This window comes from Podarcis filfolensis (assembly GCF_964270895.1).
Source record: "Podarcis filfolensis genome assembly, chromosome: 5".
NCBI lineage: Eukaryota > Metazoa > Chordata > Lepidosauria > Squamata > Lacertidae > Podarcis > Podarcis filfolensis.
This window is the reverse complement of record NC_139608.1, coordinates 57,002,209-57,216,921: the sequence shown is the minus strand read 5'-3', so window position 1 is coordinate 57,216,921 and position 214,713 is coordinate 57,002,209. Positions and strand designations below refer to the sequence as shown.

Genomic DNA, 214,713 nt, shown 5'->3' with positions numbered 1-214,713 from the left:
TCAAGCCAAAGATCATCAAAAAATCCAATTACTAATTTGAAAAACACATATATTTATAGGTTCATTTTGTTTAATTTGCATCTGATTAGCTTAATAATTGTTTAAAAATTGTATTAAGGTTAATAGTTTTAGTTCAGCTAGCAACACACCTGGGCTGGGAATGTGCTCTAGCAGCTTTGTCAGTTGCTACCCCACTGACAATAAAAATTTAGCTGTAATCTTCAGCGTAAAGCACAGACAACATTCATTACTCAAACAGCAAAGCAGTTTTTAATATTAAAAGATATTAAACCTACTTACCAATGTGATCAATATTGTGTCTTCCACCGCTACTAGTCAAATACTTACAGACTACTTTCCTCTTGCTGTGTTTGTTTGTGTGTGTGTGTGAGAGAGAAACTTCTATTTACATTTCCAATCGAGCGCAGTCACTGACTCTGCTAGATTGAAAATGTAAATAGAAGTTTGCATCCTGTTAACATAAGAAGCACACACTCACTTTCTTGACACTACCCGTTTAGTAAAATGTTTGAAAGGCTTAAACCTTGTCTTGAACCCACACTGCTAAGCATTTTCAACAAAGAGATGGAAATAAAAACACGTCATATATTATGCAGAGGGCATAATGCATAAGCCTGGAGCTTATTTACACAGTCTGTTATCTTATAGTAAAACAAAGATGCCTAACTCATTTCATTCTCTACTTGTTTACCTAATCAAGAGGTAAATTCCTAAGCTGGACACTCAGAGCCTGTTTTCAGCATGCCTCTGCTTTCACCTTGGGATAACTGACAGTGCAAAACAAGATCGCAGCCATAGGTTCACCGTGGGCAGCAGCAGACGACCACAGGGCACTCTTAAAGGGCACAGGCACAGAGACAGACATAGTGGGAGGCCACAATGCATGCGTTTATTCATTTGGTATAAGATATGTGCCCCTCCAAACATTGGCACGCTTGTTTCCCTTGGGACATCTAACAATAACATCAGTATAAAACAACACCCATTTAAATTATGCATGGAAGCATCAAATCAACACCAAGCCAGCACCAAACATAAAAATCTATGCCGGCTCCTAGTCTACTAGACCTTTCCGCTGGCATCATCTAACAGACTCAACAGAACAAGTAAAACTGAACAGGATTGGTAGGTTTCTTTGGGGTGGGAGTTCTGCAGAGAGGCTGCTGCTGGGGAGGAGGGCTGGTTCCTTTTGGATTCCTAAGACATAAGCAGAATAACACCAGAGCAAGGCTATTGGGTGCTGACTGCAGAAATCCAAATATGAATGTGAAGTTCCACAGCACAAAATCCAACTTCAAGAAGAAAAGTGTGGACAGGCAGTGGGTTGTGATACCATTGGCCAATTTGGGGTGTATTACTTCCTGCATCGGAGGCAGTGCATCTGGGAACAGCAGTTGCGGCTGGCACAAGTGCTCTTGCACTCATGTCCTGCTTGTGGGCTTTCCATGGGTATCCGGTACTGTACTAGTTGGCCTCTTCAAGTTTTTAAGGTACTCACAGGTGTGGTGGCCATGCAGCTTCAAGTGCATTTGGAAGAAGCTAGGTCAACCAGAGGGTGGGAACCTGTGACCCTCCAGATGTTGTTGGACTCCAGTAGTTCAGCAAAATCAGGGCCTAGGACCTGGGAGTCCAAAGTTCAATCACTACTCAGCAATGAAGCTCACTGGATTACCATCTCTCAGCCAAATTACCTCACAGGCTTGTTGTAAGAATAAAACAGGGAGGGGAAGAACAATGTATCACACCTTAAACCATGGGTAGGCAGACTAAGGCCCGGGGGCCGAATCCGGCCCAATCGCCTTCTAAAGCCGGCCAGCGGACAGTCCGAGAATCAGCGTGTTTTTACATGAGTAGAATGTGTGCTTTTATTTAAAATGCATCTCTGGGTTATTTGTGGGGCATAGGAATTTGTTCATTTTTTTTTCAAAATATAGTCCAGCCCACCACAAGGTCTGAGGGACAGTAGACCGGGCCCCCTGCTGAAAAAGTTTGCTGACCCCTGCCTTAAACTCACTGAAGAAAGGGTGGGGTTTAAAAGTAATCCCAAAAGCAATGTTTAAAGCCCTTAGCATCTTAGATAGGGCCCAATTAGTAATATTTTTTATTTATACCCTGCCCATCTGGCTGGGTTGCTGCACTCTGAGCAGCTTCCAACACAATAATAATAATATCAAACATTAATAGTAACAATCTGCTCCAATATAAAGTCACAATATAAAAAAGATTACTTGAAGGTGTGGCTCCTCCTGTATCATACTGCCTGCAACTTGAGATTTGCTAGAGAAACCCTATTGTTAGTTCCATCACTCAGTGAAATGTGGGACTTTGTGACTTTCTTGCAAATAGCAGCCGAGTTATTGAATACATGCCCCCTTGAAGTCCAGCTGATGCCAACACAACAACATAGTTCTTTTAGATGCCAGATAAAAACCCCTCTCTTTGAATGCCTGTACAGTAATACGTAGACAATTGAGTGATGTTTATTTAATTGCGTTGTACTGTTATATTTTTATTTATTTCATTGTTGTAGCCTGCTCTGGGGTCTTTTGATGAAGCACTGTATAGAAATAAACAAGAAAAAATAAATTCTCCTTTGGCACTGACATTTCTTTGCGCAAATCTATCTATACAGAAAGGGATAAAAGATATGAAATCTATTAACACAATAACATATGCTACCAGAATTTTCAGATTCCATTGAAGTGCAGCAATAAGTTCCACCTTTCTAATTTCATACGACAAAATCCTACCGCATACTCAGACCAGATCCACTGACATCAGATTTAGGTTAGTCTATCCACGTGTAGTATGAAAGCAAGTTAATTAGCTATCCTTTTCACATCCAGAAGCTGTAACTGTTCGCTTGTAAACAGATTTTTTTTATTTCTGGTAGACCTGGCCCTGTTATACATGGAAATAAAAGGTTGGGATACCCTGCAACTTCACAATTCTACACAAAGCAGTAAGATGATTTATACTGGAAACTGGACAGGCAATGGCATGGGGCGGTGGGTGGGGCTTTTCAATTTCTCTGAACTTGAAATCCTGGGTCAAAAGTTCGGTGGGTTAATGAGTCTGCCTTTCATCGTTTGATGATCTGTCCTTTGAACTGACATGGTTGTGTAACTCAGGAGTCCTTGGTCCAAAGGACATGAAGATTTCAGGGTTTTTAATACTCCCTCAAGGCATTAACCCTGCCAAGTTTTGAAAAGATTAGAAATAGAATGCCAATCTTATCAGGCAAAGGCAGCAGCAGGCGCTAGGGCACTTTTCAGTCAGCAGGCACAGCTATCCGGATGCAAGCTTTTAAAGAAAAAACTACGGCAGAGTTTTGCTTGATTGTGCATCTTTACCAAACTGTAGCCAGAATCTTGTGCTTACCCTTTCCAACCAAGTCCCTAGGAATTTCCCATTGCTCATTGCTTTCTTTAGTAGCATTAAGGCACTGTTGCATGCCACCCCAGTCTCTGAGCAGTGCAAGATTCTAGGGCTTCCAGGTGCTTCCCCAGGGTTTGGTTTCCTTGGAATGAGGCACAACGAAGACTTTAGGATATATGGCTTATGTACACATATATACATCATGAGCCTGAGACTGATTCACAGCATTAACACCCCAAGGGGTCATGCTTCTTCCATAGCCACAGCCTTGAATTAAACAGAAACCAAGCATCAAATTCGCACTGGCTTCCCAGCCTGCATCTTTTTTCTAGCTTCCAGATCGTATCATTCAACTCTCAGCTCTGCCTTTTTTCTTTCTAACTACCAGCCAGCTGAGGCAGAAGGCCCACACATTTGCAGTCTGGTAGAAATCCACTTCGTTTCCTTTATGGTCCATTACAAACCAGCAAATTCACATTTTGCTATTAGTTGATTCTGAGCTCTTGCATAACAACCCTGCTTCCCATGCCATAAACAGGCCCCATATTAATGCCAGAGTGATCAAATTTCAGTTGAGATGCTGCACTGAAGAATTAGCAAGGTGGGAATGGGATACTAAAGATGAACAGGTGAAATCAGTGATGATAAAATGGGAGAAAGATGTGGGACACAATATACAAATGACGGATTGGGAGAGGCTATGGAAAACTGATCTGAAATTCACGGCATGTCCTTCACTGAAAGAAAACTATATGAAAATGATGTATCGGTGGTACTTAACCCCAGTAAAGCTAGCAAATATGTATAAAACAAGTACCAATATATGCTGGAAATGTAAAGAAAAAGAGGGTACCTTTTATCATGTGTTGGAACTGTAATGTAATTTGGGAAATGATAGATCAGAAGAAACTGTTCATGTATGCTACAAGATCAAGTTGATGTAGTATACCAAAATGGCAAAATTAACTGGGAAGCTCAGGAACCAAGAAGAAAAGAAATTTTAAAAAGAATGGGAAATGTTTATAATGTGTATACAAAACTATTGCAAACAGGTTAAAACATTAGCAGGTTTTTAAATACACTTTTAATGTAATAGAATCTACAGATAATTTAGGAAGATAAATTTTTTGGAGAAGTATTGATATCCAGATGAAAACAGAATTAAGAGGATACATGGATGGGATGGGATGGGAAGTCAGGAGATTCAGAGTAATCTCAATATGTGAATGTGTATGACATTTTGATGTAACTTTGTTCTTTCCTTTTTTCCTCCCTTATTTTTGAAAATAAAATAAAATTATTTTTAAAAAGAATTAACAAGGTGGGCAGCATCATGTATGAGTGTCAGGTGAATACACCTTAGGCCTGTGACTTGGCATCTTCAAAGGTCCATCACCAAGCATACCTACACCGACCAAGAAAGTCCACCCTCAAATTCTGTGCCATCCAGTGAGAGTTGAAGTTCTGTTCTTGGAGCAGTAGTATTTAAAACTGAAATAAAACAAGAGGGAACTAGAAGGGCTGAAGATAGCATGAAGGGCAGTATTCATGTAGGGATGTTGAGGACAGGATATGTCACTCAACCAGGAGACTCTCTCTCTCACTGGAGCCTTCAAAATAAGTCATTTTTCATCAAACATGAAGAATTTTAGGCATTAGCAGTAAATAGTGCTATTCCTTAAAACTGAATCTATTTCAAACGGCTAGCATACACATATGCTTCTGTAAACTTTATTATCCTCCAATTTTGCTGGCTTGGCAATTCACAGGCAGCTTAGAATTCATGTTGGGTGGGGAGGAGAGAAAAGCAGCTACTATGAGATCTATACAAAACTGAAATCATATACAGTACTGACAACTGAACTGAGGTGGGAGCTTAGGAAAGGTGTGCTTAGAATGCTGCAATAAGAAAAAGGACAAGACCTCTACAGTACTATACTGTTTGGTTCAATTTAATGCCAGCTGCACTGTTCAAGTTATTCTGTTAACAGCTCAAACAGAACTTTCCTAGCCCTGCCAATTAGGATATTGTAACTATAGGTACCAGGCACTTAACCTTAAATATTTAAGTTTTGAATTGATACCATCAACCATGGGAAGGACTGGAACTGAAGAGAAAGTGACAGCAATGATTCAAAGGTATGTGGCCTGGGAAAGAGAAGGGTCTGTTTCCCATCCTGGCAACCCCCCAATGACTATGTTATGTAGAAAGAAAGGGGCCAAGTATAATCAGTTCTGTTTAACACTACTATATATGGATTGTTGTTCTCCTAGAGTTGTTAAAGTGCCATAGCTGGTAGTTGGGTAGAGGGATTGTACATTTACTAAGCTATGGATAACAAGATAACAATGCAGCTATCCTTGCCTTATCCTTTCTAAAGCATTAACTGAATGTTGACAGCGTACAGAGAACAGTCTAACATGCTTTTTTAGCAGTCATATTCGCCAGGGATTGGAACAATATAAAAGGATATTATTTTAAGCCAAGGTATGGTTTAATGTAAAAATCAGATAACAATTAACACCTGAATTAAAACTATCTTAACACAATACAGTGTTAAACAAAAAGCCCTGTAAAATATATGAAAAATGTATATACAGATGGGAAAGCGTCAATGTTGAAGGATGAACTGAAGTTACAGAAACAAAGTAAGGTTCTAAATGCAAAGCATACTTTACAACCAATATATGTCCATTTATTCTGAAGGGAAAAAATTACACAAACCCAGTACCAAAAATTACAAAACATTTTTTTTTGTTTTCCTCCCTCTTGTCTTGCCTTCAGTTTCTCCAGCAGGCTTAACTGTAGATTTGGAATGTTCTTCTTTCACTGTTTTCTTTTTTTCTTTTTTTAATGGTGTCTTTTCAATGCTTTCTAGTTGTTAAAAAAAAAAAAAGATGATTTGAGGCCAAACTTTTTGATACTCTCTCTTTAGTAGCAAGATTAGATAAAAATATAACATTCTAATTATCAAGATATCTTTCTTCTGTTCAGAGCAGTTCATTCCAGGCAGTTATTCACTCTTTCCAAACTGACTTGACACCATAACTAAGGGAAACCCTGTGGTAGATGTTTGGAGTCCTATCTCTCACATAATGCCACAGTTAAGGAAATTGGCTGCAAGGTGCAGGATCCCTCAAGCCCACCTCAGGATCACTGCTTCCAAAAAGTTCACATGGAGGAAATTTAATATTGTCCCACTGAAAGCTATTTCAGACCATATCAGATAACTTTGAAAAATAGTAAATTCTAAGCATTACTTATTTTAAAAATCTGTAAGCATGTTAGCCCCACAGTTCATCTCTAAACCAAATCAATGTGTTCTACTAGATACCTTTGAATCAAAGGAGACTTTTCTAAGTACAGCAAGATGATTCCTCAGATATATTGACATTCAAGCTGCCAAAGAAGGCATTTTATTTCAACTCATAAAAATTAAATGTTTTATATTGTGCAGTAACAAGCAGACTTTGCTTCAACCTATCAGTTATGGACATTTCAGTTTTGTTTGTAGCTGCTGATCACAAGACAGCAGTATTATCCCCCATCGTTCTGCCCGGATGCTGAGGTCCAGCGCCGAGGGCCTTCTGGCGGTTCCCTCATTGCGAGAAGCAAAGCTACAGGGAACCAGGCAGAGGGCCTTCTCGGTAGTGGCGCCTGCCCTGTGGAACGCCCTCCCATCGGATGTCAAAGCGATAAATAACTACCTGACATTCAGAAGACATCTTAAGGCAGCCCTGTTCAGGGAAGTTTTTAATCTGTGATATTTTAGTGTATTTTTGGTTTTCTATGGAAACCGCCCAGAGTGGCTGGGGAAACCCAGCCAGATGGGCGGGGTACAAATAATAAATTATTATTATTATTATTATTATTATTATTATTATTATTATTATTATTATTATCTAATTAGAAAGATTTTAAAGGTATTCCCTTTAATGGGAAATGGGAAAGTATATGCTGCTGTTATTGTTGGCGTCCATCTGTCTCAAGAGACAATGAAGGGCACCTTCCAAGGATGAAGTCAAATCGTTGCATTAGCAGCACTGAAGTAACCTCCTCAGGAAACAAGCTTGGACAAGTGTGGTCCTGCTTCACTGATGTGGTTCAAAGGAAAGCAGAGCAATACATTTGGCATCATTGCTTAGGAAATATATCAGGTGTGGAGAACATTTAGCCTTCCAGATGCTGCTGAACTGAATTCTGCATCATCCCAGACCATTGGCTTGCTGGGGCTGATGGGAGTTTAGAAAATTTCCCACGCACCTGAAATACATGATAAATGGGAAATTTGCTTTTAACCTGCTTTTTGAATTGCTGATTCAAAACAATCCACCTTGGTAATGTGGTTAGAAAGGTAAGCAAAACAGGCAGCTACTGCAGGCAGAAAATTATTCAGTCTCCTCAGTGGACAAATGGTTTATAGAACTATGAAGAATGACATCCTATGTCATTTTAAAATGTGGTGGTTTTTTTGTGGGGGTGAGTTAGTTTTTATTTTGGTAATATATTTTGTGGTTTAATATGCTTATTTTGTTCTGTGAACTGCCCTGAGACCTCTGGGTATAGGGCAGTACATACATTTTAATAATAATAGTAATACTAATGATGGTGGATTCAAAGATGCCCGATGGCTTGTGCACGAAAATTTCTGAAACCGCTCCTGACTGTGGGTTCTTCATCCCACTTCCAGGAGTAGCTTCTCATAAGAGGAATTCTGAAGTACTAAGACCTGCATGCAAGTTTTGTGTGTAGTCCTTTGGATCTCACCTAACATGGTTAATGTTTGTTAAATATTAATGACTTCATATAAGTTACTCTGTAAACATATCTGCATTAGAGGTCTCCTGTTTGTTTGATTTCCGTGGGCTACAGTTCTTTCCCCCACCCATACAAAATAAACGAAAACATTCAGGACATTAGGGAACTCTTACTAATAATAGTAGTTATTTATTATTGATAGTAGGATCACAGACAATAAAAACTAGGTTTCATAAACAGGAAAAACCAATAAACTTAAAAGTCTATTCTTAAATAACAGCTAAGCAAGTTATGGGGAGGGGGAGAACACTAGTTTTTCCAGATATCCCACTTATGAATCCAGAAGTTCAATTCTCCATAAGAAATATGTGAATCCTGTGGCCATCTCAATATATACTATAAACTGGAAGCTTTCTGAAGATCAGTCACACTCCTACTATATACTTCAATAATGGGATGGTTTTTCGAGTTTTATCTCTAGGTGATTTGCAGCAAACTAACAACCAAGTTTTAATCCCATTTGTTTAGTGATAGCAACACCCTTCCTAGCCCTTTCCACCTAAATTAGGCTGCTGAGATGAAGGTATATAACTAGGAGTGGATTTTGGGGTATGAAAGGCCTGTCTGCTCACTTCAATTCTGGTACAGAAAACTAACCCCAAAGCTCTGGATGTGTTCAGAGGCATACTTTCCTTTAATTCATCTGTATTTCATTTGCATCTGGTTCTCATTGTTAGACCTCGGAGTTTTAGTAAAGTCTGCCCACCCTGATTTACATTACCAATGGCATCTTCAGCAAAGAAATTTTGAAATGAAATTGATGGTATCTAAATTTCAGGTGTGCTACTGTAACTTCTCACCAAAGCTTTAAGGTTTTCCATTAATTTTGAATCAAAAGCTTAGAATCTTAAACATTAAGAACTCTGAAATAAGGAGGGGAAAACCATGCACATACCTGCTTTAGATTTTGATTTCTTCTTCAGAATCATCTGTTGATCTTTAGGAGCATTATCACCCCCTGCATTCAAACTACGCCTGGTTCTGAGAGAAACAGAAATAGGTGCTTCAAGTGCATCAACTCTTCTACCTCTTCTGCTTATTTTCTCATTGGCTATAGCTAGCTTTCCAAAATCTACATTTTGTTTTTCCTGAAAATCTTCCTTTTCTGGAAGGTTGTGCTTTCTTCTGACAGACATGGAAGGTGTCACTATTTTATTTTTGTTTCTTCTGCCACATTTTTCAAGTTTCCCTTTTCCAATTGCATCATTTTCAAGAAGGGCGTTTTGATTTTTACTGGCAGTTTCACCTTTGTCTGGAGGTGGTGATGTTAGAGTGATGCTTACTTTGAGAGAAGGGTGTACCGGTGATGGAGTAGTTCTTTTTACTCTCTTCCCCTTTGATTGGTTTTGGAAAACTGAACTACTTTCCAAAGGCATCTTGTTATCTTTTACAAAAGAGACCTTTCTGTTGTCACTTCCTGGCTGGCCATTGCCTTCTGTTGAGATTTCAGAAGAAACGAATTGCTTTCTTCTACCTCTTTTGGAAACATTATCTATTGTCAAACCTTTTAAAACTTCTGGCATGTCTTCTTGATTCCCAGTATCAAGCAATATGGGTTTTTTACTTGCAGAAACGGAGCTTGCTGCAATTACCTCTTCTGCTTTTCTTCTTCTGCCTCTACGTGGCAGATTCTCACTTGCAACAGTTGCAATTTCCAAAGCCTCACTTGGCTGTTCCACAGCACCTTTGCTTTTGGTTGAGGATGGCAATAGTAAAATGTTATTTTTGAGGGGAGAAAGAGCTGTTACAGGGGCAGTCTTTCTTCCTCTACCCCTTTTTAGCTGATTCTCTTTTACAGTGACAAGCATATTTTGGTCTTCTGTATCACCTGCCTGTTTACTGTCACATTCAGGGAGTATTTCAGGAGAAATGGTTTGTTTGTTTCTACCTCTCCTGAGTGGGTTTCCTTTTGCTAGGTTCTGTCCTTTTGGTGGACTGTGCTCTAATAGAGGTTGCACACTTTCCAAGGGCATCTTAGGCATTTCATCAAGATTCTTTTCATTTTGAATATCTTGCAAAGAACATTTTCCTTGGGTAGAACTAAGGCTTCCCACTGTTGGGCTCTCCTTTTTAAGAGCAACATTTTCCAAAGGAGGTGGTATTTGGCATTCAGGAACAGCTCGTCTCCCCCTGCCCCTTTTTGGCTGACTCTCTTTTACAGTGACAAGCATATTTTGGTCTTCTGTATCAGCTGTCTGTTCACTGTCACATTCTGTGGGTATTTTAGGCGAAATTGTTTGTTTGCTTCTACCTCTCCTGGGTGGGTTTCCTTTTGCTATCTTCTGTCTTTTTGGTGGGCTGTGTTCTAAAAGAGGTTGCTCACTTTCCAAGGGCATCTTACGCATTTCATCAAGATTCTCTTCAGTATGAATTTCTTGCAAAGAACGTTTTCCTTGGGCAGAACTAAAGCTGTCCACTGTTGCACCCTCATATGCAGGAGTAATGTTTCCTAGAGGCGATGTCATATGAGATACAGGAACAACTCTTCTTCTGCCCCTTTTCAGCTGATTATCTTTTATGGTGACAACCATGGCTTGGTCTTTTCTATCAGCCGTCTGTTTACTTTCACATTCCATGGATGTTTCCTGAGAAATGGCTTGCTTGCTTTTCCCTCTCTTGGGCAGCATCCTGTTTGCTACTTTTTGCTTCCTTGCTGGACAATACTTTGCAGGAGTTTTCAAACCTTCCAAAGGCACCTCCTCAGTTTCATTAGGTTTCTCTTCATTTTGAATTTCATCTAAAGAACACTTTCCTGGGGCAGAACTAATGCTGTTCACTGTTGGGCCCTCAGATGTAAGTGGAATGTCTTCCAGAGGCAATGTCACTGAACATACAGGAGCAGCTCTTCTCCCCCTGCCCCTTCTTGGCTGATTCTCTTTTACAATGACAGGCATATTTTGGTCTTCTGTATCAGCTGCCTGTTTACTGTCACATTCAGTGAGTGTTTCAGGAGAAATGGTTTGTTTGCTTCTACCTCTCCTGGGTGGGTTTCCTTTTGCTATCTTCTGTCTTTTTGGTGGGCTGTGTTCTAAAAGAGGTTGCTCACTTTCCAAGGGCATCTTAGGCATTTCATCAAGATTCTTTTCATTTTGAATATCGTGCAAAGAACATTTTTCTTGGGTAGAACCAAAGCTGTCCACTGTTGGACTCTCTTTTGTAAGAGCAACATTTTCCAAAAGAGGTGGAATCTGGCATTCAGGAACAGCTCGTGTCCCCCTGCCCCTTTTTGGTCGATTCTCTTTTACAGTGACAGGCATATTTTGGTCTTCTGTATCAGCTGCCTGTTTACTGTCACATTCTATAGTTGTTTCCTGAGAAATGGCTTGCTTGCTTCTTCCTCTCCTGGGTGCTACTGTCTGCCTTCTTGGTGGACTATGCTTCTCAGGAGTTTGCACACTTTCCAATGGCACCTTCTGCGCTTCACCCGGATTCTCTTCATTTTGAATTTCTTGCTGTGATGCAATGGAAGCACTCTTTTGTTCTTCATAAGCACCATCCTTATCTCCAAGCATACGTTTTTCCTCAAGTGGTACAGAATTATCACATAGAAGATGAACTTTCCTCCCTTTCCTTCTAACATTATTTTCTTTAACTTCTGTTGCAGTCTTTTCCAAAACGTGTGTTTTAGGTGTTGTGTGTCTTAGACTTTCCTTTTTAGCCTCATTAACATCTGTGTTTGTTGTAAACAATTCTGCTTGTATTGAAGCAGCCTTTCTTCTTCTATTTCTTTTCAGTATGACATTTCCAGCGTTTTCCACTCCTGATGTTTCAAAATCTTGGTTTTTTACTTTGTCTTGTATCTCTGCATTTTCTTCTAAATCTAAACTTGCTTCAGTTTGTCGAGCTGCCATTTCCCCCTCACTTTCAACTGCTGATGTGTTGCTTTCAGATTCTTGCTTTAGATTTATTTCAGTGATGTTCTGGTCAAAGTTTTCATTAGCTTGCACACAATTGACTGGTTCTGCTCTCTGGGTGCTGCTTGTATGCCTCTGTGTATTTTTTGCATCATGTTCTTTTACAGATCTGGATTTATCAGCTCTTCTAGTTCTTCTAGCTGAAGCCAATGGTCCAACGATTTCTATATCTACTGCCCCAGAATTTGCAACTGGTTCTTTCACAAAATCAATTTTGTGTCCGTTTTCAGAGTCCATTTCCTTTAGCTGATGGCTTTCTGAAACACACATTATTTCAACAGGTTCTATCACAGCTTCTGATTTTAATTCACTAAATGTGTTACATGCAACGTGTCCCAAGTTATTTTCTAATTCTGAAATATTTTTACTGTTGTCCTTTGGTTTTGGCAAAGGAGATATTCTTTTAGGTGATGATTCCAGTTTTGCTTCTTTATTTTCATAGTCATTTCTCATGGACTCTTAAAAAAGAAAAGCACATTCAATGTTATTTCTCAGGATATGGTGATTGTGAAGAGTAGTAAACACACTTACTAGCCAAAAAGTCCCAGAGGAAGTACTACATTGCTTCATAAATTTGCTTTTATATTTTGCCATGTGATATTTATATCTGGTGCTATTAATCATTCTTAACTTTAACAATATGCCACTATTTACAGTGCTTTCCCAAACCTTCATATTCCAGAATCTCCAAAATAAAATTATTCAAGTTTTGTTGTAATTATAAAGAACGCTTCAAGATGAATAAAATGCAACCAAGTTAAGCACTTCTTAGCCGCATATAGCCTTAGAAATACTAAGTTACATTTAGAACGGGCTCACGATTTGACCTAAACATTACTTAGTGATGGGTTCTTGTAGTCGTATGCTGGAATTCAAATCCAATGTGTGCCGTTAGATAAGCCCTGGCTTGTTTGTTCAAAAGAACCTTTTGCACAGAGCTCCCACACTTACAACCTCATGTGCATTATCTATACACTCAAGAATCAATGTGTAAAAATCATGCAAGCCAGCTGCATCCATTACCCTTTCAGATATACTAAAAAAGGTGAAGGTGAAGGACCCCCGACAGTTAAGTCTAGTCGCAAACGACTCTGGGGTTGCGGCGCTCATCTTGCTTTACTGGCAGAGGGAGCTGACGTTTGTCCGCAGACAGTTTTTCCGGGTCATGTAGCCAGCATGACTAAGCCGCTTCTGGCGAAACCAGAGCAGTGCACAGAAACACCGTTTACCTTCCCGCCAGAGCAGTACCTGTTTATCTACTTGCACTTTGACGTGCTTTCGAACTGCTAGGTTGGCAGGAGCTGGGATGGAGCAACAGGAGCTCACCCCCGTCACAGGGATTCAAACCGCCGACCTTTTGATTGGCAAACCCAATGTGGTTTAGACCACAGCACCACCTGTGTCCCATTCAGATATACTGCATGCATCAAATAGGAACACCAGTAAAATAAGGATCCCATTTTCAATCATCAGTCATTTTCCTATTGCCATTGTGTGCTTTAGGACATAAGGTGCACATAAAGCGGTACAATTACAACAGATTTCAATGCCCACACATTAAAAAAATTAATCTCTATAACTGCTATACAAACAGAAAATCAAGTGTGCATGCACACGAAAGCTCATACCAAGAACTAACTTAGTTGGTCTTTAAGGTGCTACTGGAAGAAATTTTTTTTTTTGTTTTGACTATGGCAGACCAACACGGCTACCTATCTGTAACTGGAACATGCACAACTGTTAGCCGTTTGTGTATTTGAAAGAGCACCCCAAAAGCCTTGCAACTTTACTGTAATTACTTAATTCAGTCATTTTCAACCAGTGTGCTGTGGCACCCTGGGGGAGTCTTGAATGATGGTCAGGGGTGCTGTGGGCAACACTGGCCTCTGCCCCTCTTTCCTTGCCTCCCTCCTCTGATGCCCTTGCATTTCTGCCTCTCAAAGGTTGAACAGGGAGGATGTTTGAAAAAGGGTGAGGGACTGCCAGTTCTGCAGGCAAGGGGTGCCATAACTGGGCTCTTGAGCCCCACACAGGTGCTGCCGAACGTAATTGGTCAAGGGAGCCATGGACCCAAAAAGGTTGAAACCTTCTGACTTAATTTCATTCTAGTTGTTCTGAAATAAAACCATATTTTAAAGCAGATAAATGTAAAGCTGCTACTTCCTTTTTTGAAAATAAAAGGTTTTGTTGAAATAGTATTTACACACACCAAGCTCACCTCTGGAACTCATACAAGATCCATTATCTTCTTTCATTAGATTCACAAACTCGGGCAATTCAGCCTAGAAAACATACATAATTATTACAATAGCTGACATGAAAAGATGCTGGGCCTATAACCAGTGTTATACAATATTTATAAAAGTCCAAGCTGAACTGACGTGTGTGTGTGGAACTGTGTGTTAAGTTCATTGAAGATGCAGGTACTCTTCATAATATGGCTGATTTAGTGCTTTGTAAAATATGTATGGCAGTCCTGACGATTTCACAAGAGGCTTCATAATACTTACTGAACATACTAAATATCGAAATACAAAAAGATATAATGAAAGAGATGAAAAATAAAGAGCAATGCTGCTATAATAAAATCATGAGTGCATCCACTTTGCATCACAAGTGTACCAATGTCATTAAACACAATGTACAATGTACAAGTGATCCAAAGTCATTCTCTGCTCAAAATGCTTGATTCCACATTCCAACCCAATCTGCATTTAGAGAAATGGCAGAACTGCATGTCATATAAACATGGCACAGAATCTTGCTGTGTAAGAAAAAATTGGGTCATGTTAATGATTTCTTTTATTGAAATAATTAGTGCAATTTAAGTATATAAGACTTTTCGCAGATATTTAATATAGAAGACCTACCTTCTGTCCATCTGCAGCTTCCAACATTTCCTTAACACCTGTATAATCAACTTCAGGACTTGGAAAGCTTTGTTTAGGTTCGGTCATAAACTTCTGCAGTCCCAAGTAGTCATCAACTGGCAAAAACTTCTGCTTTGGTGTCTTCAGTAATCGACTAATGCCAACCATATCATCCATGGGTTCAAATCTTTGTTTAGGTGTTCTCAATAGCCTATGAATCCCTCCCATATCTTCCACTGCTTCCACTTTTTCCTTAGGTGCCTTGATAACATGATTAATAATGAATTTGGAGCAGACAGTGTCATCTGCAACAGACTGCAGGCTTTCTTTGGGCGTCCTCAAGAGTCTCTTGACTCCTGAAAGTGCATCAACTGGCTCTGGTTTTTGCTTCGGCGTTCTCAAGACCCTCTTAACTCCTGAAAGCGCATCAACTGGCTCTGGTTTTTGTTTGGGTGTTCTCAAGACCCTCTTAACTCCTGAAAGCGCATCAACTGGCTCTGGTTTTTGTTTGGGTGTTCTCAAGACCCTCTTCACGCCTGAAAGAGCATCAACTGGCTCTGGTTTTTGCTTCGGTGTCCTCAAGAGCCTCTTGACCCCTGAAAATGCTTCAACAGGCTCTAATTTTTGCTCTGGACCTTTTCTTTTATCTTCCATCACTCCCTGTATAGTAGCTTCATTTGCTGCTGTGACCAGTGACATATTTTTCCCTACATCTTTTTCTAATGAAGAATTCGTTATTTTTGGAGTTGTAGTTAGGTCATCTTGCTCAAGACCAGAGATCTGTGACACTTCCTTCAAGAAGGGGGATATGACATCTTGGTTGTAAAGTTTTTGTTGGCTTGCTGCGCTGAAAGGTGATACAGACATCTCTCCTATTAAAAGATATAAAAATGAACTGTAAAAGGAGTTTTTGATTACATAAGAAATTACTGTTATTCCTAGTGGAAACAAGGGACACGTGTCAACTCTGTGCCACCTGATAAGGCAGAATTCTTGAATAAATGACGTTCTGCAGGAAAGGGGATGGTGCATGTGTAATATCCCAAAGACGGACAGTTAGCAGGACAAGGAATAAGAGGTACACTTTGTCATGTGACCAAGGTATTTGAGAGCAGAGGCAGTAAAGGAAGCAGTAAAGAAGTCTAGAAATGTTGTGAAATGCTGAAAAGCCACACAATCATTTAGCATGATTGTGAATCACTGACTCATCATGAGGATGACTTATTCTCTGTACAGTGGTACCTCGGGTTAAGTACTTAATTCGTTCCGGTGGTCCGTTCTCAACCTAAAACTGTTCTTAACCTGAAGCACCACTTTAGCTAATGGGGCCTCCTGCTGCTGCGCCGCCGGAGCACAATTTCCTGTTTTCATCCTGAAGCAAAGTTCTTAACCCGAGGTACTATTTCTGGGTTAGCGGAGTCTGTAACCTGAAGTGTATGTAACCTGAAGCGTATGTAACCCGAGGTACCACTGTATAAGTAGGCAGACAGACTCAGTCTGTGTCTGTCTGTGTGTGTCTCTCTCTCTCTGTGTGGTGGAGCCTGTGCTCTGTGAAGCCTGTGCTCAATGGAAACTGTGTATGCTCTGAAGCTAATCTTCTGTTCACTATGCTTTTATTTGCAAACAAGTTTATTTTAACTCAGTAAAGCTTTTATTCTTTTACTGAAGAAGACTGTATTATTAATTTACGCTGCGCGACACACTTATGCCTACTACGAACAGTCCTGAACTGGCCAACACCTCCTGCTGCAAGAAGAAATCTGCCGTGCCACAACTATTGAACTGTTACTACTATCAGTGTGAGCACATGTCCTATAAGTAACAACTCCTGGATGTACTCTTTTGCTCCATTTTTCATTTGTCTAAGGGAAACTTTGAAATTGCATGCACTTTGCCTCTGATGGGGGACAAAAAATAGCACAAATATTTCTAATATCTGGGAAAGCCAGAACAAGACCCTCCTATGAGCCCCTATATATCCTTGTATTACACTGATGACATAGAAAAAAACCTCTGCTGTGGTGCTCAGAATGTGTACATTCCTGCCACAACAGCATGCTTGGTCATCCCCAAGTTTTCCAGTTTTCTGCCACCAGCTGAGAAATACTTCCTTTTCAGAAACTTCTCTCCAGATACATGGGAATTTTTAGTTTTAATCTTGGCTCTTTCTAGTGTTAGTTTATATTTTAGTAGTTGCATTTTTATGACTTTTTCCGTATTCACACATTGCATTAATTTCATTTATTGTAACTGTAGTTCTCTATTTTTTCTTCTGCTTCAAAAAAGCAGAATTTTGATCTTAAAGCAAGAATAAACTAATGCTTCTTTAAAGTGAAATTTCTTTCCAACGAGCTTCTTGAGCTTGCCAGCAGTTCAGATCCCCACGGCGGGGTGAACTCCCATTGCTCTGTCCCAGCTCTTGCACTCAAAAGCATATGAGTGCAAGTAAACAGGTACAGCTTCTGTCACAGTGTTCCGTTGCACCAGAAGCGGTTTGGTCATGCTGGCCACATGACCCAGAAAGCTGTCTGTGGACAAACACCGGCTCCCTTGGCCTGAAGCGAGATGAGCACTACACTCCATAGTTGTCTTTGACTGGACTTAACCCCAGGGGTCCTTTACCTTTCTCATAGAATATTTTTCTAAGATGAATTCTAACTCCGAGAGAATTACAGCATAAAAACCTAACTGAGAATTTGCCAAACTTCATGTGCAGATACGTTTGCTTGGACCCCTACACAGTCAGGGAATCTTGGGACTTTTTCCTCTTCCAAATGCAAAAGATCACTAAGTTACCAAACTGGAGAAAAGCTTTAAAACTACTGGTGATCTCCAACTAAGTAATTCACAGGGTGTTGTTGTTGTTGTTGTTGTTTAGTCGTGTCCGACTCTTCGTGACCCCATGGACCAGAGCACGCCAGGCACTTCTGTCTTCCACTGCCTCCCGCAGTTTGTTCAGACTCATGTTTGTAGCTTCGAAGACACTATCCAACCATCATTCACAGGGTAGATCCACTGAAATCTGCTTATACACAAGTCCACTGATTTCACTGGGTCTGCTCTGTGTATTACTTAAATGGATATCACCCACTATTTCCTACAACTTACATAATTTCCACATGAGGTGATTTCAGGGGGGGAATCAAGTCGCCATGTAATAGTTAGCACTAGGGATATATACAAAACATGCATACCAGACTCCTCTGGAGTGTGCATTTCTGAGACGACTTCTGGTGTTGGTATAGTAGTCTTTTGAGCAGAAGAGGGTAAACCTGTCAGTGGAGTGTTGAATATCTCAGCCAACCCTGCAAACAGTATTTAAAGTTCAGTAAAGAAATAATCATTTAGTTTGTTTGCAATTGGGAGCAAGGGAAAACATAACTATTAAGAATTCATTCTCTTTGCATGACTGCTCCCCAGAAGAACAGTCTTATATACAGTGCAATCCCAGACTACATCATCACACAAGATTTTCAAACATTAATGTTCATGGCAGTTTACAGCCACATGGTAGTTTATCACCCATTAGTCTGAACAAACTGTGATAGCTGTTGATGATGTATCAATTCCTCTTCCCGCTAATGATTTATTACATGCTACCTTTACAGATGGGGACGTGGGCGGCGCTGTGGGTTAAACCACAGAGCCTAGGACTTGCCGATCAGAAGGTTGGTGGTTCAAATCCCCGTGACGGGGTGAGCTCCCATTGCTCGGTCCCTGCTCCTGCCAACCTAGCAGTTCAAAAGCACATCAAAGTGCAAGTAGATAAATAGGTATTGCTGTGGCGGGAAGGTAAACGGCGTTTCCGTGCGCTGCTCTGGTTCGCCAAAAGCGGCTTAGTCATGCTGGCCACATGACCCGGAAGCTGTACGCCGGCTCCCTCGGCCAATAAAGCGAGATGAGCGCCACAACCCCAGAGTCGGTCACGACTGGACCTAATGGTCAGGGGCCCCTTTACCTTTACTTAATGCAAGAGAAGGTACCCATGCTGAAAGATGGCAGCAGGAACACAAGAAGCCCTACCAATGTGGCTGGAGCACATGCCTTGGAAGCAGAGCATTAACCCTTTCAATAAGGGCTCATTTTCTCCAGGGAAGCAGAAATGAACAGATACTAATGGTCAGGGGTTGCTTTACCTTTACCGATTAGTAGGCAAAGAAAGAAAGATGCCATGAAGACATTTTCAACTTTAAATTATACTAGTATTCTATAAATCTATATTGTATGGTTCAATAAACCCACATACATTCTTGCAATAGGGAAGCAAGCACCTATGCTTCCATGTAAAATCCTGATTTCCTTCCCAGTCTCCAAGAAGTAATATTCTTTCACTCTGGCAAGCTGTGCTTCCGTAAAAAAACGCAGCAACTGTCAACAAAAATCAGGCAGGAACAGAGGAACTACACCTCTTTTCTTCTCTATATTGCAGTATAGAAAATTTAAAAATATAATGAAGAGGGAAGGTCCGGACCTGATCCCTGCATCAAGTCTTGATTGGGCCCAGTGCTAGCCAATGAAAGCTGCAAGACTGGCTTGGGACCCATCAGTTCTGGGCTATCTCAGCCCCACCTCTTGGAACACCCTATTTGTGGCTTTCTGCTGGGAGGGGGTTCTCTGGCTGGCTCAGCATGAAGAGTAGGGCAGCGGGACACCTGTGCTCAATTCAACCCCCCAGTATTATATATTTTGAAACACTTGGGGACAGGGCATTATTAGGGCTCTGCATATATGCTGCTACACTACAAGCACTGAGTTCAGTTAAGAACAGTTTCCTTTCTAAATTTTTAGCTACTGAAGATGACGAGATACTTTAAAGTCTTAGCCTGATAAGCTCTCACTAGCTAGTTCAAATGATTTCTAACAACTAGAAATGGACCTTCAGTACCCAGCATACCCATTTCCCCGTTGCTGAGAATAGTAAAACAGAATTAAGCAAATCTAATCTAAATTAATTAATGATTATTTTTTTTTTATAAAAAAAAATAATCATTGTGGGGTGGGAGAGGGCGGAATTAAAAGACTAGTTCATAATGAAGACTAATATGAGTTTGGGAAATTACTAAATTCACATGCTTCCAGATTAAACAGGTAAATCGGGATTTTAGCAAAAGAGCAACTTTCATTCGGGGGCATTTAAAGCCAGTATTAGTATGATGAAATGACTGTGTATTTTTGGACCATTATATGATGGTATCACTACTGTATTACACTTGGTTTAGATATTGACCTACCTTTAAAATAATATCACAGTGCCATCTGTTGGCAAAGCTGAGAGTTGGTAAATTGGCATGGATAAAAATCTTACTATAGTCAAGAATGGGTAAGTTGCCAATGTTAAAAACCACTTAGTGCCTTATATTCATCACTTTCCTGTATGCATGTTCGCAATACAATTTTCTGGCAATTAGGGATTGCCAGCAGCTTTTATTTCTTAAAGTTTTACTGTACACCTAATGCTGTACTACAGACAAACACACACTATAGGTTTTACATACAATTTAAAAAATGCTAGCTATTAAATCTGCCCGGATTTGCATATAAAAATAGTTAAATGCAAGCTGAAAGCTTATTTTGATCATGGGATGACTGTTTCTGACTAACAGATGTGCTGTGTGAGGAAAAGCAACTAACTCCTAATCTGTTGTCACTTCCTCATGCCTGGGAGCAGAATGAACCAGAGCTAGAACTCGGATAATCTGGATGTGCCTAAGGATACTCAATTGGGAGCTTTGATTTTAGCAAAGGCCCAAAAGGGCTTTGCAAGATTATTCTCTCAGACTGCTCCCCCTGCTCCTTGCAGGTTGTGCATTCCTACAGCTCTGAGCGTCTTGCTGGGTTCAATATCACCTAGGGTTAGTCCAGTCCTAACCTTTCACTTCTAGAGGACTGGGAGCATATCAGAGTAGCATGCTGCAGTGAAACAAGAAGGCTATTGCCATCATGCCCTGCTTGTGGGCTTCCCATAGTGATCCGGTTGGCTACTCCGGGAAACAGTATGCTGGCCCAGAAAGCCTTTGGGTTAGCTCCAGCAGGTCTTCTTAAAAAGTTAACAAAACAGCACCAATCTATTTTATCCTTCCATTCACAGTTCTGTGGATCAAAGCCATAAGAAAGTCTTATAGCAAGTGTCATCTTAGGATGTGAACTTTCTCATGTGATAGGATAAATATATCTTAAGATGGCACTAGCAGCCAATGGTTTTTTAAGAAATATACCGTATTTTTCGCCCTATAGGATGCACTTTTTCCCCTTCAAAAATGAAGGGGAAATGTGTGTGCGTCCTATGGGGTGAATGCAGGCTTTCGCTGAAGCCTGGAGAGCGAGAGGCATCGGTGCGCACCGACCCCTCTCGCTCTCCAGACTTCAGGAAGCTATCCGCAAGCCTTGCGAGCCCGGCAGGAGTTCCCGCGGGCACGCAAGGCTTGCGGGCAACAGCCTGTTCTGGGGGCTGGGGGAGCTCGGGCTTCCCCCGCCCCCAGCCCCGCAAACAAGCTCCGGGAGCGATGGCAAGGTTGTGTCCTATGGGCCGGTGCGTCCTATAGGGCGAAAAATATGGTACTTGGAACTTTGTGACATACATGCACTTTCTCCATTACTACAGCTTTATCCTTGCAAAAACATAGATATGCTGAGATATATTGATTAGTTGAAGGGCACCAAGTAAGATTCATGGGTGAGCAGAGATTTAAACATAGGTCTTTCTGGCCCGTCACTGACTTAAACGGAATGCTACTTTGTACAAACTAGGTTTGATTTTGTTAGAACAGCATGTGTTTGTTTCAGACAGTAAAACCAACCAAGTTCTTTATATTACCAATCCAACCATTTTCCATGGGATGCAAGTGAACTCCTTATAGGCTTGCAAAATATTTCGTACTGTACAAGAAAAAAAATCATTTCACCAAAACACTAACAATTTACCTGTAAAACTTTCATTTAAGTCATCATGTTTCTTCAAAGGATAGTTGATCATCACTTTAGGGACTTGTACAGCAGCATTCACAATACTGGTATGAGCTTTTCCAATCACAATTGGAGCAGGGGAATTTGCATGGCCTGTAGTAAAGTGACCCTTGACTTTTCTTATTGGCGTTTTTAGCATGGAAACATTGTTCTGAAAACAAAATATACAATTAAACCTTTGAGTCTGATCACTGAGGCTCAGAGTGAATATAAGTCCTGGTGCTCGCAGCTCAATTACCATTTACTTCAAAGTTGGATACAGTTCTGAATGTCAAGTCCAGCATGCACAATAAATCCAAGCAAAAAAAACATAGAGCTCACATCTGGCCAGTCACATCTTGCCTCCCCAACAACATACTAAAAATTCTCAGTGCATTGTTGCACTGTTGCTTAGGGTGGCTTTTGCCAATTCTAAGTCATTTCCATCCTTTTACTTAAGTAGTACTGAGAAAAGATTGCAAAAATAGCATAGGAAATCCAATTTCGCATATCTTATTTGATAAAGTCCATTTATGTATGTATGTATTTAATATAGAGGTATTTAAGAATAAGAGTATAATAGTACAGAATGGCATTCAAACTGCTTAACATCCTGTAAGGCTACAAGAGTATTACACCCATATTACAGATTAGATGCTTGACAGAGTATGGCTGATCCAATGATTTCGTGGCTGAACTAAAGTTTGAACTGAACCTTCCTGGTTCATTACATGCTGTTAACTAACTACATTACATTAAGCAGCATGAACTCTAAAGGACTTAATTGTAATTGTAGTAGTTTGAATATAGAAAACTCACTTTATTCCTAAAGTAATCAAATAGTAATTCATAGTTTGAAATATTATAATACAAGAGGAAAGCTGTGTGAAAGGCACTTGAAAACTTTTCACTTGTGGCTACATTTCCTCTCCACATATGTATCTTCTGGCTCTTTCTCTCATTGCAAAAAGCTAATATTACATTGGAAATGCTTTAGAAGTGTCTACCCATCTACTTTCAGGATACTGGGTACTTGGTAATTGTTTGACAACAAACAGTAAGATGTAGTCCTGTTTCTCATGCGGAGATCTGCTTTGCATGTGCACAGACAATGTTGGCTAGAAGCCATTGTTCTTACAGATCATTCAGCCTGCTTTACTTAACCTACAAGCTTTTAAGTAGCAAATACGGCTCTTAAAACATTATTTCTTTTTGCTTGTGGGCCAGTGTGTGGGCAAGCCACTTTGGTTTGTGGACAAAACATGGTCTTGCTCCATCTACCAGACATTGCCTGCCTTTCTACAATTAGCAGCAACATCAACTTAGCAACTTATCCATAATTTTCCCAAGCCCAGTTTTAACCTACTTTACAAACTGCTGTGCTTTATATTACTCATATATACTCCAATGTGGTAATTCAGGCTGGTTTCATTATCCAAAAGGCATGCACACCAAGAGAACACATCTCTAAACGCAGAGTAGGGGGAAAGAATCTGATCTGCACATTTGCTCTGGAATTCCATGCAATTATTGGGGGGGGGGGCAAGGTGGAGGACATTTGAAGCTGCCTTATACAAAGCAGAACTATTGGTGCATCCATCCCAGTGATGTCTATTCTGACTTGATGGAATGGATCTCAAGTTGTCTAGAAGTGCCAGGGACTGAAACTGGTACTTCATGCATACAGACCATCTATCAAAAAGCTAAAGACCCTTCCCATCCCTGGTTTCAAAGAATTCCAGACTCTGGCATTTAATGACTGGAAAATGGAATGCTTCAATATATTTACTAAATGCAGGGTATTAGTTTTTATCACTGCTAGAGAATTACCTTTGATGGTTTTGTTGAGTTCTTCTTGGCTGACCTCTTCTTGGCTGATCTTTTAAGACCACATTTTGCAGCACTGCTTACTTGAGATTTTGGAACACCCTGTTTCACTATATCTGCCCAAGACTTTGCAACTGGAATGATAATTGTTCAAGATTGCTAGTTATTTCTATGCTTAAAACACATTTTTAATAAAACCAACATTTTCTAGATTTGTAGATTCATTTGTTCTAGTGCATTTTTAAGCCAGGGTTGTCAGCCTGATGCCCATGAAGGCTTTCATTGGTACCTCTGGACATGTGCCAATTCCAAGCTTTATTTTTTTTAATTAAAAAACCCACAACTGTCTAGCCCTCCCACAAATAGGGGACAAAATGTGCATGTATCTTCTAAGCCAGTGTTTCTCAAACTTGGTCCCATCATCCCTGACCATTGGTCTTGCTAGCTAGGGATTATGGGAGTTGTAGGCCAACAACAGCTGGGGGCCCAAGTTTGAGCAGTTTTTGTGAAATAAAATTGAGTGTGGTGTGACCACCTTGTATATTTTTCCTGGTACTGAGTAATGTCCCATTACAGCATTGGTGTGATCTCCACAATCAGGATTAGTAGGACCTAAATGACTTCCCATGGTTAGCATAAGATTTGAGGGTGGCTCTCTCTCCAATTCTGTGTTAAACCATGCTCCTCATTGTAGCCATTTTGTGTTACGCCACACATCTCTCATAGTAGCTATTTTGTGATGGGCACCCTCACTCTATCAAAATTCAAACTGTGCCCACTGATCCAAAAAGGCTGGTAAACCCTGCAGTCTTTTATAATACTATATACTGTATCTGATTGTTTTGTGGAACATCAAAAGACACTAACAAAGCAATAATGACAAACCTATCAAGTTGGCTTTGGAAGCACCACTTTGCCTTTTAGAGTGAATTACACCCATTACTCCACTTCTCCTACACAAAGAACTTCTTGGAGTAGCATTTTTGCTCCTCTTTGTTGAACGAGCAGCTTTGCATTCTTGAACAGTAGGTTCAGATGTCTTTACTTCAGTGAACTCTTCATCTCCGTTCATCTGACTGGAAAGAGCATCCTGTTCTTCTGAAGGTGGGCTGGTAACATGAGAAACTGAAAAGCGACCTCTTCTTTGGGGTGCCTCAAAAGAAAAAGTGGCTGGGGGCGAAGCAACCGGAGACCTGCGTGCTGGAGGCGAGGCAACCGGAGACCTGCGTGCTGGAAGCGAGGCAACCGGAGACCTGCGTGCTGCGGGCGAGGCAACCGGAGACTTGCGTGCTGCGGGCGAGGCAACCGGAGACTTGCGTGCTGCGGGCGAGGCAACCGGAGACTTGCGTGCTGCGGGCGAAGCAACCGGAGACCTGCGTGCTGGAGGCGAGGCAACTGGAGACCTGTGTGCTGGAGGCGAGGCAACTGGAGACCTGCGTGCTGCAGGCGAGGCAACCGGAGACCTGCGTGCTGCGGGCGAGGCAACCAGAGACTTGCATGCTGCAGGCGAGGCAACCAGAGACCTGCGTGCTACGGGCGAGGCAACTGGAGACCTGCGTGCTGAGGGTGAGGCAGCATTCTTAGATGAACTATTCTCATGCTGAACCCCTTCAGGGAAACTCTGTAGAGAAAGAAGAGGGATTTTTTAAAAAGTTAATACAAAGAACTTCTAATGAGATATCAAATGTGGCATAGCACATAAGCAGAACTTAAACTGAGACCTGAATTTGGGAATCTAGTGTACCACTTAGGTTTACAACCGTATCATACTGCAGTGGTTGAATGGATAAAATGTTCTCTATGTTGTCCTGAGATCCTTAAAAGAAGTACAGGATAGCAATTTGAAGTATAAATATCCACTTACAGATTTCAGTAGTTGCCCAGGAACTAAGTAGTTCTAACTGGTACTTCATTCAAGTGCATCTCCTTACTATAACATTTGTACAAGCTGGTTTGTTAAGACAAATTATTTTGGACATCTACATTGGCAACCGCGCCCCTATTATCTACAGAAAAGCATGTGAAGTTAGAGCTACATACTTTGACACACAAACTGTTAAGTGCTCCTTTTCAATTAACCATTCTTTCTTGGGTAAATAGGGATGAGAAACCTTTTGGTGTCCTGCAGGTAGCAGTGGCTTACCAACCCAACCCCCCCTTTGGCACCCATGAAATACCTCAGTAACTAGCTCATCAAAAATCCACAATAAGAAATAGCTTGCTCTTCTTGCTCAGTTTGTTTGCACTTAGCCAGCTACACCTATGAACATGTCCACATGTCACTGGATGCCAGGATTAAAGTATAAAGAGCTTCTTCCTGGGAGAGAATGCAGTAGTGGTTGGTGCATGTGCTCATTTCTTCACTAATGGGATGGCATGTCTGCATCATTCTATAATTATGTCTCTTTTTCCATACTTTTAGACTTAGCAGCCATTTTATAATAAAAAGCCAACCCGCGGCAGCCATTTTGTGATTAGCAAGAACAGCACTTTCTCCAAATTTAAGATGTGCTCACTGGTTCAAAGTTTGGCGACTTCTGGCCTAACTCTTATCAGCTCCAGTGAGTAGAGCCAATGGTTAATGATGATGAGAGCTATAATCCACCAAAATCTGGAAGGCCAGACACATGAAGAGGCCTAGGAAGAAACCACACAGACACACATCATGTCCTAGCCCAGAGAAAAGGAACCTTTTTGGATCCACAGGCCAGTCTAGTAGGCCAAATTTTACAAGTGTGCGGGGCCATCCTCCTGCTGAAATCACAAATGATGTCAAGGGATTTGGTGCTCTGAAACCCCAAATTTAAGACTTCAAAGCACTAGCAGGCAGCAAGGCACTGTTAAAAGCAACGTGTTTTTCCACATCATTTCAATAGTTGTTTCTTTGTAAATCCAGTTGCTGAAATGAAAGGAGGGACGCGACACCTGAACCAAGTAGGAACATCTTCGCTTTGCATCAGCCACTGGGTTCCTGCTTTGTGCACTGCTTCAAAGGCTCCCAACAACCAGATGATTGTTGGGTGCTTCGGAAGCGACTCAAGCTGGTTTGGCCAACTGCCTCCCTCACTTGTGGGCCAATGGGGAAGCCTGCAAGCCAAAATTGGCCTGCAAGCCAGAGGTTCCTCAAACCTGCCCTAGCCCTTCTCCTTAAATGAGAGCTTTCCTCCTTCTTTTTTAAAGGGCACTGGCAAGCCAAAATTAAGAACTTTTATTCAGTGAGAATGGACTGCATTCATTCAAGTAGAGATCTTTTCTGCTCATTTCTTTTAAATAAGATAAAACACTTCTCTTTGAGAGGCCTTCCTCAAACGAAGCACAGGACAGCACACAACATGATAAAACGAAATACAATCACTACAACTACTAAATAGAAAAACCACAATACAGAACAGTAACATCAAACTACTTGCTCCAACCCACGATGGAGTCATGTTGTCCCTTGCTGCAATTTTATTTATTTTTACTCATAATCCAACTTTTAATAAAAATGCCAGTTCTCAAGAGAGTTATTGTACAGCAGGTGAAAACAAGGGAGTGGGGCTAGACCCCACTCATCCCATGGTGGAAACAAGTCTTCCCTTGCTAGCATTTGTCAGGGAGCAAGACCCCTGAAGCAAATGGTCAAGCAACTGGAACTTGCTCAACCCACACTGGAAATAATATTTCCCTGCATTCAAGATCATAAAGCTGTCTCAAGGACACTTCATTTACCCTACTTGTAAGCCCCATTGGAAGGAATGGATAATATCCAATTATATTGTGGCATTAGAACAAATTTACTCTCAAGGGGGCCTTCTTCCCTGCACCCCAGCTCTCATGTGTCCACCAATCCTGCTTCAAAGTGTTTGGACCCTCTGGAGATTTGGTACGGGGGGGCATACAGAGCAACAGGGGAAGGAGTTTTCTTACACAATGTTGGATTTCACCCAATGGGACTTATATCTAAGTATGCATGTACAGGATTGTTAGAAAAAAACACACACACACACACACACACACACACACGAAGAATGAGAAGCAGAAGACTTGATCTGGGTGCTTTTGAGGCATTTCAGTACAGAAAATTATTTACCTTGATTCGAGATTGTCTAAATTTCAAAACCGCTCGAGGCGAGTTTCCAAATGGCAAGCTCAGTCGTGCTGGAGTTGCACCTCTTTTAAGTGGTGAGTTTGGAGGTAAGCGTTTATCAAACAGTTCAGGACTCAAGTGCCCACCAAAGGACACCCTCTTTCTCTTTCCAAGAGGCTGAATTAATATGTCAGGTTCTTCGTCCTTCCGCTTTTTAGGTGATTTCTTAACTTCTACAAAAGAGCAAAACATACCAAATTCAATATACCAACTTACAAAGCTAATCAGAAGGTTGATTCATTTTAGGTAATTTATCTAAAAGAAAGACAGAAGAAAGTTATTCTGAATTCCAACATAAATATTAAGCTCCAATCACAAAGGGAGTAAAAGGTAAAAGTAAAGGACCCCTGGACAGTTAAGTCCAGTTGACTTCAACTATGGGGTACGACGCTCATCTCCGCTTTCATGCCGAGGGGGCCAGCATTTGTCTGCAGACAACTTTTCCAGGTCATGTGGCCAGCATGGCTAAACCACTTCTGGTGCAATGGTACACCACGACGGAAGCCAGAGAGCATGGAAATGCCATTTACCGTCCCACTGCAGTGGTACCTATTTAACTACTCGCGCTTGTATGCTTTTGAACTGCTAGGTTGGCAGGAGCTGAGATAGAGCAATGGGAGCTCACCCCGTAGCACTGATTCAAACTGCTGACCTCATGATCGGCAAGAGGTTTGGGGGTTTCAGAATGTAAAGGTAGGCTGTTGTTGATTTTTGTTTACTATGTTAAATAAGCAGGATTACTTGATAGCAGGGACAGACTAATTAATGAAATCTATTGGATTTGTCCAAAAACATGTAAAAAGATAAGTTTTCAAATTGCCTTGATATTGAGGTATTTTGTACGTTTACCTGCAATGACGATGCTTTAGGTTATAGGAAATACTTTTAAAGTGTGAAATACTTTAAGCTGACATGGAACTTGCTAATAAACAATAATAATAAACAAATATTATTATTGGAACCAAATGGAGAATGAGGTATCCTATTCAAACTTGTAGTTGGCTAAAATAAGGAACACCACAGAAACTGATATAATGACCAAGAAGATACAGTTAAGTGATGAAAAAGATTTTTTTCTTCTGTGAATTGGTTACTACATACTGAGTGTCAGTATAATTTGAATATTATTTATTGTTAATTCATTGTTTTCTGAAGTGATAACTAAAATTTCATCTTTTATGTATTTGCACCAATTCAAGAGCACTGGAGATTTTTTTCTGTGCATACAAAAACCTGTCACAAAAGATTGCAGGTCTTTTGGACCCCCCTGATTAACTTTTAGTCTAGGGCATGGATAGGCAAACTAAGGCCCAGGGGACAGATCCGGCCCAATTGCCTTCTTTTGGAAAGTCATACCAACAGAAACCTATTTTTTCTTTTAAACCATAGTCACTTTGAAGCAAATCATCCCCCCCCCCCCAGTATGCCCTTAAAGAGGTCTCTTGGACCTAAATACAAGACTGATAGTGTCAGAAAATGAGTGTATGATAACACTTCAGTATCAAAATAGTAAGGATACTTTCTGTTAAAGTAAGATTTTAAAAACAGAACTAGTAAGAGATAAAAATTGAGTTTTTGTAGTTTTTTCTTCTTCATTACTATTAAGGAATTTTCCTTTGTAATGTTGGTTGTCTATATTTATATGTACCTGTTTATATGTACCTGTTTAAAGCAAAATAATATATATATATATATAGAGAGAGAGAGAGAGAGAGAGAAATCTGTTGGGGGTTATTTTTAGTGCACTATACTTCTCTTAATCGTAGTAACCAAATTCCTTTGGTATTCATACAAGTTTTATAAATAGAATAACCAACAGACTTCGAATAAAATTACATAAAGAGAGCAAAAATTACAAGTTCAAGAAAAAGTCACGACAAGTTTCTGAAACAATCTCAAAATGATAGTCTTAGGCTTGTACTGCAAGTACTTACCTGACTTTCTTTTTATAGTAAATGCGCTTGTCGCATTCAGTTCTGAAGCAGTCTCACCCTCTGCTGGCACTGGTACATTACTTTCATGACCTGGTATATAGTGTTTATTATCAAAACTCTGGTTGTGGGCCTTCATCGTTGGTTCTTTTATTTTATCATCCTCCTCCTGGAGCCAGTTTCCCTCTTTTTCAGGTGGCTGGTTAGGTGTGCACATGCAACCTGTTCCAGAAGTATCTACAGGAACTTCTAATGACTCCTCTGAATTGATATGCATCTGCTCTGTAGAAAAATGCCCATTTAAAAAGTCTTCATTTTGCTTAATGCTCCTCCGGGGGCTTTTACTGTTACGACAGCGAAATGAATAGGCAATCATTCCAGAGTTTCTATCTTTTTGTGTGTTGTTCATAGAAATCTCATTTGTTGCTTTCAGAGTTTGCATTGGTTCTATGGCCAGCACTTCATTCTTGCCTTTTATTTTAAAAAACTTTTCTGTCGAGGCAACAAAATCAGGCTCCGTTGCACTAACATTCATTGAGCACTCTTCAATTTCAGAAGAGGTTTCTGTGGAATTCTTCAGTTCAATCAATGAATCTACCTGTTGCATTCTAGATTTTGAAGAACGTCTAGATTTTCTAGAACGTGGACTAGAATAAGTTTGAAAACTCTCTTTATTAGACTTTGGTATGGACAAAATGCTTTCAACCGATCTGCAAGTATCTGTTAAGTTAGCTTTGATTTCCACATCAGCTGTCTTTGTTGGCTCTTCTTCTGACTTTTCAGGGTGCCCTGCTCTATCTGCAGGTTCCAATGATACTATGGAACATGATTCATGGAAATACTTTGCACTTTGTCTACTTGCTGTTAGATTTGTATCATTACTTGCATTTTTAATCCCTTCAGTTCCATCTAGTTCATTCTCTTCTGCTTTCTGGAAATTTAACTGATTGGTGCCTTCACTTTCTTGCTTCCGTTCTGCAGCATAACCTTGAAGACCCAAAGATGATCTTTTGGATCTGTTCCTTTCAACAGATCTTAGATTTGATATCACACTGTTTATTTCTTGACTTTTAATATAACAAGAATGTTCAAATTCATTCCAAATTACACCTTCAGTCTTCTTAGTTTGACCAGTTTCAGATATCCTGTGTGGTATCTGAGATGCAGCTTCTTCCAAGGTATCATTACCATCTTTTCTGGCTAAGTGTTCTTCTTTTGACTGCAGAAATGTTTCATTGCTAACATCTTTCTCTGCTATTTTTGTATCAGGTTTGTGCTTCACTAATTCATAAAGTTCGCTAAAAGGAGACATTTCGTTTTTCCTTTCTGAACTGAAGGTTTTGTATGTAGATTGGGGTGTGCCATACTGTCCAGTAATAAATTCTTGAATTTTTGTCTTGTCACTTTCATTAGTATTCCGATTTTCCCAGTCAAGTTTCTTTTCTAAGAAGAGATTTTTAAAAGAATACATTTTTAAACAATGTGTTCTTTAAAAGTATTTCTATTTTTGGTATAATGCTTAAGTTAGATGAAACAGTGTTACCAAATTCTACAGTCAGTTAAGGTTCTGATCATAGGGCAAATATATTTTTGAGGAATTAAGTAAAATCAACAACACCTGCTTCTACATAGAAAATAAGATTTAACATAAAAGTCCTGAACATACAGCTCAGACATTCACAAATGCACTCATATGAAGCTACTTTGCAACCGATACTGAGAATAGCATGCCCATAGTGAATGGACTCTTAAAACTTATCCGTGTATGCAATAGACTCACACTCACTCTCTCTCTCTCTCTCTCTCTCTCTCTCTGTGTGTGTGTGTGTGTGTGTGTAAAAAAGTACATTGACAAACATCAACATAATCTGTAATATAAATTTAAGATTTATCTACTTGTGAACTCTAATCATAATCCAGAGCAAACAAAAAAAGTGGCTGTCTGAATACCAGTTCCCGCTTCTTCTCTTTTGCCATGCCTGGAGCAGCTGGCAATACAACCTGCAGTGGAACTGGCAGGAAATAGAACTGGAAGGGGTTTTTTCAGCCTACAAGGTGTATTCTCTAAAATATTTTGCTTCCTGCTACTGGAGAGATGGGTGGAGACAACCCATATCAAGGATTACATTCATCCCTACAGGAGAAACTAATTCACCAAATCTTGCTTCATCTGTTCCCTCCTACAGCAGAATCCCAGTAAATGCTTTGATTTCAACTACTATGTATCTGTTTATGTAGCTTTACATTTTCTTGCCATTCAAGGCCTAACGGTGGTAAATAAGCTAAAATGACTACCAACCAGAAATCTGAGGACTTTTAGATTCTGAATTCTGACAGTGCAACAACTCCTCCTGTTCTTCCTGCAGAATATGAAGAACCTGTAAATTTGTACACAATGTATCAGATCAATGAATGTTTTATTTGTTTTAGAAGTTCACAAAATTGTGCCTATGGAAAGTATTAATTGGTTTATTTTTGAAGTAAATATTTATATGGTATCGAATAATTTAACTGAGTAGATTTCACTAGAACCCTCCCCCCTAGCCTAGTTCCATTTATTCTTAAGAAAAAGCTTCAGCTGTTTATTTATCTTCACCCCCTAAACTAGGAGTAACAGCTATCTTGAAAATAATCTATCATCTCTGAATACAGTTGTTCTTGCATAATCATTAAAAAAATATGATATGAAAATGTGCTGTTAAAAGAATGCTTCCAAAACATCTATTAAAAGCATACATTCTCAGTAATATATTACTTTGGAGAGAAGAGTGCTGGCATTAAAACGTTTCTGTGAATACAGTTGCCATCCACACATAAAAAAGGGAGACCCTACATCTGCAGGTAAAAAACCCACTTAAGGAGATCGGGAATATGGAAACCTATAGCTACATATTTCATTCAGTCCAGCAAAATGCAAAGGTGCATTTCATTGTATTCATGAAGTTACCTGTAATGTTTCATTCTCTTGAGACCTGGAACTCCTCTTCCGTGGAAGTAATGAAGGTGGATATTCAAACCTGTTTAAAGGTATTAGGTAGGCTTAATATTGATTTGTTTATCCCACTGATGAGCTAAATACCCCGGCTGCAAACCAGTTGTTGAAAACTCTTTGGGCTGGATAATGCAAAGAAAGCACCAGCCTTAACAGTCATAGAGCCAAACAAGAAGTGTAAGTAGCAACAAATTGAGAAACAGTCAGGGAGGTGAATAAAGGAGATGAGTTCTGGGATCAGGCTTGGCTATGAGACAGTCAGTTTTGGCTGCCTGAGACCTGACCTTTACAGAGAGCAGGACAAGGGGACTGTGACGTTGCTCTTGCTTCTTGACTCTTGTGCAGCTTTCAATACCATTTCCCGTAGTATCCTCCTGAACTGACTCAGTGGAATGGACACTGGTATCACTGTGTTACTGGGCTTCCATTCCTGCAGTCCTGAGAACAGCACCGGAAGAGTGCTTTATGAATCTCTGACAGTTATGTTATGGAGTACCTCTGGGTACAATTGTATCCCCCAGTGCTATTTAAAATCTATACAAAGCCACCAGAAGCCACATGGAGCCTGGACCTGTGCCCGGACACAGTGGTGGGACAGATGAGGGAAAATAAGCTGAGGTTGAATGCTGCCAAGGTGGAGGCACTATAGGTGTCTGGATCCCATGTGCAATAAACTGATCAATTACGTGCCATGGATGGGGTTACACTTCACCTGAATTAGCTGGTATGCAATTTGGGGGTGCTTTCGGATCCAGCTTTGTCAATGGAAGCCCAGGTAACCTCAGTAGTTCATGCATTAATGATTTCAAAGCTGGATTACTGCAATGCACTGTAAGTAAGTTTCACTTTTACTGACCCAGAAACCGCAGTTAATGCAGAATGCTGCAATACAGTTGCTGAAATGATTGGGATCCTATCAACATATAACACCTCTGCTCAGATATCTACACTGGCTGCCAGTTTGTTACCAGGCTAAGTTCATGGTGTCACTATTAGTATACGAACCCATAACAGTTTTGGACCACTTTACCTGTGGCATCACTTTACCCCATATACTCCCCATCAACCACTTCTATCGGCAGAACTGACACAGCACAACATACGTAATACTCATTCCGCAGTTACAAAACCACAATTTCTTGGTGTTGCAGCACCTATACTTTGTAACTCTCTACCTACTAATATCAGATAGGAGTCTTGACTGTAGTATTTTCAATGCCTGCTTAAAACATGTTTAGGCTAGCCTACGCAGACAAGTTGAATGATGCAATGCATTTTAATCTCCCTTTGTTTACTGACGATTTTAATTATCTTTTTAATGCTTTTAAATACCTGTTTTTAACTGTCTTGTACTGATAATTTTAACATATTCTTTTTTATAACCGCTTAGAGGCTTTACTACAATCAAGCAGTATATAAAAGTTGTGAAATACAGGTGGTGACCATTTTGCATGCGTCCAATTGATGTGTGGCCTTCCATGCATGCCATTTTCTGACCCAGAAGGGGATGGAATGGGCTTACACACAATATGACTCAAAATGCAACCTCTGCACAAAGGAGTTGCCTGAACATAAAATAAACTCATTAAAAATTCCAATGACTTGACCCAACCTAGGCAACGTGACAAGAGTAATTTTATTTAAGTAGATCCATAGCTGTGTATAGCATTGTTACCTACCTGAAAGAACGATCAATAATAGTGAATACATCTCCATGCTTTAAGTACGTAGGCTGCTGAAAAGTATTTCCATTGAGTTCTGTTGGGTTTGCAGGACTTAAGTTAAACAAAGTTGCCTAAAAATAGATTAAAAAATATTCAGCTCAGTCAATTAAGAAAGGTCCAAGAGACACTCAACAAATCAATACAAAAAAATTAGAAAGCATACCTCCTTATTTTCATTGACTTCGATTTTACAATGTTCTTTGGAAACCTGAGGCAGCTGAATTCTGATGTCACACTCTCTTTTCCTTTAAATATAATCATGCAGTTTTCAGATTAACATTTGTATATTACGCAGAGATAAAGGGTTTTTTTATATTAAAAATGCCATAATGCTACTATTCAAATATTAGAAAAATTATAAAGACAAACTATGTAGTATTATGAAAACTGAACTTGTTTTAACTGAAAAAACCACTAATGTTTACTGTTGGCATGCCATAAACCAGAGATGGCTAATCAATTCAGGGTCTAGAGCCACACTGGTCCAGGGTAAACCATAATATCTACATGCCAAAGCAAGCATGCCCAAAGTGTAAATGTGTCCATGGCTAGAATTGCAGTTCGCAAGCTGCCTTCAAAAAGCTTTTATATTCTATCAACACTATTTAAAATCCTTTTTTGATAAGCTGTTATTATTTATTAAATTCTGTAAAATATAAATATATACATAAGAAAGAATGCATTTTATGGATCAGAACAGGGGACCTGTAGAACTGGTCGATGAAGAAATAGTATTTTTTTAAATGGACAAATTGGAAGGTTACAAGGGCAGGGCACAAAAAACTTTCTGGGGAACTATATATGGCTCACAGGCTATGGGTTGGCTACCTCTCTCTGCCATAAACTTTCCCCTGCCTTCATTAAATATGCACTTGGCCACTGATTCCTATTCACATAGATACTTGGAGAAAAGATACTCTAAATCAGAGCAACACCTGCACCCAATAAAACCCTCCAAAGATATGAAATGATAAACATAATGTTGCCGATATCGCTTGCTTATGTAAAACATAAAGGCTGAATAACTATTGGAGTTAATAAAGTTCAACCGTTCAGAGCAGGTTGTACACTTCAAAAATTTCTCTAGAGTTGAAAAAGAGCTCTCTCTATTGACTTTTATGTACAGTGAACTTGAAGCTGACAAGCGAAACATTAATTCGAGAACATCATAGATGCTTATATCTCCAAAAGCAAGTGAATGTTGCTCCTCTCATTTGACCCACTGAAAGCACGCTATTAACAACTTTTGTCCACAAAAATATTATAGCTTCACTTGAGTTTCAAAACTGTGAAGAAAAATTAAATTTAAACCCAAAAGTAAAGACAATTTCCTATCTACTAGCTCTCAAAAAGGTCCAATTTACATCAGTGTGCAAACCTAAAATGTGCACATTGATGCAGGGCTTAGGCATGTTGACAATTTAATTGACATCTTAAGCAAGCAGGCACGCACACATCCCCAGAAAGGGCACAAAAAGGGGCAAATACAGCCCTAAAAGAGCGAAAACAGCAAAAATAGTGTCTAGCCTTTGCAAGTGCAGTACCAGGAGCCTTTTATGCCTATGGAGAGTTGAGAGTTTAAGAAGGTGCCTTGGAACGTAACCTTCGTGTAAATGGGAGTTTCCTGTAGCGAAGATTTTACTGTTTCACTTTGTGAAAAGAACAGTTCAGACAATTAAACATTCAAAAGCTGTATTTCAAAATACCTTCCAATAAATAAGTCTTACCTTCCAAACAAACAAGAGTTTCTAGTCAGCGGAAAATGAGTTCCATCACTCCCATTCTTTTTAATGACAACAATTTTCCCAAAAAGTGGCATTTTCTCATCTGTAATTCCTACCTGTAAGGATTGAATATTGAGAACTCAATAAAACTTTACCTAATTACAATTTATGATGAGCACCTTTCTAGTCAGACAATAAACCAAGAGAATTACAATTTTCTTACACTTTTCTTAAACCCAGATTATCATGAAACTGTATGTAAAAGCCCTTTATCAGGTCTATAGCTACAACATACAATGCAAATTACATTATATAATACAGGAGACACATACAAGTGTACTATTTGTACATGTATACTGTTTTGCTGCTCATTAACACTAGCTCCTAAAAAAAATTTAACTAATTTCTCAGTAACATGATCGAAGTCATAGGTGTACAAGTAATTTGAACAAGACATCTTTAAAATTAATGAATGTATTATGGCATTAGCTTTCATGGAATACAGTGCACTTCATCAGATGCACAGAGTGAGATCCTCAACTGTCAAAATATTGCACACATGGGTGCTGTTGGGGTGGATGGGTATAATGTAACCAGAAAGGCCAGAGAGAATGCAGGGAAAATAGAGACAGTGAAAATTACATAAATAACAATGATAGTTCACAGAATCAGTTGTGAATAATAGACATCCTGACATTTGTATACCAATTAACTTGTATGTTTTGTTAACATTTCATTTAGTACTACAATATGTTTACATAGAGCTGCCCTTGAAGCCAGTTCAGAAGTTCCAATTGGTGCAAAAATGCTCCCACCTCGCTATTCAGTAGCAAAACTACGGTAGATACAATATTGTGACAGCGCTCTTGAAACAGTTTTGCTGGTTACTTGTTTGCCAGCATGGCCTGGATACTTAAAAGAGCACCTTTCCCCATTATATTCCAGCCTGTGCTTTGAGATCTGACAGAAAGGTCCTTCTTATAGTTCTATTTAAAACCAAGACTCAAACAACAAGACCTTAAGAAGAGCCTGCTGGATCAGGCCTTCAGGCCTATTGACAACCTAATCTAGCATCCTGTTCTCACAGTGGCTACCCAGATGCCTGTGGGAAACCCACAAACGGGACCTGAGAACAACAGAACCATCCCATTCTGTGGTTTCCAGCATCCTGCTTCTGGAAGGGACTCATGTTATGGTTCCCCGATTACAGAATTGCCTTCCACCAGAAATACGTTGGTCCTCTTTGCTGGTGTCTTTATGTCATTTACTCTGCTTGGCCTTTGGAGGTCAACTGCTCCTACTGTTGCTGAGTTATAAGATGTGTCATTGCTAGTTTAATGATGGATGTTCTACTGTTTTTATTATGAATTGTATACAGTGCTAAAAATTAACCAGGCACTAGGCATCTCCACCATCTGGAGGTGCATGTCTGGGGATCATTGGATCTAGACTGTTTTCATACAGTAACACTCCATCCTGTAGAATTCCATTGGTTATATTTTATCTAAACAATCGGGAATGAATTTCTGGAAACAAAATGCTTGTCAGACTGCAGCCTGAGCAGGAGCAGTTACCATTAAGAAAAAGAGGTTGGAATAAGCCAATATACATGTGGACTTTTCTTCTTCAAGTTCTCAAAGCTCAAGGTTGTCATCTGAACTATCCAGATGTTTAACTGATAATCACAGCCCATTGTTTGAAAAATAAGACTTTGAGCTGTCTTGCCAAAAAAAATATATCTGAGTTTCTAACACTGATTGTATACCATCTTAGGAACTTCATTTAAATAAATAAATAAAAAAATCTTTGCCTTACTTTAGCCCACAAGTGAAAAAAAGAAACTCTTGATATATAGTTTCACATTGCAAGTCTGAATAAAGTGTCCTTATTACAGGATAGCCAGTTTATTATCATTTACAATGTCCTGGGAGACTGGAATTGCCCCCCAACAGTTTTTAATATTGTAATTTTTGATGAGACTAAATTTATTCTTTTGCATAGCAACTGGCCTATTTGTAGTATGTATGCAATAATCCACTAACAATGCTCTTAATCATTCTACATATAAAGTTGTTCTAGTCCTCTTAATCAATTCCAATAATTTGTCAGAGAAAGTCTGTCATGTACATGAGCAGTTTATCTTGAATCCATAGGACACTGAAACCACATGTCTCCTCCTCATGTGAATCACTAACTGATTTCCAGGTACTGTACTATACAGATATATAAATGCATCTATTTTACTGTCTACCCCATACAGTACTGTCAAAGCAATAACGTTTACATTCTGCATACACAATAGAGGAGCTGTACAAATCAGCAACTACACTTTCACACAAACAGTTGTACTTACAATGAGACAGCCTGTTATTGTGTTCATGGTTATATGTGAACAAGCCTACAGGCATTATGTATACATATTTGAATATTGCAGTTGCTGCTGCTTTTTGTGAAACAGCTTCATCTGCATACACAACTGGAAGAATAGTCTGGCTTTGCAACTATTTTGTTCCATGTTTCCACCTCATGTGATTGGTTTACTAACAAGTACATTTCCTTCAGAAACATTTTCGTTTTTAAAAAAACCCCAGAAACTTTAGGATGGTAACTGTAGATACATTAATGTGTGGTATGGATACCAACATAGTTACAATATTTTTATACAGTACCACAGCAAAGAGGCAGGTGGCACCTTTTTTAAAGTAGAAATACCATGTTCTGTAGAAAGCTCATTTAATTTAAAATGGTCTCAACAGAATTACATGAAGCAAAAAAGTTTCAGCAGAATAAGCAACAAAGACATTGAAAAGTCAGGTATGCTGGGATTGCCAACTCAGTTATGCAATTGTTCCCAAAAGATTCAATCAAACAAGGTAAATCAGATGTAGCCAACGAAGTGCCCCCTCCCCAAACTGTTCTACTGTACTACAACTCCCATCATGTCAGACTATGCTGGCTGAGGCTGATGGGAGTTGTAGTCCGACTACGAATATTTATTCTGTACAAAGCCACCCTGCAGCATTTTGCTGGAACCCGATTTTCCATAAGAGAGATACTCTGTGGATGCAGCGCGCTCCGGAAAGGCGAGAAAGGCGCGCATTTCAAACACACCTCGCGACCAGTCTTGTGGAGATGCCCCCGTTCCTCACAAAACAGTGGTCTAATACGAGGGGAAACCACCTATTCGCAGCTCTCGCCACCAAGTTAGCCAGGCCTGTGCTGTGAACAGTGCCGGATTTACGTATAAGCTAAACAAGCTATGGTTTAGGGTCCCACTCTCTTGGGGGCCCCCCAAAAAAATTAAAGGAAAAAAACCTGGATGTACATTTCCAAAATATAAGATGATAAAACAAATAAAATACAACCTATATACAGCAACAGTGGCAAACGGCTTTAGATACCTATTAGGTCCATAAATTACCATGTAGCATATATTCCAACACAAAAAAACAGCGGCAATTTGTTGTTGACAAAGGACAGCTGGACATATAAAGGGCCCCATTATTGTCAGTAGCTTAAGGCCTCATCAAACCTAAATCCGGCCCTGGCTGTGAAGGCTCAGTCTAAGGGGAAACTAATACCTGCCAAATTTCACTGATTCCCCTCAATGACACCCTCATTTCCCCCCAACGTTTCTGTCTCTCCTACGCACAACACAGAGAGGGACGGTTTTTTTTAAAAAAAAGAGGCCGTTGGACCAACTCACTCGCTTTGCTGGCGCAACCGCTCGGCCCCAAGAGAACGGCCCCCAAGCAAGCCTTAGCACCGCCGGTCGTCGGATGGTCTTTCCCCCATTGCCAACTTCTCTTTCTCCCCCCGCGCCCGCAATAAGCGTCTGGGTCGCGTGCGCCCCCCCCCCCAGGTCCCCACACGGGCTGAACGTCTCTTACCTGCGCGCGCGTCCTCCGCCACGAGGATACGCAGGACCCTCTCACGCTCCCCTTCTCTCCCCCCTAACAGACCTAACCGAGTGACAAACTCGCACGCGCGCGAGCGCCTAACTCCTCACTTAATTCAAATCCCCGCTCTGACGTCGTCACTTCCGTAGTGCCGGCGTAAATTTCTCCTCACTCCAGGTCTGTATCTCTCCGCCACGCAAAACTTTGCCGCCTTTTCTTTTAACTTAGTTGTCCCCTGCCCCTACCCCACCACCACTCCCACACTGAACTGAGCTTTTTGGGAGGCGGGGGGGGGAGCGGGCTGTGTGGGGACTACTTCTGAATGGTTTCCGCGGAAGCATAAATATGGCGCAACGTTTTATCAGATTTACTTTTTAAAACGACGCGCGGTGGATTCTGATTGGAGAACGCGGGATGACGCGGGCAGGAAAAACGATCCAATGGGGAACCCAGAAGGCCGTTCAATTTTTAACAGACGTTTAGGAGAAGCGCCGTGCGCGTTTAGCTCCTTCGCTTCTCGCGCCAAGCGGCGGAGGCGGGAAAAGGGCTCCCGCCTAGGGGACAGCCGTAGTGCCGCTTACCTGCGAGTAAGCGCCTCTGAACTCGAAGTCTTCTCAGTAGGCGTGGTTATGAGGGTGCCGTCCGTCCTCTGTTCTGAGGTGCTGCTTAAAAATAGCACAACAGGATGTATATAATAACTTTTGAGTGCTTATGAAGCAGCTGAAGAACTTCCAAGTACAATGATTGAATTTTAAGAAAAAGAAAGAAACGAACAGCCGGCTTTGCATTTGCATAGGTTATTGTATTTTAGTGTTTTGTTGGAAGCCGCCCAGAGTGGCTGGGGAAACCCAGCCAGATGGGCGGGGTATAAGTAATAAATTATTATTATTATTCTCCCCCCTACCCTATTTTCTTTTTCTGAAAATGGAAAAACTTGCCAGGTGCAGACACGCCCCCTAAATTAATGGAGGATGGGGGGGCACCCTCGTGACTACACAGGACAGGGGTGTGGAAACTTGGAGAAGACCCCTCGGTCCCTAGGAGTTGGATCCTATGATACAGGATCTGTCAATTGCAGTTCCACACAAGGAACTCTCAAGTTCTCCAGTTTAGCATCTCTTTTGTAGGCAGCCCGTCCCAAGCCCATGCAACTGCTAAAGCTTGCTTTTCACCATCCCAACTCCCATCTCTGAAAAACCCTTTCTCCTAGGCAGTCCCACTGTACACCTGCTCTCATCTTCACCCCCATGTCCGTGCCTCCCCCCAATTTTTTCTGCAAGATCGCTGCAGTGGTGAACTCCATGGTGAAAGCCTTCTGCAGCTTTTCAATCATACGTAAATGACATGTCAGAAACAATTAGCTACTTTTACTTACAAAGAGATACGTCTAAAACATACCTGGTTTATTTCAAAAACATATTTGAAATTTTAGCTCAGAAAGGGGAGAACGTGTAAATACATTCTACATTTATAAAGAAATGCTTTCTACATTTTTGCAACCGGGGATGCATGGGAGTCTTCTGAATTTCTAAAGGTAGGAGTTACTCTCGAGCATTATCTTTGGCATTTAACATAATCCTTCCTGCTACCGTCAAATACCGGTGCTTAAGATAATTACAGTATTTTCCTGTGCCTTTGTGTGCTGGTTTGACTTTTTCTTTTCTGTTTTATTTTCTTTTTCTTTTGCAAAGTAGCCTCTTGTTTCCCTGGACAATATATGAATGGGAAGTGAATGGGAAGTTGACTCCTTTGTTACTTAGTTTCAATATTTATCTAGATTGGGAATCTCCTTCTGATGCAGTAAGTGAAAGTGGTGCTGAAAGAAAAAGTATTTTATAAATAGCATACTCGTAAGCTTTCCACCAAAATAGAAGAGATGTCCATCTCAAAAGAGTCTTAATGCAAAGATTTTTGTATCTTAGTTTGTGGTCCAAGGAGTAGGGCCTCTTGAACCTTTAGGCTGGCTGTTCTAATTTCATCACATTTCTATTTTTAATATGAGCAGAATCTTGTGAGTTAGCTTGTTGAGTTTGAGAAGGTTAAACTCAGTTGATGGATGTTGTGTATATTTTGGGTGCTTGCTAATAAAATATCTGTTCTAAGTTGCTACATCAAATCTGGAACTTCATGCAGAACCAGGAGTGAAATACATTGCAAAAAAGTACTATGGAATATTTGAGGACTCCACATCCTTTCTCTCTCTCAAATGAGGCAGTTGAGGAATGCAAAAGGGATAAGTTTCAGGATAACAAGAAGGGAGAAAACACTGAAAGGGGTGGGGGGGAGTGGCTGCTTTAAACCTTCCACCCCTAATTTACTAAAATTTCTGCTGGTGTTTAAAGTTACCATTTTCTTCCCAGTTTCCTCCATCTCTGCTTTACTCAAACTTCCACCACTTTAAACCACTGCTTTCTGCCTCTCAGTGTGCCTCCCTTCCTCACTCCCATGCTGCTGTTGTGCAGCCTGCCTTCACATTTGCTCCTCTATCCTGCCCTGACTTCATTCAAATCCAGGTCTGTGATGTGGCACTGCAAACCTCCAGTGGGGGCTGTTTGATAACATTCTTACATTTATATTATATACAGAGAAACCAATCCTCCCTCCCAATTAGGCTTCCTGGAGCAGGGTTTCTCCCCAACCCCTCAATCTGAATAAAACCTGCAGTCATTTTGATTTCATATCTGTATCGTCTTACATTAGTCTTGCCTGAGCTGCTTCCACTTCCACTTTCCATTATGTCATCAGATTAAAAAAAGTGGAAAAGTGAATATCAAAAGCAGATGAGGAAAACTGCTTTAAAATTTAAAAGGTGACTGAGATAGTTATAGATTCTAAACTCTATACACACGAATGAAACAAAATGAGTATGTGCAGTGTATGTGTAGACCTAAATGTCTTTGAGTGTTGAGGAGAGAAAACAGGATACTCCACCCATGGCCAATAATGTATAATATTGTACACTTTTTACACAGAAAACTGTATGCATGGTCTGCACAAGTGCTGTTTTCCCTCCCATGTGCCGTATGCCATTTTTTTCTGCCTTTTTAATTAAGGGTACCTGGGAGTAAACCCCCCACTAAACTCAATAGGACTTATAAGGAACTTCCTTGCCTCGCCTCACCCTCACTCCAGACATTTTGAGTACTTCAGTCATGTGAAATCTAGTAATTTCTAATGTGGTATTGCGATAAGGCTATTTTTTTCAGGGGAGGGCGTTGATACAGCTGCTTGGCAAGGGCACAAGGGACCCTATGCACACCTCTGGGTGTTTGTATATTGGTGATTTAGTAAGGAGGTGATATATGTGTAAATTATATATATTTTTGTGTAAAAGTAGTTGATACTGAAAATTAATGGCATATACATTGCAATTTATATGCTGCATATTAACTTACTTCCAGTAGTTTGCCTTGGTAGAATATATGGTCTAGTATCAAGTTAATAAAGTTTTTGTGAGCAGAATATATACACAAAGGAAGCAAAGCCTCGGCAAGGTCATACATTCTTTTCTGCTGCAGGGCATAACATTTTAATATTTAGATCTTTCAAAAAGCAAAATCTCTTGACATTTGTGCTTTGCTTTTGTAATTTTTATAGTTTGCCTCATTTGCTGTTTTCATGTGGCTATGATGTTTAGTCACTTCAAATGTGTTGTAGTTCAGTGTAAACAGCTTTGTTAATGTTAGCTTCGCTTTGGAATTAAATTACTCTGAAGTGGCAAAGCTACTGGCACGATCCATCTTAGGCCATCCTGACCCCATTTACTTGGGAGTAAGCTAAGCCCCACTGAATCCAGTTCCCATTGGACTAACCTCTGACTAAACATGGTTAGATTGCAGTGTAAATTTGCCATTAGATTGCGATATGTAAAGTTTGAGTAGTCAACTTAGTAAAACCTGGTTATTTTCAAAATAGTGTAACATTTCAGTCCCAGTTATACAGATACACCATTCTGAAGTTACTACTGTGTCATGTGCAAGGGTATAATTGAGTAAATAGCTGACAATGTACATCATTTTATCTTGATAGACTTGCTCTTTAACATGCTTTTGGAAGTTGCACCTTTGAGCCAGTTATAAGGGACATCACAGTAGGATATTTTATTTTATTTATTGCATTTCTATTCCATCTTTTTCTCCAAGGAGCTCAAGGTGACATGCATGGTTCTCCTCCTCCTCATTTAATACCCACAACAACCCTATGTAGTAGGTTTTACTGAGAGGCAGTGACTGGCCCAAGGTCACTTTGTGAGCTTCATGGCTGAGTGGGGATACGAGCCCTGGTCTCCCAGATCCTAGTCCAACCACTCCAGCATGTAGGAAGAAATCATTCTGACCATACAATTGTAATTATCTGAATTATATTTTCAGTATCTCGAGATACTAGCTGCATAGGAGTGCACTCAAAAGAAAGGATTTTCTGCAGAAATAATGCAGCAGAGTAACTTCACTATAGTTTTACTGTAATAAAAAAAGAAAGATACCAAGCCTTTAGCACACATTCAGGATTTTTTACCAGCATGTTAAGACTTACAGATAAGTGAACCAAGTTTATAAGGAGAGACACCACTAATGCCAGTGTGGTTAATGAGGAGAGTCAAGGAAAGCGATTGGAGAAGGCTTCATTCAGAAAAATACTTCCTTTTTATTTTTATTTGCTACTTTTTTGTTCTCATTTGGCAAAGGGAGCACAGCCCTTGCAGGGGGGGGATGCAAACAATAAGGGATTTAAAAAAGAATTTGAGGAGCAAATTCCAAAAACATTAAAACCAACAATAAAAAGAGGTAAAATAAAATGGAGACCAGCTACGGAGGCAGTCCTTTTATGGATCAGTAACTGGTTAAAGAACAGGGAGAAGTGACCAAGAAAAGCTTCTCAGAAGAGTCCCCTGAGTGTTTGAAGTTTCGCTGCTTTTCATGAAGTAATGAAGGTCACCTTCCCTTCACGGGAATAAATGGACAGTTCTCCCAATGGAGTGATGTAGAAAGCCAAGTCCCCCAAGATTCTTGGTAAGACTCCACTTTTGAACTTGTTCATAAATAACCTGGGGTTAGGGGTGAGCAGTGAGGTCACCAGATTTGCTGTGGCCACCAAATTGTTCAGGTTTGTAAGAAGAAAAATGGATTTGCGAATTAGCTGCAAGAGGATCTATCCAGACTGGGTTAGTGGGAATTAAAATGGCCAGTGCAATAAATGCAAACAATTCTAAAGTGATGTACATTGCTGGGGGAGTCCTAACTTTTCATATATGCATTTATGGGGTCTGAAATGGCAGTGACTTATGAGGAACGAGATCTTAGCTTAATGAAAATGTTGAGCCAGTGTGTGACAGGGTTTGAAAATAAAACTGTCAATATCATAATGCTGTTACACAAATCTATGGTAGGAGTCATTCTGCAAAGAAACAAAAGATTGTTGTAACTTTAAGAACTGTTTCTGTGAGTTTGTGGTGTGGTTTTCTAGACTGATTAGGTACAGCTGGTGATGAGTACAAAAGGAGAAGTTGCAGTTTGCATTTGCCTGCAAAAGAGAACACCCACATGCTTTGTGTTTGTAAGGTTGTAAATAAAACTCTTGCTTGAGTATTTTTACACCTGTCTTGTGGTTCTGTCGTCTGCTGCCAGGAAGATACAGCTCCAATAATCTATGGTGACTGCACTGGAATACTGTGTTGAGCTGGAAAAGGATATTGTTGAGCTGGAAAAGGGAGGAGGAGGTAACCAAAATGATCAGAGAGCTGGAACAAGATTACAACATTTGGAACTTTTTAGTTTAGAAAAAGGTATTGTGGAGCATGATAGAGTTGTATAAAATTATGCATGATGTGCAGAAACTGGTAAGAGCAGGGGTTTTCAACCTGGTCCCCACCGCCCACTAGTGGGCATTTCTGGATTCTAGGTGGGTGGTAGGGGTTCTATGGAACAAGCTGAATTCTCCTTCCATCGAGCACTGGTGGGTGGTAAGGAAATTTTACCATCAAGAAAGATGCATTAGTGGGCAGTAGGTATAAAAAGGTTGACTACCCCTGGGTTAGAGAGAAGTATCTATCCTTCTCACATGTACTAGAACCTGGGCCATCCACCAAACTAGAATGCTGAAAGATTTAGGACGGACAGAAGGAACTATGTCACACAGCACATGATTAGACTATGGAATTCATGATTGCAAGATGTAGTGTTGGCCATCAACTTGGATAGTTTGAAAAGGACACTGGACAAATGTATGGAGTAAGAGCTATCATGACTGTATTACTTCCACTGTCAAAAGCAGTATGCTTCTGCATATTAGTTGCTGTTGTGCTCCTGTCCTTCTCAAAGACTTCCCACATGAAACCATAGCTGGTTGCCCACTATGAGTACAGGATGCTGGACTAGAATGGAGTTGGTCTAATCTTATTTTATTAAGAACTCTGTGTGTTTTCACTTTTGAGAAAGATGGGTCTGCACATTTTCTAGCTAAGGACAGTTACTGGCATAAGCTATAGCCATTTATTTTTTCATTCTAGATATCTAGATAGTGTAATCTGAATGCCAGTATTTGAGGAAGGTATGGTTTATCAGTAACTATTTATTTCTATTTGTAAGACACAAATCAAAAGCTCAGAGACATGATTCTTGCATGCATTTATGAATATGCTTTATAAGAAGCTCATATTCAGATTTAAAGTCCTTTCAAATAATTAATCTATCTATCTTTTAGATGATAAAAGTGCAAAGTGTAGCAAATTACCTGGGGAAACAGAACTCCAAAACATCAAGATATTTTATTTGATATAAAAAATGGTAACAAATTGTCGATATTTTTTTCTTTCAACTGCCCTTCTCCCACAAGAGTTCTGTGTTTTATTAGATCAAATATAATATAGAATATTACTTTTACTAATGTATTCTTTTTAAATACACTATTATCAAAGCCACAGAGGATGTTCAGAAAACAGACTACAAATCTCATAATGAGGTCTGCCACTGCAGTTTCAAATAAAACTATATAGCCTGGGTAGTAAGAAATCTTGGGAATGATCCCGAGAAAGTCACTTATAATCCAGCTACAGTGGTCTTTGTTTACACGTGAGTTCTGGCAAAGTGAATAGATGTATGCTAGACTGGATAATTAAAAAATATGTCAACTTACAGGTTTTCAATATTCAGAATCAGACTTCTAAAAACAAGATCTCAACAGGGCCAAAATAGATTGGAAACATTTTAAATTCTTCCAAGTTCTAAGCACTGACATCCCATGTAGTCAATTTTATAAGCTTTTTTCCATAGTCTGTGGCATTAGGTTACCAAGAATTAAACAAGGAACTGTCAGAAATGAAGAACTTGCTCATGGAAATTCACAAGTAGTTTTCTCATGGTGATGGCAGATCTGGATTTCAGTTATGTGAGACACAGTTATCTACTGCTTGGTGACTGAGAGGATTTTTATTAAAAAAAAAAAATCTTCCAAAATAGTTGATTCTTCAAGAACTACAAGCAATGGGCTCTGATTGATAGCTGCTATATGTTAACCTCACAACAGGGATGTAATTGAAAATTGTAACTTTGTGACGTGTGTGTGTGTGTGTTTTCATAGAATTCAGACACTCTTTTACAATGGCAATGAGTAGCTATCTACCTCCCATCAGAAAACCCCACCAGCAAACAGGGTTCTACCAACTTAAAGCATGATGAAGGTAATCTGCACTGTAAGAATTTCTGGAACTTATTGGGTGGAGATCTTACAGCAGGATCCTATTAGTGAAAGTAACATTGGACAACTGTGGATGGCCTCAAGGCAGGACATTTAGGAACATTTGGTAAATAAAAATACCATAGAATGGTTTTGATATGAATAAAGAAATTGTTAGCCCAAATAAATGGTTCTGTCCAGTTTTAATGCTCCAATGAAATCTAATCTAATTAGATTATATTTAATCAGGATACAATATTCTCCACATAGCTGAGATATCAGTGGTGTGTGCCTTTGCATTATAGAAAATAGTACCCTACTAAATCCAGAATGGTGACTGAAGCAAACTAGGACATGGTCTACACGTAAAGCAACATGAGGGTAGATAGAATGTTGAGGAAGGAGACAGGATGCAACCATGTTAAACTATCCATGGACACCCCAGATTTGAATGCTCCAGCATATTAAAACACCCTGCAAGTAAAAGCAGCATTACCAGGAAGAATGGTTCTAGTACAGCTTGTTCCCAGTTGTTTTCTACTCATGAAGGAGTTTTGAACATAGGGGAGCATTATAAATGTGACCACCTATTTGCAGTCTGAAGTGGAACACTGCATGTAACACAGGCAGCACAGAGAGTAGTAAGGGAGAGGACATACTGTCCAGACACTGCTGGATTCCTTTGTACTTCCTTCTAAGGAAAGATGTTTTAAAACGAACGTATCATTCTCTTTCAGAAATCTAATATATGCAACAGAACCATCTCTCTTGGCACACACAAAAGTGCATCATGTCCTTTTTATGCCATTCCCCATCACCACCATGTTTCTGCTCCTGCAGTCCAGTCTAACCCTCTCAACTCCGTTTTGATGCATGTGTAGACAAGGTATAAAATGCCTGCCATGGCTATATTTGTTTCAAGTAGACCAAAATGTACTGCCCAGGAAGATTACATTTACTTTTGTATAATCCATTGGAACAACTGAGAATAATGATTACTTTTATTCAGATTACTTAGAATAAATAAGCGTGTTCTGGTTGAGAAGATAAATTGCTGTTGCAAATTAATGTTATATGTATAATGCTTCATTTTTAACTCTCTCTTTTTTTTTTGTCAGAACAGTGCTCTGAGTCAAATAGCTAGAGTTTTTAAAGTTCTGGGAAGTAATTTAAGTAAGGGATTTTATGTCCTTTGCACTATTGCTGTATTTAGTTTAAATGAGCAAATAGTAGAGGAATGAAATTAAGAGATTTAAAGAAAGAAATGCAGCCTGAAAATAAAAATGAAACCTTGTTCTTGCATCAGAATTATTAGATCTTGCGATTTGCATATACAAATAATTCAGCAACATTCACTGGCATTATAAATACAGCAAGATCAAATTATAAATGTAATAAAAGAAAATATCACTGTATAATACATACATATATTATAAAGATCTTGACATAAATTAAATATAGTTTTGCATATACAGAATAAGGTTCAGTAGCAACATACTAAAAATGATACTGCGTAATGAAAACATTTTCAAATGCTGGAAACAAAGATGTTCAAATTCCTTTAAAAACCAATTCATAAAAGTCATTTTCAAAACACTAATCAATACAGCAGGCATTCTTCTGTTGGGCCTGATTAACCCAAGCCATTAAGTATCTACTTAGTACAAGATTTCAAAACTTGCTTGCATCAAGAAATGCTTTCCACACTGAGTTGTCTGCCAAGAACTATGTTGTGTGTTGCAGGGAATTCTGGAGTGCATTGTGTCACATTCTTAAATTTGCGTAGTGAGACTAGCTGGCCCCTATATAGAGCACGTATGTCCCACAGCACCAGGGCTGTTTCCAGGATTCTTTGGACCCCATGCAAGAGATAGCAGGAGGCCTGAACACACAGAGGAAAGATGCAGAAGCGTGCACACACAGAGATACACATCCACATCAAATACAAGAGAGTGCACACTTCATGCATACAAAAGAGTACATGAGAGTTCAAATTGTGTAGGGTCACAGGGATGCAATGCTGCCCCTGCCCCCAGTAACCCTCTGCATGCTTCCTACTCCTAACCTTTTGAGCTCTGAGCACAAAGGTCTGCAGGGAATTTCTGAATGCAGCTAGAATATTGCTGCAGATATTTCTGCTCAAACCTCAGGAGAGGAGAGAGTGGAGATAGCACACATGAGGATACTGGAGGCGGGGCTGGTGCACACACTCCTGGACTGTTTCAAGCTCAGGTGTTCTTTTGAATGCATGAGCAGGGCTTCCTCCAATATCTTCTTTTGCTCCTAAGCTCCATGCAGAGGGCTAGCTGGCTGACTAAATGGGGCGTGCAGATGGGCTGGCTCTAACAGCAGATGAGTCGGGAGCACAGAACCTGCTCTGCCTGATACAGCATCCACTACTGGTAACATGGGAGACCAGGCAAACTGTGAGCTTAGGCTCTCCCAACTTCTGCAACAGTGCCAAGGAGGAGTTAATCCTGAACGTTGTGGCTGATTGTGGGCTCTGCAAATCCTGTGACAATCAGGGGAGCAAGGAATCCAAGTACGGTATAGAATGGAAACACCTTGGCTGTCATACAGGCAACAGAAGGTCAAGACCAGAGCCTTCCTTTCCCCACACAGCTACATTTTCCCACACACATTAACTGTTTGCATGCATGTGTGCGCACTGCTCTTGTTTGTTTTTAAAGCAATTTTATGTATATAAACTATTAGAGGGGGTCCTGCCAGATTTTGCTAATCCCTGGTGCCAGGCCTGCAAAGGACATGTCTCCTCCGCTGCTGTACTTTGCAGGAAAATATCAGTAACAAATGATAAGATGCCTTTTGGTTAGCTAAGTTACAGTTCTTTGTTGTTAGTCCTTGCAAGGTATTAAAAAAGATGCAATAAAGGGAGTGCTGGCCTGCTCCCTCCATGCATTGGAGGGCAAAGATCTGTAGCCAGGACGCTGCTGCATTAGTGTTAGCTCTCCACATGATTCAGGACGCTGATTGTGCAAGGCTCTAAATCACACTGGCTCTACATGCATATAGCAGACATCCAGCCTCGTGGAGGGTGAAGTTGGGGAGCTGACATGCCCCTGCCCTCTCCTTACGCAAGTAAAATCGCATGAGGGTTTTAACACACAAATAGGGCTATTGTTGACTCCCTGATAAATTGATAAGGAACCCCGGGTTTCTAGAAACATACTTCGAAATAAACTGCTTTAACAATATTACTATTTGTGCACTGTTTCTGAGTTAAGCATGTACTTAAGAGCTTTGGCAATCAATGTCCACTGTCACACAAGACAATAAGTTGAGTCACATAGTGACTAGATATGCAGATCAGAACATATAAATTTCTAATCACTGTTTGGCATTTATTAATGCAATCTCATGCAATGTAAAAAAATTTAAGTGTGGAAACCCATAAATATGTTTGTTATACCATTGTACGAAGTATCACAGTCTTATTTGACTAAACACCTTGAAGTGAAAAACAAGCTTTCTAAAGTTGCAATTCACTAACCTCATAAAACAGATTAATTGTGATTAAAAGTGATTTGGCTGGGTTTAGCACAGTATTTCCTCAACTGTGGCAAGTCTTGTCATCACCAAATGGGAGAACCTAGTAGAACTAGATTGTCTGAAGGGAATCCAACGAAGCTACAGAGAATGTTTTGTGCTTCAGATTACTTCAGAGAATTTAATCCCACGGAATTATCTGAAACTGTTGAGTATAGAAATTATTCCACATTGGGGGAGGAAAGCTGCTCATTTGGCTCCATTTTAAGTGCACTCATATTAGTATTACCAAAATGAGCCTCACCCCAAGTATTCTGGCTTCACTTGGGTAAATCTAAGAAAAGCTAAAACATCCCTACTTCATTAATGGATTCCGCTATGTGCATTTCTGGCCCACATCTTACGTTTTTAAATATTGCTTTACAGAACAAGCAACAAATTAAGAGAGTTCTGGATGCTATTAGAAATATTATCTAATAATTACTTCCTTCCAGCAAGGCAGGATTTTTCTCTACATCTGGAAATGACGTTGTTTGGATAATTTAAAAAGGAACAACTGCAATGCTTTCCCTTAAGCAGATTTCACAGTTACAGCTATGGTTGCTGGTCAGAGGTCAAGGAAGGGGCACTGGACCAGATACTAAGAGAAGCAAGGAATTCCAGTGTCATGGATGAGGGAACAGCAGCTACCTATGCTATTCTAGGTTTACTGAAAGCTAGGAAGTGGGAAATTAGAAGACGGAGACTAAATTGGTAACTGTAAAGACTATTTTTGTGTTATCAAGCTAAATAAGATACTTTGGCTAAGTGCAGAGAGGCCATTCATCAAGGAGCCAAGAAAACTGAGGGGACATACTCACCAGGACACCAAAAATGCCTAAAGGTGTTACTAATATCCAGTAGTCAAAAACTCAATACCAGGACTAGCACATGTCTCTATTGTAACAAAAATAGAGATATTAGGAAGAATATGATTATGGTTTTGTCATACCTAAATAAAAACCCCAGTATTTTGAAAACAGCAGTTTCCACACAATTTGTACTGCATTAGAAAGCGTCTGACACTCTTAAGGCTGTTGGAAGCAGCTTCTAAAGTGGTGGGTAGAAACAGTGGTTTTTAAAAAACCTATCTTCATCTATTAATGTGCTCACAGATTTGGGTCCATAGTGTATTGGACTGTTCATTCCTCACATTTTGGAGTTTGGATTTCCAAACTTATTATGATAGAAAGCTTATTTTACATTCAACTCTTAAACCAAATAATGGTGTTTGCTTTGGGGCTTAGAGAGCTTAACATCAATCACCTCTTACAATAAATTCTATTCATTAAGTGCATAACAACTGTACATATACATATAGATTTACAGAAGTGCATTACTGGGAAGACACAAGCAATAAAATGGCAGTGCTTTAAAAACAGTGTGCTTATAGACTAACCTGAACTGTTTTCAATTAAAAGTCGGTAAGTAAAAGACTCATGTGGACACCTTGCAATCCTCTGAATTGCTAAAAGTATCCACCTTTCTTCCAGTCATGTATTAAAATGAACATCGATTAAAATAATGCAGGAGCTGAAATGTAATGACCAGGTTAAAGTCTACATAGATGTCAATAAGGCTTTCCTTGTTGTATTAAAAAAACACACCAATGAACAAGCCCAAACTATTGCATATTAGACATTTATATACAAATTATTCTTTTGTACTTGTGCTCTTTAATTTATGCCTTCTAAAAAGATGGGAGCAATAGATATAAAATGTATTGTGTGTTTTGTCATTTTTCTCCAAAGCTAGTTTTGTCCAGACGATGACATTGCCACATGGGGCTTTATATATTGTCACAGCCATTCAAGTAAAAACCCTAGGAAGCAACCCATCATACAAGTCAGTTCAAAACAAATGGGTTTTGTGCCCTAACAGTAAATGGTTTGTTGTGCACCAACAGCCCAAACCCAAATTTTGTGGGCACTCCTACATGTCCATACTTCATTGGCTACACTACTGGGATAGTTCTGTATACTTACAATAAGGGAGAAAATTGTGAAATCATAGGTCATATAGGAGGTCTGAAAGCATACTGGCATTGAGGAGTACCACACCATTTGTAGGGACACAATTCAGGACACTGTTCATTCCCATTAAGTACCACCGACACTAAAGGAGCACAAGTGTATTTATCTGTGTCCTTAATTGAACACTAACACCAGTATTCTAAGGACTTGGAAGTAAATGTCTTGACTTCAGTAGATGCTATTCCCTGATTCAACTAAAGATTTGTCATGACTATACTCCATTGACACCAGTGAAGCAAGTTTGCCACTATGTAATTACTGAAGTTGTGTTGCTTTCAGTAGTGCTTAGCCATAACTATCTTAAGCTAGATTGTTTTAAATTGAAAGTATATGTTTTCCTTTATATATTTGCTTTCTATCTGGCAATATACCTTTTTGTGATAGCAAGAACAGAACCTCTTTCTTTTCAAAATACAAAATAGTTTCAAAATATTGATTAATTAACTTACATTAAATATGTTACTTTATGTTAATATTTCTTTTCAAAAATTATATCAGGTTAAATAACTTAAGGTGATCTTTTAAGATTATTTAACTGAATTCAACGAACTCAGTATTTGCATTATGGTGCTAAGTTACAGCTTGCAATTATAACAGAACTGTCTAGAGAATCTTGTCTTCAAAAATAATTATATGTTTTATGTTTTTTGCTAAGGTTCAAAATCTTAGACAGTTGCTTGTGGAGGATTCATGTACCATTATATATAATCCACTGAATGAGTTGTGCTTAACAGGAAGAATGCTTAAAAAATACCCAAAAAAAGCAAACAGATATAACCTGGCTATTGAACGTTAAGATTAATAGTTGTAGAATATTAACCAACTTTCTAGAGCACCTCAAATAGTGTCTTCCACAGTCAGCAGTTCACATTAGCATCAATAGGTTTAAAAGTGGAGCAAGGTGCTGATGAACATAAAAGCATCAAAACACCGCCACAACCAAAAAAAGAATACTCTGTAAATACTGAGATGAATGCAGCAAGCAAATGGATATGCTCTTGGGTGGCCACACTCATTTCAGTGGGGTGTACACAGTGTTTCCTAGTAGCATGTGGCCATTGTGTGGAACTTGCTCTAAGAGAAATAATTGTTATGTGCATGGATTTGGATCCAGCCTATTTACTCTTATTCCTCTGCTTTATAAACATGGGTTATTTTATAAGTCATCTAAAAGTTAAAAAGTAAAAAGCAGAATTTCATAGATGTTCAGGGAAAAATATGGGTATGATCCAGCCAAAACCAAGCATTTTTGAAGTCCCATTAATGAATTTTAAAAGTATTTATTTCCTGTTCTTCAATGGACTCCCATCCAAGGGGCTAATCAGATCCATGCACACTTAGCTTCAGCAGTGCTGCAGCATCAAGTGCACCCAGACCATTAACTGGACTCCAAATCCCATTAACTTCAATGGGAAAAATTTAAGCATAAGCTTAATACACCCACTGAAATCAGTGGGTATTGAATATGCCTAACATAGGCTGGATTGTGCCCTATATTCATAATAGTTTATACTGTGATCTATTGTACTTGGCCATCTGTTATGCAAAACTTTAAAGATCACCTTGATCCAGTTTGGGGAACTAGATACACAGACACAGCCTTTGCACATATATCCCCAGCTGAATGGGGTGTCCCACATACAAAAGTGTGCTAGATGTGCAGCTCCCCTATTTTATGTGCTGAAGCTGCACATGTTGAGCATTTCAAAACAATAGCAATCCTGCTGTTTGGGAGGGAAAGTGGGACTCTGGAATCAAACAGGTTCTTCGGGGTTTTTTTGAAATGGTTCTGCGCATGCTCCTTTGGATCAGAGAGTGAAAGTCTTGAATAATTTATACATCTAAGGAGGCATTCCAAGCAAGCCAAACATGGTAGTATGTACATTTAGAGTTTTTAAAAAGTCAATGGAAATAAATTAACATGATTTACAAATCTCTGTACAGATGATTAAATTAATAATAATAAGGCAGGAGTTTTCACTTGAAATTGGCATAATCAGAAAATATGTCAATGAAATCTTGTACCACTTTGTAGCAGAATTCATACTGTTCCTGAAAAAAGAAGAAGAATACATTTACTCTGATGAAAATTTCTCTGAATAATAACAATTCCAGTGAAGCATGTTTAACTCTAAACTGGAGCATAATCCTATCTCACAGACAACATTTTTAATTTCTTATCCTGTTAAAACACTTTATTTTTTGCAGGTTGTAGCATAATTAATTTTAAAATCTAACTAAAACAACAACAGTTGGTTCACCGAGAAAGCAGATTTTGAATGAGAGGTGGACTGTGAGCCCAATGGGACCATTTAAAATAACCATAAATCCTATCAAGAATCACTGTCAAATCAAGAAGTTTCCCATTTACTTTTTCATTTTAATTAGTTATAGCCTGCCTCTCAGGGTAGGGGAGCCATCAAAAGACTGCTAAAAATGGCTATATTCTGATACCAGGACACATATGTAAGCCTGACTATTGCTATTGTTTTTAAAAACAACTGTGAAAGGCAAGCAGAGCACAAATAACCAGCTCTAATGAATCTGCCCCTTATATACAGGGAGGCCACCCTTGCCGTAATTCCTTGATTGCAAAAGTATGCAATAATGTTTGGATCTTGCCACTGCTATTAGCAGTTCAGAGGACCAGCTGTACACCCCTCTCCTTTGCCCCCAAAAATCCAAGATACCCTATAGCACTGTGCAGAGGCTATTCAGCAGTTTCAAAAGTTGTTGTGGTGTGGCTTTGCAACACGACTAAGCATTGGCACTACATGTATTTGTGAACACCCAAGTCCTGTGTTGTGGCACTTTGCTCAAATACCAACATCCTATTATCCTTTTGACAAATATTTTTGTGGTTAAAACAACATACCAGTGTTTGCACCATATGTGGTCTTTGCAGTCGTAAACTCTTCACAGCTTGAAATACATCTAAGAGCCCCTCAGCTTTGACTCGCTCCAGAATATTGCTGAGTGCAATGAATGTACCTGTTCTTCCAGCTCCAGCACTATAATACATATACATTTTTTTTCTTTAACAGGTTATATTACCAAATCCATATTCAATACAGTGAAAATACACCCTGAATTGATTCCCTGCTACTGAGAAGAATCCCTGCATTCCCTCATTGTTCTTTCCGAGGACTGGCAGAAGCAGAATAAATTATGCCAATTTGCTTAATATAAACATTTTCATGCAGATAATGGAATTTAGTTCTACTAGCCAAGGAAAACTTTCTTGAAATATAAACTCACGTCTAAATTTTTCAACCAGCCAAGCTTAATCTTGCAATCACTTTATGTGCATAAATGTTTACATCATTCTATTTCTAAACTAACAATATATAAACATAGTTCCTAGCACTTCTGGAAACTCTTCAAAATATCCTTGTTTCACCAGCCAGAGCCTGACCATCACTATGTGACTGACTGCTGTGCATTACACATTGAAGCTAATGTAATGGATGAATTATAGTTCTAGCTAATAAGAAATTGGGCTTCAAAATCATGAACACAACAAAAGTTTTTTTTTTTAAGTTCTTTTTATTAAGTTTCAGTTACAACATAAAAAAGAGAAAAACAAAAAACACAAAAGACAAGACAACAATTTCAAAACGAAACAAGGAGAACAAGAAGACAAGAAAAAAAAAAGTATCCGCATCTAACACCAAAAAGCAACAATCTCTGTTACAGTTCTATCTCTTATTCATTAAGATTTTATATAATTAGATATTTATATCTTTCTTCTACTCCCCTATTGACCTCCTTCCCTCCTGATTTCGGGCTTCTTGATGAAATTTTCCATTTTCTGCAGCTAGTATTTGTTAACAATTTGCACATCATAAGTTTTATAACAGACCTGCTATAGTTTTTAGGTTTCTATGGTTTCCTTCAATGTATGCCATAAATTTATTCCAATCACTAATAAACTTTGTATTTTTTTGGTTTCTAATTTTTTGCGTCATTTTTGCTAATTCAACATATTCGAATAATCTTGTTTGCCATTCTCTAACCGTTGGTATATTTGTACTTTTCCAATTCTGTGCAATTAATATTCTGGCCGCTGTTGTCGAATACTGGAATAAAATCCTATCTTCCCTTTTAATTTCATCCCCAATTATACCTAATAAAAAGGCCTCCGGTCTCTTAGGAAAAGTATATTTAAATATTTTTTTTAACTCATTATAAATCAAGTCCCAGAATTTCTTCATTTCCTCGCAAGTCCACCACATATGGTAGAAATTGCCTTCTTTGATTTTACACTTCCAGCAGGCCTTATTTCCTGTTTTATACATTTTTCCTAATTTTGCTGGTGTGATATACCACCTATATATCATCTTCTCCAGATTTTCTCTAAGGGTAACACTTGCCGTAAATTTTATTCCATTATTCCACAATCTCGACCATTTTTCATAATCTATATTGTATCCCAAATCCATTGACCATTTTGTCATAACCTCCTTTATTTCTTCGTCTTTGGTGTCCCATTCCAATAGTATATCGTACATTCTAGATAATAATTTGGTTTTACCTTCAATTATTTCTATCTGAAATTTGGATTTTTTTTCACTTATCCCTACTTTTTTATCTTCTATCCACATTGCGTTTATTTGATGATATTGTAGCCAGCCTGTTAATTTTTCTTTCAGATCCTCATATGTTCTTAATTTCCAGCCGCTTTCTGATCTTATTAGTAGGTCTTCGTACGTTAATCTTTTTCCTTCCATATTTGTTTTCTTAATTATTAAAATATCCAATGGCGACAACCACCAAGGTGTTTTCCATTCTAGGAGTTTTTTATTTTTCTCCCAAACTTCATATAGTGGTCCTCTAATGATGTGGCTTGAAAACCCCTTATGTACCTTTTCTTTATTTGACCATAAGTAGGCATGCCAGCCGAACCTATTGTTGAATCCTTCTAGGTCTAATAGGTCAGTATTTTCCAAAGTTATCCACTCTTTGATCCAACAAAGGCAGGCGGCCTCGAAATATAATTTCAAATTTGGGACTGAGAATCCCCCCCTTTCTTTTCGATCTGTAAGCAATTTAAATCTAATTCTCGGTCTTTTCCCTTGCCATATAAACTTCGAAAGGGTTTTCTGCCAATCCTTGAACATTTTGGAGCCTTTAATCACTGGTATACTTTGGAACAAGAACAACATTTTTGGAAGTACGTTCATTTTTATTGCCGCCATCCTTCCCATCCACGAAAGCTTAACTCTATTCCATATATCTAGATCTTTTTTAATTTCCTTCCATGTTGTCAAGTAGTTATCTTGAATTAAATTTATATTTTTTGTGGTTAGCCAGATTCCCAGATATTTTATTTTCTTAACCACCTTGATTCCATTTTGTTTCTCTAATTTTTCTCTTTCGTCCTTTCCCAGATTCTTAGTCATCATTTTTGTCTTTAGTTTATTCAGTTTGAAACCGGATAGTTTACCGTATTCTTCTAATATTTCCAGCGCCTTGCTAACACTTTTTTGCGGCTCTTCTACGGATAGCATCAAATCGTCTGCGTAAGCTTTTAATTTATATTCTTTCGTTCCTACTTTAATCCCTCGAATCTCTGGTATTGCTCTTATTTTACTCGCGATGACCTCTAATACTATAATAAACAAAAGCGGGGAAAGAGGGCAACCCTGTCTTGTTCCTTTTTCTATTCTAAATGGATTTGTTAAGTTGTTATTTATAATCAATTTGGCAAACTGACTCGAATATACTGCCTTTATTCCTTTCATGAATTCGCCCTCTATCCCTGCTTTTTCCATACTTTTTATTAGGAACGACCATGAGACATTATCGAATGCCTTCTCCGCATCGATAAAAATCAGCGCCGCAGGTACCTCGTTCTTACACTCCAAATATTCAATAATGTTTATAGTATGCCTTACATTATCTTTAAGAAACCTGTTTGGGAGGAATCCTGCTTGATCTTTGTGAATTAGATTTACTAAACACTTTTTAAGTCTGTTTGCCATTACCTCTGCAAAAATTTTGTAGTCATTATTTAATAATGATATAGGCCTATAATTTTTGATGTTTAATTTATCCGTGTCCGGTTTGGGGATCATCGTGATATGGGCCTCTTTCCATGACTCTGGTATCTTTCCTCCCCCTAATATTTTATTCATAGTCTCACATAGCACTGGCGTTAGTTGATCTTCTAGTACTTTATAGTATTTTGCAGACAGTCCATCCGGTCCCGGGGCCTTCCCTAATTTCATTTTTCTTATCGCATTCTGGATCTCTTCTATTTTTATAGGTTTGTTTAATTGTAGTCTTTCTTCCTCTGTAATAGTTTTTCCACTGCAGTCTTTTAGATATTTTTCTATTTGTTTTGAATCTTCATCTTCTTTTTTGTACAATTTCTCATAGAATTTGAGGAAATTTTCCTTTATTTCCTTTGGATCTTCTATCAATTGCTCCCCTATTTTTATCTTATTTATCACATTTTGTTTTTGCCTTCTTCGCAATTGCCAAGCTAGTAATTTACCTGTTTTATTAGCTGATTCGAAATATTTTTGCTTCATTAACTTAATTTTCCATTCGATTTCTTGGTTTGTCAGCATTGAGTATTGTGTTTGTAATATTTTTATTATTTGTATGTTTTGTTCATCTTTTGGGTTTATTGTTAGTTTTTTCTCACATTCTCTTAGTTGATTGAGAATTTCTTCTTTCTTTTGTTCCCTTATTTTCCTCTTGTAACTATTTTGCTGGATAAAGAAACCTCTTAAGACTGCCTTGCTAGCATCCCAGACTACCTCTATACTTGATTCTGTATTAAGGTTCAAATCAAAATATTCTTTTAAAGTAGCTTTAGCCTTTTCAATAATTTCCTCACTCTCCAATAAATATTCATTCATTCTCCATCTGAACCCCCCCTGTGATACACCTTTTATTTCCAACATTATCGAATTATGATCAGAGAGGGTTCTCGGTTGGATTTCACATTTTGAGGTTCTTAAGGTAAGTTCTCTTGAGATCCAGATTTGATCAATTCTACCCCAGCTTTTGTGCACTTCTGAAAAGAAGGTATATTGCTTCTCTATTGGGTGTTTGTGTCTCCAAATGTCTATTAAGTCTAAATTTTCTTCTAAGTTATTAAATGATCTTGGCAGCTTCCCTTGATTACGCTTTTTCTTTTCTGTTTGTCTGTCAATTTCTGGTACCGGTACTCCGTTGAAGTCTCCCAATAATATTGTCTTGTTATCCTCTAACTCTAATAATACTTGCTCCAATTTCTTAAAGAATTCCAATTTATCCGAATTCGGTGCATATATGTTTATCACATTAAGTTTTTCACCCTGGAAATTAATTTGCACCCCTAATATCCTTCCTTCATCGTCTTTGTATATCAGTTTAGGTTCCCATTTTTCGTTAACATATGTTACTACTCCTCTTTTTTTTTCTGCAATGGAGTTTATGAATTCAACTCCCAATTTTTTATTTATCAAGATATGTTTATGTTTTTTGGTCACATGTGTCTCCTGCATACAGATTAAATCAAGGTTCTTTCTTTTCAAAACATTCACTATTTTATTCCTCTTGGTTTTCTCATTCACACCGTTCACATTCCATGACAGAATTTTCAGATTCATTGTTATTTTTACTTGCCGATATCCAAATACTTAATTTATATCCGAGTGGTTTTGTTTTCTATTCCCTCTTCCTCTTTTTCCACTTCCTCTTCCCCTACTCCTTCTTCCCCCTCCTCCTCCTCTCCTCCTCCTTCCCCTCCCCTTTCCTCCTGTTCTCCCCCCTTCTCTCTTCTTCTACTTCTCTCTTGTAAATCACCATTTCTCCCTCCAAATCTCTCCTCCACTTTCCCAAGGTCTTTTTCATATCTGCGTAGAAATTTACCCACTTCCTGGCTTTCGGTAATCTTAAATCTTTTATCTTTATAGAAAAAGGAAATCCCTTCAGGGAATTCCCATCTGTGTTGTATCCCGTTCTTTTTTAGAACGCTTGTTAGCTGTTTGTACCCCTCTCTTTTGCGTAGGAGTCTGGTTGGTATTTCTTTAAAGATAATAATTGGTCTGCCTTCAATTATTAGTTTCTTTTGGTAGCTTTCTCTTAGGATTAAATTTCTCATCTCTATCGAATTAAATATAACTAAACAGTCTCCCAGTGCTTTTTTAGATTTTATTTGTTTAGACCTTATTTTTATTCTGAAAGCATTTTCTATCGTATATGCAATCTCTTCTTCCTTCAATTCTAACCACTTCGCTAATTCTTTAGTCAGTTTCTCTTTAATATTCTCATTAGATTCTTCTCCTACTCCTCTAAACTTTAAATTTAGCTGTTTTTGTTTCATTTCCATCATCGCTAAATTGTCCAAAACTTGGTCTTGATTCCTGTTCAGTTCTCGAAGTTCCTCTTTTATCCTATCTGTCTCCTTCCTTTGTTCCTTTATCTCTTTCTGTGCTTTTTTATTCGATTCTTCTAAAATCTTTGATCGAACCATTAAGTCTTTTACTTTACTTGACAGTTCCCCTACTGCATCTTCTATCTTCTTATCAATCAACTCATGTATCTCTCCTAGCTTTTTCTCCATGTGAGTTTCATTCTGTTTAAATTCCTCCTTTATTTTTAACCAAAGAATGTCTAAGTCTTTAATTTCTTCTTGTCGAGATGTTTTCCTGTCTGATGGGGTCCCTCCTATCTTTTTTCCATTTTTCCCGGACATTTTCTCCGTTTCCACTCTTTTTCCTTCCCCTCCCCTCTTCAAAGTATATATGTAAATATATATATACTATAAATTTCTTGTAATGTTTATTCTCTCCCCTAGAGGGCGCACAGTCTTAACAAGTTTTAGTTAGTGTCAAGAAAAAGTAATTACAACAACGTTCCCTTAAGCAATCTAATTCCAGTTTTTACCAATTGCAATCAGGCAGAGAAAAATGGGGTAGTTCTTTAAACTTAGCCAATCAAGTTTTCCTCTGACCCTTTAATTTTCTCCTAATGCATCAAAATATTATTTATAATTTATATTTCTGGATTTTCCAAATCAAGATCTGTAATTCTAAGTATTCTCAAATCCTGTGCCTATTCAATTCATTTACCGTCCATATATTTCGTACCCTCTAAATGTGGATAAGTTCAAACTAAACTCCTAATCAAACAATTTTGTCTGAGACTTATCAACTATGTAAGGATAAAGGCCCTCTAATAAGGCCCTTAAAGAAATATTAACCTTAAAGGGGACCTTTATGATAGGTGTACAAAGACAGAAGAAACGAAAGTTTAGCCTGTAACCAACTTTTGTTTTAAATGGGAGCAGTTTGTTCTTTCCTTTGTTCGGTCTTCAGCCACTTGGTTGGCTTAATCCAAATCAAAGGAGGGTAAGCAGTATTTGGGAAGCTGTCTCTGTAGAATCCCTTCTATATCAAAAGAAAAAAGGATAAAATAAAAAAAAAAGAAAAAGGAAAAAAAGAAAAAAGGCGGTCGAGGGTTCCAGCACTCCAATGCAATCCTAAATCCTGCCGTGAAGGAAAGTGGGTTCTAAGTTCAAGGCTTTACATCCACTTGCTGGGTTATTCCAACATAGAACTGTGATTGGGAACAGATCCAGGAGACCAACAGTCCATTAAGTAGAAAGGGGGTGTGTGCCTTTTAGCTCACCCCTCTTTATCTCAGTTCACAAGTAATTCAAATCCGGGGGGGGAAGAGAAATTCCAAGTCTTTAAATATTCGAAATGTTCCAAAAATTAATCAGGAAAAAACAAACCAGAAAAAAATAAAGAAGGTAAGTGACCTACTGGGGATATATATATAAGACCCTATAAGCTCAGTTCGTATGAAATCCCCAACCATTCAACAAGAGGTGGTAAAGGGGAAATCCAAAAATCCAAGTTCTTTTAAGAGGGGGGAAGGTAAAGTCCAAAGTTAAAGGTTTGAGGAGGAAAAAACAAAAAAAGGGAACATTTACTTGCCCGGAGTATAATATAAGAAATCCAAAGTTTGGGGCAGACAAAGTAATAAGTGGAGCGCCTTAGTCTCTTTAAAGCCTTTGAGTTTATTCCGTCTTTTCCTCCTCTCCCTTCTCCTTTAAAGTTCCGCCTTAAAGTTTAAGTCTTCAACATGTTCTTTTTCTTTATCACCACTCTGTTTAGTTCTTCCCTTTATTCTTTCGTACTTTCCCCAAAAGAAATACAAAGTCTCTAAGTATCTTTTCTTTCTGCTACTTTCATTTTATTTTGTTTCCTTTGCCTCGCTTAGTTGCTGCTGAGGACTTTCACTTTTCTGGTTCTACAGCGGGTGCCTGGTCATTTCCTTTTTTCACTCTTATGACTTTATATCCTGCGCCATTTTGACTCCGAAAAAGCAGGTCGGGCTCCTCATTTAAATTCTTTTACATTCAGAGCTCACTTAGTGCATAGTCCATCTTTTTAGCCCAAGATTGTTCCCAAAACACTAAGGGTTCCGCTCTTAAAGTTACGGAGGTTTGTCGCCTTTCCAGTGAGAGCTAGAGGCATTGCCACACGGGGTCCGCAGAGCTTACCATTCGCGTTTCTCAGTCCCGTCGTTCCCGAGTCTCTCAGAAAAAAACCCGAAAAAACTACGGAGCTACTCCAACGCTGCTGGTTAGCTTTTCCCTCAGGAGTACCCCTCCTGAGATTTTTGGGGGTCGCAGTGCCTTTGCGTTGCCCCCAAGCCCCCGTATGGCTCGGAAAAGCCCTTCAGCGGCTTTTCCGCGCTCCCTGCTGCTTGCGATCCAAACCGGAAGTCTGAACACAACAAAAGTTTATCCAACAAAAGCATCGGGATCTGCCCAGATCCAAGATTGGGTCAGCCTTCATGGAACACTTTAACAGGTTAACACTTGTTGCTTACGTTGGAGAGAACAGATCTCTGTAGCTGACATCTTAGGACAATAGGTGACTGGTAGGTGAATGTAGTTTGCCCAAAATGGCCTTGCAGCCCAAATTCAGAAGCCAGGCAGACCTAATTAGGCCTGTGGCCAAGAGGTTCCCCATTGCTGATCTAAAACTCCAGGAAAGTGATATTAAAGCCTTGCTGACAAATGCCCCATTTCTGATAACTGATAACTCTTAAACTCCCAATCAGAGTACAGAAAATAGTTTCAAGGCTACTAGATTGGTATCAGGGACTGGGCATTACAATCAGGTCATGCAGGCACTTCATTCACTGGCACCTGGTCAATTTCTGGGGTCTGTGTATTTTAAACATATATGTTTTTTAATAGAAAATTATTGTCTTTTTTTTTAAAAAAAGTAAATATATTTTTACATTTTTGTAAATATTTGTCATGGAAATATTGATGGGCTGAATAGAAATATTGTAAACTTACAAACAAGCAAAGGAGCATGGAGCAAAATAAAATACAAAACTATTCACCTGCAGTGCACTGTAATGGGGTGGTTTCCTGTCTGCTGTTGCTGCTTTTGGACAGCTGCAATGAGGTCAATCATTCCCTTCCCTTCAGCAGGAATTCCAATTTCAGGCCATCCATGAAAATGAAACTGTCGGACAAGTCTGCCTAGCTTCTCCTGGTCATTCAAAGGCAAGAAAACCACAAATTCAATGCAGCTTCAAGAGTGGAACAGAACACTGGAAGCCAGCCACAGACCTTATTATCTATAGGAACCTTTTCATATATGGTCAATGTAAATTAATCATGTGTTTTATATAAGGTAAGAGGATTTTAACGAGTAATCTAAATTGAGCTAAATTTACATTTCAGTTGGCTTTAAGCAACCCTGAAGTTCAGAAAACCACAGCGGACACAGACGTATTTAAAATGTTATCATTAATACCTGATTGTGCATAATCAGGAAGTCCCTGACGCTTATGGCATCAGCCAGTGAGTCACTCTTTATCTCGATGGTAATCTCTCCATAAGTAACAGATCCCTCTGATGGCCAGTACTGAAAACATTTTTCCTGTAACATTGAGGGAAGAAAAAGGAATGAATGCTGCCTCCAGAACTTGTTGGTTGAAATATATTCATGCAGATACAGCACTGGTTCCTCAAAAACATTAATAAGAACTAGTTCCTGTCTCCTTCTCCTCCCTCCAATCGCACATTACATATTACACAGAATAACTATTTAATGCCCCTGTATCTGAGTACTGAACAGAAGAAGAAAAATACAGGAAGTTCTACATTCTCCATGTTTTAGTTGATGCCTGTTTTCTATGGGCAATTGATGTTACACAAACATATGCTTAACATGCAATACTTCTGTACTTTGGGAGACAAATGAAAAGTTTTTAAAATGAGAAAAAGTTAGAAAGACACATTAAAAACTTTCACGAATCATATGACAACACAACTTGCTTTTGTAATGACTTAATGATTTCAGCAACGCTTGAAATGGGTATCACTGTAAAACCCATTATATCTCACCTTAAGTTAAGAAATGTAGTTTGATGCTACACCAAACATGCAGACTTCTTGCCACCATGCAATTGCTGACACGTAGTGTGGTCCAGAGGAAGTTAAGTAAGCACTATTAAGCTAGCACTCAGTTGAGCACACTTAATTCCCATTGATTTCCCAATTGACTTGATTATGTGTAACTTTCCCTAGATTGTGACAATTTTTGTCTGAATTTTCAGTACTGAGGATCATCAAGCCAGGTTAGATACAATTCGCGTGAAGCTGTATGCATCAGGAACCATGCTACTACATGTCTCATTCCTAGCCTGAAAATCTTTTGTCAAGAGCAAAGCATTTTTTAAAAAAGTGGGGTGAGGAAGAAGAACAGCAAAACTCTACAGTGACATCACATAGTCCCCAGGCTGCACAGCACTTTGCAGCTAAACACAGCTGGGCTTTGCTAAGATTTGGTGGTATGAAGCATACTTGTGGCTATTTATAGGCTAATTATCTTTTTCTTTTTTTTTAGTGGGTTGGAATGTCCTTAAGAAAAATTTCATTTCCTCATCACACTTTAGGCTATTCATAACAAAATATGTTTTTTTAAAAATTGGGCAAAGTGGTCATACCTGTTCCCTTTCGAGAACTTCGGTGAGCATTACAATTGTGTGGCACTTCCATTCCCACACCATTCGCCAGAAGTCTTCCACAGTGTGAGGAAGAGGTCCTTGTGTTGCAATGAAGTAATCCTTTTGGCGATAGCCCTTCACAGTAAAAAAACATACATGCAACGATTACCTGATACCTCAGTGATTTCAATTTTTAACTCCAGGCAATCTAAAAGTGATTCTAGACTAACTAGAAATATCAGAACAAACAATTCTTTTCAGAAAGCTCTAGAATGAGCCACAAATCCAGAAAACTGTAGTTAGTCCCTTACATACAATGGAAGGATAGGGAAACCAGTTCAGGAATAGAAAAATACTTAAGATTTGTATTGTATTGTATTGTATTGAATTGTATACTACTAGCACGGCATTTATATCCTGCCTTTCCTCCAAGGAGCTCAAAGTGGTACACATGGTTCTCCCCCTCTCCATTTTATCCTTAAAACAACCCTGTGATGTAGAATAAGATAGGCAGAGGGGCAGTGGTTGCCCAAGTTGCCCAGAGAGCCTAAGGTTGCCCAGTGAGTTTCATGGCTGAGTGAGGATTTAGACCCTTATCACCCAGGCATTTTAAACAAAAGCACACATTCTACTCATGTAAAAACATGCTGATTCCCGGACCGTCTGCGGGCTGGATTCAGAAGGCGATTGGGCCTTAGGTTGCCTACCCCTGCTCTAACCCCTACACCACACCAGCTGCCATTCATGATCCAAATTCAGGCAATAATCTCAGGTGGCTGCCTCATGTGGGCGTGATGAACTGATACTCCACCTGGCCCCCTGGCTGCCAAGTCAGGTTGTGTTTACTGCTGCCTCCCACGTGAGACTTCTGTGAGGCCTCTGAGAAAGGGCAAATGGGGTCCTTCAGAGTGAGAGTGGGAGCCAGGTGCCTCTCACCACCCACCTCCTGCGAGACAGACTTTCATGCAAGTCCTGTAGGCGCGCGCGTGCTCACACACACACGCACCACAAGAGAGAAATGATATATATGATTTATAAAGCCAATGGACAATCCAGCAAGTGTCTGAAAATGTAATTAGGTGGCACTGGAAAGACTGTGGGAATTTGACCGGGTTCTTTAACTGACTTATTAAGCTTCCCTCAAGGACTGTATTAAAGTATTAGAAAATAAAATAAAAATCTAAGGGTCAAGAGAAAAAAAGATGGCAGTGTATATTTAGAGATGAACCCTATGACTGAGACCATGAAGGAGTAAATACTGTTCAGGCAGCTGAACTGTATTTGGAAGAAGTGGAGAAGAGGAAAATTCTTATTTGATAGCTAGAAAATGCTTCACTGCAGGTGGGGACTTCAATTTCTGTTTTCTTTTAAGGAACAAGGAGAGCAGGGAGGTTTGTCTCTCTCTGTTGACATTTTAAGTGCAAAGCCATACTTTTTATGATGTTGATAATTCGATTCTTTTTGAAAATTCTCAAGTTACTCTTCAATATAGCTCATGTGGTAATGATAAAAGCACACGTGCAACCATGTTGCCTGCTCGTCGAAAACAAAGTTGATTGCTGAAAAGACTTGTAAAAATCAGTACTACACATATTCCACATACACAGAAACACTTACGTCTATGAAGGAAGCATTGATATAATCCGTATACTCCTGACCTCTTTTCATTGAAAGAATCACTCTGTTAAAGTCATCTAAAATACAAAAACACCACATATTAGGTTTCTTAGAATACTTAGCATTTTATAGTCAATAATACAATAAAGCTATGAAGCTGCAGGCTTTCGTAGAATCAAGTTTACGATATATCTTTGTACTTCAGCCTAGCAGTGCCACCTGCTGTTGAATGTGTAACATAACCGTACACTACTAGGTAATTTGGATTAATAAAAGTATTTTGGTTTCTACAAAGAGGAAAATTAATATCTTACATGGGATGATTTGGATAACTCTGGCTTTCTTCATATTTGCAGGCAGATTACCAGTTCTCATGTTTTCTTTCATTATTCGAACATTTGTTAATTTCTACAGCAAAAAGAGAGATTGGGCTAGGACTTTGTAGATTACTGTATAAAAACACAGAATACCAAAAATGGCTAACAGATACACATCAAAATTTCATGATATTCTGTTCCTTTGAGAGATTTCTAGTTGATTCACCTGATCCCAAACCACATAAACCTTCACCTGTGTTCTTTTATGTTACACCTATATAGAAAGCAATTTTTTAAAACCTGGAAACTAAGACACACTGCTTTTGTTTTCTGCAGGCAAGGTAGGTAGCTAGAAAGTGTGTTTTATAGGGACTGGATATGTACAGTTCAATTTCTAGTAGCTTGTATGTATTACTTGTATCTAGGTTAGATTACTGCAATGTGTTATATGTGGGGCTGCCTCTGAAGACAGTTCAGAAACTTCAGCTGCTGTAAAATTCAGTTGCCAAGTTTTCACTGGGGCAAGACAAGCTGAGCATATAGTGCTAATCCTTGCCCAACAGCACTTGCTGCCAATTGGTTTCTGGGCCCATTTTAAAGTGTTGGTGCTGACCTATGAAGCCTTAAGCGGCTCAGGACCTCAATACCTTAAGGACCGCTTCTCCCTATATGGACCTACCCAGACCCTGCGTTTGGAGGGCCTTTTATTTGTCCCTCCCCTTCCCAAAAGGTTCAGAGGCTGACAACATGAGAACAGGCCTTTTTTGTGCTGGCTCCCCATTTGTGAAATGCTCTCCCCAGAGAGGCTTGCTTGGTGCCATCGTTACATGTCTTTAGGTACCAGGCAAAAACATTCCTCTTTACCCAAGCCTTTGGCCATTAAATATTCTATGGCTTTTTCAATGTGGAGAGACTGTTATTATGATTTTTCTGTGGTTTTTTATTGTTTTTTTTACTATGCTATGTAAGTTATGTTTTTAATATTGTACACTGCCCTGGGATCTTTGGATAAAGCATGGTATATTATATTAAAGTAAAGTAAAGTAAGTTAAAAAATAAAGGTAGTGTGTGCATATTAAACAGTAAGTATTATACACAGAATCATAGAATTGTAAGGTTGGAATAGATCCTGTGGGTCATCTAGTCCAACCCCCTGCATTACAGGAAAGCTGAACATTGATGTTATAATTTACCACAAATGTATGTATGAATGTAACATTAAAAAAACTTCCAAAAGTAGAAGGGACAATTACTTTTGTTCATATTTGCAAATTCAGCAGATCTCAAAATGCACAAGAATGGTTTGAGTTACAGTTAAGTCAAGAAAGTATAACTGGTGTTAGCCTTAAAAAATAACTTCACTATATTCATATCTCCACACATATTATATATGCTATGCATAATATGACTATTATCACCAAATTCTAATTCAGGTGAAGTTTCTTTATCTAAAAAATACCCAACCCCCAACCCAATACTCTAAGAGGATTAACCTTTTAAAAATCAGAGTAAGAAACTATTTCTTTCAAGTGTGAGCCTGAAATCTTTGTAAAATTTTATTTAATACTTACTTTAAACTCTTCTTCTAGCCCTAGTTTGACAAGATTTGGTGCTGCGTTGTGCGATGGCTGCAGGTGTTTTTCTAAGGAGGACACATCTAGTTCTGTGTCACCATAGAGGTAGTATTCAAGTAAGGCTTGATAAATGAAGGAATACTGCATCTGTAAAGAACGTAAGCCATTTTATAAGCCAGGACACTTTAAATATTACTAATTGCATATATGATATGAATAACCTCAAGCTATCTCATACACTCTTATACAGTAGTCAGAAATTAACTGTTGCCTTTACGAGTGGTAGGTAAAAAACTTACACATACGTTATGACTGAATAAGCCAATAAAATACAGTTTACTGTTAAGGAACAAGTCTAGGCTTATCCCTCTCTCATCCACCGGAGCGAGCACAAGGAGATTGGAAGTTTTCACTTCCATTTTCAATTAACCCAAGTTCAGCATTACATCAAAATCCTAAAGTGTGGCTAATATATGGTTTACTGAAACAATCCAGATTCAAAAACCAAGGCTTGGAGACTAATCACAGTTCATTTGAGTTTCAATTAATCATCCTAAGGCAGTTCAACAAAAGTTGAAGTGAAACCTTACTGTCCCCTTTTTCTGGCCACACAAAAGGCTAGAAAGAGTATATGAGCTTGACCTAAGTTTATTCCCATAATGATAAAACGTATTTTATCCTTATGTAATAATTCATCCTTATGGCATTTAGGAATTTTGGTGACAAACCGCAAACTGTAAAGCAAAGGAAAAATCTTGGTTGCAGCTAGTGATTTGTCTGGAGAGAGGTAAAACAACATTAAACTACAGAGAAGCTTCATCCTTCAGAATAAATTAACAGCTCACACCCCATAAAAGCATTCTAGAATCACAAAGAGCCATTTAGAACACAAAGGATGAATCACACCTTTTAAAAAAATAAGAAAACAGAGACTAAATATAGAGAAAAATAAGACTGTGCTAAGGTGCAAGAATTGGAGCTTTTCAGGGCAAGAGAATTAATACGGATGTTTTGTATCTCCGGAACTTAGAAAGTTCTCTTATACTATGTCAGACTAGCTCAGTATTGTTTACATCAGGGGTAGTCAACATGGTGCCCTCCAGATGTCCCTGAACTACAGTACCCATCAGCCTTAGCCAGCACGGCAAATGACCAGGGCTGGAGTCCCAACAACATCCAGAGGGCATTGGCTATCCCTGGTCTACACTGACTAGTAACACCCCACTACCCGTGTATCATATAGGCCATGGTGGGGAACCTCCTGCTGTGGGCTGAATTTAAGTCCACAAGGCTGTTCCTCAAACCGTGCTCAACCTGCCTCATACTCAATGTCAAACATGGTCAGGTGAGGGCAGGTAAATACGTGGCTGCATGACTGACTGCCGCGTGGTGAACTCAGTCACGCAGCCTGTCCCTGCAGAAAGCAGGGCTGGACTTACCGCCCAGCAGATGGGCTGCCTGATCAACTCTAATGGATTAGCCATGCACCAAGCTCTTTGTGGGAAACTTCATTGTGCGGCTGATCCCTGGATGGCGAGTTCACCCCTGCTGGATTGGCTGTGTGACTGAGTTCGCTGTGGATAATTTCCACTATCTGCCTTAATTTCCACTATCCCTGGCCCCACAATTTGCTGCTCTAATTGGCTGCTGCTCTGGCACACTTTTTAAAAAATAGGTCTTGTCTGCTTTGGAATAATGATGTCATCACATAGATGATATAGATGTTGGTCTATGACCTTAATAAAGATTTGGATTGGATTGGATGTCATCATGTAGCCAACCGTGATTAGCCAAGTGACAATGTCACTGGACAAGCAAAGCTGATTTAGTATTAAAGGAACAGTAGATTAAGAGTGGAAAGAAGTACTGCTTTTTTGGTAAGGGAGCACAGGTGCATTCCCAGGGTGCAAACACTTTCCTGCTCCCACCCACAAGTGACAAAAGGTGGAATGTTTTACATGGGTGAGGGCAGAAAATGTTGGCCAACACCTCCCTCCAATTGGCTGAGTCATTCTGTCATCTTTTAAGCTGAAAAGATTGATAAAGATGACATAAGGTGTATTTTATTTACTTACATCGGTCTGAACCATTTGTTGGCGTTGATTGCGGATTCTTGCCACAAACTCAAAAACGTCAACTTTTTGCTCGACATGCATCATGTCAATCATAGCATCGATTACTATGAATGTGCCTGTACGACCCACACCAGCACTTAAGAAGAAAGGAAACGCAACAGGAATTAGGAGGGAAACGATGAAACATATTGCAGTAACTTTTTTGGACTTGGCAATCCTTCTTCTGAAGTCGTACTCCCAATATTTCTGATTTTCTTTGTCCTCCTTACTCATATTGCAAGCACTATGACAGGTCAGAGCAGACTCTCTCCACTACGTTTAGTGGCAGTATCAACACCTCCTGCATTCAGTTTATTGTGAGACAGGACCCCCTATTTAGGCAATGCTTCCTTCTTAACAACACAGGAGTAGGGATCGCCAAGCAATCCCACCCTCCGTGTTTATGTAAAAAACATGTGTGGGTCCTTTGCAAACATGGCTGCATGCTCAAAGGCTTTCTCGCAACCTGGAATCCTGCCCAGTTGTGAGACAGTCTTTTTACAAAGGTCCCAAGGCTACAGGGTTTCATTCTTTGTCCAGGGCTACTTCGCATTGGGTTGGGGACTCACAGCAAGAAGTCTGAATGAACATGAATAAATCTAAGTTGGGATAGAATCCCAAAGTAACTCAGATTCAAGTATCCATTGGACCATACCCATAAGTAATCTTGAATCTACTTCCTGCTGCTTATGGCCAAACTACATAATGTGGGGTTCACTATGCCTTAAATTGCAAGTGTGCTGCGATCACACATATTGTAGTACAATTTACAGTGACAAAACGGCTGCGTAGGCAGGGGCTACTGAAACCTCCCTGCTGCTTTCCGCTCTTCCACCTAGAGCCATGCTCCAGCTGCTGTTCTTCTAGCAGCTGGACTCACTTCGGTATCCGTGTGGAAAATTATCCCATGGGATGGGCTAAGGAGGGGAAATCAGGAGGTAAGCCAAGGGTTCCCTCCTTCACCCACTCTTTTCACTTTAAGACACACTTTGCACATTCCCAAGTTAACTACTTTAGGATCTTGAACTTGAGACTCACCTTTTATTTTTAACTAGCACCTTATGCTGGCCTTATGAAGAGATAAATACAGTCTTACCTTGGATCCCGAATGCCTTGCGAGTCGAATGTTTTGGCTCCCAAACGCTGCAAAACCGGAAGTGAGTGTTCCAGTTTGTAAACGTGCTTTGGAACCCGGACATCCGACGCGGCTTCCGATTGGCTGCAGGTGCTTCCTGCAGCCAATTGGAAGCTGTGCCTTGGTTTCCGAATGTTTTGGAAGTCAAACGGACTTCTAGAATGATTCCGTTCGACTTCTGAGGTAACACTGTATACTGAATCGAATTCTAAAATACCATTTTGTCAGCAATATGAACATTAGATATAAAAATGTACAGTATTGATCTACTGTGAAATGCTAAAATACTGTCCTAGTGTTTAATAGCACAACCACTAGAGGGGGCATGGTTGCTTCTGATTACTGATAACTTAAATGATTTTCAGCCTTCCTTTCAGAGGAAAAGGGCCTGGCATCCTGTGCTAGGCATAAATGTTCCTCTGGTATCCTATTATTTTATTTCGGTCTGTTGTTCTTGTGATGTCATATTCCAGCTTTCTAAATCATAACTTATTTCCTTAGACCCTTTCCCATTTATAATATATACACACAAAAAAGTTTATCGGCGATACCACTTCTTCCAAGCATTCTGGTACAAGTTGTACAAAGAGCATTTTTACATTTTGATTGGGCGCTGATTACTTTCAAGTGTGGTTTAAGAATGCATGAATCATCCATGCTTCCTCCTCCATCAGACTCAGACTGCCTTCCCCTACCTCCTTCATGGTACTGGTAGCTACATATAAGGCTACACAGACTGCTAAGAATACAACTACATTACTACGAAGAGCTTGTTCCTTTTCCTGTTCCATCTCTATCCTTTTTCACTTCTATGCCATATCTAAGCTTGCAGCAGAGACTGTATTGTTTTCTTAACCTAGAAAACTGCTAGTGCTTTATGAATATATTTATGCTGATAGTAAAGTTTTGTACGATGGGCTATTTTTAAAATTGTAAAAAAGATTCATGAAGGGAGATTTGCACAGGCTTATCTTGGCATCACAACAAATGGTCCGTCTCTCAAAATGGAAAAGGGGACAAATTAATCCCTGCTGATGAATAACTAAGGAGAAACCTTTGCTTTTTTTCACAGGTGATACAATACTCATCATCAAGAAGAAGCCAGTTTCCTGACACTAGTTCTGATGTTGGCTTGTTCTGCTGTTTCTCATAGAGCCTAGTAGGGAAAGCCCACATTAAGGAGACACTTGTTGCTTAAGCATGCAAAAATGGATTTTGCCCACTTCCTGTTAGGCCACCCCAAGGTAATTTTTCATGGGTATGTGTGTGTATCTGCATATTTATACATACACATACCTGCAGTGAACCACAATTGGTCCAGCATGTGCAGGATTCAATGATTTTACTTTCTTTAGGAATTTGAGCATTCCAATAGGTGTGAAAGGCACTCCAAAATCAGGCCAGCTGGTGAAATGAAGCTGTGTCACAAGCCTGGGAGCTTTGCAGCCATCAGAAACCTGCTAGAGAGCCAGAAACAAAATATGAGCATGACCATTTATTTCTTTGGCTAAAATCAGCAAACAATCCAGTTAGTGTGACCGATCCCTCCCTCTTCAGACATCAGCGGTAGCAGCCTAGTCTAAGAATTAATTTAAAATGTTCAGTATATAAAGAGAATTACAGAGTTACTCAGTTGCCAGCAAAAAACATAGAAACTGCAAATTAAAGCATGTGCCTTAATGGCCTCACTTTGTAAGTCATAAGCACATTCCATGACCTTGCATGTTGTGCTCACTTAGAACATAGTATTCATGCACCCACATTTCCCCTTCTTTCAGCAAGAGTTCTTGTGGGGACACCTTAACCTGTAAGCACCCCTGGCCTGAGACGGGCAAGTGAATGGGGAACGATTTACCCCAATTGGAACTAGAGACACTTCCCTCCCAAAAGAAGCTTCAGAGAACAGAGAAGCCTTCTTGTTTAATGGCAACATGAAAACAAAAACTACATGCAGAATGCCAAACGAAATCTCACTTCGGGCACAGTTTAATAAAATATAATTATTATGTAGAGCTAAGTTTTCCTGTCACAAAACCAGACAATTCAAAGTACTTATTTTAGAGGTTAAAAATAGATCAGGAACGTTTTCCAATTATGAGAAATATTAAATGGGGTCTATAACTTACTGACTGAATACAAAACTTCCGAATAGTATAATCCACAAGAACTATACAGTCCTCCACAGAAACTCGGATGTTTCCATAAGTCCAGCATCCCTGATCAGGCCAGTACTGGAAACACTTGTCCTGTGCAAATGTAAAGAACACACACAGTCACTTCAAGCTGCAATATATGCCCCTCAAATAATTGAGCTACTATAAAGCTGTACAATTATTTTGAGTCTATTTAAAGTATGCTTTTTAAAATTCTAAAACTGAAACTGACACCACTTAACTTTATTAACAGTGAGTTATGAAATACCACAGGACCAAAAATCCATTAAGGTATGGCTTCATCCCTCTCTGATTTCTAAAAGCTCGTTTCTCCAGGTTGCAGGATACAATAATTTCAATCCAGAGCCATTTGTAGCCAATGGTTACATGACATTCTTTTAAAAATCTATACTGCATACAATGAGAGAATTGTTGAGAACTCTCAACCTTTCTCTATGAATGCCAGGAGAGGTCATCCTTGAGCAATAAAAGTTGCATGCTTCTCAGTGACCGAGATATATTTATTTTGTTAGCATCTGTATTGGAATTGCCTTTAGATGTTTTTCTTGTCTTACTGCTTGTGTTTGCCACCTTGGGCTCTTTGGGAGGAAGAGTGGGATATAAATTTAAATATTATTACTATTATTATTTTCTGCTTTCCAAACACACCTTATTCACTTTTAATTAGCTACCTAAAAAGCGTAACAGGAAATGAATATGCACACGAATACGCTCCAGCCATCACCTTCTACCCTGTTGCAGACGTGCTGGGAAATTTCATATTGTATTTTATGAAATCAGTTTTATTCTAGAAACTAGTAATTGGGCTGGAAGGTAAGCTGGAGCCTGAAAGTCCATCTAGCATTCCAGGAAAGCTAACGATATTTGGCAGTGGATTAGGGAAGACAAAAATGCAGTCAAACAATTCTCAGCCATTCCCGCCCCCCACAACACATGGCTACTAGTCATAATAACTATGCTGTGCCCCCAACATTGGAGGCAGTAATGTTTCTGAATATCAGTTGCTGTAAAGTCCTGCTTGAAGGTTTCCCACAGGCATCTGACTGGCCACTGTGGGAACAGGATGCTGGACTAGATGGGCCATTGGCCTGATCCAGCAGGCTCTTCTTAACTTCTTACATGAATTACTATCTTAAAAGACGTTTTCATAACCCTATGCAAGTGTATATTCTCAGGTGGAAAACAGATGCAGAATAAATAATACATATTTTCCTACCAATGAAAACTATGTACAGTGGATGCTCGGGTTGCGAATGTGATCTGTGCGGGGTGCACGTTCGCAACCCACAGCGTTTGCAACCTGCAGTGATGCATCTGCGCATGCGAGTTGCAATTCGGAGCTTCTGCGTATGCGCAAAGCATGAATTAGCACTTCTGCACATGCGCGACCACCGAAACCCAGAAGTAACCTGTTCTGGTACTTCCGGGTTTCGGCGGTCTGCAACCCGAAAAAATGCAACCTGAAGCGTCTGTAAGCCGAGGTATGACTGTATCTCTAAAGGTAATTCACAATTGCCATAAACCAGGGCTAAAGCCCGAACATTCACATTTGACTGAAAACATGATTCAGAAATGACACACAGACACCATTAAGTTTCTCAGTTAGTCACCAATTATTTGCTCAGAAGTAAAGAAAGTTTAGTTAAGCCAGCATGCTGCTGCGACTGTGTCAGAAACCCCAGACTTATTAAAGAACTCGAAACAGGAAGTGGTAACATTAGTAAGAGTCTTGTGAGTTATGGGAAAACTCCAAACAGTATGAGGGGAAATATTTAAAAAATGTGTCCTACCTCTTTTCTCTCTTTCACGTTTGTTAACATGACAATAGTTGCAGACTTTTGTTCCCATATCATCCTCCAGAAATCATTTACAGTGTCTTGTTTAGGGCCTACACATACAACACAGCTATTTAATCAAAAACTATGATGAACACAAACAATACTACTGTTAAAAAGGAAAAGGGGAAAAAATATTTCATTTATTTAAAAATATCTCTTTCGATAATAACGTTCAAAGCAGTTCACAAGATTTAAAACCAACCAAATAATTCCACAATAAATACTAAAGCAGTAGCAATGCTGCCCAGAAGCAAAACTGTCAAACAAAAGCCCAGGGAAATAAAATGGTCTTCATCTAGCACCTAAATAATGCTAGCATATGTGTCATGCAAACAAATGTAGACAGGCTATCCAAAGAGGCAGAAAAGGTCCTGTCTAACCTCAGAAGATAGGGCACTCAGCGCAGGGCCTCCAAATAGGATGTAATGGGTAACTTCATAGAGGACAAGGCTGCACTTTCATTAGATGGAAATGGTCTGATAACAAACCCATGTGCTTCCCATATTTACTGTATGTTTAAAGCAGAGCTATGCATCTTGATGCAGCTTATTAAAAAATAGCATTTCTCACAAAATAGAGATATCTGATTCTAGTTCATAAGAGGAATGATGTCACTGTGACCATGCTATCTTTCCTTGTGCAAAATCTCCCTTTCCTTTCATTTTGGCTTGGGGTGTTTCTAGATGGCAACTTCTCACACAACTGGAGCACCAGCAGGATATGGGGCCAGACGGGACAAGGCAGGGACTTTGTAGAAGACATATTTCCTCATGTGGAGGGTTGGCAAGGTGGTGGTTGATTTCTCACTACTGTTGCCTGGCTGCTCACACCTTTTCCTGATGTGATATATAGGGCTCGGCCTTAGGCCTGGCTGCCTGTTGACGTAATTTGGAGAAATGGATGAAATTGCACTAAGTCCACGTCTTGAGCAGCCATCCTTCACGTCTGGGTTCTGTTCAGAGTTAGCACGCCAGCTGCAATGGGTGGCTTAGAAACAGTCCAAGGCTAAATGCCTGGAGCAGGACTACTCATCTACCCTCCCTTTTCTCTAAGGAATGTGTGAACATGCAGAGGTGGGTATAAAGCCAAAGCTGTATTCAAAAAGCTCTTTAAAATCTGACTGCCTAAGCATAAGGGTAAATTCTGAAGAACACATTTGCTGAAATTGCTTTGTACATGCATTTAAAAAGAGAAATGGATGAAATAATGGAGATACCTTGAGCTGCTATAAATTTATTCTTTTCCTTGTAGCCCTGGAGGGAAAAAATGTACAGAGTTGTCTTTTAAACTTATGCTCTTACAATATGAAGTTCAAAACTGTTAATGTGCTGCTTGCTTTAAAAAATTAAAAAGAAATTTAAAAAGAAATGTATTCACTTACATCTATATATGAAGCATTGATGTAGTCTGAACACTGAAGTCCACCTATCTGCGTTAAAACTACCCTGGAATGGTCGTCTGTAAAGAACATACACAATTAGAAGCTCCCTTGGCAAATATAGATACAGTGCTGACAACCTTCTGAAACACATTGTTTTCTTCTCAGCAACAAAACAAACTCTAAAAACATCATTCTGCCTGATGAATACCTTAAGCCAATAGCAACACCATTTGATTTATTAAATTTGTATACCACCCTTCATCCGAATATCCCAGGACAGTTCACAACACAAAAATGCAAAATGAGAATACATAATAAATACATGATAAAACAAAAACCATTAGAGAGACCATGAAACAAAATCAAATTTACTGATGAATTCTACTTCAGCAGTTTCACTCCGCGGTCCACTTTTAAAGTTCCTTTCTCAAAGAATATTAACATTAAGTTTTCATCTAAGACTAAAATATCATCTCACTGTTTCTGAATGCAGCCATTTCTATTGTCAAATATTTGTCCATTTATAATTTTCATGTAGAGACTGACCTGTTTGTCTTACGCAGACAGAAGAAGGGCAGGTTAGAAGTGATACTTGTCAGGGATCAGCATATGCACAGCCTTAATATGGCTGATGCTATTACTGTTGCCTCCAGCAGCAACCAGCTAAAACCATGCCAATGTATCATCAGTGATGTACGGCCATCCTAAACAATTATATTTCTCTCTCACAGGCCTGGGGTGACAGGCCTTCCCTTGTTTACATTCAGCCCCTCATGTAAAAAGGTGACCCAGCCTAACAGAGAGACAGAAGCCCTGGGACAAGGCACTGCTACAAACCCTGATACCAGCTCTGTCCCCAAATGCACTCAGGCAAAACTGTTACAGGACCTAATGGCATCAGATAAACACCAAGAGGAATTCATTCATGTGCAGTCACCCTATTCTCTTGACTGTAATTTATTTTAAATTGATTTTAATATTGTACTTTTAAATTGCTGCAGGTCATGAGGCCTTATGATGAAGGGCAAGAAAGAAATCAAAGCAACGATTGTCATCCTGGTATCACCTACCAACAAGGACAAAGCTGAAGGAGAACTCAGGAAGTTTGAGTCTATTTACTTAGACCGTAATCAAACCATAATGGTTACCTCCCCAGTTATATCTGTTTAGCAAAGGTTAGAAAAACCATGTTACCAGTGTTGTGAATTGTCAGTGTGATTATCTTAAATATGCAGAGCACACCCATGATGCGGGGTGAAGAGCCCACCTCAGGTGGCAGAAGTACCTGCTTCTGCTGCCAATAGGGAGGTGTTCGGGCATGTGACGTTGCCAAGCGAGTGGCAACGCTTTGAGGAGTGCCCTGGCTTCCACCAAGTTTGGTGAGAGGTGGGAGTGGTGATGGAGGAAGTGGAGGGGGGAGGAGGAGGCAATTCCTGTTTTGCCTCAGGTAGTAAAATGGGACAGGTCACCCCTATAAATACGTTTAAGCTTAACACACAATAGTCACTGTACATCTTGGTCATTTGGACGAAATGTTTACTATTTTTCTCTTTATCTATGCACATTTGTATCTGCCAACTGGGAATAGTACAGTACCAATGCATGCATCTGCTGAAGGAGACTCTAGTCGATAAAAGCTTGGGCTAAAGCTTGTAGCCTTTAGATGCCACAATACTGTTGTTTCTTTCTGCAACAGATTAACATGGGTACTTGCATGGAAAACACTATTACTTTAATAAGAATTTGGTCCTTCCTAATATAAACCAGAGCCAGGGCCTTTTCAACTCTGGCTCCGGCCTGGTGGAACACTCTGCCTCATGAGACCAGGGCCCTGCAGGATCTGATTTCTTTCCGCAGGGCCTGTAAGACAGTGTTGTTCCGCCTGGCCTTTGGCTTGGAGCCAATTTGATTCCCTCCCCCTCTTTCTTTTTCCTTTCTCCTCCTGTGATGAGGCTGCATTTTAATATTTCAATATTTTAATGTTGTATTTTAATCTTGTTTTTAAGTTGTATTCATTCAACTTGTTTTTATTATTGCTTGTTAGCCGCCCTGAGCCTGGCCTTGGCTGGGGAGGGTGGGGTATAAATAAAAATTATTATTATTATTTATAATAAATCAACAAATCATTAATACTTACAAGGTAGTATGTTGGGATATCTATTCTTTTCTCTGTTTTCCTCTTTATTTGCCATCTCAAGTGTTCCTTGCATATATCCAGGAGGTAATGACTACAGAAAAAATATGTAGTGTTGGTTCAAAACAGCATACTATAGTGAGTAGTTACATAGAGGAGATGGTTTAAGTAAAACAGTTGTATCCCATGGAGCTCAATAATGCCCGCATGAAAAGGTTAACAAAATTCTTTGAATCCATCAACCCCAGGAATAAGTTCCAGTTTCAAAGAAAGATGAGTGTTTGTTGTTTGCACTGGCAACTTGAAATAACAATCTCAGAATGACTCATGTAGTGACCATGCTATTAAGAACTGAAGCATAAACACTGAAAATGAACAGGATTATCAAGTATGGATGAAGGACTCAAAATCCCAGTCATGTGAATCCAAAATAAGAAGTTCAAAATATGCAAGGACAATCAAAGTGTGTGTGTGATGTGATTAGCTTAACGTGCCATGTTTTTAGAAATCTATTTCAATCCACATACTCATTAGAAACTATAATGACTATAAACGTTTAAAGATTTTAAAGAAGATATGTCTGCATAGAAATCAAGGTTCCAAATCCACTCCAGGGCCTTGTGCCTGTAATTTGTGGGAGAAAACTTGCACTCACTTACAATTTAAGTGACACATGTAGTTTGCATCTTAGACATACCCATCAAATACATAACATACCATTTGACCATCAACGCCAGAAGGCAGCATTGATATTCACTAGGTTCATGTCCCAATCAATTAGGGGAGAAATGCACCTGGAGGCATGCTTCTATGAACAAATTTCCAGCTGCACTGGAAAGTGTGCACACCTGTACCACAATATGTCCTTGGAGTCAAATCATTCAATCCCAGTAGGAACACACTCTCTCTCAAGCCAGTAGTAACATGCAACACCTTGTTATACATTACTCTATCTGGACCAGGACTTCCGTGTTTTAAAATAGGGTTTCATGTAGTTTGCATTACTACATTTAAAATAGGTACATTGGTACATTCTTCCATTTTGGAGGCAGAGTAAATTACCATTAGAAAGTAATAAACATAATTAGTGAAGGAGAAGAAGTTTTTTTTACTATGAAATCACCTAATATATTTAGGAGATCCACACTGTGCCAAGGCATCAGGATGCATTTAATTATTATTATTTATGCTTTATTTATTTATAGACATGCAAAGATAAAACATTTAATTGACAGAGATGCAGTATTACTTTTAAAAAGGCACATTTTAAGCATATAATCATAATAAAAACTGCTGACATGCAATCCTGACAATTATAGCCTCCCCCTATATTATAGCCTTAAAGGGCACTGCTGCATAACAGAGATGGTTTAATTGGCATTTGCTTTTTTACTTAGATGAACTCAAATCTAAACTAATGCTGTTCCTTCATTGCCATGGCTTCATCTATGAGAGCTGATGTAAGGAGTAAGTTCAGCTTCATAGAACTGTTCATATGAGGTCAGAGAGCAAACCCAACATGGTATGTTCCTTTCTGCTAGTGAGCGAGCAGCCAGGAAAAAGAAACCCCTTCTGTATGCAACCACAATGTAGCAGGAAGCGAAAGAGCAAATCTGCTTTACTGAATGAGGTGAGGATCGTATTTACAAGAAACCTTCAGCACCATTAAAAGCAGATTTTGAGGGACTACTGCTAATAGGGAGCCAGAACTTGGGGGAACAACAACAACATACACTCCTCTAGGGGTTGTGCTCAGATTAACAACATGCCTCTGCTTCCTCAAAATTGTCATATATTTTTTAATCGGTAGGAAGGTCAGGATACCACAGGTCACTGATTCGAAGGGGAATCAGTGTAGTCTTTCCTAGGTATCTGAGAAGCTTCAGTTCTCTCCACATCCCGTTCGCCAAGCGGCAAATAACAGCACAATGATGCACAGTTGCTACCACAATTTAGGCTTCAGCAAGATTCATGGATTTTCGGCACCTACCCATATGCCTGCACACTATTCTGAGATGTGGGATAGCTTTGTGATTATTTATCTCTTTTCTTCATAATAACCAGTTGCTAATGATGATCCAATCCCCATTTCTTGCAACAAGGCACTGTGGAGTGAGAAACTCCAAAGCTTCTAAGGCTAAGGTCAGAATGTTTGATAGGAGGTAGGATTTCGGAAAGTTGTGGCACATGGGACAGAATGTCGCTCAGATATGTAAGTATTGGGAGAAACTCCCTAGGTTTGGAGAATATGAACACTACTAAGAAATGATATTGCTTTTTCTGCCTTTCCCCCTTCTTCAGTATTTCTACAGGAGAGAATCACCAAGGCCCTTAATTGTTTATCCTGTAGCACAGTGGCTCTGTGTGTGTGCTGGAAATGTTGTACAGGAACTTGGCACGTGAGAACCTGGAGGGGTGGCTGAATGACCAGTCGGGATGGGCAGACTGGAAGCAAAGCTGCCCTGAACCTGAACCAGCCAGGTGGAGTAGAACTATGATGGTGTTTGCTCAATAGAGGCACCCTGCAGAATTCTTCCCATCCCCCAATATAGCTGGCAAGGAGCCTTATAAACTATCAGTGTGAACTGAAGACCTGCTTATTCACCCAGCCTTTTGGTTGAATGCTGCACTTTGCAAACAGGTGTTTTAACTACCTATGTGTTCTTTTCTGCTTTGTTGTTCATTGACAGCTGGACTGTATAACTTTATTGTGTTTTTTTATTGGCACTGTATTCCTCTTCAGGATTATTTTGCATGAAATAAGTTGATAAAAGGAAACATAGTTAAGCACACAGGGGCTGAGAATGAAGAGCCATTTTGAGTTCAGGCACAGCACGGATTGTAAATAGAATACAAGGCCAGCCCCCCGCATGGCTTCACTTGAAAACCTGGTCATGCCTCAGCAAGATTTTTAATGTTTCTAAATGGAACGGTATCAAAAAGGAAAGATGGTAAGTTTTACATAGTACAGGCCCATACCTTAGCCTGAAACAAATGCCAACTGATACACACATGTGGTCCTACACCTTTTCTTCTTAGAGGAAGAGTAGCTGGGGGAACCCAGGCAGATTAGTGGGGAATGAATGAATGAATGAATGAATAATAAGGTACTACAATTTGTTACCTGTATTTGCTGTGTCTTTGAAGAAAACACAACATTAAATACAAAATATGAAGACTTACATTAAACTCCTCCCGAAACAACTTTCCATCATCAGCTGCTCTTATCCGTATTTCATGTTCCAGATGTTCCACTGGAATAGGAAAGTACTTTTTTGGGCCAGAAGGAGACCTTCTGAGAAGCATCTGTTGTTCTGCTGGATAGGATGCCAACATAATATATATTATTACATATGGTATGAATAATGACACTGCAGTTCAGATGTTCATTTAGAATCCCCTGCTCACCAAAAGAAGAAGATGGGTGCTGGCTTTTAAAAAGACAATGTGTAAAAAGAGGCTAGTAATGCTAAGGAAGAATTTAATCTTCAACTCTGAGGTGTGTTCCTAAGATGATTTGGGAGGGGGTTGGGGTGGATGAAAGCTTCACCAATAGGAGCTGGGGTGGGTGGGGAGACTGGGAAAAGACTATGGGCGGAATGGAAACACATCAAACTCTAGTAATGTGTACAATACTGTGCAAATTTGACTTGAAACACAACGGGGGGGGGGGGAATCTCACTACGTTTTTAGCCAGCATACTCATAATTAACAGTGAATATCAATGGAGTACTTAGCTGAGAGAAGGGATGTACATTTAATTCTCTTAAAATACATAGCCCACCTTTACAATTCCAAAATGGAAACACTTAGCATACTTTACACAACACAAACAGTAAACACAATGAACAAAAACATACAAAGGAGAGCTGATGAAAACAAAAGCCTCACAATAACAGCAGGAAAAAGGATGGGACACTGTTGAAAGAAAAGTTTGTCAGTGGAAGCTACTGGTTTGTTACTTTGTGGTTTTATTTTATAATTTTAATGTACCGTATTTTTACGTCTATAAGACGCCCCCATGTATAAGACGCACCCTATTTTGGAGGACTCAGATTTAAGAAAATGGGGGGAGATGTATCCGTGTATAAGACACCCCCTAATTTTTGACATTTTTAAGGGGAAAACCCTAGTCTTATACACAGAAAAATATGGTAAATTGTACTTGTTTTAACTATGTTGTGTAATCATTTGGTGCACGGTGGGCTATAAGTTCTAAGAAGAAAGAAAGGAAAAAAATATCCCATAGCAGGAATTTTAGTGCCAAAGCAAAAGGGAGGGGAAAGTTCCTTTCTGGGGTGGGAGGGACTGAAGGGAAGGGAAGGGAAGGGAAACACACATCTGAACAGTTTAGATGCTTCAGTTTAGTAATTCTGAACTCATAGCTGAATGAGTTCAATTTCGCAATGAGCTCTCCTGAAGGGAAGCCCCACATCTAGAAATACCCACCAATATTTATTCTGCTGAATCTGACAAGCTGACTATTGTGGCATTCATTTTTAACCCTTTCAATATGTTGTAGTGGTTAGAGCATTGGAGTAGAACCTGGAAGACTAGGGGGCAAATCGCCACTCAGCCATGAAGCTCACTATGTAACCTCGGAGCCAGCCAGCATCTCTCTCAGCCTAACCTACATCACAGGGTTTGGGGGAGGATAAATTGGGAGGGGGAGAACAACATACCGTATTTTTCGCCCCATAGGGCACACCGCCCCATAGGGTGCACCTAGGTTTTTTTTTGGGGGGGGGATAAAGAAAAAAAATTATTTCCCCCCAAGGCGCGGGGCTGGCGCGGGGGAAGCCCGAGCTTACCCCGACCCCAGCCCCCAGAACAGCCTGCTATCCGCAAGCCTAGGGAGCCCGGCGGGAAGTCGCACCGGTCTCCCCAGGCTTGGGGAGAGCTGCGCGAAGCCCGGGCACGCTCTTCAGCACGCCCCAGGCTTTGGAATGCAGGCAGCTCTGCGCAACCCTTGGGAGACCGGCGCGACTTCACGCCAGTCTCCCAAGGGTTGTGCAGAGCTTCCTGAAGCCTGTAGAGCGAGAGGGGTCGGTGCGCACCGACCCCTCTTGCTCTCCAGGCTTCAGCGAAAGCCTGCATTCGCCCCATAGGACGCACACACATTTCCCCTTCATTTTTGGAGGGGAAAAAGTGCGTCCTATAGGGCGAAAAATACGGTATATCACATTGGGCTCACTGGAGGAAAGCGGGACTATGTGTTAAATAAATACAGTACACAATAAAAGACATTTAATTCTCCAGACAACTGCCGTATATATTGGTTTTGTAAAAATACGCACAGCATTTGAAAAATGAGCATTAATACAAGCTGTAATGAAGAAAAGGCATGAAACAATTTAGCTGTGATTCCTGCATGACAGGGGGTTGGACTATATGACCCTTGGGGTCCCTTCCAACAATTCTATGATTCCCCCTCTTTTTGTTTCCTTATTATCTGTTTCTGCTCTAACAGCTGGATGGTGTATTCTTGTGTAACACTATGCCTATACAGTGGTACCTCGGTTTAAGAACAGTCCGGTTTAAGAACGATTTGGTTTACAAACTCCGCAAAACCGGAAGTAGTGTCTTGGTTTGAGAACTTTACCTCAGTCTAAGAACGGAATCCGAACTGTGAAAGGGCACCAGTGGCGGGAGGCCTCATTAGGGAAAGCGCACCTTGGTTTAAGAACGGTTTTGATTTAAGAATGACTTCCAGAATGGATTACGTTCATAAGCCGAGGTACCACTGTATTTGTATTAATGTATTTGTATTTATTTATACATAAAAATCAGGTGCAGCTCAGTGGCCAGTAGTGTAAATTGCGAGTCCAGCCAACCAGTTTAAGGATTAAACTCAGCTATGAACCAGCTGCTCCTGGGCAAGCTCTTAGCCCCTTGTCCATGAAATGGAAATTTACAATACAGGACTATTGAAAGGATGACAGGTTGAAGCCCAAGTTACCCACCGTGTGCCTCTGAATGTCAGGCTGCTGGGACTCGCACATGGGGGACATGCTGTTACATCCAGCTCGTGAACTTCCTATAGGCTTCTGCTTGAACCCCTTGAGCCCACGATGCTGGACTAGATGGGCATTTGGCCTGATTCTGAAAGGCTCTTCTTACGACCTTACGACAGAGGGCCTTCTCGGTGGTGACGCCTGCCCTGTGGAATGCCCTCCCTTCAGATGTGAATAGCTTTTAATATTTAATGCTGTATTGTTTTTAACACTCGATTGGAAGCTGCCTGGAGTGGCTGGGGAAACTCAGCCAGATGGGCAGGGTATAAATAATAAATTATTATTATTATTATTATTATTATTATTATTATTCACAAGAGAGACTGTAACCTAGTATAAACTCCCACTGGAAGAACGGGGAGGGGGTGAGGTGGGGTGGGGAGAAAGCAGAGATTTTTGCCAGCTTCACTTTCTTCCTGCAGTCCCCCAAGCAATCTCATGTGTTTCAAAGAGCCTCAAACCTTTGAGAGCAGATTCTCAGTGGGAACAGGCAGTTCCAGGAAAAAGGACAAAATAGTAACTTCCTCCTTCCACTCACAGGAGTGCCCTAGTTCTGCTCACCGAGTTTCTGGATCCAAGCCACTGAGAGTTAAACTACACAAATGTCACATGTGGCTTCCTCTTGCTTTTCATTCACAGGGGAAGGGGTATTATTGGGGACACAGCATACCTGGAGTAAGGCTTGTTCCATCCTTCCTCAGCTGCAATGGACTACAATAGCATTTTTTTAAAAACTAATCTTTGAAATTTTGTGAGCAAGAGGGCACACTATGGGGGTTGGGGTGTTATATCTGGAAAGCAAAATACTCCCCTAACCAACCCACTATAATTCCAGTTACAAACTGTAGTTTCACACCAAGAGAATGTTTTTCATAGCACAATTATTATGCACATCAACGCAGAAGCAAGTCCTGTTAAGTTTGGTAGGACCTTGGTCACATTCATGCCATACATTGAAAACACATGACTTCCCCCAAATAATCTTGGGAGCTGCAGTTTGTTAAGGTCTCTGAGGGGATAAACTAAAGTTCACAGGATTCTTTGGGGAAAGCCAAGTGATTTAAAGGATGTGACCTTACTCCAGGTAAGTGTGTACAGGACTGCAGTCTAAAGTGCCCTGAACACTTGGAATGCAATATCTAATTGATAGGTATTAGCAACATCACACTGGTTATGATCTAGGACTGGTTATGATCTAGGTTATGATCTAGGATAAAGATGCTTAAGAACCACTACTTTTAAACAAAAGTATTACTCAATAGCTGCAACTTTCTGCAAGTCCAATTCATGGCTCTGTTTCAAGGCTTTTTTTTAATACATGAAATAAAAAACATCCAGTTCACTCAGCTGGGTTCTACAGTGATTTCTGTCTCCTTCACAAATGAATAGGTATGATACACATGTTTTCAAACTACTGTTTCTCACATTTACAAAACATTCTTGTGTAATTATTTCTTTAAAATATTTATATACCCTTCTTCAAACCTGGTTTTAGGACAAGGTATGCTTAAGATCTCTCGGTTCTATACCTAACATTTATAAAATGTAAAAAGTGGCCCAAGTCTAACTAGACTTTAAATATAAATATATTCAATTTCCAGTCTTTATGTTGGATCCTACACCCTGTTATGGATAGAAACTTGTAAGCAGCATATTACTACAAAAGTGAAAGTTGCTTTAAAAAGTAAAGAAAGTTTTCAAATTTAAAAAAACAACAACTAAGAGTAACAAACATTTCAGTAACCAAACATTTACATTCAGCATTATATTTACCACTTTTAAAAATCTAAGATTTTCAATATTAAGTAAATCAAATTTATATTTTACCTTGCTCTTCTAAGATTCCATTCGGTATTTTTTTATCACTTGAAGTCACCACTGCTTTTCTGTGTTTCCTGAACCTTAATAATTATAATAAGATAAATTTAGGGGGATAGTGCAGATCTGTTGTGAATAAATAAGTTACCTGTTTACGTATAATACTGCAGCTTGTCTCACAAACCATGTAATTCTGGAAAAACTCTTTCTAATCATCTTCCGTTTGTAAAAGCTTCAGATGGTGGAGAGAAACAGTGTGTGTAACATCCTCCGCTGCCCTCACTAATGTGGGTGAGTGCAGCCGGCACAGCTGCACGCAACACACTTTCATTTCCTCATTAGATCACATGGAAACAAGACAGAACTAGTTCCAAGCTAAGCGTCTGATGTCTGCTTACCTGAAGAAATAGCCAGCTAAAAGGATCAGAATTATAAACACCAGAATCAGGATCAGCATTGAAGTCAACAGATGTGGCGGTGGACTGTTTTCTTTTGGAGGGCCTAGGAGTTTAAAAAGAGAAGTAAGAAGTGGGGAAAGAACGAATTTCTTAATCTCTAACAGATAAAATCGCATACACACAGTTCCTACTTAACAAATTACTTAACACAAATTAGCCACATAGCATTTTGAGCAAGTTATAATCTCTTTTGAAGTTCTTGGCTAGAAATGAGAATCCTGACAGCAACAATTCCCTTGTCACTTGCACTTTCAGAATAGTTTTCCCATACAGCTATTTGCTTCTTTGCTGTCAGACAACGCCATCAAACCATAAATGGCCTTCATGTACCCTTCTGAGATTTAATAATAATAATAATAAATTTTTATTTATACCCTGCCCTCCCCAGCCAAGACCGGGCTCAGGGCGGCTAACAACCAGTAATAAAAACAAGTTGATGAAAATACAATTTAAAAGATTAAGATACAACATTAAAACAATTAGGGAGCAATCTCATCATAGGAGGAGAAAGGAAAAAGAAAAAGGGGGAGGGAATCAAACTGATTCTGAGCCAAAGGCCAGGTGGAACAACTCTGTCTTACAGGCCCTGCAGAAAGAGATCAGATCCCGCAGGGCCCTGGTCTCAAGAGACAGAGCATTCCACCAGACCGGAGCCAGTGTTGAAAAGGCCCTGGCTCTGGTTGAGGCTAATCTAACTTCCTTCGGGCCCGGGACCTCTAGGGTGTTGCTATATATGGACCTTAAGGTCCTCCGTGGGGCATACCAGGAGAGGCGGTCCCGTAGGTACGAGGGTCCTAGGCCGTGAAGGCCTTTAATAGTCAAAACCAGCACCTTAAATCTGACCCTGTACTCTACCGGGAGCCAATGCATCTGGAAAAGCACTGGGTGAATATACTCCCATGGCAGAGACCCTGTGAGGAGCCTCGCTGCAGCATTCTGCACCCGCTGGAGTTTCTGGGACAGCTTCAAGGGCAGCCCCGCATAGAGCGAATTAAAGTAGTCAAGCCTGGAGGTGACCATCGCATGGATCACTGTGGCCAGGTCGGGGCGGGAAAGGTAAAGGACCAACTGCTTGATGCGGCGAAGGTGAAAAAATGTGGAATATTTGACCACCAGGAACAGGTGGATGCCAACTGATTTTAAAAGAGCAGTAAGTTTTCCCCACTCACAAACCACCACCAGTTCTTACTTCCTCATCAACAATCTCTGCTAAGGTGCTACACCATGGGTAGCAAACTAAGGCCCGGGGCCCAGATCTGGCCCAATCGCCTTCTAAATCCAGCCCGCGGAAGGTCCAGGAATCAGCGTGTTTTTACATGAGTAGAATGTGTGCTTTTATAAATGCATCTCTGGGTTGTTTGTTGGGCCTGCCTGGTGTTTTTGCATGAGCAGAATGTGTGCTTTTATTTAAAATGCATCTCTGGGTTATTTGTGGGCATAGGAATTCGTTCATCCCCCCCCCCCCAAAAAAATATATATAGTCTGGCCCACAACATGGTCTGAGGGACAGTGGACCGGCCCCCTGCTGAAAAAGTTTGCTGACCCCTGTGCTACACTGGATATGGAACTTTGTGGTACCAGGAATTAAATACATATTTGTGGGAATGTACCATGGAATATGTCAGGGCTTTGCATCTGTTACCTCTTTTGACAAGAGGCAGGTGAGAAATGGAAGAGGGAGAAGTTTAAAACAGTCGCTTTCCCCCTTTCAGTGTTCCTGTCTTCTCATTGTACAGTGACAGGAGTTTAAGTAAAATGGGGGTGGAGCCACACTGAGATGAAAACTGGATTTAAACAATGCCACAGGTTTAAGCAAAGCAGGTATGTAGCAAAGCTGAGCTTTTTTAAATTAAGAAAACCCAGACAAGTCAGTTTTAACAAGGAAAATAGCAGAGATGGGTACAACTCAGAAGCTAACATGAAAAACTGTTTTCCTCCACTGTGCTTTATTCAAACCTCTGCTGTTTAAAACCAAATGCAAATGAAGAAGGGATAATATAAGGCGAGAAAATGAGTGTTGACATTAGGCATATAAAAATACTCGGAGTAATAATCTTAGAAAATACCAACATCATATTTCAGAGGGACGAAGAAAGAAAAGATGGCCGATGAGATATGAAAGATAAAAAAGTGTATAGTCATAACATTTTTGTTTTTACAATAATACTGAGACGGCAGGCATTCCTTATGCAGAAACAAAAGTATTATTGTCTGCTGAATCCTTAGGGCTTTTCAGACACAGAACCACCCTAAATATTTAGTTACAGAAGCTTTAGTTACAGACTTCTTCTATTTATAATGAAATACTTTTTCTATCCAATGCCATCCATTGCAACAAAACTAATAAGTACCCATAGGACTAAGCATACTTCATTCTGCCTCATAACCTAGAGGAATCCAAACCAATTATTGTACTTTAATTGACAAGGTTCCCCCCCCCTTTCCCCCCTATTGTTTCCTTCTCACAGCTTCTGAACTTTAAATAGAGCAGATCTCCTTACATGCAACACACAAGATTGTGCATGTGCAACAGACTTTTGCTGAACAACAACTCTCTTGCAAAGCACGACAGTGGTTCACAGCATAAAAACACAGAATACATAATAAAAATAAGAACAAACCAATAAACCCCCTCCCACAAATACATTTAAAAAGACATAGCAAGTTAATTAGTCAAACGCCTGGTTAAAGGGAAACATTTTTGCCTGGTGCCTGAATATATGTAATGAAGATATCGGACGGACGTTCCTGGGAAAAGCATTCCAGAAACAGGGATCCGTCGCTGAAAAGGCCTGCTCTTGTATCATCACCCTCTGGACCTCTCGGGGAGAAGGCACATGAGAAAGTCCTCAGATGATGGTTGTAGGGTCTGTGTTGGTTCATATGGGGAGAGGTGGTCCTTAATATCAGAACTTGGAGAAGCTTATCAGAAGCTTGAGATCATTCGTACTACTCTTTAGCAAAAGTGCAGATGAGAAAGTTGTGTGCTCTGGATGGGGTTACACACCCCTTAAAGAGGCAGGTTGCAGTTTGGGCGTGCTCCTGGAACCATCACTGTATGTAAATAACAATAATAAAACTAATAATTATTATGGTAGTAATGCCTCATGAGATGAGTGCAATTATGTGGTTACTTTCCGTGCCACTGAGACAACATACTGCTGGCATGGAAGAAACTAGGCTGTTGCACCCATTCCACATGGTTCTACTTACAAATGGCACTGAACTACTTATGCACTTATGGACCACGGGTGCTACAAGCTGCACACTACAGGTGAAAACTATTGTATGCATATAAACGTTTGCAAAACTCCAGGAGACATACTCTTACAGCCCAGACATACTCTTATACCGTGTGTGTGTGTGTGTGTGTGTGAACATAAAAGCACACACACACACACAATAAAATACATCTCTTAAGTGAGTGAATTTTCACTACTATGAACTACTATGAATTTTTTACTTTGAAAATATGTGTTTTTGGAATGATGGACAGCAGAATCAATGTCTTGTAAGGTCACCCACATTTTCCATGAAGTTTATTTTCCTATGTTCAAATGGCCATCCAGTGAAGTCACGCAAGAAGGGCAAGAGGGACCACCTTACCAACACTGGCAGTGTGAATGTAACATATAATAGGTAGATACTGAAGGTGACTCCTAGCGCTGTACTGAATCCAAACAGTGATACTTCATCATCATCATCCTGTGTTATCACAACAACTTTCACTTTGTTATGGCTGTTCTTTGCAGCATGTCATGTGTGTAACAGAACATGCACACCTACTTTTTCAGGCGATGTTGTTTTCTCTTGAAGTTATTACTAAAACTTTGTATGTTCACAATATTTGCTTTCCTGTTTTGAGCTTCATAATTTGACAAGGAAAAAATGTCCCGTCACATGGAAGGAATGTTCCTGCTTAGGGATCCATCCATCCACCCACCCACCCACCCACCCACCCATCATCCACCACACCCTTCTCCAGCATGTAACTCTGTAAATTGTCAGAGGATCATGGAGGGCATTCTGCTCTACACAACCAGTTTTCTGTTTCCCATCTTTCAACATTCTGCAGCTGCTAAGAATGCACAGTTCACTCTGGGCTGGTTTGTCTTTTTTAACAGGGGTAGTATGTACTTCTGCAAACCCTGAAAATGATACTGTAATATTTAATGGATCCCTTTTTGGTGTTGGTGGGGTAAAGAGAAGAACATTTTTCATAAAGTATTTGGAACATGTAACTTTTTGTCCTTATGAACTTATAAATGGCATTGAATAAAAACATTTGGGCAGGACCTTCCACTTATTATCTAGTTGCAGTCTTGTAACATCCCTGAAAAGGTTAGTCAGTATTATCCATATACAACAGATGGGAGGACTGAGGCTGAGAGCAGCTTGTCTAAAGCCACCTACTAAGTTCATGGCAGAGAAAAGATTCAAACCAGGAACTTCATGATTTGCAACCTAGTCTCTTAGACACACCACTGGAAATAATATGCACAAGAGAAGAATTTTCAAAAATCCACACTGGGGAAAGCTACTTAGTGTTTTTCTGATTTCCATATGCATACAAACTTGTAATACTCTTATGAAAGTGAATTATCTTCGCACTTTAAGTGCACAGAAGCATATAAATGCAACCTGAATAATCATGATTTAACAATTCTTATAATAAATATACTCAGCTGTTATACTAAAATCAAACACAAGCAACAAACTACAGATCTATTTGCTGCAGTCCTTTTCATTGCAACAAAACCGCAGCAGTACGGGCCTAAAATAGAGTATGGCAATTTGTTAAACATGTGACACTCGGTGGGCTATGTGGTTTGAAAGGTTTGGAGAGCTGTAGCAACAGTAATTTAGGCTCCACGTTATGAGAAGCTTTAGTTATAGTCTGGATAATCAGATCCAGCCAATCTTTGTAAATAACTTCCCTTTTCAATATGCCAATATCGCCTCTTATTAGATGGCACTCACCCTGTTCCTACTTGAAATGCATTAAATAAAACAGAGGTCCATCCCCCTGTCTTAAAAAATATCTTCTCCATGTATAAAATTTTATAAACAGGAAAAGTTTCAGAAGAAGATGAATGACCAGGAAAGCATGGCATCCCTTACCCCCTCCCTGAGAGCCTGCACATTCATACTTAACCATAGTTTGGGCTCGGTGTAATATGCAAACCAGGCCACTGTCAAAGAGCTGAGAATAAAGGAAAAGATCCTGTGGCCAAGGAATCAGTAAGCCTAGGAATGTCTCTTCTAAGCATCCTTGCCCTCTAACCCCTAGATTATGGAATATTGCTTTGCTTGTTGAAGGATGCATCCGCAACCATGACACCAATCTCCACCATCACTGCAAACTTTTACGCATACCTAGCCAACAACAATAATAAAAGGGGACAAAGAAAGTCCACGTTCTATAAAGCTTCATACCTATTGTTGCTTGATGTAAAAGAGAAAGGTCTGTTAGCACATGGGCTCTTCTCCACCTGGCCTGGGCAAGACTCAATGTGCAGGCATACACCACCTATGCTAGACAGGCAGCTAAATGCTTAATTTCATAGTAATACAAGCTATGATGTTACTGAATGTACAGTTCTGGTTTTGAAAGAATGAGCTTTCAAAATGTTTCCACAGACCCTGAAGCAGCTGTCACTGGGATTGTGTTGATAGCCAGCTTAGCATTGCTGTGCCATAGGATTTCTGCTTTCAGGCCCTACAGCAAAAATCCTGAGGGTTGTCAAATGAGGAGGGTGGGGGTGGGGTGGGGAACTGGCAGAAAGCATGGCAGTTTCCAAGGCATGACTTTGCTGTTTTCCAGGTTCTGCACAGGATGGTCTTAGGTGCTTGATTCTTATTGCTTCAACCAGGGGGTAAATTTCAGTAGGTACTCTCTAACCCAGGATGTGAAATTTTGCAAGAAGGAATATGTTCAAAATCTAGTACATTAAAGCAAATACATTTCCCCACTTCTGAGCAGGCTTTGTGGCAATAAGGTAGCATTCATCAAAGCTGATAACTGCCTGTGTGGATTAGGCTAAGCTCTTCTTTCTAGTTCCTGTTTCAACAACAGAGAGTCATATGCCTTTGGAAGCTGACAAACAAGGCATGAAGGCGAAGCCACCCATTTATGGTATTATGAGGAAAGGGGGAAGTTCTATATTGATGCTCTTATTTTTAGAAACCTCTATGGTATCTCCCCACCCCCAGCAATCTTTATTTTCCTCTATGACACCATTATAAACGTTTGTGGCCTGTGCGTCTCTTAATACTAACATTTTGTACTGTCTGCTGTTTGCTGTTTTTGCAAATAAGGTAAGGTATTTTTGTTTAACACCCCACACACAACCGATGTATCGCCAAAAACAACTTACACGTGCCTCACCTTGGCTGCATACACAACAAGCATTTGAAGCACATTTAGGCAACATGACCCCCCCCCCCAAGAAATCTTGGGAAACTGTAGTTCACCATTCACAGAGCTACAGTTCCCAGCACCTTTAGCAAACTACAATTCCCTGGATTCTGTGAGGGAAGTTATGTTCTTTAAATGTATGGTGTATGAGCATCCTCTGTTAGAACAACTGCTACACTGTTTATTTAAGCTGCTGTAGAACAGGTGACATACCTGCTTCCCCTGGCATTTATGTGGCTTTTGTCCAAAGTCCCTAGAGCAATCGGGATACTTGCTGAGCAAGAAAATGCTTAAAGTAACTCATTAAGAATTGCATTCAACAATACTCAGCATGCAAGGATCCCAAAGGGGACATGGAGGTAAAGGAACTTGGGAGAGAAGAAACAGGAGAAGGAAATGTGCCACATTATCGCTGCTGAGAAGAGAGGTAGGTAAAGGTAAAGGACCCCTGGATGGTTAAGTCCAGTCAAAGGTGACTTTGGGTTGCAGTGCTCATCTCGCTTTTCAGGCCAAGGGAGCCAGCGTTGGTCCACAGACAGCTTTCTAGGGTCATGTGGCCAGCATGACTAAACCACTACTGGCACACAGAGGTATGTTATGAGAGCCAGAACGCACGGAAACACCATTTACCTTCCCACTGCAGTGGTACCTATTTATCTACTCGCACTGGTATGCTTTCAAACTGCTAGGCTGGCAGAAGCTGAGACAGAGCAACAGGAGCTCACTCCGTCGCAGGGATTCGAACTGCCTGCCATCAGCAAGCCCAAGAGGCTTTACCTGCTAAGATAACTGCCTGGGAACACACACACACACACACACACACACACAAACACACACACATACACAGGAGGAAGGGGAGAGAGAGAGAGAATATGTAATATGACTGGGGGCTAAGCAGGCCAAGTTGCTCCTTGCTTTTTCGGGGGGGGGACCCTCACCGGTCAAGCACAATTCGCTTCCTTTTCCCCAGAGCCGCACTCAGCACTGGTATGTTGAAAAGCAATATATCCCGAGGTGAGAACTCCACATCAACTTTCTATTGGCAGGCCACTTGTTCCAGAGGAGAAGATTCTGTAGTGTTGCTGACTCACTTCCATCAGTCCTAGTCAGCATGGTCTGTGGACAGGGATAGTGGGAGCTGCTATTCAGCAATATCTGGAGGGCCACAGGTTCCCCTTCCCATAGCTGTTCTTTCAGTGCTTTCTGGATGTTCCTCCCCTCCCCCCAATCTTCCTAGGGGATATTTTTTTCAACACTTTGTAAGGATAGTAGCTACAAACTTGTTTGCACGAATAAATTTGAAATACTTTTGCTACCTTGTATTTTTTTTATTCAAAGAACATTAAAGTTAGAATCATCATAGAACTGTAGTTGGAAGGGACCACGAAGGTCATTTAGTCCAACCCCCTGCAATGCAGGAATATTTTGCCCAATGTAGAACTCGAACCCACAACCCTCTACTGACTGAGCTATTTAAGTGTACAGTCATACCTCGGGATGAATACGCTTCAGCTTAAACATTTTTGGGTTGCGCTCTGCGGTGACCCGGAAGTAACGGAGCGCATTACTTCCGGGTTTTGCCACTCGCGCATGCGCAGACGCTCAAAATTACATCACGCTCATGCGCAGGAGTGGCAAAACGCTACCCGCACACGTGCAGACATGCTGTCTCGTCTTACGTTCGCTTCAGGATGCGAACGGGGCTCCAGAATGGATCCTGTTCACATCCAGAGGTACCACTGTATAGGGTAACCAGGAAAGGATGCAATCTAGCAAAATCTATCAGTGTCCAAATTCTGTTTAATTTTAATAATAATAATAAATTTTCAATTATATCCCGCCCAACCCTGGCAAAGCCAGGTTCAGAGTGGCTAACATCATACAAGTAAGACAATGCATAAAAACAAGCAATCAATAAATTAAGATACATCCCACAATTAATTCAAAGAAATTAAAATTAAAACTGGACAAGTGGCAATCTTCAGGTTAATTTTAGCCATTAATTAATTTTATTTCACAGGGCCTGTTTAGATTTTACCCAGGGTAACTCATCTGTAACCTGTATCAACTGGGTGGTTCAGGTCTATGCTACCGGCCTAGCCCACATCATCACATTTATTCTTCTCTATCAAGAGAATGCACCATGTGGAAGCAGCTTCTACACTTTGGTGAAAGAGGATAGACCGTGCAAGCAAAGGTATACTCAACAAATCACCCAACCAGTGGCATTATCATGCTTTAGCATCTTCATCAGTATACGATAGTGATTTTCCAGTTTGTTTGTTATAATTCTTTCTCATCCTGAAACTACAATCCACTTCCATAGCTATAAACAAGCCAAATTGATCAGAAAGGGAAATGGATGCATTCTTCTGGAAAACTGAACATTATACATTCAGGCCTGATGGCAACTTTGGCAACAGATAACAAAGTTTAAAAACTTTGTTCTGAACTGCCGGCCCAAAGGAGAACTTGTGGGAACAGTTGGGTACAGGGATACAACAGAAGGATTTCAAAAAACCAGAGTGATCAGTTCTGGTGCTTTATTAAAGAAAGGTGTAGAAAATATAATGAAAATGATGTATAGATGGTATATAACACTGGTAAAACTAGCCAAGTTGTACAAAACAAATAAGAAATGTTGGAAATGTAAAGAAAAAGAAGGCACGTTTTACCATATGTGGTGGGAACGTAAAAAAGTAAAAGACATTCTTGAATTGTTCCCCTTAAAAATCGAATTGCACCCTCTGGGGCGTGTGCCACACATTGGGAACCACAGGTCTAGAGGGTAGCTTCTTTATAGAAGCCAGACCACTGGGGAAAAGCAAAAAAGCAAAAATATATAGAGAGAGAAATGGATACAGACAATAAAAAGAGGTCCCATGTTGCAGACATGAAAATATGCATGACTGCTGATTTAGATAAGCAGAGGTTCCTGAACCAAGAAATAAACTTGCATTTGGAGTAAGATTATTCAAATGCAAGGGAACTCAGTAAGAGGAAGAGCAGTCAGTTTTAAGCCAACTGCTACTGCTTTATGTATTAATGAAGTTAACTGGAAAGCTTTAAAACCATCAAGGCTTTTGTGGCAGCAGTAAAAGAAGCTCGATCCCTGTTCTTTAGAGTTACCAAAGAACTACTGGCAGCCCTTAATGACAAGTACTGGAGGGTTGTAGCTTCTTATCTAGAATTGTAGAAAAGCCTCAGAGAAGCTTCCAAAGTAGAGCATCATAACAAAATATTTGTCAATGGGAAATAGTCAATTACAGTATTCATACATATTACAGATAATGTTCAGCATGTATGAGTTGAGAAGAACACAAGCCTGATCCCACATTGATTTCATAAGATATGTGACATGGTGCTATAAATGTTAAAGCAGGAAGCATGAAACACCATCTGAAACCAAAGGAATGAACATTTATATGAACAAGGTACTGACGCAGACTGACCCCCAAAATTCAGTGTTTCTTACTTGTTGTTGTATCATTAAGTGATGCAGTCCCATTGCCACGCAACGCTTCGCCGTGCAGAAAACTAATGGAAATTAGCAAGACTGAACAGGAGTATTCCATCATGGACCTGTTAAGCAAACACAGAGAAAAATATAAAACCTATACTAACATACTCATGTCATGTTCATACTATCACGAAGGAGGTTTGAATTTTATTTTTTTGAAAGAATGACTTTTGTAAGGGAATATGATTTATCTGTTGTGTCCAAAGTCTTATAAGTATTTGTGAAACTACCACCCTAGTGCCCAAAGTCTTATTCTATACCACAAATCTTCCAAGTTTGGAAAATTAAGGGATTTGAAAAACACCAAGAATAAAAACTTGCTACTCCAAAAAAAAAAAAAAAAAAAAAGCAAGCTCCAGGCATTACACAGAAACTGCAAGAGAGGACACATGCCCCACTCGCCCTTCCTCTTTTCTTCTGGGATATGCAAACTGGGGGTTTCTGCCTCTTCCTCAACATTTGGCCTTCAGTATCTCACCAGGGGAAAGGTGCACAAGTTCTCATGTTGCATATTACATGGAAGTACAAAAAGAGGAAACGCGAGTCACCCACATTTCCTCTGTTGCTGCTTGTTTGCACATCCAAAAGCTGGCAGAGATTACAAGCTGCTCAAGAAGAAATCTGACACAAATTCTAGTGAGTATAAAACTAAACAACATATGCAGAAAATGGAACAAATTCCTAGGTTGTGTGATGATCATTTTGTAACAATCTGCTGCTGTTCCAGTCTACTTTTCTTGCTGACAACTTAGTTTCTTATATGCTGAGTTGCTGGGTTGTTGTTCTTCCACAAGTGAGCACTGAAAACATGCAGTCGGAACTGGTACGCTTGAAGCTTCTACAACACCAACTCCACTAATACATAAAATAATTTAAGTATAACTCGTAAGCATACCCTTGCAAAGGACATGACTAGATTTTATAATACAGACTGCAGGTCTGGGTTGCCTTTTAAAAACCCACACGCAGCAGGCTCAATTCAGTCTACGGGGGGGAGATCCCACTGAATGTAACAAATCCCTTTTGCCTTCCCTTCCTTCTTCCATACTCACAGACACATCATGGGAGCTCTCCACATTCCTCCCATATCCTCATCTGTCCCTCTTCTTCCTGCTCAATCAAATAATGTAAGGCTGACCTATAGGAAGGGCTCAACAGTAATTTGGGAGACGTGCTATGCAGAACAGCCTTGGGCATTGTCCCGGAACACCAACTGATGCAGCAGCTAGACTGGTGATGGTGGGAGGCAGTGCGAGACAGTGGGATGTCACACCTTGGCCAAAACATATATACCTATAAATTGCTGCACAAGGTTCGTGTACCAAAGGCCTGAACAACAAACTAAAATAAGAATACTCTGGCTGCTTCTCTTTCTCTGTAATGAGTTCACAGAGTGCCCCAACATACACACTGGACCGAACCCACTACATTTTAAAAAATTATTTTGCTTCTCAGTAAAGGTACATAGGATTACATTATGAACTAGACAAAACTAGTTGTCATCTGCCCCTCCCTCATTATACCATGTAAATATACAATACCAGCATGCAGAGAAATCCTGACAGCGGCATAACAGAACTTGTGCAGGAGAGAACCTTTAAAAGTACACAGGGCTTTAAAATATAATTTATCACAAATTACTGGTTCTAATATGAGATGACAAAGTCAGGAAAAAACTTTTTGAATGGCATGAGTGGATAGCGAAGGGTCAAGGACCGCAATTCAGTACAGTGGTACCTCAGGTTAAGTACTTAATTCGTTCCGGAGGTCCGTTCTTAACCTGAAACTGTTCTTAACCTGAAGCACCACTTTAGCTAATGGCGCCTCCCGCTGCCACCGCTGCTGGAGCACGATTTCTGTTGTCATCCTGAAGCAAAGTTCTTAACCTGAAGCACTATTTCTGGGTTAGCGGAGTCTGTAACCTGAAGCTTATGTAACCTGAAGCATATGTAACCTGAGGTACCATTGTAATACTAAATTGTATCACCAGACTTTCCTAAAGCACTATACAAAACATATTTTTTTAGCCTTAGGCAGCCTATATTCATTTCAGTAGTCACTGACAATATCAGTAACTGAAGGATGAAATACAATCCAAGAATTGACTGAATTCCTAGCTGGTCTTTTTAAAGACACATTATTACAAACGAAGAACTGAACACCTAAATTCAGCACACCAAATACAGTTCTATTGACACAGACAGATCTTCCAGATGGTATCACTGTTCACCAAGTAGCGAAGTTATAGTTGACAGGAATGAATAACAGAGAACTTTTGCATCAGTTCAGTAGTAGTGAGAATGATTACTACCAGGAAATTCAAAATAGTGACAGGGATAACATCCTAATGGGGGTTGGAGAGAAGCAAAGAGGTGATTCTTACACCCATCCGCGATATTCCTCTTTAGCAATAGAGCTATGGCTTCTGAGTAGGCATACCTTGGATTTCATCAATACATACATTTTTAAAATGACATCGCGAAGTCCCAGTAAGTTGGCAACAATTTACCAATTATGATAGCCACCCTTAACCTCATTATAACTCAGCCTTACTTATCTCTAAAATGTGTTCAGAAGATGCTTCAAGAGAATATGTAGGCCACTTTTGATTCACAAATAAGAAACAGGAAAAGCTCGAATTTAATGCTAAATTCACATGGATACTTCTGTCAACTATTCTAAATATATGATTAGATGCTATGGGAGGGAAAGTGTATATTAAAATTCTAAAGCAAGGAAGTAGTTTTATGATTTCTGCTTATTTTTTAATCTTTCGAAGACACAAGCAGTAATCAGTACACAGCACAGCTAAAAACCATTCCCAAAGCTGTAAATGGCTTGAGCACTGCACCATTGCTAAACTGCCCTCCTCTCTGTATCCCATTATAATCCCTAGTATAGGCAGCATCTTAAGCTTACTATTGATTATTCAGCTTACCAACGATGCACAAAGTCAACACTTCAAGAGCATACAGTGGTGTGTGCAATGTCTGCCTCTCAGCTATGAAATCCTTTTCCACTGGAGAATTGCCCAAACCTTTGTCTGACTAAAAGAAAATAGACTTTAGATTATTCACATACTAACATGTCACCTGGACCCTAAATTCTTTTTGATCTTAACTATGGTTTGCTGAAAAATTCCAAGTTCATTAACTGTGGTCTAAAGTAAAAAAAATAAAATGATTTGTTGAAGCAAGCTAAAATTAACCATGTTTTGTCCAGATTTGAATATTGTGACATGGTGTAAGTCATTTAAAATTCAAATGAAAGTTTCCCAGCTCCTCCTTATAATCCTGTAGGGTAGGGGGAGCCAAGTCTTCTGCAGGAAATCCAAATTAGGCCAGTATGACCTGTTCAGATGGGCCAGGAAACAAATGCAACTAATGAATCAATGAATAAGTAAATTAGTAGTCAGACTTCATTTTTATTAATCACATGTATCAAAAGCTGCTTCCTCCTGTTGGTTCTACATCATCCAATACCCAAGCTGACTATTCCAATGACACACAGATAAATCACAGCTTTTGAAACCATGTGGCAGACAATTATATCCACCAGGAAAAAAATATAGCCAGCTTGAAACTAGAGGTTTGGCAATTGTTTTTGTAGGTTTATTTGTATAATTTTCATTGCTTAGTTGCAAAAACACTATACAGTATTTCTGAAAAATACCGGTAATAATAATGAAAGGAATAGCGTGAGCTTAAAGAAGGATGTAAAACATGTTTCAATGGTAAAATTATGCCCGTTCCTGGGTTGGATAGCATTTCTCAAGTGCCATTATATTTTTGTACAGCAGATGGGGCTGTATAGCAAGAGACGTGAGCCACATCAATTGCCAGTTTTCTGCTTTTCCTGCACTTTCTGAAACATAAGAAACTCTATCCATATCACATCCCCCAAACTTTTTTTAAAAAGTAAATGTAGCATTATGTGAAAGAGGTGAAAAAACAGACTGAATATTTCTAACACAGACAAGTGTGAAAATAGTTCAATACATACAGCATGCCTAGATGGAGTATGCATACGAGTACTTCTTTTGTTATAGAGAACTACCATGACCTTTTACAGCAGCAGTGGGGATCCTTTTACAGCCCGAGGCCCACATTCCAAGGGCCAGATTCCAGTGGTGGGAAGGGCCAGAAGTGGATGGAACAATGACAGTTTCTCCTTTGGACAGTAGGCTAGCTTCTACACACACACACACACACACACCCCTTTCTCAATCTTCATCTCAGCAAGCAAGAGTCATCATCTGAGCTCAAGGACACATCACTGCCAGGCAAAAAATAATGAAGGACAAAGTGAAACAGGTCAAGTGAGAAGTGTAGCCTGAGGAGAGTCCCAAAGGACAGACAGAGAGACCTGGAAGATTGCCTGAGGCTCCCTACCCATTTAATAATTTTGCCAAAAATCAAAAACGAGTTCAGTGCAAAGTGGTTGATTGAAATGCATACTTGAAAGGATTAAAACTCCTGCAATCCCTTCATGTGAAGGTACACCACTGAGATTCATCTCTGATTAAGATCTTGGGACAAGGCTCAGATCCAGATGCTACTTCTGCACTACAATGGGAGCTACACTGACACCAAATATTGTAGGTACCAGACCCAGACTTTACAGTACAGTGGTACCTCGGGTTAAGTACTTAATTCGTTCCGGAGGTCCATTCTTAACCTGAAGCACCACTTTAGCTAATGGGGCCTCCTGCTGCCGCTGCGCCACCGGAGCACGATTTCTGTCTCATCCTGAAGCAAAGTTCTCAACCTGAGGTACTATTTCTGGGTTAGCGGAGTCTGTAACCTGAAGCGTATGTAACCTGAAGCGTATGTAACCCGAGGTACCATTGTAGTACCTCGGGTTAAGAACTTAATTCGTTCTGGAGGTCCATTCTTAGCCTGAAACTGTTCTTAACCTGAGGTACCACTTTAGATAATGGGGCCTCCTACTGCCGCTGCGCTGCCGGAGCACAATTTCTGTTCTCATCCTGAAGTAAAGTTCTTAACCCGAGGTACTACTTCCGGATTAGTGGAGTCTGTAACCTGAAGCGTCTGTAACCCGAGGTACCACTGTATTATTATATCACTCTTAATGCTTCTGCTGTTTTTCTGTGTTTTTAGTCTACAATTATTAGTGGTGCTTTTACTGAAGCTGTTTATGTCTTAAAATTGTTGACCCAGCGAATGGCCTGGGGCCACCTGAGAATGCAAAGTCACTGAAACAAAGCTAGTGTGAAGCTGATCACAAAGCTTGGACGGGAGGTTAATGCAAGTGGGACAATCCTAAGGTTTTAGTTTTGAATGTTCTGAACCACCTTGTTCCGAACGGAAGTACAGAAGTTTTCTAAATGGAAAGGCAAATGATAAACAAATAATGCCTCCATTAAAGCATAATGCTGAAACATGGATTAGTGTTGCATAAACACATCACATCTCTCCCTGGGCTCACATGCTCCAACTCCCTTTCCCTCATCATTTGAGGTGAGTACCTGTAGGAGGAGTTCTGAAGCTTTTGCTGCCTGTGCTGTGTTTAGCACCAACTATGGTTAGTTTAATGCAGGTAATACCCAGCCCTATTTCTCCATACCATGTGAACTAGATGAAGCAATGCTGAACTGGTGCCTGGATGACAGCCAATGAACTGAAGCTGAATCCTGAGAACATAGAAATACTGTTGGTTGGTGGTTCTCATGCCTGGGAGGTGGTTCAATAGTCTGTTCTAGATGCTGTCCTTGACACTTAGGGTACTCCTAGATCCAGCATTGTCAACGTGAGTCCTGACATCAGTAGCAAGGGTTGCCTATCTCCCACTGTGGCTGATTAATCAGTTATGCCTGTTCCTGGACAGCGACAGCATTGCTGCTGTGATCCATAGTCTCACTCATGTCCAGACTACTGCAATAAACTCTAGATAGGGTTACATTTCAAGTTGGTCCAGAAACATCAGTTGGTCCTGAGCATGGCTACCAGGTATACCTGTGCAGTCATATAACATTAGTTCTGTAGAACATATAGCACTGGCATATGCTGATACATAAAGACCTAAGCAACTTTGGATCCAAGTTGATGGAACAAGGTTTGGCTTGTTGTGGGGAGACATGGAATACAGTCTTCTTTGTAGTGGCACCTGACTCCAAATTCCCTTCTTCTAGAGGTGCAAATTGCTCCTATGCTATTGGGCTTCCACATCAGGTTACAGAACACTTGTTCACCCCGACCTACGAGGAATTTACTGTTCCAAGTTTAGTGCAGCTGCTGTTGCATTTATAGCACGTAATTGTTTTGTATCTTTAGAAACCACTTAGGTTGCTGTTTTAGTGTTTGTTTCTAGGACTCTATAATCTAAGTTTCATTGTTATGATAATGGAAGCATCTTTAAAGCTTTCTTATTGGAAGCTGTACGCCGGCTCCCTCGGCCAATAAAGCGAGATGAGCGCCGCAACCCCAGAGTCGTCTGCGACTGGACCTAACGGTCAAGGGTCCCTTTACCTTTACCTACGTACTTCTCCACATAGAATATAGCTAAACGGTGGAATTTGCTCCTGCAGGATGGCCACTAGCTTTGATAGTTTTAAAATAGGATTAGAAAAATTCATGCAGGACAAATGCTGTCAATGGCTACTAGAGGCAATACGCTTCTGAATACCAGTTCTAGGAAACCACAGGAGGGGAGGGTGCTGTTATGTTCCAGTCCTTCTTTCACACATCTCATGGGCATTTGTTGGCCACCATGAGAACAGGATGCTGGACTAGATGGGCCATCACCTGATCCAGCAGGGGTGTTCTGGTGTTTTACTGTATGAAAAATATTGAGCAAAAATGACCTGCACAAAGTGTCAACAGAAATCATTTAAGATGTTAGAAGATGAAATAGCTCTTTTCCCCCCATAAGGCACATAACGTTTCACACAGGACACAATGCAGCCAATGCTTTCCATCAGTGTAAAGAGTTATGTTTGCACAACAAAATTTATCTCTGTCTCTCCTCCCCTTCTACACCCTCCCCCAAACCTGCTCTGAAGATTGTAGGAACCTCCAAACATGAGGTGTGGGAGAAGTTCCGTAAACTGAGTGTCAATCGTTGTGCTGATGGAATGAGTTAGTTGCGTGCTGCTCATGATTTCTTCACAAATCTCCCAACTGAGACAAAAAATATGCAGAGTTCCAATAGTGCTGATTGCTGTCCAAAAAGAACAAGGACATCCTAGCTCTGAAAGACTGAATAGTTATACTGTAATTGTTACTGGGAGAGAGCTTCCAGATGAGTAGCTTGCAGCAAAAATAATTCTATGGTCCCTTAAAGACTATTTCATTTATAAGCATGAGCTTTCATGGGCTCTGTTCACTTTGTCAGATTGCATGACATGAAACAATTGAATGGTGAGATTTGAATGGCAGTGAGATGCAAAATAATAATAATAATCACAGTTGGTGACAATTAGAGCTTAAACATATGTTCAATAGGTACAATTTTAACCTTTTACATTAGCAGATTGGTGATAATTGCTGTGATTCTTGTATTAACATCTGAAGTGAAGCAGGGACCCATTCACAAGAAACACAAATGGATACCCTGGCATTGGAAAGTTAACTAACACATTAAACTTCTTGATGATTATTACATTGTTGTCTAGTTATAGCATTATTCAACAATATGTTTTCAAAGTCCAGTTTACATTGTGCCTTCAACCTTACTGTATCTAGTTACTATATTTTTCCGTGTATAAGACAACCCCCAATTTTAAACTTAAAAAATTGGGGGGGGGGGGAATATAGTCTTATACATGGGAAAATACTGTATATGCTCTCATGAAAATCAGTGTCTTAAAATGGTGGGTCACAGATGACCTCTTGGGTACTCTCATCCATTGGAGGTTTTTAAGCAAAGGTTGGATGGTCATCCGCCAGGGATGCTTTTGTTGTGATTCCTGCATTGTAGGAGGTTGGATTAGATTACTCTTGGGGTACCTCACAACTCTACAATTCTATGAGTAGACAGTTTTTGATAGAAGATGGGAAGGTGTGTGCCTGCATTTCCAGGGAGTGGGAAATCATGATGCCACTGGTTCTATGATTGCGGGGTGTGTGTGTGTGTCTTGAAAGCCCCTGCCCTGAGCCTACATGAAAGAAAGGACTGAAGTTTCAATCCATCAAGTCAAAGAACGGCTGCAGTAAATTCCTTCTAATGACAGCAAAAAGATGCAGCTGCAGTAATTAACCATAATCTGATATAATTACAACTAGCTTGTCAACAGGACAATAAAAAAAGATGGAAAACTGGGATAAATGTAAATGGTATACTGATTTCTTAAGTATCGTAGTGAACCCCTACTGCAATGTACACGCTTATGTTAAGGACTGGGGATTGGCTGCGATATAATGCAATCCTATGAATTGAGTTCCTTTCATAATTGCAGACTCATGAAATAGTAAGATGAAGAAGAATGCATATGTTAATCAGAGTAGTAGAATCATCAGTCAGTCTTTTAGCTGTAATGTAGCACTTCATATGTAACCATACAAAGTTACTGCATCACCTCTGACAATAATTTAAACCAGTTGAGAAGTTTTGAGGTTTATGAATTGTAGCCTATTTTTTAATGCACATAACTCTAGACTGTGTGCACCTCTGTTTCCTACATGTAAGTAGGGTTGCCATATTTCAAACAGTGAAGAGTTGTTGAGCTTTTTTTTTTTTTTTGCAAATTTGCATTTATTTATTTATTTATTTATTTATTTAAAAAGTTCTTTAGTTTTTGAGCTATTTTAAAGGAAAATCGCCGACATGGGTTGCCATACACCTGGATTTTCCTGGACATTTTTAAAGCAATTTCTGCCTGGACACTGCTTCCAACTGCAGTATTCCGGATATGTCCAAGAAATTCCAGACACACGGCAACCCAACATATAAGTGTTATCTCTCTGTACAATGTATGAAGACTTAAGGCCATCCAGTTTATGGAAAGTTCAAGCAAATATTGATGAGAGACTCTAGAGTCAGGCAGCGTGTTAATTACCAACCTTCTCTATCTGTACTATCAGATGGTTCCCAATTAAAATTAAAAATTATGCATACTCATAAAACGGATGTTATTCCTCATTACTGCCCTAAATAGGTTTTCCCTTTAGCCTTCTAGGCGCTTGAGGGATAACTCACTACTGATAAATAGATACTACAGTTCAAGCTGTAGAACAAGCAAGTATTTTACGCAGGAGCAGAAGGCTGGAATCCAGGGGCAGAGTAGTATAGTAGGCAAATGTAAGTTTATTCATCAGAACCATTTGGCACCCAAAGAAGAAGAAAATACATTCTCTGCAAAACGGCATGAGCCAGGTTCCAGAATAAGGAAGCAACTGGGAGTGGCTTATAGAATCATAGAATTGTAGCGTTGGGGAACAACCACAAAGGCCATCTAGTTCAACCCCTGCAATGCAGGAATTTTTTGCCTAACATGGGGCTCAAACCCATTACCCTGAGATTAAGAGTCTCGTGCAGACGAAATTATCTACAGAGCTTGTGAGGGAGACCTCTTAATCCCTCCCCTAACTCCAATGAGGGTAAAAGTTGCAGGAGCCCCATATCTCAGGGTGATGGAAAGAGCATACAGGAGAATATTACTGGGCCCTATCTGGTATATGCTGGAGGAAGAAAGCCATACAAGTGCAGAAGGAGAAAAGTGTGGGATGAAGAAATGGCAGGGAAGCAACGTTTTGTTCAGAGTGAGTGAGTGAGTATGATGGATGAATAAATGAATGAATGAATGACCAGGTGGTATGTGTGGAAGAGTGGGGGTCCTGAGCTAGGAGGGGCAGAGGATGAAGTAGCATGTGCATGTGTGTGTACACGCAGAGGTGTGCATATGTACACACAAATTAATTTGGATTCGGAAGGGTGGTGAGAGAAAGAGCCTTTGGGTTTGTTTCTGCCCCCACCCACTCATGACAGATTACACTTGATGGAATGTGGTTCTCAGCAGAGAGAGAAAAAGTTTCCCACCACTGAACTAGAGAGGGTTTCTATTCCTCAGGCTAATAAAGGCTGAGTAACTTAAGAATTAGCGTTTCCTTTGGGAACTTCAGGAAGGATTTCTAGTCAGCAACTTCCTGAGGGACTGAGCAATCTTCCCCTCCCCCCTCCCCCCAGTTTGCATTACAGCCTGCCAAAATGGAGCTTTGCTGTTTTATAAAAATGGAGTTTGTCAAATAATAATCTGCAAAGAAAATGCATCCAATGACAATAGGGGAAAGCACCTAAGGATTTTCTCCCCCTTTTATTTAAACAGGCAAACTTCAACCTGAAGACATTCTTAACATTCAGAACACAGTGCTTCTTTCTTTCTTTATTTTTTTAGATAGAAAACTAACTGCATACCAGCCTTTCACAAGCTGTGTACTTGCAGTGATACTCTCCTATCAAGCCTTTCAAATTAGGTTTTATCTGAAGATGCTAGGCAGCCTCTAACAGATCCCTGTGGTTCTGAAAAATGCTGCTGACATTTGGCTTTCTGAGATTGGATTAGAGAGAGATTTAATTGTATGCCTAATTAAATTGAATTCTTCGATAGCATCCAATGCTTTATTCACCATGACAAAACAATGTTACTATTGATCATATAATGTCTCACTTTCTCAGGCTATATGAAAACAATTATTGTCAATGCTCATCCACACTTACATCTTAATTTTAATATAAAAATTAGTGTGGAAAAAATTGCTTTAAAAGACAATGGTACACATAAATATTTTCTCTCTGTGGAGAAAGCTGTCAAAGAGAATGCAAATTTCTCTTTGTTTTAATAAATGCCCCCCCCCCATCTCGTTGTAGCTCAAAATACAAAACTGGGTAAACTTTTAAAGAATATAAACACAACTAAAAATTATTTATTTTTTAAACTAGCTCTTTTAAGAGACACCTGAATCCCAAAACCTGCAAGAACTAAATGCAACAGCAGTAAACCACAATATGTTCTCTCCCTAATCCTTGAAGGCCAGATTAAACAAATATACTTCATAGGGTTTTCTTGGGAAAAGATGTGCAAGTGTGCATATCCCCAAGGAGTGAGCTCTGTAACATTATGGGGAAAGGTTACATCCTGTTACTGTTCTGATTACATTCAGAAATGCTACTTTACAATTAGGGCTTTCTAGAGGCTGTTTCTGCCAGTTCTCATATGGTCCTGAGCTTTACTGGGACCCTGGATTTGCTGCAGAAAATATGTGGAAGCTGGTGCAGATTTTAATAACGCAGGCTATGTTTCTAGAAGTGCTAAGAATGCAAGAGCCAGGGGGGCCACCAGGTGGCGCATTGGAAGATGGCCGACAATAACATCTCTCTGACCCATACGAGGTAATTAAGAGGCTGCTATGGGAAGTATGCAGTCTTCCAACCCCCCCCCCAAGGAGATGGGGGGGCTGCCTTGCCAGCGGTGTCCACAATGCACCCCCGGATTCAAGAGTCGGGGGTGCCGGTCACTTGGCACGAGCCCTCGATGAAGTCAGCTCTTCCTGACGCCGATTCCAATCAGCACGCGCTGGTTAGCTTCAGCTCGGAATTATAATTGGAAATATATAATTGGAATGAAGCTGAAGCACTTACATCAAGCAAAGTTCGAGAGATAAGGCTGCTGATTAATGCATCTCTGTGTTTGGAGCAACGGGAGGAGACAAATAAGTCAAGCGATGAACCACCATTACGAGACTGGTATGTGCGGAGCGAAAAAGAGGGGGGGTGGAGGAAAAAACTTTTATTTTCTTTGCCTCATGTGAGTATTTATAAACCTCCACCCCAAGAGAGACGAATCGTCGCCTTTTACTAATCGCAAGCAAGAATTTAAGAGCTGTGTGGAGTGAATTATTGATTGAAGAGAGGACTGGTAAATATGGAGTGCGGAAGGAAAATTCTATGACGCAGTTGTTAATGGCGTCTTGCTAAGACAGGCTTGTCGAAGAAAGACGAAGGGAGGAGGACCAGGGTCATTGGAATGTAAATGATGGATTGAATGTGATAACCTGGCAGAGCCCCTTTGTGATATATGTGGCAAGCTTGGGAAAATTAATAGGACAGACCGAGGAAAAATTTTTGAAGAAGGGGAGTAATGGCGGCTGTCCTTATGAGATATGACCTTTGGAGTGTGCCAAATCCACGCAGATGTTGTTTGTTCTTAACCTGCTTGCGAAGATTATCAGAGATTGCAAAGAAAGGAATACATGATAACAGCAAGAAGATGAAGAAGTAATAAAGAGACTATCTGGACAGAGCTGGATAGAATCGTTTGATAAAAGCAGTAACAGAAGTGATGTTTTGATTCTCGTTCGGAGCTTGATGTAAGGGTACCCCCAACAAAATTAAAAAATCTGGCTGTATAATTTGGAAGTAATATGATTTGGAAATAATGTGATTGGATTGGCCTGTTAATAAAAATTATGTTTAAAAAAAAAAAAGAATGTAAGAGCCAAACTGCATCAGATCAAAGGTCGTCCAGCATTTAGTTTCCACACTGCAAAACTTCTCTGTGAGAAGTAACCAGTGTTCTGTCAACAGCACACACACAAATCAAGAACGTGAAGCACAGAAACAAGCAGATTTTGGTTTATGGGTTCAAATAGGCCACAACTTTTTTGGTTACAGATGTGACCGGTCTGGGTTAGGTACTGGGTAAAGCCAGACTATATCCCGATTCTTGCCCATCTTCTTCTGGGAGTCCAGATAAGGGTAAACCACCAATAGGGGGAGCCCTATGATTTACATCAGGGATGTCCAACAGGACTAGTCAATCCCAGGGAGGTTCAGGTCAATTGCTGTCTTAAAAGCAATCTTTTCTCCCTATTGGAGTCCCCATTGGAGGAGTGGTATGGCCCTAGCCCACGTCCAGGCATTGGACAGAATCCACACCCCCACTTTAACAGGATATCCACTTTAAACAGGATACCCTTAATGGGGAGGGTCAGGCGGAGGCTACAACCTCCCCTCCATCCAAACAAAGGCTTACCCAATGCCTAACCTCACAAAGTTGTCACGATTGCTACGAAGCAGGCGAAAACCAAATGTTGGAGTCAGTCAATTGGCTAAGGGGGAAAATTCCTGCACAGTCCCAACAATATGGTGACTGACATTAGTCCATTGCAAGGTTGCAATGCATCAAAGCAGAAAAAGAGGGTGAGGAGAGTGGGAGCTCTGGTGAAGGGTGCGAGAAGACAGCCTCCCCGTAGTACTAGACACAACTCCACCAGTGCTGATTGGACAGTGAGGCCCGCCCCTTGAGTAGGGCACCACCCAACACCGTCTTCACGGGGAAGGCGTCTGCCTCTGACCCTCGGCTGGGTTACCATGGAGGCCGGCTGGAATGCCACCTACCAAATAAGATAAGCAGACTTCTCGATAAAAACAGGCTTCTCAGTTCATTAATCCAAAAGCTCTTAAAATGCCACTCCTACTCTGAAAGTGAAGCAGAAATGCCCATCAACATGGGAGGCAGGATTGACACATGCACATACATACACACACACCCTGCATACTTTATGCCCATATGTGGTCTTCTGAATACATGGAGAGGGCTTTTGTAGTGTAGGCAAATCCAATACATGAACAGAAGAATCCAACACACTAACAGAAGAAATCTGCAGAGAAGGAATGGATTTGTGCTACTTCAGAAACTGCATACTGGCTAAATATTGATTTAATATTGGATACTCTATCTTTTGAAACAAGACAACCCTGTGCATTATGCAGAATTCTCTCTTCTACTCAGCAATTCCACTTTTTCATTCCTGCACCTACTTCCTCTAAAACAGAGCCCACTGGGATGGTAATTTGGTATAGAGTTTTAAGAAGTCCACTGTGATTCCTATAGTACAGTACATCCTTCCCCAAACTGATGCCTTCTAGATGTTTTGGACTACAACTTCCATCAGCACCAGCCAGCACAGCTGTGCTTATGGGACCTGTAGTCCTAAACATCTGGAGAACACCATGTTGTGGAAGACTGCTATAGTACAAGCGCAGGCCACTTAAGTCAGTGCTCGCCTCCTGGTGGTCCACATGATTGACAAGAATCAATACAAACTCCACAGTCCACAAATATGGCTTCTGACAAAGTTTAGAGTTCTTGAAGAGGCAAAAGGCACCTGCTATTCCTTGAACACGTTTCCCTTCTAACCAGCTATACTTTGAAATGGTAAAAGAAGAGTGCAGGAATCCGCCTTCGGTATGTTCACTAGTGTGGCGTTATTGGTCTTGAAAATAAAGTGATCCCAAATATATCTCTTGATACAATTTTAAAGACCAATTCATTGTTGGTTTCTTATTTCCAGATAAAATAGCAAGTATATGAAGGCCTACTATGAGCCACTCAAGATGACTTTAATTCCTCTTTCCAGGAGCCTTGTTTTATAACCCAACTCATTACATAGATGTCAGGCCCACTGCTGATTGATTTTTAAATTGGCATGGTTCAAGTGACTAGCGCTGAAGTGATTTATTCTCTGAGAGTAACAAACTAAGGCCCTAGCAAAAATGCTCCTCAGCCATATTTTGTTTAAACAAGTGTACCAACAAACGAAAAAAAAAGCTGAGAGTTTCATTTGTTATCTATCCAACATTTGAAGGTCAGTTACGGATACTCCAGGAGTAGAATACTGATGGCAAAAATCAAACCTTAAAACAAAATGACACTGCACTCAGAGCAGTAAAGTTTTAAAGCACACACTTCTGAAAGAAAGGTAATGGTTTTTAAGGTATTCAGTAGATTCTTCTCAGTTGCTTCAGCCATATCCTTCTAAGAAAGTTTATACCCATCTCCACTTCACTGAACTTCATCAGGAAGACCAGTTGCATCAAAGTAATGGTAGAGGGCTCCTGGTTGCTTTGACTGGCCAATTTTTCTACAGTTCAACCTATTCACCAACTGCTGTCAGTTACTACAGCAAATGGTTGGCTTCATTACTCTGTGGTGGCCTGCCAATGGAAATGGTTTGTCACCACAGGGCTGAAAAGGAAGATAAGATATATTGCCTTTCTGAAGGCACACAGAATAGTTTCTACACACTTGGGTGGGCAGATCACCTGTTTCAGCCTACTTAAAACAATTATGTTTAAGAGGAATACTGCAACATGCATTAGAATAGCTTAAACTCGTAAATAAGTTACACAACATTACGAGAAGAGGACTCCTCTTCCCAGGGGGCGCAGCATTACTGGCGGGCATCCTGGACCTCACAGGGACCCGGGAGTGGGCGAAGGAATGCTGCCCACGTCATTAGGGCTCCTGGCTGCATCACGCCCCTCCCAGCTGACCAATCAGGTTAGCCAGGGGGTGTGGTCACTTGCCGTATATACCGCGGCACGGCCAAGGGGCAGCCTCCACTCGCCTTCTTGCCCAGAGCCTCGCCAAGCAAAATGTGGCCCAGTAAAAAAATATCACCAGCCTGTTGGGAGATGGTAAAGAAGAGTGCGCCATCCTTCCAGCAACCACCTGCTGCATTTCTGTGCAGGGCATGAAATACGGTGATTCCTTCCTCTGGCAGGCTGCTTAGTTTCTAAGTTGGACACAGAAGAGGAATAGAGTATCCCACCCTTCCTTCACCAACTCACTCACTTGCCTGAATAGAATTCCTTATCACTTGTGGCTAATTGACTACTGCTAAACGGCTTTGGTTTAAGAACGGACTTCTGGAAGGATTAAGTTCATAAACTGAGGTACCACCACTGTTTATTTCATTTACAGGAGCATTGTAAAAATATACTAAAAATATACTAAAATATATTAAAAGTTAATGTATCAATTCAGTTCTTAAAGAAAGAATTTATCCTGAGACCTCCATTTCAATAGAATGGAATTAGATAATACCGTGGCTTAGTTGCCTTTCTCCTAGTGTTATTTAGATTTAATAAACTGTCTTCCCATTTAATCCTCAATGACTGTTTCTTTTTTAATCTATGTAGGTATGGATCATCTTTTTTAAGATTCAGAGCAAGAAATCACTGAAGTACAATTAAAGCCAGAAGGGATAAATAAATAATTAACTAAACAAAATAAATGATGCTTAATCATTACGATTTAACATGTTAAATAAACTTGTTAAATTCATAAGGATAAATCTACCATCTAACAGCATGCAACTTGTAATTCTTTTTTCCGGTGCTTAGCAATTGCTGCATTATTAGACAATAAAAAGGGTTTCTAAAGACAGCAGTTGGTTAAATTTGGAATAATGGCTTCTGGAACATATTTAATGTACCCCTCTCGAGATTCAAGTCTACACGCTGTTGTGGATATGGCAATATGTCCAGTAATATCAATAGTCTTGGAGGCAGTTTAATTTAATGTCCATGCCCATCACTTGGGAACAACCCATGTGAAGTTCAGGTTCATCAAAGAGTCAAACAGGAAACTCCTGACCTATGCTTCGGTGCTCTTTGTAACAACCCATTCTGTGCATTATGGGACACCAGGATGAAGGACCAGGCAACCCATTGGCTCCTTCTGATCCAGTTATAAAATGCTTGGGCAACTGATCTTGTTCACTGATCTTGGTGTAGATGTATCTACCCTTGATGTCCCCTTCCCAGACACTGCCTAAAGGTTCATTTCCCAGTATCCCAGTTTACAGCTGCCTGCTCTGCCTACATCAGGAATTATGGTGCATGTGACCCTCAGACATTGTTGGGCTCCAACAGTCACCTGCCAGGTGGCCAATGGTTCACGTTTGGTGAGAAAGAAGTATGGGGCCACAGAAGAAGAGGAGCTGTGTACAATTCTGGGTGTGATGGGATACAACAGAAAAAGTGCACAGGAAATAAGGAGCTTGTCTTTGGCCAAATGTGCTAGAGGTGCAGTATATCATTTTTATTAAAGCGTTCTGGTGATTGCCACTATCCATTCTGACCATTTAAATACAGTAATGACTCTCATAAAGTGGAAACAGTGTTTACATGAGATCTGAATGCACAGAAAGGAAACAAATAGGAGAGCAAGCTTACTTAAGTTCAAGCCTAGCTGAAATAAACAATGACCTCAAAAGGGTCAGAGACAAGCTAGCCTGGGAATGTTTTCAGTTTTTTTGATTACAGAGAAAAGCTGGGTGAACTCTCATGCTCTGCTTATAAAAACAAAAATGTGATTTGGTTGTTGGATAAACCACAGAGCAGCATTTTCACAGTGTTCCCTGTAAGTGGCTGTACATGAGCAGTCAAGGCTTGGTATTCTTCCCCTGCACTGCTCACTCTTTTCCCCATTCAAAGTGAACTGCTCTCATCGCAGCTGTCTTGTCACACGAGTAGAAGCACAATCCTATAATCAGATCAGAAGCTAGTTCTACTGAATTCAATGGGCTGACTCCCATGTAAATAGATATAAGACTGCAGTTTTATACAAATATTCAATCAGTACAATTTAAACAAAACATTACAATGCTGTTGCTTGCACAATCAAGTTTTGATAATGAAGTTTGAGGAATTACTCAGATCATTAAGCGTTTTAATGAGCTGTGTTTTTAGCAAGACAACGATATGGGACAGCATAAAGGTAAAGGTAAAGGGGCCCCTGACCATTAGGTCCAGTCATGGCCGACTCTGGGGTTGCGGAGCTCATCTCGTTTTATTGGCCGAGGGAGCTGGCGTACAGCTTCCGGGTCATGTGGCCAGCATGACTAAGCCGCTTCTGGCGAACCAGAGCAGCGCACTGAAACGCCATTTACCTTCCCGCCAGAGCGGTACCTATTTATCTACTTGCACGTTGACGTGCTTTCGAACTGCTAGGTTGGCAGGAGCTGGGACCAAGCAACGGGAGCTCACCCTGTCGCGGAGATTCAAACCGCCGACCTTCTGATCCGCAAGTCCTAGGCTCTGTGGTTTAACCCACAGCACCACACACGTCCCTCATAGAGAACATCTAATACAGGGGTCAGCAACCTTTTTCAGCGGTGGGCCAGTCCACTGTCTCTCAGACTATATTTTGGGAAAAAAATACGAACGAATTCCTATGTCCCACAAATAACCCAGAGATGCATTTTAAATAAAAGGACACATTCTACTCATGTAAAAACACGTTGATTCCTGGTCCGTCCGCGGGCTGGATTGAGAAGGCGATTGGGCCACATCTGGCCCCCGGGCCTTAGGTTGCCTACCCCTGATCTAATAGCATGGTTTAGATATCTTTTAAACATCATTTTATGTTATAGAAGAGTATTTTATATTTTTATATAATCTTCACTTTAAAACTTTTGGCTTTATAATGAATTTGTCCTATACTTACCGTATTTTTCGCTCTATAAGATGCACCAGACCACAAGACGCACCTAGTTTTTGGAGGAAGAAAACAAGAAAAAAAATATTCTGAATCTCAGATGCCAGAACAGCAAGAGGGATCGCTGCGCAGTGAAAGCAGCAATCCCTCTTGCTGTTCTGGCTTCTGGGATAGCTGCGCAGCCTGCATTCGCTCCATAAGACACACACACATTTCCCCTTACTTTTTAGGAGGGAAAAAGTGAGTCTTATAGAGCAAAAAATACAGTACATAATCGGTTTCTCATAGGATATATAAATAATTAAGTTTTCCTACTACTAGATATATAAAATCCCAACGTCCAGAAACAACATCTGCTAAAAGTATTTTTTTACTTATTTAGTCCAGGTATAGTGCCATTAAGCACATGAATGTAGTCAGTTATTGTGGATTTGCCTTCAGAAATGGTGTACACAAGAGTGTATAAAATGGAAATGTTATTTCTAGCAACTACACGATGCCTTTCAGACAACAACATGATGACCTATGTCCTTATTCCACTACTCCTGTGACCCATTTTACAAGCATATTTATATCTTAGTGTTCCATGAAGGTGATTTGTGATTCCTAACATACTGGGACCCAAAAGCTATAGCTTTTGAACAGATACACAGGAGGACCATTAGCATCATATAATAGATTTAAGATCCACATTCTAAAAGTTTGCTGCACCTTTTCAGTATGACAGACTCAAAGGTCTGAAATTTTGCCATGGGAAAACCTTAGTCATTTCCATTTCATTTCATTTCATTTCATTTGAAACACCTAGATTACTAAAGATACTCACATGCAAAAATGTTTGCATGACCTAGCCATAAGTGATCATCCAGGCTTAGTAAAGACTTGTTAATCTTAGTAAATCTCCTTTTATGCTTTATTTTGATATGGAATTTAAGATTTATTAATAATAATAATAATAATAATAATAATAATAATAATAATAATATTTATACCCCACCCATCTGGCAGTTTCCCCAGCCACTCTGGGCGGCTCCCAATCAAGTGTTAAAAACAATACAGCATTAAATATTAAAAACTTCCCTAAAGAAGGCTGCCTTCAGATGTCTTTTAAAAATAGGATAGCTGCTTATTTCCTTGACATCTGATGGGAAGGCGTTCCACAGGGCGGGCGCCACTACCAAGAAGGCCCTCTGTCTGGTTCCCTGTAACCTCACTTCTCACAATGAGGGAACCGCCAGAAGGCCCTCGGTGCTGGATCTCAGTGTCCGGGCTGAATGATGGGGGTGGAGACGCTCCTTCAGGTATACAGGACCAAGGCCAAGCTATATTAGTCAAAATATAGCTCTTACATAATTCTGTACAGAAACACAGTAACATGAGAAACTGGAAACCTCTAATATGTAGCAAGCAACACATCAGGATACCCTGGGAATGCAGAGTTATCTGTTTTCAAACACTTGTAAGCTACAAGGAACAAGGGGGATAATCAGAGGTCCCTTTAGCATTCATCTGCCTAAAACCTATCGACATATGCAAGTAAAAGATGGCATGTAGTTGCTGGCAACAAAAATACAAAGGCTTAACATGTGACGCCCCAATAAACCACACAATACTCCAATAATATTATTGTAAGATAGGGATGAATTTGGGCAAGAGGTTGCCCAGGTAATTTGTCTCATGGGAACCAATTGCTAGAACAATGCTTCTTGCCACAAGACCACTAAAAACCCCAACCTTATACAATTAAAAACCTGTTGCTTTTTTCAGTTGCCTGCTTGCTACTCTGCATATACCCAAACATTAGCTAAAGCCGGGTTTGAAGTAACTGCAGAGAAATCAACCCTGGATGGATACCTGTGGATACACACACCATACTATATCGTTAATCCATGTTCTGTCTAAGAGAGAATGAGGTCACATAATCACCTAGAAAAATGCCAGTGACACAGAAAAGTCTAGATAGCTTCTAATGGAAAATTACTGTGCCAAAAGGGGAAGAGCTGATTATCTATCTCTATCTCTATCTCTATCATCTCTATCTCAATCTCTATCTATGAGGTAGTCCTTTGTGGCTGTTTTATTGTTATTAAGGGTATTCTTGGCTATCCAACAGGAAGAAGAAGCCTCAGAGCTACAGCAGAAGCACACACACACAATCTATCACACAGAGAGAAATGTTTTAAGACTTTGTAACAAAAGTTGGGCCCTGCCCTTTCCATTGTTAAGGTATGAAAGGAACTGTGTAGATGTGCTGTATTTGTAGAAGCACCTGCAGCAGCACTTTTATGCAGAAGATACAATTACATAGTACGCTCAACATTGCATGCCTATGCCAAAAACTGACCTCAGAAGTGTTTGTTTCCTGCAACAGAGAGTTGCCTAACAGGTACCTATTATATGACTAAGGCTGCATACATACTGTATTACTGTTTACACTGGCATCAATGAGGCCCCACAACTTGGTGCTTGAAGCTGTGCGCGCATTATGCGAGCCACAGTCCCGCGGCTTGCGCAGAGCTACCCGAAGCCCCGGCGCGACTGCTGAGCGTGCTGGGGCTTCGGGATAAGAGGCAGCGCTGCGCAAGCTGGGGGAGGGCTCCCGCGGCTTGTGCAGAGCTACCCGAAGCCCCAGCGCGACTGCTCAGGGTGCTGGGGCTTTGGGGTGCAGGCAGCTCTGCGCAAGCCGTGGGAGCCCAGGGGGAACTCCCGCGGGCTCCCACGGCTTGCGCAGAGCTTCCTGAAGCCTGGAGAGGGAGAGGGGTCGGTGCGCACCGACCCCTCTCACTCTCCAGGCTTCAGCGAAAGCCTGCATTCGCCCCATAGGACGCACACACGTTTCCCCTTCATTTTTGGAGGGGGAAAAGTGCGTCCTATAGGGCGAAAAATACGGTACATTTGAGAAAGCCCTTGCACATGTGTAGATAACAGCACACGTATGGATGAAAAGCTTCAAGTACAGGAATTTGGTGCATGTATTGGGGGCGGGGGGTTGCTGCATGGGGAAACCAAACAGGTAATATGCATCAAGTGAAGACATCCCCACTCCCTCTCTGGCATGCAAATGTGACTTGAAAATCTGAGGAAGGAGGGAGAACCACACTGCAGTCTAGGCTGCTAATGTGTACAGTTTTGCCCAAGGCCTTAGTAAAGAAGAATGTACATAAGAGCTCCGTTTCATTGGGACACAAAATAAACATCTGGAAATAGCATTTATTGTTCCAAACAGTAACCCTTTTTATTTATTTATATGATCATTTAGCTTGTTAGTTCTTTAACTATACTAACAGCATGTATAGTTATGCTTCCTGGTCTGCCTTCGCCTGCTACAGGAGTCTTTCCAAGGAGAACGTGTACTATTTCAGCAACTTAAAAATCAAACCCACCTAAGTTTTAACAGCATATATAGTTTTAACTCCACATCTTTCAATAAATGTTAATCTGGGATAATCAAAGCTCTTTAATACAGCGATGCCTTTCCGTTTTCCTGTCAATTTGTGAAGCCATGAATACCTGGTAAAAACTATTTATGCACAGGTCAATGAAATGCTCACGGTCTCCTGCAGTTTTGAAGACTGTCACTCACTAACAGTTGCTGAGCTGTGCTAAAGGTAAAATGGAGACTGACATTCAAGCAAGGGCACAGTGCATGCTAGGAAACTCAGCCTTTTTCCTGCTCTCTCCTCCCATAGGACACAAATTGTATGAAAACATGACCCCTTGTCTCCTTAGAATCTCCCCTCCCCTCCCAGGTTACCTTGGTATGGGATACACACTTGTATTTTCTGACTCCCTGCAAAAAGGCCGCACTGTGAAACAAAGCTCAGTCAGGAAACATAAAGAAGTTAGAATGCGCTTCTTGGGGAGAACATAATGTTTCCTATCTTTATGCAATTAAATACGTTACAAACAGGCTGATGAAAGAACAGAAAACCCAATAAAAGCATGAAAAGCTATCTCACACTTTCTGCTGTCGGGAGAGTGAAATATATTTAGTGCTGATGCTAGGAAAAATCATTTAATCAAGCACACAGGCCAGACCTTCAGCTGTGCTCTCTAGGGACTATATCAAGTTATGCAGGCACTCTCTGAAAGAGAATTAAACATTAATATTACTCATCACTTCAATTTAAGCAAAATACTGCCTCATAAAGGAAGACAAAGTTTAAAACTACACAAATAAATATTCCAATTGTAGTAAGAAACCGGGCTGAAAATGTTATAGTTTGTATATAAACTTTGCAAATTGGATGAGGGACTTACACACACTGCAGTAATCTAAGGTTCATGATTTTTATATATCTGAACACTTCAGATACTAAAATCATTCAAATCTGGGGTGTGCCGTCATAAAGATAGATTTTTAGTGACTCTGACATTCTCACCTAGAAAGCAGAGTAAAAGATTGAAGACAGAACGTGTGTAGGAGCTTTCCCTTGAGAAATCCAGATCTCAATGCCAAGTCACTCTGATACCTACCAGTGTGTACTAGAATATTGAGAACCAATGACAAAAGGGGCAAATAAAGATTCAGGTTCATCAAAGGATCCCTAGAATGTGTGCATGAGAATAATAATAATAATAATAATAATAATAATAATAATAATAATATATTATTTATACCCCAGCTGGGTTTCCCCAGCCACTCTGGGCAGCTTCCAACAAAAGATAAAAAATACATTAAAACATCAGTCATTAAAAATTTCCCTAAACAGGGCTGCCTTCAGATGTCTTCTAAACATCAGGTGGTTATTTCTTTGACATCTGGAGGGGGGTGTTCCACAGGGCAGGCGCCACTACTGAGAAGGCCCTCTGCCTGGTTCCCTGTAACTTGGCTTCTTGCAGTGAGGAAACTGCCAGAAGGCCCTTGGCGCTGGACCTCAGTATCTGGGTTGAATAATGGAGGTGGAGACGCTCCTTCAGGTATACAGGACCAAGGCCGTTTAGGGCTTTAAATGTCAGCACCAAAACTTTGAATTGTGTTCAAAAATGTAAACTTTGATAGATGTTTTGATATCATGGAGCCTATTGCCTTGCATCTTGAAGTTCAAGCCTTTCTTTTACCATGTGAATAGAGATAATCATAGTCTCTAAAATGTGCTAGCTTACCCTTACCCCCAAAGGCATGCTCTATAGGGAGTTGGCTTCAGGCACCAGGCCTATTGGCAGACTAGCTCTGTGTTATAAAGATGTCTGAAAACAAGACATGAGGGCTTGCCACATCAACCCTGCTATGTGGGAATTCTTTGCAGTGCCTGGAGACAGATAGGTCATGTATTCACAGCAGTAACCTGATGAGGAATGACTGCTGGGAGGAGTACAGGGAGAAAAAACGCCATGGTGCACCTGTAGCAGCAAGATGGGATGCCTTCATCTGCCCCACCTGCAATAAAACATGTCTCTCCCGTATTGATCTCTGCAGCCACAGCAGGCGCTGCAACCTTCCAACTGTTTGACTTCACTTCAAAAGGCGCACTTCTCCATTGGCTCCCGAGACAGACAGATGCCAACAACCCCTATCCATTATATAGCTATTAGAGACATTTCATAGGTCTGTTCAGGGGGAAATCCCATGCTCCTGATATTATTAGTATTAGTATTAGTATTAACTATGTTTGCTTAGATGTTTATTTCACAAAGGTGAACTCAGATAAACTCAGAACCATACATTAAAAGCAAGTGAGTAAAAGACCTAAAATGCTCACCAAAAATATGCATGAAACTGTAGATCCAACTCAACCAACCCCACTAAAAAAATGAGCTGAAAATTAAGGTCTGGCTAAAATAAATGTTGTCTTTGTTACATTGATAGCTAATAGTATACTGAAAAAAGCATATAGCCGAAATATAATATTATTTAATCACCCAACGGGCTGTGTGCTTCTACATGAATTCCAAATTATGACCCAGAAATAATTGGTAGACTGTCCTGACATTCTTTTAATGGAACCGGACAAAAGACTTCATTTTTATTAAATTCTGCTTCCTTAGAAAGATAAGAAGCAGAATTCCCTGCAGGCATTCAGAGGAAAAAGCATAATTTGAAGTAATGTTTAAGTCTTGAACTACAAGGTAGAAGATTATCTACTTATTTTAAGTGAGAGACTTAACTTTATAAAATGAACCTTGAATAAATCTTATGAACGACATGAGGTTTAACTGCACTTCATCTTCTGGCACAAGCATTGGGGCCAATATTTCTAGGGCTGGCCTGCAGCAGGGTGCAACAGGATGAAAAGAAATCTGCTTCAGACAACACCATGAGAGCAGGATAGATGAAGGTGAACATTAGTCTCTGAACAGTGCATCAAGAGCTTTTAAAAGCATGAGCACATTTCACTTATTTTATTGGTCCAGCCCTACAAAAATCCCATATTAGGTGATGATGATATGACAGGTTAGGTCATGAGAAGTTTTTTTGGTGAAGGATTCCTAAATGAAAGCTCTATCAAATTCCTTGTCAACTCCAAAAAACCCAACACTTTAGACATGTTTGAATTCTTCAACATGAATTAACTGTTAACAACATCACTGAGAATGGGATATTCAAAATGCAGAAGGAAGCCTAATTACATATCTTCCATATACAGCCCTAGACTTCAATTTTTATTCTGTAATATGCACTGCGTATTAACATGAACTGCAATACAAATAGGAAACCTTAATAAACAAATACACGTTAACTTCAGTCTACCTAGTGCTCCCAAAATCTAAACTCACATTTCAGAAATATATCAAAAAGCATATCATTACAGATACATTAGCATGAAATGGAGAATTAAGAGCAAATATAAAATGTTAAGATGCCCACTTCATTTTGTGTGACCTGTCAATTCTATATCACCAGGTAACTCTATTATTTGACTATGATCAAATAACAATACATATCCCATAAACTAAGGTATCATATCTTGCATAATGATACTTTGAATGAGAAACCTGCAAAGTTCATTGTTAAAAAGTCATGATAATCATTACATTTTACTCTGAATTTAATTTCGGCACTGAAATATTTTTATAATAAGCCTAAAATACCTTACTGAACATTAAATTATCTTTTCAGATTACAGAACTTTAATCTCAAATTTCATTTACATTATTTCAAGTACAAGGCAACCATTTCCAAACTTAGTCTGAAAAAAGCAGCTTCCATAAAGTTAAGAGTAGAATTTAGAAGGACTAAGTTCCAAGATATATTTTTAATACCTACAGTACTGATGTATGCATGAAGTTTGTAATATGTTGGTAATCACTGTTCAAGTATCACAGCTATACTTGCATTAATTAGCTCTATAGTTTTATGCTTTTCAGCTGCTCATGAAACACTAGGGAAAATCCAGATTTCCTTATATATAACCATCTAGAAATGAATAATTGAATAAACAGGGAATTAGTTTCTATTTTGCAATTGTAATTATTATTATTATTGGTTAACGCTATTATTTTGAATGATCTAAACTTCATTTATATTCTTTTGAAACAAGTCTTTCGGCAGCCCTGTCCTAACTGCAGAAGAAACACCGCCTGCAAGTTTGTTTGCTTGCTTGTTTTTAAACCATGCTTCTCTAAACAACTATTCTCTTAGCTATATTATTAATAAATGGAAGATATCTATCTCAGTATGGTTTGTGTTCAGCAAAACTAGAACTGCTTTCTCTATGGGGACTTTTAGATTTAAAGGCAAAATAATAATAAAGACAAAATACCTCATTAACTTGGTGTAATTATAGTTAATGTTATCACCATTTATTTTTATTATTCATATAGCGCTGTCACAGTATTAGTGATTTCACAGAGCTAAATGCAATAAGCTTGCAGTTTGAAATTAGAACCATAAAGAGGCAACAATGATAGTAAACTATAACTGTAACCTTGTGTAAAGGATCAACTTTCCAGTCATGTACCTGGCAGAAATACTCCAAAACAACGCAACTAATCCAGAGGCATGTAGTACTGTGTACACAAGTTAGTCGTGTCAATTAGTTTCAATCTGTTTACTCTGAGTAGGACTGGCTCTGGATACAGCCCTCTGCTTCTTCAAAGAAAGAGACAAGATACTGAACTATCTAATCTGCTCCACATCTTTTTGGGCCACAACAGGAATACCCTAAAATTTCCACAGCCACGTTGTTACTCTACCCATCCCCACACTGAGGCATGTAGAAGAATCCACATACGATTCAATTCTGTGTTCCCCACCCCCATCATCTACAACTCAGGAAATACATCAATCACAACACTAATCTGTACATCAGCATACAACTACCATCTTCTCAATGTACCCCTGGACAGTGCAGCAATGCACAGCACACTCCTCAGGAATAAGGGAAGAGGAATTTTGCATGGATCCCTTCAGATAGTATAGAAATCTACTCTGGTATTGTGACTAAGTACTTCTGCTACTACGCCCAAGGCTGAGGTGCTCAGTGAAGAGTATTTTTTTTTGTATCGTATAACCCCAGATGCACAAAGTGTGATGCTATCTACAGCCTCGGAAACAATCGAGACATCACAATTAAAGATGTTGGAAAAGGAGGAGCTATTTTTCTCACTGACCAGTTGCATGTGTACAGAAGATCTCCAGCACCAATTTTTGCAGAAACAAATCTGCACAGACATGTCATTGCACATATGTTTTATCTATATGTGGATATATGCACCGAGGAACTATGGGTGTTAATAATAATAAGTAAATTGTCTTTATTCATGGGAATTCTTGAAATAATAATCTTCTTGTGCCATAATTATAAGTAACCATATTACATTGTTTGATCACAATTTGAGTTCCAGGGTATTTTTAAACAATACCACTTATCTTCAGAGGCTGTCACAGCAATAATGCTCAGCTCCCATTTCTCATTAATAAATACTGAAAATATAAGTCAAATCGTTTGTTTTACTTGGCAAAGCTTGCACAGAGCAAATCAGATACATAATTTTAATATAAAGCCTAATTAAGAAACAGCATACTTTCAGTCTTATCAGCAATGCAACATAAAATTATGAAGTCTGCACTAATTAATGCATTGTGTCAAGTCTTAAATTATACATCCTAAATGCCAGAAGCTATAATTCTAAATACAAGGTAGTTTAACCACCTCTCTCACCTAATGGCCACAGTTAATTAGCAACTCAGTTGTAGTGATGTACATGATAAAATATTGCTAAAGATGCTTGAAAGAACCTGTCAGTTTAAGGGTGGAATTTAACTAGATTCTCTTATAGTTCAGTTTCAAGCCAATTACCACCATGTGAAACTTTTTTCCAATAAAACTCCCCTTTTGGGAGAAAAATACCCAACTCATCATAAATGAAATGCTAACACATGAGCAAGTAAGAGCTAGCAATTGATTTTTGTTTTGTTGTATAAAGAATGTACACTTTGGGAAGGGGACAATAGAAATATTATACCATTTTGTTTCATACTCAAGCCAACCAAGGGTTCTGAGATGTATCGTGTGAGGATTCAGTGGGCACCAACAATATCCACTAAGAAACCATATCAGAACTGGCTTCTAAACCTCTAAGAAACCACCACAAGCCAAATAAAATTATGTCTAACTTAAGAGTAGGGACACAGGTGGCGCTGTGGTCTAAACCGCTGAGCCTCTTGGGCTTGCCGATCAGAAGGTTGGCGGTTTGAATCCCTGCGCCGGGCTGAGCTCGCATTGCTCAGTCCCAGTTCCTGCCAACCTAGCAGTTCGAAAGCACGCCAAAAAAGTGCAAGTAGATAAATAGGTACCGCTCCGGCAGGAAGGTAAACAGCGTTTCCATGCGCTGCTCTGGTTTCGGTGTTCCGTTGAGCCAGAAGCGGCTTAGTCATGCTGGCCACATGACCCGGAAAAACTGTCTGCGGACAAACATCGGCTTCCTTAGCCTGTAACTATTGATATTATTAAATTTCTATACTGCACTTCAACCATAGATCTCAAGGTGGTTCACAACAAAAGATCACAATATAAAAAACACAAAATACATAATAAATAGAAGAACAAAAACAAACCAATAATCTCCCCTCCCATAACACATTTAAAAGCAGATTAGTACCATTTCGAATACCAAATTAAAATCCTCATTGTATTTCATAGACCCAGCTTAATCATTGACTCAAGATGAACTCAGGTAAGCAGTGCTTTTTTTCTGGTGCTACTCAACTAGAAGAAAAACACTGCAGGTAAGCCTCTTACTCTCAACTTCAATTGTTCTCAAGTTCAACTGTTCTATCTGTAAGGAATTGCTGTTCCCTTTTTTTTTGGCTAAGACTAATAAGCGAAGAATTTTTAACAGCTGTGCGCCTGTTATATTCTGTAGTGCACTGTACCCATAAAGAAATGTTTCACACAACTTCTGTTATACTATCTCAGCAGTTCAATTCATTCATTCATTCAGTGGATTATAGGCAGCAAATATGTCTAGTGACCAATGCAATAATTACCCACATTTCCAGGAGAAAGAAGGCAAGCAATGCCAGATCTGATTGCTTGTAGGCCTTATGGGTAGCAAGATTGCCACAGGGATGAGGAATGATAATGATGGATTCGAGCCCTACATTGAGCAAAAGATTCCTGCCTTGCAGAGGGTTTGACTAGATGGCCCTTGTGGTACCCTTCCAACGCTACAGTTCTATGATTCTATGCTTCTATGACATATAGTACCTGAGCAAAGGTAGCTCAAAAGTTTTCTAGGTAATATTTTCCTTGCAGCTATATGCTGGTAACTCATTTATGCCAGGCAACAACAAAATGGTCTATTAATAAAGGTGCTTATACAGAGAGTTAAGAAAATATACGACAAATAACCTCAAAATACCTGAAGAAAATAGTGTCACAATTTCCTAACATGCCCTTAAAAAAAGAGAGTTCAAAACAAGCTTATGTCAAAAGTACTGGAAATGCACAGGCTTCAGTCCAGTAGTGTCAGGGTGTAGAGAATATTAAATAAACATAATCAGGTAGACATATGGTGGTTTTCTTATCTTGCTGTTTAAGCTTGCAACAGCTTCACAAGATGGTGCCTTAACACTGTGAATAGCATCCTAAATGATTTAAAAACAGTGTGACTTGCAAAAGAGATAATGTGGTATACATTCACTGCACAATGATTGATAGGAACAATAAAGGTTTTCTGATAAATTGGGAGAATTTAAGAGGTTGGGAGTTGTAACACTCAAGGTTTAGCAATAATTTACTGAAGGTCAATAACACCTGATCTACCGAAAGGAGACTTATTTATGAAATGAAGAGTATAACTGACAGATAGAATGCTCTTGTCTATCTGACCTTATTATGAATTCCAGAACAGAGAAAGTTAAGTGTAAATCCTATTTAAATTATTGAGATCTAAGCATTCAAATGCGTCCAGTAACTCTTTTGATTCAAGCATCTCTAAATCTCCCTTCATGCTTGACGGCTATAGAAGGAAAGTGTGCCTACCTGTTGAATCCAAAGGGGACAGATACTAATCTGGTTAAATGAAGGTATTTAATTTTAGGGTACTTTCCTTGCTCACAGTTACTTACAGACTAGTGTACTGGGATGCAGGTGGTGCTGTAGTCTAAACCACTGAGCCTCTTGGGCTTGCCAATCGGAAGGTCGGCAGTTCAAATCCCTGCGGCGGGGTGAGCTCCTATTGCTCTATCCCAGCTCCTGCCAACCTAGCAGTTTGAAAGCATGCCAGTGCAAGTAGACAAACAGGTACCACTGTGGGAGGAAGATAAACAGCATTTCCGTGCGCTGTAGCAATCCATAGAACTCTTTAGATCATTGTAAATGTAGGTGTACCTAGGTGCTGCAACCGTGCAAACATAGCCATTCAACCTGCATAAAACATGTCAAAGGATCTTATGTTTCTTTCAGCTGCTCCAGTTTCCAAGAACCCTATTGTGCCAAGTGTTGTTAATGTTTTTGTTTCCTTTTAACATAAAAGATCCAATCTGCACTATTATGTATCAGGCTTAGGAAACAGAGTAGGAGAAGACAAGGATGATGTCATTTCTTCCTGTTACATTTCACTTCCTTCTAGCTACAGGACTCTCTCCTGCCTGACCTCTCTGCAGTTACAACAAAAATTAAAAATAACATGCAATACACATGTGTGGTAAATGCTAATTTCAAGTTAAGGAGGAAGGAACTGAAAAAATGATCTTCTAATATTAGCCAAGATAGAAAGTTGAATATGACATAAAGAAAACAGCAGTGAAAGCATACAGAGTTAAGTTGCAGCCCTCCTCAGTAATTAATACAGTGGTACCTCGGGTTAAGAATTCATTCTGGAGGTCTGTTCTTAACCTGAAACTGTTCTTAACCTGAAGCACCACTTTAGCTAATGGGGCCTCCTGCTGCTGCTGTGCCGCTGCTGCACGATTTCTGTTCTCACCCTGAAGCAAAGTTCTTAACCCGAGGTATTATTTCTGGGTTAGCGGAGTCTGTAACTTGAAGCATATGTAACCTGAAGCGTTTGTAACCCGAGGTACCACTGTACTATGTTCCTCGTGACAGACATGGGAGCACACTGAGTAGCCCATACTCCAATGTCCACTTGAACAGTGCAGCTATCTGTAGTAACACTGTAGATGCAAAGGGCTCCAGATGACCCAGAATTCAAATTGTGCAGAGTTCCAGTTTGTGTCAAACCCTTCATAAGTACAGTACAGCTTCACGCAGGAAGATGTTATAACCACAGATAGCTGAGCTGTTCAGAGAGAAGCCAGGGCTACTCAGCTCACCCCTGCCCCTGTGTTGAGTAACATGGAAGCATTGACAGCAAGACAGCTCAGATACCGGAAGTGATTCACACTGGGAAATATTAACCAAAATCAGTGTATTGAAGGTGGCTCATTTTCACAGATTAATAAAACAACAGCCCTCCCCCTCCATCTCTGATTATATATATATGAACAGGGGAGACAGCTGGATAAAGCACACATTGGTGCCTGCATGCACACTTTGTTTACTGAAATGCCATTTTCTTCATTCACAAATAATCATGTCAGTCTAAACGCCTTCTGGTCTGGGACCATGTTGCTGCCTTTAAAGAACTGTGTGCATTATATTAATGCTAACAAGCAAGGACTTCACTAAGAGAGCATATGTTATTTTCTACTGCAGTGTTTTAAAAAAGGGATTTACTCCATGGTAAAAAAAATTCACATACACTATTAAGCATTCATGAAGCATATAAAGGGCATCAGTCCTTAAAATAGGCCAGCTTTGTTAAATCTTGCACACAGTTATATCTGCAGGTGGTCTTCATGTATTATTTGCTTTGCAGAGCAACTATATGCAGACAATGAAAGGGGGTTGGACTAGATGACCCTTGGGGTCTCTTTCAACTCTTCTATGTTTCTATTATTCTATGACATGACACCTGCACCTAAGCAAATGTAAACTGCCCTTGCTTACCAGTCTCAGAGTCTGGCAAAGGACAGTGCAAAATGAAACATTTTCTTTCATGTAAACTTAGTCCCCCCCTACTCACCCCAAAAGCCTATTTTGCTATGACCTTTATACACATTGCAGATTCATTTTGTCTACTGGTTTAAATGTATAAGTATTTCAAAATGAAAGTTTGGGACTTTATTTCTGGAATTTCTATCATATTCATCAATATTATGTATTGTATTTTATATATACAGTGGTACCTCAGGTTAAGAACTTAATTCGTTCTGTTCTTAACCTGAAACTGTTCTTAACCTGAAGCACCACTTTAGCTAATGGGGCCTCCTGCTGCTGCTGCGCTGCCGCGTGCGATTTCTGTTCTCACCCTGAAGCAAAGTTCTTAACCCAAGGTAATATTTCTGGGTTAGCGGAGTCTGTAACTCGAAGCGTATGTAACCCAAGGTACCACTGTACTGTGTTATTTGTATAATGTTGGCCGCTCTGAGCCTGGCTTCGGCTGGGGAGGGCAGGGTACAAATAAAATTTATTATCTATTATTATTATTTTAAAAAAACAAAGAAAATGCTCCTTGCCATGCCTTCAAGAGTGTTTCACATAATACAAATGAAATATAATTACAGGGCATAATAAAATCATTCAAAAAGCAAAGTGTCAGGAAATACATTTACTGCAATTTCCAGCCAATTAGAAGGGTAGAAATACACTCCACATCTGATAATGGCTAAGTTCACATGTAACAATTAGCTTCAGTAAACCATACTGTGCGGAAACTGGGCTGCTGCACAAAGCCCGACTGTTCCCGCTTTGTTCCCTCCTTTGCACAAGTGGATAAACAAACCAGGAAGGAGATAGCTTCGCACAGGGGTGGAAAGCCCTTTTCAACCAAAGGCTTACATTCCTTTCTGGACAACCTCCTGGGGGACCGTGCCAGAGTTTCTACACACATTCACCCCCCCTCTATCTTCCATCCAGGCAGGCAGGAGGCTGTACAGTGGACGCTCGGGTTGCGAACGTGATCTGTGCGGGAGGCACGTTCACAACTCACAGCATTCGCAACCCGCAAGTCTGAGCATGCGTGGGGCGCGATTTAGTGCTTCTGCGCATGCACAAGCACTGAAACCCGGAAGTAACCATTCCGGTACTTCCGGGTTCGGTGTGGTGCACAACCCAAAATCGCACAACCCGAAGCGTCTGTAACCCCAAGGTATGACTGTGTCAGGTTTGAGAACACATTTCAGCCAGGCTGACCAGGCTGACCATTGGCCATGCTGACTGAGGCTGATGGGAGTTGTAGTCCAATGACATATGGGTGGCGCCCCACTGACTATCCATGCAGGACTGTTTCCATACGTTCTGAGGTAAAAAAGAAACAGCCTGCATCCAGCATGTGATCATTCACTGCATGCTTTCTTTCCCCACCAAAATGAGTGTTGTTGAATGTGATAGCACAGACAATTACATGGAAATTCACAAAACTATTCTCCTTCCTCTTCCACCAATGCTGAAAATCTGTTTAGCACAGTGGAAGACTTTTCACACTCAACAGCAGGAGCATAGCCCGTAGGTATTTGCAATTTACTTAGAACTGAAAGGTATTATGTGCAAGGGCCAAAATCTCCTAATGTTCCTTTCTGATCTTTTATCCATATTTAAATATTACTGAATTACACGGAATAATATTTCTAGCTCCTCCACATATGAAAAATGATTTTTAACTCTGTCATTTTTAGACCAACAGCCTACTCCACAGCAACTTCACTGTAAGAAATTATATATGAATTAGTAAGTCTACACCCAACAAAATATAAAATAATTTAAGTTCCAATTATTATTGAAATAAAGCTATTAAAACACTACTTGTGTTCTTAATATAGGAGGTCTTACATATTATTTCTAAAATTGTAAGCAAAATTTGTCTTTAATGCACTGATTTTGACACAATGATCCATGTACATATTTCACTTTTCTAAAAACGAAGAATCGCTTGGTATTGACAATTGTTTTCTATTTCATTATGGTCAATATCGTATGCACACTTACTTGAGTGCCCCATTCCTCTCAGTGAATCTTAATTCCAAGTAAACATTACAGGATCTTGCTATTTGTCATATTAAACAGAACATATCACTTTCCAAGTTCAGAATCTTAATTTTGTTATATACTCCTGTGGTTTTATTCCTTTTCTGGCACCTTTCCACATCTATGAAATATGATCTTAGAAAAAGCACTGTAATATATTTAACTAATAAACTGTATTGTTTAGAATATATTCTCTCTTACACTGCACACTTCAATAAATACACACTTCATTAAAAACACACTTCATTAAATAAAACAATCCAATATACTCATTTACCTCTTTTTCATCCAGAACAGATCTAACGGACAACCAACATAATACCCTGGGATCCATTTTGCTTATCAACTGTAAAGTAAGCCTTTATCAGCAAATCTTTGTTTCAGGAAATCCCGGTTCAAGTGCAACTAAGTTCCTTTTAAATAGAAAATATATTGGTGTCCCAGCCCATCCCTCCACCAGCTACTCATGCTTTTCTAAATGGAAACCTTGACTGCTGGGCATAATTATAGTAGCTGTTGCATGTGATAAATAGTCAAAAAGCCAGAGTCATAGGATTGTCTGGAAAAGGCTGCTGCGTCTCATAATGTAAACATTTCCTTCTGCTGCTGGAATAGGAAACAACCATTCTGGTAAATGATTAAGAAATTGCTGGCTTTCAAACTCATTCGTAAGAGTAGGAACATTCCCCTCCCCCACACAGCTGCAAATCTCCTTTGCTTCCTACAAAAAGACATAAGTAGAAAACTTGAAGAGAGTAAGATGAAAGAGCACGCCTTAAATGAAACTCACAAACTTTAATATGCAAGGGTAAGACCCAGGTCCACCATATTGCCTATTATGAAGTGGCTGCTTCATAGCATTCCTTGTTGAGATTAAAAATTCATATCAGTCCTACCTTCAAACAAAGGTGGTAATTCAAGCCCCTAGTATAGCCTGCTTGCTGACACAATAAATGACTACAGCACTACAAATCCACTGTGGATTTAGCTTACGCAGCTGCAGTTGTCCATGTGTCCAGTATCTGATGCACAGACAAAGAGGACAAATTTTCATTGAAAAGCAATACTGTTCTAGCAAACTCCAGAATGATGTCTGGCTTCACCTATGAAGGTTTTGTGTTTTTTTTTTTTGGAGCTATTTAGGGATGTGTGTGAAACAGCAAGGTGGTTTCAGAGCATGTGAAACGCTTCATGTACTGTTTTCACTTGCCTATTTAAGCAGCTGTTGGTTCCTGTGTCACTTCTGCTTCCAGCAGTTTCCTTCTTACCAGACTGACAATCGGGAATCACACGCTAAGGCAGCAATCCTAATCCTACTTACCTGGGAGTTAGCCTCATTGAATTCAATAGGCCTTACCACTGTGTAGACATGGCTAGGATCGCTCTTTAAACAATGGTATTGCAACAATACATGATATTACAAAGCCAATTAAGAGTAAAGGTGATGAAAGGAAAGAGAAGCCAAGTCTGGGTGGGACTGGCCTTTTTAAAGGGCCTGTTGTCCCTCCCTTCTCTAAGATCTCATCCAGCCATGCAAGATGAAGAAACCCCATGAGATCCTGGGGAGACCCAGCTCAGTCTGAGGTCTCTTAATCTCAAGGTTGTGGGTTTGGGCCCCATGTTGGGCAAAAGATTCCTGCATAGGTTTGAGCCCCATGTTGGGCAAAAGATTCCTGCATTGCAGCAGGTTGGACTAAACGACTCTTGTGGTCTCTTCCAACTCTATGATTCTATTATTATTAGCTCTTTTGGCCATGACAGTGACCATGCTTCCCTGCAGCCAGCCTGTGCCTCAAATTCCTTCACTGGGCTGTGAGAATGAGTATATACCTCCTCATTCCTAATAGCCACCTTTAAGCTGCCTCTCAATAACAGCTTAATCATGGTCTTAGGTGATACACCTATAACAAAGAAGCAACGTATTTTCAACATAATGACTTCTGCCAGAAGCTTGAATATCGCTGAAGTTGGAACAAAGCAGTTCAAAATAACTCAAGGCAATTTATAGCTTTCACATGCAACCCTAAGCAACATTATTTCCTCAGTTAAATGTTCATTGCTAAGAAACCGGCACAAGTTTCCTACCACATTATCCTTCATGCACATCCTTTTAAAACAAACTTTTAAAAAAACCAGGTATTATTTGCCCAGGCAGATGTGCCTTCAAAATGCCCCCTTTACCCATTTCTATCTTTCTATTTTGAATCGTCCTACTTTTTAAACCTGGCATTCAGAACTGAAGCAATGAATGGCTCTTACAATGAAAGCAGCCCAATTCTGCCGACGTGGTTCTAGAATAGTTCTTTTTCAGCCATTTTCCCAACAGCAGATCTGTGTCACAAGCAACTACAATCAGCACCATTATCTGACAATGGGCTTCAAATGTATGTCAGTGATAAGAAGCACTTTATTTTCAAGGCTGCAAACTAATGCATGCTAAATTATATCCTAACAACTAATACGAGAAGGAAAAGTGGGACTGCAAAGGCTACCCCCTATAAAATATGCTGACCTATAAAATTTAAATATAGTTTGGCTGCTATATAGCTTCAAGCTGTTAACTTCATAATGTTGTGAAATTTCTTAAAAAGAATAGTATACTTGAATATACTGGTGGATAATTGTTAATAGCTAGATTATGCAGTGTACTCACCTACTAGAAGAAGATGCTATAGGCTGCAAAGAAAAAAGAGAAAGGGAGAATTAAAAATGTTTATATAAATATATATACATATTGTTGCTCTAAACTGATGACACACCTCTATGTTTATATGCAAGTTTTTGTCTCCAGTGCAATCACTTAGAATATATATCCAATATTCTTTTGTTGTTTGTGTGGCAAGACACCTCATTGTGGAATTTGAACCACAAGGCAAGTACTGAAAAACAGAACTTGAATATATTGAAAGACCTGCAATTCAAACTGGCAAAAGCCTTGCTCAGGAAGGAATGAACACATGGCTGGAGGAAGGAAATTTGGGTCATGTAAGCCCTATGCAAGAGTTTCGTGCAATGTTAATTTTAAACAACTACTTTAAACAAATAAGCCTGCTTCCTCTACCCCTAAAGTTAGAGATTGGTTCAAAATAACTCAAGGATGCTAATCATGTGGAAAGGGAAAGAGGGAGCAGAGCAATCATGTATCCCCAGTGGCATGCGGTGAATTTTTTTGTGGGGGAACAGTTAGGGCCAAAGGCGTCAGCTTCCAAGGGCAATGGAGGGGGCCTGACGTTTCCCATGTCACACATGTGAGCATCGTGCCTCCTTCCCTAAGCTTGGCAGAAGCTTCCTGGGCTTTGGGAAGCAGGTGCCAGCCCTCTGACAGGACTCAGGAGCCCTCTTGCCTCCTTCCCAAAGCTGGGCGGGCTTTGGGAAGGTGGCAGAAGGGCTCTTGGACCCATCGGAGTATCGCACCTCCCTCCCTCTGCTGGGCAAAAGCTTTCCAGGCTTTGGGAAGGAGGCACCAGGGGAACATATAGGAGAATAGCCTAGCCCATTGACCACACACCACTGCACATCCCCCTAAACTGCATTCCTGGTAGCCATCCATAAGTTGAAGGGCAACCATAGGTAGAGGGAGTCTGCTCTACCTATGTGGACTCCTGGATGTTTTAGAACCAATCTGGCATACATTCACAATATCATTTGTTCAGGAACCTAGGTATGTGGCCTGCAGACATACAATTTGTATTCTGGAAATAGATCACTGGTATGTTCCTGTGCAAACAACACCTAAACCACATCCAAGTTAAATTCCAGGTTAATGGACAGAATGACTTAAGCTCCTAAGCAATTCTGTTTTTTCCAGTTGATGCCACTCATGACAAACCTGCTTTGAAACTGAGACGTATATCATGAGCACGCAGCTTAGCACAGGAAGTTTGACAGCACAACCCTCTGCATGGTTACTTAGAAGGAAGCCCTATTGTGGTCACTGGGACTTACTTCTTGTAAGTGCACATAGGATTTCAGCCTCAGGGTGTCTCCATATAAAAGTAGCCCTATAAACACATAAAATGCTCAGCATGTGTTCACAGTAATTTATGACAACATGTTTAAAAAATAACATGCCACTGGTTGCTTCTCTGTGAGATTATATTTGCTGAATTTCTCTCTCTCTCTCTCTCTCTCTCTCTCGCTCACACACACACACACACACACACACACGTGTCCACAAAAATAATTACGGAGTGGAGCATGGTCTATGACTTGGAACTACAGGTTGTTGACTATTTTGATTCATTATATTTGTTTTCAGTTTGTCCACTGAACAACAATACTGTAGGACTCTAAACTAAAGACTCCTAATGCTGAAATTCACACCTCTTACACAGACACCACCTTGCTACAGTGAATGTCAGACATAAGGTTGGAAACTAGTCAGGCTTTTTTGTTGTTGTTGATGATGTTGTTGTTTGTCCACAACATAAAGGAAAATATAACACAAAGTAGATAACTCTTTAAGCCAGGGGTCGGCAGACTAATGCCCGGAGGCTGGATCCGGCCCAATTGCCTACCAGATCCGGCCCACGGACGGTCCAGGAATCGCTGCGTGGATTGGTGTGGGGATTCTGGTCGTTCGGGCTGTGCCATTTCCTGCCCCCCTCCCTCACACACATTGTGGCGGCGCCCCCTCCCTCCCTCCTACTGGCTTCTCCCCGCCCTGCCTAGAGGAGGAAGGGGGCTGGGCTTTGTTGCACCGCGGTTGGCTGAGAGCCATTTTAAGCAGCCCCTCACCAGTGCCAGCCCTTTCGTGCCACTCATCATCCCTCCACCGCTGCCAGCCCCTGCCGCTCGCAAGGCACAGGTAAGCAGCCACCGGGGCTCGTCCGGTGCTGTGGAGAAGGGGAGAGTCGTGGGGAGGATTTTTGTTTTCAAAATATAGTCCGGCCCCCCCACAAGGTCTGAGGGACAGTGGACCGGCCCCCTGCGGAAAAAGTTTGCTGAACCCTGCTTTAAGCAAACACTGGAGCCTTGGCCAAAATGGTCAATAACTTCTTTTTATCAAAGTCTTAATTTGTGTCTTGCATATCCTTAGAAAAAAAGCACTCCCATGGCCAACCCTGCAGATACTCATGCACACACTTGTTCACTGCATGTTTCTCCCAACAGAAGTCTGTGGTGATGAGGTCCTGGGGATTTATTTCCCTACTGCTACTTTTCACAGACCCTGTTCCATGTGCTCGCTGTGCCAGTTGAAACACCAGCCTTTTGCAGCACTGATGAAACAAATTATTATTTTACGCTCACCATCTTACTTTTGTTTGGATTTTAATTAATTATATTATTTTCAAATCAGTTTCAATCTGAGAAACCCTAAGCTGGTGGGTGAAATCAGTTCTCCACCAGCTCTTATGGAATTATCCTTCCTCCCAACCAGGATATGATGAAGATGCAATTGTTGTTTTAATTCTTTTTTAAAAACAAAACAAAACACAAATAGTGTTAATTCTTCTTTCTAGCCAGCCTATGCAGAAAATAGAATGAGAAATTAGGTCACAATGCACTGCAGAGATACTAACATAGTTGTTTCATAATCTGTGCAATCTACTTATTCTGTCCTGAATTCTACAGAGAATTCATCCATCTTTGAGGAAGATGTTGTAATGCATAGCATCTGAATCAATCCTTTCAGTTTATTATACCGCACATCAAAAGCCATAGAACTAAAATTCATTTAACAGTCATTCTGCATTATGAAGATTAACAAGCTGCAAATAGTTCCACTAGAAAACTGAATTCAATAAAACTAATTAGTTTTTCCCTTACAGTAGGTAATGAGGACAGCTGTGTTAGAGTGTATTTTGCTAACTCCCAACACTCCCTCCTCCCTTTTCCAAATCCCTCAGTCACTGACCTTCAATTTGGAGGTGCAAACTGCCAACATAAACAATTACAGAGGCAATTTTGCAGACAATTATGTAGGCCCAAAGCATTTAGGTGCAATCACACAACTGCAGCTGATTGAAATGCAAGATGAAGATACTTTGAATTTTCCATAAAATTTATAGTTAAATATTTAAAGTGAAAAGGATATGCTTTATTTTGAACTACCATTTCTAAAGTGCTTTTCTTCACAGATGATCATCATACAATGTTTTGTACATTATCTTCTGCAGTCTCATATTCTAAAATCTAGAAGCATGTTTGTGTGCTCTCTCTCACATACACACTAGTCATAAAGAAATGGAGGAAGCTATTACTGAATTTCCTGGTTCCTAACAGATGTTTCCTGGAAAGAGGATGTGGACCGAGTCATTATGACATGGTAAGTAGCTATACAGACAAAGTGATGACATTTAACCTAGTGGTCAAGTGCCTCTGCAATGTACTGTACACACAATGTCCCACACTTTTGTTCAAAAACTTAAGTGTTAAATAATATCATCATCCTACACTGTACCCCTCACTTTTAAGCAGGGTGCAGAACTTTCATAATTATAAACATAACCACTTTCTAAAAAATGATAGCCCCCCGCCTCCCTGAGACCACCAAATGTGCTTAACTAAAGCAATGTTCCATTTGATAGATAAATCACTTGAATAGCTGTTGCCTCGTGACAGGGAAAATGTGTAATATCTCCATGCCAGCACCACACACACTAAGCAGCTGATGGCACAGAAAGGCAGTGCGAATTTTGGTTGGCACACAAAAATTAAGTGTTTTTAAACACAGTACCTGCCACTTGCAATGCTGCCAGAAATAAATAATTTATTATTATTATTATTTGTTTGTTTATACCCCACCCATCTGGCTGGGTTTCCCTTTTGAGCAGCATTTGTAGGGGCAAGCGCAGCACTGAAATCAGCCCATGTTCTTGTTAGAAATGTGAAAACATACTTTTATTTCAGCAAGAGATGTGGTAGTTAGTCTTTGAGTAAAGAAAAACAGCATACAGTAATTTATTGTAAGATAGGAAGTTTTACTGGCAAAACAATATCAAAATTAGCAGAATTGACAGTTTCTATAGGTGCATTCAGTTAATACCTGTCACGGACTAGTTGGGCACAGGGGAACCAGCAAGGGAAGAGTCTGGGAAGTCGTGGTGTGTCAACAATGAGCAGTCAGAGGGAGAAGAGGAGGAAACCAGGAAGAGGAGAGGTCAGAAGCTGAAGTCTTTCCAGCTTAAAGTTAAGACACTATAACAGCTGGAGAGCCACACACAATAAAGAGTCATGCTTTCAAAAGCCTTGTGATGATCAGTGAATTCCACTGATCAATTGTTATTATGGAAATAAGCGGTCAATTGTATATAAAACATGGATAGATGCCCACAGAGAAACACTATTATCGAGATAGGAGTCTGTGATAGCTACTCCTACTCCTTGTGGATGGTTTGGCTCTAGAATAAAGTTGGTGCCATCTGTCAGTAAAAGTCAATACAGCGCAACAAGCCCAAGGAATTATATATAGTTTCCAGAGAGAGATAGAACATCAAAGCACGGGCTTTTCTGATAAAACAAAAACTTATTCTTTTTCTTATAAGTTAACTTCTATGCAAACTTTTGCTGCACTTTGATTAAAATTTGGAAGGGCTGCCTGCAAGCAAACAAAAAGCACTCCCTATTTGTTTCTGGAAAAATGGGAACACCCCAGCACCACATTTTCCCAGTTTCCTCCCAGGCCTTCACATCTCTACCACTGCACCAAAACCCAACATACCTACTTTTGACTGAATAAGCACATTAATAGCCTTTCAGGTTTTGGGAAAAGACTGCTTACCAACATTAATGCATTATATGCTGGAGAGGTGAAAGGGGAAATGAATCAGGAACAAACTAGCAATTATCTGCTGTGAAGGATGACAGCTATAAACTAAGTAAGCATAACACTGCTAACTGCACACTTTCTAAGTGTTCTGGCAAAAAAGAAGAAGATATATAATAATATAGTATAGCAAAGCAAGAAAAACACAGGATAGCGTAACCCAAAGTGTAGCTTGAAAACATGATACCCATGAATTATTCCACACTACTACTAAAACAATAATAAAATGCCCATCAGTCATGTTGCTGTGATTCTCAGGAATATTGTAATATCAATTTTAAAAATGAAAAACACATTTATCATCACTTTCTGCTGTGAAATTTAATCTAAAAGTATATGTCATTCTTGGAAGACTCAATTATTCCAGCCACAATGAATTAAGTAAGTATCTGACATATTATGTTTTGTTTTAGGAAAATCAGCTTAGGACATAGTTCAATATTGAAACATTTTCAATTAAATTGTTTTCTAAAAAGTGTTCACATGCATAGATTTTTATATAATATATTATATATATACACTATATATTTATATGTTTTATATTGTTCATGATGTCTATTAAAGACTTAAATAGTTGATCTATGTGTGTTTGTATATAAGCAAGTTCCACTGAGGAAAATAAGTGGCATTAGCAACAAAGTTAATAAGAATATGCAAAAATGAATTGATAATGGATGAAAATATAGAGTTATAATATGTTAAGATACAGAGTTAAGATAAACGAAAGAGGGTAAGGATTTGCTGATTTGATTATTTAAATGGGAATACAAAAAGGGGAGGTGTGAGGAGGCCAAGGAAATAAGTTAATGAGTTTAAAGTTACAAAGAACTGATTTGTTTTTAATTCTTTTTTAGCTATTTGTCTTTTGTATTTTGTATTTTTATTCTTCTTTTTTCTTTTTATGCATTTTTCTATGTTCTCTTTTTTGTATCTTTTTCTTTTGATATGACCTTTTCTTATTTTGTAAACTTATGTTTTTGTAAAACCTCAATAAATATCTTTTTTTAAAAAAAAAAAGCAAGTTCCACTGAGTTCAAACAGGGCTTACTTCCAAGTAGGTGCAGATTGGATTGCAGTTTAAGTTTGCTTTGGAAACAGCACAAAGCAGCAGCAGCAATCTGAACTGTAAGGATAAACACATCTGGCATAGCTTGTGACCAAAGTAGATGCTGTCATTTTTTTTGGCATCTGTGCTGTAATGGTACACGCTGAAAACCACGCAGATGCAGAGCCTTTCAAAACAGAAAGATAGTGTGGTTCTCATTTGCAGATAAACAGGCTAGAAGAATGACACATCTTCCTAGGATTCCAAACAAATAAGTGAATCAAGGAAATTTCTAGTTTATTTCTCAACCAAAAGAATGATTTTAAATGAATATTTCATGTCTGTTTCATGAAAGTTTTACTCCCACTTCTGAGAATTAAGGGTTGGATCCAAACTTACTTAGCACAGGCCCATTGAGATAAGTGGTACTTAAGTTTGTTTCATAGGACTTGAAGGTAGCTGAGTTTAAAAAAAGAAAAAAAACGTAAACTCAGCCTTTTATTCAGGATATCAACCATGTATAATGTTTAATTAAATAATTAAATGCAGAGCAGAGCAATTTACCATTAAGGTGTACAACATAAGTGTTGCAATATCGCAATATATTTATCTCCATGAGCCAAACACATTTTGCTGTGGAAAATAATTGTAAATGCATTGCATTAAGCAAGAGATTCAGAGGCTTAGAACCATGCCTTCAATGGGAAATAGTTGCAACTGCCTGAAGGAGCATCTCCACCCCCATCGTTCAGCCCGGACACTGAGGTCCAGCACCAAGGGTGCTTCTAGCGGCTCCCTCACTGCGAGAAGTGAGGTTAAAGGGAACCAGGCAGAGGGCCTTCTCGGTGGCTGCACCCAGCCTGTGGAACTCCCTCCCATCAGATGTCCAGGAAATAAACAACTATCTGACTTTTAGAAGACATCTGAAGGCAGCCCTGTTTAGGGAAGTTTTTACTGTTTGATGTTTTATTCTGTTTAATATTCTGTTGGGAGCCACCCAGAGTGGCTGGAGAAACCCAGCCAGATGGGTGGGGTATAAACAACAACAACAGAGAAGAGAGGCAGGACCAGGAAGGAAGCAGATGTTTTAACTTGACATTTGGAAGTATGAAACAGGCAATGAATGGCAAAGAGAAGAGAGTGGTGTCTACTATTTAAGTACAGTTTAAAAGGTGTTCTTAGCGTACTGGCAAGTTTGGAAGGAACATATCCCAGATGCTTGCAATCTGCAATCGCCTGTAGTCTGTTTTGACTCAACTTCGTAGCAGATCTTTTGGGTTTTGATTACTTTGGGTTCCCTACTGCTGCCAGCCTGGCCAATTAAGCAGCTGAGCCCAAAGTACTGAGAAAAAAAAACTCACAACATTTCTGTCAGGAGTAGAAATGGTGTCAGGGATTCCAGTGCTTGAACCAGAATTTCAGTATCTGGGGTTGTAATCCAGCCTGCAGTTTCTCTCACAGTGAACCTGGCCCCAAGGTGAACGGGACAAACTTTAGGAATACTGCTCTTCTGGGGAATTATTGAGAGGCAGTGAAACTATACAGGTTGGTTACAGCATGGTGCTGATAATGCCAAGGTTGTAGGTTCGAATTCCGCATGGGACAGCTTAATATTACAACACTGCAAGGAGTTGGATTAGATTATCCTCAGGGTCCCTTCCGATTCTATGAATCAGAGCATGGTGGGCAAGCAGGAACCAGGCCACACATGCAGAAGCTGTTTCAAGTCCCTCTGATATATCCCCTCTGATAAATAAAAGAGAAAACATGATCAGGAAGGTAGATCCCTGGGCATCTTGCAAAGCCTTTTATAAAGACTAGATGCTCTGGAACTGGAGAAAGGGAAGAACTAAGAAACATTACTACATCCTGCCCGGCTCAAAGCAACAACAGCCTAGCCTGTACCAACTGAAGGCAACCCAAAAGTGGCACCTCAGTCATGGCAGCAATAATCAACTAATACACAGATATCATCGGTTCAGTCTGTTCTGATGGCTTTGAGCAACCAAGCATCCATGGTAACAGAGTCATGGGACATTATACCCTATGGCTCTGGAGTAGATCTAGAGAAGAAGGGAGATTGAAACAGTACCCCCTTTACATCTATTGAATCTATTCCCTTCTACACTTTGTCGAAGGGAAACTCACCACTGGAGTAGAAATCATATATTGAACAGATGGAAAGTTCTTTGAGCAGGCTGAAAGCAAAGAGTAAGGTTACCGTAACTTCTGTCATAGAGCTTCAGTATGCTGATGACAATGTAGTATGTGCACACTCAGAAGATTACCTCCAAACCATCCTAAATATCTTCGCAGAAGCTTACAAAAAGCTTGGCCTGTTGCTCAACACCCAAAAAACCAAAGTGCTGCACCAACAAGCACAAAACAACCCCTCGGTAGCACCTCAAATGCAACTCAATGGTATAATGTTGGAAAGTGTCAATCACTTTTCCTACCTGGGCAGTTATCTTTCCACAAGGGCCAACATTGATGCCGAAATCCAGCATCGCCTGAGTTCTGCGAGTGCAGCTTTCTCCTGATTGAAGTGCATAGTGTTTGAGGACTGGGACATTCACAGGGAAACCAAAATGCTTGTTTAAAAAGCTATTATACTACCAACCTTACTATATACTTATAAAACATGGACAACTTATAAACGCCATCTCCAACTTCGCAAAAGATTCCATCAACGGTGATTCCAAAAAAAATTACACATCACTTGGGAAGGCAGGCGAACTAATGCCAGTGTACTGGAAGAAGCAAAGATCACCAGTCTCGAAGCAATGATTCTTCAACATCAATTTTGTTGGATTGGTCATGTTGTGCGGACACCTAATTATCGTCTTCCAAAGCAACTACTCGATTCCGAACTTAAAAATGGAAAGTGTAATGCTGGTGGTCAACAAAAGAGGTTTAAAGACTCTCTCAAGGCAAATCTTTAAAAATGTAGTATAAACACCGACAACTGGGAAGCACTGGCCTGCAAGTGCTCCAATTGGAGAACAGCCTTTACCAAAGGTGTCATGGGCTTTGAAGACACTCGAACGCAGAACAAAAAGGAGAAACGTGCTGAAAGGGAAGGCATGCTTGGCACACCCTCATCGTGATCAACTCCTGCCCGGAAACCTATGTCCCCCACTAAAAATTATTTTAATATGCAAGTGCTGGTTACAGATCCACTTTGTTGCATTTACATGTACCTTTTGTTTCACTTTTTTATTTTAAAAAGTATGTCTACAGAGTGCCCATTAAAAATATGTAATGTTGTACAATAGTATCCTTCAATCATTCAATGATATGGACATATGGACCTCTCTCAATATACAAGTGCCTTTGAAAATCAGGACAAGTTTCAAAGCCCAAATAAGACTACTTCCATGTCAACAACTGAAATATAACCATCTATTCTCCCCCCCCCCGACTGTCTTCTGAGAAAGTTCTGTGAACTCAACATGAATACTTCCTCCACACAAAATAACACAGCTGTATTCATTTATAAAACAAAAACAGCACTGTAGGAAAATATGCTGCTCTCTATTCTGGCGTGTTATCAGTCCAACAAAGGGGTAAATGTTAAAAATGGAAGGCATGCCGTTTAGGGTATCCATAAAGGTCAAACACTTACTGAATTATTCTCTAACACATATGTGATATTCTAAACCTTACCATGGTGTTTTAACTCTCACTGCAAATTAACAATGCCCATGGCAGCAAGATGACAGGACCCTGACTTAGCCTAGGCCCCAAAGTGGGAACCGCTAAACAGCCAAGGTAAACTTCAACCAGATTATCAAACAAGCATAAGAATCCCAAGTCAATGAAAATGTAATCAGCGATACTTTTTCTCTCTTGTGAAGAGGTGGCTTTTAGGTCCCCTTGTGGTAGTTATCTGTGTATAGTCCTGTTTGGAATTAGTTTAGCATAAGCTCGCTTCCTACACAGAGGTGAAATGTGCATAAGGAATATAGGCAGTAGGTGCAAGTATACCTCTCTCCTTAATGTCTTATTTCAGTCAATGTCTCAGAACTATTGAGAGGGAAAAGCCTGCCACACAGTTACTGGAACTCAGGCTCTGGCCTGGAGCATTAGGAAATCAAGCCACGTTTCTGGGCCACGTTCATCTCTTGGATGAAGCCTAAGAGTCTTTTCTTTCAAGCCATCTGAGCATGCCTTTTCAACAGAATGAGGAAAGGAGCCACCAGAAAGCAAGTCCAAGTAGTGGCTATAGTGGCATGTAGGAGCTGTGTTGGCCCAGAACCAGCTCAGCATCCTGCTTCACTGAAGACTGTTAACCATAGGAGCCAATTCCTATGAGCCCCCACAATAAAATATTTGAAGGGGTTATGGGCATTCCCATTCAAATGGTGTGTGCGCGCACTGTGTCATGTGATCGATTATGCAGGGCAGGGCTTGCCTGGGCTCCCACAATATTTTATTCAAGTTGGTACCCCTGCTGTTAACATGTGTGCACATGAGAGGAGAGTTAACAATTCCACTCATGCCAAGGCCTCTAAAACTGCTATTTATTCTACAATACGGAAAAGCCCCTCAAACTTGCATACACCACTATGACAACCAGTTTAAAGTGGCCATAAATAAAAAAAAAGATTTGGAGGAATGTGACCTTGCAATTACACCAGCTAACCTTAGGTCTCATTGTGGCCTTTATTCTACTGCAGGTACAACTGTGCTATAAAAATGCAAAAGCTGTGCTTCTACCACAACTAAATTAGTATCTTAAAAGGCTTTGCAATATTGCTTGGTTTCAAAGCTGAGTAATACTTATAGGACTTGCGTCTTACACCTCTCTGTTTCAAGAACGCTTCATTCTTAAAAGTTAGCAACTCTTACGACATTTAAGGGTTAAGACGTTAATATCAACACTCATGGCTAAAATCATCTTTCAGTCTTGGGTCTTTGTATTTACAGTTCAACTAATGGAATGTTATAGAATGATTTCATACATCAGACTTGCAGGTTTAACAAGATTTAAAATAGTGAGAGATGGAAAGATGGAAAGGAGTGGTAAATTGAAAGGATTGAAGTGACAGGTGGCAAATCACCAGGGGAATTTTAAACTGAAGGACTGTCTTCCAAATGCCCTTGGTATCAATGTGTGAAATTAGTTAAGATACCTTCTGAAAATTAATTATCTAACACTTGAACTAATTATGCATCTATAGATAATTGCAGGGTCATTAGAAACATAAACCTTAGGAAGATGTTACCTCATAATAGAGATGTCATTCATGCCAAGGAAGCTTAATTTCATCAGAATTTAAATTACAACCACTTTTACCTATGATTTACAACTCAACCTGATATATTTTCAAATAAATTAATGTCTCTGTTCTTCTAGCCCTCAGTCTGGGTTGCTTGCTTAACTGAAATACTAAGTTTCTTCCTGCAATTGCTCCAAGTCAACAAGTGTGATGCAGCAGCAAAAAAATATGCTAATGCTATTCTAGGCTGCATTAACAGAAGTACTGTGTTCTGATCAAGGGAAGGCTCTATTCTGCCTTGGTCAGACCACATCTGGAGTACTGTATCCAGTTCTGGGCATCACAATTTAAGGAGGATGTTGATAAGCTGGGAAGTGTGAAAAGGTGGGTGACCAAGATGATAAAGGGTCTGGAAACCAAGGCTTATGGGGAATGGTTGAGGTAATTGGGTATGTTTAGCCTGGAAAAGAGGAGACTGAGAGGAGATATGATAGCCATTTTCAAATATCTAAAGGGCTGTCATGTGGAAGATGGATCCTGCTCTGGAGACTAGGACCCAAACCAATGGCTTCATAAAGTAGATTCCAAATAAACATCAGGGTTAACTTTCTGACAGTAAGAGCTGTTTAACAGTGGAACAGACTCCAACTAGAGATGGTGGACTCGCCTTCCTTGGAGATTTTCAAGCAGAGGTTGTATGGCCATCTGTCAAGTATGACAAAATGAGTCTTTATTAAAGAAAAGAAATGGAAGGGATAATTTTTATGTATATATAATATTGCTCAGTAGTTATAAAACCAACTCTTCACTGCATGGATAATAACTGTAATGATTTTACTCATTTGCAAGCAATGTATCATATTTCCCTGTCTGACTGAAGTTCTGCCTCCAATATTTCCATGACAACTCATTCCAACTTAAGCCATTTCATTTTCTTTACAGCATGCATTCAACTGGATAGTGCTGATGCTGTTTTGCTTTCTCATTTAATACTGAAGTCAACTTTATGAGCTGGGGGTGGGGGCGGGAGTCCACTAGCACATGCAGCTGGCATTACCCTATTCCATCATCCCATATATTTAATGCAAAACTGGAATGAGATCTGTGCTTAGTGAGGTTTTCCAGAGCTACGTCAGGCTTTGCTTTCTAGGACACATTTATGCAATAGCATGAAATGGTGTCTCTATGTTCTGTCATTAGGGTGGGACTGTCGATTGTATTAGAGCCTAGCACTAGGATACATAAGCTGTAGTGCTGCCTGTGCCAACACGGTGCCCTCCAGATGTGCTGGTAGGGGAGGATGGGAGTTGTAGCTCAAAGCATTTGGAAGGCCCTATGTTCGCGAAGGTTGCTGTAGAGCAACACAGCTAGCTAGAACACAACGGACTAAGAGCCTTAGCTATAGTGGAGGCGAAGTGGGCCATTCAACAAGGTTTTTAAAATGTTATTTCTAAAATAATTTACACTCACCTTTTTAGCCCAGGCAAGGGCTCCCTAAGGTGGCTTACGATTAAAATGCAGTAAAATCTGAGAGCAGAGAGCAAAAACATAGCAATATTAAACAAAGGATCCAGCTCATTAAAACAAAAACAGAATGTTCAGGGGGAAAACGACCAAAAGCCTGACAAAACATTTTGTGTGTGTGTGTGTGTGTGTGTGTGTGTGTGTGTGTGTGACATGTCATGCAAAATAATAATAAGCGGGGGGCAACTGAACCATTCTGAGGAGGCAGTTTCTGATTCTACAAGTGGACTGGAACTTCATCCCGAGTAGGGTGCTCATAAACCCGGATTAACTTTCCTAGGGAGCAACACCATCACTGTCTTATCTTGTTGAACCCCAGGTTGTTATCCACATCTGCTGCTGCAACTAGAACATTCTTCAGGTGTTTCTTTATACAATTTTGCTTCACGGACAAGCTTGTTTACTCAAAGTATTGACACACAGAAACACTAGATTTGATTCAGTTTCTTGTCACTCCCTCTGCCACCTCAAAAAGGAGAAGTTATTGCCAAGCACACTTAAGAGCCATTGTTTCAGGAATTTGCAGCAGAACCAAATAAATAAGTACAACCACCCCAATAACAATGTAACAGTGGAAGACAAGAGCTCTGGTTTCATTGTACCAGCAACCCTTTTTAGGTGTGACCGATATTTATGCAATTGCACACATATACACAGCGCTGAACCCGGAAGTGCCCCAGAAATGTCATAAAAGACACCACTTATTCTGAGTAGACACAGATAGGATTACACCATACCATTAAACCACTGCAAAACCCTACAGAACAGGGAATAGGATTATGCTGTAGATAATGAGCAGGACGAGCATAAAACTCGATATACGACTGAAGATTAATATAAAAGCTGGGGACTCAATGAATCCTCAAGTCCATAGAAACAAACATAAGCATGTTTTTCCCCCAGGAAAAAGTATTCAGGATTCCAAGTACAGAAAATACTCTGAATATCCCAGCACTTGTTTATACCATTTTATGCAAACCTAAAATTTTCTGTATAAACGTAAGCAATATTATGTGGGAAACATCTGGCAAATCATACTTAAATAGGAGGCATTTCTAATTACTTTTGCAATGCTACCTGCTTAAAATCAAACCAAGGTTTGTTATTTATGAAACATCTGTTAATATCTTTTCATGCATCTTCATGCTTGACCATTTTTGTCAAATATGGCTGGGGTTTTTTTAAAAACAAAAATCAATAGAGTGCACACAGGAAGCACGAACTACCTCTGTTTGCCTTTAGGGTAGAAAAATTTCTCACCTTATTTACTTTATTCACGCCCCAAATACAGTTTGTTATTACTGCTAGAGCATGTCAGGCAACCTCCGTACCAGTAGAGCTGGCTATGCACCAAATGCAAAAGCCGATTAACTTACTTCAATACTAGAAATCTCAAAAGCAAAAGTACAAGGATAGCCAAGGTAAGGTGCAGTTGAAGTTAAGGGCTAAAAATATCATGGGCTGCAGAATTTGCAAAAGCCAGCAGCAACACCTTGTTACTAAGGAGCTGTACTAAGCTATATTGAGCGCTTTCAGCAAGAACAAGGAAAAGGAAAAAACTAATTGCAGCAAATGCAATCAAATAATACTGGCTTTCTTAATACCAGTAGTATTTTTTTGGAGGTACTAGACTGGGTGGATAGATAAACCATATGTTTTCTGTAGTCATAAAATCATAGAATTGTTGAGTTGGAAGGGACCACAAGGGTCATCTAGTCCAACCCCTGCAATGCAGGAATCTTTTGCTCAACATGGGGCTTGAACCCATGGCCCTGAGATTAAGAGTCTCATGCTTTACCAACTGAGCTGGTAAATGTAAGCTTCCCCAGTGGGAGGAACAGATCTCTGCCACAGATGTCCATTTTGTATTGTTTTTAAACTCATCTTTTGTTTTCTGAGCAGCTTTTCTTATGCTGCTTTTCTTATATTTTGCCCACTGCATAGGGACATATGCAGAAAGTTGATACAGTGGTACCTCGGTTAAGTACTTAATTCGTTCTGGAGGTCTGTACTTAACCTGAAACTGTTCTTAACCTGAAGCACCACTTTAGCTAATGGGGCCTCCTGCTGCCACCACGCCGCCAGAGCCCGATTTCTGTTCTTATCCTGAAGCAAAGTTCTTAACCCGAGTTACTATTTATGGGTTAGCGAAGTCTGTAACCTGAAGTGTATGTAACCCGAGGTACCACTGTAATAGTAATAGGCAACTACACTTACTTGCCATGCAACCTACCTCTGACAATCTCCTGGTTTGTGTGTGGAAGCTATGGAAAAGCAACAGAATGTTTTCATTTTTACCCCACCCTTTCTCCAAAGAACACTGTAACCTTACGACAATCCTTAAAAATGGAAAGTTAGGCTGAAAGACAGCAGTGTCATAGCTGAGCAGGAGCTGAACCCTGTTTCCTACATCTAAGTTCAGCATTCTAGTTACTTCACCATAGCAGGACCCACATGCCTATAGCAATACAGTAGTATTGCAATGTTTAGATTAATAATAATAATAATAATAATAATTTTAAAATAATAGATTAAATCAGTCTCAAATCAGCAAATAAACCAGTAAGCGCAAAAACAATATAATTTTTGTTTAACTGATAAGAACAGATGCTACACTTGATCTTAGACAAAAATAATGAAACAAGCAGTATAATTTTTTATAGTGAAAAATTGGATTCTGTGCTTTAGTATTTTGTCATGTACAGTGGTACCTCGGGTTGCAGGTCAGGGGCAATGCAGCTAGCCTCAGCCCGCTGCTCAATGCCCCCCAGCTGAGCTAGCCCTCCATTCCCCAAGATAGAGGGACCCCTGTGACATATATCGCTGGTGGAACTGCCACAGTTCTGAGCCCCTCTACCTACAGTGGCTGGCTGCAGCTTGTTTATCCCTCACTGAGCGGTGGTGGTTTCACTAGCAATATACCACCAAGTGAAACCACCATCATGGTCTGCCCCTCATACTGGTCCTGGGAGATACGTCAATATTCTTGCTCCAATGATATTTTTTTGCTGCAATGACCTTTCTATATTTATCCTATACTAAATCATTGATTTTATCAGAGCATAATAATATAATTAACATTTACACAGTAAAGGTAAAATATAAGCAATCATTTATTTTATGTTGGTCAGCGCTAACTTCCAATAATTGAAAAATTGAAAAACATGAGCCATATCTACTTGAGCAGCATAATAATGTCAGAAAACAGGATTAATTCCTAGATAATTCTAACTTAAAACAATTACCTCCTTAAAAAGGAACCCATACATCAGCATATCTGAACTTTGTAAAAATACAGCTTTTTATAGTGCAATAAACAATACCATTCATAGCTACAAAGGAAAGTTAATGTTTCCGCTCTCTTTAAAGTCTGAAATGCATTCCTCTCGGAACATAAGAGAAACATCATTTGTTAAGAAAATCAATAAAGACTGTATTTCATCTAGATGTTGAATTCTCAGGATACATGGTCTAATTTTTCAGAGATGCTGTCCTCTTCCTGCTTTCTGTAGAAGGTACGGATGTTCAGTATCTGTGTCAGGTCAATGGAATATTTTTATGGCATCACAGAGTGTGAGAAGGACGGTACAATCACATCAGGATTCCTCTTAAGGTGGATGAACATAGAAACGCTGCGCAGAGATTTAAATAAAACACCAGACGCAATAACCCAATTTCTGTTTTCCTTAGAAGTGAAAAGAAAACTTGTAACATTCTGATAATTACTAGTCTGTGGTGACATTTGGCATTTTTAAATAAATACAGTCTTTATGTTAATTTCATCTGGCCACAATCGCCACCTAGAAATATTGCGCACAGTTGGGTCCAGAAGAAATACACCCAATCTTGACCTATCAGAGACAACAGTATGGTGAGTATAGAGAAGCCCCAAGAATAGTGAAAGTTGCCACGCCTGTGAATCCGAACTCCTCCACGATTACACACTATTTCAGGCTCTTGTCTGCTGTCTGTATGGCATTAGCCCTGCCCTCCACCAAACGCCAATGAAGTGATTTTCCAAATGAATAAAAACATACACATACATGTAGAAAAACAAAATAGTCATAACAATATGTTGTGAAGAGTTCAAAACAACATATCTGCTACAGTGTGCAAAATGGTAGGCTATGAACTACAGAGTGCCCTTTTGCATAATCTTATGCATGTTTACTCAGAAGTAAGTGGTATTTAGTTCGATGGGGTTTATTCCCAGGTAAGTTCATATATAGAATTGCAGTTGTGATGTTCATGCATCCAACCACAACCTTAGATCTTTTAACTTCTAGATAAGACACTGGGGAATTATCTGAACCTGAAGCGTGATAATGCTAGCAAATCACAATAACAACGTTTTACCACATCCCCCAAATGCAAAAACAGGGGAAATATTTTACTACAAACAAGTATCAGAAAATAAGGACTGTAACTAATAATCAGGGCCTGTTGGAGGGAAGGGGGTTCCATAAATGAGGTGGTACCACAAAGAAGGCCTTTTTAAAGAATTCTAGCTGCAGGAAAGTCTATCTTCAGAGTCAAGAATCAGCCAGGTGTACTAAAGCCTTAACAGACAGCAACCCTTTAGTGCATCTACAACACAGCCTAATATTGCTGAGTCAAACAAGGAAAGACAGAAAGATTCAACAGGGAAAGGAAGTGGGGTTTTTAAAAATACACTCTTTAAATATTAAAAAATATTGATTGCTTGTCTTCCTTTAATTTGCATTTTAGCACAGCAGTAGATGCTAACAGGATTTATTTATTTATTTTTAGTATGAATAAGTTTGCAGTGTTAAAATTTTGTTGATACTGTTGTTTACTGGCAAACTTTATCAGTAAACTGCAAACGTCGTAGGGTTTCTGACCCCCAAACCCTGCCATTCATATAATAGAGTTGGAAGGGGACTTGTAGATCAATCAAACACAGGAAATCCTGAGCTAAATCATCCCAATATCAGACTGCCTAGCATCTGTATGAAGACCTTCAGCAAGAGATTGATTTTCTCCCCTGGGTAATTGACTCTACTACTGAACTGCTCTTACCATTCAAAAGCTTATCTTAATGTTCAGCCTATAACGTTAAATTCTAGGAATAAAATCACCATAACATTTAAATCTGTTTCATGTTCTTTCCTGTGCAGAACACATTATAAAAGTGATAAGATGTTACAGCAAATAATATTTATTTTAAAATCAGATAATTTACATAGTGAATAAGTAGCAATCAAACTCATCACTCCAGGGTCTAGTTAGTATATGAAGCCTGACCCAGAGAAAAATCAGTTTAAATAATACGTGTTATTCAGACAAAACAGCAATTACCACACTAAAAGTAGCTTAGCAATAATACTCCTATTGCAAACGGAATGTAAAATGAAATGCTTTGAATAGCATATTCTTTTCTGAGGCTTTAGACTAAAAGGACAACCAACTTCAGCCTAGGCTGCAAAATAAATAAATATATTTTTAAAAATCAATAACAGAATTGTAACCAAAGAACAATGCCATGCTCACCACAAAATGAAATCTTTCACATTTAGCTACAATTTCTACTCAAAAGGTCCTTTGTATGCTAGAACAACAAGAAACAAGCGGATGCAATCGCCATATTCCCCACAGGCCATATTTTACACTCAGTACAAGAATCTGTAAGTAAGCAAACCATCTTATGTCAATATGTAACCCGTGTGGGCAAGTAATTGAAGAGACCTACATAAAATACTTATGCACAATGGGTAGCAATTCTCCACCCCCCCCCCCAAGTATATTCCTTTGAGCAACACCTATTTGCACTCAAGTAGATGGGACATTAAATTTGTCTTTGCATTTATGTTTTTAAAGAACAAATACCATTTGGATCACAGAAGATAGGTAGAGGAAAATTAATCCTTTCCTCTGCTGCTGCTATCTGAGGATTCTAACCAATTGGCTAGCAATTACATGGAGACATCTCCATACATTAACTAGTATGCACATGAAGACTCCCTTCAGTTATTTGTTTAAAACACACATTGGTCAAGAGTATACCCTGCCACTATAATGTTTCTCTCCACATACCCATTGTGCCCAGTTTGAACACCTGTAAAGGGCTTTAATGAACTGAACAGGTAGTGGAACGGACTCCCTTGGAAGGTGCAGACTCTCCTGGAGGTTTTCAAGCAAAGAGTGGATGACCATCTGTCAGGGATGCTTTAGATGAGATTCTTGCATTGCAGGGGGTTGGGCCAGATGGTCCTAAGGATCACTTCCAACTCTACAATTCTATGATTCTATGTATAACTCTTGGGTTCTTTGCTGGCAAAACAAAAATATGCCCTTCCTCACTTGATCAATGTGTACGTATATTCAAATGCCTGCTCCAAAAAGAAATAGGTTTCAGAAATGATGAATCAATTAATTCAATTAATACTGCTGTTTTAGTCAATTAAGATAAATCCATTTTTAGAAGGCAGGACTATAGCTGCTCATAATCATGTAACCCATTGGACAATATCCATCACCAAGAGTCCCTCCAGCCATAGCTGTCAACTTTTCCCTTTTTTAAAGGGAAATTCTCTTATTCCGAATAGGATTCCTCGCATAGTTGACAGCTATGCCTCCATCCCCCAAGAGATTTTCAAAGGATGAAGGGTCTGAGGAACAGAGAAAGCCCTGCCCATTAACATGAATTCCATTCCTTTCGCAGAAGACTATTAGGATCCAAGCAACTGGCACAAATTCAGCTAACTGGTCTCACTACTCAGGGATCCCCATCTGAGGACTATTGCTATTGCAACAGGGCTTTCCCTTCTCCTTCACTGCCACACACCCCAATTATTAACTCTGGACGGCTGGTGGGGGGGGGCAGAACAGCATGTGGGAGGAGACAGGAGATCATTCCATCAGGCAAACAGAAACATCATAATGTTGAATTCTTCCCACTATTTTTTAACAACAAAAGCATTGTATGGAATACATAAAGGTCAAGGCAAACATTCAGTTTTGTCCTAATACAACATGAGCTTCCTCTTTCATTTGATGTGCTTCATTCATTCAAAATGAACAGATGTTCTAAGTCCTGAGAACTGAAAATGGGGCCTAGCCATTATAGCAGTATCACTAAGAGCCACATAAAACGACATGGGGATTTTTGATCTCTTATCTGCAATAAGCCCTGCATGATGTAAGGATCAACCCATACACACCTAATTGCAGTCTCTGAGATGTATAATGATGCCAAAGACAGCTTGTGTGCATTTCATACCTTTAAAGCACATTCGAAGTGCATTTCCTAAACCTTAAGAGAATCCTGGGATCTGTAGTTTACCCCTCACAGAGCTATAATTCCCAATACCCATATAAAACTAAAGTTCTCAGGCTTCTTTGTGGGGGCGGGGTATGTGCCATGAATGTATCTACTGTATCTGCAAAAAACTTTCTTCACAATCGCTGCTTATTTTTAGCAGCTTAGTTCTCCTGACTTCAACACTAGCACACAAATTTCACATCTGCAACCTGGACTTGCAGTATTTTTTAGATGGGTCTTAATTCAAGTCAATATACCTTGACTTCAAATAGCAATATTGATGTTGCCATTCCTATACACACTTGCCAAGAGTAAACCAGGCTATACCATTGTTCCATCCTCCCTCAGCACCCCTGACAAGATCCTCACTACTCTCTCCTCTCTGCCAAACACCTGGAGCATCCTTAAACTCACCACTGGACTTTAAACCTAAGGCTTGGTGCGGGGTCTATGCCTGTGACCCTGTTTCACAAATAAAGGTCTGAAATCACCTAGGGCATAGACTCTTGAGTTCAACACCTGATCCTGGGTCCACACACAGTTTCAGTAGCATTTTAGCTAGCACTAAGAGAAGTAAACTTTGCAGCTCTGGCCTTCAGTGCTATTTCTATCCCCCTTTTAGTTTAGAACTCTTATTTAAGTTAGAAGAGCCATTGTGCTGCTACACATTAGCTCCCATGAAAATAAAATCCTGGGCAAATCTTGGCAAACATGCTATCTGGTGCACTCGATTTTGCCCTTCTACAACAGACCCATAGAGAAAAAGTAACTAGACAGAAACAAATATACATGAACTAGATTTACTCAGCAAGGGTAACATTAGCCTTAATTAAATTAATTTGTCACGTTGACATCTCTACGTGTCAATAGAGAGGGAGGGGAATCATTAAGTGCAGAGTTAAGGCAATTTAAAAACCAGAAAATAATAAAATGTAAAAAAACCCAAACCATTTCTGTCTTCAGTAGCCATCACAATAATCTTGACTCTGCTCCATATTTCAAGTTTAAAAAACAAATATCGTTCTATAAACAATTCATTGATTAGGCACCACATTTTAGAGATGGAAAGGTAATATGCTGGTATAAAATTACACATTCTTTACCTATCTCACTCTCAAATTGAAATTCATACTATGCATGACAAGGTGTCTTATCAAAACCAGCTACTAAGGTTCTACTGTGGACTGGACCGTCCTATCTGGGCTGAGATTACAAACACACAGTTCTCATAAATCAGGAGAAAATCTTGTTAACTTCAACTGCAGCTGCCACCATCACACATTACTGAAGACTAGAGGTGGTTCAGATTGTAGACAGAGATATTTAAGTGGCCCTAGGGATACAAGGCAGGGTGGGGGGAGTAATGTCTGACCTGACACAGCCACCGATTTGCAGAAGCAATTCATACGAGCACTGTGGCTAACAGGCACATCAAAGCAATCACACAGATCACTACTGGGAAGTTGTGGCTATATTAGTAGATTGATTTGGTCAGATGCTACTTTCTTCACACAGTCATGACCCTAGAAACACTTGGGAAGTCATCTACAAAAAGAAGAAGTCAGAGCTAATTAATCCCCCAGTCCAGGACCGCACATTATGAGAAGCACATGGATGGTTCTGAAAACAGTATCCCTAGTCCACTTGTCCCACTCTGTGACATGTAGTAAACTTGCCCAATGTCCTGACACCACATTGTGTGTTTCCTGTTCCTGCTCCACATAACAAGCTGACAATAGCAGGGGTGTGAAAATCCGCAAGGTGGTAATGTCAGGACACAGGGCAAGTTTACTACATGGTATAGAGGGAGAACGACATGTGGGTTCTGGAAACAGGTTTCACAGACTCCTTCTAGCTCACCATATGATCCAAGGCTTTAGAACACTTGCTTTAAGAGTCAGTTCCTCATCTGCAAAATGGAAATAATTATAAACAATTGAATCCTCAGAGGATTGGCTCCAAACTGAATTAGTAGCACTTGGCAGAATGTAGAGCAAGGTCTACTTTGAGAGATGGGAGTCAGAAATTCCTGGGCTCAGAATTGCATGACTTTTGCACCTCGTTCTAGTTGATGGATCTTGGGGTTCTAGTTCCAACAAGCCTAAGGTCTTCCTTCTCCTGCTGTAAAGTGTGTTGTATACTAGAATGTTTAACAGAAACACACTTATTTGGAAGCAAGTTTACATTAATAAGTCACAGTGGTTTCAGAGTAAACGTGGATGCACTGCAAGTTCAGTGAACTGCAATTTATCCATCCACCCAGTAACATTTCACAACAAAAAATAAAGTAATAACATCTCCATAATGTCTTCTAAGGCATGATTGTCTCTTTATTACAAAGGTTGGCAGAACAGACGTTATTCCTAGAGAACTGCAACAAAGCAAACGTATAAACATTCTAAATAATTCTCTCTCTGGATGATGGAAGAACGAGCAGCACTAAATTTCTGTTCCAGTGAGCACTCGCTTACACCTCAAGTTTCTCAAATTCAGGCAAAAACCAAACCGTTACTTGCCCGAGAAAACAAATTGCACACAATTTTAACACCTTCTGACTCAATGCCATCCAGAGGGGGGGGGGGAAATATAACCAAAGCATATCAAGCACAAAGGCACTCATCGTAGCAGACTCCATCATTGCCATGAGCTAAGCTCCACATCATTTGCATAAGACAGCTTCTTACTATGTAAAAGATGCATAACTATGCTAATTAGTTTCAATTAAAAAATCCAACTGCTGGAAAGGTTGCACCAAAAGCCTTACTACAGATATTTGATTACTATTTTTGATTGCTTTTTTTCCTATGTGGTCCAAGTGCAACAGATGCCATCATGACCAAAATCTGATAGGATAGATGAGAAATTGCCTTTTCCTGGTTAGGTTTGTAGCCCTGAAAGCAAAGCAATGTATACATACATATTATGCAGAATTACAAAAACGTATTGCATGAGACTTGGTATCCATTGCAAATTTTCCACATCTTGAACCTGCTGTAGTGCCGTGGCTAAGCCAGGAAGCCCCCAATTCAAATCTTACCAAGGCTGCAATACCAAATGTACTTATTAGCAACCACACACCACTGAACAGAGCGGTGCATGCATCTAGGTATAGCTTGCCATGGGTTGTACTGTAAATGGCTTTAGGCCGGTCACCATTTCAACATCAGCATCATTCCAAACCAGCAACAGTGGTCTACCATGCAGGACTGTAGTGCAGTTGACTTGACTAAACATACGTCAAATTCTCCCAAAACTACTCCCCAAGGTGTTATATAAAATACTCTGTGCTACTCAATGTCCCGGCTCCATTTGGCACCAAGGGCTGCTTTTAAGAGGGTATTTAACACAGATTTGCTGGGCTCTCTCCCTTTTCACAGGCACAGCGGCGACGACAGGCAAGAACAGCGATGGATGTGTGGCGATGTGGTGCGACCGCGTTAGAGACATTTATTAACGTTTGGAGGGAGGCTGCAGTGAGCACACCAGGCAAACAAACACCTTCCCGGCCACCCGCCACACCTGGCGCACGGGGGGGGGGGGAGGGAGCTCGGAGTTCTGATTCGCGGCATCTCTTCGCCTCCCACCGCGAAACCGGCTCTCCTGCGTTTCGTTCCAAGCCCAGCTGACGACTTTTCCGCCACCTGCGCGAGAGCGGCTGGGGCTCCCTCCCCTCCTCCTCCTCCATGGCGCTCTCCATGCAAAGGGAAATGCCGTTTCCGCCTCTGACACCCCCCCCCTCCCGCCCCCGGCGGCACCTAGCCAAAGCGACTGTGGGGCAGGAGACATCTCCTTTTCTCTCCCCCCCCCTCCTCACACCCCCTCGCAACCAGGGAAGAGGGGAGACACAGTCGGCTCCTTCTCCTCCTCCGTCGCCCAGGAGAGCCTGGGGGCAGCCGGTGCCCCTCTGCGGCGGAGAGGAGGCGCCTGCCCGCCCGCCCGCTCCATGCCCTGGCGCAGCTCGGGACTGGGCGTGGAGGAACCGAGGAAGCATCCCGCCTGCCCTGCTGCGTGCAAAGCCCCGGAGGCTCAGAGGCAAACCACACGCACGCACGCAAGCAAGCAAGCACACCCGCCGCCGGGACTGGCATGCCTGGAGAATGAGCAGCAGCAGCAGCAGTAGCAGCAAGGCAGCTCCGCCGGCCGCTGGCCTCGTGCCCTGCTGCCTTACCTCCGGGGGACTCGGCCAGCTCGGCTCCTGCAGGCGCGCCGGCTCCTCATGCCCTCCTCGCAGCGTCGCTGGCGGACTGAGGCGGAGGCGAGCGGGGGACGCCCTGGCATTCGCCCTGCCGCGGCTGGAGGGACCCCGCTGTCGGCCAAGCAGGAAATTTCCTGCGTTCCCTCTCCTCGCCTGCCTGCCAGCCGCTCTGCGCGCATCTGAGGCGGCGCCAGCCGAGCGCGGGAGCCGCCTGCTGCCCGACAAGGAAAACTGCAGCTGCAGATACTGAGGGGAGCGGGAAACAGGGGTCTTTTCGTCACGCTGGAGACACGAGGCGGGAATCCCCCCCCCAACACACACCTCGAATAAAAACCAAGGGGTAGTGGCGGCTGCTGTGGTTTACCAGGCGCAAAAGAGGACACGGCCCCTATACTGTCATTGGTGGCGCGGAAAGAAGAGTTTGGGCAGGATAGATCCTGAAATGAAGTGAAGGAATTCTGTCCCACTTCGCTTGTGGTCACCACTTCACGTGTACAACGCCATACAGAAAGGACATTACTTTCCCTCAGGAATTCTGGGAGCTGGCGCTTACCCCCCCACACACACACAGACAGACAGAGAGAGCCACAATTCCCAGCAAGCTTAACAATGCATTTCCCAGGATTCTTGGGGAGATATCATGTGCATTCAATGTACGGTGTACACAGCCTTCCAGTTCACGTGTGATGCCCTCACTTTAAAAAGTTGGGAATGGTATGGGATTGGCGGTGTGTAACTCACCTTAAAGCAGGAAGTGATGCACTTGTAGCTGCAAACCCACATGCTAAAGATGGAGGGCATGAATTAGCAGCTAAGGAGCGCCGGGGGGGGGGGGGGGAGAAACTGTAAAGAAAGATGGGGAGCTTAAGGACAAAGGTCCACAATTAAAACTATGTGTTTTGCTGCATCTCCTGTAACATTGGGCTTTGCTTTGCACAGCTCCAAATTCTCCATGCAGGAATTCATAAGGAGCCAATATATAGTATGTGACAAGTGTAGATGTGGAATTTCTGCTGTGAGGGGCCTCAATTTCCCACTCTGCTGATCAACCAAAAAATGTGAGGGTACAGTTGTCACCACATTAGGGAAAACCTTTCCTAGATCGTAAACAGCTCAGAAGTGCCCTACTTCTGGTAATACAGTTTAAGCTTATAAATTTTGCGGGCAAATATTTTGCCATGTTTTGTACATACTCTATACCAGGGCTGGGGGGACTTTTTCAGCCCAAGAGCCACATTCCCTTCCAAGCAACTTTTGAAGGGCCACATGCCAGTAGTGGGCTGTGCCAGAGGCAAAAGTTGGTAGATCAATGAATGAAAAATTGCCTTTGTGCAATAGGCTAGTTTCTACGTCGTTGTTGTTGTTTAGTCGTTTAGTCGTGTCCGACTCTTCGTGACCCCATGGATCAGAGCACGCCAGGCACTCCTGTCTTCCACTGTCTCCCGCAGTTTGGTCAGGCTCATGTTTGTAGCTTCGAGAACACTGTCCAACCATCTCCTCTTCTGTCATCCCCTTCTCCTTGTGCCCTCCAGCTTTCCCAACATCAGGGTCTTTTCCAGGGAGTCTTCTCTTCTCATGAGGTGGCCAAAGTATTGGAGCCTCAGCTTCACTATCTGTCCTTCCAGTGAGCACTCAGAGCTGATTTCCTTCAGAATGAATAGGTTTGATCTTCTCTTTTGTGTCCATGGGACTCTCAAAAGTCTCCTCCAGCACCATAATTCAAAAGCATCAATTCTTCAGCGATCAGCCTTCTTTATGGTCCAGCTCTCACTTCCATACATCATTACTGGGAAAACCATAGCTTTGACTATATGGACCTTTGGTAGTTTCTACACACATGCCTAATTCAGACAAGCAGGAAGCATTATCAGAGTTCAAGAACACACTCTAGAGGGCTAGAGGACCACATTGACACACCCACCCCGAGGTTTCCCCACCCTTACCAACTTGTTCCTACTGTCTTTCACCAGTGAAAATGGTGTATGGAATTTAGCAGCTGGCTAAACGCCACTGAATGCTAGATGCTGGAGGACAGCAATAGGGTAGAACTGTTGACTTGATGCCCTACTTGTGGTCTTTCCCAGACTCTTCTGGTTGGCCAGTAGAGGAAACAGATTGCTGAACCAGATGGAACCTTGGCGTGATCCAACAGGATTCCTCTTATGTTCAGATGAATTGACTCCTCCACCTCTCAAGCCTGCCAGTGCAGTATCAACTATTACCATTTCAAATTGTTTAAGGATGCTAATAACCCTGTGCTCGTGATACACCAGACCTTTGGGATCATGCATATGGGTGTGTTGACAGCCATTTAAAAAGTGTTTGGTATAAGCCAACCTTTCAGAAGCCTATTTTAATATATTCTAGGTCCATGCCTTAATCCTGTATAATCATTTATGATCCCTTTCAAATCTGGCTCGTCCTGAAGTACACCCCATAAATAAGGTTTAAAGCAATCCTGTGTAAAGTCCTGCTTCCTCATATATCTCCACCTCGAACTTCAGCAGAACTTTACTAAATGTATGAAGCATTTGCATAGTGAAGGATATCGGGGGAAAGGGATGTGCTTTTTAGGCATATTGGAAAAGGAAGCTCCATCTGAACTATGAAGTATAAGTAAAATAGTGCATTTGGTGCTGTATCCAATGCTAATCCTACTCAGAGTAGACCCATTGAAATTAATGGACAAGATTAACTTAGGCTCATTAATTTTAATGGGTATAATTTAGTTGGATACAACCCACAGTATGTCATGAATCAAACTTCCACCCTTCAATTACTACTGGACAAGGAGGAATAGTTGAGAAAGCAGGAGCTGCCTTTGTGACCCAAATAAAAAATGAAATAAAAACTTTTCTTCCATATTCACAGTGTGTCAGTAACAGAGCAAGCCTATACATGTCTACTCAGAAGCAAGTTCCATTGATGTCAATAGGATTTACTCCCCAGCAAGTGGGTAAAAGGAATACAGTATTGGAAAGGCTTTTAATTAATGCATACATTTGTGGACTAGACACAAGAGTCTGCCTATTCCTTACAGGTATAATCATTTGCAAATAATTGTTACTTAATTTAAAGCATTTTTCTTATTTAAGCAATTTTAAAATGACACTGCTGAATATGTTCAAGAAAAATCAGCACATTTTATCCATTAGTGTATTAAATGTACAGGCTATTATCCGCTGGTTTAAAAATAAACATCATATTTATAGCATCCAAGAAAATGGTGTCTGGGAATCTGGTTGCTTCTGCAAAATGTAGATTCTTTTCCTGCTCAAACATTGCTAAAGAGGTAGGGAAGTACTAAGAACAATTGATCGGCTATCCTATTTAGATATAGGATATTGAATGATTGCTATATCCTACTTCTGAGGCCTAATTTGTAATTAAAATTGACCACAGGTAAAGCCCCAGTACTTACCAAGCCTCTCAGACCACTCCTGTGCTTCCTTAGCATATCAGCAGTTAGTGGCCTTCCCCACGGTGTTTGCAGGTTCCCAAATGTTGTATTTTATTTTGTTTATCTTATACAGATATACCGGTATATGTACTGTGTTTTTTTTCACCACGGCAAGATGAATGGTGTTCCCCAAGCAGCCTCTCATCCAAACTCTGCACTAGACCCTGACTTGTTTAGCTTCAGCAACATGGTTGCCTCATGTGACCTCAGGCTATATACCCTGATGCAGAAGTTTCTAAGTCCTTTTTTGCTGGTTCTCCATGTTTAAAGTTTATGAAGTGGAGAAGCAGAGGGCATTTAAAGATGCAATTTTCCAACCTACATGCTGCAGTTGTGCAGCCTCCAGCGTAGTACCATCTGTCCTGCAATCAATTTATCAAGCCTTTCCTATGCACAGACTTGTCCCCTTTAGGTTTGAATAACATTGCTGAACCTTGCATTCACCTCAGACTTAAAAGATGCTGCTGTTCTTCAAGGAAGACTTTGCACATGCATTTAGCACACTGGATTTTTCCCCCTTCTGTGCATATGGTAAGAACATAAATAGAGCTTAATACAGGGGTCAGCAACCTGCAGGCCACGGGGGCAGTTTAACTGGCCCACAAGCTGCCCCCGAACCGAGCCGCCCACTTGGCAAATTCCCACGCGCTGCGCTAAACTGATGCAGCACGGGGACTTGCTTCCACAGTGCTGGAAATTGCATCTGCGCACGCTGGAAATCGAGTGCGCGCGATCCGGCCCACAGAGAGATCTCCGCGGGACTTGACCAGCCCAGGCAGTTAAAACCTTGCTGACCCCTGGCTTAATAGATCACTGCCCTGACCCTGCAGATGAACAGTTTATTTGAGGGGGGGGCGGTTCCAGATTTTACTTCTTGAAATATGGCAATCCTAGTGTGTACACACTTTACTTTTCCAAGGATTACTGTTGTTGTTGGCATCTGTGGATTATGGTAGTAAAATTAATATAAGCCTTTAACAGCAGATAGAGCTAAAACAGGAAGTTAGAAAGTACACCACTCTTCCAACTTCCTCCTTTGGCTCTATTTACTTTTCAGGGAAGAAAAAGGTAGACAGCCTCACTACCTCATGACCAATGGGGCAGGAGTGTTCAGAGGTTTTGTGGGCCCCAGAGGAAGACCTCATGCATGCCATTACCACTACAGGTGTCTTATTGTATACCTGATGGGGTGCAGTTACAATGGTCAGGGTTACAACTTGCTGTATACACACATCCAAATCCTGAAATGTAGTCTGAGATCCTGGTGCATGGACAATTTGGAGCAGAAAAACAAAAAAGGGGTGAAGGGTGGGGGCTAATGCTAGAGCTGAGCAAGCTTGCAAGCAATACATAGAACTAGCAGGAACACAAGAAGTTATCACACTTCTGCCACAAAATCCTCAATCCTACTGTAGGCTTGAAAATCTTGGGACCTCTGTGTGTGTTATGGTTAACACCTGACAGCATGTCTGGCAACAACAGACATCGAGACCTACATCCTTCTGTGACACAAACTGGAAAGTGTCCAATTCATCACCAGCAGTATTCTTCAAGACATTCTGAAAACAGTGTTTCATGTGCAATGAGTCATGGACAGAATATGGGTTGGAGCTTTAATGACTTTTTATTATGATAGTTGTGGGAGGAACTGAATAAACCATTTGTTGCCATGCCAGTAAAATTTTGCCCTGCCAATAAAATCTATGCAAGGTATTCCTTCCTATCCATATGTATAATATCAACACCCACACATATCCTGTGAGTAGCTGTATTTATTATGCATGTATGAAATTCTTGACTGCATCACTGAAATGCAGCAGTGTTATAGTACTTACTATTATACTTTGCAATAAATATTCCAGAATATTTGGTTACTATCAGATAAGCTGTTTGTTTGTTCTCTGCACTGTCTAAGACTATGAGCTGCAATCCAGTAAGTCTGTGGTTCAAATCTTGCCTTAGCCATGGAGTCACTAGATGGCCTTAGGCAAGCCATAGTATCTCAGTCTCAACCCCTATCTGGAATATGGAGCTAATAAAAACCCTGTTCCCAGTATCGCCATGTGCACTGCCTCATTACTTGACCTTTAATCATTTAGTGGGAACATCTGAATGGGTCTTTTAACCAGGGAGGAATCTACTTGCATTCAACGTTTTTAGTAAGTTATAATTGTTCTACAGTGGTACCTCGGGTTACAGACTCTTCAGGTTACAGATGCTTCAGGTTACAGACTCCGCTAACCCAAAAATATTATCTCGGGTTAAGAACTTTGCTTCAGGGTGAGAGCAGAAATCGCACAGCGGCAGCGGGAGGCCCCTTTAGCTAAAATGGTACCTCAGGTTAAGAACAGTTTCAAGTTAACAATGGACCTGCAGAACAAATTAAGTTCTTAACCCGAGGTACCACTGTATTAAACTCACCTTATATCAGATTCATGTAATTTTCCATACAGCAGCCTGAAAAAGTTGCACAGCACAGACAGCAAAAAGTTGCTTGGTAACAAAACAATAAAAGATCCTCAACTATTGGTATAGAAAAACACAAACTTCAGACTCCATTCTTGTCTGAAACAAAAGCGGCTAGAGGGATCAGCTCAGGATTCCTCATGCATCAAATTCGCATGTACACTGAGTACTGCAAAAGGTTTGATTGCCCATTTTCTCCCAAGGTGAGGGAAAGTGATATAGATTAAGCCTGGCAGGACAGCTTACTCTATTGCTTTAACCCCTTCATATATAAACTAGCCGAAAGCATGTTGGTTATATGAAGCTGGTTACCCTACAGATTTTACATTTTAAATAGTAGCTCTGGGGTATGTGTAATCAGAATTAAAATCAACTGCCAGCTATTTGTTGCTGGAAGGAGGCTGCTACAGTGGTACCTCGGTTAAGTACTTAATTCATTCCGGAGGTCTGTTCTTAACCTGAAACTGTTCTTAACCTGAAGCACAACTTTAGCTAATGGGGCCTCCCACTGCCACCATGCCTCCGGAGCACAATTTCTGTTCTTATCCTGAAGCAAAGTTCTTAACCCGAGGTACTATTTATGGGTTAGTGGCGTCTGTAACCTGAAGCGTATGTAACCCGAGGTACCACTGTATTTTCACCAATGGATACTTTTCTCCCAGGACAAGTAATGCTACTTTGTAAGCAAATGAGTTAAAGAAAGGCAGGAGTTGTCACAGCTCTGAAGTCCCAGTCCTGACTGGGCTCCCCTATGGATGCTGGTTCAACTTTTAAAACTAGTCATATTAATAGCTATCACACAATTGACATCATAACTAGTTAATAACTGACCTAATTTTCATGGTTGATTTCAGTAGGTTTTAAAACTTGTCTAATGCTGTGGTCAACTATTAGTATTGTGCAATTTGACTTACAGAGTATGAAGAAAGGCTTTTTTTAAAAAAAAAAAAGTCCATATTAGTTTGAATCAGCATGTGAAATTACATGACTTATTTACTATTGTTCTGAAACTTGAAATACCACAAAAATGCTTACAAAGGAGAAAAGGTTTGGGATTGTCATGCTGGCGAGTTAGTTTCACCTGCTGCACAATTCTGGTGATTTTCATACATAAACTGAGGGGCTAATCTCTCCCCCGTCCTCTTCTCATCAGGATCCTAATAAAGTCTTTGAACAATTCATTAATTTCATTGATTCCTGCTGTGTCATCTGATGGTCGGGCTAAACATATATCAGTTTTCTCATTTAGCATAGCAGTTCGCTTTTATTCCTTTGAATAACCAAGACATTAAAATGATAGGTCAATTCCACCCCCATGTGTGAAAATTTCTAACTTGCAGCTGACTTACATTGTGAATGAATTCAGAACAGAAAAGCAGGCATGCCAACAGCTTTATTCTGCTTTTCACCTGTAAGTAGTTATTTGCAGTAATTATAGTGGATGGCAATAGGATAAATCCACTAAAGTAATAATGAAACAAAGAGACTCAACTGTACTTTTCAAAGCCTATATGAAATACTATTGCTCCAAGAAGCACGTATTTTGTTCTTCATGAAAAGCAGATCAAAAAACAACAACAGCTACAGTATAAAGGAAATAGTTTGATGCTATGATCTACCAGATTTCATTTCTTGATCCAGACGTGTATATTGGACACAAACACATCAAAACCTGCATCAATATAATCCAAATTTTCCATTAAAACACCTTCTCTTTTTTTTGTAATTGGAGTTATACAAATATTCATGCACCTCTATTTTTAATATTTGTTGGATTTCCAAAATTAGGAGGGGCACAATAGATGGACAAGTATATTGAAACACAGAATGGGTTTCAAGGGAGATAGGCTATGATACTATCCTCTTACCACTGGGAACTGTGCTTAGCTTAAAAAAAAAAGGCATAAAAGCTAGATTTTTAAAAAAGTAAAAGAGAATCTCTCTGAATACTGATAGCACAATCTTATTCATGTCTAATAAAAAATGTAAGCCCCATTGAGTTCAATGGGGTTAGCCTCCAGGAAACTCTGTATAGGATCGCAGCCCAAGTTGTACACCCAGATACTTGCACAGAGGGGGCTCACTTTTCCAAGAGATGCAACCTACCTCACAGCCACCAGCACTGAGATGCTTTCAGAGTAGCGACAGCAGGCAAACGATACACTAAATCAACTCCAGTTCAATACTGACTTGACGTAAACTGGCAGTTTGCACAAGCCCTAGGATGCAAACTTAGATGAGTGTGGAAAGACAAAGCACAGAAAAGCTTAATTCTGACTAGTTCCTGAAGCAAATGGAACAGACAAGAGAAAGGTGCATGGCTCAATAATAATTCCAAGTGTTAAATTTTATGAAAAGTGTAAGTGTAAAGTGTAAGGTGAAAAGAGAGTGAAAAATAACTCTCTTTGGCATTTTCACATAATGTGAAAAATAGCCTTTAGACAAAGAAGTGAGTGTGAAAATGCATGCAGAGCTCTACATGAGGTTATCTGACATGATGTGTAGACTACGGGTTGTGCTGCTGCTCACATTGCTTGCCAACTCCACCTAGCCGCCCCCTGCCAAACTCCCTACTCCTCTGCCAAACCTTCTCCCTTGACACCTCTCCAAACACCAACCCATGATTATGTGAACTGCAGCATGATGATGTCCTTACAATTTTATTATATGCTAAGAAATACATTTATTTTAAAATTAATTTTCTCATTAACTCATGCGCCCCATAGCTCCCACAATTCCTTGCAATATGAAAGCACTCCTTCTTAATGCTCCACCCTTTCAGCCCCACATTCAAGTAACCACTAGAGAATGCCCAATGGACATAGCAATGGACATAAGTAGAGCTCCACCTGCCTGCCTGCTTTCTAACTTAGAGCCAGTCCATGGGGTGTTGCTGCCTGATGACTTCCTCTTCTTTAGTCAAAGTGGCTCCATCTGTCATTGGCTCCACCTCCTGTTAGTCACCTTACAAGTCGTAATGGACAGCAGCCAAGTGAACAGATTTGTCTCAGTCACCCTTTAGCCACTGTGTTATACTACAGTGGTACTTCGGGTTAAGTACTTAATTCGTTCCGGAGGTCCGTTCTTAACCTGAAACTGTTCTTAACCTGAAGCACCACTTTAGCTAATGGGGCCTCCTGCTGCTGCTGCGCTGCCGCTGCACAATTTCTGTTCTCATCCTGAAGCAAAGTTCTTAACCCGAGGTAATATTTCTGGGTTAGCAGAGTCTGTAACCTGAAGCGTATGTAACCTGAAGCGTATATAAGCCAAGGTACCACTGTATTTGTATCTTTCAGAATATGGGAATGACTTACTGGGGCCATAACCAAACTAAGCCTCCTAGAGCAGTGATGGCCAAACTTGGCCCTCCAGCTGTTTTTTGGACTACAACTCCCATCATCCCTCGCTAACAGGCCAGTGGTCAGGGATGTCCCAAAACACAAAACAGCTGGAAGGCAGAGTTTGGCCATCACTGTCCTAGAGCAAAAGAAGGCTTAGTTTGGTCAGAATCGAGTATACACTTCCAAAGTTAATTCTAAATACATTACTTCTGATAAATGAGCCACCATAGTCGCTAGAGAGCCATGGAAAGTTGTGTCCTGGGCTTTTTAGGCTCGTCTACCCATGTACTATCTGAAACCAGAGGAGTGTGTTGGTTGCCAGATGTGAAACATATTGGCATTATTTTCAGCTCTCCTACCCCACTAGTAAGCCAAACTTTGGCTTAGCTCAGTAACGTATGGCAGTGAAAAGGACCAGGAAGGAGCAAAGCAGCTACAAGGTCTTCTCCAGAAGCCCACATATCAGCATGATCTGGCTAAGCCATAGTTTACCATGCTGAGCAAACCAGGTATCTCCCCCACCGTTTGGGAAGCAAATGAAGAAAGCTCTGACCAAAGGCAAGTCACCATTGTGTCTTTTACACATTTATAACAACAGAATGAATTGGCCCTATGTGTGTATATACTAACCCTTTGCTATTCCTTCTTCATTTTTCAGAAAGCAAACACAAACAAGAAGCTGAGTTTCACCCCCCAAATGTACATTGCCAAAAAATTCTATATGGGCAAAATGAAAAAAAACAACAACACTCAGTCTACAAAATTTGAGCTTTCTAATGAATTATTTGATTATGCAAAGCTTCAAAGGAACACAGGAAGCTGCTTTATATTGAGTCAGACCATTGGTCCATTTAGCTCAGTGTTGTCTACCTACATGGAGACACCAGTGATTTAACCTGAGATCTTCGGCATGCAAAGCAGGTGTTCTCCCTCCTGAGCCACAGCCCTTTCAGATCTTTACTGTTCATGGTTGGAGTGATTTTCCTGTCACTATGGCAACACTTTACTGCAGACCAAAGTTCAATGATTTTACAACTTTATTACCACTGCTGTTAGTTCAAAGTTTATGGGCATGACTTTCTGCCAACACAGATACCAGTAACAGGGTCCCCATTATTCAGCAGCAGAAGGGAAGCTTCTATTCACTGGATTTCTCATTTAGGGAACTAAGAATCGAGGAGGGAAATCTTACTGCACCTCAGAAAAACACTTTTCTGATAAAATGCCATCCAAGAGAAAATCCCTGATGTTTGCTTCTGCGTTTTTCACCAGTGTTATCTCCTTGGTGATAGTTTGCCTCGTTCTTGCAACCAAAAATTGGGTTTCAAGTGAGATTAAATTCGGTGATGTAAATTCCACTGAGACAATATTCATTACATATGGACTCTTTGAAGGATCTTGTTCAAAGAACGTGCAAAATGGACTTAGTGTTGAGGATACCCCTTTCCAAGGTAACTATCTACTCAAGTAAATATAAAGAGTTATTGTTGGGAGCTGTTTGGTTTAATGCTGTCTGTTTACTTGGGTATTGTGAACCATGGCTTTAATTTCTTTATGTGGATACTTTTATGGAAGAGAAGAGTAGCACCAGGAAGCAAAGAGCTGTAAAATAAGAATGGCAAACATTGTTACAAGCAAACTCTCTAAAAGAAAATTGACAAAATAGTCCATGACTTACGGCATGAAAATGATAAGAATTAGCTGAAGCTGAAAGATAGTTACAGAGAAAGTGTTTCCAGAAAGATAGCTCTGTTTGTATTTGTATTATCTTAATTCAAGCTATAGGTGATAGAATTTCATGTCTTGTGTTAAGTCACCAATTTTCTTTCCTAATAATAGCCACTTTCACACCAGCAGCAGGGTGTCCTGGGAGGCTGAAATGTCCTAGTGATTACTAGATATTACCATTTTGGATGTTAAATTTTGTGTCCATTTATTCTGTTGCACAGGGACTGGCCATTTTGTCTTGTGTAGAATGTGGAAGGCCATTGCTAGCATATCATAGAATTATTACATCAGAAGATTAGCAGGTGAACAAATACTTGATGTCAGCCAACTTTATTAGGTCCTATAGTGGTCTTGCTGGAATACATGTTTTTACCTTCAATTTATTTGTATGCCAGTTTTCACGGTAAATCTTGCTCACAGAAGCAGAACTACATAAAAGAAGTTTGTATATAAAATAAAGCATTGGCTAAATATAATTCACTGACAATTACGAAACATAATATTAGTATGACTTTTTTTTAATAGGCCAAACATCTCATATGCACTGGCTTGGGTCCTAAGTTAATTTAATTTAATTTAAGGAAGTTCACAGAAAGAAAGTTTCATGTCTACTCTTTCCCTGTGTGATCAGTAATAAGTGCAAGTGAGCCAACTGGAATACAATTAGATCTGGTTCATGGTTATCATTTGATAACAATGTTGTATCTTCTTCCTTACATATTTAGACTTCATACACCACAGCAAAGTCCAAGCAGGGTTTCTCCTTTGTTTCCTGAATGCTAGCTAGTGCCCTTGGTATTCTATGAATTGTTCATTTAGTTATTGTTCATAGTTCTGAAGGGCAAAGTTTCTAAAATGCTAGATGGATGCATACCAAATGCATCCGAGTGAATAATTGATAAAAAGAGAGAAAGGAAAAGCAAAGGCTGAAATGGCTGGGAGAAACCACCATTCGCATCCTCTTGTCACTAGGCTTTTCACCAAGTAGTGCCACGATTTATAATGGGATGAATCCAGACCTGCTATGAGCAGAATTCTGCTAAAGGGATACTCCCACTTGAAAAGGGGGAAGAGAGGATGTTGGCCAATTTCCTCTGTGCCCCATGAAATGCTGCTCAAGAGAGTTGGTGGACCCTCCAGGAAAGCATGGCAGGTGGGCTAGGGAATGCAATGGGGAGAGGAGAGATTGGCAAAAATTGCCTTATCCACTTTCTTCATTATGGAGCCCTGTGGATGAGAGGACAAGACCCACTGCAGCATATATTCCACAGGTGTCTTGATCTTAATGGGTACTTCTCAGTGAGCACCCTTTTATATCATGTAGAGCATGGGTAGGCAAACTAAGGCCTGGGGCCCGGATCCGGCCCAATCGCCTTCTGAATCCGGCCTGTGGACAGTCTGGGAATCAGTGTGTTTTTACATGAGTAGAATGTTTCCTTTTATTTAAAATACATCTCTGGGTTATTTGTGGGGCCTGCCTGGTGTTTTTACATGAGTAGAATGTGTGCTTTTATTTAAAATGCATCTCTGGGTTATTTGTGGGGGATAGGAATTCGTTCATATTTTTTTCCAAAATATAGTCCGGCCCCCCACAAGGTCTGAGGGACAGTGGACTGGCTCCCTGCTGAAAAAGTTTGCTGACCCCTGATCTAGAGTTTCATCAAATTACTGAACATTGTATAAATGAAGACCACAACATTTTGGAGATCTGCTATTTTCCTTTGAAATCACTCAGTAGGTTTCAGTTTCCCATGAAAGTCCATTTTAAAGCCCAAATGTTTGCTTTTCACAGAAATTTGGTTTACTAAACTTTGAGTTCCTTCATTCAAGGATTTATTTTCTAAGTACCAAGTCTTTTAGAGTTTGTAAGTGAAACTATAGTGTCAGGTAGACTAGAACAACATAGTTGTTCTGTAATAATGCCATAAACTAGTAAGCTTTAAGAAATTGTAGAAATCCTGTGCCAAAATACCATAGGTCTATCAGTGGGTGTCTACATAAAGCCTCCAAGTTCAATGGCACTATACCTTTAATTGTTGTTGTTTAGTCATTTAGTTGTGTCCGAATCTTTGTGACCCCATGGACCAGAGCACGCCAGGGACTCCTGTCTTCCACTGCCTCTTGCAGTTTGGTCAAAATCATGCTGGTAGCTTCAAGAACACTGTCCAACCTTCTCGTCCTCTGTCATCCCCTTCTCCTTGTGCCCTCCATCTTTCCCAACATCAGGGTCTTTTCCAGGGAGTCTTCTCTTCTCATGAGGTGGCCAAAGTATTGGAGCCTCAGCTTCAGGATCTGTCCTTCCAGTGAGCACTCAGGGCTGATTTCCTTAAGAATGGATAGGTTTGATCTTCTTGCAATCCATGGGACTCTCAAGAGTATACATTTAATTATATGATATTAAATATAAGCAACAGGGAGATTTTTTTTTATTTGTTTCCTGCTTGTGAATGTGCAGAAGCATCTGGTTGGCACTGTTGGAAACAATACACCAAACTAGATAGAGCTTGTTCTGATCCACTATGGCAGTTCTTACATCCCATGGATTTATATATTTCTTTACATACTATGGAAGTTGCAAAACCTCATCTTCTGATGCCACATACTTCTCTATTGCATTGGGCACTGATCTCTTGTATAGAACTTCTGTTGATACAGAGCACAGTGCTGATAATGGTGGAGATTGAGCCTGAGAGCAGAATGTAAGACAAGCTGTAAAATTCTGTAGCGTGAATTAGATCAATGCCTTTATACCACAGTTCTTGGGCTGCAAGGAATTTGCTGGCAAGAGTAATTTGCTTGTATATTATAAGGTCAGTTAATTAGTAGCCTCACTGCAAACTAACAAAGACCTCTGATATTATCCCCTAAATTTATTGTGACTGCTACTCCACTGAACAGTAAACTTGATCTTCTCTTTTATGTCTTGGAAGTTAACAGTGCAAGGCATACAAAGCTCTATCAAAGTACTGGGCTCTGAATAGCCTGCCATTAATGATTTGTATGATGCAATAAACAAACGTGGCTTCTTGGACTCTTCCAAATATAGGCAGAATGAACTGGTTTTATTCTGAAATATTTATCTGACATACTGTGAATTGAGTTTTCATTCTGCCGGTACAGAAAAGGCAGCACTGACAATCCTGGCTTGATTAGATTTAATTTGAAATATCTTGCTGAAACATGGACACTTCTGCTTTTGCATAAATACTTGTGAATAAGTTTTTTTGTGAGGAAATTAAAATCTCTCTTTGAGACACACACATGTACCTTAGTTCTCAATAAGTGCTTCCTACAATGTGGGAAATGGATGGGCAAGGAATTATCAAATGAGATATTTTATCTTAAGGGGAATATAGATTGTGTGGTTAATATCTGCAATAACTGGTCATTATGCACATTCACCAGGCCACCTGGAGTATATGCACATAATCCTTCCATGAACAGGGAAATGTGCACAGTTCTATGTGCATAGGTGCATGGTTTCAGATAAAATTATATGAATGCCATGAAGGGGACAGCAAGCATGATCACAGCTCCTCTCCCACATACTCATACACGAGAGAGAGGGGTGTGTGGAAGGCTCATTTATCAACTGAATCACTGCTTCTGATACCATCTATATAACTATGAAATTTAGTTCCCAGACAGTTTTGCGATGACCATAATATTTTTCTATGCAACATCAAGAGTTGTAAACTTGCAGCTGCCCATCTACTTAGAAGCTCTACTAGGTACAATGGTACATGCTCAGTTAGGCTATTTTTCAAATGGGTATTCCTTCATGTCTAAATGTTTGAACTTGAGGGATAAATTACAAAAACAGTAATTAAAAAAAATACTGAAAGACTGAGGAGAAACTGAATGAGCTAAACATACAAGAATATGTATAAGTCAACTTGTCCGAATCCCAATGTAGAAGGGCAATTTCTCTAGAAGCAGACATGTCTGATCATATTTGATAGCCCCTCCTGTTTCTTAGCAATACTATATAGTTAGCTTTAAAAAAAAATCCATCCATAGAAACCAGTTGACACAAGGTGATTTTCATCTGAAGTATTTAATCACTGTATCTACTGATACTAACTATGATGTATTATTTTTCAGTTGTAGATTTGCTGGAAAATACTAAAACGAAGGGTTTCAACACTGTGATTATTATTCTGCTAGTTCTTAGTTTGATCAGCTCCTTCCTCAGTTCTGGATTTACATGCTACAATGCCGTTAGCAACCCCTACCAAACCTTTTTGGGCCCTATTGGGGTCTATACCTGGAATTCTATATCTGGTAAGTAATATACATTACTGTTGTTGTTGTTGTTGTTGACATCCATCTGTCTCAGGAGACAATGAAGAAGTGCACCTTTGGGGTGAAGTCAAACCGTTGGAGAGTTACAGCACCTGCTGTGGCTGTAGAGACCAATATGGGAGAGACATGCTCTATTGTAGGTGGGGCAAGTGAAGGCGTCTGGTTTTGCTACTATGGGTACACTATGGGTTTTTCTTCTCTCTGTGTTCCTCCAGGCTGTCATTTCTCCTCTGGTCACTGCTTGTGGATACATGACCCGACTGTCTCCAGACACTGTGGTCTTCTGCAATGGATTCCCACACAGTGGGGGTCAATGTTGCCAACCTTCACATTACATGTGCAGATATCTTTGTAACATTTGGTCTGCCAATGGGCCCGATGCCTTAAACCAGCTTCCCACAGAGTATGTCCCTGGGGACCTTGCCATCTTCCATTCTGTGGACATAACCAAGCCAGTGTGGACATACGGTTTTAAAAATATGATATTGCCAGTTTAAGGCCAGTGAGACCATGCACCCACTTTCCCTTGGTCTCAAGTTCAAAATCCAGATAGGGAGAATGAAATACCTGGGACCAGGAAAGATGACTTACATTATCCTGGTCAATTTTGCTGTATGACCCGAGAAACCCTCCTCTGAGGTGGTCATACTTATTTGTTGCTTACATCCGTAGCTGGCAGGAAGAGTTACACAGTGGGAGATGAGGGCTTCCTCTGATGCAGCAGGGGTCAGAATGGTACTCCTGCTAATGACTTGCAGTTTTTCCTAGCGTCCCTGTGATTGATGATGATGCCATTAATGAAAAAAAATTCCAACACAAGTTTAGGAAACAATTCACCTATTTTGTAGATGTTTAAAGGGTAAGAAGAAGTGTTTTGCCTTGGCTGTATGGCTGTAGTGAATGAACTGATTTTGAGAAGAAACTGCTTGCTTAATTATTTATATATCAGCATATTTCTGGGCCAATGCTTCTTTCTTTCTAAAAGGCACTCAAAGAGACTTACATAGAATATCATGTTAGCTCACAAACTTTAGCCCACATATCTTTTCTGTTGTTGTCAGAGCTACCCTAGGTCCCAGCTCACAAAGGACCAACGCTGCTTCGTTGTTAAGTATAAAAGTCTTTATTGAAGTTCAGTTTCACTTCCAGAGCCGCAGCGCGCAGCCCCACGTCTCAAGTGTCAGACCGCTGATGCTCCGTCTGAGTCTCCTCCCCCTTGACACCAATTTAAGATTCTAGCCTTGCTCCACCTTCTCCGCTGCTCCTTCCTCCTCTGGGTCCGCCTGCCCGCCGGGGTTCCGCCCTTTCTAGCCTCTTCTCCCGCTGATTCCCCTGAGCCTTCTCCCTCCCTCCGGCGGGCTTTAGGAGCTGGTTCCCCATCCGGGTCTCCTGCTGTTCCGCGCGCCTGCACATTTGAACTTGGCGCGCGCGCCCAGCCAGCAGCTTTCCTCCTGACCGTTTCACTGCTGCTGTCACTGCTTCCCCCTTCGGGGGGGCTAGCTGCAACTGACCTCCCCTCCGTTGGAGGCGTGGTCAGCCCTGACTCCCTCTCTGGAGGAGACACTGCCCCTGACACATGTGACTCTTCCCCCCCACTACGCTCTGGTGGGGAAACTGGTCCCGATCCTCCACTGCTGCTTTGGGGTTCCCCTCTGGCTCCTTGTTTCTGGTGCGTCCCCCCTGGGACCCCCCTTGCCCTGACCATCGGCGCTGGAGAAGCTCATGGAATCTCTCGGGCCACTGTCATACTCCCCTACGCTGCCCTCGGATTCTTCCCCTTCGCTCTCCCAATCCTCTCTCCCCAGTGCTCCTGCTCCTGATTCCCTGACAGTTGTGTAGTGCTGTTTTGAGAGTGTAGTTTGAAGCAAAAAAAAGTGGTGCAGTGGTGCAAATCTCAACATAACAGTGGATGAATATTTTCTCTCTCTTCTTTATCATGTTATTTTTATTATTATCATGTTATTTTTATTATTTACTAAATTTGTTAGTTGCTTTATCTTGTCCAGGGCAACCCAAAGAGGCTTACAACCAACCAACCAACCAAGTAACTAACTAACTAACTAAACAAACAAACAAACAAACAAACAAACAAACAAACAAACAAACAAACAAACACTTCCATAGATGCATTAAAAGCAAAGGAGGGAAATAACTACAATGGTACCTCGGGTTACATACGCTTCAGGTTACAGACTCCGCTAACCCAGAAATAGTGCCTTAGATGAGAACAGAGATCGTGCTCCAGCGGCGCAGCAGCAGTGGGAGGCCCCATTAGCTAAAGTGGTGCTTCAGGTTAATAACAGTTTCAGGTTAAGAACAGACCTCCGGAACGAATTAAGTACTTAACCACTGTACATTAGTAACATCAGGGGTCAACAAACTTTTTCAGCAGGGGGCTGGTCCACTGTCCCCAGTGGCGTAGCGTGGGGGGTGCAGGGGGGGCCGGCCGCACCGGGTGCAACATCTGGGGGTTAGGGTTAGGGGGCGCAAATCCACGGGTTAGGGGGCGCAAATCCATGGGTTAGGGGGCGCAAATTACTTGCCTTGCCCCGGGTGCTGACAACCCACGCTACGCCACTGACTGTCCCTCAGATCTTGTGGGGGGGCAGGCTATATTTTTTGGGGGAAAATGAATTCCTATACCCCACAAATAACCCGGAGATGCATTTTAAATAAAAGGACACATTCTACTCATGTAAAAACATGCTGATTCCCGGACCATCCGCGAGCCGGATTTAGAGAGCGAGTGCCTACCCATGAGTAACATCCTACTCTCTTTTAAAAGGCACAGATAGTAAAAGCCCACTGATAATTAAAGGTCAAAGGCTTGGTTATAAAGTTTTTGCCTGGTGCCTAAAGATATGTAATAATGGCACCAAATGAGCCTCCTGTCCACAAGTGGGCAGCCATCGCAGAAAAAGGAGTTCCAAATCCAGACTAAGACACCTGAACTCTCTTGTCACTTAGTCTTATGGTAGCGTCACACACTAAAAAAAACCCACAACCCTCCATGGAAAGACAGCATAAGAAGGCCCCTTTTGCAAGAAACAAAAACAGGTATGGATTAAGTCGTAGGAAGATTATTCTAGCAATACAGTGAGGTTCAGATGCTTCCTGCAGAAATACAGGACCAGGGATTGCACAATGGTTTAAAAACTGGGAGAAAATTTTGACACAGCACTAACCGCATCAGGTAGATCATGTATATAAAATTTCCAGTTATCAGATGAACAGGGACCATTCTCATAAACTATAGAAATTGGTGGCTTATAACAGCAGACCACTTTTGTGTGTGCACTGCAGAGTATGCCAATATCTGCAAACTGAGAGTGCCTCCAAAATTCATCTATAACACCTATTTCTTCTGTAGCTGTGCACTGCAGAGCAAGCTGAGTAATAGTAGACAAGCCATCTTTCAAGAAAGGTTGTTCAAACTTTTCATGGAGGTACCCCTGTAGAGCTTCTTCAGATGCCCCCGAGTTCATATTCGAAACAGAACAGAATTGAATAGAATTGTGAGTGTAGGTTGCTATCTTCTAATTATCTGATCTGTACTTGATCTCCTTGAAATGTAAGACTACTGCAGAGAAAGACTAATAGTTGGAGTAATGCGGTCAATAGCTGCAATCTCAATGAGCTGTGTATGGCTAGGCACATGGAAACTGAATGCAGTCAGGGTTTTTTCTTTTGTTTTAGTTTTTAAATTACAATAGCAGCTCCAACAGCTGCAGAAGCAAGAAGTGCTTAAATCTCAACAGCTCCTTTGGATTGCAGCCAATATTTCTTAAATAAACTCAGTATACCACTCATAATACAAGTATAAGCAGAATCCATTTGTACAAAGATACATCAGCTTTATCATCTCCCTACTTACATTTAAATATTATACATTTTATTTGTGAGTTTAATGAACGGTGGTTGCATATGAACTAGCAACACTTGAATGAGAAGTCTCTTTGATTAGGCTTCTGGAACAAAACTATTAATCATGAGCATTTGCTTTCACTACATGGCAGCAAAATTGGAATATGGCATATAAATTAACTAACCATATGATAATAGTAGTCAGCAGGTATTATTCACATAAACACATAACAAGAAAATGATCATCAGGGCCAGCTCTACCATTGGGCAGCTGCCTCACATGGCAGATGTTCAATGGCAGTGCAATATCTCCCCACCATTATCCAGAGTCTTGTAAGCCAGCTTGCCCTGCACCCCCAAAGATAGCCTGTTGTTTCCAGGTTTGATGGAGAAAGGAAAGCTATCATTTAATCAGGTTAAATAAGATACAACTACAAGTTCAGTTGGATTCTATGAAAGCTGCTGTTCCACTAGAGTAACAGATTTCAAGTTGTGCAATGGAGCTTTCTTCTCCTCTCCCCTGTAGCCTCATGTGTACTCCGAAAATGTGGTTCAGAGGGTCGGAGAACTTTCTGGAGCATATTTTGAGGCCATTTGGGGAGCGAAGTGGAAGGCTTGTTGCATGATTGGAACTCTCCACATGCACTGTTGGATACAAGCCTGGATGGAATGGGATGGTACCATCTTATCCACTGCTTCAGGCAGCAAAATGTCTTGGGCCAGCCTTGATAATTACATAGGTAAAGGTAAAGGGACCCCTGACCATTAGGTCCAGTCGTGACCGACTCTGGGGCTGCGGCGCTCATCTCACTTTATTGGCCGAGGGAGCCGGTGTACAGCTTCTGGGTCATGTGGCCAGCATGACTAAGCTGCTTCTGGCGAACCAGAGCAGCGCACGGAAACGCCGTTTACCTTCCTGCCAGAGCGGTACCTATTTATCTACTTGCACTTTGACGTGCTTTCGAACTGCTAGGTGGGCAGGAGCAGGAACCGAGCAACGGGAGCTCAGCCCGTCATGGGGATTCGAACCACCAACCTTCTGATCGGCAAGTCCTAGGCTCTGTGGTTTAACCCACAGCGCCATCCGCTTCCCTGATAATTACATAGCAATGTCCAAAATAGCTCTGGGAGAATGTGACATCCCAGGATGCCCTCTGGAGGAAAGGCATTTCTCCTGCCTAGAGTGTTACTCCCTCAAACAAGTGTATGGGAACTGCAACTAACATGATGCCCTGGCACTGGTGAATGATTCATGCAGCTCTCATCTGGTAATCTAAGGGCCCAAACTGAAGTGCTGCACAAGATCTGTGAGTGGCTCTCTTGACGTTGTTTTCAGATTTTGAAGCAGCAGTTGGGAACTCTGATTTTGATCAGAGCAGAGAAAAAAGTAGGGATTAGTCATTTCCCCCTGCACAATTTTCCCCAATCTAAATCATCCACACATCCCAAAGCTATTAGCCCCCTGAGAAAGATGCAGGCATTAAGTAGGTGTCCCGCCAGGAGGCAATCTAGAGCATGGAAAATGGCACAGAGAAGCTTAATTGCTTGCCCAACGCTGCTGTGATGGCTGATTTGCCATCGCTCCTTTGTGATATTGGTCCTAATAAAGGTGTTATGCTGCTATAACTTCTGCATGTCTTTTTCCTAATTGACCAACAAAGGTACCTATGATGTCTGATCTGTGGCAGTTATGATACATGCAACTGTCACTTGATGGGTCACACTGCTCTAGTAAATACAGATATCAGATTTCTCCAATATAACGCTGTGTCATTTATTTTACAATCAGAGGGTAGTTTTAGCATTTACTTTACGATGGTCCTATTCTGTACTAGCTGTCTCCCACACAAATCCCATCTGCACTTTGCCTCAGGCTGAGTTTCCACTCTCCTACATAAAACCTCCCAGACATTTTCCACCCAAAACATAACAAGCCTGTTAAAGAAATATCACCACAAGACCATTGCTACATTTTGAATTTTAATAAAAGTTGTGAGGTTAGTAAAGCCTTGAAGAGGGCAGCATCAGAACTGAAGTTGCAAAAATAGGGCAAAACTTTGCTAAGAGAAAAATCAGCAATACATCAGGTTCTGTAGAGGAGGGGAGAGACAGAGCGAGCAGATTTCTAGACGTTTCAGAAAGTTGAGATTTGTTAGAATGTAAGATGAACTCCATCAAATATTTCCCTGGGGGTATAACCCTTCATTCCCCTATTTGGCTTACATCTGGTTTCTTTTGATGTACTTTGCTATCCTTGTGATCTCGCTACTGAAATAACTCCAGTTCTTACACTAAATATGTCTCAAGAGGCTCCTGCTTTTTCTAACGGCAAGCTTTGGACTAAAAGAATTTATTCACAGGGAATGGGGGAGCCTGTTACAAAATATACCAGCATTAGATCGCTCCCATATAATATCTTTTTTTGTTGAAAGATGGTTCTTACTACCAGAGTACTTTACTTTTCCGCTTTCCAGCTTAATAGTTCCTTTTGGAAGTGATTTGGTACCAGTAGAGGAAGATTTCTGAAGCACTGTAAAAATGTCAGGTTCCAGTGTCAGCAGATGAAAATCAGGATAGTTGGTCCTAAATTTAGCACCCCTGTGCCGAGTTTATGCCATTTTAGGCTTTTTCCAGACTTTAGAGCCTTGGAAATGGTGGTATTTCCAGATCTGTATAACACTGTGATGGGATGTTGAGCTGCTTGTGCGTAAAGTTCCTAATCCCTCAGTGTTTGGCTAAGTCCACAAACCACTGTCTGTAACGGAGCGCCCATAAGCATGGCTCCGTCAGTCGCTGGCAGAATCCGACAGTGGGCGTTTACGGAATTTCTTCCAGCATAACAGCTCCTTAACGGAAACACGTCTTCTGGACTCTCTACGTGACAATTTCCGGCGAGGAGTGGGTGTCCCTAATGGAGGTCCTGAAACCTCCTCGCTGTTCTCGCTGGAATTGTCTCTGAGCCAATCTTCTGACTCGCCTTCCCTTGGAGCTCTTTCTCGCCCCCTGCTGGTTCCCTCCTCCGCTGATAAGTCTCTCTCAACCTCTGGGAGCCCCTCCACCACCTGTTCTTCCGATGACAGTTCCCTGACATCCACCTCCCCTCCAGGGCCCCCTCCACCCCCTCCCCTCCCTTCCTCTGCTGGAGGCGAGGGAGCAAAACCCCTGAAAGAACTTCCCTCATCTTCCGAAGTCTCGAACATTTTCCTCCACCGGTTGCTGTTTTGGGTTTCTAAGTACTCATCCTCCTCGGAATCTATTCCTTCTTCCCACTCTGACCCCGTGAATCCTTCCAATTCCTCCTCCTCGTCGGTGGTGCCAAAGTACTCTCTCCGGAACCTCGCTACTGACTGAGGTTTCCTGGGGAACCTTTGATGGAACGCTTCGATCAAGACCTCGTCATTGACTTCCTCTGCCGTCACCCAGGTGTTTTCTGACTCCGGTTCCCCTTCCCACGCTACCAAATACTCCACCTGATTACCCTTCCACCTGGAGTCGAGGATTTCCGCCACATGGTTGCTGCTTTCCCTCTCTTCTAAGACAGGTCCCTGTGGGAAAACCCCTTCTTTTCCCCCCCTATACGGTGACAGTAATGACCTGTGGAACACTGGATGCAGTTTCATGTGGTTCGGTAACCGGAGTCTGAAAGCTACGGGGTTAACCTGTTGAATGACCTCAAATGGTCCCAATCTTTTGGGTCTTAATTTCTTGCAACCCCCCTTGAACGGCAGTCCTTGGGTGGACAGCCACACCTGATCCCCCACCCTTATGGTTTCACCTTCCCTTCTGTTCTTGTCTGCCTGCTTCTTATATTGTTCTTTGGCCCTTTCTAAGTTGAGTTGGAGTTGACGATGGATCGCTTCCATTTCTTCTACAAAAAGTTCTGCGGCTGGGACGCTCCATCTCTCCCCTCCTCCCCCTGGAAATGCCCTGGGGTGGCACCCATAATTAGCCAAAAAGGGGCTCATCCCGGTGGACACATTCTCCGCATTATTGTAGGCAAATTCCGCCAGCGCCAACTTTTCCACCCAATCGTTCTCTCTGTCATTGACACAGCACCTCAGATATTGTTGGAGGATACCGTTTGCTCTTTCCGCCTGCCCGTTGGTTTCTGGGTGCCGGGCAGTCGAAAAATTGACCTCCACGTGCAGTAAGCTCATGAGCTTCCTCCAGAACCTGGACGTGAATTGTTTGCCCCGGTCTGAGACCACCCTCAAGGGGGCGCCATGCAGTCTAAAAATATGTTCTACAAACAATTTAGCTGTCTCTTCCGCCGTGACTGCATGTGAGCAAGCTACAAAGTGGCCCATCTTAGTTAACAGGTCTACTACTACCAGTATGGCAGTTTTCCCCTTGGATTTCGGCAGATCAGTCATAAAATCTATCGATACCGCCTCCCATGGCCTCTCTGGTGTGGGCAACGGTTCTAACAACCCCGCCGGTGCCCGCCTTTCTCCCTTGGCTCGCTGGCATTGGTCACACCCTCTTACATACTCCCTTACATCTTCCCTCACTCTGGGCCACCAAAATTCCCTGGTAACCAACCACATGGTTTTGTGTTGCCCAAAATGCCCTGCTGTAGGGCTGTCGTGCATCTGTTTGAGTACTCTCCCTCTCAATTCCCCTTCGGGTATATATAGTGCCCCTTTGTAATACAATGCCCCGTTTCTTTCTTCAAAACCTCCGGAGTTTTCTCCCTCCCTCCTTAGACCTTGGAGCTTATTCTGGGCGTATTCATCATTCTGCGTCTCCTCTACCAGTTCCCTTTGCCCCACCAACGCCGCCCCACACACCCAGTGGTCCTCTGGGATGATATGTCTCTCTTCGGGTGCTCCCTCCCCCTCCAAATACTCTGGTTTGCATGAGAGAGCGTCCGCCCTGACGTTTTCCGGGCCTGGCACATAGCAAATTTCAAAATAAAATTTGGAGAACTCCTGTGCCCATCTCACTTGCCGTTGGTTGAGCACTCGTGCCGTTCTCCAGTACTCTAAATTCTTGTGGTCCGTGCATACTTGCACCTTGTGTTGTGCACCAATTAGTAAGTGTCTCCATTTCCGGAACGCTTCGTGAATGGCGAGTAGTTCTCGGTCATATACCGTGTAGTTCTTCTCGGATTTGTTCAACTTCCGCGAGAAGAAGGCACACGGTCTCCACTCCGACTTATCCTTCCCCGGCTGAAGAAGCACCGCCCCCACCGCCCGGTCTGATGCGTCAGTTTCCACTCTCATGGGTTTTTGTAAATCCACATGCAGGAGCTGTTCTTCCGAAGCGAAGGCCTTTTTCAATTCTTCGAATGCTTGCTCCGCTTCTGCCGTCCAAACAAATTTCTTCTTGCTGCTGAGACAGTCCGTGATGGGAGCCGTTAAATGGGCAAAGTTCTTGATGAACTTCCGATAAAAGTTCCCAAACCCTAAGAATCTTTGCACATCCTTTTTCGTTTTCGGTCTCTTCCATTCCAGTACCGCCTGGACCTTGCCTGGATCCATGGCTAACCCCTTGTCTGACAAGCGGTACCCCAGGAATTCCACCTCCTTGGTGTGAAACTGACACTTCTCTAATTTCACCCACAGTTGGTTTGCTTGCAGTCGGCTCAACACTTCTCTGACGTCCTTTACATGCTGCTCCTCATTCTCTGAGTAGACTAATACGTCATCTAGGAAGGCCACACAATTCTTGTAGAGCAGAGGCCCCAGCACGTGGTTCATGAACGATTGAAAACATGCTGAGCCTGCTTGTAATCCAAAGGGCATAACGAGATATTCGAAAGCCCCTAGGGGGGTGAACATCGTTGTCTTTCATTCATCCCCCTCCCTTATCCGTATCAGGTTGTATGCCCCCCTTAAGTCCAGTTTAGTGAAAATTTTTCCCTTCCTCACCCGGGTCAAAATGTCATCAATCCTGGGCATGGGAAAGGCCACTGGTTCCGACACTGCATTTATGCTCCGGAAGTCCACTACAAGTCTAGGTTTATTCGTGTTTTTTTTGTCCACAAAAAACACTGGGCTGCCCCCCACCGCTCTGGACTCTCTGATGAAACCTCTCTTCAGGTTTTTGTCAATAAACTCCCTCAACTCCTGCATTTCCCTGTCTGACATGGCATACAACTTGCCCACAGGGAGCTGGGCTCCAGGGACTAGATTGATCTGGCAGTCAAAGGGTCTATGCGGTGGTAGTTTGTCTGCTTCCCTTTCGCTGAAGACATTGCTCAGGTCAGCGTATTGTTTGGGCACCTTTCCTTTGTCCGTTACTTCTGTTCCTGCTAGAAAGGCCTTTGCCCCTTCTGGAGCCTTGCCCTCTTTGCAATGTTCTAGGCAATGTGCTGACCCAAAGGAGACCACTCTCTGATGCCAACCCACTAGCGGATCATGCAACGCTAGCCAGCTCATCCCCAAAATAATGGGAGCCCCTCCCAAGGTGGCCACATGGAACGCTATTCTTTCGGTGTGCCTGGCTACCCTCATTACCATTGGGACGGTCTGTAAGCTGACTCCTCCTCCCAACAGCTCTCTCCCATCGATCGTGGTCACCTGCAAGGGGTTGCTTAAAGGGATAGTCTGTATCTGGTGTTCTGCTGCAAACTCCTTGCTCATAAAATTACAGGAGCTGCCTGAGTCCAATAGCGCCCTTATCTTAAAGGGATGTCCGTTTGGCAGCTCTAGCAACACCTCTATCACTAGGGCTGGTCTCGGAGGTTCTGGCGTGGGCACTTTTACTGCTCCTTGGCCTGACTGCTGTGCCCTGATGGTGGCAGTCAGGCGCTGGCTTTTACTTGGTCCTGTCCTTCCTCCTCCTTCCCCCCAACAGCTCCTGCCATCCCTTGCCATTCCTTTCTTTGTGGACAGACTCTGGCAAAATGACCTGGCTGCTGGCAGAGATAACATTTCTTGGGGCTCTTCCCCTCCTTCTTCCGCCCTTCACTGGGATTTGAAACTGCCCGCGCGCGCGCTGTTCCAACTTCCATCGGCTCTGCGGGCGGGAAAGCTGGCTCCGGAATCTCTGGAATGCGGAAATCTCTCCAACGCTCCCCTTTCCCTTCCCGCTTCTCCAAGGCTCTGGCCTCCTGGCGTGCTCCAATGGTCAGCGCTGATTTGGTCAGCTGGTCCATAGACTCCGCCCTGGGCGCCCGGGAAAGTTCATCTTTCACAGCCGAGGAAAGTCCCTCTTCGAAAAGCATTTGAATGGGTTCCGCTGACAGATCCCACCCCAATTTGTGTATCAACATAGTAAACTCAGTCCAGTACTCACGGACAGATCGGCTCCCCTGTTTACAAGCCATCAACTGTCTGCGCACCACTCCCTGTTCAATGTCGCTGGAAAACATCAGGTCCATGGCGCGAAAAAACTTCCGTGCGTCTTTCAAGACTTCATTATGCCCTGCCATCAGGGGTCTAACCCAGTCTCTCGCCCCTCCTTCGAGATGGCTAATCACAAACGCCACTCGCGATTCCTCATCGGGAAAGTCATCAAACTGCAGATTAAGAGCATACTGCATCTCTGTCCTAAAGGCTTGATAGTTCCTGGGATCCCCCCCAAACTTCTGCACCAATCCGGGCATCTTTCTTGCTTGTGGGGGGGCCTTTGCCTTTTCTGCATCCTGAGCCCTCCTCTCATCGAGCCTCGCCGTTTGCAGCGCTAGCTGGACCTCCAACACCCGGTACCTTTCTTCGAGGCTTGGACCGGCTCCAGCTCCTCCTGCTTCTCCGGTTCCGGCTGGGTTGCTCATGATGCCTTCTCTGCACAAGCTGCTTTCAGGGACTGTCGGATTGCTGTGATGGGATGTTGAGCTGCTTGTGCGTAAAGTTCCTAATCCCTCAGTGTTTGGCTAAGTCCACAAACCACTGTCTGTAACGGAGCGCCCATAAGCATGGCTCCGTCAGTCGCTGGCAGAATCCGACAGTGGGCGTTTACGGAATTTCTTCCAGCATAACAGCTCCTTAACGGAAACACGTCTTCTGGACTCTCTACGTGACAATTTCCGGCGAGGAGTGGGTGTCCCTAATGGAGGTCCTGAAACCTCCTCGCTGTTCTCGCTGGAATTGTCTCTGAGCCAATCTTCTGACTCGCCTTCCCTTGGAGCTCTTTCTCGCCCCCTGCTGGTTCCCTCCTCCGCTGATAAGTCTCTCTCAACCTCTGGGAGCCCCTCCACCACCTGTTCTTCCGATGACAGTTCCCTGACAAACACCTAAATAGGGTTTATTCATCACTTGTATTTCAGGATAGTCCCAATTACAGTCTGATTCTGAGCGTATTTACTTGGCATCAAGTCCCACTGCATTCAGTGGGGCTTTTACACAGGTAAGCCTGCAAATGCCAGGCTTCAGTGGGAGCACACCTTTCTGCTGCTTTCCAAAACTAAAGTTAAGGGTCAGGCATTGGAGCGCAGACTGGAAAGGACATGTTTTTCCTTTGAATTGTGATAATCTGATGTCCAGTGATTAAAAACAATATGACAGTGAGCTAGGCCAGATTGCATTCCCTACCAATGATTTAGATAAAATGGGGGTGGGGGGAGAGGTCAAGACTTGTGAATTGCAAAAAGAGAATTTCCCTATAATTCAAGAACTGCTCCACTAGCCTTGCCCTTTCTTCCAACCCCACCTAAGCCTCTGACAGCCTTATTCTGCAAATTTTGTTGACAACAGAAAAGAACTTTGAAAAAAATATTCATCTGCCTACTATCACTTTCTCAAACTAATATCAGAAATATTTGCTTTCCTTTTGATTTTTAAGGCATCTGCTCCCTCCTGGGCTTGTTTCTGTTCCCTGCAAATGTGGAAGTGAACGAACTGTCCGTTGAGCTGGCTGCACCTTGCGGTCCTTCAAAGGAAGCCACACTCTCTAACACTTATGGATACTCATACTGGATCGTGCTCCTTATAGTCCTTTCAAATGCTGCAGCTATCATTATCATTGTTTTCTACCAACGTGCAAGGTATTCGAAAAGGAAAGAGCGAGAGAGACCCATGGAAATTGCACCCAAAGACGGCATTTTATTTTGATGGAATCTGCTGCCCAATTTCAAGGACAAGTGGGCAGTCTAAACCGCCATCATTTACATGTATGTCAGGCCCATTGACTTATGTAGGGTGGATAATTCAGCGCATGGTTGCTACCTATATGAATAAAATAGAACAACAGTGTGGACAATTGGGGTTGATAAATGGAAAAGTGATATTCTGTGTTTTCCAGAACTATGCTATAATTTATTTCAGATTCTGTCCACTAAGTGAGTTCTTTCTACAGGTCTGTACAACTTGTAACTCCAAACCTGTTATATATTTGATTCTGTCTAACTGAATCTGCAATTACATTTCACTTACTATGAGGTTATGTTGGACCTACTGTTCTAGTGTACCTGCTCCTTTTACATAATATATGTTACTTAATGAAAAGGCATAGTTGTGAACCCAACCTTGTATATGTGTGTGTTTGCCTTGAGCACCCTTCATCAACCTGGTCACTCCCAGATATTTTTGACTACAACATCCATTAGTCCCAGCGTCCCATTTACATCAGTGGCGTAGTGTGGGGGGTGCAGGGGGGCCAGCCGCACCGGGCGCAACATCTGAGGGGGGGCGCGCTAATCTAGTGGAAGAGACTCAAGTGCTAAAATCCATGGGTTAGGGGGCGCAAATTACTTGCCTTGCCCCGGGTGCTGACAACCCACGCTACACCACTGATTTACCTGTAAATTGGATGCTGACCAATGCTCCATTGAGTTACCTAGTAATTTGTTGCTTACTCAAAAGAACGCTGGAGACTTAAGACCACAGAGCAACTTTCCTGGCAATACTACTTTTTCAAAATTTTCAGGCTTTCTTGTATGTCCTTTAGATCACTGGCCTTCAACAGGTGGTTTGGGACCCAGTCGTGGCCTGATCCAAGATGGGTCACAACAGGAGCACTACCACCAGGCAAATGTATGGTAAAAAATTAATAAATGGGTCCCCAAATGCATGCATGGGTTAAAACTAGGTCCTGGATCTGAAAAGGTTGAAGATACCTGCTTTAGATTAAAGGTTCTACATCAATGGCATGAAGCACATTCGTGCGCCTGAGAGCCCAAGCTGATAATTTTCTGAAAGGAGATTGAGATCTGCATTTCCTGCTGGTGGTGATTATTATATGAAATTGGGAAATCTCCTGAGGCTTGTCCACCACTGATAACGGTCTCGTGCTGCTGTACAACTGCTGGAGCCATGCTGAGCCACTTATTTTCAAAAACCAAGACATGGATTCTCTGATAATACAAATGCTCTGCTTCTGTCATAAGGTCTGATTGTAGATTTAATCACATTGCATGATGGATGTTGGCTCAGCAAAACAGTGACAATTGCTCGCTGAAGCTCACTGTGAAAATTTTTGCAGCTCAAGCAGAACTGGCAAATGCTTGGCTGTGTGCCAGTTTCGCTTGTGGGGGCAAATGTCTAATTATTTTAGCCTAAACATCTGCAGTGGCAGAAAGCAGTTTTTACGCTGTATAAAATCTTCAGTTATCTCTCAAAGGATTGATTCAACATGAACATGTGGAACTTGGTTGGGCACAAGCCAGTCTTGTGGCCCTTAAACTTCATTGTTGGATGACCACTGTTCCAGTTCACTTGATCTTCGCAAAGCACCACATTTTCTTACTTTACAGTCACCACAGCAAAAAAAAAGCTTCAAAAGCTTCTGAATGCAAACTCAGCTGCTGCATTTGACCTCTGTGACCTTGCTGCAATGAAGCTATATGCATACATGGAGGAGGAGGAGAATTAACCATGCAGAAGGGCTTCTCGAATGTTTCCACAGCAACTAGTCGCGTTGCTGAAGTGGCAAGCCGCTTTTCAATTCAGAACTTGCAATATAAATTTAAAAGTGGTTTGCCTTTTCAGCATGTGCTAGAAATCCCCTCCCCCTTCAAATATCTAGCACTCCATCCTGCCCCCCTATTTTGATTGCATTCTTGGGAACCACCTCCAAGGAGCATTTAGGATAAGTTCAACCAGCTCACTAATCTAAGAATGATTTTATTTCCCACCAAGAACCAATTTGCATGTCTGCTTCAGTTCTTGTCCTTCGTGGTTTTCAGTCGGCCTGGATTAGTGAATCTGTGCCAAAAGCCAGATCTAGAAAGACGTCAGCTGTTGGAGTGAAGTGCCATCCACTTGATAGCTGCCACAGAAAAGAAGCCATAACTGATTCTAAATTCCCTAGGATATTCTTGTTTGGAATCTTATCTCATTTGCAAGTACCGGTAATACAGGTGTTACCTTTCTGTCTCAGCCGCCGCCCCTCCCCGGGGAAACAGCTTGGGCAACTCTTTAGACTGGGGAAATAACACCAGGGGAAAGGGGGTTAATTCTCCTCCCTTCCACCAGCATCACAGCCCGGATCCTATTTTCCACCCATGACTGCTTTTATTTTTTAAAACAAATGGTCATCTTGAAAGAAACAGGTCTGCTCTTTGACAGGGAGGCCCTGATCCTACCCTGAATGTGCATGGGAGTTTGAATGATTTCATGTAGGGATCTGAAGAAGAATCGCTATGCTGTACAGACTACAGAATTGATCTTTTGCAATTTTCTATTAATTCTGCTCCCGCAGACCTAAGTCTACAGTAAAGCTTATTAATCATTAGCACAGTTAGGAAGGGTACAGTACATTTAAAAAGATCAGTTTCCATGTTGTTTGTCTAGGGTAAAAATGGAGGAAAGGAAACCGTTTGTGGCTGTTTTCTCAAGCTGCTTGCTACTGTATGATGCTTAATCACTTGCTTGTGGGTTCAGGAGGCAGTCTAGCATCCATGAAGGCTGTTCTCAAAGCCAGGTACCATGAAGGCTTATAAGGACTGCTAAAAGAAAGCTAGCTTTATTGTTTGGAATAAGCCTAGGTAAGACTGTCTCCAGACCACATCCAACTGAACATCCATCATTACTTACTTGCACAAAGCTTATGCAGAGGTTAAATTCTATCTGGTCTTTGTTTTGATTAGTTTGCAGGGATGGTACACAACAATGAGCATTCATCCAGCTGGATATTTATAAGTCTCCCCATTAAACATTTGTTCATCCCACATTTTTCTGTGCATTTCTCTGTCACTTTTCTAACTACAAAGAGCCTGTTTCTTTTTTAAAGGGAGGTTTGTTCACTAGGGTGACGTTTTATTCCACTTTAATTGTGCAAACCTAAATTTCCTGGTATGCAGCTGAATCCCTCCTGCAAAATAGTGACAGGGGTATTCAACTAAATTGTTGTGCTAGTGCAAGGATTAGAGTTAGCAAAGCACAGGTTTTCATTCTCCCCCCCCCCCCGCCCCCACGGCTCATCCTCAAATCTGCTCTAGAGGGTTGGAGAAAACACCAGAATAGATTTAGGGGGCATGGAGAAGGGGGAGATCATTATGTTGCACTGGCAGAATGATTTGCTTAAAGCTATTATGGTCTAAACCATTGACCCTAGGGCTTGCCGATCAGAAGGTCGGCAGTTCGAATCCCCGCAACGAGGTGAGCTCCTGTTACTCAGTCCCTGCTCCTGCCAACCTAGCAGTTCGAAAGCATGTCAAAGTGCAAGTAGATTAATAGGTACTGCTCCGGCAGGAAGGTAAACAGCGTTTCCGTGCGCTGCTCTGGTTTAGCCAGAAGCGGATTAGTCATGCTGGTCACATGACCCAGAAAAACTGTCTTCAGACAAACGTCGGCTCCCTCAGCCAGTAAAGTGAGATGAGCGCCACAACCCCAGTTGTTCGTGACTGGAGTTAACTGTCAGGAGTCCTTTACTGTTATGTACTAAGCTTGGGTCCTAGTACAATAGGCAAGTAGGATCCTAGAATGCAACAACTGATTGGCTTGCAGGAGAAGACCAATCAGGCTCCAGGAGGGAAGCAGACTCAGCCAATCAGACAGGACTCATTGTGTAAATAATGTATATAAAAGCCTGAGGTTTGGGGGGCAATTAAATCACTGTTTTACAAGCTGCAATAAAGAGCATGAAATCATGACAGGACTCTGAGTATATTTCATTTACCTTTTTTTTACTATGAATACAACCGAGAGTCTGGAGGCAGCTTGCATTACAACACAGATCACTGAGTAGGGAAGCAAGGAGAGATTTAAATGAAGGCAGCAAGTGGGCACTTACAATTTCTCTTGGAGATGAAAGTCACATAAGTTCTCCTTAAATATGGGCATAAGGGAAAGCTGTTTTTAGATTATGAGTAGATGGTATATCTACTCAGACCGATACAAAAGAAATCAATAAAAAATATATTAGCACAGGTTGGAAGTGTTAAAAAGAAAGAGGGGGGGCTTTTTCCCATATGTGGTGGGAACGAGTTAGGAGAAGGAAATATAAAAACCAAATGAAAAAGATCTTAAGGTATGAAATCACCCTCCAATTTTTCCTATTAAATTATGTGGGAAGTTTTCCTATTAAATTAAGTTCTGAGGGTGTCGTAACATAAAGAATTAGCTTCCTACACTTTAGCTACAGCAAGAGTACTACTTTTCCCCAGAACATGGAGATCAGCAAACACACCATCTTTTAAGGAATGGCTGGAGAAACTGCTATGCCTAAATCGATTCATTAGGTAAAAAGGTAAAGGTAAACAACCCCTGGACGGTTAAGTCCAGTCAAAGGTGACTATGGGGTAGGGGGCTCATCTCGCTTTCAGGCCGAGGGGCGTTTGTCCACAGACAGCTTTCCAGATCATGTGGCCTGCATGACTAAACCACTTCTGACGCAATGGGACTCTGTGACAGAAGCCAGAGTGCACAGAAACGTCGTTTACCTTCCCACAGCAGCAGTACATATTTATCTACTTGCACTGGAGTGCTTTTTTATTTATCTACTTGCACTGGAGTGCTTTTGAACTGCTAGGTGGGCAGAAGCTGGGACAGAGCAATGGGAGCTCACCCCGTCGAAGGGATTCGAACTGCTGACCTTCTGATCAGCAAGCCCAAGAGGCTCAGTGGTTTAGTCAGACCACAGCACCACCCATGTCATTACCTCAGATTCAGAGAACAAAGACAAAGTTACGAGAGCTTTATGACAAGATGGTATAGCGTTATTGAGTAGCCCCCAAAATAATGGTTGTGACCAAACATAACATCAGTTTATACAGTATTAAGAATTGATATAACCAGCTCTGATTCTATTACAAATCAACACTTTTATTTGCCTTCAGCAAAGCAATGCTTTTTCCTTCTATTTATCAGTTGGGTGTGCTATGTTTAAGCTTGTGATATTTACAACTGATTATCATCTTTGATAAAACTATGATGTGCCAATGATACTTATAAATTAAATAAAAATTGTGAACCTTTTTTAAAAAGCAATTTCTCTTAGAGGTACAGGCACACACACCACACACATAATTCGGCGTTTATAGCAAATGTTTACAGCTTCATTTTGTGAAGTACAGTAAATATTTTTCACTAAAGTGGTTGGTTGATGTAACCTGCAAGTACATATTCCTCCTTCCTTCCCTACCACAAAAATTCTTCTGGGAGACCAAGCACTTGTCAAAGCATCCCCATATTATTGAGTATACCCTCTCTGAGATTACATGATATATGTACCACCTTATGGGACCAGGAAACATCAGGCACTTAGCAATTGTACGGTAAAGAGAGCCAAATGTTGCTGCGAGCGCATTGCAAAAGGCCTCCCAAGGGTCGAAAAGAGAAGATACATATCAGAGAATGCCAACCACAGCACTTTATAAACATGTATTTGCTACTGCAGGACATTACTCATAATCGCACAGGATGGCATATGTTCTGCCTCTGTGAACAGGCAAAGGTCAAGTTAATTTAAAAGGTGAAATCAATCTGTGGCTTCAACAGTACACAAGCCAGCTTGTAGATATAATAGGAACCAAAGACTGAGATGTTGCAAAAATGAAACCAGGAACCTCACGGTCCATTAGGGACAGTTCACTTTTTGGACATTCTCCCTAAAATACATCCATCAGAGTCTGCTGAATTGATGCAATGAATTTGGATGAGTGGAGGATGCTGGTTGTTTTGCGAATGGTCACAGCACCACTGTATGGAAAATCCAAACACTATTTTGTTTAAAGGGGCAAGTGCTTTTTGCTCAAACAATGACATCCCAATAAACCTTTTGGTCACAGGATTTTTCTGTGGATTTTGACATTCAGAATTCTTATCCATCTGGCATTCATTGTCACGTAAGTAGAAAGGGTTTCAGTTTGCATTAATCCAGGTCAGAAGATTCCTAGGCAGGGCTACTGTTATCTGCAACTCACATTCATTCTAAAAGGGCATCATAGACATCTCTATGGTACATCTAAGTTTTTTCATTGTCTGTAAATCTTATTCCCCACCACCACTCACTTATTCATGAGATGTTTAAAGCCTAATAAGGCATTTCCAAATCTTTCCAAAGGAGAGACAGGTGAGTCAAGGACATCTTTTCTGTTTTCTTCTGCACCAGTTTTAAATAGCATGCAACAATGATGAGGAAGTGCGTAAGTCGGAGAGAATCCAGCAGGAGACCGATTTTGAAAACAAAAGAATTTATCTTGTTCGAAATCAACCATTGTTGGCAATCAGAATTGCCAACACCGCCTGTCTTTCAGGAATGTGGGGAGATCTATTCTCAGCTTCCAGAACAACTTTCAGACTAGAGACTCAAAATTCAGGAACGGCTGGAGAAAGGAGCAGATGGACAAGGCAACGTTTTTCTTCCTCTTCTATCAAAGCTTCATCTGCACCAGGAAGCCGGCCTGGAATCTGACTCCAGAGAGGTGAAAAGTAGTCTTTGGGGACCTGTACCAGCCAGGAGACGTGGGTGGCACTGTGGGTTAAACCACAGAGCCTAGGGCTTGCCAATCAGAAGGTCGGCGGTTCGAATCCCCGCGGTGGGGTGAGCTCCCGTTGCTCGGTCCCTGCTCCTGCCAACCTAGCAGCTCGAAAGCACGTCAAAGTGCAAGTAGATAAATAGGTACCGCTCCAGCGGGAAGGTAAACGGCGTTTCCGTGCGCTGCTCTGGTTCACCAGAAGCGGCTTAGTCATGCTAGTCACATGACCCAGAAGCTGTACGCCAGCTCCCTCGGCCAATAAAGCAAGATGAGTGCCGCAACCCCAGAGTCATCCGTGACTGGACCTAATGGTCAGGGGTACCTTTACCTTTACCTTACCAGCCAGGAGGCGAGAATCAGAGGCAGGGGGAGCTTCAGAGCTGGAGGAAGAGGCAGGCCAGGCAAGTGAAGGGCCGGGTGCTTCCCCACTGTTTCCCAGAACCAGGCGAGAACTGAAGTGGGAAGAGTAGAAGCAACTTCCATTTCGGTGTAGTCTCCAGATGCATGCATGCCGCCTGTTTGGGGCAGGGACATAAAACTGGTGGAGTGGTCCCCAGTTGCTGTGACTGCTACATAGAGCACAGACTTGGGAATAGCTGCCTGGATGCTAGATTGGTGTGTGTTGGTCTCCAGAGCTGAAGAAGCGACTGTGTTCTTTGACAATACAGAGTTAACACTCTGCCGTGTGCATTCCTTTGGCCAGGAAGTGCCCTTGACATTTACAAAAAATATTTCAGTGTACTTTCAGAGTTCACTATGATAGTTATGCGAAACAGAGACCAGAACTAGGAGAGTTTCGTGGGCTACTACTATACCGCCATCCTGTCTTGTTCCAAAGAAAGTTTGCTTATTCTCTTTCCAGAGAAGCGGAAGCAGCAAGACAAGCCTCCAAATGTCTTCAAGCCTGGTATCACACAAAGAAATTGGTCTGGCCCCTGGAAACCAGCCTGCTCCAAAAATGAATGGAGTTGCATACGGCAGTTTCATCCTTTTAGCGAAAATGAGCACTGACAGTTTTCCCTTAGGTGAAATAGAATATATATATAAATATATATAAAGCTTGCAGTGTCAGCTTGATACAGTGCAGAAATAAAATCAAGTGCTTATGTTATCTGAAGAGCAGAGGGAGTAATTTAGTAAAAGGAAGAGGCATGCTTGTCAGTTTTGAGCACAGCTCCGTCTACGTGATTATAGGAGTAGTCTGCTCTGGTCAGGAATGAGAGCCAGTCTGGAAAGCCCATGATGTTGTTTTCTTGGGCTCCACATCCTGTGACCAAAATGAGATGATTTTGCAGACCAAGGATCAGGAAGCATTGCACTCTAAAGATGGTCATTTGCATCTTGCTGTAAGCTGACCTACATTCTAGAAATAAGAACTGATTTTATTTCTGAAGATTTTTGCATCAGGTTCTAATCTATGACATGCTAGAAATAGATTAGGAGGAGCCTGCTTTTACCATCCACAAAGGTTATGCTTTGAACAGAGCTGATCTGACCTGCTGCTTAAGTCAGACAGGGGTCTTCAATATGATGCAGAAAGAATTGGAGGAAATAAAAAGATAGTGGTTAATGGATAGGCACGTTTATAGACCACCCCATGACAACTCAGAGTCCTTTGCGGGGCTAACAGCATAACAGAATAACAATTCTATAATACATGACAATGAGATAAAATGCAGCATTAAAACAACATCAGGAAAGATCTGGAGGAACAGACCAAGGAAACAGAGAGCAGAGAATAAAAACCAGCAAAGCAGGGTTAAAAGCTGAAACAGAATTTAGAAGGCCCAAGGGTGGCACTGTGGGTTAAACCACAGAGCCTAGGGCTTGCCAATCAGAAGGTCAGCAGTTCGAATCCCCATGATAGGGTGAGCTCCCGTTGCTCGGTCCCTGCTCCTGCCCACCTAGCAGTTCGAAAGCACGTCAAAGTGCAAGTAGATAAATAGGTACCGCTCCGGCGGGAATGTAAACGGCATTTCCGTGCGCTGCTCTGGTTCACCGGCTCCCTCGGCCAATAAAGCGAGATGAGCGCTGCAACCCCAGAGTCGGTCATGACTGGACCTCATGGTCAGGGGTCCCTTTACCTTTACCTTTAAGGGCAAAATAAAAACCGAGGCTGATGACAGTTTTAATCCAAAATATTTGGAGGGCACCAGGATTTCCCAAACTTGGGTCTCCAACTGTTGTTGGACTACAATTCCCATCATCCTCGACCACTGGTTCTGCTAGCTAGGAATGATGGGAGTTGTAGTCCAAAAACAGCTGGAGACCCAAGTTTGAGAAACCTTGTACTAGACTAAGAACTTTAAAAATACAGGAATATGATTCTTTATTTTACTGGATAATATTGTGTGATGTTTGTATAATAGAAGTATATTCTCTATACCCTCACCAGGTTGGTACGGTACTGTATAGCTGTGTGAAGTGAGAAAAGCCTTCTCAGAAAGTCAGATGCAGGATCAGCCATGGCCTCTGTTAAAGCGAATGTAAGATGTACTAGCAAGACAGGAAGCTTGACAATAATAGGATGAGCTATTTATTGCCACAGATTCTCAGGGCCCCAGGCAAGACTGAAGTAGGTGTTACATAAATAGGGATGGTGATGCGCTCACTTCTCTTAAAGCGTTTAGCATCCAAATGAAGCAAAATAACTATTAATCATACCTAACAAATATGATAATAGGAGGTTGATTTGCACATTACAAGGAGGAAGTGAAAACAGCACGTCACTTCTGAAGGAATGCTTGAGGAAGGGGAAACACATGCATCTCCCATGAGGGGAATGAACAGTGGAAGGCAACATAGGCCCAGGGTCAACAGTGTGTGCACATGGATACTATCATTGCACACTTAGATCTGTAGAGGTGGAAGGGACCACGAGGGTCATCTATGCCCTGCAATACAGCAATCTTTTGCCCTATGTGGGGCTTGAACCCACAACTTTGAGGTTAAGACTCTCGTGCCCACTGACTGAGTATCTGGGAGACGTCAGGAGCATGAGTGCCACTGTTCGTGAAGGAGGTGGAGGAGCACCCCCTCCTCAAGAAGCCCTTTCCAAACCCAGAAGTGTGTGACAGAATTAGCCTAGTTGCAAAGGTGGTTGGTCAGATTATATTAGCTGGTCAGCACCAGGCATACATAAAAGAAACTGATTGTCTAGACCCATTGGAATCTCACTTCTGACCTGGTTTAGGCACTGAAAAGGTTCTGGTTGCCCTGGTTAATGACTTGTATTGGGAGAGGAGGTGTGCAGCGCTGTTAATTCTCTACACACAGGGGGCAGGGGGAAAATGCTATAAATAAGTCAGAAATTAAATCGTTATAAGAAAAGGGGGGGAATCGCTATAGAAAATTGCTTAGAATTTTCTTTTTGCTCTCTGGCGCCACCTGGTGTTGCCTTTCTATAACACATTCAAAATGCAGTTTCTTGACTAATGTAGCCGAGTCCTTAATCCATGGGTAGGCAAACTAAGGCCCGGGGGCTGGATCTGGCCCAATCGCCTTCTAAATTCAGCCTGCAGATGGTCAGGGAATCAGCGTGTTTTTACATGTGTAGAATGTGTGCTTTTATTTAAAATGCATCTCTAGGTTATTTGTGGGGCATAGGAATTTGTTCTTTCTTCTTCTTCAAAATATAGTCCAGTCCCCACAAGTTCTGAGGAACAGTGGACCGGCCCCCTGCTGAAGAAGTTTGCTGACCCCTGATTAAGAGGTTGTGACTGGCCCAAGGTCACCCAGTGAGCTTCATGACTGAATGGGGATTTGAACCGTGATCTCCCAGGCCCTAGACTGACATTCTAACCACTACACCACACTGGCTGCCTAGAGTATTTCTCTCAGCAGCTTTCAGTTATGCATAGAACAGTATCTTCTTGGGTCGGCTCTGTGGGTTTGAAGCTGGAGCCGCAGTGTTACTGAGCAGATACTGAGCATGAGGGGTGGGAAGGAGGCATGTGAGGCACCTTCACCGCCACCTGGGCCTGCCTCTGCTCTGCTCTGCTCTCCTCCGAGCGGAGCACTGCCCTCCCGGCAGCTCCCCACTCCCCCCTCACAGCCGCCGCCTCTTCTTCCCAGCTTCCACCACCACCATGGCGCTGAAGATGGTGAAAGGCAGTATGGACCGCATGTTCAACAAGAACCTCCAGGACCTGGTGCACGGCATCCACAACCACAAGGAGGACGAGGCAAGGTACATCTCTCAGTGTGTCGGCGAGATCAAGCAGGATCTGAAGCAGGATAACATTGCCATGAAAGCAAATGCCCTCTGCAAGCCCACCTACTTGCAAATGCTGGGCTACAGCATCAGCTGGGCGGCCTTCAACATCATCAAAGTCATGAACGCCTCAAAGTTCACCTTCAAAAGGATCGGGTAACTGGCAGCCTCACAGTGCTTCATGAAAGGACCGACGTCATCATGCTGACAATGAACCAGATCTGAAAGGACCTGAGTTAGCCCCAACCAGTATGGCACCGCCATTGCACCGACTGGTTTGTCCTGCCTTGTGACTCCCGATCTGGCCAGAGACTTGGCCAACAACATCATGACCCCGATGTTTCACACGAAGCTTTACATCAGGAAGAGGGCAGTGTTAATCATGTACAAAGTGTTCTTGAAATGCCCCGAGTCCCTGCGCCCTGCATTCTCCCACCTTAAGGAGAAGCTGGAAGACCCAGAGCCAGGTTAGTAAGCTGGATGAAACAGGATCCAGAAGATGGCAAAGACTGTCTGTGTTTGGGGTGTGGAGGAGAAGGGAGTCGCTCCTGGTAGCCTTTTATTGGGTTGTTTTTGTTTTTATCGTATAATTTTGTGTTTTTATATTGTGTTTTTATGCTGTAACCACCCTGAAACCTGCAGGTATAGGGCAGTATACAAATTTAATTAATAATAATAATAATAATAATAATAATAATAATAATAATAAAAAAGAAATAAACTACCAGGACCAAGTCCAGAGAATAGCTTTGGAGAGACTGTCCCACAGTCATCCATCATGTTCTCCATGCATTTCACGTCTATATGGAACCACTGTGAGTGATCACAATAAAGGAAACAAGAATAAAGAGTTAACTTCACTGGCTTCGGGTGATTTATTGTTTTATTGCTAACCTATTCCTGACTCCAGCCCTGACATCCAGGGATTTGGGGTGCAATGCTGCCATTCATTCATTCATTCATTGCATTTAATCTAAGCAATTTATATACTAATGCAAACACAATAGTCTCTAAACGGTACACAAGAAATACAATGCAAAAAGAAGGTTTGTATTCTATAACTATACTGATAACACTCAACTCTTACATCTCTGTAATAAAAACTATATGGACAGACCTCTATCACCAATGTCTCATGTTGTAGGGAGTGGTAGGGTGGAATGCAAGGAGACCAATGGTCAGTGGTGCCAGAACCAGACAGGCAGAATCACTTCATTCTGGCTTTGTCACAATCCTCCTCACTGCTGAGTTCTGCAAAGGCCAACAGTGAGACTACGAAGCAGGAAGCTGGCGGATAGTGCCAACTCCTGGCCTGCTTATAACGAAGAAGGCAATCATGTGAGGAGCTAACTAAGGGCAGACCGAGGTTGGAGGGGCACTGCCCCATCTCCCCTAATTGACCAGCCTAGAATGAATCTAAAAAAGTTCTGAAGAGCCCATTTGAAAGAGGCAAGGGAGGAGCCAGGTGAGCCCTTCCTTGGGGGGGAGAAATAATTTAGGAGCTATAGGCAAAAATGGTCTCTTTCTTATCCCACCAGGTGACAAGGCAACAATGATAAGGGCTTCAGGAACTGATGACAGATCAGGCTGCAGATTGTTGCTCCTGCACCATGTGTACACCAGTGTGCAGGCAATTCATTGGTTGTCATGTGTGTATCATTGTGTGTATATCATGGCAGAGAGACAAAAGTTATCAGCTGCTAATGCTGTCTTGATGCATGTTGCAACTGCAGAGTCCAGCTGAATAGTTAGCAGCCCTAGTATCTGGGCAGAAGCTCTTGCCAGGATTGAAAAAGGCCCAGCCATCAGCGCCGATGCTGAAATTGGCAGAAATTGGGGGACAAGGGGTGTGGCAACAAGGTTTCGGCCTGATGTCTGACATCATAATGGAGGTGCCTTCTCACGTAGGCCCTTCATCCTGTTTCTGAGTAGCGCATACACGGGTGGTTGCTTGGCAACCATTTGCCTGTATTTATCAGGCATCACTGCGTGCCCTTTCTGAATTTGCTAAAGAACACTCCTAGCTAGAGATTTTCTAGTGACCTTCGTCTTACAATAATATCTCGCATCACCAACTGGAATCTAAACGACTTAAGAGAGAAGCATGTAAAACTATTTCACTGGGTGCCCACAAAAAAACAACAGATGCTACAGCACAGTGCTTAACAAAAAAATAAGATGGGGTCAATTTTACACACAGATATTTATATTGGTTGCTGCTTACTTGAGCATGAGACACGCATCTGTATTACCTGAGGAAGTTGGTAAGAAACCAGCCTCCTTGACATTCACATTCATTATTTTCACCTGCATAGGTCGGCATTTCCAGCCAGCTAGATCCAGCTATATTACTATCGTTCAGAATGTGAGCTCAGATGCAAGTTTGCTTCAAACACAGATGAGATGTTAACAGAACTGCCAATGCTAAATAAAAGATTCTTATTATCTTGAACACCTGAATAAACAGAAACCATGGCCAGAAGTTTCTGGTGGATTGTAGGGACCGAGTAAAGTGCAAAAGTTGTTGATATGCCTTAGACAGTTATGCTAGGAAGGGCAGAGTGGGGTGACATTGCTCACCTAGCTTCTGAAACTGAGAAGGAGAGGGGTGAGACAGCGGAGAGGCTGGCATGGTGCATGTGCAGTGCTGGGAACATCAGATTGGCTCCACTGGTTGCGGACATCCCTGCTACCTTCCCTTCTCAGTTACCGGCAGCAACCTTTGCCTTGCAAAGCTAGATGAACATCACTGCCCCATCCTGCTCTGGCTTGTGAGCCACTATCAACCTGAGACAGATAACTATTGCCTGGCCTTCTAAGTGTCCTGCTGGCAAGCATACTATCCACACATTGTAACAGGACCACATACAGTGGTACAGCAGGTTACATACACTTCAGGTTACATGTGCTTCAGGTTACAGACTCTGCTAACCCAGAAATAGTGCTTCAAGTTAAGAACTTTGCTTCAGGATGAGAACACAAATTGTGCTCTGGTGGCGCGGTGGCAGCAGGAGGCCCCATTAGCTAAAGTGGTGCTTCAGGTTAAGAATAGTTTCAGGTTAAGAACAGACCTCCGGAACAAATTAAGTACTTAACCCAAGGTACCACTGTATATAGTCCAGCATCCTGTTCTTAAATGGCCAACCAGATGCTTGTGGGATGCCCGTAAGCAGGACATAAGTGCACTCTGCCCGCCTGCGGTTCCCAACAACTGGCATTCAGAGGCATAGCCACTGTGGCTAGTAGCAGTTGATAGTCTTATTCTATTTGAATTAGTCTAATCTTCTTTTAAAGCCATCCACGCTGATGTTCTGCTGAAATTCTGCCCCAACTATTCAAAGTGCAGGAACCCTGTTCTCCTTTGCCCCTTGCCACCCTGTGCCAATGTCAGGGGCAGAATGGAAGGGCAGAGCCTATAATTTTATCTACTCTTCAGAACTTTCCGGAACCTAACGTTACTGAAATAAGACTTTGCACCTAGTCTGATATTGCACATTTCTTTTAAAAGTTATTGCCTGCTCCAACACTGAAAGCTTAAACAATGGTCCTTACTCTCTAGAAAGTCTGCTGAGGGTTGCGGACTAACACCCCCCTACACACACACACACACGCTTGGGTTGTCACCTTCTTTGTGGGTTCTTGTGCCATTTTGAGCACATCTCCTTACATGGAGAAAATTAGCAGGTAAAGCTTTTTCTGATATGAAGATTAGTGATGGGGGAAGCTTCCTTGCTGAACTCTGTTGTTTAGTAGTGCCAGGAAATAAAGCTGGCAAGCTTATTGCCAGGAGCTCTACCATTAGGATTTAATGCCTGGTGACAAAGCCTGTATTTAATAGCATTGAAAGAGGCTTGGGTGTGGGACATACCTTATCTGGGTTAATCAAAACCACTTGTACTTCTTTATTTCCTTTTTTGCACTGTGATCAAGGTTTCGCCATCTTTATACAATATTCAACATTTTAAAAAAGCTATTTAAAGAAAGGAACACAAGAGGGCAGCACAATCCTTTTGGTTTACAGAAGAACACACTCTTGCCACACTGTAATATACTATCCTAGGCAAAAGAATGAAGCGCTTTATAATTTGTTGCATTCTTTGTGTTTGTTCAAGTGATTATTGTCTTAAGGAACCTTCACAAAACCAAACGTCCTGTTCTTCTGCTCAGTCTCCATCTAAGCTGCAAAACTCCTACCTACTGAGGAGTTTCTGTGAGAAACCTCACGGAGTGTTTGTTGTGGGGAGGAAGGGAAAAGGAGATTGTTAGCTGCTTGGAGACTCCTTAGGGTAGTGATAAAGCGGGATATCAAATCCAAACTCCTCTTCTTCTTCTTCCTCTTAGCACCACTGAACTCAACAGGACTTACTTCTGAGTAAGAATGCATAGGATTGCATGGGCAGAAGATTTTTTCTATAAGCATTATGCACAAAATAGGTATTTCACTAGGAAAGATTTTACAGTGCACCCATGTGTTTGCTTCATAACAATTTTTTTATAATGATAAATAAAAATTATAATTGGTACACTTGTTACAGTGCGATTATCTCTGTTCTGACCGTCAGAACTGATAGAATCGTTGAGTTGGAAGGGACCTTGGAGATCATCTCTTCCAACCCCTTATTCCAATCTCATTGTTGTCTTGCTCCTTTTAGTAATAAACAGCAGCGGCATGGCCAACTAGGTCAGATGGACAAGCCTGCTCCACCATGTCATCTGCTACAGCTACCAAATGCATGGTGAGAGAATTGTATTATCAGAGGGATTAGGAACCAAACACATAAATTTAAGGACGTAGAATGAACTCACATAGCAGTTTTGAAGGTAGTAGCTCAGTGGCAGTACATCTGTTGCACATGGAAAAGGTACCATGTTCAGTCTCTGAAATCCCCAGGTAGAACCGGGAATGTCCAATATCTGAAACCCTGGAGGGCCACTACCAGTCATTGGAGATAATACTGAGGAAGATGGACCAATGGACTCCATATATGGTAGATTCCCATGAGTCCTACAGTTCTTCAACCAGTGGTCCAAACCATTAATGTGTAGTTGGGAAATAACTCTCATTGAATTAAATGGGCTTATTCCCACGGTGGTTGAATTACAGTGATCATATTCTGTAGTTCTGAGCTGCAAACTGCTGAAATATCTTGCCAGAATGTCAACTGCGTTCAAAGACCTACCCGAGCTGAGCATAGCCAGGTGTGAGGTATCTGCTACCACAAAATTTTATAAATCAGTCCATCCAATTTTCCTTAAAAGAAACCAAGCAGGCAATCAATGCCTGTGATGGAAGTTCAAGCAAGCACAGATGCCTGCTGTGTGTTTAGCTATAAGGCAATTTCCAGTGCTAAAGAAACCACTGGAGAAGGTTCACTGAATTGCACGATATCCTAATTGCGGCAACGTCAAAGAGTGTCATAAAGGGCCTATAATAAACCTGAGCATGAATTTGTTTTTTGTTTTTTAAAATAAATCTTTATGGGGTTTTTTTTTGTTTCCCAAGTTAGAAAATGTTCCTGCTTCGACTCTGCAGTCCTTCACGATGCATTATACTAGAAATTCCATGGCATTGTTTGTGCCCCTTTCAATCATTTTTTTTAAAAAATGTTTCAACACAGCTTTATGAACCATATTATATTTTATATTCAATTTCAGGAATTCTCTGAATGCAGTTTATATATATATATTAATTAAATAAAAATAAAGAAGAAAAATATTTGAGTCAAGCTATACGTGACACAGAACATCTTTGACTGGGTCTCCCAATGCTTTTTTCTTTACTTCCAAGCAATGGATCACAGTAGGGGAAGGGAATTAACCCTTCTTCCCCCCCCCCATGCCCTTTCACCCAATCAAATCAATTTCCCTTAAGAGCTCTACTAGGAAAGGTGCTAGTACGTCTCCTTTAGGCTACAGGAAAGGCAGCCCCTTGAAACAAGCAAAGAACCCAACAGAGATGCTGAAGAGCAGCAAGTTTGTCCTTTCCAGACTAATGATACGTGACCTTGGTTATATGTGACAATGTCAGGCAAACCGTGACAGAGAGAGCAGCAGATTAATCAGTGATCGTGAGCAACTTGTACCATTTCCAGTGAAGCAACTAGTCATTGCTTGTTTACATATTTTACCTGCTTATTTTTGGAGCTCAATAAATATTTCAGATGACATCCCTGTCACACATGCTATCAGTTTTTACTTGAAGGATCGAGCTGTTTGTGGAATAGAAGTCTGCGTTATCGTCATGCAAAATAGCAATGACACGTCAAGTGACTGTGTGCAGTCATGTCAAATAGTAATGATGTATTGGCTGATGACAGCTATTCTAGGTTGTTTTTTAAGAAAGAAAAAAACCCTTTGGTTTAAGATGGGGTGGGGAATGTTTTCCAGCCCAAGACCCGTATTACTTTGTGGGGGAGCTTCCAGGGATCACATGCTAGTGGTGGCCTGTGCCCAAGTCAAGAGTGGTAGAGCAACAGATGTGGCCTATCTTTTGCAGCCAAACAAAAGCTGGAGGTTTCCGCTTGCAAAACACCACAAACACATTCTCCATCCAGACAAGCAAGAGGCCTTTATCAGGACACATTCCAGCCAGGCAAGAGCACGTGAGAAGAGTGCAGAGCAGGGCTGGTGAGAGAAGCATCCTGGTGAGGGGGGGCATGTCCTGAGGGCCATGTAGTGCAGCCTGAAGGGCCACATTCAGACCCCAAGCCTGAAGATTCCCATCCTGATCTAAGTGAAGATCGACTGACACATGGACACAAAGGTTTGGAAATTGCATGTTACGGAACCAGGCCTTAACTTGCACGCCATGCGAGCAGTAAACCCATCTTACTGTTTCACGTAATGGGCTCATTTCCAACTTGGCCTGCAGGCACTCACATTTTCCCTTAGTTTCCCTAACAGGTAGCAAGTGAAAGGGATTAACTGGTATAGGAAGTGTAACAAATTAGCTGGCCAAGACCTAGACCAGGCATAGGCAAACTCCGGCCCTCCAGATGTCTGGGACTACTATTCCCATCATCCCTAGTTAACAGGACCAATGGTCAGGGATGATGGAAAGTGTAGTCCCAAACATCTGGAGGGCCGGAGTTTGCCTATGCCTGACCTAGACTGAGAAAACAAGGCTTTTCAGAACCCTGGACAAATCCCAGAGAAGAGGCAACTTGCCTTGCCTACAGCTGGTGGTTGACTGAGCCCTTACTTGGCCCCCGGACTGACTATCTCTCCCAGGCTGCAATGCACCCTCTTGCTGGAGATTCTTAAAGGGACAGGCCCCTGGCATCAAGATGCCACTCTATCACTTCTCTATTGTCGTTGGGCCTGCTGCCTGCTGACTCAGTGGCACATGAGGCCCTTTGCAGCAAGGATGCAGCCCCTTAGTGGGATCTGACATGGGAGCTGCAGTCACTGGGAATCTTGGTTTGATGGCATCAGGTTCACAAGGTTTCTGGTTGCAGGGTCAAGCTCAGTGGTGGCAGACTCCAGACCTCTGTGGGCTGTGCTACTGGATCTCCTGATTTCATTGGCCCTTCTTCTGCTGAGTCGTTATTGGACATCGGAGTCACAGCACCATTAACACACACAATAGCCATGACCCATGACTGTATTGCAAGTGATGTCTTTATTGGACTTTTCCTACCTATGTTCACCTTGCTTGGTAAATTCCATGGTCTCCCCAACAAGCAGTTCAACTTGGGGCTAACAAGCTGAGGAATTTGTATCATGGGAAATGATCTTTTTTAGTACTGCAAGATTAAATCAGTTGATTAATCAGCTAGCGTTTGGTTGATTAATCTATGGAGCCCAGTTTGAATCATTGAGGGGGAATATTAATTGATAGCATATGAGTTAAGGGTAAATGTGAAGCTATTTTTAATTTGGCATAATAAATTATAGGGAATTTAAAAAGAAACTATTTAAGATGACTCTTCCTTATGCAAACAGTATTGCTATACAGTGGTACCTCGGGTTACATACGCTTCAGGTTACAGACTCCGCTAACCCAGAAATAGTACCTCAGGTTAAGAACTTTGCTTCAGGATGAGAACAGAAACGTGCTCCGGCGGCGCAGCGGCAGCAGGAGGCCCCATTAGCTAAAGTGGTGCTTCAGGTTAAGAACAGTTTCAGGTTAAGAACAGACCTCTGGAACGAATTAAGTACTTAACCCGAGGTACCACTGTATGTCTGAAAAACTGCCTCCTTCCCTGCGGACCCTCTCAAGTTGAGCAGAGGGGAACCTCGTGATAGTTTCACCACCCTCAGAAGTTCAGGGTGTGGGAGGCCCAGGAGAGCACATTCTCTGTGGCAGCCCTAAATTGTGGATTTCCCTCCACAGAGGTGCATCTGGCATCTTCATTTTACAGCTTTCCTCTGAAGACATGCCTCTTTCCTTTGACTTTTGAGATACATATTTTTCGGATCCACTGCAGTTGTGATTGTAATTTGTTTTAAAATGCTTCTAATGTTGTATTTTACATTTTTGTGACCTGCCCCGGGACCCTGTGGTGAAGGGCAGGTAATTAACTTCAGCCTATATTGAATTATATAGCCTATATTGAATTATAAGGTGTTTCTCAAAAATTATCTGTACTGAAGTTCTAGTAACATGCAAATGAACTAACTTTGTTAAATTTGTTGCCTAATTTGTTAAAAGGCAGAAGATTAATCAACCAAACAGCCTCTGAGTGCTTCACAGCCAGAATCGCTTTTTCTTTTAGAGCTGACACATCTTTCAAGGTCTCTTTCCACACATAGAAGCAGAAAAATATATACAAAAAACCCACATTAAATATTTAAGAATAAAACAGTATAATCCTGTCCAAATACACCACACAAAAAATCTGCTAACATAAAGTACATTCAGGGCTGCATAAAGTACAGGGCTGGAGCCCGAAAAGGTAGTGAAAGGAAAAGGCAGGTGAGAGAAACAAACATACCTGTTATATGCTCACCTTTGAATTGAGTTAATTGTAAGGACAGCTCTTTTTTCTGTTCATTTATATCAGCTGCAAGGAAATATTAAAAATACACTGTGATCAGAGATCTATTTTTATTTTATTTTTAAATCTGGTTTAACCAAGGTGGCAACTTATGAGACTTGCAGTCATACCGTAAGTCAATTTGACTTGAAAGAACTTGACAACCCACCACTATCCATCTTAATTTGTCTTTCACAAATGTAAGGGGTGGGAGCAATAATTAGGGGATTCCCTTTCACCATGCTAAGGATGAATAAGTGATAGCATCTTTTGGTCTTATCTTATTTCCTTGAATTCTGATTCCTCCCCCGGCAATTTGGAGCCTTGAAACTTCAGGCATTTATGTTTCATTATTTATGAAACAATCTTTAAGGGAAGAAAATGTATGCTCTCCATCTAGTAATTTTATCACTCCAGGAGTATGCCGTGAAAATAAGATAGATTTTTTTTAAAAAAGCACTACCATCTAAAATGTTTTGCAGAAGATGGAGTTTGTTTTTAAAGCCTTTTTTTGTGATCTGAATATGAAACACATGGAAGGAAGGAAGGAAGGCAGTTTATGCAAACCACAAACAGCTGAAATTCTCATCAGGTACCTGTCATGGGATTGTTTCAATCTACCAAAGGAAACAATCCCAAGACCATTTTCAGCTTTTCTAAGGCCCACATGGTGTGAAGGTGCTTCACAGGGCAAATGATTATTTCCTAGCTGCTTGCTATGGAAAATACAGTGGTACCTCAGGTTAAGTACTTAATTCGTTCCGGAGGTCCATACTTAACCTGAAACTGTTCTTAACCTGAAGCACCACTTTAGCTAATGGGGCCTCCTGCTGCTGCCGCGCCGCCGGAGCCCGATTTCTGTTCTCATCCTGAAGCAAAGTTCTTAACCTGAAGCACTATTTCTGGGTTAGCGGAGTCTGTAACCTGAAGCGTATGAAACCTGAAGCATATGTAACCCGAGATACCACTGTAACTTCTTTCACCATACCACTGTGTCATATTAGTTTTCTTGTCAGTTTGTATTACCCCACTGTATCTATGTGGCAGACATAACTCATGATGAGATAGCATTCTACAATCAAAATTATGGAAATGAAAGCATTAGAAGACATACAGAAAATTAGGTGGCACAGAAGATCAGCCATCTTGCAAAGATCTCAAAAAAAAACCCAAAACCCTCATGAAATGTATCTAATTGAGTGAAGTGATCCATTTTAGCCTGACACCACAGCTTTCTTTCAGTCCCTGAGGCTGTCTTTCCTGATTCCCATAGTCAGATTTTTTTTTCCTAAGCGGTGCTGCAGAATTTGCCTAAAGCAACCTTGCTTTCTTCAAAATTTCTTTCTGGTGAAAGCTTTAACTCACACACATTCTTTTGCAGACCTGGCGGGCATGTCTTACTTTGCAAATCCAGCACACCTAAATACTCAATTTGTCATTGTCAGGGCACTACTAGGATGCTCTTCTCTATAAATGATAAGCCTTCTAGATCCCTTGCAGGTTTTGTTTTTTTAAGAATATTGGAAGTCAGAATGTTTCCAAGGTGGGTTTCGGGCAAAAGCTGGTGCCTAACAAGCTTCAGTGTTTATGGCTATTTCAGCAGCAATTAATATTAGAATCACAGAACTGTAGAGTTGGAAGGGACCCTGAGGATCATCTAGTCCAACCCCCTGCAGTGCAAAAATATGCAGCTGTCCCATACAGGGATCAAACCTGCAACCTTGACATTATCAGCACCATGCTCTAACCAACTGACCTATCCATTAATAAGGTTATTAAACCTTATTATCTTGTAAATCGTGAAATGCATTTGATTTGGACCAGATATTGTTGGACTACAAGTCCCATTAGCCTTGGCCATGGGCCACTGGGGCTGATGGGAGTTGGAGTCCTTCTCGTTTGTGTTATCCAGGGCAGAAAGATGGCAGGCTTTTTTTGGAAGGGTTTGTGTGTTCTTTTTGCCACAGCATCTCTATTTGCTACACCAGCTCCATTCAGATGGTTGGAAAGCCAACTGAATCAACTTCAAATGATACACATAATCCTGTGCCAGTTCTAACTTGGCTCTTTTGAAACCACAGGATCTACTATAGACTTCTTTATATGAACAGGCTGGTGGAGGCAGCAGCCAGGGTTAGGCACCAGCAAGCACACTGATCAGCTTAGTCTAATATGTGAAAGTTAAATGTCCCTTCTCCCACACCACATTTCTCAAAAGCATCCCCTCAGTCTTGATTCAGACTCAGTTTATATCTAACTTTTATCCTGGTGACCGAAGTGTTCTGAATGTCATTATCTGGACAAATGCCTGTTGATTCTCTGAAATCTACTTTGCTCTTGTTCCTTGGTTTCTTGTTGTTGAGTTCAGTAGGTTAATTATGCGTTTGAACTCTGGGGTGTAGTGGAGAATCAGCAAGATGGTGAAGCAGAGACTCAAGAGGAATTCAGTGTTACTACCTGCATTCAGACCTGCAGTATTTGCCATTTCATAGAATCATGGATTATTGTTTAATGGTGATCTAGGCAGGACTAGAATTAGATTAGATTTAGTTATCATTGTATTTCACCCTCCAAGGAGTTAAGGGTTGTATATATGGTCTTATCTTTGCAGTAACCCAGTGAAGCAGGTTAGGCGGAGAGTTAGCAACTCACCTAAGATCACCCAACGAGCTACATGGCTGGACAGGATTTAAACCTTGATCTCCCAGTCCAACACTCTAAGTACCACTACACTGGCTTTTAAGAACACACTGGACTACCTCTTTCATATGTGTCGCACATGAGCTAATCAAGCCACTTTAACCTTGACTGACAAAAGGGTATTGGTTTTGCTTGCATTATATAGTTAGGTTATTAAAAGTGTTTTTAATGAACAGCAAGTCACACCGAAAGTGCAAACCAAGGAAGAATTAGATGGGGGAGGAAGGGAAGAAAGGTGATATAAGATGCAACTGCTGAAAAAAAATTGAACAAAAATTTACAAGACTAAGTTTTAAAATCTTGCCGTATTCTAGAACTAAGACGATTTGACTTCTCTTTTGTTTTTCTTTTGTATTAGTATTATGATTAAATATAAATTTAATAAATAATACTACTAATCTTTCTACTTCATCCACTGTATTTTTTTATTCACTCTTGGATACAAAAATCATGTTGTCCAGAAGGAAGAGCAGTGCCTAAAAAGAAAACATTTTAAGATACTTAGTTGCTTTGCCTCAGGAAATTTGTCCTTAATCTGCAAGATGACCTCTTTCAGACGCTTCGGAGCACTTTAAACACCACAAAAGACCAAGAACAAGTCAGCATTCTCAGGGCATTTAGTGCCTACTCACAATTTATTGACTTTATGACTTTAGAATGGAAATCCATCTCTTGCTACAAGCACCACTGGCAACTGAAATACTTTCAGCCAAACTGCATGTCACAGGAGCAGGTCTTTATCTTGAAATGTAACTCTGCTGTATCAATGCATTGCAGGGGGTTGGGCTAGATAGCCCTTGGGGGTCCCTTCCAACCCTACAAGGCTATGAATCTATGAATGCATGAAGTGGAATGGGTGTGGGGAAAGCCACTTTTGCCCTGCAGCCCTACTGCCCTCATCTTCTGGTCAGGCTGCCTTCCAGTATCCGTTCCAGGCAGCCTTTCTCAACCTTGGGTCCCCAGATGTTTTGGGACTACAACTCCCATCATCCGTGACCACTGGTCCTGTGAGCTAGGGGTCATGGGAGTTGTAGGCCAAAAACATCTGGGGACCCAAGGTTGAGAACCACTGAGCTAAGAGGAAAGCTGACCCCAGGGAATGGGTTCTAGAAGGACAGAAGCTCAGCTCCTAAATCAGCATCATAAGTAGGTAAAAGTAAGCCGAAACATGTTGGATGGCCAACATGTCAAGCACTCCTCACTGTTTCTGCCTCGAGTGAATATATATGTACCGTTCATGAAGCACATGGTTTCCTTAGAATATCAACTGGTTCTTTAAAAATAAAATAAAAATTATCCCTTGTGACATGTTCTAGGCTAGGGGGTAACTAGGTAGGGTAACTGCGTAGTGATTTTGAAATGTCCTTATTTATGAGTCCCACCCTTTGTCCCCCTTGCCAAGGCACACATCACTTCCCCGCTTGCTGTCAGCATAAATAATGCAACTCTACCCCAACAAATTAACACTGTTAACCACAGAAAGGAGAAGTGGTTGGCACTTCGCCCGCAAGCCCAGCTCCTGCTTTAGCAGGTGATCTTTGAAACATGTGCAGCTACATACACATTCAGGCAACTGGGCTCACTGGGGGGGGGGGCGGCACTCCGGTGACTCTTTCACCACTTCTGTTTACCGATTGTGTTGACAAAATAATGTCATGATGGATGGGGGGGGGAGCAAGAAACAACGGTGTGACCTGAGGTAGATCGTGCTCACAGTGCCCATCATAGGATGCTTTCTCGATATTGCAGCCCAGCTGGGGGAAAATATTCCTGGAGGATGAACTGGGTAGCAAGTTGACTCAGCACCTCCCACTGCACACCCACTTTGTACTTCAAAATTGCACACTTACAGCTAACCTGTCACTTCAATACATGTGATGTTAATGTCTTCCGTTGCCAAACATATTGGTCAGCATACATCCATGCATGCACACACCCACCCACTCCATGGGACACCGAGGAAGTGAAGAAAGTTTATAAACAGTGGGTCCAAAAAGCCATGAAATGCAATGGGTAGCATTAGGTCTGTCATAATTCTCTGCAATGTGCATGCGGGCAAGAGCAAAAGCAGGGACAGCAGAACCTATTACATAAACAAACCCCATGTTCTCTGCTTATCACTTGGAGGCTGGTGCTCAGAGACTGACAGGGTGGGAGGCGAGGAGACCATCAGTAGGTGGCGCCAGAGGCCATCACAGGCAGAGCCAACTAATTCTAGTTTTCTCTCTATCCTCCTCTCTGCTGAGTTCTACAAGGCCAATGCTGAGACTAAGCAAGAGGAAGCTGGCAGGCAGTGCTGCCCGCTGGAGTGGCTGTAGGTAAGAAGGCAGGCAGGTGGGGGCTGGCTGAAGTAAGTGGGGCTTGTGAACCTCCGCTGCTCCTTCTTGTTCAGTGAGGGTCCTTATGTAGGAAGGGGACCATGACTGCTAGTCTGATGGTCCCACTGTGTGACACAAAAAAGCAAACTCTGAATTGTCAGTCTACTGGGAACACATAAGGGAAGTTGCTGCCGACGGTTATACTAAATCCTCACAAGAAACTCAGCAGCGCGTAATACAATCTTTCTCCCAGATAAGGAATATGCAATAACTAGCATGGGCACAAAAACCATATCAATACTACTTGGCCACTCAAGCCAAGTAGGTTCAGCCAACAAGCAGTTGGAGATAAATTACAAAATTGCTTGGAGTATCTGTAAATCTTCTGTGCTCATATTCACATTGCATTCATAAATCCCTGGGAGTCCAACCCCCTAGAAATAGGCTGAATTGTCAGGGCACACATGTATACCAAATCCATACATAATTCAAAGCTGCTCATTAACCACAACGGATTCAATATAATCTCCCACTTTTTTTTTTTACAATAGAGCTTCATTTATCCAACAGTTCATATCTAAAGCTGATATAAGTGGCAATGAATAGTGGAACCCCTTAGGGCAAAATCTTTCCCTACCCGCACAAAGCCCCCCCCCCCCATTTCAAGGGGCTAGGGCAGGGTGGAAAGGAGTCCATGGTGCTGAGATAACCTGGCATCACCTCATGTCTTCCCCCATTACGCTGCGGGGGGGGGGGTTGTGTTGCCTAGTGTAGGAAGACAGAATGTTGCCTGCTCACCTTGATAGTGCAGGTGTGCACCTACCACAAAAAGCAATACTATTTCATTTGCCTTCAGTGATGATGACATTAAAGAGTCAAATCAGGCTACATCACATGGTTTCATCTGACTGACAGGGTGCAGTGTGTGATAAGGAAATTGTGCAGGGGGATCAGAGGAGAGGGAGAATGCCACACATTAAAAAGTTCAAAAACGTATGTTTGGATCTTTCCCCCCCTTCCCCCCAGGGAGTCTTTTGTGCTGCCGCCACCCCAAGCCTCCTTTCTGCCCCAGTTTTTTCCACAGGCAGAAAATCTGGCACATCCCTCATGATGATATCATCACCCGCCTTTAAGGACAATGTTGCATGGCTGATCTGCAATTTAGGTCAAGTTGAGCTCAGTTCAGGAACAAGTTCCCTTCCTAAATGGTAAAGAGGTACCTTAATATTTTATGAAGAGATGTGACAGAAACAAAATAAACTAGAGGAGCTGATGTGGCCCATTATTGAGGAATCGAAAAGTTGTGGCCGGAAGCACTGACACTAAGAGATAATGAGTGTTTAGCACCGGGACAACTTTCATATTTTGTGGGTTGGAGAGAGATTTCAGAGACAAAATCTGCAGCAAGGTTCAAAGGCCTATAGATATACAAGAGCAAATTGTTCCCAAACAGCACATTTCAGCTTGTTGTGATTACTTTTCATACCTCATCATAACCAGTGCTATAGCTGCCCTAGGGGAATAATCACAAGTGATCTGAGACACAGGGAGAGGAACATTGCTTCCTGACCCTCCCCAAATAATGCCTCTTTAGGAATTTCCATTACTGATTCAATATAAGGAGGCTGCATGCACTAAGGCAACTGAAATACAGAGAAATTAGAATGCCTCATTCTAATATAAAGATCTCTCCTTTAAAAGGCATGAATGGGCAAATAAAACTATAAACACAGACAAAATACATATATGCACAAAGCCTATCCGATGAGCTTCTTTCCAATGTGACAGCATTCTTTCCATTCACAGCGGTTCTCCAAGTCATCAAAGGTGACCTTGTTTGGCTTCACATCATTTTATATTTGCTTTGAACATTGTTGA

General features: G+C 41.1%; 3 protein-coding genes and 2 long non-coding RNA genes across 20 annotated transcripts; 3 read left to right on the top strand and 2 right to left on the bottom strand.

The window, feature by feature from the left end:
- Positions 1-5,103: 5,103 nt before the first annotated feature.
- MKI67 (marker of proliferation Ki-67) lies at positions 5,104-40,568 on the bottom strand. 2 transcript variants are annotated; one of them, XM_083616812.1, is made up of 16 exons: positions 40,162-40,568; positions 36,275-36,387; positions 34,711-34,792; positions 34,503-34,618; positions 32,779-32,848; positions 32,131-32,209; positions 29,835-31,274; positions 27,844-28,073; positions 24,657-25,392; positions 23,775-23,905; positions 21,924-22,116; positions 18,197-18,307; positions 15,003-15,874; positions 14,351-14,414; positions 9,114-12,590; positions 5,104-6,274 (listed from the first exon to the last, which is right to left on the bottom strand). In XM_083616812.1, the coding sequence occupies exons 2-16, from the start codon at positions 36,364-36,366 to the stop codon at positions 6,138-6,140; spliced, it is 7,830 nt and encodes a 2,609-aa protein (XP_083472938.1). In that variant the 5' UTR covers positions 36,367-36,387; positions 40,162-40,568; the 3' UTR covers positions 5,104-6,137. The 2 variants fall into 2 exon arrangements, with proteins under 2 accessions (XP_083472938.1, XP_083472939.1); XM_083616813.1 differs by lacking the exons at positions 34,503-34,618; positions 34,711-34,792; positions 36,275-36,387 and having other exon boundaries at positions 40,162-40,298.
- A 4,016-nt stretch (positions 40,569-44,584) lies between these two features.
- Positions 44,585-66,392, top strand: LOC310763992. The gene is made up of 3 exons (XR_014548945.1): positions 44,585-45,179; positions 65,131-65,178; positions 66,299-66,392. It is a non-coding gene; the product is annotated as an uncharacterized lncRNA (long non-coding RNA).
- On the top strand, positions 46,743-53,553 carry LOC310764004. Its single transcript, XR_014548962.1, has 2 exons — positions 46,743-47,845; positions 48,579-53,553. It is a non-coding gene; the product is annotated as an uncharacterized lncRNA (long non-coding RNA).
- Positions 49,114-207,839, bottom strand: PTPRE (protein tyrosine phosphatase receptor type E). Of its 15 annotated transcripts, none has more exons than XM_083616925.1 (21): positions 207,791-207,839; positions 135,278-135,300; positions 98,866-98,972; positions 88,913-89,015; positions 88,524-88,597; positions 83,866-83,999; positions 80,686-80,776; positions 78,549-78,625; positions 78,384-78,420; positions 77,120-77,217; positions 75,282-75,401; positions 74,452-74,615; positions 71,982-72,117; positions 69,904-70,053; positions 68,330-68,423; positions 68,016-68,092; positions 66,399-66,533; positions 65,204-65,329; positions 64,785-64,936; positions 56,296-56,431; positions 49,114-55,472 (listed from the first exon to the last, which is right to left on the bottom strand). In XM_083616925.1, exons 3-21 carry the CDS (start codon positions 98,966-98,968, stop codon positions 55,398-55,400), a joined length of 2,082 nt encoding a protein of 693 aa, XP_083473051.1. In that variant the 5' UTR covers positions 98,969-98,972; positions 135,278-135,300; positions 207,791-207,839; the 3' UTR covers positions 49,114-55,397. The 15 variants fall into 15 exon arrangements, with proteins under 15 accessions (XP_083473051.1, XP_083473049.1, XP_083473040.1 ...); XM_083616923.1 differs by lacking the exon at positions 207,791-207,839 and adding an exon at positions 159,634-159,835; XM_083616914.1 differs by lacking the exon at positions 207,791-207,839 and adding an exon at positions 159,634-159,835 and having other exon boundaries at positions 74,452-74,612.
- Positions 170,014-188,304, top strand: CLRN3 (clarin 3). Its single transcript, XM_083617081.1, has 3 exons — positions 170,014-170,378; positions 174,760-174,939; positions 187,552-188,304. The coding sequence occupies exons 1-3, from the start codon at positions 170,150-170,152 to the stop codon at positions 187,818-187,820; spliced, it is 678 nt and encodes a 225-aa protein (XP_083473207.1). The 5' UTR covers positions 170,014-170,149; the 3' UTR covers positions 187,821-188,304.
- Positions 207,840-214,713: the final 6,874 nt, after the last annotated feature.

What these genes read in the sequence shown, in the direction of transcription:
- MKI67 (XM_083616812.1), bottom strand. Translation starts at nt 36,366, where the DNA reads ATGCCACTTTTTGGGAAAATTGTTGTCATTAAAAAGAATGGGAGTGAT. An exon ending in TTCCAAAGCCAACTTGATAG is followed by an intron (nt 23,906 to 24,656) that starts GTTTGTCATTAT and finishes TTATCATTCCAG; the next exon opens with TTGCAAAGTCTTGGGCAGAT. An exon ending in AAGCTGCAGATGGACAGAAG is followed by an intron (nt 14,415 to 15,002) that starts GTAGGTCTTCTA and finishes TATGTTTTCTAG; the next exon opens with GCTGAATTGCCCGAGTTTGT.
- PTPRE (XM_083616911.1), bottom strand. Translation starts at nt 135,476, where the DNA reads ATGAGGTGTCTTGCCACACAAACAACAAAAGAATATTGGATATATATT. An exon ending in ATAGCATCTTCTTCTAGTAG is followed by an intron (nt 98,973 to 135,277) that starts GTGAGTACACTG and finishes TTTGCTTAACAG; the next exon opens with GTCCATGATGGAATACTCCT. An exon ending in CCAATTGTGGTTCACTGCAG is followed by an intron (nt 72,118 to 74,451) that starts GTATGTGTATGT and finishes TTTCTTCTTAAG; the next exon opens with TGCTGGTGTGGGTCGTACAG.
- CLRN3 (XM_083617081.1), top strand. Translation starts at nt 170,150, where the DNA reads ATGCCATCCAAGAGAAAATCCCTGATGTTTGCTTCTGCGTTTTTCACC. An exon ending in TGAGGATACCCCTTTCCAAG is followed by an intron (nt 170,379 to 174,759) that starts GTAACTATCTAC and finishes ATTATTTTTCAG; the next exon opens with TTGTAGATTTGCTGGAAAAT. An exon ending in TACCTGGAATTCTATATCTG is followed by an intron (nt 174,940 to 187,551) that starts GTAAGTAATATA and finishes TTGATTTTTAAG; the next exon opens with GCATCTGCTCCCTCCTGGGC.